This window comes from Marmota flaviventris, chromosome Y, assembly GCF_047511675.1.
Source record: "Marmota flaviventris isolate mMarFla1 chromosome Y, mMarFla1.hap1, whole genome shotgun sequence".
NCBI classification, from domain to species: domain Eukaryota; kingdom Metazoa; phylum Chordata; class Mammalia; order Rodentia; family Sciuridae; genus Marmota; species Marmota flaviventris.
Genome location: NC_092519.1, coordinates 17,128,635 through 17,397,939, shown reverse-complemented (window position 1 = coordinate 17,397,939; position 269,305 = coordinate 17,128,635). Strand labels below are relative to the sequence as shown.

Genomic DNA, 269,305 nt, shown 5'->3' with positions numbered 1-269,305 from the left:
GGCAAATGAAGCATGTGGGGTCAGCACAGTGGGCCACTATTATATAAGTATTCACTTAACCTAGTTTTCCTACTATCATCATTTATCTGTCTCCCAACAAAGGGCAGAAAAAGACAACATGCTTCCTTGCGAGCCTATGGGAGGGAAATACCCAGCCATGCTGAACTCAGCTTTGACGCCACCCAGGAAGACACAGTGGTTCACACCAAGAGCCCTGAGAGAGCTGGGAGGTTCCAGCTAAAACGCCAAGAGCACCACTGTGAACTCAGCAAACTACAGAAGCAGGACCCGGGGGCTGCTGCCAGTGTGGCCCTGGTACCAGCCTGCAGGGTCAGGTCTGCACATCCGGGTGTGGGGGACAGGCCCTGTGCTGTTATAAAACCCACAGTGCTGGCCTTAGTCAGGCACCCAGAAGGCCAGCCCTGCAAGGGTGCTGAGAGCTGCAGGCAGACACCTCATCTGCCCCATGGTTCAGAGGACAGCAGTGGCTCTTATGGAGCTGACCTTGAGGCTGGGTGCTGGACACTTCCTGGGCCCTTACTCCTTGTCCCCTTTTCTGTTCCCCAGCATCAGCCTTCTCACCTCCTTGTTTCTGGGGGTGTAGATGAGGGGTTCAGGAGGGGGTGATGGGGTTGTAGAAGAGCATGAGGACCTTGCCCTGGTCCCGGGAGGAGCGGCTCCTAGCTGCATGTACTTGAAGATGATGTTCCCGTAGGACAGGGAGCCCAGGGTGAGGTGGGCCACAGGTGTGTTAAATCATGATGCAAAGAAAAGACCACTGACTCTTATTTAAATCAAACTAAAGCAAGCTGGTAATACCCACCAGCCAGGGCTGCCTCTCCCAAAACCCGTAGGAACAGAAGACAGCCCCGCAGCTTTCTAGGAGTGCAGCTTTATAGCACAGAATGTTTCAAAGGCGGGGGGGGGGGGCATGTCTTGAGATCTTACAGATAACAGGATTTGACAAGCATAACACAAAGGCAGGTAGTAGGTTAATGGTCCATCACTTAGGGAGTAAATTTAGATCCCAACATCAGAATTTATGAGGCGCCACTAGAGTTTCAGAGAGGGACATTGTCTGGCCAGGGAAAGCCAGGCATGGGTTAGTTCAAGGCATGGGCAGACATTTCCAAGCAGGTTCAGAAATCACAGTAATTTATAGTAAAGCTGAAATTAGCTTTTCATACCTTTGTGATGAGGTGGCTCCCAATCTTAAGAGGAAATTAGGCTGGGTTTATCAAGGTGTTGATGATTCTGATTCTGTATCGTCCTGAGTATGACTGCATTTTGAACACAGCCCGGATGATGTGGCCATAGGAGACCAAGAAGAAGACCATGGGAAACAGCATAATGCCCACAGGCAGGCAGTGCCTTCAAGGGCCACCATGCTGACACAGGCCACACAGATCAGGGCTGGCACCTCACATAGAAAGTGTTCCTTCCTGTGCTCACAGCAGTGTGATCATAGGGTCACTGGCACATGAACAAGGAATTGTCTATCCTACAGCCCAGAAATCATGATCAGTGTGTAGGGCAGGGGATTCCAGATAGCCACTAACCTGTTGTAGGCCGTGACAGCCAGCAGCAGTCCCTCCACTCCACCCAGGCCCAGGAACAGGAAGAGCTGGACTGTGCCCCTGAAGAGCTGATGGTCTTGTCATGGCCACTCAGGTTGTGGAGCAGCTGGGGATGGAGCTGGGGGTGAAGCTGAGGTCCAGGAAGGATGAAGGGGGTAAGGAGTACATGGGCGTGTGGAGGTGGGGTCCAGCTGCAACACCAGGATGATGGTGTGTGGCCCAGCAAGGTCAGCAGGTGGGCTACCAGGAGGACCACAAAGAGGACCCTCTTCATGTTGGGGCAATTGGAGAATCCCAGGAGGATAACAAGGCCCTGGGTGCTGTCATGGGTCCCATCCATCTCTCCAGCACCTGAGGAGAGGTGTCAATGGCAGAAGCAGCAAGGGCTGTCTGGAGTATGGGCTCCTAGCCAGGCTTAAAGCAGCACAGTGAGGACTTGTTTATACACTCACCTAACCTGGAAACAGTGGTGTGCAGGCTCTGCTGTGATGATTATTATTATCACCAATTTATAGAAAAAAAACTGAGACACTTTTGTGTTAAGTCAATGTCCCGTGTAGAGGGGCAGAGCTGGTCTGCACCCAGGGAACATAGCTGACATCTTCATCCTTATCCAGACCTGTGGCTCTGTCATTCCAGAGAGGCAAGGCACACACCTTCCAAGCTCCATCTTTGCTTCTTCCAGGGTCAGAAATTCCTGAGCTCCTGTCAAAACCTCAGAGGCACAAAGAACATCCCAAACAACCACCTGATAGGATTTAGGAAACTCCATATGCAGCTGATCCTTGAACATCACGGGGTTGAAGTACAAGGGCAACTCATACAGAAATCTGGTTCAGTAAATGAAACATGTTTGGATATTTGCAAGAACTTGATAAACTCAAAGACAACACATGTGACTAAATATTCAAATCTTTAACAAAAAATAGGATGTCATGAATGCATGACATCCATGCCTGTATTGTAACATTTTATTATTTACTATTATAAAATATACCCAAATCTTATATAAAAAGTTAAAAATTTCAACATTTCCACAAACAGAGACCATACAAGGTGCCACTTGCAAAGGAGAGAAATAAAAAGCAAAGCAAAACTGCAGCAGCAGCATCCCTGCAGGAGAGGAACTCGGGGAGCCTGGCGCTGCGCCATGACCTCAGGCACCCCTGTGGCGGGAAACATGTCCTTCTCCTCACTTGAGCAATGGGGACAGGATCCTAAGCCCCTGGCCCCTGTGTGGAGGTTACTGCTCAGGCTTCTGACTCCCAATAGGAAACCCAGGCTCCTGGGAGCCCTAACAGTCCTGACCCCGGGACCCTCTCCTCACAGTGGAGAGGACGTGACCCAGAGACACCCCAGACAAAAGGCACCCTGTGCATCAAACTTCACCTGGAGGATGCATCCTGGGTCCTCAACCCTAGGGAGCCCCTCACCCTCTTCACCCGACATCCAGATTGCTCCCTTGTCAGATGAAATATGCAAAAAACCTCCCATGAAATCAAGCTAAAAAGAACACAGAAATGAGACAATTTCTATGACAACACATTCACCATTATTTTTGCCAAAACGTCACAATTTCCAACTCATGATGTAAACCATGGTCGTGGAGCTGTGCTCCATTAGGTCATGGTTCAGATTCTGAGTCTGAGTGGGACAACTTCAAATAACACCCACTTAAAGCCTGTGATGTGCCCACCCCAGAGCTTGGACAGGGGGGAAGAAGCAATTTTTGCTTCTGTAGACCATGGGACAGTGGCATCCGGTGAGCACTTTTGGATCCGGACACTGACTTCCTTGTGTTCATCCAACAGCTTTACCCAAGAGAAGCGATTGCATTTGTGCTGACTGCTCAGGAGACAGACTCCTGTGGTGCTCCGACCACCACATGCTGGGCAGCTGGCCTCCGAGTCCACCCTGAGCTGTGAATTCTGCTGTCGGGAGTCACTTTAAGTCCTGAGTAGGGGAGTATGGAACAGCTGCTGTGCCCCAGAACACATTGGGCCTCACCCCCACTTGGATAATGAGGTGTGGCTCCAGGAGTAGGCGTCACATGGTGTGGTTGAAGAACACCACCTGTTTGTCATTTTACCCATTGCCCTTTTTGGGATAGAATGTTCCATGGAACCTCCCCTTGTGCGTCCCTTTCCCTTGCTCTGCCCTCGGTCCCCACACAGCACATGAGATGGGTGTGGCCTTCCAAGATGTCAATCAATCTGCTGACAGGGAGACATCCAGAAAGCTAGACTCAATCCCCTGAAATGTGACCCCTTGCCTCATTTTATTGATTTTATTATTTTTTTAAATACACGACAACAGTGGAATGCATTACAATCCTTATTACACATGTAGAGCACAATTTTTCATATCTCTGTATATAAAGTAGTTCACATCAATTTATGCCATTATACATGTACTTTTTTTTTTTTTGCATTACAATTCTTAATACACATATATACCACAAGTTTTCATATCTGTGTTTGTGTATAAGGGATGTTGACACCCAATTCAAGTCTTCACACATGTACTTCCTATAATGAGGGCCATCACGTTCCACTGCCTCATTTGAATGGCTTCTCCTCCATACAGCCAGGCCCCAGGCCTGCTCTCGCGCTCTCTCTCTCTCTCTCTCTCTCTCCCTCTCTCTCTCTCTCTCTCTCTTGCCTGCCTTGCCTCCTTCTTGGGAGCTGGTTCAGAGAAGCCATCACAGAACCCAAAGAAAATGGTATTTCTCTGTCTCTGTGCAATTATTTCATGTGGGCCCAGTTCACCTGGAGTGACCATGACTAGTTTAGTTGTGTGCCACAACATTTGGCTTTTCCTAGAAATCCCTCTCCTAGTGATTTAGAAGTTTAGGGAGCTGGTTGCAGGGAGGGTGCAGGTACAGAGGACAGATCTAGCACTTAGGGTCATGGTGCCTGCTGCCCCCGACATCCATGGTACTCATTTCCTTCAGAGGCTAGTGCTTGGTCCAGTTACTCAGCAGATCTGCTGAGAGCCTACTATGCCACAGCCCCTGAGCCAGGGGTTACAAAGACAGATGATTCAGTAGGTCCCAGCTTGTCCCTAAACAGCACCCAGCTGTGCTGATGTGCCCGGTCGTGAAAGGTCCCTAGCATGCTTGGCTTATTTTGCTAAAGACATGGTAGCCTCAGATGTCCTCATTGCCCACTCCCCACTCATTGTCCACTCTCCACCCTGGGCTCCTCCTCTCAGCTCTCTGCTCAACCTGAGCCCACTGTGGGAGCTCCAGAAGGGGACCTGGCCTCATGCCACACCCACTGGCCTCTCCCCTGGTCCAGACAGAGTCTGAGTCCTCACTCCTCCCTACACACTTGCCAGGGGGCCTGAGCTTCCAGAGCCCTCTTGTCTCTGCTGCTGCCCCGATGACCCGGGCAGGCTCCCTCCAGGGCTGACCCTGCTCCTCAGTCTGTGCAGAATGTTTCAGAGCCTCAGGGCTGTGGTAGCACCTCCTTGGAGTGGCCTCCACAGTGCTTCTGCCCAGCGGTCCCTCTGTCCTTCCTCCCTGCTCTATTTTCATTCCTTTCTGCTACTATGGCCTACATAACCTCCTAGCATACATTTGAGCCTCTTTAATTAGTAACTAGAGCGACTTGTTGTTTTAAGAGCATATTTTAATGCCTAAAGCATGTGAATACCAAGCTGCTCTCCATCAAACAGGAATAGCCAGCACATTTGCAGGGTGAACGTACCCTGATGACAGGGCTTGTGTTTTCCCTTTTCTGCGGGGACATGAGCTTTGTTTCTACAAGCTGTTGGAAGCAGAGGGGCCTGTGGTCCTGCATCTCCTTCCTGGGCAATGACTCTGCTCCCGTGTGTTCCTGACCAGGCACTTGTCACTCTCAGTGCTGGTCCATAAAGCAGCTCTCAAAATGAAAGCCCACCTTTCATCACAAGCTGTCTTTCACAATTTTAGTATGTTTACCGATGAAATATGAGGCACTAATTTAAGTTACTAAATGTGAAAATTTGCAACAATCTTCTAATTGCTATTCTTTCTGACTTAATAATTCAGAGGGACTACCTTTCAGATGAAAAAAATACAAACATATAAAGCAGAAAATCTCATGCCAAGACTAGATATGGAAAGGAGTCAGACCCAGGAGAAATGTCACCATCACATTTTATATGTATTTTGGAGAATGCATGAAAGCAAAATATTCAAGTGCCCAACTGAACTGTCATAAAGAGAAAAGAGACTGTAAGAGACGCGAAGATAAAATTCCCAAGTGAAGGCCTGGAGTGGAAAGGAAGAAATATATTATCTAGGAAAAAAAAAAAACAAAACCCTCATTTTCATGTTGCTGTGATTTATTTACTCTGAACAATTAACATGATTTTTGTTTTACATTACATTACTTAACAATTAAATATGAATAGGATTAATGTGTACATGTGAGCTATAAATAATGAATGTACCACAGTGTGGGGAGCCACCCTGAATGAACACACTTAAGTCCTGAAGCAGGAGGTTCTGAATGATTATTGGGCTCCCCAGTAACTTGGGCTTTACCTCTACTCAGATAATAAGGCGTGGCTCCAGGAGTAGGTGACACCCGTGGGATTGAGTTACACTCACTGGTTTCTTTGTAATCCTACCTCCTTTGCCCTTTTTTGGATAGAATGTTCTAAGAAACAGCATCCCCCAATAAAAGGCCACTTCAAAGCCTGTGATCCCTCCCTCTCTCTCTCTTATCAGCCTTTGTGACTTTCTCTTCCCCCCTTTTGTGGGAGCCTGAGGCCCCCAGTCTGGCAAAGCCGTCCTGAAGCTTACGAAAAGATATTCCATGTCTGCAGGTATTTTGCATCATCCCAAATTCACACAAGTGACTTTAGTTCAGTTGCCCACGCTGGGGGGAGGCAGCAGATTGGCACCCAAATAATGTTATTCTTTGGGGGGCACTCCCTGTGCATTTGGAGGGTGGACTTTGATTAAGCACACTTAGAAAATTCTGAGCAACTTGGATGGGCTGGAAAGACAGCAGGTGGCCGACGGGGAGGGAGGGACAGAGGTAGGGTTTGACTGTGGTGAAACTGTGGCTAGGGACTGCGGGCGGCTGTGCAGCCAGCCAGGACACGCCTGGTTCACGTGCCGCCATTGGAGAGGTGACCCAACATCCTGGAGCTTGGGACTCCGAGGAGCCATGGGACTAATTTGAACTCCTGAAATGGGCCACAGCTTGTCCCTCCTGGGTTCATGGCGCAGCCAGCTGCTGCCAAATACCATAGATCTAATGTTGGGACAAGCCATTGAACTCAGAGAGCAATTCAAGTGCTGCCAGGGGCTGTTGATCCAAATTTGAAGGAGAGACGAAGATTACAGTTCAAACACATTGCGCTGTTCAGCTGTCCCCAGGAGATGTGTAGCACAGTCAATATTCTTGCCTTGTCACTCCATGGACAGCCAGGGTGCAATCCCAACTTGCCAGGCCCCAGAAGGGGCACATGGGGCTCAGTTTCTTAGCCAGGAGCGCCCTCTACTGGGCCTGAAAATCAACATAAAGATTTCAGAGCTGTGCTTGGCTTGGGAGCAGATAAGGCAGATATTTCTAGCAGGCACTGGACAAAGAAGTGGCCTTTACACACTGCACCTGCTAGCTTAGGAGGGATTGGCCAACTTTCCCAACCTGCACAGAGCGCTCAGTATCTTCAATGAAAGGATAAAAATGATAACTCTGGTATCTTTAAGCCTCAGGTCCTACACAATTTGCCAATAAATTTATGGGGTCGGAGATATTCTAAGCAGCCTGGGTTTGTTATTAATAACTCCAAACTCCTTTGTATCACCTCAGGGACTTAACCAAAAATTTATTTCTCATAGGAAATTTGAAGGGAATCCACGGGAAAGCTATTTACCTATAACCCAGTCTTCCCAGCGAAGATTAGTTAATCCACCCAGTCAAAATTTTTGGCAGGGGCATTGACTTTGTTCCTGCCCCCCCCCCCCCCCCCCCCGCAAAACAGCAGCAAAGATTAACTGGCTTACTGGAGAGCCAATTTGGGTTTTCAGTGGACCTGAACTGTTGAGAAAGTTAATATAGCCAATTTGTTTTTTAAGGAAAAATGTCAAGCTGGTCATATAGAACCTACTCTTAGTTCTGGAATACACCAATTTTTGTAATTAAGAAAAAGTCTGGTAAATGGAGATTGGTGCAAGATCTCAGGGTAATTAATCATATTATTGAGCCCACGGGAGCTTTACACCCAGGGCTTCCTTCTACAGCCATTCCTTTAGATTACCATCCAATGGTGACTGATCTAAAAGATTATTTTTTCACTATAAATTTGCATCCAGATGACTATAAAATATTTGCCTTTAGTGTCTGAACAGTACATTTTAAAGAACCAGTTAAGAGATATTGCTGGAAGGTGTTACCTCTGGATATGTGTTATAGTTCAACTCATTTTTCTTGGAGGTACTGGGAATTGAACTTGGGGCATTCAACCACTGAGCCACCTCCCAGCCTTCTTTTTTATTTATTATTTGGGTTACTTTTTTAGAGACAGGGTCTCACTGAGTTGTTTACTCTTTGTAATCCAGGTAAGCCACCTTACAAATCACAACCCTTGGGCTAAGGTTGTGGTTCAGTAGTTGACAAAATGCATAGCATGGGTGAGGCACTGGGTTTGACTCTCAGGATGACATATAATTAAATAAATATAAAAATGTCCACTGACAACTAAAAAATATTTTTTTAAAAGAAGTGATAAGATGGGCTAGGGATGTGGCTAAAACAGTAGTGAACTCCCCTGGTATGTGCAGGGTGCTGGGTTCGATCCTCAGCACCACATAATAATAAAATAAAGATGTTGTGTCCACTGAATACTAAGAAATAAATAATAAAAAATTCTCTCTTTAAAAAAAATGAAAAGTAATCATAATACTCTTGCCTAAGAATCTTGAGAAACTAGGATTTCAAGTGTGTACCACAGCACCTGGAGATTCACAAGAATTTTTAGAATTTCACAGTCTTTCATAAGAGTGGAATTTAAGTCTGCTACAAGTCTTTAAAATTTCTAATACACTGTACCATTAAAAAAAAAAAACTCTCCATATTCATCTCAGTTTGTTTCACATAAGCATCACAGTACAAAAGTTTGTGACAAAATGCATATATGAAAGGAAAATGTGTGATTCAAGGTCCAAGAGGTTACTTGTTATCATGTTTGGCCCCCAAATCATGTCTTCAGTATGACAAATAATATTTTAATTCTCATTTAATCATTATATATTCTCACTACTTGCTCACCTAAAAACCCAAACCCATCAGAAGGTGGACGTCTACTTGCCAGCCCACTATTGACCAAAAGGGTTAGGCAGATCCTGTCAGGAGATTCTGTAGCCCTCCTAGGAGTCTGATTCCTGCACTGATGTACTCACCAAGACTGAATTTCTACAAAGAATGCCGGCACCCTAGGATAGTTGCATTCACTCCAGTTCCTCACACTGCCCAGGAGCAAGCCTGCAACTACTGCCTTTGGCAAATGAATTTATTACAAAGAAGTCCAGACTGCATCAAGTACTCATACACCAGTATGCAATATTTCTACTAAAACAAAGATGTAAAACTAGGAAATTGCCACACTGTCTCATTAGGTGGAAATAAAGTTTATAGCAATCCTGGATGGCTTAAGCTGTATTTATTAAAAACAGAAATGCCACAGCACACTCTTTTGGCCTTCCTTTCCAAATGAACACAGAGACACAGCAAAAGGCTGGCAAGAGAGAGAGCAGTGACAATCACATCATCTTTGGCATGTTGGCTACCTTAAAAATTTGAACACAAGCATATAAGGAACTCTTAGCAATAATTACACAAGATCCATGATTCCTGAATAGGTTGTGGGTGAGGTTTTGCTCAGGATGCTTTGAATCCTTAGGACAGGTCATTGAATTCTTTAGCCTGAGCAGAAACAGCCCTCTCCACATCATGTAATGCACAATATCACCTGGTTGGAGGCTGTAGCTCCATTAGTGATGTAGGGCACATGAGGCTAGACGCCCAAGGAATGTTCCAGGAGCAGATTATTAGATTCAGGGTTCTGAGGGGTATCACCTAAAATATTTTGGATCACAGCTTGGAATTTCATTCATCTGTATTTACACCCAGTGTGACAGGGTTGGAGGTTTATATTTTTTGTAAGGGTATACATAAAGGTGATTTTTTGTTTTGTTTTGTTTAGTTCACAGAAAGTGCTTTGTGTACAAATTGTAAGATTGTTCAGAGGTCTTCTAAGCTTTAACACAGAAACAGAAGTCTGTGTTATAACCCACATTGAGATCTTTGCAAAATTTTTTACTGACATTCTGTTGAAAAAAGATTATGGAGAAGGTCTCTTGAGAAGCTTATTTAAGATTCTTTGGTGGAAAAGGAAGGGCCACTATATTAGAAGATTAGACTGTGATGCTCCTTACCAAGCCTTTGGTCATGTGGTGTGCATTAAAAAAACCAGCACACAATTTTCCCAGGGCTACTGAGGTACTCTAAACAGAGAGAGAAATCAAGCCTGGGTTTTCTGGCATATTCCACCTAAGTATTATTCATGGGACAAAAAGCTAAGTTGGATGTAGTTTTTTTAAAAAAATTCACTGGGAATGTTAAGTAGTCAACATGGCGGCGGGTGCGGAGAGATCAAGTCTCTGACCTCTTCAGCTGCACGGGCATAGGGAGTCGTAAACTGTCTAAATGCTGTTTGCTCAGGATCACTAGGCAATGCTGAGCTGACGTGGATCTGGGGCGAAGAGTCTGGGCCTCTCAGAACACACACCGAGCCCGAATCGGCTGCATTCAAGCTCCCGTTCGCCTGCTTCTCGCAGCCAAACTGCTGTGACTTAGCACTAACTATCCCGCCGAAACAATTGGTTGGCCCTTCTGATCCTACGGTAATGTAGGTAAATGCCAACAGAGCCTTCATAGGCAGTGGCCACAGGATTGAAATGGGGCTTGGGAGAGACAGTCAGGACCCACCCGCTGCATTGGTCACCCAGCAAAGGGAACGAACGGTCACCATTTGCATGGGATACCACCATGGCGGAGAACTGATGTCACCAAAACGCGGCGGAGGAGATAAATTCATTGAAACCAGCAGCGACAGGTGTGTAATCCCCTAGCCATCCCTCTCCACACAGCGGGGAAACCTTAAGGGCCCCTCCCAGCTCTCCCTTGAATGCGATAGCCAGACCGAGGGAATCAGGAGTGGCGCGGGACTCGCGACGCGGAACTCCCTGCTACCGCTCCCACCAGTGCTGACAACTGAGGTCCCTTGCACCAGCTACCGGGGGTGTGGCTACCGGAGGGCAAGCAAATTCGCTGGGGGTTCTCAGCTGAAGCTCTACAAACTTAGGGTCTGAGGGAATGGGAAACAGAGAGAGTGTGCCCAGGTGTTCATGAAAACAGAGCTCCCAGGAGCAGCAGACCAGGAGTGTAGCCAGTATTGTGGTGAGCGTCACCGGTGAGCGGGGCCTGGCTTGAGGAAAAGTGGGGAAGCGACTAGACTCAAGAGAAGGCCCTAGGCACTCAGGATTGGAGACCCTCCCAGTCTGGGAGGAAGAGCTGCTGCACAGTGATTGGTTCCCGCCTATTGAGAGGAGAAGCTTGGCCCAGTGGGCACAGCTCCGCCTACTGGAAGAGAAGTTAATCAAACTCTAAGACTGCATTTATTAATTTTTTTTCTTAACTTGGGTGTTTTTTGTGGCTGTTTTCATTTTCATTTTTTGTTGTTGCTTTTTAAATTTTAATTTTCATTTTATTATTATTTTTTTTAAAAAATTTTTCTTTTCTATTTTTTTCCCTTTGTCTTTTCATTTATTTTCAATTCTCTTATTCCCCCTTCCTTGAATTCTACCTGCTTACTCTCATTCTCTTTAGTGACTTCTTCCCTTCCCTTCTAATACCTTTCCTCCCAAGCATCAAATAAATTTATAGGAGTAAACAGTAACCCAGAAGTCAAACAGAACAAGAAGTAACATGAGCAGCATGAAAAAGCAAGGAAGAAAAGGAGTACAAACAATGCAGGACAGCCTAAATATTCAGGAGGACCTAGAGTCATCAGAAAAATGGTCATATAAGGAACTCAAGGAATACCTTAGACAGATGGAATGGAACCTTAAAGAGGATACGAGACAGCAAATTCAAACAGTGAAAGAATACATTGAAAATGAATTACATAAACAGATAAAAGAAGAAGTTAAGCATCTTTGTCAGGAGATAGAGATTATAAAAAAATCAAACAATATTTCTAGAAATGAAAGAAACCATAAACCAAATTAAAAACTCAAATGAGAGTATCACTAACAGAGTGGAGCAAGTAGAAGCCAGAACATCAGATAATGAAGACAAAATATATCATCTTGAAAAGAGTCTAGCCAACTCAGAAAGGCTGGTTAAAAATCACGAGAAAAAGCATCCAAGAGATATGGGATAACATAAAAAAAAACAAATTTAAGAGTCATCGGGATAGAGGAAGGTATAGAGATTCAAACCAAGGGAATGAGTAACCTGCTGAATGAAAACTTTCCAGAAATAAAAAAGGAAACGAATATACAAATTGTAGATGCATACAGGACACCGAGCACACAAAATCACAGTAGACCAACGCCAAGACACATTGTTATGAAGATATCCAATATACAAAACAAAGAGAAAATATTAAAAGCTACAAGAGAAAGGAGGCAGATTACATTCAGGGGTAAACCAATAAGGTTAACAACGGATTTTTCATCACAGACGCTGAAAGCAAGAAGATCCCGGAACAACATATTTCAAACACTGAAAGACAATGGATGCCAACCAAGAATTCTGTATCCAGCAAAATTAAGCTTCAGGTACGACAACGAAATAAAAATCTTTCATGATAAACAAAAGCTAAAAGAATTTGCAGCCAGAAAACCAGCATTGCAAAGCATCTTGAGCAAAACACTACACGAGGAAGAAATGAAAAACAATAACCAAAACCATAAGTGGGAAGTGCCTCAGTAAAGACAGAGGGTGGGGGGAAAGCTAATCATGGAGAAACAAACTAAATTAGAAAAAAAAAAGATAAATAATCAAACATGGCAGGAAGTACAAACCATATATCAATAGTAACTCTAAACGTTAATGGCTTAAACTCTCCAATAAAGCGACATAGGCTGGTAACATGGATTAAAAAAAAAAAATCCAACAATATGCTGCCTCCAAGAGACACATCTGATTGGAAAAGACATACACAGGCTGAAGGTGAAAGGTTGGGAAAAAATATACCATGCACACGGTCCTCGTAAGCAAGCAGGGGTGGCCATCCTCATATCGAATAAAATCGACTTCAAGACTAAGTTAATCAAAAGGGATAGGAAGGACATTATATACTGTTAAAAGGAACCATTCACCAACAAGCCATAACAATTATCAATATTTATGCACCAAATAATGGTGCTGCAACGTTCATAAAACAAATTCTCCTCAAGTTTAAGAATCAAATAGACCACAACACAATAATTATGGGTGACTTCAACACACCTCTCTCACCATTGGACAGATCCTCCAAACAAAAGTTGAATAAAGAAACTATAGAACTCAATATCACAATCAATAACCTAGACTTAACTGACATATATAGAATATATCAACCATCATCAAGTGGATATACTTTTTTGTCAGCAGCACATGGATCCTTCTCAAAAATAGACCATATATTATGCCATAGGGCAACCCTCAGTAAATATAAAGGGGTGGAGATAATACCATGCATTTTATCTGATCATAATGGAATGAAACTGGAAATCAATGACAAAAGAAGAAAGGAAAAATCCTACATCACATGGAAAATGAACAATATGTTACTGAATGATCAATGGGTTACAGAAGACATAAAGGAGGAAATCAAAAAAATCTTAGAGATAAATGAAAATACAGACACAACATATTGGAATCTATGGGACACAATGAAAGCAGTTTTAAGAGGAAAATTCATCGCCTGGAGGTCATTCTTCAAAAAAAGGAAAAAAACAACAAATAAATGAGTTCACACTTCATCTCAAAGCCCTAAAAAAGGAAGAGCAAAACAACAGCAAATGTAGGAGAAGGCAAGAAATAATTAAAATCAGAGCGGAAATCAACGAAATTGAAACAAAAGAAACTACTGAAAAAATTAACAAAACTAAAAGTTGGTTCTTCAAAAAAATAAATAAGATCGACAGACCCTTAGCCATGCTAACAAAGAGAAGAAGAGAGAGAACTCAAATTACTAACATACGGGATGAAAAAGGCAATATCACAACAGATGCTACAAAAATACAGAAGACAATTAGAAATTATTTTGAAAACCTATATTCCAATAAAATAGAAGATAGTGAAGGCATCGATAAATTTCTTAAGTCATATGATTTGCCCAGACTGAGTCAGGAGGATACACACAATTTGAACAGACCAATATCAATGGATGAAATAGAAGAAGCAATCAAAAGACTACCAACCAAGAAAAGCCCAGGACCGGATGGGTATACAGCGGAGTTTTACAAAACCTTTAAAGAAGAATTAATACCAATACTTTTCAAGTTATTTCAGGAAATAGAAAAAGAGGGAGCTCTTCCAAATTCATTCTATGAGGCCAACATCACCCTGATTCCGAAACCAGACAAAGACACCTCAAAGAAAGAAAACTACAGACCAATATCTCTGATGAACCTAGATGCAAAAATCCTCAATAAAATTCTGGTGAATTGGATACAAAGGCACATCAAAAAAATTGTGCACCATGATCAAGTGGGATTCATCCCTGGGATGCAAGGATGGTTCAATATATGGAAATCAATAAATGTTATTCACCACATCAATAGACTTAAAGATAAAAACCATATGATCATCTCGATAGACGCAGAAAAAGCATTGGACAAAGTACAGCATCCCTTTATGTTCAAAACATTAGAAAAACTAGGGATAACAGGAAATTACCTCGACATTGTAAAAGCTATCTATGCTAAGCCTCAGGCTAGCATCATTTTGAATGGAGAAAAATTGAAGGCATTCCCTCTAAAATCTGGAACAAGACAGGGATGCCCTCTATCACCACTTCTATTCAATATAGTTCTCGAAACACTGGCCAGAGCAATTAGACAGACGAAAGAAATTAAAGGCATAAAAATAGGAAAAGAACTTAAATTATCACTATTTGCGTATGACATGATTCTATACCTAGAAGACCCAAAAGGGTCTACAAAAAAACTACTAGAACTAATAAATGAATTCAGCAAAGTGGCAGGATATAAAATCAACACGCATAAATCAAAGGCATTTCTGTATATCAGCGACAAAACTTCTGAAACGGAAATGAGGAAAAACACTCCATTCACAATATCCTCAAAAAAAAAAAAAAATACTTGGGAATCAACCTAACAAAAGACGTGAAAGATTTATACAATGAAAACTACAGAACCCTAAAGAGAGAAGTAGAAGAAGATCTTAGAAGATGGAAAAATATACCCTGTTCATGGATAGGCAAAACTAACATCATCAAAATGGCGATATTACCCAAAGTTCTCTATAGGTTTAATGCAATGCCAATCAAAATACCAACGGCATTTCTTGTAGAAATAGATAAAGCAATCATGAAATTCATATGGAAAAATAAAAGACCCAGAATAGCAAAAGCAATTCTAAGCAGGAAGTGTGAATCAGGTGGTATAGTGATACCAGATGTCAAACTATATTACAGAGCAATAGTAACAAAAACAGCATGGTACTGGTACCAAAACAGGCCGGTGGACCAATGGTACAGAATAGAGGACACAGAGACTAATCCACAAAGTTACAACTATCTTATATTTGATAAAGGGGCTAAAATCATGCAATGGAGGAAGGATAGCATCTTCAACAAATGGTGTTGGGAAAACTGGAAATCCATATGCAACAAAATGAAACTGAATCCCCTCCTCTCGCCATGCACAAAAGTTAACTCAAAATGGATCAAGGAGCTTGATATCAAATCAGAGACTCTGCGTTTGATAGAAGAAAAAGTTGGCTCTGATCTACATATTGTGGGGTTGGGCTCCAAATTCCTCAATAGGACACCCATAGCACAAGAGTTAATAACAAGAATTAACAAATGGGACTTACTTAAACTAAAAAGTTTTTTCTCAGCAAGAGAAACAATAAGAGAGGTAAATAGGGAGCCTACATCATGGGAACAAATTTTTACTCCTCACACTTCAGATAGAGCCCTAATATCCAGAGTATACAAAGAACTCAAAAAATTAGACAATAAGATAACAAATAACCCAATCAACAAATGGGCCAAGGACCTGAACAGACACTTCTCAGAGGAGGACATACAATCAATCAACAAGTACATGAAAAAATGCTCACCATCTCTAGCAGTCAGAGAAATGCAAATCAAAACCACCCTAAGATACCATCTCACTCCACTAAGATTGGCAGGCATTATGAAGTCAAACAAGTGCTGGCGAGGATGTGGGGAAAAGGGTACTCTTGTACATTGCTGGTGGGACTGCAAATTGGTGAGGCCAATTAGGAAAGCAGTATGGAGATTCCTGGGAAAGCTGGGAATGGAAGCACCATTTGACCCTGCTATTGCCCTTCTCGGACTATTCCCTGAAGACCTTAAAAGAGCGTACTACAGGGATACTGCCACATCGATGTTCATAGCAGCACAATTCAGAATAGCTAGACTGTGGAACCAACCCAGATGCCCTTCAATAGATGAATGTATAAAAAAAAAAGTGGCATTTATACACCATGGAGTATTACACAGCACTTAAAAATGACAAATTCATGGAATTTGCAGGGAAATGGATGGCACTAGAGCAGATTATGCTTAGTGAAGCTAGCCAATCCCTAAAAAAGAAATACCAAATGTCTTCTTTGATATAATGAGAGCAACTAAGAACAGAGCAGGGAGGAAGAGCAGGAAGAAAAGATTAACATTAAACAGAGACATGAGATGGGAGGGAAAGGGAGAGAAAAGGGAAATTGCATGGAAATGGAGGGAGACCCTCATTGCTATACAAAATTACATATAAGAGGTTGTGAGTGGAATGGGAAAATAAACAAGGAAAGAAATGAATTACAGTAGATGGGGTAGAGAGAGAAAATGGGAGGGGAGGGGAGGGGGGATAGTAGAGGATAGGAAAGGTAGCAGAATACAACAGTTACTAATAGGGCATTATGTAAAACTGAGGATGTGTAGCTGATGTGATTCTGCAATCTATATTTAGGGTAAAAAATTGGAGTTCATAACCCACTTGAATCTAATGTATGAAATATGATATGTCAAGAGCTTTGTAATGTTTTGAACAACCAATAAAAAAAAATTCACTGGTATAAAAGACCTTTAAGAAGGAAGAGATCATCTTCAATTGTGGAGGAAACACCTGCAGAGCTGCATCTGCTGATGTGGTCATTAGTGGGGTCCACACACACAGCATCAGCAAACTCACCACCTGAGCTATGGGAGTGCTAGGTGCTAGAATGCCTGCCTAGCATGCACGAGGAAGGATTGGGTCTCCAGAACTTGGAAAAGAAAAGAGAAAGCAACCCAAGCATAGGGCAAAATATATTTAGAGAAAGTGCCTCTCCAAATAATATACACAAATGGCATGCTATTATAATGGTTTATAATGGGCCTATATACAATACAACACATGAGACTTAGAACAAGCATAAATGAAAAGAGTGGGGTCCCAGAGTCATCAACAGATCAATAAGCAATCAGGGAAAAGAGGCCAGCTGCAGGGTACACAGACACATCTCTATGGTCCCAGCTCCCAGCCTCACCCCATCTCAACAAATAACAATTAAAAAGACTGTGGAGAAACTCAGTGGTAGAGCACTCCTGGGTGAAATCTGAACAAAGAAAGAGAAGAAGGTAGTTCAGAAGAGACATTTCACCAATCTGTACCAAAGGCTGCAGTGGAGAGGCCTAAACTAACATACACAATATGTAATGAAACATTAGACACAACAGACTTAAAATACAAGAAAATGGAATCTAACAATAAGAGAGATTTAACCCAGAAAAACATGTTGCTTTCAAATCTTCATGCTGATGCAATGCTCCTCTCTAACCCAGGGTGCATTTTTGTTACCTCTGAATAGATAAAAAAAGAAATGAAGGCACACACTTTTTCTCACACCTACAGTGGATTTCTCAAAAGAAATAAATAAAATGAAATAAAATAAAATTTTCCTCAAGTCTGAACAAGTTCAAATGGATCTGAAACAAGCAAAGGTCCTACCACATTTCTATATACAGGGCTTTTCTCCAGTGTGATTTCTTAAATGTTGTTCAAAGGGACCTGGAAAGTTGAAAGTCTTACTACAATTTTTAAAGAGACAAAAAAGATCTTTCCAGATGTGAGTTCTTTACGTGTTTGAAGAAATCTCTGAAAGCTGAATACTAGCTCACATGGCTTCTAGTCACCATTTTCTACAGTGTGAGTCCTTTCATACAATGGAACAAAACTAGAACAGCTGAACCCTTTATATTTCTTACTTGCATAGGATTTATTCTTTTTATTCCAAAAGAATCTTCCCAGTCCTTAGTAAAATACTGTGAAAACTAGATTCCCCACATTTCTCACACTCACAGGGCTTCTATCTGTGTTTTCAAATATGAGAAGAAAAACAGGGCTGGATGGGAAGCTGACAGGATGTAGCTTTTCTCTGGTATGGATTCTGGTATGTATTCCAGGGCTTTTCTTTTTTTCTTTCTTTCTTTATTTTTTTATTTTTTTTAGTTTTCGGTGGACACAACATCTTTGTTTGTATGTGGTGCTGAGGATCGAACCTGGGCCACACACATGCCAGGCGAGCATGCTACCGCTTGAGCCACATGCCCAGCCCTCCAGGGCTTTTCTCTGGTATGTATTCTTCCATGTTTATGAAGCTGATGGGATGTAGCAAAGGTGTTGCCACACTGCTTACATTCAGAGGGTTTGTTTTTTAAAGTGAATGAAATGGCTTTGAAGGCAATAGGGGAAAATGGAATGATTTGTGATAATTTTATACATTTAAAGAGTTACTCAGTTGGAAGTGGTGGTGTTTGCCTTTAATTCCTGAGACTTGAGAGGCTGATTCTGAAGGATCAATGTTGGAGGCTAGCCTCAGCACCTTAGGAAGACCCTAAGAAATGCAGCAAGTCCCTGTCTCAAAATAAAAAGTAAGTGGAATGTAGCTAAGTGGTAGAGCACAACCAGAATAAATCCCCAGTGTCTGTCTGTCTGTCTGTCTCTCTCTCTCTCTCTCTCTCTCTCTCTCACACACACACACACACACACACACAAAAAAAAAAATTTTCAGCAGTGTGAGTCCTTCCTTGTCTTTGAGGATGACATGAAATATTGATTTATCATGTTTTACATTCAAAGGATTTTTCTCCAGTAACATCCTACATGTATATGAGTGAAACAGTAATAACAGAAAAGTTTACCAATTGTTTACATGCATACTATTTCTCTGCAGTATCTGTTCTTTCACTTGTATGAAGCAGACAGGATGTGGCAAAAGCTTTTCCACATTGTTATTCATAGCGCTTTTCTCTGGTATGTATTCTTCCATGTCTGTGAAGCATAGAGGATGTAGCAAAGGCTTTGCCACACTGCTTACATGCATAGGGCTTCTCTCCAGTGTGCATTCTTCCATGAATCTGAAGGTAACTGGATGTAGTAAAGGCTTTGCCACACTGCTTACAATCATAAGGCTTCTGTCCAGTATGAGTTTTTTCATGTGAGTGAAGGTGACTGGATCTAGCAAAGGCTTTGCCACACTGCTTACAATCATAGGGCTTCGCTCCAGTATGAATTTTTTCATGTGAGTGAAGGTTAGAGGAATGAGTGAAGGCTTTCCCACACTGCTTACATTCATATGGCTTCTCTCCAGTATGAGTTCGTTCATGTATCTGAAGGCCAGATGCAGTAGTGAAGACTTTTCCACATTGTTGACATTCAGAGCATTTCTCTCTAGTATGTCTTCTTCCATGAATCTGAAGGTTACTAGATGTAGAAAAGGCTTTTCCACACTGCTCACATTTATAGGGCTTCTCCCCAGTATGAGTTTTTTCATGTGACTGAAGGTAACTGAATGTAGCAAAGGCTTTGCCACACTGCTTACATTCATAGGGCTTTTCTCCAGTATGCAGTCTTCCATGAATCTGAAGAGAACTGGATGTAGAAAAGGCTTTGCCACACTGCTTACATTCATAGGGCTTCTCTCCAATATGTGTTCTTCCATGTCTGTGAAGCTTAGTGGATGTAGCAAAGGCTTTGTCACACTGCTTACATGCATAGGGCTTCTCTCCAGTATGAGTTTTTTCATGTGAGTGAAGGTGAGAGGACTGAGTGAAGGCTTTCCCACACTGCTTACATTCATATGGCTTCTCTCCAGTATGAGTTCGTTCATGTTTCTGAAGGCCAGAGGCAGTAGTAAAGGCTTTTCCACACTGCTTACATTCATAGGGCTTTTCTCCAGTATGCCTTCTCTGATGTACTCTAAGTAAACTGGGATAAGCAAAGTCTTTCCCACATACCTTACAATTTAAACCTTCCTTCCCCATGTGTGTGATCCTGTGCCTTTGAAGACTTGTGTATGAAATACAGGTCTGACCACCTCGTTTACATTCATGGAGTTTCTCTCCACAATGAGTTCCTTCATGTCTTCTAAATAAAGAGGAGAAATGAATGGCTTTCCTACATATGTCCCATTGAAAAAGTTTATCTCCACTGTGTGTTATCATGTGTCTTGGAACACTGGTGGGATAAGAAGAGGCTTCACCACATTGCTGATATATATAGGGTTGCCACCCAGTATGAGTATCTCCATGCCTTTGAATGTCACTGGAGTGACTGATGACTTTCCCATGTACTGTAGATTCATAAAGTCCATCTCCAGTTTGTATTAACATTTGTGTGTGAATATTTTTGGGAGAAACCAGAGAATTCTTACATTGTTTAAATTCACATGGCTTCTCTTCACATTCCTCATGCTTGTAGTATTTGTGTCCAGAGTATGATGTGATCTGCCTATGAAGGAATGAAGGTCATATGAAGTCTTTTGCACACATAATGAAGTGACATGGATTTACTCTATTAACATTTTTCTTTGTTCAAGTAAGAATTGGAATCGATTTGAAGGTTCTCCCACACTATTTTGTGCCTTTGAGTTTACAATATGACTTCTTTAAGGAAGAAGAAGTGACCAGCATGTAATCAATGCTTGATTCATTCACCATTTTCTATGTATTTATAGATCTTTACATTACTACCAACATCAGGTAAAGGCTAGGTTTGCTGACTTGTTCAACTTGCCTAAAAATAAGGAGATTGAAAGCAAACAATCCTTTTCAACACAGCTTCTCTATGGCTATTATCCAAATAGTGGTATTCACATATGCAATTTCATAGTACTTTTTGAATGTCATATACTTTGAAAAGACTGAATATCTGTTACAGCTAAGTATATATTTCTGGTAAAAAAAAACACTATAAGAATAAATACTTCTCAAATTATGCATACTTCTTTGGTTGGTTTGCTTTAAAAATTATATGACAGTTCTCAGACCCCCTCGTGGACTCCTCTTGTGAGTACACTTACCTTACATTGCTCACAGAGTTTTCAATATGGTCTTCAGTGATCTTGTCTTCCCATTTCTTTCCTAAAATTAGAACAGAACAATCTTTATGAGTATTTAGGAGCTAGAAATGCTTTGCCAAATCCTAGGTGACATTTATGCTGCAATAATTCACCAATTGATTCCCTTTTCACCTTCTGCATAAATGACCAAAATAAACATGAGTTCTCGATTTGATTAATTTTAGAAACGTCATTATTACCTATAGAAGCCAGGTTTCTGAGGACTTCCAGCATCACATCTCTGTAAAGGTTCTTCTGGGAAGGATCCAGCAAAGCCCACTCCTCCTGGGTAAAGTTCACAGCCACATCCTCAAAGGTCACTGAGATCTAAAATATCCCCCCAAATGTATAGTGGAGGCCAGGAGAGATTGACAGCATGAGAAATCTATACTCAACATGCATGATGTTCACATGATTCCCTGGACTCTCGATTAATTCCACGATTTGGTCCATCAAATCTTTACTGTACTCAACTTCTTCCAGCCATTCCAACACTAGAAATTGGCTACTCAGAAGGCAAACATCATAGTGATTTATACCTTTTCTTTGGGGAGTTCACAGGAAGTAAGACAGGCTCACAGATTACTCCTAACTTCTTTATTGGTTGCATCTCTATCACATGTCCTAGAAACGTGTTGTGTGGTACAGAGCTAATATAAGCACTTTTGATAGTAATTATGTTTAGAAAACAAAGGTGATGAGTAGGAAATTGCAGGAATCATGAAACTAAGAGATTCTGCCAATTACAGTGTACCTACAAAGTTAATATAGACAACATGGTATTTACTGATGTCTTGTTTCCTCTGAAAGTCTATTGTTCCATACTTAAAGAAATGCCTAGAACCAGACCCCATGCACACCCTCTGGGCATGGGGTCACTAAAAAGATACCTTCACAGACAACATTTAGACAAACTTTCACACAGGTTGTCACAATGCATAAGCTGGAGATTGAGCTCATCCTGTGTGATTACACTGAGAACAACTAGAAGTTTGCAGGTACTTTACTCCAGAACAAATTTAGTTAACTAGCTTACTATTAAATGGCCAAAACAAACATGAGTTCTCGATTTGATTAATTTAATTTATTTATTAATAAGCACAACAATTTGATAATTTCCTGTGGTTACTGTCAAACGAGAATGGGGGAAGTGAAAGATGGCACGTCTTAAAAATAACTCAATGACCCAAAAATGTCACCTTGTCCAAACAACAGCCTTACAAAATTTTATAACTCTCAAAACAATCTTCTTAATAAACAGAAGGCACTACATTTCTAAGTCTCATAGCAACAAGGCATGTTCAATGATTGTCAAACTCTTCTTAACAGCAGCCGGTTCACTACCATAATGTAGTCATGAGACACATACCAATGTTCTCCTCAAGGACATTTTGATCAATGTTGGGCTTTATGTGCAATGGTTGTCTGTTGTGAAAGAGATTCATCGTGCCTGCAGCAATGGTGGTGCCAACAAACCTAAGGGAGAAGATCATCCAGAGTGTGGTCAAGCAACAAGTTTGTAGCCCAGATTCCTGAACTATCCCACACCGTCTGGGTGTGAAACAGGCCACCACTCACATCTGTAAGCATGCTATGATGTCTGCACCGTGATGGAACAGGCAAAAAGAAAATGTCCCTGCCACTGACACAGAACCACACGCAAGGACTGAGAACATACAGAACCACCCAAAACAATGAAGAATGCACATTTACACTCAGAGACATCAGCCCAACTCTGTCAGGACACTGATGCAGGCAGGAGGGCTTCATGGGCCTTCAACCCTTGGGAAGCACACTGAGGACTCTGGGTCACAGAAACACTCCACAGGACATAACCCACACCCCTACAAGTGCACCACCAGTGAAATCCCATGTATGCCCAAAGATCATGAGAGCAAAAGCAGAAATCAGATCAGGAGCAGGTGAAAAGCCTCAAGGGAAGGGGACGTGAAACAAGACTCTAAACAGACACAGGGCAAAGTGGTGACTCAAGAGAAAATGTGACCATTTTGAAGGAAAAAAAATGTAAAAGTCCATCACAGGAAATTCATAGAGAATACCCGAGGTGTGCTGTATTGGTATCCAAGTCATCCAACACACATTTCAGAAAAGGAGCTAAAGCAATTATTGAAACTGTCACTTCAAAAAACCAGAGAAAGAAGAGCAAGGTAAACCTAAATTAACCACAGGAAGGTAACAGAGAAGGTGTTGATGAAACCCCAATCAGGAAATCCACAGTCCGCAAAATCAACTTCTTCATGAACATCAGCATCACTGATAAACTGACATAAGGCTAAGAATACAGAGGACAGGGACTGGGGATGTGGCTCAGTGGAAGAGTGCTTGTCTAGTGCCTGGGAAAAACTGGGTTCAATCCTCACTGACACATAAAAAGAAAGAATTAAAAGTGTAAATTATACAATAACATTAAAGAAAAAAGCAAAGAGGACTGAAAACCTACTAACAGATTTAAAATTGTCATCGTCCACAATGCATTGGGACTTCAAGATTATCTTAAATGTGCTTGACACAAATTAGACAACTTGCAAAAACTGGACCATTTTGTTGAGAGAGACAGTCTTTTATTTTTACACACGAGGGGAAATAGACAAAATAGATGAGCATATGGCTGCTGAAAAAAATAGACTCAATAACTAATTACTACTAAAAAAAGGTAAGGCAAGGCTCTAACATCACAAACAGGCTTCCATGAGACACATAAAAACTGCCACCAATTTTCTACATTTTTTTCCAGAACATAGAAGCTCAGTTAAAATCTTCTAATTCTTTCTGAGGCATAAGTTACCATATTATCCAAATTAAATGGATCAAGAAAAGTATTAAATAGAAAACTATGAATGATGCTCATAATCACAAATGCAAAATTCAATCATGAATGCAAAAAACTGTATGATTAAGTCATCACACTTCAGGTGTCTATAAAAATGATGTGAAAATTATGGGCACAGGAACCCTCACTACAGTGACTACAGCATCCATATCCAGAACTGCCCAAAGCTAGATGCAAGGAAGATGCATCTTTCAATACTGAATGGACAAGCTGCAGTTTGGCCACCTCAAAGAACATCACCCAGAAAACAAGCTCTGCAGCCTGGGAAGATACAGCACCCTTAAAGGCAGACTGGAAAGTGAGAGAAGCCAGTTTGAAATGGCCAAGTGCAGTAAGATTCCAAGTCAAGAACATTCTGGAATGAACAACATTATAGATGCACTAGCAGAACTGATGGGTGCCAGGGACTCAGGGAGCACAGAGGGAGGAAGGAATGAGAGGAGTGATGAACAGGTGGAACACAAGATTCCCAGAGCAGTGAAACTCTTCTGTACATTTTCTTGTATACTATGTGACACACACAATCACATCACACACAGGAGGAACCTAAGGTAAATGGTGAACTTTGGCTTATGATAACGTTTTGCTTCATCCATTCTCTTTATCAAATGTTCAACCCTGGTTTAGTAACTAACAAACATCTTACACCAATGCAATATGTTGAAAACAGTGGAGACTATCGGCTGGAGAGAAGGGGTATTCGATACTATGAGCAATGGCACATTTAATTGTCACCTTGATTGGATTAAAAGATACAGTGATTAACAAGCTTTGGGGTGTGTCCATGAGGGTGTGTCTACAAATGATTGGCATGTGGAACAGCGAATCAAACTGGAGAACCTCCTTAAGCTAGGCAGCACCATCCAATAGGATGGTGTCTTGGGAGGCACAAAAGTTGGAAGAAGAAGGAAGCAGCAGCAGAGCAAGCTCCTTTCTTCTCAATGGGTTCTTTATGGCTGCTGCAATGGTCTGAGGATATCAGACTCCTCCTTCTTCACTCTCCAGGTAGTTTCCAGAACCGTTGGTCTGGACTAGGGCAGCACCAGTGATCCCTCTTATTCTGAGGCTTCAGTCTGTTGGACTCTGTAGCTACTACTTCTCAAGCTCTCCAGCTGCAGATGGCCACTGTGGACATCCAGCTTCAGGTCAAGCAGGCCAATCTAATACCTCCCCTTTTATAATCATACATCATACTGATGCTGTTCCTCTAGAGAACACAGACTAATAAATTATGTAAGCCTAAATTGCTCATAAAATAAAGTTTATATAATAAAGAAGTGAATAAACTATCAAGCCATGAAGTTTTACAAATATCTACATAAGAAACAATATTGTATGCTAAATAACTTTTTCATAATAATGCAAAAATAAAGCAAAGAGGAAGAGTCATATTTACAAATTTCAAAAGTATGGACAAAAGCAAATAAACTGATTTTGAATACTATTTTCATCTGGAAAGAAATTGGATGATAAGTCTTCAAAGTCATTCAACTGCTGGTGTGGTGGTGTGTACCTATAATTTCAGCAACTAGGGAAGTCAAGGCAGGGAAATGGCAAGTTGGAGGCCAGTCTCAGCAACTTAGCAAGACACTCAGAAATTTAGCGAGACTGGTCTTCGTCAAAAATAAAAATGGGTACTACAATTGTAGCTGAGTGTCAGAGCACTTCCTAGCATGTTTGCAGAACTCTATGTGATCCTCAGCACCACAGAAAAATAAACAAACAAAATAAATGTATTCTGTCCATGTACAACTATACAAAAAAAATTATATATATAAAAGAACAAGAAATAATAAATAAATAAGAAGAAGGGCTGAGAATGTGCTTTGTGGCAAAGTGCCTGTTAGTTTATTCCCCAGTAAAACACCTGCCCACCTCCAGAACACTGCTCACAAATTGAAAATCATTTCTGGAGGATAACTAAGCATGAGCAAGTCCATGGCATCAATCTTCAGCACTCAATAAGTAAGCAAATAAATAAACAACAGTCTACAATACTAATTCTCTTGGGCTGGAGAATAGCTCGGTTGTAGAAAACTTCCCAAGCATGTATGTGGCCCTCCACTGGATCAATCTCCAGCAGTCCACACACACACACACCAAAAAAAAAAAAAAAACTAAAATACATAAAAATGATTATAATACAAAAGGTACACAATTAGAGGCATAGAATACAACAAAATCAATTAAAAGAACACACTTTCTCACAAAGGAGATTGAATGTTAGCATGATCAAAACTCTCTTAAAAAACACTGAGCATTTCATGAAATTCTGTGAAATTTAGGGCATGGTTTACTGTATTTTGTAGGTAAACATACGGAAAACTGCATCTAAAAATGGAAATAGTAGGGTTGGGATTCTGGCTCAGCAGTAGAGTGCTTACCTAGCACATGAGAGGTCCTAGGTTTGATCCTCAGCACCACATAAAAATAAATAAATAGGTATTGTGTCCACCTACAGCAAATAACAAAAAATACTTTTCAAAAAATTGAAAATAGAAGGGCTGGGGATGTGGCTCAAGCGGTAGCGTGCTCGCCTGGAATGTGTGCGGCCCGGGTTTGATCCTCAGCACCACATACAAACAAAGATGTTGTGTCCACCAAAAACCAAAAAATAAATAAATATTTTAAAATTCTCTAAAAAAAATTGAAAATATTAGACTGTATCCAAGACAAGTCAAAATTTTGTACAGAACAGAGAGAGTAGAGAGAGCATTTATGTTGCACCCAAATTTCATAAGGTAAACGGCCAGCTCCCAAAGGGGTGGCCCTAGGAGGAGGCACTTATGAGGGAACAGGAATCAGGTGACATAGTGGGAGTGCTCTTATTTAGGTGCATGTATTTCTCCTTTCAGGAAAACAAGTGTCATTTACTATTTCACTGATATTCAGTGGTTAAATGATCATAGTTGGGTATTTCAGGTATTGCCAAAATTGTCATTAAAATTTACAATGAATGGGGCTGGGGATGTGGCTCAAGAAGTAGCGCACTCGCCTCGCATGCGCAGGGCGCTGGGTTTGAGCCTCAGGACCACATAAAAATAAAATAAAGATGTTATATAAACCAAAAACTGAAAAATAAATTTAAAAAAAAATCACATTGGGCTGGCAATGTGGCTCAAGCAGTAGCGCGCTCGCCTGGTATGCGTGCGGCCCGGGTTCAATCCTCAGCACCACATACAAACAAAGATGTTGTGTCCGCCGAGAACTAAAACAAATAAATATTAAAATTCTCTCTCTCTCTCTCTCTCTCTCTCTCTCTCTCTCTCTCTCATCACTCTCTTTAAAAAAAATTACATTGAAGATGGGAGTGACGGTGCACACCTGTATCTCAGAGGTTCAGGAGTCTGAGGCACTAGGCGATGTAGCAAGACTCTGTACCAAAACAAAGAATCTAAAAGGGGCTGGTGGTTAAGCACCTCTGGGCTCCATTCCTGATACCAAAAAACCCATGAACCTGCCAAGTCCAGACAACAACAGTGAAAAACTGTCATCCTTTGTCGAATTCATCACCTTGTGAAGGGCAGATACTAGTTTTCATGAAACCACATTCATAAATTTATCCACCACTATTTTTGTAGAATTGGACTCAAAATCTGCAGCAATAATGCAAGACAGAGTTTTTCTGTATCTTATGAGGGATTTTGGAATCTAGGAGTGGATTTCAATTTGAAATCACTGAAAACACAAGATTGAATCTTACAAACATTCTATATAAACTCAGGGGTAGCAAATGGTAAATTAAGTAATTAGGTGTGTTCTTTTTTTTTTTTGTACCCCCCAAATTAAACCCAGAGATATTTTACTACTGATCCACAACCCCAGTCATTTTTATATTTTATTTTGAGATGCAGTCTCACCAGGTTGCATAAGGCCCCGCTAAGTTGCTAAGGCTGTCCTCAAATTTGCAACACTCCTGTCTCAGCCCCTGGAGCAGCCTGGCTGTAAGTTGGGAATTTTGACAATGAAAATATAACTAGACTTTAAAATCCAATTCTTTCTTGCCTCTTTAATAATAGTCCATCCGATTTGGCTCTGAATAAATAAACCTGGCCCTCAGATAAGTGAGCACATCATTTCAAAGTGATACACAGAAAGCTTTGGTGCTGAGGGAGCACACATGTGTCAGGTTCAAGGGGAAGGGAAGGTCCCTGACAGCTGGGACATGCTCCCTCCAGGTCTTGCTCACTGAAAGCCTCCAGGATCACTCTCCCATGAACCTGGACCATGATTCCAGTCTATGAGGCTTTTCAGGTTTGCACAGCTCTGCACTGGGGTGGGTGGTCCTTATGCTCTGGGAGAGGTTTTGCTCCTTCACACTGTGAGAGATTGAAAGGGCAGGAGTAACTGCTGACCTGGCCCCTCAGCACCAGCATCCACAGGCTGGCTGTCCAACTTTCTCCAAGGACTGGGAACAGGGCTTGGGAAAATCAAGGTCCCAAGAAGTTAGTTGTCTAGATGAGGCTTGTTCCAGGACATTCCTTAGCCCCAAGAACTCAGCTGATCTCCCAACAGGCTGTACCTCACAATTTTGGCTGTCCTCTAAGAGGAGCTGACCTAGGGCCTGAAATTCCTTGTACCATGCAGGGGACAGGACAGCTGTGGGCACATGGTGGCAGCCCCAGGAATGGATAGTGGCTGAGAACATAGGACTCTCTGAGGTGTCCAAAGAAAACCTGGCTGAGAAAATCAGATTTGATGTCTACACCTAAGAAAGATAAAAAAGAACCCAGAATTTTTGCAGGTGTTAACTAAAGTTCTCTATGAACTTGCTCTGTATCAGTGAACCTTCAGACCACCTGATTTTGGGGATCTAAACCACCATGAGGGTATAAGACAGGGTTCTGTATGGTTGTCAAGAATTATCTTGGGCTCTCTCAAGCTCTTTCAAAGCCAATTACCTTAATTTCTGTATTAGTCCAAAATTCTCCAAACAAATGACCTCAGAATATATTACCAACCTTACCCAACATATAATCACCATCTTCCAAAGCTAACAATGTAATAACGGACCTACAGAAGAAATTTCCCCTTTTTTACTGTAGCCACCCATCTGATGATCCTACCAATGCACTTGGTTAATGTATTCATGCATAACTTTCTTTTACAAATGTTCTTGTCAGTCATGCACAGTGGGGCACAACTATAATCCCAGCCGCTTGAGAGACTGGGTCAGGAGAACTGCTAAATTCAAAACTAGCTTCAGCAACTAAGTGAGGCCCTGAGGAATGTAGTGAGATCATGTCTCAAAATAAAATATAAAGAGAGCTTCAGATCTGGCTCAGTGTTTCATTACCCCTGGGTTCAATCCCTGGTCTTAAAAAAAAAACATGTAATATCTTCAACAATGGGACACATACATCATTCAGGATACGTTGAATCCACGTTCCTGAGGATGGTCATTAATATTTGGGTGAAAATAAACTATTTTCCTCAGGTATGGTGGCCAGTGCCTTTAATTCCAACAGCTTGAGAAGCTGAGGCAGGAGGATCAGAAGTTCCAGGCAAGGCTGGACAACATAGCCAGATCCTGTCTCAAAATAAAATTTAAAAGGGCTGGAGATGAAGGGCAAGAGAATAAATCAGACATTATTATCCTATCTGCATATGTGCCTACATGACCAGTGTGAATGGACATTAGGTACAACCCCAAAAAAAGAGAAGCTACAGTCTATTTATGTATGATGCATTTTACTATCATGTATAAGTAATGAAAACCAAGTAAAATAAATACATAAATAACTTCTGCCAAAAACAAACAAACAAATAAAAAAGGGCTGGGGATGTAAACCAAGATTCAATATCCCTAGTACCAATAACCAACTGCCTTATTTCATTTAAAGCAGCTGTTTTACCTGAACACAGGATGTGTCAAGTGACTATTGTTTTCCCTCAAGTATAATACTCAGAAACAGAAAACAGAAGTGTTATTCTTGCCAGGGACAGTAGAACAGGCCTGTAATCCCAGGGACTCAGGAGGCTGAGGCAGGAAGATCACAAGTGGGAGGACAGTGTCAAAGCCACTGGTATATCTCATGGTTTTTTGTTTGTTTGTTTGTTTGTTTAGTTGTTGTTGTTTTTTAATTGGGGGCGGCTGTGCCTGAGTGTTTCACTGATACAGCTTCTCTAGTTTTGATCCCCAATACAAAAACAAAATATTCCTTGCAATATATCAGTAGAGAAAAAGTGAAAATAAGTGGACTGTGTCCATTTGAAACACATGACGAAGACCAGATATTTGAGAGTGATGGGAAGTGGAGAGGAAGATGGCATTTTAGAATAGGCAACTGCAAATGAAGGACCTACAGCAGCCTTCGGAGAAACTAAACTGGGGGAAGGAAAGGGGATTTGTGGCCTTGCTTCCTACCATGCAGCCCAACCCCCAGGACCAGGGGACAGAGACCCAGGGCACCCTCCAGACGCTGCTCGGCCAGGCTCTGCAGCTCACCCATTTGCGGGGCCCCAAGGGAGGTGCTGACCGCGTACCTTCAGCCCTGGACACAAACTCACCATTTTTGTCTTCCTTGGGGACTCAGTGTTCGCTGGAGAACCTCCAGACACCAGAGATCTCGGAGACACAGGCTGCTCAGAGTCACCTAGGCCTTTCTGGCAGAGCACGTGGGGCCCGGAAAGGGAGGAGCGCAGTTGGTGAGGAAGAAAAGCCCGCGACATTGCGGAAGCCCGCCCTTCCCCTCTGTTTTGGAACCTGATTGGACAGTTCCACCCCAGCATCCCTAATGGGCCACCTCCAGTCAGGCCTCTGCATTGTGACTGACAGCTAAGGTTATCCAATCACTAACCAAAATTGCCTAGAGTGGCAGATCCTTGGCCCCAGCCCTTTTCAGGTGGAGCTTCTTTCCTGGGCTGGGAAATAATCCAGGTGGGAAGCCTTTGCTTGAACGTGGTACAAATGGTAACATCTGGGATTGAGCTCTGGCTGAGGGAGACTGCTTTCCCAGCACAGGTGATGCCCTGGGTTTTAAGTCACCACAGAAACAAACAACAATTAAAAAAAATACAAAAATTAGTTACTTAAAGAGTCTAAGGCAGGAGGAGCCCAAGGTCAGGTGAGCATCAACAAATGTTAATGCTGTTTACCATGAGGAGTGCTTGCTTTCCCAAATCCTGAAGTATAACACCAGAGAAGCAGGTGGAGAGTGGAAAGTGGAAGGCTTTAATAAGAGAAAGCACAAAAGACTTTCCCCACCCCAGGAAGAAGGGGACCCAAAAGGCAGAATCCCTGGAAGGGAAAGGTCTTCTCCCTCTTAAAACTAAGGTTTTCTTTTTTCCTCCAACATTCCTGTCCTTTATTTCCCTTTATTGTGCACATGGTAGGGGATATGGGTGGGAAGGACAAAGGGTGGGGAGACAGGTGGACTGGTGGGGCAGGGAGGAGAAACCTGGGCAGGAACAGCCTATGGTGGTTTGATTAGCATCTCCTTGTTTTACTGGGAGCTACTTCATTAACCCTTATTTAGGACTTGCCCAAGGCCATGGGGACATGAACAGTTCACTTCTCAGGAGTTTTTTTTGGTTTCCCAGGATCAGATCAGATTGCATTTTTTTTATTGGACCTGATATTAGACCCCACTTACCTAGCTACACAAACTACTATATTTCAATCTGGCTTCACAAACAGGGAGAGCCTAGCCTAAAATAAATTAAAAGGGTTGAGGATCTAGCTCAGAGGTCGAGCCCCACAGGGAGTATTCAATAGAACCTCAAAGAAAAAGATACCTATATCCATATATAGTATCAGCTGGTGTGACCTCAGGCAACTTAGCAAGATATAGTCTCAAAATTTTTGAAACAATATTTAAAAATATCATATGTATCATACATATTTGATATGTGAAAATAAATACAGTTTGACAATTATTTCAGTAATTCTCATCATCTCCGGAATACTTATCTTTTGAGGAATTAGATAGAGCTAAGAAAGGAAACAATTGGTGTTGGTGATTTGGGTCAGTGCTCTCTCCCCAGCAGAATGGAGGGGAAGGAGGTGTGGGAGGCAATTCCCTAAGGCAGCAATGCGGGGTTGAAATAAAATGAGCACCTTGTGCTTAATGTCCATGTTCTACATTCCACTATTAGAGAATAGTAGGAAACGACCTGACTCTAGTGATCCCACACATCAGGTCATCTGTTTACCCCAAATCCAAACAGAAAAGGTTATGATGAAAAGCAGGAAAGGAACTTTGATCAGTGAAGCTACCCCAGGGAGACAAGGGCACCATGTCCTTAGCCCTCTCTTCAGGGGCTGTGTAGGACTCTCAGGTTTTACAGAAAGGGTAATCAGTCATAGGCATGTGTGTAGAGGGAAAACTTTATGTAGGCTTGGTGTCATCTGTGGCTTCAGGCATCTGTTTGTGTCATAAAATGTCTGTGAACTCATAGTCACATGCCCCCTTGACACACTTCACCCCATTGCACAAGCTGACTGGAATCGACCTCTCAGGAAGGGCCCCCCTCCCTTGTGTTCATTCCATGTCAGTGGTTCAGAGGCACCAACATTTTCAAGAAAAGCCACAAGCCCACCTGCTCCTTCCTGGTAAACACCATATCCCTAGATGCTGACCCAGGGCTCTCATCTTCCTGGGTTTCAACTGATAGTTAAACCAGAAAGAAACAATAACCCTTCTCAGCTCGGCCCATAAAGCCTGCATATGAAACCCCACTAGGGGGCACTTATGACCTGTGGTGTTGATATTGCTGGTTACAGGTGAAGATTTCTGCCCCCTCACATGTTGAAGTTTGAACATTAGAGAAGCAAGCCCAGGCAAGCACACAAAGTGTAAGGGTAAAAGAAATTGAAGTTAAAGTGTAAAAGTTAAAGGGCAAAAGACCGGGTGTTGTAAAGTTTCTAAGCTGCAAGGTCTGAGTTAAAATGTAAAGGATTAGGTATTGTTAGGTTTCTATGCTACCTGCAAAACCTGAAATCCCTGTAGCTGTTAGGACAATACTGGAACTGCCCAGTAAATATTCCCACTGACTCCCTGGTTGTCCAATAACTTGGGACTCTGTGTAACTGGTCACGTAGTCCTTTAGGCCCTAAAACCAATCAGTTTGAATGTGTACCCCATTTAGAAATGACCTATTACTCCAGCCTGACCTGTTCCCACCAATGAATGAACTAATCATGTTTAGGAGTTGTTGTTTGATTTTCCCGCGGTGTATAATGATTTGTTAAAGGAGACTGTGATGTATGTAAAATCCCTGCCCTCCCAAAAAAAGTGTACTTAAGCAGTGCTCAGCCCCTGCTCTGGGCTCTGGGCTGCTTTCCCTTCTTGAGTGGGCATGGAGCCCCAGCATGCTGGTTCAATAAATCCCCTTCTGCCAATTGCATGAGCGGTCACTTGGTGGTCTCTTTCTCTGATGCTTCGCCTGACCCTTACAAAAGCAGGGTTTATTTTTAAAGGAGTAACATAGACTTCTCCCCAGGAGGGAGAAGGGGGCCATAGGTGGTATCCTAGTATTCCCAGAAGCAAGGTGTTCAGCCTTTCTATGAGTCCTAGGCTTCCTGTGTACTCCATGCCTTTCCCCTTATCTTTCTCCTTCCTGCCTTGGTGACTAGGCCCAGGAATGCTTGGTGAGATGGCACAAAGTTGACAAACAGGTGGGCTGAAGGGGGAAGGGCAGGATGCAGCAGCCAAGGACACATTAACAACCTTATAGCCCCCTGTAGGGAGGTGCAATTCCTGGGACAGGCTACCTTAGCAACAGGTAGGAGCAAGGGCACGTTCTTGATGAGGGTGGATCAAGGGCTCCAAGGAATTAACATTTCTATTTCTCAGGGAACAGTCTCCTACTTGCCAGACTCATTCAAAATTGGTCTCCTTGATTCTAACTGACTCCATTTACCTGTCTGTACTGACTGCCTGTCTATTTCTAGATTCAGTATCTACCCCTTCCCAGAAAGTAAATACAATTTTACTTTTACACTTTTCTTGAATTGGTGAAGTCTTTCACATCTTGTGCAGTGGCCCAAATTCAGTCCCCTACCAATATTACCAATGACAATAGGGAGGCGGGCTTATAAATAAACAGTCATATTCCCCCAAGTGTGGAATAGTACCCTCATACCTGTGGAGGGCTGAGAACTTAACTATAGGTTCTTCCCTCCACCTCCCACCCCCTGCTGGGCATTGAATCCATGTCAGGGATACAGAACTCCTGAGCTCCATCCCCAGCCCTTTTTCTATTGTGGTACAAAGAAGTGGGTGGGAGCATAAATGTAATGGGTTTGAAAATATAACTCTGAAACCCAGCCTAATTTCTTCTTACGATTGGGACCATCTCATCCAAAATTCAGGAAAACTAATTTTTGTTTTACTGTAAATTACTGCAATCTCTAAGCTTACTTGGAATGCCTGTTCATGCCTTGAAATCACCCACACTTGGCTCCCCCTGACCAGATAACAACCCTTTCTGAGACCTCAGTGATACCTCATAAATTCTGACATTGGGATCTGAATTTATTCCCTGCCTTGAAATTCTAAGCCATGTAGTTCATTAACCTACTACCTGCTTTTGTATTATGCTTGTCCAAATCCTGTTATTGTAAGTTTTCAAGACACCCATCTTTGAAAACATTTGTGCTATAAAAATGTGTTCCTAGACAGCTGGGGTATCTCTAGCCTGGGGTTTGGAGAGAGACAGACATGGCCAGCTCCTGGGTACATAAATATAATTATGATTTAGTTTGATTCAAAATTGGAGTCTGCGTTCTTTTCCTTGTGTTGTGGTTTAAACGTGCCAGATCTCTAACAAGGCCATCTTTGGGTTTGGCCAAGTGAGCATATTTTTCACATGTGATGACACATCTCTAGGCCAATACATTAAAAAACTGAAAAAAAAATCATTGAATAAATTCTTTCTTAAACAACAACAACAACAAAAACAAAACTAGAGTAGTATCCTGGGATAGTGGTGCAAACCATGGCAGGAAGGTCAAAAATTCTAGGCCAGCCTCTGCAACTTAGCCTCACCCTCTCCCATAATACAGCTTAAAAGGGGCAGGGAATGTAGATCAGTGTCACAACACCCCTGGGCTCAATGGCCACTTAAAAAAAATAACACTCTGAAGAAGAATAGAGGGGAAAAGACATAAGAAAATAGAAGAGTGTAAAAGGGCAGACATAAATCAAACTACATCAACAGTGACATTATATGGCAATTGACTGAACAATCCTATCCTAAGGTAGAGATCAGCAGACAGAATGAAAACAAGGTCCAATTCTGTGCTATTTGCAGGGGTCACTGCTGGGATACAAATGGATAAAGAGTTTGAAAATAAGAGGATGTGAGTCCTACACCATGAAACAGACACCATGAGTGAGCTCTCCTGTACTACCTCCCCAACATCAGGCAAAATGTTTCAAAACCACAATTTATTGAGACAGAACAGCTATGAGACATGGACACATGAGCTTAAGGTTTGCCTGAATGCTCCATCCTCTTTCAAAATGCCAATCCAATAATGAGGACACAGCTGTGAGATTACAGGGGAAAAAAAAAAAACTTGTTTGCTAGCAAAGGAGCAGCACATGACTACTATCAGAGAGGCTGGAATTCTACCAATCAGAAGAAACAGTTTACTTTATTGGGGGGGGAACACAGGGGTGCCAGGGATTGAACTCAGGGGCACTCAACCACTGATCCATACCTCCAGCCTCATTTTGTATTTTATTTAGAGCCTGGGTCTCACTGCATTGCTTAGCAGTTCGACTTTGCTGAGGCTGGCTGTGTACTCTTGATCCTCCTGCCTCAGCCTCCCTAGTGGCTGGGATTAAGGCATCACCACGACACCTGGCACAAAGCAAAATATTTCATTAATGAGATAAAAATTCCTTAGTTTGATGTCAATTAGAGTTTAGAATTCAGTTATTCTGTGTTTGTTTGGGTTTGCTATTGCAGAAACCCAAAACAGAGTCCAGGACCCACAAAAGCCTGTAGAGTCCACATAATGCTAGGTGATCCACCCAGGTGGCCTCCCTGGGATATGAAAGCAACCTACCACCTCTTTCACATTCTTACCAATATGAACCATTCCAGAATCAACAGAAAACACAATCTGACTTTGGCACCTGAAAGAGGACCTCATGTCTAACAGAAGAGTGGGGTGCCCCGAGGACAATGAGAGGGGAAGCAATGACAAAATGACAGACATGCCACATCTTCCACCCATGTGAAGGATGAGGTCTGGAGGCTGCTCCTGACAAGAGGAGGGACACACACAGGTCTTGAACTGGGGATCAAGTCCCAGGCCACATGGGTTGCAAATGTGATGTGGGGTTCTACACAGACCTCTTCAGCAGCCATTTCCAGGACAGCGACAACCCCAGGCCTGCCTAAGTCCCTCATCCCCATATTTCATCAGCCAGAATTTGGGGCCCAGTGCCACAGTCTGGCTGGGCACAATCAGGAGCCACTTGTCAAAAGAAACTAACTTTATTTTTAGAACCACACACGCCAAACAAAACAGCCTCTCAGGAAAAACCCTCAGAGCCTCAACTGCCACCACCGGCTTTCCACAAGCCTCTCTCTCCCACACAAGCTTCTCTCCACCTCCCACAATCCTCCTGCTCTTGAGGCTGATTGGCTGGGTCACGTGGGTGGAGCCAAAAAAGTCCCCCAATGAGCAGCTCCGTGGTCTGAAAGGGCAGGGAAACAGCCCAATGAGCATCACCGCAGAGGAGCCAATCAGCTAGATGTTGCTGGGGCCGCTGTGAGCCAATCATCAGCCGGCAGCTGGAAGTTTGCTGCCAGCTGGAAGTTTGCTGGGGCCCCTTCGGCTGTGGCTCTCAACAGCCCAGAACAAGAAATATTGTGAGAACTGGACCCAAGATCTTCTTCCTTGCTGCTTGGGTGCATACAGCCTTGGGATCTGGCCTTTTCAAACAATCAAGTAGGAAGGTGAGACCCAGACGGGTGTCAGGTAGCCCTGCTGGATGACCAGCTTTCCCATGTCAGGACAGCCACAAAGGGCTTGGGGTTGAGGTGGAGCTGTCCTCTGGCAGCAAGGGCAGCACAACAGCTGAGACACAGGGGTTTCCCTGGAGGGGGATTTGGAGTGGGAGGAGAAGACTGAGACTCTGTTGCCCACCCCAGTGCCAGCCCATTCATTCTAGATACCTGGCCAGAAAAGCACCCTGAGGAATCCCGTCATCCCCCTTTTTCTAGTTTTAAAGTGAAAATTAGAGGGATGGGTGCATGGGACCTGTCTTGGTTTGGAGGAAGCAGAGACTACACATGGACTTGAGGAGTCAGACAGCTGGACAGGCATCCTGGCTCCATCAGTGGCCCTTGTGATGGGTGTGTCTCTCCAGAGGCTTGGTTTCCTACTGTTTGAAGGGGCAGGGGTCAGAGGAGGAGGTGGTCACACACACGTTGCTGTGCTGCTCTGGCTGAGGACACCAGAACTGTGCAAATGACCATGCTCTGCCCAGGGTTGTCTCCTACCTTGGGCTTGGTCAGAGAGACTTGGATGGCTTCAGTCTCAGGCCTCCTGGTTTCCAAGCTAAATGATTTGTGGCCTCTTCCACTTGTTGGCAGGTGATTTTGGGGACCCTTTTCAACATACAGGGTCACATGTGGTCACTGTTGAATGATGACAGCTGTAGAGAAATGAGTCACGGGGATGAGGAAACTGGCCCATGGTTCTGAGGATGGCCCTGTGAATACCCAGCCTCCTGGCCTGCAGGTCAAAGCCCTGTCAGTGGAAAAAGCTCCTCACACAAGGTCAGGTGCACCCTCTTCCTCAGCAGCAGGTGAAGCTGGGGCCTAAGGAGCTCCAATGAATCCCTCCAGCTTTGATGAGATGGGGAAACTGGGAGCCTCTTCCTGGGATCCCAGGAAGGTTATCAAAAGAGCACATGTCCCCATCCCTCATCCCTGACAGCCCTTTCCCAGATCCTCTCATTCTGATGAGCCAGGGAAACCTTTAATTTTCATAACTAGTTGATGCTGTAGTTGGACATGATACTAAAATGTGTCCTCTAGAGCTTTGGAGTTGTTCTGTAACGTCACTTGCAGTGGAAGCATAAATGAGAGTCAGACTCCATCCTTCCTCCTGCATTAAGAAATCCTGCAGGAGGAGTGGGAAGTGTGTGGGACAGGCGCCCCCTGCCTGGCTCCTGCGGGATCACACGACTGCCCTGCTCTCAGCATTCATGTTAGCCTCAGACTGTGTCACCTGAGCAAGGAGCAGATATGGGACCCCAGATTCCCCAGGATTCAGAGGTGCTGCGTGTTTGCACAGAGCATGTGGATAACATCAGAAAAACAGGGGAGATAAAATAACATAGCCGGACTCAGTGTGTCCTCGTCTGTGGGAGGCCAAACTACCATGTGATTGTGTCTGTCTCCCCTACTGATTGGTGTGGCATCATCATTGGTCACCCTGTGATCTGGTTGCCTATGTAACCCAAAGGATGACCAATCTTTAGGGTCGTGTGACAGTGTCTCATGCATGGGTGTGCCTTCCTACATCCCCATGGGTGAATCTATGCTCACCTGTTCCTTTGTAGTATTACCTCTTGCCCTCTTTGGGATAGAATGTTCCATGGAGATGCCTTTTGTGTGTCCCCTTCTCTTCCTCTGCCCTTGTATGTGTCCTTCCTGGATGTCAGTCAACCTGCTGACACCGATGTCAGGAAGCTAGACTCAGGCCCCTGAAACCTGACTCCTTGCCTCATTTGAATGACTTCTCAATAAAATGGTTCAGCACATTCTTGTGCTCTCTCTCTCTCTCTCTCTCTCTCTCTCTCTCTCTCTCTCTCTCAAGTTCAGCGGAGCTCTCATAGCACCCCCAAAGAAAAAGGTATTTCTGTCTCTTGTGTGGTTATTTTGCACAGCCCAGTTAGCTCAGTTCCCCTGGAGCCAGACTCAGTGAGACCCAGTGTGTGCGAGGCCAAACTAGCATGTGACTCTGTTGCCCCTTCTGATTGGTGTGGCATCATCATTGTTCACTCTGTGATCTGGTTGCCTATGTAACCCAGATGATAGTCCCAATCTTTGGAGTCATGTGACTGTGTCCTCTTGCATAGGCGAGCCTTCCTACATCCCTGTGGGTCGAGCTATGCTCACCTGTTCCTTTGTGATATTATCCCTTGCCCTGTTTGGGATATGACTTTTTTGTGTTTCCTTCTCTTGCTCTGCCCTTGCGTGTGTGGCCTTCCTAGATGTCAGTCAACCTGCAAAAATTAACAATTAGCATTTTGAAAATTATTCTCAGGAAACACCATAAAGAGTAGCAGAAATATTTGAGGGGTTCACAATTCAGAATTCATTTTTTAATTTGTCAATCATTTTATTATGGAGTCACTAGAGTTCCTTTTATAGTCTGTATACTAGGAAATAATTAAATATGTAATGTGAAATGTTTTCTCCTGCTCAGCAACTTGTTTTTTAAAAAATATTTTCACTTGTATGACCTCCTTAGCAGCCACAACAATGTTTATAGCAGGTCAATTTGCAATGGCTAGACTATGGACCAAGCTAAGTGCCCCTCCAAAGATGAATGGATAAAGAAAATGTGGTATATATAATCAAGAGAATATCAGTCAGGTTTAAAGTAGACTAAAATTATGGCATTTGCTAGTAAATGATTGGAGTTGGAGAATATCATGCTAAGTGAAATAAGCCAATCCCACAAAACCAAAGAGGAATGTTTTCTCTAATATGCAGATGCTAATTCAGGAGGGATGGGGCACTAGGGCAGAATAGCTTTACCTTAGATTAGGTTGAGGGAAATGATGGGAGGAACGGGAGAGGGATGTAAGGATAGGAAAGATAGTAGTAGAATGAAACAGACATCATTACTGTATGTACATATTTGACTACATGACTAATATGATTCTTCAACATGTACACTCAGAAAAATGAGAAATGATATCCCATCCAACTATGATATATCAAAGTGCATATATGCACTCTAATGTCATATACAACTAATTAAACAAATAAAAAATTAAATTTTTTTTTCACACAAAAATTGTATGTATAATTATAATAATTATAATTATGTATTAATTATATTTTGAGGTACACATACATTTTGGGATGGTTAAATATAAGAAGTTCTCATGTTCTTTTAAAAATTGGAGGAGTTATTCTTTATGTCAAATTTTCTGTTCTGGTGCTGAGGATGTGGCTCAAGCAGTAGAGTGCTCACCTGGCATGTGTGCAGCCCAGGTTCGATCCTTAGCACCACATACAAACAAAGATGTTGTGTCTGCCAATAACTAAAAAATACATATTAAAAAATTCTCTCTTTCTCTCTCTCTTTCAAAAAAATTTCTGTTCTTACTGGTGAGGTGGTACATGCCCATATTTCCAGTGGCTCAGGAGGCTGGACCAGGAAGTCTGTGAGTTCAAAGCCAGCCTCAGCAACTTATTGAGGCCTGAGCAACACTGTGACACCCTGTCTTTGAATAAAATATAAAGAATAGCAGGAGATGTGGCTTAGTGCTTAAATGCCCCTGGGTTTAATCTTCAGAAAGAAAGAAAGAACAAGTATTCATAATTTTTTTCGTTGATTTGGTTTGATGCAATTTCTAAGGCATGTTTTTCTCTTTCAAGAGCATCAAAATTTCCTCTCATTTTTGCCCTGAGAATTCTAGAGTATTCAGTACTTTCATTTCTGAATGTTCCATGAGTGTATCTTTTTTCACTTTTTAAATTTGTTCTCTTTTGATACACATGACACTAGAGTGTATTTTGACCCTTTATGCATAAATAGGCTATAACTTATTCTAAATAGGATCCCAGTATTGTGGATGAACATGATGTGGAGTTACCTTGGTTGTGTATTCATAAAGAAACATAGGAATCTGATGACCCATTAAGTCTACTTTCTTCACTATTCCCCTTCTGCTTTCCCTTCTTTTCCTTTAGTGTAAAGCAATAGACTTCTATTTTTTGTGACCCCACCTTCCCTGGTTGTGTATAAGCATCCACATGTTAAGTAGAAACATTCAGCCTTTGGTTTTTGAGGATTGGCTTATTTCACTTTGCATGATAGACTCCACTTTCATTCATTCACCAGTCAAGGCCATATTTTATTCTTATTTAGAGTTGAGTAATATTCTAATGTGTGTGTGTGTGTGTGTGTGTGTGTGTGTGTGTGTGTGTGTTCTCCATTATTCTGTTCAAGGGCATCTAGGCTGATTCCATACTTTAGGTATTGTCAATTCAGCTGTTATAAACATTGGTGTGCCTGCATCACTGAACTATGCTGATTTTAATTTTGGGGTGTATAAGCTGAGGAGTGGGATAACTGGGAAAAATGGTAGTTCCATTCCTAGATTTCTAGGAATCTCCCTACTGCTTTTCAGAGTCCTTGCACCAATTTTCAGTCTGACCAACAATTTATGAGTTTGGCTTTTCCTCCACATTCTTATTTATATGTACTTGTGTTCCTGATAATTGTCATCCTGACTGGAGTGAGATAGAATCTCAGTGTAGTTTTAACTTGTATTTCTCTAATTCCTAGATATGGCAAACATTTTTTCGCATATTTGTTGGTCAAAGATGACTGTGTGTTTAATGTGTGACTGGTGCTGGGGCTCCAGGTTCATCCTATTGCAGATGAACATTTAACTTTCCTAGAAACCTTTTAGAAAACACTTCTTTCCTCATTGATGGTTTCAATCCGATTGCTAAAATGAATTACTCACAAATGTGTTCATCATCCAATCTTCAAATCTTTCCATTCATTTATAGGAATCTGTTTTCATGCTACAGCTTCATGGCTTGATCAGTGTAGTTTTTTAGTGAACATTGATGTCACTGTGTTAATGTTGAACCACAATGCAATGAAAAGACCACCAACTCCATTTTAAATAAAACTAAAGCAAGCTTGTATTGTGTACACAAAAGCTGTCCACCAGAGGCTGTCTCTCACAAAGCTAGGCTACAGATCAGCACCCCAGCTCTTCAGGTGAAAGGTTTTATAGCTCCAAAAGTTACAATGGGGGAGGAGTGCCTTGGGAATTTACAGCTAATAGAATTCTGGCAAGCATAATAGGGAAGCAGATAGTAGGTTAATAATCTACTTGGATTAATATTTCAAGGTGGGGAGTAAATTAAGATTCCAACATCAGAATTTATGAGGTGCTGATGGGGTTTTAGGGAGGGTTGTTACCTTGTCAAAAACAGCCAGGCATGGGTGAATTCAACGCCCAGGCAGGAATTTCAAACAAGTTTAAACAGTTTGTCAGACCAAGTAGAAATCTTAGAATTTTTTAGCAAAACAGAAACGAACTTTTCTTAACTTTTTCACAAGATGACTCCCAATCTTAAACAGAATGGAATTTCATTTGGTTCATCATTAAACCACAGAGTTTTCTCATGCGTTTTAAAGAGTGGTTCACAGTTTTGGTTTTTTTCACAAATGTATGAGGAATACTGGGAGCTTCTCAATTTCTATCCAAGTGAGGAGAGTATACAGAACTTTTAGATCAACTTGTGGCATGCAGTTTTCTTTTTTTCAAATTTAAAAATCTATTTATAAATCTTTATTTTGCTTTTACAAACAATTATTAAAGTCATGAAGATTTAACAAAATGTGAGACTTATTGAGTATTACTAAAATTTTCTATAATTGAATCAATGGCATTTAAAAAAAAAGAACAAATCTAGGTGCCATTAACAGACGAATAAAGAAAGAAAATGGATACACACACACACACACAATGGAATATTCCTCAGTTAATAAAAAAATAAAATGGTAGTCTTTGCTAGTAAATAGATGGAAATGGAGAATATCATGCTGCACAAAATAAGCCAGTCCCAAAAATCAAGAGCCAAATATTTTCTCTGATGTGCAGATGCTAACTCAGAGTATGGCACAGAGGGTGGGCTGGGGAAGAATAGAGGTACTGTGTGTTAGACAGAGGGGAGTGGGAGGAAGGAGGGTGCACAGGGGTAGGACTGAGAGTAGCATAAAGCAGACACTATTACCCTCTGTACATATATGATGACAGGATTGGTGTAACTCTACACCATGTGCAACCAGAAGAATGAGAAGTGATACTCCATCTATATATGATGTGTCAAAATGCAAGTTCAAAGCAAGACTCAGCAACTTGTAGAGACCCTAAGCAACTCAGCAAGACCTTGTCTCTAAATAAAATATATATATAAAAAAAAACGCTCAGTGGCTAAGTGCCCACACATTCATACCCTGGGTAACAAGATATGTTTTCTCTTCTTAGAAAACAAGAGGAGGAACATCTTATGACAACTGTGAATTGACATCAAAATGATCACACTGATCCTTTTATTGAGACTGCACTGAGCAAGGAGGCCTTCCTATGCTTGGGCCCCACTAATAATGATTGTCCCCTCAAGTCTTTTGGGGGTACATCTAACACTAAAACAACTGATTCTGGTTAGCTGAATCACTGTGTACTTACAGCCTCATGCTCTCTGCCTGGGATACATGTATCCATATTTCATCATATTATGTTAATTCATTGCTGAGGGTAATTCAAGTTTAGGAAACAGAAAAGGGAAAACTGTTGCCACATCTCATGTGGATTCTTCTAAAATGACAGTGTGTCCAATTATTGTTTAGGACATGCATCATTACATAAACATATGTATTGTATAATATGTATAGTATACATGAACACATACAAAGTTTTATATATATATACAATATGTGAATAAAGTTTTCTGGTACAAAATGTAAACAGCTTTTTAAAATTGAAATATTTTTAAGTATCTTTAAACTCAAAACACTAAAAGACTAAAGCATACTGAATTAGCTGAGGTTATGCATGTCACCCCACCCCAGGCTGATGTCACACCCAGTGTGTCACACATGCTGAGAAAGCACTCTACCATTCAGTCTCTTGCACTGATTTTGAGGTAGAGCCTTGTTCACTTGCCCAGTCTGACCTTGGACTCATGAACCTCCTGCCTCAGCCTCCTGAGCAGCTAGAATTAGAGCTGTGTGCCCCAGTTCCACTAATATTTGGTGTGCCTTATCAGAAGTGTCACTTTAATTGAGAAAATGTTTGAAATTAGCCAATCTAAAACAATTTTAATTTAAATGCAGCTGGAAGTTTTTAAAAAGTCTTTAATAAACAAGTTTATAGCTTTTACAATTCATTGAATTGAGTGATTTCTTATCACCAAACATCTATAGTATACAATAAGTTTTAAAATAAAAGTCTGAGTAGTGATGCTCTTACCATTTTGCTGGAATCATATTGTTTCATCCTTACTCTCCCAAGTTTGCCACAGTCTGGCTGGGCACAATTCATGAGCCACTTATCAAGCAGAAATGAACTTTATTTTTAGAATACACACGTGGCACCACATGATCTCTTCAGGTATTCCCTCAGAGCCCAACTGCCACCACCGGCTTCCCAAGAGCCTCTCAACACCCCACTCCTCCTGCTCTTGAGGCTGATTGGCTGGGTCGCATGGGCGGAGCCAAAAGAGTCCCCCAATAAGCAGCTCCGTGGTCTGAAAGGGCAGGGAAACAGCCCAATGAGCATCACCACAGAGGGGCCAATCAGCTGGCAGCTGGAAGTTTGCTAGGGCCACAGTGAGCCAATCAGCTGGAAGTTTGCTGGGGCTGCTATGAGCCAATCAGCTGGAAGTTTGCTGGGGCCAATTTGGATGTGGCTCTCAACATCTCCCTCTCTCTGTTTAAACAACAAGCATGTGGCTTAGGGACCATGTCTGCCTTAGGTTGTCCAATACTACATATGGTCCTTACCTGTCATCAGATGAGCTGACTTCAAGGCGTCAGCCTCCTGTCTTAGGTTGGTACCATTGCAATTGTATCTTACCCGTCATTGACTACTGGTCCAGCATACAGCCACACCTGTGGATAGGCCTTTGTACCATTGGGGGGGGGGTGATGTTCTTTGCCTCACCTCTGTTGGCCCCCAAATTTTAGCTGAACGACCATCACAAACAGAAGGGAGGAGGATACACCAAGACAACTGATGGCTCCTTTTGGAAAAATTGTACCATTGATGACACTATCAGTAAAAATACCCCGGCACTACCACAAGTCGCTGCACCAACAGACAGTTCACAATGCATACAAGTGATACATAGTTGAGGCAAGTTCTGCAAGCGGTTCAGTGATAGCTATCATATTTGTCTTCACTGGCACTGGGATGAAGGTAGGAATTCTGGCAATAATGGCTAAAGAAAAAATTATGTAACATTCCAGCAGGCTCTAAAAGAAAACAATTTTCTGAACAATTTACATTATCCTGAACAGAATTATTAAATATAATGAAAAGGAAAGGTGAAAGTAAACAAACAGATCTGTTAACCTCCTTTTTTGTTCACATATTAAAACAATCCTCAACAGCTGTTTACCCAATTTAAATTAAACCATTTAAATCATGTGAATAAGAAAAAAAATATATTTGGATCCATTTATTCATGAGCGCTCGTCATATATGATATATGGGCATACACACATACAAACATACAACACAAAACACAAGTGTGCACACATAATATAATACATACAACACATAATGTAATAGTAAAGGCCTTATAACTTTTTACAGGTGAAATCTCCATTGCAATGTTTAAAAACTCCATAGTCAAAAAATAGAACTGATCAGCAAAACATTAACCTAGCTCTGCATGAGCTCAAAAAACAAAATAGAACTTCATGATGTGGGAAAGGGCATTAATAAAATAGATATTGAAAAAAGCATCCTGGTTTCATTAGCCTCCAGGAGTGGGAGAACCACTGTCGCAGATGTAAGCATAGCCAAACTGGAGTTCTGGATATCAGCTGTTATGGATTTGAGCCAAATCATCTTATTTTTGGTCTGTAGAAATCGCTTTAGTTAATCTCTCTGGAATTCAAATCGGCTGCTGTTCTCCCTGTGGAAACACACAAACAAACCCCCGACTCCAGACAATCACTGGGTCAGGACCTTAGTTAATCTCCCTGGAATCCAAATCAGATGCTATTCTCCCTGTGGAAACACAAACAGACCCCTGACTCCAGATAATCACTGGGTCAGGACCTTTCCATTGTCCTGTTAGAATATTCTTCCAAAGTACCTTGGGCTTATGTACATTTTTTGGACACATATGCCTTTCCGCAGCAGTAAGCCCTGATGAATCCAAATTTAAAAAGTTTAGAGTAAAAAAGGTTATTTTAAGTTTATCTTTGGGGGATATATACCGCTTCCCAATTCCCTGTTTTTGCTTTGATAAGTACATTTTAATAGTTTGATGAGCTCTTTCAACTATGCCTTGTCCTTGTGGATTGTATGGGATTCCTGTTATATGAGTAATGCCAAATGATGAGCAAAATTGTTTAAAAGAGGTAGAAGTATAGCCAGGGGCATTATCTGTTTTTAACTGTTTTGGAATGCCCACAGTGGCAAAATTTTGTAAGCAATGAGCTATAACATCTTTAGTTTTTTCTCCAGCATGAAGGGAGCCCATCAAAAATCTGGAAGAAATATCAACTGTAACATGCAAATATTATAATTTTCCAAATTCGGCAAGTGTGTGACGTCCATCTGCCAAATATGGTTAGATATCAGTCCTCTAGGATTGACTCCAAGATTAACTTGTGGTAAAAAGGTCACACAATTTTGACATTGTTTTATTATTTGTCTAGCTTGTTCCTTAGATATTTTAAAACACTTTTGTAAAGTATTAGCATTGACATGGAACTTTTTATGAAATTTTGTAGCTTCTTCTAGTGTAGAGAAAATATGTATGTCACGTGTAGTTTTATCTGCTAAATTATTGCCTAAACTAAGGGCTCCAGGCAATCCTGTATGTGCCCTGATACGTCCTATAAAGAATGGATCTTTTCTGTCCCAGATTAGACTTTGTATAGTGGAAAACAAAGAGAAAACAGTAGAGGAAGGGGAAATTCTACCATCATCTTCAAGGGATACTATAGCATTAACTATATACTGACTATCGGAAAATAAATTAAATACAGAATCTTTAAACATCACAAAAGCTTGTAATACTGCATTAAGCTCTACCTTTTGAGCTGACTGTTTGGGTACTAAAAATGTAAAAGTTTGATCAGGTGTAACTATTGCTGCTGTACCATTATTTGACCCATCAGTGAATATATCTGGAGCATTCATGATAGGTTTTTTCTTGTCATTTTTGGAAAAATTACAGGATGCGATGACCAAAAAGACAATAAAGGATTAGATGGTAAGTGGTTATCAAATGAAACATTAGATTTGCACATGATTATTGCCCAAGTATTTAACTCATTAGCTAACACATCAATTTGATCCATGGTATATGGAGTAATAATTTTATTGGGAGAAATTCCAAACACTCCCTTTGCTGCTTTTATTCCTTTGAGTATTAATTGTCCTACAGCCTCAGGATACCTAGTAAGAATAGTGTTAGGAGAATAAGATAACTGTATCCATAACAATGGATCTTCTTGCAAAAATACTCCTGTAGGAATATTTTTTGTTGGTAGTACAATAAACAATAAAGGCAAACTTATATCAATTCTATCCAAATGCATATTTTTCCATATATGTTTCAATGATTTTTAATGCCTTTCTTGCTTTAGGCATTAACATTTGGGGTGAATTTGGATCTGATGGACCTTTTAGGATATCAAATAAAGGTCCCAACTCTCCTGTTTGTATTCCTAGGTAAGGCCTTATCCAATTTATGTCTCCTAATAACTTTTGAAAGTCGTTAAGTGATTTGAGTTGATCTACTCGTATTTGAATTTTTGGTGGACGGACCATGGTTGAGGATAATAGAACTCTTAAATAATTAATTGGAAAATTTAATTGTACTTTATCTATTGCTATCTCTAGATTATAATTTTTAATAAGTTTGTTAGTTTGTGGCATAACATTTTAGCAATGTGTTTTTATCTTTTTGTGCTAATAATACATCATCCATATAGTGAAATGTCTGTAGTTCAGGATTTTGATTTCTAAGTGGCTGGATTACTTTGTTAACATAAATTTGACACATAGTTGAGCTGTTAGCCATCCCTTGAGGGAGTACTTTCCATGCATATCTCTGATGAGGACCTTCATGATTCAGTGTAGGGATAGTAAATGCAAAACGTGGACTATCCTCAGGATGAATAGGAATTGAAAAAAAACAATCTTTAATATCTATAACTAAAACATACCAGTTTTTTGGCAAAGCAGACAATTGGGGAATCTCTGATTGAGCAGGTCCCATAATAACCATCTCATTATTAATGGCTCTTAAATCTTGCAATAATCTCCATTTACCAGATTTCTTTTTGATGACAAAAATAGGAGTATTATGGGGAGATACAGAAGGTTGTATATGTCCCTCCACTAATTGTTGTTTGACCAAGTCATGGCTGCTTGTAACTTTTCTTTAGTCAGGGGCCACTGAGGAACCCATACTGGTCTTTCTGATTTCCAAGTAATTTTTATTGTCTCAGTGACCCCTCCTGAAAACCCAATCCTTGTCTATCTATTTCTTGATCTATTTGTATTGGTGCCACTATACTTTGTCCTTTTTCTTCCAATACTTTTCCTTTCCTAAAACCTTGTCTAGCCATAATAGTGGACACATTTGAATTGATGTTATTCGTTAATGTTAGTCCTAATTGATGAAGGACATCTCATCCCCATAAATTTATAGGAAGATGATCCAATACATATGGCTGTGTAGTTCCCTTACATCCTTCAGGATCCTTCCAATCTAATACCATCACACTTCTATGGGGATTATTCGCCACTCCTAGGCCTCGAAGCATTTGAGGGGCTTGTTGTAATGGCCAATGTTTTGGCCATTCTTGATGAGAGATCATGCTAAGATCTGCACCTGTATCCAGTATCCCATTAAATTCATGTCCTTGAATATTTAGTTTTATCATGGGGCGAGAATCTAAATTTAAAGAAAGTATAGCCCAATCTATACCTGTGGAGCCTAATCCCCTGGAACCTCTTTCTATAGTACAACTGGAAAATTTATCATGTAGTCTGGGTATTATTAATTAATGTGCTATTCTGTCTCCTGGTGAAATTACTGATATACCCTTGGAGAACTGGCTATAATTTTTATTTCACCTTCATAATTGGGATCAATTACCCAAGGACTTATCATAAGTCCTTTTGGAGTAGAAGAACTGCGTCCCAATAATAAGCCTACTGTTTCTTAGGGAAGAGGTCCTTTTACCCCTGTGGGAATGATTTGAACTCCCATCTCTGGAGTTAGTACTGTTCTGGTGGAGGTGCAGATGTCCAATCCTGCACTTCCTCTGGTTTGTCTAATGAGGGATCTAATGGATAATGTGTCCTGGGCACTACCCTGATAGTGTTGCTGGGTTCCTCCAGTTCCCCATATATTTGTGGTCGTGGGCCCCAGAGCATTGGGCCCCCATGTCCGTTTTCTGGCAATGGAGCCTGATGCCTTTCTCCATGATATCTTGGCTAGACACCTGGTCCTTGTTTGTTTTTTGATAATGGAGTACCCTCTATGGTGGTTTGAGAACAGCATTCATTAGCCCTATGTCTCCCTCTATGGCATTGTGGGCAAATACCCGGTATTCTACTCCTTTGAAACCTAGTTTTGTTAAACCCTCTTCCTATGGGGTAATTCCTTTTAAAATGTCCTGTTTGTTCACAATTGTAGCATGTTTTTGGCATGGCATCTAAAACCTGTTGTACTGCAGCTGCCAAGACTTGCCCTTGTTCATTAATGTCTCTACATAATTTAATATATGTGTTTAAATCTTCATGTTTTCATGGTCTAATGACCTCTCTGGACCAACGATTTGCTTGCTCATAAGCCAGTTGTTTTATTAATGGCATTGCTTGTTCTGTATTCCCCAAAACTCTGGTAGCCGTTTGAATAAGCCTATCTACAAATTCAGCATAAGATTCATTAGCTCCCTGTATTACCTTAGATAATTGACCTTGTAAACCTCCATGTCCTTGTAAAGTCTTCCATGCTCTAACTGCATCTACAGCAATTTGTAAGTATATGACAGGATCATATGCAATTTATTGCTGCTGATCCTCATAAGGTCCCTTTCCTAACAACATATCTAGATTTCTCTGAGGATAACTGGCTGCTGCATTTTGCCTAGCCATCTCCTTTCAAAATTCCTCATTGGCAACCTTCCATAACAGGTATTGTCCTCCATTTAGCACAGCTTTACACATACTAGTCCAATCTCCTGGTGTCATGTTCAAGTTGGTAATGGATTCGACCATGCTTACAGGGAAGGGTGCTTGAGGACCACAGGTTGTTACAGCCTCTTTTAGCTGCTTCACTGTTTTGAAATCTAAAGCATGGTGAATTTGCTGCCCTCCTGCCTGCTCAAATACAGGGCAGGCTAATATTTGAGGTCCTGTCTCAGGATCCCATCTATCAACTACAGGGTTTTGGGGCCTCCCAGCATATAGAGGTGGTGCTGTTGGTTGGACACTTACACCTTCTGGTGATAGAAAGGTGTTAGTAGCAGACTCCTGTTGTAACTTTTCCCCTGATGGCCTTTTCTGCTTTAAACTTGCTTAATCTGTCTGACTAACTTGAGAGACCTTCTCTTTTACTTGAATTTTTTCCTCTGACTAACTTGAGAGACCTTCTTTTACTTGAATCTTTTCCTCTGTCTGACTAACTTGAGAGACCTTCTCTTTTACTTGAATCAATATGTCTTCTCCTTCCTCTACCATTGTCTGAACTTAAGGCTTTGGACTAAGCAAACAAGATACAAACGTCCACAATGGCAATGTGCCAACTGGAAGAGTTCCTGGGCTTTTCTTTTCTATTCTTTTTAAATCTTCACCATGATGGTTCCATTGTGATATATTTAACAACTCCTCCTTAAAAAGCCAGGGGCTACATTTTTGTATTGTATCAACGTATGCCCTGACTGCTCTTGATTTTACTGGGATGCCTCCTTCCTCTAACAATTTACTTAACACTCTTTTGGTTTGTTTTTTACTAATTTCTGATCCCATATTTCTACTATAACTATAATACAACCCAACAAGATAACGCCAAACAAAACCGAAACAGAATGCAACAAAAATGGAACAACAAAAAATCATTATATCAGCCTTTCTATCCTCCTGAAATGTCCATCCCTCCTTTCTCCCTATCTGTTCCTCATATGCAAATAGTTTTTCCTCAGATGTCAGCATTTTTTCTTCTGTCTCACCCATCTCCAGGGACAGGCAACTTAAAACAAAATAGAAACAAAAGGAAAGAAGAATCTTAAAATGCTATGATCCTCTCACCCTGCCCTCAGGGGTGAGCAGTTTACCTTATCACTTACCTTCCGTCGTTCCCCATATGGGCCACCAAATGCCGCAGTCTGGCTGGGCACAATTCACCAGCCACTTATCAAGAAGACATGAAAGTTATTTTTAGAACACACCCTGCACCACAGGAGCTCTTCAGGAATTCCCTCAGAGCCCAACTGCCACCACCGGCTTCCCACGAGCCTCTCAATTCCCCACTCCTCCTGCTCTTGAGGCCAATTGGCTGGGTCGTGTGGGTGGAGACAAAAGAGTCCCCCAATGAACAGCTCCGTGGTCTGAAAGGGCGGAGAAACAGCCCAATGAGCATCACCACAGAGGAGCCAATCAGCTGGCAGCTGGAAGTTTGCTGGGGCTGCTGTGAGCCAATCAGCTTGAAGTTTGCTGGGGCCCCTTTGGCTGTGGCTCTCAACAGTGATGCTCTTACCATTTTGCTGGAGTCATATTGTTTCATCCTAACTCTCCCAAGTCTTGATAATTAAGTGAGAAATAAACATTCATCCAGCTGAGGCTTAAATGTGAGTCCATGTGAAGTGAGGCCTCCTAGATATGAAAAGGAAGGGATGCCCTCAGCTCATGTCTGTCTAAAACCTGATGTGGATTCAGTCCTTTGTCAACAAAAGTAAAAATAATAATGCTTACCTTGAAACAGGTAGCAAGTCTGGGGATGCAGCTCAGTGGTAATGCACCCAATCCCCAGTACTGCAATAAATAAACAGATGCATAAAAAGGCAGTTGTTGTGGTGCAAATCCTATAATGCAGGAGATGCAGGAGCCTGAGTCAGGAGGATCTTTAGTTTGAGGTCAGCCTCAGCAATTTAGTGAAATCCTATCTCAAAAAAGCAAAAGGACCAGGTTCAGTGGCATGCACCTGTAATCACATTGGCTCAAGAGGCAGAGACAGGAGGATTGTGGGGTCAAATCAAGCCTCAGGAATTTACAGATGGCCTAAGCAATTCAGTGAGACCCTGATTCTAAATAAAATGTAACAGAGGTTCTGGGGATGTGGTTTGTGGTTAACAACCCAGTGTACTAAAAAGAGAGTGATAGAAAGAAAATAGAAAGACAAATCAGAAGGCAGGTTGTATCCACACAATTCCAACAAGTTTCTCATGGGCCGACACTCATTACCAAGTACTTAGGGTCTGAGTGATATACATACATCTATGAAAATTTGAAAAAAAATGTTATTTCTTATGATCTAGAGACATAAAAAAGGGACTTGCAAATTTCTACCAGCCCTGGTAGAATGGGTTTGGAAACAATAGTCACAAACTATAGAATTTCAAAGTGACATTACTTTAACTTAACCACTTCAACTGAGTTCCTTGCAAATGTGACTGCCTTTGGGGTAAAGGTTCAGAGACCACATTGCTCCGGTTTTAGATGAGTATGAGGTTAACCTGAGCAACAGAGTCCACCACTGCCTCAAGAAAGTAAAAAAGAAGGGGAGACTTGGTGGGGATGTAGCTCAGTGGTAAAGCAGACTTGGGTTGAATCCCCTGTGGAGACTAGTGACAATGACTTGGAGACAAGTGTCTGAGATTGAGGTCTCTGATTACTTCATGGTACTCGCATGCTATGTGACTGGGAAAGTTTCTATGCAAAAGTATAGGATGCCTGGTTGCTATGGCAATGCTCTCCATGGAACACACTCTGTTGTGAGAGTCTTTTCAGCTTTGACCTTATTCTTAGGCACACAGCTCCTGGGAGTAAAGGAACTTCCTGGCTAAGACAACCACAATGTTTCACCAGTTCTGCTGCTCCTGAATCTGCCCAGAAATTAGTAACTTTAAACAATAGATTTTCTTGAGAGCTCCACAGTGCTCTCAACAGTGTGCATTGCAACTGTAGAATGTAACTGAGGAAATAGCTGCATACTGTTGCTAACTGTGTAACTTTTATAAATACAAAGAGTAATGCTTGCATAGTCTTTAACCTGATCAATGAAACATACAATAAAGATTGCTGGTGTAATACTTTAGACCTGCTGCTCCATCAGAGAGCAGAGCTCCACCTGATCCCAGCTGTTCATTTTCAAGTTCTGCGTGTGTTACTCTTTATTTCTTCCAATCTCCCATCAGCCTTGCCAGAACCTGCTTCTTTGGCCACAATGGTGGCAGCAATACACAATAGCAAAAATAAATAAATAAAGTAAACACCATTGATCTCAAATTAAATTACTTCATATTGTTTGATATTAAAACAAGGTGTATGGAAACTAAAATTTCCAATAAAATGTGAAGTGCTTCTCAGAACATTTAATAGTCTAATATTTTCTAATTTGTTAAATATGGAAAAAATCAGAACTATATCTGGGCATCCTGAAATCTTTAAACACAGTCACTGGTAATCACAGAGAAATAATGAAATACAAACTACAGAAACACAGATATTCTCTATCTCAACTTTTGCCTGGGGTAGATTACTGCTAATTTGATGATGTGACTCCATGTATAAGTGTCCATACCCAATACCAAGTATAATAAAAATTGCTAGTCTTATCTAATTAACAACTGGTATATATTTTGTCCTCAGATTTGGCTAATATTTTCTGTTTTCTCTATTTCAATAGCATTCTAATGCAATTGTCCTTATCACCAACAGGACCAAATAAATTTTCAGACTACTCATCAGCTTTTCACAAATGACCTGAGCAGAGACTCACAGCATCATGTTTCTGCAGGAGCACATCCTAAATTGCTGACTTCCACCTCCAAGGGTTCTTGATACACTCCTTAAAGACAAGAAAGTCTGACACCTTTTAGGCTGCACTGGACCATGTGACAACGTGTTCTTCACTTATCAGTTTTACTTCATCTCCCCAATGACGTTATCTATAAATCAGAGACCTCCTTATGGAATTCCTCCAAAAAAAGGCTCTGAAAAGACAGGCACTTTTAGAATCTTCAGAGACTCCTACACAATATAAGCTTTCATGAACTCTTTATGATAAGCACATTATGGCCACTTGTGATGACTATCAATTACTGAGGGTTCCCAGAGCAGGAAGCTGCCCCTCACGGACCTTGCTATATTATTATTTTTTTAAACCATACACTTGCTTTTTATTGAATTGGTAAATTTAACAGAGTCCCTGAATTAGTAAACCATGCCTGAGAATCCAAAGAAGAAAAAAGTATAATGGAGAAGCCCATCCACCCATCATACAGTTTATTAAAACTTGGTTCCTAATGCATTTTTCTTGGGATTACTGGGAATTGAACTCAGGGGAACTCAACCACTGAGCCACCTTCCAGCCTTTTTAAAAATTTATTAATTGAGTTATGTTTTAGAGACAGGGTCTCACGGAGTTCTTTAATCTTTGTCATCCAGGTAAGCCACCATACAAATCAAAACCCTTGGGTGAAGGTTGTGGCTCAGTAGTTGACAACATGCCCAGCATGTGTGAGGCACTGGGTTTAATTTTTAGGACCACATATAAATAAATAAATAAATGTCCACCGACAAATAAAAAATAATTTTTTAAAAAAATGAAAAGATGGGCTAGGGATGTGGCTCAAATGGTAACATGCTCAACTGGCATGCATGGGGCACTGGGTTCGATACTCAGCACCACATAAAAATAAAATAAAGATGTTGTGTCCACCAAAAACTACAAAATAAATAATAAAAAATTCTCTCTCTCTTTAAAAAAAAATGAAAAAAAATCATAATCCTCCTACCTAAGAATCTTGAGCAACTGGGATTTCAGGTGTATGCCACAGCACCTGGGGATTCAAAAGAATTTTGAGAATTTCACAGTCTTTCATAAAATTTTAACAAGAGTAGAATTTAAGTCTGCTGCAGGTCTTTAAAACTTCTAGTACACTGTTCCATTAAATAAACCTCTCCATATTCATCTCAGTTTGTTTCACATAAGCATCACACTACAAAAGTTTGTGACAAAATGCATATATGAAAGGAAAATATGTGATTCAAGGTCCAAAAGGTTAATTGTTATCGTGTTTGGCACCCAAATCATGTCTTCAGTATGACAAATAATATTTTAATTCTCATTTAATCATTATATATTCTCACTACTTGCTCACCTAAAAACCCAAATCCATCAGAAGGTGGCCATCCACCTGCCAGCCCACTATTGAACAAAAAGGATAGGCAGATCCTGTCAGGAGATTCTGTATCCTCCTAGGAGTCTGATTCCTGCACTGATGTACTCACCAAGATTGAGTTCCTACAAAGAATGTCGGCTCCCTAGGACAGTTGCATTCACTCCAGTTCCTCACACTTCCCAATAGCAAGTCTGCAACTACTGCCTTTGGCAAATGAATTTATTACAAAGAAGTTCAGACTGCATCAAGTACTCATACACCAGTATGCAATATTTCTACTAAATCAAAGATGTAAAACTAGGAAATTGCCACACTGTCTCATTAGGTGGAAAGAAAGTTTAGAGCAATCCTGGATGGCTTAAGCTGTATTTATTAAAAACAGAAGTGCCACAGCACACTCTTTTGGCCTTCCTTTCCAAATGAACAGAGACACAGCAAAAGGCTGGCAAGAGAGATAGCAGTGACAACCACCTCATCTTTGGCATGTTTGCTACCTTAAAAATTTGAACACAAGTATGTAAGGAACTCTTAGCAATGATCACACAAGATCTATGATTCCTGAAAAGGTTGTGGGTGAGGTTTTGCTCAGGATGCTTTGAATCCTTAGGACAGGTTATTGAATTCTTTAGCCTGAGCAGAAACAGCCCTCTCCACATCATGTAATGCACAATATCACCTGGTTGGAGGCTGTAGCTCCATTAGTGATGTAGGGCACATGAGGCTAGACACCCAAGGAATGTTCCAGGAGCAGATTATTAGATGCAGAGTTCTGAGGGGTATCACCTAAAATTTTTTAGATCACTGCTTGGAATTTTATTGATCTTTATTTATACCCAGTGTGACAGGGATAGAGGTTTATATTTTTTTGTAGGGGTATACATAAAGGTGTTTTTTGTTTTGTTCTGTTTAGTTAACAGAAAGTGCTTTGTGTACAAATTGTAAGATTGGTCAGAGGTCTTCTAAGCTTTAACACAAAAAAGGAAGTCTGTGTTATAACCCACATTGAGATATTTGCAAATTTTTTTTCCTGATATTCTGTTGAAAGAAGATTATGGTGAAGGTCTCTCGAGAAGCTTATTTAAGATTCTTTGGTGGAGAAGGTAGTGCCACTATATTAGGACATGAGACTGGGATCCTACTTACCAAGCCTTTGCTCATGTAGTGTGTATTAAGAAAACCATCACACTATTTTCCCAGGGCTCCTGACGAACTCTAACACAGAGAGAAAAAAAGCCTGGGTTTTCTGGAATATTCCAACTAAGTATTATTCATGGGGAGAAATGCTAAGTTGGATGTAGTTTTTGTAAAAAAATTCACTGATAAAAAGACCTTTCAGAAGAAAGAGACCATCTGCAATTGTGGGGGAAACACCTGCAGAGCTGCATCTGCTGATGTGGTCATCAGTGGGGTCCACACACACAGCAGCAGCAAACTCACTACCTGAGCTATGGGAGTGCTCGCTGCTAGAATGTCTAGCATGCACAAGGCAGGATTAGGTCCCCAGAACTGGGAAAAGAAAAGAGAAAGAACTCAAATATAGGGCAAAATATATTTTGAGAAAGTGCCTCTCCAAATAATATACACAAATGACATTATTTTTCAATGCTCTTTAATGTGTCTACATACAATGCAACACATGAGACTTAGAACAAGCATAAGTGACAAGAGTGGGGTCCCAGAGTCATCAACAGATCAATAAGCAATCAAGGACAAGAAAGAGGCCAGCTGCAGGGTACACAAACACATCACTATGTTTCCAGCTCCCAGCCTCACCCCATTTCAAAAAATAACAATTAAAAAGACTGTGGAGAAACTCTGTGGTAGAGCACTCCTGGGCGAAATGTGAACAAAGAAAGAAGGAAAAAAGTTCAGAAGAGACATTTCACCAATCTGTACCAAAGGCTGGAGTGGAGAGGCTTAAACTAACATTCACAATATGTAATGAAACATTAGACAGAAAAGACTTAAAACACATGAAAATGGAATCTAACAATAAGAGAGATTTAACCCAGAAAAACATGTTGCTTTCAAATCTTCATGCTGATGCAATGTTCCTCTCCATCCCAGGGTGCATTTTTGTTACCTCTGAATAGGTAAAAAAAGGATTAAGGCACATACCTTTTCACACACCTACAGTGGTTTTCTCAAAAGAAATAAATAAAATGAAATAAAATAAAAATTTCCTCAAGTCTGAACAAGTTCAAATGGATCTGAAACAAGCAAAGGTCCTACCACATTTCTATATACAGGGCTTTTGTCTAGTGTGATTTCTTAAATGCTGTTCAAAGGGACCTGGAAAGTTGAAAGCCTTACTACAATTTTTAAAGAGAGAAAAAGGATCTTCCCAGATATGAAGTCTTTACACCTTTGAAGAAAACTCTGAAAGTTGAATACTGCCCCACATGGCTTATCCTCAGCATTTTCTACAGTATGAGTCCTTTCATACAACTGAACAAAACTAGAACAGCTGAAACCTTTATATTTCTTATTTGCATAGGATTTGTTCTTTTTATTCCAAAAGAATCTTCCCAGTCCTTAGTAAAATACTTAGAAAACTAGATTTCCCACATTTCTCACACTCATAGGGCTTCTCTCTGTGAGTGTTTTCATATATGAGAAGGAAAACAGGGATGAATGGGAAGCTGGCAGGATGTAGCAAATCCCCCATATTCAGAGGGTTTGTTTTTCAATGTGAGTGAAATGGCTTTGAAGGCAACAGGGAAAATGGAATGATTTGTGATATTTTTCACATTTAAAGAGTTATTGAGTCCAATGTGCTGGTGTATGCCTTTAATCCCTGAGATTTGAGAGGCTGATTCTGAAGGATCAATGTTGGAGGCTAGCCTCAGCACCTTAGGAAGACCCTAAGAAATGCAGCAAGTCCCTGTCTCAAAATAAAATGTAATAAAGAACTGGAATGTAGCTCAGTGGTAGAGCAACATCAGAAAATCCCCAGTCTCTCTCTCTCTCTCTCTCTCTCTCTCTCTCTCTCTCTCTCTCACACACACACACACACACACACACACACACAAACACACATTTTCAGAAGTGTGAGCCATTTCTTGTGTTTGAGGATAACATGAAATATTGATTTATATGATTTCATATTCAAAGGATTTTTCTCCAGTAACTTCCTACATGTATATGAGTGAAACAGTAATAACAGAAGAGTTTACTAATTGTTTTCATGCATACGATTTCTCTGCAGTATGTGTACTTTCACGTGTGTGAAACAGACAGGATGTGGCAAAGTCTTTTCCACATTGTTGACATTCATAGGGTATGTATTCTTCCATGTTTGTGAAGCTGATGGGATGAAGCAAAGGCTTTGCCACACTGCTTACATTCATAGGGCTTCTCTCCAGTATGAGTTTTTTCATGTGAGTGTAGCTGACTAGACTGAGCAAACGCTTTGCCACACTGCTTACATTCATAGGGCTTCTCTCCAGTATGAGTTCTTCCGTGTATGTGAAGGTCACTGGATCTAGCAAAGGCTTTGCCACAATGTTTACACTCATAGGGCTTCTCTCCAGTATGTGTTCTTCCATGTATTTGAAGGTCACTGGATCTAGCAAAGCCTTTGCCACACTGTTTACATGCATAGGGCTTCTGTCCAGTATGAATTTGTTCATGGGAGTGAAGGTGAGAGGACTGAGTGAAAGCTTTGCCACACTGCTTACACTCATAGGGCTTCTCTCCAGTATGAGTACGTTCATGTCTGTGAAGGTCACCAGATTTAGCAAAGGCTTTGCCACACTGCTGACATTTATAGGGCTTCTCTCCAGTATGTACTCTTCCATGAATCTGAAGGTTACTAGACATAGCAAAGGCTTTGCCACACTGCTTACATTCATAGGGCTTCTCTCCAGTATGAGTTTGTTCATGTGAGTGAAGGTGAGATGACTGAGTGAAGGCTTTCCCACACTGCTTACATTCATAGGGCTTCTCTCCAGTATGAGTTCGTTCGTGTATCTTAAGGCAAGAGGCAGTAGTGAAGGCTTTTCCACATTGTTGACATTCATAGGGCTTTTCTCTGGTATGTATACTTCCGTGGTTATAAAGCTGATGGGAAGTAGCAAAGGCTTTCCCACACTGCTTACATTCATAGAGCTTCTCTCCAGTATGTGTTCTTCCATGTATTTGAAGATAACTGGATTTAGCAAAGGCTTTACCACACTGCTTACATTCATAGGGCTTCCCTCCAGTATGTGTTCTCTGATGTATTCTAAATAAACTGGGATAAGCACAGTCTTTCCCACATACCTTACATTTGAAACGTGCATTCCCCGTGTGTGTGATCTTGTGCCTTTGAAGACTTGTGTGTGAAATAAAGGTTCGACCACCTTGTTTACATTCACAGAGTTTCTCTCCAGAATAAGTTCTTTCACGCTTTCTAAATAAAGAGGAGAAATGAAAGGCTTTCCCACATACCTCACACTGAAAGTGTTTACATTCACTGTGTGTTCTCCTGTGTCTTTGAACACCTAGGAGAAAAGAAGAGGCTTCACTATATTGTTGACATTCATCAGGTTGCCACCCAGTATGAGTATCTTCATGTCTTTGAATGTCACTGGAACAACTGATGACTTTCCCATGTACTATACTTTCATATGGTCCATCTCCAGTTTGTGTTAACATTTTTGTGTGAACACTTTTGGGAGAAACCAGAGATTTCCAAAATTTTTTAAATTCACATGGCTTCTCTTCACATTCCTCGTGCTTGTAGTATTTGTGTCCAGAGTGAGATGTGATGTGCCTGTTAAGGAATGAAGGACATATGAACTCTGTGGCACATATAATGAAGTCACATGGATTTACTCAATTAAAATTTTTCTTTGTTCAATTAAGAATTGGAATCGATTTGAAGGTTTCCCCACACTATTTTGTGCCTTTGAAGTTTATCATATAACTTCTTTGAAGAAGAAGTGACCAGCACATAAGCAATGCTTGATTCATTCACAATTTGCTATTTATTTATAGATCCTTACATTACTACCAACATCAGGTAAAGGCTAGGTTTTCTGACTTGCTCAACTTCCCTGAAAATAAAGAGATTGAAAGGAAACAATCCTATGCAATATAGCTTCTCTATGGCTATTATCCAAATAGTGATATTCACATATGCAATTTCATAGTATGGTTTGAATGTCAAATACTTTGAAAAGACTGAATATCTGTTACAGTTAAGTATATATTTCTGGTAAAAACATTATAAGAATAAATACTTCTCAAATTATGCATACTTCATTGGTTGATTTGCTTTAAATATTATATGACAGTTCTCAGATTCCCTCACGAATTCCTCTTGTGAGTACGTTACCTTATATTGCTCCCAGAGTTTTCAATCTGATCTTCAGTGATCTTGTCTTCCCACTTGTTTCCTTAAATGGAAGAACAGAACAATCTTTATGAATATTTAGGAGCTAGAAATGCTTTGCCAAATCGTACGTGCCATTTATGCTGCAATAATTCACCAACTGATTCCCTTTTAACCTTCTACATAAATGAACAAAATAACATGAGTTCTCTATTTGACTAATTTTAGAAACATCATTATTACCTATAGAAGCCAGGTTTCTGAGGACTTCCAACATCACATCTCTGTAAAGGTTCTTCTGGGAAGGATCCAGCAAAGCCCACTCCTCCTGGGTGAAGTTCACAGCCACATCCTCAAAGGTCACTGAGATCTAAAATATCCCACCAAATGTATAGTGGAGGCCAGGAGAGATTGACAGCATGAGAAATCTATACTCAACATGCATGATGTTCACATGATTCCCTGGCCTCTCGATTAATTCCACGATTTGGTCCATCAAATCTTTACTGCACTCAACTTCTTCCAACCATTCCAACACTAGAAATTCGCTACTCAAAAGGCAAACATCATAGTGATTTATACCCTTTCTTTTGTGAGTTCCCAGGAAGTAAGACAGGCTCCCAGATCACTCCTAACTTCTTTATTGGTTGCACCTCTATTACGTTTCCTAGAAATGTCCTGTGTGGTACAGAGCTAATATAAGGACTTCTGATAGTACTTATCTTAAGAAAAGAAAGGTGATGAGAAGGAAATTGCAGGAATCATGAAACTAGGCATTTGAGAGAGATTCTGCCAATTACATTGGCTCCCTGTACCTACAAAGTTAATATAGACAACATGGTAATACTGATGTCTTGTTTCCTCTGAAAGTCTATTGTTCCATACTTAAAGAAATGCCTAGAACCCGCCCTAACCCACACCCTCTGGGCATGGGGTCACTAAGGACATTCCTTCCTAGACAACATTTAGACAACCTTTCACACAGGTTGTCTCAATGCATTAGCTGAAGATAGAGCTCATCCTGTGTGATTACACTGAGAACAACTAGAAGTTTGTAGGTGCTTTACTCCAGAACAAATTTAGTCAACTAGCTTATTATTAAATGACCAAAACAAACATGAGTTCTCTATTTGATTAATTTAATTTATTTATTAATAAACACAATAATTTTATAATTTCCTGTGGTTACTGTCAAACCAGAATGGGGTAAGTGAAAGATGGCACATGTCTTAGAAATAACTCAATGACCCAAAAATGTCACCTTGTCCAAACAACAGCCTCACAATAACTCTCAAAACAATCTTCTTAATAAACAGCAGGCACTACTTTTCTAAGTCTCATGGGAACAATGAATGTCTAAAGACTGTCAAACTCTTAACAGCAGCCGATTCACTACCACAATGTACAGTCATGAGAGACATACAAATGTTCTTCTCAAGGACATTTTGATCAACATTGGGCCACATGTGCAATGGTTGTCTGTTGTGAAAGAGATTCATCGTGCCTGCAGCAATGGTGGTGCAAACAAACCTACAGAAGCTCTTCCAGAGTGTGCTAAAGCAACAAGTTTGTAGCCCAGATTCCTGAACTATCCCACACAGTCTGGGTGTGAAACAGGCCACCATTCACATCTATAAGCATGCTATGATGTCTGCACAGTGATGGAACAGGCAAAAAGAAAATGTCCCTGCCACTGACACAGAACCACACTCAAGGACTGAAAACATACAGAACCACCCAAAACAAGGAAGAATCCACAATTACACTCAGAGACATCAGCCCAACTGTGTCAGGACAATGATGCAGGCAGGAGGGCTTCATGGGCCTTTAACCGAAGGGGAACCACATTGAGGTCTCAGGGTCACAGCAACACTGCACAGGACATAAACCACACCCCTACAAGTGCACCACCAGTGAAATCCCATGTATGCTCAAAGAACATGAGAGCTAAAGCACGAATCAGATCAGAAGCAGCTGAAAATCCTCCAGGGAAGGGAACATGAAACACAAGACTCTAAACAGACACAGGACAAAGAGGTGACTTAAGAGAAAAGGTGACCATTTTGAAGGAAAAAAATGTAAAAGTCCATCATAGGAAATTCATAGAGAATACCAGAGGTGGTGCTGTATTGGGATCTAAGTCATCCAATGCACATTTCAGAAAAGGAGCTAAAAGCAATCATTGAAACTGCTGCTTCAAAAAAACAGAGAAAGAAGAGTAAGGTAAACCTAAATTAACCACAGGAAGGTAACAGAAAAGGTGTTGATGAAACCACAATCAGGACATTCGCAGACTGCAAAATCAAGTTTTTCATGAACATCACCATCTAACACATTTAAAAATGTCATCATCAATAATGCATTGGGACTTCAAGATTATCATAAACGTGCTTGATACAAATTAGAAACTTGCAGAAACTGGACCATTTCTTTGAGAGAGATTACACAAAACAGATGAGCCCATGGTGGCTCAAAAAAACAGGCTCAATAACTAATTACTATCCAAAAAGGCAAGGCAAGGCTCTGACATCTCAAACAGGCTTCCATGAGACACTTAAGAACTGCCACCTATTTTCTACATTTTTTTCTAGAACATAGAAGCTGAGTTAACACGTCCTAATTCCTTCTGAGGCATACGTTACTATATTATACAAATTAAGTAGATAAAGAAAAGTATTAAATAGAAAAGAAAACTATGAATGATGCTCATAATCATAAATGCAAAATTTAATCATAAATGCAAAAAACTGTACAATCAAGCCATCACACTCCAGGTGTCTATGCAAATTATGTGAAAATTATGGGCACAGGAACCCTCACTGCAGTGACTACAGCAGCCATATCCAGAACTCCCCAAAGCTAGATGCAAGGAAGATGCACCTTTCAATACTGAATGGACAAGGTGCAGTTTATCCACATCAAAGAACATCACCCAGAAAATGAGCTCTGCAGCCTGGAAAGATACAGCACCCTTAAAGGCAGACTGGTAAGTGAGAGAAGCCAGACTGAAATGGCCATGTGCAGTAAGATTCCAACTCAAGAACATTCCTTAAGAGACAACATTACAGATGCAGTAGCAGAACTGATGGGTGCCAGGGACTTAGGGAGCAGAGAGGGATGGAGGAATGAGGAGGAGTGATGAAGAGGGGGAACACAGGATTCCCAGAGCAGTGAAACTCTTCTGTATGACATTATCTTTTAAACTACGTGACAAACACAATCACATCACACAGAGGAGGATCCCTAAGGTAAAGGATGAACTTTGGCTTATCATAACGTGTTGCTTCATCCATTTTCTTTATCAAAGGTTCAACCCTGGTTTAGTAACTATCAAACACCCTACAACAATGCAATATGTTGAAAACAGTGGAGACTTATGGCTGGAGAGAAGGGGTATTCGAGACTATGAGTAATGGCACACTTAATTGTCACCTTGATTGGATTAAAGATACTGATGATTAATGAGCTTCTGGGTGTGTCCATGAGGGTGTGTCTACAAATGATTGGCATGTGGAACAGTGAACCAAACTAAACTGGAGAACCTCCTTAAGCTAGGCAGCACCATCCAATAGGAGGGTGTCTTGGGTGGAACAAAAGTTGGAAGAAGAAGGAAGCAGCAGCAGAGCAAGCTCCTTTATTCTCAATAGGTTCTTAAATGCTACTGCAATGGCCTGAGGATATCAGAGTCTGCCTTCTTCATTCTCCCAAAGTGGACTCTGCCAGTGATTCTCCAGGGAGTTTCCAGAATCTCTGGTCTGGAGTAGGGCAACACCATTGATCCCTCTTGTTCTGAGGCCTCAGCCTCTTGAATTCTGTAGCTACTACTTCTAAAGCTCTCCAGCTGCAGACGGCCACTGTAGACATCCAGCTTCAGGTCAAGTAGGCCAATCTAATGAATCCCCTTTGATAATCATACTTCCTCTTAATACTGTTCCTCTAGAGAACACTGACTAATAAACTATGTAAGCCTAAAATTGCTCATAAAAACAAAGTTTATGTAATAAAGAAGTAAATAATCTACCAAGCCATGAAGTTTTACAAATATATACATGAAAAATAATAATATATGCTAAATACCATTTTCATAATAATGCAAAAATAAAGCAAAGAGGAAGAGTCATAGGTACAAATTTCAAAACTATGGAAGGAAACTGATTTTCAATACTATTTCCATCTGGAAATAAATTGGATGATAAGTCTTCAAAAGTCATTCCAGGGGCTGGGGTTGTGGCTCAGCGGTAGAGCACTCGACTTGCACGTGAAGACCCTGGGTTCAATCCTCAGAACCACATAAAAATGAATAACTAAAATAAAGGTATTGTGTCCAACTGAAAATAAAAAATAAATATTTTTTTAAAAAGTCATTCCAACTGCTGGTGGGGTGGTGTGCACCTGTAATTTCAGCCACCAGGGAGGTCAAGGCAGGGAAATGGCAAGTTGGAGGCCACTCTCAGCAATGTAGCAAGATACTCAGAAATTTAGTGAGACTGGACTTCATCAAAAATTAAAAGGGGGTCTGGGATTGTAGTTGAGTGGCAGAGCAATTTCTAGCATGTTTGAGGTACTGGATATGATCCTCAGCACCACAGAAAAATAAACAAACAAAATAAATGTATTCTATCGATCTCCAACTATACAAAATATTAAAAAAGAAAAAAAAAAAGAAATAATAAATAAATAAGAAGGGCTAAGAATGTGCTCAGTGGTCAAGTGCCTGTAGGTTTACTCCCCAGTAAAACATTTGCCCACCTCCAGAACGCTGCTCACTAATAGAAATTCATTTCTGGAGGATAACTAAGCATGAGCAAGTCCATGGCATCAATCCCCAGCACTCAATAAGTAAGCAAATAAATAAACAAACAACAGTCTACAATACTAATTCTCTTGGACTGAAGAGTAGCTCGGTAGTAGAAAACTTGCCAAGCATGTATGTGGCCCTCCCTTGGATCAATCTCCAGTGGTCCACACACACGCACACACACACAAAAATACATGTAATGAGAAATAAAAATTATTATAATACAAAAGGTACACAATTAGAGGCATAAAATGCAACAAAATAAATGGAAAGACAACACACTTTCTCACAAAGGGGATTGAATGTTCCCATGATGGGCATTCTCTGAAAAAGCACTGAGAATTTCAGAAAATTCTGTGAAATTTAGGGCAAAGTTTACTGTATTTTGGGGGTAAACTTAAGAAAAACTACATCTAAAAATGGAAATAGTAGGGTTGGGATTCTGGCTCAGCAGTAGAGTGCTTGCCTAGCACATGAGAGGCCCTAGGTTTGATCCTCAGCACCACATAAAAATAAATAAATAGGTATTGTGTTTAACTACAGCAACAACAAAAAATACTTTTCAAAATATTGGAAATAGTAGACTGTATCTAAGACCAGCCAAAATGTTGTACAGGACAGAGTAGAGAGAGCATTTTTGTTGCACCCAAATTTCATAAGCTAAAAGGCCAGCCCCAAAGGGGTGGCCCTAGCAGGAGGCACTTAGGAGGGAACAGGAATCAGGTGACATAGTAGGAGTGCTCTTTAAGGGATCAGCACCCTTATTTAGACAGACATATCGCTCCTTTCCAGAAAACAAGTGTCATTTACTATTTCACCGAAATTCAGTGATTAAATGATCATAATTGGGTATTTCAGATATTGCCAAAATTGTCCTTAAAATTTACAATGAAGACGGGATTGATGGTGCACACCTGTAACCCAGCGGTTCAGGAGTCTGAGGCCCCTGGCTATGTAGTAAGACTCTGTCTCAAAACAAAGAATCTAAAAGGGGCTGGTGGTTAAGCACCTCTGGGCTCTATTCCTGATACCAAAAAAAACACACAGTTAACATGAACCAGCCAAGTCCAGACAACAGTGAAAAACTGTCATCCTTTGTCAAATTCATCACATTGTGAAGGACAGATACTAGTTTTCATGAAATCACATTCTTAAATTTATCCACCACTATTTTTATAGAATTCTACTCAAATTCTGCAGCAATAATGCAAGACAGAGTTTCTCTGTATCTTACGTGGCATTTTGGAATCTAGGGTTGGAGTTCAATTTGAAATCACTGAAAAGACAAGATTGAATCTTACAGAATTTCTATACACACTCAGGGGTAGAAAAAGGTAAATTAGTTAATTAGGACTTTTCTTTCTTTTTTTTGGGGGGGTTTGGTACCCCAAGATTAAACCCAGAGACATTTTACTACTAAGCCACATCCCCAGTCATCCAGTCATTTTTCTATTTTATTTTGAGATGCAGTCTCACCAGGTTGCATAAGGCCTGGATAAGTTGCTAAGGCTGTCCTCAAATTTGCAACACTCCTGTCTCAGCCCCTGGAGCAGGAAGAATCACAGGTGAGCACCACTGTACCTGGCTGTAAGTTGGGATTTGTAACAATGGAAATGTAACTAGACTTTTTAAAATCCACTTCTTTCTTGCCTCTTTAATAATAGTCCATCCCATGTGGCTCTGAATAAATAAACCTGGGCCTCAGATAAGTGAGCACATCATTTCAAAGTGATGCACAGAAAGCTTTGGTGCTGAGGGAGCACACATGTGTCAGGCACAAGGCGCAGGGAAGGTCCCTGACAGAAGGGACATACTCCCTCCTGGTCTTGCTCCCTGAAAGCATCCAGGATCACTGTCCCAGGGACCTGGACAATGACTCCAGTCTATGAGGCTTTTCAGTTTGCACAGCTCTGCACCGGGGTGGGTAGTCCTTATACTCTGGGAGAGGTTTTGCTCCTTCACACTGTGAGAGACTAAAACAGCCGGAGTTACTGCTGACCTGGCCCCTCAGCTCCAGCATCCACAGGCTGACTGTCCACTTGTCTCCAAGGAATGGGAACAGAGCTTGGGGAAAACAAGGTCCCACAGAAGTGGCTGTCTAGATGAGGCCTGTTCCAGAAGATTCCTCAGCTCAGAGCCTCCAGCAGCTTCCCTGAGAGGCTGCACCCTACATCTCAGGCTGTCCCCTAGGAGGAGCTGACCCAGGGCCTGAAGTTCTGTTCACCCTGCAGGGCACAGGGCAGCTGTGGGCACTTTGTGGCAGCTCCAGGAGAGGATAGTGGCTGAGGACTTGGCACCCTGTGAAATGTCCAAAGGGAAACTCTGCCCAAGAAATCTGATATGATGTCTACACCTAAGGAAGATAAAAGGAGAAGCACAAGATTTTTACAGCTATGGACTCAAGTTGTCTATACATTGCATCTACATCAAAGAACCTTCAGAGTACTTGACTTTAGCTAACTAGATCACCATGAGGGTAGAAAGGCAGGGTTCTGTATAGAGAACAAAAATTATCTTGTGCTATCTTAAGCCCTTCAATAGCCAATCATCTTAATTTCTGTAACAGACCACAATATCAAAATTTCACAGAATATATCACTAACCTTACCAGATGTCTCCAAAATCTACCAAAGCTCAGAATGCAATAACAGAAATACAGAAGAAATTTTCTTTATTTTTGTCTGTACCCCAACAATCTGATGTTCCTACAAATGCAATTGGTTAATGCAGTGATACACAGTTTATTTTATAAAAGTTCATGTAGGCCATACACAGTGGCACACAACTGTAATCCCAGCAGCTTGAGAGGTAAGGTAGGATGATTCCTAAATTCAAAGCCAGCCTCAGCAACTTAGTGAGACCATAACAAACTTAGATCATATGTGAAAATACAATATAAAAAGGGCTGTGGATGTAGCTCAGTGTTTAAGTGTCCCTGCATTCCATCCCTGATATATTAAAAAAAAAGAAAGAAAGAACAAAAGAAAGAAGAAAATAAAAAAGAAAGAAAGAAAGAAAATATGTAATCATGTAATCTCTTCCAGGGAGGGACACACACATCATTCAGGGTAACTTGAATCCATGTTCCTTAGTATAGTCATTAATATTTGGGTTAAAATGAACTATTTTCCGTAGCTGGGGTTGTCAATGCCTTTAATCCAAACAGCTTTGGAAGCTGAGGCAGGAGGAGCACAACTTTCAGGACAGGCTGGGAAAAATACCCAGATTTTTTCTGAAAATCATATTGAAAAGAGCTGGGGATGAAAGACAGTAAATGAATCAGACATTATTGTAGTGGCATCCTCTTTTTTCACAGAAAATTTTAACTGGGTTTCTCCAGAAATCTTCACCATGGCTAATTTTAGGACTTTCAACAAAAGAGTGTCCACAAAAAAGTTCAGTGTAGACAAACTTCCTATTTTTATGTTGCCCTATTTTACTGGGCCACTAGTCTGAGAGAAATTAGCACTCCAAATGCAGGACTCAAACTTCCCTTACTAGTTTTTTACATACTTTTATCCAGTATAGTAGTTTGTAGAAATGTGCAAAAAAGGCCTCTGGCCTTGAGCTGGGCTTCACAGAGAACTTACCAACTAGGCTCCATAGTAACAGCTGGTAGAGGAGGAAAAAAAGGGGAGAAGAAGCTCTCCCCTTCTCAGGTGCTGTCCTTGAAGGGTTAACTTGGTCAGAACAGAGGGGAAAAAAAAGCTGCTTTTATGTGTGTGATGTGACAACTTGACTATGGCGACTCCATTTTGTGAACTTAGCCATGACACACAAAAAGGTCATGACTGGAGCAGTTTGCATTCTTTTATTCATGAAAATCCCCCAAGAACACAGAATGATCTATGGTGCCAACTGGAGACTGACTGACTGCAGCTTTCAGCCTTGCTTGCTTTGCCTGAACCCCAAATGTCCCTTTTGTGGTTTTTGTGCTTAAATATGGAGCCAACTGAAGGCAGGGGCACCACTCTGATCATCTCATTCTTTTGAGATTAGAGTGTCTGCCAAGAGCCAGCAATAAAGGCATAACTGGAATGAGACTGTGTGGTCTGAGAGTTGAGGGTCTCAGTATTACAATGTGAACTTCTGAGCCCCTCCCCTTACATGATAAATATAAAATCCTAAAACCACCTGAACTCAGGGTTGAGGGGATTGATTGATTGATTACAGCAAAAGCTGTGCCCTCTAAGACTGGCTGCAGCCAGATAAAACTGTTTCTGGCTATCTTCAGTGCCTTGCCTCCTTTGTCCCTACATCATTATTACCCTGTGTGCTTACGTGACTACACAACTGGTGTGACTCTACATCATGGACTATCAGAAAAGGGAGCAGTTATACTCTATTGATGTAGCCCAGGATTCCATATCCCTGAGATCTATAAACAACCTCCTTATTCCCTTTAAAGCAGTTATTTTGACCAAACACAAGGAAGTGTTAAGTGATTATTCCTTCCCCTCAAGTATAATATTCACAAATAGAAAACAAATGCTTTCAAAAGTGTTCTACTTGCCAGGGACAGTGGCACAGCCCTGTAATCCCAGATACAGGGGAGGCTGAAGTAGGAGGATCACAAGTTATGGCTGGGGAGGGAGGGAGGAAGATTATTTCAAATATTTCACTAGATGAAAAGTGACAATTAGCAGATAGTGTCCATTGGAAATGAGTGCGAAGAACGAACGTCTGGCCGTGCTGTGAGGTGGAGGAAAGGTGGGGTTTAGAAGGCAGGAGGCACCTGCAATTTGGGGAACCTACAGCAGCCTCCGGAGGAGCTCCCCTGGGAGAAGGAAGGTGCATTTGTGGCCCTGCTTCCTCCACTTTAGGAAGAGTGGGTGTGGGCCACCAGTAGGGAGCAAAGGGGACACCAGGGCCCTGAGCCGCCCTTCCAAACCCAGGGAACCAGGGGACAGGGCCCAGGGCCACCCTCCAGCGGGGACTCTACCGCGCTCCACAGGTCACCTGCGCGCAAGCCCCAAGGAAGGTGCTGACTGTGCACCTTCAGCCCTGGTCGCAAACTCACCATTTTTGGCTTCCTTGGTGACCCCGGGTCCTCTGAGGAACCTCCAGTCACCCGAGATCGCGGGGTTCACAGGGAGCGAGAGTCACCTGGGGTCCCTGAGGAGAGAACTCAGGTGCCAGAGAAGGAGTAGCCCAGTCAGTGAGGAAGAAAAGCCCGCGAGATTGCGGAAGCCCGCCCTCCCCCTTCCTCTGCGCACCGATTGGACAGTTCCTCCCAGCGTCCTTGATGGATGGCCTCCAGGCCCGCCTCTGCATCGTGACTGACAGCTAACATCATCCAATCACTGGCTGAAATTGGGTTAGTGACAGATTCCTGGCTCCAGCCCTTTTCAGGCGGAGCTTCCCCACTGTGCTGGGAACTAAACCATGTGGGAAGCCTTGGCTTAGCTTCTGGTACAGAGGTGACACCTGGCGCTGAGTAAGGCTTCAGCCACAGAGTGCTTTCCGAGCATGGCGAAGCCCTGGGTTTAACTTCAACACAAAAACAAACCATAGCTTCTCTAGGAGGCTGAGGCTGGAGGAGCCCAAGGTCAGTGAGACCTTGTCTTAAAATAAAATGAAAAGGGTGAGGATGTAGCTCAGAGGTCCAGGTCAAGCCCCACTGGGTTTATTCCCCAGTACCTCAAAGAAAAAGAAAGAACTATATAACATATATATTGTTTTTTTCAGCTGATGCGACCTCAAGCAACTTAGAAAGACACAGTCTCCACAGTTTTGAAACACTATTTAAAGACATCTTATGTATGACCCATACATAATATCTAAAAATGAGAACAATTTGAAAACTATTTTAGTAATTCTCATCACCTCTTGGCCTCTGTTGCTTTGAGAAGGCAGCCTGAGCAATGAAAGGAAGAATTTGGGGTTGGCTCTGATGCTCAGGGTTCCATTCCCAGCAGAGAGGGTGGGGGAGGAAGGAAGGCAATCCTTTAGGGCAGCAATGTGCAATGGAAATAAAATGGGTGCCTTGTGCTTAGTGTAGATGTTCTACTTCGACTGTTAGGAAGTCTTATGCAGAGACCTGACTCTGGGGATCCTACAGGTCTGGTCAGGTGTATGCCCCAGTATCAAACAAAGGTCATGATGCAAAGCAGGAAAGAAACTTTGACCAGTGCAGCTCCACCAGGAAGACAAGGAAACCCTGTCTTTATGCTGTCTTCAGGTGCTGACAAGGACTTTGAGATTTTATAGAAGGATAATCATAGGCATGTAAATAAAGTGAAAAGTGTATGTAGGATTTAGTATTATCTGTAGGATTTAGGCTTCAGGCATCTGTGGGTCTCATGTCTGTGAGCTCACACTCACTTGCCCCATTGACACATGACACTCTACTGCACAGACTGACCTCATTTTATCTCTCAGGAGGAAGTCCCCCTTCAGTGTATTCTTTCCATGTCAAGGTTTCAGGTGCACCAACATTTTCAAGCAAAGCCACAAGCCCTAGAAAGAACATACCCCCAGAAACTGACCCAGGGTCTCAGCATGGGAAGTCGAGTATCCGAGGCCCCAAGGTGGCGTACCAGGCGCAGTTTCTGCAGCTCCACCCAGTTCCCCCTTCTGCTCAGCCTGGGTCCCCTCCTCCTGCTTGGCCCCCCATCTTTGTATGCACCCCACCCCAGCGCTGCTCTCCAGGCCAGGGAGAGAAGGCACCCAGGGTTGGGTTTCGGTGACTCTGGGTCTCAGGACACCACCGCTTCATCCCCAGGGGCCGTTGCTAGACCCCTCCCCAGGCCTGAGTGGGGCCTGAGTTGCTGAGCACTCCTCTGCTCTGGGGATCCCAAGGCTGAGGTTGGCGCTGCTGCAGGATCTTATCCCTGGACCAGGGTCCGCAATCCACCCCCACTTCTGCTGGCATCTCTGCCCTGCCGGCTAAATCCAATTAACCTGCAAACTCTGGCCTGGGTGGTGCCCTTGGGGACAGGTTCTCCTATCTGGCTGCCCAGTGAGTTTGCGGCTTCTGGAGCTTTTTAACCAGGTGGGGCCTGAGTACTGTGGGGGGAGTCCATTTTTTATTCCACTGTTATACCAGATTCCTGGGACCCCATAGACCTCCAGGAGCCAAATCTGATGCAATCACACAGGAGTCTTTACTGCAATCTCCAGCCTGGACTCACAACCCTTTCCAAGACAGAGGTCCCGGGAGTGAGTCCTGATTTTTTGTTCAGTGAGATTTTATAGGTTTTGGGAGAGATACTCTACATGTCACAACATCACACACAAAGAATTTCACACCATGGGAAAAATCAAACAACAACTCTTAACATTGATTAGCACATTCCCTGGTGGGAACAAGTTGAGCAGGAGGAATTGGTGAGTTCAAGAGGTGGGGCCAAGAGGAGTTGCAAGAGTGTGCAGTGCCAAACTACATGGTTTCCTTACATGTTATGGATCACTGAGACTACTGGGGGAGGGGGGTCACCTGGCATCCAGTTATTTTCCCTGTCTTTAGCTGATTGGTGGTTGCTAGTGGGTTGCTATGGGTTTCAGGGTCAAGGTGTAGGCCACAAACACGGTTTGGTCTTTCCAGAAAGTAGTGTTGCTGAGTCAGAGACACCTGGCACTAGAGATCTCTGTTATTTATAGACAAACAACTCAGCACAAAGCTCGCTCTGTGCCTAGGAATGCTCTGTGGATTTTCCAAGATCAAGAGTCACCCCTCCCTTGGACAGGTCCTGCTCTGAGGTAGAGGCTATTTTTTAAAAAATGGAGTCACATCAGTTTCTCACCACCAAGAGTCTTGGGATAGCATAACCCGCCTCAGAGAATCAGTGAGTGTTTATCTCCACTAGGCTCCGCTTTTGGAAGCACTAGGGTGCTGGACTCCAGGCTCCATGGATGCACTCAGGGCCTGGGGTATCTGCATGCTAAGCCAAAGGGACCCGAGGCCAAGTGTCTTCTTACTGGGGACCTGTGTGATGGTGCTCTCGGCAGGACCCTGGTTCTTCTGCTGCGACAGATAATCTGTTTTCACTATTGCAAATCAGTTCTGTATTTTTACCAAAGAAAACTAGAGCTTCCTGTATTGCCAGGCTTGCCTAAATCCTTGAGGAGAAAGTATTGATTGAAAATGCATGCAGGAGGCTCACCCCCCTCAACTCAGAGTTGGAATCACAAGAGGGTGCTGGAGGTGGAGAAAAGGTCTTTGTTTTAATTTGGAAATTTGAATATTCACGTTTCCATAGGTGCCAGACTTACAGATGGGGTTACATCCAGAAATCCCAAATACTGTACATTCAGAATGCATTTCACAAATCTCACTTGCGAACATCCTAGATTAACAGCCCAGTGCATTGTATGGGTTGTTTCCACTTCATTTTTATTTAATTTATTTTATTTATTTGTGTTTTTTGGTACTAGAGATTCAACGCAGTGTGCTAAACCACTGAGTAACATGCCCAGCCTTTTTAATATCTTACATAGAGACAAGGTTTTGCTGAGTTGCTCAGAACCTCACTAAGTTGCTGACACTGGCCTCCAAATTGAAATCTGCCTGCCACAGCCTTCCAAGCAGCTGGGATTCCAGGCATACACCACTGTGGCAGACAAGACTATGTTTATTAAGGAGACCTTGGGTCCTGGGAACAGAGATGTCATAGAACCTAAGAAAGTAAGTATGTTGGGTGCTGCTAGGTAGACTATCAAATGTACTGAGCATGATCCTGGGTTACAAATGCTCTAGAGTCAGAGGGAGCTGCTTCCCTGTGGAGAGATATTTGAGGGAGGTTGCTTAGATAGGAGGTGAGAAAGTTCAAAACAGCACATAACAGAGAATATTGTTATCTAATAACAGTTAAATCATAATGCAATAAAACATAAGCTCTACATTATGATTTCCAGCCTATTTTAATGCACAATGTCAATAATCATTTAAGAGTCAGGTGTAGTGGTGCACACCGATAATTCTAGTGACTCACGAGGCTGAAGAAAGAGGATTGCAACTTGGGAGTCAGGCTCAGCAACTTAGCAAGGCCCTAAACAGCTCAGAGTCTGTCTCAAACTAAAATCTAAAAATGGGTATGCAGCTCAGTGCTAAAGAACCCTGGGTTCAATCTCTGGTACCACTACCTCTATTAATAATAATAATAATAATAATAATAAAATAATAATAATAATAATAATATAATTTTGTTGATACATTTGCTGAATTGATAGCTTGACACTTATGGGATAAGAACTTGGAGCCTCTGTGGGGACTTGGACTACAAAGCCAACAGTGTCAAGTGTGTGGTTGGGCCTGGAGGGGATGACCCAGCCCAGAGGATGCTGAAAATCTCATAAGTGATGATATGGGCTGGTGACAGGGGAAAGAGCTGCCCCTCCACATCAAAGGCACAGCCGATCAGATCCCATCCCTGTCTGTCTCCTGGCCAACCCCAAGTCTCTTTAGCTCACATCTTCTTCCTTCACTATTCTCTTTTTAGAGAAACACAGCTTATTTTAAAAAGATTCTTAGAGATCAAAATTAGTTTAAAATTTTCTTTCACTCCAGTCAAAATGGCAGATTTTAAGAACACAAAACACATTATGTGTTGGCAAGGATCTGGGGAAAATGGGACACTCATACATTGCTGGAGGGACAGCAGGTTGGTGCAACCAAAATGGATAACTCTATGGAGATTCCTTGGAAAACTGGGAATGGAGCCACCATTTGACCCACCTATCCCACTCCTAGGTTTATACCTAAATGATTTTAAAACATTATATTAGAGTGACACAGCCATATCAATGTATATAGCAACAAAATTTATAATAGCTAATTTGTGAAACCAGCCTAGATGCTGCTCTTCAATAGATGACTGGATTAAGAAACTGTGGTATATATACACAATGGACTATTATTCAGTATAAAAAGAGAATAAAATTAGGACTTTTGCAGATAGACGGGTGCAGATGGAGAATATTATGCTAAATGAAATAAGCCAATTTCCCAGAAAAACAAAAGTCAGATTTTTTTTTTTTTTTTTTTTTTTTTTTTTTTAGGAAAGGATGCTGATCCACAATGGGGATGGGGGAGAGCATGGGAGGAATGGCAGAACTTTAGATAGGGCAAAGGGGTTACATGGAAAGGGAGGGGGCATCAGGGTAAGAAAGATGGTGAAATGAGATGGGCATAATTACCCTAAGGACATGTATAAAGACACAAATGGTGTGACAATACTTTATGTACAACCAGAGTTATAAATAATCGTACTCTATGTGTACTAGGAACTCAAATACATTCCTCTGTGATATATAACAAAGCAGAATGAAGAAATAATTTTTAAAAATGTCCTAGGAACTTAAACTTGGAGGCTTTAAAATATTTATTTTAGGCTCTGTGTAAATGACATTCTAGTTAGCTTCAATATTCTATTTTGAAAATTACCTATTCCTTCCAATTTAGTGGTGATTAACTGAAATCCACAGTATCTCTGGTCCTTTAGCCTCTCGACAGTACCTCTGGTCCTTTAGCATCTCAACAATCTCATGAACAAATTTTCTTTCCTTGCATATTATGAATAGTAAAATATCTTGACAACCTTGCCATGGTCTCAGAACTCCTTTAATGTTGTCATGCCTGACTTCAGATGGTAAACTGATTCCATTAATAATTTATTTCCTCTGTTTTCTACTAATATTATTGTTCAGTGTTCAATCTCCTGTATCAATTTCTTTTTTATTTTCACTTTTTTTCTGATTGTAGATTGTGGGTTTGGATATTTCCTCACTGTGATGATTTAGCCCTCTTCTTTGGATTATAGGTTTCTTTGTCTGCTACAGAGATACAAATGAGCAGAGTAGGTTTGGAAATGCTGGCATTCCAGGTTACAGTCACCTCCTGGATGGTTAACTCAGGGTCAATGAGGTTGGAGTTATTACAGAAAGATCTTAGGTAAAACCCCTTCCCAATTAGCCACAGCAAAAAGGGGCAGTCTAGTGACCGGGCCCAATTTACCTGGGCCATGGCACTGTGGATGGTTAGTGCTGTGCATAAAAGTAGAAAAAAACTTGCCCAGGAGAAATAGAACCACGAACCTGGCTATCTCCAATATTTTTGGACTCTTGAATTTGCCCTTTTACATCCCCCCATGTGATCCTGTGACAGGTCTCTCTTTGGGGTCCTCATGCCCTCTTGCGTTTTTGCTTCCTCTCTTCTTGTATTGTGCAGCAGGCAATCATGTCAGGTAGGCATCCAGGGTCAGACATGCCAGGCTGCGATCCAGATGAGCTTTGGATTTTTCCTGGGAAGACACAAGCAAATCCCCTAGCTAACTTCACCATGAGTGGTGAAGGCTCCTACCACTGATTGGTAAAGTAGTCTTTATATTGTACTAAGGGTTAATGAGACGGCCCAATCAAGGGGCCAATGTTTGAAGCTAGGTGTGCAGTCATCACCTTTAGGCACTGTTAAGAAATTCAGAGTAAAAATGATAGTCTTAAGAATACCATAGGGAGACGATGAGAAGGTGCTGTATCACCCCTTTTGTTCTCTAATGGCAGCCTTCAGCTCTTTGTGGGCTCTTTTAACTATTACTTGCCACAGAGGGCTGTAAGGAATGCCAGTGGTATGTTTAATATTCCACTCTGCACAGAAATCCTTAAAGGCCTTGCTGGTAAACATGAGCCATTATCTGTTCTTATTTGGGAAGATTCTCCCTTGGGTGTAAAACAGTGCAAGAGGTGAGAACTGACTTGTGAGAAGCTGGTTTTCTCTCTTGTTCCTCAACAAGAGTTTGTATTTAAATTTATGTCAAAGTGTATATCTTAGTGGTGGGAAACTTGCCTCATAGGTGACGTCTCTGGTTTGGATACTCAATACTGCCAAATATCAATGTGTGTGTGCATGTGTGTATGTGTGTTTGTGTGTGTCTTTCTTGTTTTTGAAGTTGAAAAACCTGGATGATATGAATTTCATTTATAGCAAGAATTACATATTATTAGAACATAAATAACTTTTGGAGAATTGTGAATTTGGTATAATAAAATTCTTATTTTTCAATGATTCTTCAGAAATTCATACCAAATGTTTTCCAGTTAGAAATACTCTAGAAAACCTTAGTAAAATAATCTATTTTTTCTCAAACTAAATATTTTTAAGATCATCTTGTAATATGTGCTAAATATGACTGAAAATCTTTGTGTCTAAGTGCTCACTTTCCATCATTCATTTCAGTAAATGTATGAGATGTGGCAGGTAGAACGTAAAGCGTCATTTGGCATACAGTGTGGATGTGCAAGGAGCAGTTGCTATGTGGAATGTAACTGGATTGTGTTCTGAGCATGAGAAGGATGGTAGAAGGCCCTCCATGTACCTAATGTGGCTCATCAGACTGAACCCTGGCCTGTCCATATTATATCACACCTACCCTCACCCTTGACCTCTGCTGGCACCTCTGAGTCCTCATTGATGTGCATTCCCTTACTAAAAAAGCATTAGTTTGACATGTGACATCAAAAATGAAGAGTTCAATATTTCTAATGAGTTCTCTGCTGAATTTGGTAATGATTTCTATAAATTGAAAGAAAGACAATTAATAATGGTTAAATGTATACAATGAGGGGAAGAAAATATAAAACTTACTCCTTTTGATTAGATCCATTACTCAACAAAAATTGCTTTTCCTGTTTTGGATGTACATAAATAATAAATTAAAATATTAGAAGATAAATTGAATATACTGAAATTGTTATGCTGAATGCCAATCCAGGTAGACAATTTCTAATCTTGTTTCAGCAAGAGCAAGAAAAAAAATCTTCTCATTGATACTTCATTAACACAAAATACACACATTTATATTAAGTTGACAAGACACAATTAAAGTCTTATTTCAAATTACACGTTTATAAGACAATTTTGTACAGACCTGAAAAGTGTATATTTTCATTTACTATGCATTGTTGAATGGACTTATAGCTAAGTCCCAGGGAAAGAGGCAGAAAGTTTATCTACATTACATACAACAGACCCTCTGGGTCCATCTGCTCAGGGCCAAAACCCCTCTTTGTTCCTAAGGTTGTAGAAGATGGAGTTGAGCATTGGGGTGAGGTGGTAGAGAAGACAGGCAGAACCTTGTCCGCTGCTGAAGACCAGAGGGATCTTGGCTGTGGGTAAGTGTAAGCAAAGGTGCACAGTGAAGTGGGGTGCTGCAGGTGGAGTAGGCCTTTTCCTCTGCCCTGAGTGCATACAGCAGAGAGCAAGAAAGACTTGACCACAAGAAGTGATTCCAATTAATGCAAACGTAAGGAAAAGGTGGTGCTCACACAGTGTTCTCCTGGACCCAGATGTTCATGCAAACCAGGGCCAAAATGATGGGGACATCACAGAAAAAAAAAAGATTGATGGCCCTAAATCAGCAGTAAGAGATAGATATGGAGTGTATATGTGATGGGAGCACAGGAGTTGATAAAGCCCTTTTTAAAGACCTATTATCACAGGGCACCATGGCACATGCCTGTAATCTCTGTAATCCCTAAGGAGGCTGAGACAGGAGTATCACAAGTTCACAGCCAGGCTCAGCAAAAGTGAGCACTTAAAAACTCACGGAAACTCTGTCTCTCATTAAAAGATAAAATTGGGCAGGGGATGTGGCTCAGGGGATGAGTGACCTTGAGTTCAATCCCGAGTACAAAAACAAACAAACAAACAAACAAATAAAACAGATATAAGGAATAGTGTATCTCCACTTATTAAAGAAAGGAGAAACTCTGAATTTCACATTCACTGAACTAGGAAAGCACACGCCATCTTAGGAACACATGTGGAGATGTAACTTACATCAATGAGGGACAGCCAACTAAGCAGGGAATAGAGGAACGTGTGCAGGAGGATATCGAGGAGGGTGAGAAGGATCATGGACAGGTTGTCAATTAGAGCCATTAGGAAGATGAGAGCAATGCAAATGAAGAGGAAAGACTAAATCCATTTTTATATTTTTATTATTTGGTACTGGGGATTAAGCCCAGGGGTGCACAACCACTGAGCAACATCCCCAGAACTTTTAATTTTTATTTTGACACTGGGTCTTGCTATGTTGTTTAAGGCCTCACTAAGGTGATGAGGAAAAGTTTGGCATCATCCTCCCTCAGCCTCCTGGTCCACTGGAATTCGAAGTGTGTGACACTGTGCCCAAAAAGACTAACTCTCTATGATGGAAACAATTCCAACAAGATAAAAGCAATGGACACTTGATCATAATTTGCCCCAAAGCTTTATTAGGGTTCACCTTGGTATGACAAACAAGAATCAGTATGTTGAGTAATGATTATTAAGTCAATTTGGAAAATTTCTTTCTGCAATCAGGATATGTGTTATTCATTAAATATGTGCATCTTAAATTATGCACCAGTTTTTTTTGTATTTGTCAAAAAGAAATCTCATGTTCTTCTTTAAAAATTAATATTTTCTGAGACTAATTATGACCAAAATGTTTTCTGAGAAACTTGGAAATTTAGTGAACCATAACATTTGTTACAACTTCAGTAGGAGATGAATGTCTTATATCCACTAATGCATTTACAAATTAGTATAAGGAATTATTTTTCCAGGATATAGGCATAGAAAATTCCTTTAAATTCATCCAATAGAGGTCCATATTACAAAATGTTTTTAAATCATCACAGCATTATTTATTTCTTCCATATTTATTTTTTTAAGGCTTACTTCCAAAATTTCTTTGTTTTATTATTTACTGTAAGAAAATATGTTTTTTTCCCTCTTCTTGAGTGTTCTTTGTAAAACATTCCCAGGTGCAGCATATCTTAAGTCAGGGAACATCATTTTTTTTTTTTTTTTTCTGTTCTAAAATTCACAGTGGGGCTGGGGATATGGCTCAAGTAGTAGCGCACTTGCCTGGCATGCGTGAGGCACTGGGTTCGATCCTCAGCACCACATAAAAAAAGATATTGTGTCCACCTAAAACAAATAAATAAATATTTTTAAAAAATAAAATCCACAGTGAATTCTTATTGCCAAGACCTCATATACGAAGTCATAGAAATTCATACTCTGAATTTTCACTGTTCACCTCCACCAAGTCTCTTTTGGGTCTTCATGCAATCTCCATAGTTCAGTAGAATGTCATTCTCATATCTGACATCTATGCCTATGTTCACTGTAGCTTCCCAGCTGTGCCCAAACTCTTCACAAACAGCGTTTGTGGCATGTCTGTTTCTGGAATGGTTTGCACCAAACTCATAGCTTTATGAACCCTTCAAAAAATGAATGTGAACACAAGATCTGTCATTTGGATCTTGTGGAAGTGGAAAGAGGAGCTGTCATCCTGAGAATATGCAGATCATAGGAGTATAGAAGATTCCAGTCTTGATGAAGTTCATCATTGGACAATTTTGAGAAGGACCACCAATAATTCTGTGCTTTTTAGGCTTATATATTATATTAGAGCCAAAGTTCACTAGACTTGAGGAAAGCTCACATCATGAAACATTAAGATTCACACAAGTGGTATTGTGTGTGTACACGTGAATGAGAAAGAGCAACTAGAAAATGTACAAAGAACTTGAAGACTAAATTTCTCCAAAAATGATGTCCAAATGGATAATAAACACCTTTAAACATGCCCTGCACCCATACTCCTCAGGGAAATGAGGATCAAAACCACAATGAGAAGCCATTTCACATCTGCAAGAAAAAAACTTATTCAAAAATAAATGACAAAATGTGTGTAGAACTTGAAGCTTTGGGTTTTTTGGAAATTTGAAATAGTGATGCCAATGTGTTAAGCAGTACAGTGACTCCTCAAAACAATTATCCTTGAGTTAATAAATGATCCAGTATTTTCACCAGTGGGGTGCGTGTATACACACACACACACACACACACAAATAGTAATAATAAATAAATAAAGGTAAAACAGCTATCTGTGTGCCATATCCATCCTCAGGTGAATGACAAAATGTGATACATATACACAATGATAAACTAACTTTGGAGGCAAAAAAAGTACATAGAGACCTAGACCACAATAACAATGAACATTGAAGAGATTATACATCATGAGAGAAACCAGTCATGAACTGGTGACAGGAATTGGAGTGAAGGTTGCCTGGGACTAAGGGAAGGGGAGAGAGGTTTTTATGAGTTTTACTTTGGACATATTAAAAACCTCTGAAGATGCATGACAGTGATGGTCGTACATCAATGTGAATGTTCTTAATAGCACAAAATTATGCACTTAAAAATGGTTGAAAAATTTATATATATATATATATATATATATATATATATATATCTTTACCTTAATGTAAAAGCCAAAACTTTTAAATAAACATCAGTTATTTTAAATTTGGATGCACAATTGAATTGTAAAATAATTTAGGTAGAATTCTGAGTATTTATAAAACAATTGATATTTAATGATGACATGAATTTTGACAATTAGTAAAAGAAAAAAATTGAAAAAAGTAAATTATTTTTAAAATATCATTTGAAATCAACATGAAAAAAAGATGAGATTAATAACCTCATGTATCATGATGCTTCAGTAATTTAGTTATTAACAAGTAAAAACACACTATTTACAACCAAATAATACAATAATATCTATCATTTTTATTTTCTGTAGGACTGTCCATGACTCACCTACCATGAGATGGACATAATTATTCTGATTTAAAATTTTGGAAAAAGAGAGGAAAGAGACATTATGAATGACACATAAATGGGATATGTTTTCTTGGGTGTCAAAAAAGCCAACACAGCTTCTGCTTTATTACCCGTGTTCCAGTCTATTAACATTGTAACACCTATCTATAATGTTATATTAATAAAACAGAGTCTGCACCTCACATGGAAGCAGCCTTAACCATCATGAATTTGTTTCAATAATGGAAAGATATTTTTTCTTATGTAAAAATACATCAAATTGAGATCAATGGTCCAATTTCATTTTTATCCATTGAATCAGCTGAAAGTACCTTTCCAGAAGCCCATGTCACAATGGTTTCACTTGCTTTGCTTTTCTTATATTCCCTCCAAATCATGCAGTCTCCATTTCAGCAGCACTTACAATATCAAGAAATATGCTCTCCAAGAAAAAAAAAAATTCTGTTCCAACCCATTGTCCCACTTGGTCAACTCAATTTTGGCTGAATGAAATTTGTGTTTACCTCAGACTACAAGTAAAAACAAAGTATAAATCACAGCCAGTCACAGATGACACAAACACAGTTCTAAATGGGGGCATGTTCCAGGGAGCATAATACATCCAGGGAGCCCTGCAGTCTTCCCCTGGGTGGACACAGGACAGGTCAATGGAGGTCCTTAAATCACACTATCACAGCAGATCAGAACCCAAGTTCTCTGCTGGAGGCCGTCTCTCCTCCTGGCAGGGTACCCAGGGTATGGGCAGAGTATACCAGGTTTCCACAGGACAGGGGTAATTGTCCACCCTGTGGCACACACCAGGTTGACCCTGGGGCCCAGTGTACCAAGACTCCACAGCAGGGGGAGATGCCAAACCTGTGGCATACACCATGTTGACCTGTGCAGAGGGGGGTCTGGCAGGAGCCCATGAGGCTAACAGGGGGTATGTTCCCTGGTGCACACCAAGGCCATCAGGAAAGAGGAATGTGAGTGTGGAGAACTGAGGGGACTCTGAGCTCAGGCAGTGCAGGGAAGAAGGCAACAGTGAAGAGGAGATCCAGGCACAACTGGGTGGTGGTGGCCCAGGAAGTTCATCAGACCCAGGAGTAAATGGGCATCCATGCAAGTGCCTCCTGCTCCAGTCATTAATAGACCCCAGGACCAGCAGTGTCCAGGCCTCTTCAGCACAATGACACCAGCAGAGCACAGCAAGAACACCCAGAAGTATATATCAACATGCAAAATCCTTTGCAGTACAGGGCAAGCACTGGAAAGCAGGATCCTGGAAATTTATTGGCTTCAAGGTCAAGAGGGGTATTGCCTTCATGAAGGCTGACCACCTCTAGGTTGCTACACCCACTGTGGACTTCAAATGGGTCATGACTGATGGTAAGGAAGTTCTGAAGTGTCTGGGAGCCTTGAAACTAGTGCTCCTGAATCCCATCAGAGACTCTGCTGTTAATGTTAAAAGAAAAATTCCTGGCTACCATGTGAAATCTTTTGCCAGTTGAGGCTCTATTAGTGATGTGGGGCAGATGAGGCTGGATACTCAGGAAAACTCCAGGAGCAGACTTATTCACAGCAGGGCTTAGAAGGGTATCACCTAAAATTTTGTGGACCTTGATGTTGTAATTTCATTATCTTTACACCCAGTGGGAGGGGGTGGAGGTTTATTTATTTATTTATTTATTTATTTATTTATAGGACTGTACAAAAAAAACATTTTTGGTTGTTCAAAGACAGTGAATTTTTAATCACTTTTGAGATTATTCAGAGGTCTTCCAAGCTTTACCAGAAAAGAAGAATTAACATCATTAAATCTTCATTCAACACATATTGAGTTCTTTGCAAAACCTTTTCCTGATATTTATTTTAAAGAAAATTATGGTGAGGGTCTCTGGAGAAGCTTATTTAATATTCTTAGGTGCAGAAGGGGGCACCAATACATTAGGACATAAGACTGGGGCCCTCCTTACCTAGTTTTGATTACATGCTGTGCATGAAAAAAAAATCATCACAGGAGGTTCCCAGGGCTACTGAGGTACTTTGAACACAGAGAGAAGTCCAGCCTCGGTTTTCCGGCATATTCCACCTAAGTATTAATCATGGTGAGAAAAGCTAAATTGGATGTCAGTGGTTAAAATTCCCTGCTGTCTCGGGCTGGGGATGTGGCTCAAGTGGTAGCGTGCTCGCCTGGCCTGTGTGTGGCCCAGGTTCGATCCTCAGCACCACATACAAACAAAGATGTTGTGTCCGCTGAAAACTAAAAAAAATAAATATTAAAATTCTCTCTTAAAAAAAAAAAAAGAAATGTCAAAGGAGGTTAAACTCTATTGATGGTTGTTAACCATTCAATTGATAAAATTAAAAAATAAATAAATAAATAAAATTCCCTGCTGTTAGATATGTTTAAGAAAGGGACCAGGTGAAAACGTGGAGGAAAACCTGCAGAGCGGCATCTACCGAGGTGGTCATCAGTGGGGTCCATGCACACAGCAGCAGCAAACTCACTACCTGAGCTAGGGGAGTGCTCAGTGCTAGAGTGCCTGTCTAGCAGGCACAAGGCAGGTTTGGGTCCCTGGCACCAGGGAAAGAGAAGAAATAGAAAGCCACTCAATTAAGTACAGGGCAAAGTATATTTTGAGAAGGTGCCTCTCCAAAGAATACATACACATTACAACTTTTATAATGCCCTTAAATGTGCCTACATACAACACAACATATGAGACTTAGAAGAAACACGGGTGACAGAGTGGTGGTCCCAGAGTCATCAACAGGACAATAAGGCACCAAGGAAATGGAAGAGGCCAGTTTCAGGACACAAAAGGGCCCATCTCTATGGTCCCAGATGCTAGGAGGCTGAGGCAGGGTGACCACAAGTTTGAGGCCAGCGTCACCCCCATTTCAAAAAATAATAATAAAAAGGCTAGGGGGAATCTCAGTGGTGGAGCAATCCTGAGTGAAACCTGAAGGAAAGAAGGGAGCAAAGGAGTGAAAAAAGAGACATTTAGCCAATCTGCACAGAATGCTGGAGTGCACAGGCCTCAACTCACATACACAATGTGTAACCAAACTTTAGAAACACACAAAAGAATAAATTGAGAAGTCATGAAGTAATAATTTGAGAAAAAAAATAGTGGGCAGCAATGTTGTGAGAAAAGTCAAAGAAATCAAGTTGCATTACACAGTGAGGATGAAAGAACTGCACTACAGAGGGTATGTAGAGAAAAGGGTGACTTGATCCTGTACATGCGTGTGCACGTGGGTATGAGTGTGCATGTGTGGGTGGCACAACTCAGCCCTCTCAGGTGTTTGCTTTTGTAGTTTCACTTGGTGATCTAGATAACACACACATGAGCACCAGGCCACGTTCCATAGTCTCTGTGACTCTGTGAAGTTGATTATCTGGTGTCTGGTGCACAGAGGGAAATATAAAATCATTTGTTAAAAAAAAATCTGTAATAGTCTTAGTGATTACTTGCATTTCATTTTATCATAAGATCTTAATAGAAATGAATAGTTTGATTCCTTAAATAGTAAAGCAGTTCTCCCATGCTGTTTTCAACGTAAATTATCTAAAGTAAACTTTTTCCAAGTGGACTTCAGTTTAGTCCAACTGGAAATATAAAAATTTGGAGTATAAGGTGTGAATTAATGTCATTGTGATGCTCAGAATCATTCTAGAATCTTAGAGCTCGAATGGCGTTAGTATACATAAACACATTAAAAAGTAATTCTTGCCTCTGTATCAACTAAGACTTGGAAACTCTACAGAAAGAAGGCACACAATGATTTACATCAAAGTTTCAAGAAACATCCAGGAGCCAGGAATGATAGCACGTCTGTAATCCTAGTGGCTATAGAACGAGAATCACAAGTTCAAAACCATCCTCACCAACATACTGAGTTCCTTTAGAATTTAAAAATCACTTCAATCAAAATTTTAAAAATAAATAAATAAAAACGGGTCTGGATGGGATCAGGGCTTATGCACTTTAGATATGATGATGATGGTGGTGGTGGTGGTGGTGATGATGATGATGATGATAATTAAAATATTAATGTTTATTTTCTCTTGCCCTCAATTCTATGACCCTGGTAATTATATTGAAAACCTCTCACAATTTTTTTTTTGTCAAAACATAAAAAGTCATAAAAATGGACAATAAAAAAGAAAATGAACTCAAGGGAAGAGAGATGAAAACTCTAAAAAAAATTAAAATGCTGCAAATACAGGTTAATACATTTTAAATACAAAGCTTGTGTACTATTCTATATCATACTTCTTCGTACAAAATCATACTACACACTAGATTTTGCCAACTCATACACAGTAAATATAGGATTATGTCATCATATGGGAGAGTTGACAACAGATGCAAAAAAATATAGAGAGAAAAATTAAATCTAACAGGAAGAGATATTTTAACCAGGAGAAACTTGTTGCCTTCACATCTTCATGCTGACACAATTCCTACATCCAATTCAGGGTGCATTCTCATTACCTCTGAATAGACAAAAAATAAATGAAGTCACACACCCTTTTTACTCGCCTACAGTGGTTTTCTCAAAAAAAGAAGTTTCTTGCTGAAGGGGTTGCATAACTGTAATTTCACTGGAAAAGCAGGCTGAGGCAGGGGATTACAAGTTCAACATCAACCTCAGCAACATAGTGAGGACCTAAGCAATTCAGTGAGACCATGGCTAAATATTTGAAAAAAAAAAAAAATTAAAAGAAGTAGGATGTGGCTCAGTGATCAATTGTTTCTGGGTTGAATCCCTGGTACCAAAAAAAAAAAAAAAAAGTAAAAGAAATTAAAATAACAAAATCTCTCAAGTCTAAATAAGTCTAAATGGATCTGAAACAACTGAAGGTCTGACCACATTTTTATATACAAGGATTTTCTCCAGAGTGAGTTCTTCCATGATGTTCAAAAAGAACATGGAAAAGTGAAAGTGTCATCACATTGTTTAAAGAACAGAAGGGTTTTCCCTGATGTGAATCCCTTTATGTCTTTGAAGGAAACCATGAAAGCTGAATACTGCCCCACATGGCTTTTCCACAGGATTTTCTACAGTATGAGTCCTTTCATACAACTGAACAAAACTGAAACACTTGAACACTTACTTGCACATGATTTATTCATTTTGAAATGAATCTTTCCAGAAGAGTCTTCCCAGACCTTATAAAAAACTGGGAAAATTAGAAGACTTCCTACATTAATCACATTCTCAGGGCTTCTCTCTGTATTTTCATATATGAGAAGGAAAGCAGCGCTGGGATGGGAAGCTGACAGAATGTACCAAATCTTCCACATTCTGAGGGTTTGTTTTTCAGTGTGAGTGAAATGACTTTGAAGGCAACAGGAAAAATGGAATGATTTTCCAATCTTCACATATAAAGCTTTATTCAGTTGGATCTAGTAGTGTTTGCCTTTAATCCCAGAGACTCGGGGTCTGAGGCAGAAGGATCACAAATGTGAAGCCAAACTCAGCACATAAGCAAGGCCCTAAAGAACTCTGCAAGTCCCTCTCTCAAAATAAAAAGGAAAAAGGTTGTGGCTCAGTGATAGATGACCACCAGACTAAATCCCCAGTATTATAGATAGATACATAGATAGATAGATAGATAGATAGATAGATAGATAGATTGATTTGGACATGTGAGCACTTTTTTCACTTTGACAAGAAATATTGATTTCCCACATTTCACATTCAAGGAATTTTTCTACAGAAAAATTACTACATGTTAATGAGTGAAACATTATTAACAGAAGACTTTGCCAATTGTTTTCATGAGTATGATTTCTCTGCACTATGGGTTCCTTCATGTAAGTGAAGCTGAGCAGATGTAACAAAGGCTTTTTCACATTGTTTACAACCATAGAGCTTCTCTCCGATATGTATTCTTCCATGTCTTTGAAGTTCACTGGAACTAGCAAAGGCTTTGAAACACCGCTTACACTCATAGGGCTTCTCCCCAGTATGCATTCTTCTATGAATCTGAAGGTAACTGGATGTAGAAAAGGCTTTGCCACACTGCTCACACTCATTGGGCTTTTCTCCAGTGTGAGTTTTTTCATGTTTGGCAAGGTAACTGCAACAAGCAAAGAAATTACCACAATGCTTACATTCATAGGGCTTCTCCCCAGTATGTTTTCTTCTATGTCTGTAAAGGCTACTGTACACAGCAAAGGCTTTGTCACACTGCTTACATGCATAAGGCTTCTCTCCAGTATGAATTCTTTTATGTAAGTGAAGGTCAGAGGAACGAGCGAAGGCTTTGCCACACTGCTTACATGGGTAAGGCTTCTCTGCAGTATGAATTGTTTTATGTGAGTAAAGGCCAGAGAATTGAGTGAAGGCTTTTCCACACTGCTTACATTCATAGGGCTTCTCCCCAGTATGTATTCTTCTATGTCTCTGAAGGCTAATGGACCTAGCAAAGGCTTTGTCACACTGCTTACATGGATAAGGCTTCTCTCCACTATGAACTGTTTTATGTGAGTGAAGGCCAGAGGAATTAGTGAAGGATTTTCCACACTGCTTGCACTCATAGGGCTTCTCTCCAGTATGCGTTCTTCCATGAATCTGAAGGGAAGTTGACGTAGCAAAGGCTTTTCCACACTGCTTACATTCATAGGGCTTCTCTCCAGTATGCATTCTTCCATGAATCTGAAGGTAACTAGATGTAGAAAAGACTTTGCCACACTGCTTACATTCATAGGGCTTTTCTCCATTGTGAGTTTTTTCATGTGAGTAAAGGTTACTGGATGTAGCAAAGGCTTTGCCACACTGCTTACACTCATAGGGTTTCTCTCCAGTATGTGTTCTTCCATGTCTCTGAAGTTCACTGGAACTTGAAAAAACTTTTCCACACTGCTTACATTTAAAGGACTTCTCTCCAGGATGTGTTCTTCTATGTCTCTGAAAGTCAGTAGAACTAGCAAAGGCTTTGCCACACTGCTTACATTCATAGGGCTTCTCTCCAGTATGTGTTCTTCCATGTATTTTAAGGTAACTGGATGTAGAAAAGGCTTTTCCACACTGCTTACATTCATGGGGCTTCTCTCCAGTATGTGTTCTCTGATGTATTCTAAATAAACTGGGGTAAGCAAAGTCTTTCCCACATACGTTACATTTTAAATGTGCATTCCCCATGTGTGTGATCCTCTGCCTTTGAAGACTTGTGTGTGAAATAAAGGTTTCACGATCTTGTTTACATTCATAGAGTTTCTCTCCATAATGAGTTCTTTCATGTCTTCTAAATAAAGAAGGAAAATGAAAGGCTTTCCCACATATGTCACACTGAAAATGTTTACCTACACTGTGTATTCTCATGTGTCTTTGAACACGTGTGGAAGAAGATGAGGCTTCACCACATTGTTGATATTCATAGGGTTGCAACCCAGTATGAGTATCTTCATGTCTTTGAATGTCACTAGAACAACTGAAGACTTTCCCACGTAGTGTACTTTCGTAAGGTCCCTCTCCAGTTTGTATTAACATTTGTGTGTGAACATTTTTTAGAAAAGCCAGGGATTGCCTATAGTGTTTAAATTCACGTGGCTTCTCTTCACATTCCTCCTGGTTGTAGCATTTGTGTCCAGAGTGAGATGTGATGTGCCTATGAAGCAATGAAGGGCATATGAAGTCTTTGGCACACATATAATAACCACATGGATTTACTCTATTAAAATTTTTCTTTGTCCAGGTAAGAACTGGAATCTCATTGAAACTTTCCCCACACTATCTTCTTGGCCATTGAAGTTTACCACATGGCTTCTTTGAAGAATGACCAGCACATTATCAATGCTTGATTCATTCATGATTTTATACTTATTTATAGGACCTAGGCTTACATTACTATCAACATCAGGTAAAGGCGAGGTTTCCTAATGTGTTCAAATTGCCTCAAAATCAAGAGATTGAAAGGAAACAATCCTTTGCAATGCAGCTTCCCTATGGTGATTATCCAAATAGTGATATTCACATGCAATTTCATATACTTTTGGCATGCAAAGTAATTAGAAAAAACTGAATATCTGTTACAGTTAAGTATATATTTCTGGTAAAAAAAAAATCTTATAAGAATAAATATATTTCAAATTGTGCATACTTCTTGAGTTGGTCTGTTTTAAAAATTATATGACAGTCTCAGATTCCCTCAAATACACCTCTTGTGGGTACAATTACCTTAGAATGCTCTCAGAATTTTTGATCTCATCTTCAATATTCTTTTCATCCAATTTGTTTTCTAAAATGAGAGACCAGAACAATCTGTATGAATTCTTAGGACACAGAACTGCTTTGCCAAATTGTAGGTGCCTTTTATGCTGCAATAATTCAACAATATATTCCCTGTTCATGTTGTATATAAATGACAAAAATAAACATGAGTTCTCTATTTGATTATTTTTTAAAAAAACATCATTATTACCTATAAAAGCCAGGTTTCTTAGGATTTCCAGGATCACATCTCTGTAAAGGTTCTTCTGGGAAGGATCCAGCAATGCCCACTCCTCCTGGGTGAAGTTCACAGCCACATCCTCAAAGGTCACTGAGATCTAAAATTTCCCACAAATGTTTACTGGAGGTCAGGAGAGATTGACAGCAGAAGAAATATGTACTCAACATGCTTGATGTCCACAGGATTCTATGAATTTCCATGATTTGGTCCATCAAATCCTTCCTGCACTAAATTCCTCACAAACATTTCAACACTAGAATTGGGCCACTCAGAAGGCAAGCAACTAAGTGTTTTACTCCCTTCCATTGGTGAGTTCACAGGAAGTAAGACAGTATCATGAGTCACTTTGTTAGTAACACCTCTATTACATGTCCTAACAGCCTTCTCTGCTGTGGAGAGCTAATATTAGCATCCCCGATAGTACTTACCCTTAGGAAAGAAAGCTGAGTATGAAATTGTTGCAATCACAGAACACAGCAATTGAGAGAGATTCTGCCAACCACAGTGGGTCACTGTGCCTACACTCTTAATATAGACAACACTGCACTCGCTGATCTCTTGATTCTTTCAGAAAGTCTATTGTTCCTTCTTTAAGGAAATGCCTAGAACAGTCCCCACCCGTGACTTCTGAGCATGGATCACAAAGAAGATTCCCCTACAGACAGCATATAGACAAATTGACACTCGGGTTGCCACAATTTGTGAACTGGGGATTGTGTTCATCTTGTGGGATTACACGAAGAGAACAACTAGATATTTGCAGGTGCATTTCTCCATAACAAAATTAATAAAATAGGAAACATGCACAATGATTAATAAACACAAAAACTTAATGATTTCTCAAGGTTACTGTCAAAGCAGAATGAGGTAAGTGGAAAGATGGAACAAGTCTTAGTTATAACTCAATGACCCAAAGATGTCACCTTGCCCAAACAACAACATTGCAAGGTTTTATAAGTCTCAAAACATTTTTCTTAATGAACAGCAGACACGAATTTCTAAATCTCACAGCAACAGTGAATGTGCAAGGATTGTCAATAACCTATTGAAAAGCAATCACTTCACTACCATAAGGTCATGTTCCACATAGCCATGTTCCATTCAAGCACACTTTGGTCAAGAGTGGGCCACATGTGCACTGGTGTCTGTTGTGAAAGAATTTTCTCCTGCCTGTAATGATGGTGGTTCAAACAAACCTAAGACAGAAGCATTTCCAGGGTGTGTAAAGAAGCAGGGTTGTAACCCAGAATCCTCACCTATCTAACACAGTTTGGGTGTGAAACACGCCACTCCATGTACAATCATAACAATACTATGATGTCTGCTCCATGATGGAACAGCCAAAAATATCACCTACCAGAAGGTGCCCCTGCTACTGACATACAACAATTCTCAAGGATTTAAAACATGTGATCTCCTGAGCAGCACATATCAGCAGAGGTGAGCAAGAGACCATGAGAAAGGCTTCAGTGGGCTGGCCTTCACAGCATGGAAAGATGAGTGAGAGCAGGTGTCTTGGATACAGATCACAATGATGGTCCAGGCAAACTGGAATCTGGGTGGCCAAAGGCACTATAAGGCACTATATCCTCAATTCTGTAGACAAAAATCCATTTACTATGCATTCAAATGTAAAACACTAAAACACATTTAATGAGCTTACAAGAAATTTTATTTTATTTATTTATAGGGCACTTAATGACTGAGCCACATTCCCAGCACATATGCCATTTTGACACAGTACTCAAAAACTTCCTCAGGGCCTTGTGAGAGGCTGAGGGTAGCATTTAAATTTATAATTCTTCTGCCTCATCCTCCAAGGCTGCTAGGAATACAATCGTGCACCATTGCACCTGTAGAAATTTAGTTTTGTAGAAGAACATGTTATACAATTCCCTAATGATTAGAAGAAAAAAATATTCAACACTGAGAGCAAAATGACACAATAGAGAGCCTGGAATCATCTCAGTACAGCCATGAAATAGAACAGAACAACAATGTCATCATGCCCCAAAGCCCTGAAAGTTTTCCAACAGCTCCGTGAAGCAGTCATATGGAAGAGTGTAGTGCAGCAACCATGGTTTGACCTTCAGCCTGACCCTCTATGACTCCAGACTACACACAGCACATCTTCTTCAGTTTTGGGACATTCATACTAAAATCACCATGAAAATATATATATTTTAAATATTTTGTTTTTTAATTGTAATCGAACTCAATACCTTTATTTATTCATTTATTTATTTTTCAATGTGGTACTGAGGATTGAACCCATGGCCTCACATGTACTAGTGAGTGTTCTACCACTGAGCCACAACCCCAGCTCAACCATGGAAATATATTAACGCCTAAAACTAACTCTCAATCTTCTTCATCAGAAGTAATCACTATAAAAAATAGGCAGAAATTCCTTAAAAGGATTTAAGTAAACAAACAGCCTGCAAATAGCAAGAAAGCAAACTATTGTCTACCCACTCAACCATCACCTAAAATTTGACCAAGAAAGCTTCAGAGAGTTTCTTTTAAAAATCAGGTTTTAAAAACACCCAGGTCTAGGAAGCTGAGGCAGGACGTTCTCAAGTTCAATGCCAGCCTTAGCAACTTAGTTAGGCCCTAAGCAGGTTGGTAAAATTCTGAATGAAAGATAACAAAAATAAAAGTTAAGGGGGAAGGTGCTGAGGATTTGGTTCAGTGGTTAAGCACCCGAGGATTTACTCCACAGTATGCTCCCCCAAATAAAACCACCGAGATATACTGATGAAAGAAGGAAGTTCACACAGACTAGGAGGAAATATTAAAGAGGACCATGACCCACATGCTCAGCACTGGTTGCTCTCCAGGTGGGGATCTGCAGAGCAAAGGCACAGCAGGGTTTTAAATAGCACCACTGTGTGTTAAAGCACAGGCCCCAGCACAACTACTCACAAAAAACAGACAAGTGAGGTTTTGCTGTTTCTACTGTTATTCTCTAGTTTCTGGTATTCGGAAAAATGAGGCCAAGGGACACTGAGATCTGGCAGTAACAGTTTGTTAGTTGCACTACACCCCAGAAAAATAATTCCCAAAGCGTGAGCCCACAGAACATCAGGGCTTTTACTTTTATACATAAACAAGCTTTGAGGACATCAAGAAAGAAAATTGGGGCAATATATTGGACAGTAAATTTTTTATTTCTTATATGGGAACAAGCTTGCCAATGGCCTAAAGACTCATACACATTTGGGACTTTTACTATGCTCAACCTGAAGAGGGATTGTTCTTTGTCTGCTACTTTGTTGGCTGCTTCTGCTATTGCATTACAGGTACCTGCAGCTGTTGCCAGCCCTCATGGTGAAATGTCAGAGAGCACAGCTGGTGGGTGTCAGTCTGCAAAACCACAGCCTATCAGCTCTGAAACTGCTACAGTTTTCATTCTGTTGGATGATCTAGCATTCAGGGAAATTTTTCAAAGGAGCTAAATACAAAATAATTTGCTAGACATAGCTCAGACACCTAGTCTCTAGGCAAAGGCATGAAGCCTTCAACAAACAGAAACCACAGAATAGGACAAAAGGAAGAAACACATTTTCTTTTTTTTATTTTTCAGTTGTTGATGGAACTTTTTTCAGTTGTATGTGTGTTGAGAATCAAACCCGGTGCCTCATGCAGGCTAGGCAAGCGCTCTACCACTGAGCCACAACCCCATACCCAAGAAACATACTTCATTCACTTAAAAAAATATACAAAGAATACTGAGGAACAGCAAAACATAACTCATGAATGGAAAATAACAGACGTGAGATTGACCATGCCTGAGTAAGATAAGACTCCAGAATCCCTGGGATAAATTATGTTTCTATTCATTTATTCATTTGTTTGTTTATATTTTGTACCAAGGATTGAACCAAAGGGTGCATAACAAATAAGCCACATTCCCCACTGCCCTATTTTATTTTTAATTATTTCTATTTTGAGAGAGAATTTCTCTAAGTCATTCAGTGCCTAACTTGATGAACCTTCCTGGGAAGTTGTGATCCTCCTGTCTAAGAGTCCTGAACTGCTCGGATTAAAAGGATGTGGGGGCCCTAGGCTAAATTTTCAAGTAACTCTCTTGAATTGTTAGTATGCATGCACCTGAAAAAAAGTCAAAATACATCAGGCAGAGACATACAAAACTTCCCAGGATAATGAAGAATAAACTGCTACATTGGGAGACCTCACCACAATACTGCTGGGTCTGTGATCATGTAGCAGAGCAACAGACAGGAGGGCTTCCCTGGCCATTAGTCAAAGTGAAACACACAGCCTTCTCAGGATCACAGTACCACCACCCAGAACAGGCCACATTCTGAGCCATAAGCCTCACCTCAACAAATATGCAATGCCAGTGAAATCCCAAGTAGGCTCAAAGAACATGGGAGTTAAAGCAGAAATCAGATCAGAAGCACCTGGAAAACCTTTAAGTAAAGGGAGATGCAACACAGGGCTCTAAAAAGACACAGGAGGAAGAGGTGACTTAAGGGCAAATGTGACCATGTTGAGAAAAATGAAATATAAAAGTCCAAAATGGGAAAACAGCACAGATGGTTCACTGGGGTTCTCTACAGCATCCAAAGCACATTCCAGAAAAGAAGAGATAAAAGCAATCATTGACCCTTGTACTTAAGGAAAGGAGAGAAAAAAGAGCAAGGTAAGTATTCATTAAGCACATGCGGGTAAGAGGGGGTGTTGGTGAAACCACAATCATGAAATCAGCAGGGGCTGGTGCTGGGGCTAAGCTGTATCTCACTCTCCTTGCATGTGTGAGGTACTGGGTTTCATTCTCAGTGCCACATATAGCACCAGTGAGACACTGGGTTGAATCCATACCAGCACATCAAAGTAAATAAATAGAAGAAAGGTATAGAGAAATACAATAACGTTAAACAAATAAGAAACCCAAAGACACAGACACTACCCATTAGAGTTAAAAATAGCCACCATTACCATCCATGGGCTCTTCAACAATATCATAAACATGCACTTGACACAAATCTGATAACTTAGAGGAAGTGGCCCAATAATTTCAGAGAGACCATCTCCTACAACATACACAGAAGGACAAATACACAAAACACACGGGCCTCTGCCTACTAAAGAAACTGAATCAATAACTAATTATCATCAAAAAAGTGAAATGTAGGAGTTTTAGACATCCTACAGGCTGCCACCAGGTCCTCCAGAACTTCCACCAATTTTCTACATTTGTTTTGAGAATGCAGAAGCACAGGAAACACCTTCTAATTCCATTGGAGGCATATGTTACATTATTATCAAAATTATCTTGATAAAAGGAGGAAGCTATGAATTACTCTCATGATCATAAATGCAAAATACCTCCACAAACATTACTTAACTGAATCTAAAAATAAATAAAAAGAATTGCATACCAAGTGCAAGATGTTGAAAACACTGGAGACTACAAGCTAAAGAGAAGAGGTGTATGATACTATGGGTGATGGTTCACTCGAATGTTCACTTTGATGGAATTAAGAGACACTAATGATTAATAGGCTTCTGGGTGTGTCCATGAGGCTGTGTCTAGGAGTGATTGGCATGTGGGATAGCAAACTAGAAAACCTCCCTAAGTGTGGGTAATGTCATCCAAATAGGATGGTGGCTTGAATGGAATAAAAGTTGCAAGAACTTGGTAGCAGCTGCAGATGCAAGCTGGATTCTACACAGATGGGTTTTCCACTGCTGCTGTGATTGCCTGAGGATATCAACTTTTCCTTCTTTACTCTTCCAAAGCTGATTCTGCCAGTGATTCTCCAGGGAGTTTCCAGAAGCATTAGATCTCAGACTAGGATAGCACCATTGATCCCTCTTGTTCAGAGTCTTCAGCATCTTGGGCTGCACAGCTACTACTTCTCCAGCTCCCCAGCCAGCAGACTGCCACAGAGGACTCTCCAGCTTCTGGTTACCTAGGACAATCTAACAAATCCCCTTTTTGTATTCATTCTTCCTGTTGATTCTGTTCCAATGGAGAACCCTAACTAATGTATTATAGAAGACTACAATTGCTCTGAAAAATAAATTCAATAAAAAATGAATCAACTACCACACCATGGAAGATTCACAAATATATATAGAAGAAACAATATTACATACTGAATACCTTTTCCATAATAATGCAAGAGTAAAGGAAAGAGGAAGAGTTATATATACAAATTTCAAAACTATGAAGAAAAGCAAGGAAACTGATTTTCAATACTGTTTCCATTTTGAGAGAAATGGGGTGACTTATCTCATTAAAACTCCTGGTTTGGTGGAGTCCACTTAAAATTTTTGCAACTAGGAAAGTCAGGGCAGGAAGATGACAAGACTGAAGCCAGTCTCAGCAATGGAGCAAAGCCATCAGAAACATAGTCAGACTTGGTCTTAATCAAAAATTACAATCAGGAAAAGAGGCTGTCACTGAGTGACAGAGCACATTCCTAGCATGTTTGAGGCATTTGGTTTAAAACATAGATCCACAAAAAAAAAAAAAAAAAAAAAAAAACAAAAACAAAAACAAAAAAAAAACACAATTAAGGTACTCTGTCCATCTCCAACTATAACAAAATTAAAAATAAATTTAAAAATAAAAAATGCTGGAGATGTGCTCAGTGGTCAAGTGCCTCTGGGTTTAATCCCTAGGAAAACACACACCCACCATCAAAAAATGCTTTCACCAACTTGAAAGTATTTGTTGAATGACAACAAGCAGGAACAAGTCCCTGGCTTAAATCCCACCACTTAATACATAATAAATCAATAATTGTCCACTTTCTTGGGCTGGGATATAGTTCAACAGTAGAGCATTTGCCAAGCATGCATGAGGCCCTGGATTCAATCTGAAGCAGGGCACAAACACACACACACACACAAAAAAAAAAAAAAAAAAAAAAGAAAGAAAGAAAAAAACACACAATATAACTCTACTAAACTACATCACATGAATGACAAAAAATGTTTATAATCGGAAAAATACAAAATGAGAGGCATAAAATACAATGAAATTAATAGAAAGACAATATACTTTCTTACCAAGGAGATTAAGGAGACTGAACTTTCCCATGATCTACACTCTCTGAAAAACCCTGAGCATTTTAGAAAATTCTGTGAAATCCAGGGCCAGGTGTGCTGTGCTTCTTGGTGATATTAAAAAAAAAAAACTACTTCTAATAGTGAAAATAGGAGACCATATTTAAGATCAGTCAAAATCTTGTAGTGATCACAGTGAGTGTAGACAGAGTATTCATGTAACTCCCAAATTTCATAATCTAACAGCCCAGCTCCCAAAGTGGTGGCTTAAGGATAAGGCACATTTTTTTTTTCTTTTTGATTCTTTTGATTGAACCCAGAGGCAGTTGACCACTGAGCTGCATCCCAAGTCTTTGAAGTCTCACCAAGTTTTATAGGGTCTAGCTAAATTGTTAAAGCTGTCCTCAAACTTTAAATCCTCCTGCCTCAGCCTCTGGAGAAGTAAGGAGTACCACTGTGCACCACTGCACCTTGCCATAAATTAGGATGTTTACTAAATGGAAATGTAAGTAGGCTTTTTTTTTCCACTTCTTTTTTCACTCTTTCATCATATTTAGTGCTGAATAAATAAACTTGGGCCTCAGATAAGTGAGCAGATCATTTCACAGTGATAACCACAGATGGCTGGTGCTGAGGGAGCAAACATATCAGGCTCAAGAGGCAGGGAAGGTCCCCCTGCCAGCTGGGACATCCTCACACCTGGTGTGCTCACTGAAATACTCCATGATCACTCTCCCATGAGACCTAGACCATGACTCCAGCCTATGAGGCTTTTCAGATTTTCACAGCACTGCACTGGGGTGGCTGGTCCTTACGCTCTGGGAGAGTTTTTGCTCTTCCACACTGTGAGAGAATGCAAGGGTCAGGAATCACTGGTGACCTGGCCCCTCAGCACCAGCATCCACAGGCTGACTGTCCAACTGTATCCAAGGAATGGGAACAGGGCTTGGGGAAAACAAGATCCCAAGAAGTTAGTTGTCTAGATGAGACTTGTTCCAGGACATTCCTTTGCCCCAAAACCTCAGTTTATCCCCCAAGAGGCTGTACCTCACAACTTAGGCTGTCCCCTAAGAGGAGCTGACCCAGGGCCTAAAATTCCTTGAACCATACAGGACACAGGACAGCTGTGGGCACATGGTGGCAACTCAGGAAAGGATAGTGGCTGAGAACATAGGACTCTCTGAGGTATCAAAAGAAAACCAGCCTGAGAAATCTGATATGCTGTCTATACCTAAGAAAGATAAAGAGAGAAGCACAGGATTTTCACAGGTGTGAACTGAAGTTCTCTATGAACTTGCTTTATATCAATGAACCTTCAGACCACATGACTTTGGGAAACTACACCACCATGAGGATAGTAAAACGGGGTCCTGGATGAATGGCAAAAATTCTCATCTGATATCTTAAGCCCTTTAATAGCCAATTACCTTAATTTCTATATTAGTCCCAAATTCTCAAAACAAATGCACTTCTCAGAATATATTACCAACCTTACCTGACATATAACCACCATCTTCCAAAGCTAACAATGTATTTAACAGACCTACAGAAGAAATCCCCCCCTTTTTTTTCTGTAGCCACTCATCTGATGATCCTACCAATGCAATTGCTTAATGTATTCATACATAACTTTCTTTTACAAATGACCTTGTCAGCCAAGCACAGTGGGGCACAACTGTAACCCCAGCAACTTGAATAGGTCAGGAGAACAGCTAAATTCAAAGCCAGCCTCAGCAACTTAGTGAGGCCCTAAGAAACTTGGTGACATCATATCTGAAAATAAAATATAAAAATAGCTGCAGATCTGGCTCAGTGCTTAAGTACCCCTGGGCTCAATCCCTGATATTTAAAAAAAATGTAATCTCTTCCTGGTTAAAACACATACATCATTCAGGATAAGTTGAATCCACATTCCTGAGTATGGTCATTAGTATTTGGGTCAAAATAAACTATTTTCCTCAGGTATGGTGGCCAGTGCCTTTAATTCCACCACCTAGAGAAGCTGAGGCAGGAGGATCAGAAGTTCCAGGCGAGGCTGGACAACAAAGCCAGATCCACTTTGAAAACAAAATTTAAAAGGGCTGGAGATGAAGGGCAAGAGAATAAATCAGACATTTTATCCTATTTGCATATGTGACTGAAAGACCCCAGCCCAATAACTTTAGGCCCAGTAATAAATCACCAGGGCTTGCTTCCACACCTGCACAGACGTCAGATGTATTTTTCAGAAAATCAGTTAAGTGTAACCGATTAAGAAAGGACAGGATGGTTGGGAAAGGAACCAGCACGGTTGGGCAAACGGGATCATACAATGAAAAACCATACAAAGAATAACAAATGGTTTTTATGTGGTTTTTCCAGGAACCTATAGTGAAAAACAAGTTTACCCTTTAAGTGACCTATATGCTGGATTCAAAAGAGCCAATGAGATACCTGTTACTGTGCTAGGAGGGAAAATGACCACTGTACCCTATAAAAGATCTGTACCCCAAAGCCCGGTGTGCCAGTTCACCGAAGCTCCGGCTGAGGTTTCGCTGGGCACCCGCAGGCGCCTGTGTATCAATAAATCACCTCTTGCGTTTGCAGCCAGTGCCTCGTGCGTCTTTCTTGGACAGGGAATCGGTGGGTCTTTCATGACTACATGACCAGTGTGAATGGACATTAGGTACAACCAGGAAAAGGAGAAGTTACACTCTATTTACGTATAATGTGTCAAAATTCATTTTACTGTCATGTATAAGTAATGGAAACCAAGTAAAATAAATAAATAACTTCTGCCCAAAACAAACAAACAACAAACAAAAAAGGGCTGTGGATGTAAACCAAGATCCAATATCCTTAGTACCAATAACCCACTGCCTTATTTCATTTAAAGTAGCTATTTTATCCGAACACAGCATGTGTCAAGTGACTATTCTTTTCCCTCAAGTATGATATTCAGAAACAGAAAACAAAAGTGTTATTCTTGCCAGGGACAGTGGCACAGGCCTGTAACTCCAGGGACTCAGGAGGCTGAGGCAAGAGGATCACAAGTTGGAGGGCTGGGCTGGGGATGTGGCTCAAGTGGTAGTGCACTCTCCAGGCATGCATGCGGCCTGGGTTGGATCCTCAGCACCACATACAAATATAGATGTGTCTGCCCAAAACTAAATAAATAAATAAATATTAAAATTTCTCTCTCTTAAAAAAAAAAAAAAAAACAAAGTTGGAGCGCAGTGTCCCAAGCAACTGGGATACAATCTCATTTTTCTTTTTTAAATTGGGGGGGGGGGGGGCGGTATGCCTGAGGATTTCACTGATAAAGCTTCTCTAGTTTTGATCCCCAATACAAAAACAAAATATTGTTTGAAATACATCAGTAGAGAAAAAGTGAAAATTAATAGACTGTGTTCATTTGAAACACAGGAGGAAGACCAGATATTTATGACGGGAAGTGGAAAAGATGGTGGCATTTTAGAAGCAGGAGGCAACTGCAATTTGAAAGACCTACAGCAGCCTTCAGAGGAACTAAACTGGGGGAAGGAAAGTGGTTTTGCGATCCTGCTTCCTACACATTTGGAAGAGTGGGGGCGGGCCACCAGCAGGGAGGGGAGGGGGAAGCTGGGGACCTGAGCCGCCCATTCAACAATGGAAGCCACAGGACGGAGCCCAGGGCAACCTCCAGAGGTGACTCCGCCAGGCTCTGCAGCTCACCAGTTTGTGGGGGACCCAAGGCAGGTGCTGACCACGTACCTTCAGCCCTGGACACAAACTCACCATTTTTGTCTTTCTAGGGGACCTGGAGTTCTCTCGAGGACCTCAAGGCAGCAGAGACCAAGGGGAACACAGCCTGCTCAGAATCACTCAGGCCTTTTGGGCAGAGCACGTGGGGAGGAGCAGAGTTGGTGAGGAAGAAAACCCCGCGAGATTGCGGAAGCCCGCCTTTCCCCTCTGTCCAGGAACCTGATTGGACAGTTCCACCACAGCATCCTTAATGGGCCTCCTCTAGTCAGGCCTCTGCATTGTGACTGACAGCTAAGGTTAACCAATCACTAACCAAAATTGCCTAGAGTGGCAGATCCTTGGCCCAAGCCCTTTTCAGGTGGAGCTTCTTGGCTGGGCTGGGAACTAATCCAGGTGGGAAACCTTTGCTTGAACGTGGTACAAATGGTAACATCTGGGATTGAGCTCTGGCTGAGGGAGACTGCTTTCCCAGCACGGGTGATGCCCTGGGTTTTAACCTCACCACAGAAACAAACAACAATTAAAAAATCAATAAAATACAGTTACTTAAGGAGTCTAAGGCAGGAGGAGCCCAAGGTCAGGTGAGCATTGACAAATGTTAATACTGTTTACCCTGAGGAGTCCTTGTCCCCCCCCCCACCCCAAATCCTGCAGTATAACACCGGAGAAGCAGGTGGAGAGTGGAAAGTGGAAGGCTTTAATAAGAGAAAGCACAAAAGACTCCCCCCACCCCAGGAAGAAGGGGACCCAAAAGGCAGAATCCCTGGAAGGGGGAGGTCTTCTCCCTCTTAAACCTAAGGTCTTCTTTTGTCCTCCCACATTCCTGTTTTTTGTTTCCCTTTATTGTGCACATGGTAGGGGATATGGGGATATGGGTGGGAAGGACAGAGGGTGGGAAACTGGTGGACTAGTGGGGCGTGGAGCAGAAACCTGGGCAGGAACAGCCTACGATGGTTTGATTAGCATCTCCCTGTTTTACTGGGAGCTACTTCTTTAACCTTATTTGGGACCTGGCCAAGGCCATGGGGACATGTAAACTTACTCTTCAGGTTTTTTTTTTTTTTTTTTGGTTTCCCAGGCTCAGGTAGGATTCCATTTTTTTTTTTATTGAACCTTATATTAGACTCCATTTACCTAGCTACACAAACTACTATCTTTCAATCTGGCTTCAAAAACAGGGAGATCCTAGCTTAAAATAAAATAAAGAGAGTTGGGGATCTAGCTCAGAGGTTGAGCCCCACAGAAATTATCCCACAGAACCTCAAAGACAAAGATACCTACATGCATATAGTATCAGCTGGTGTGACCTCAGGCAACTTATCAAGACATAGTCTCAAAAGTTTTAAAACAATATTTAAAGATATTACATATATCACACATGTATGATATCTAAAAATAAAAACAGTTGCAGTAATTCTCATCACCTTCTACCACTGATCTTTCGAGGAGATAGCATGAGCTAAGAAAGGAAGCAATTGTGTTCACTCAGTGTTCTCTCCCCAGCAGAAAGGGGGAAAACAGGGGAGGGGAGTCAATCCTCTTAGGCAGCAATGTGGGCTGGAAATAAAATGGATGCCTTGTGCTTAATGTCCATGTTCTACATTCCACTATTAGGGGAGTTCTAGGAAGCGACTTGACTCTGGTGATCCCACATATCAGGTCTTCTGTTTACCCCAAAACCAAACAGAAAAGGTCATGATGAAAAGCAGGAAAGGAACTTTGATCAGTGAAGCTACCCCAGGAAGACAAGGGAACCATGTCCTTAGCCCTCTCTTCAGGGGCTGTTATGGAAAAGGGTAATTGAAAAGCCAGCCTCTACCTCAGAGCAAAGCCTGTCCAAGGAAGAGTGCCTGTCCTTTGTCCTCAGAACACTCCTAGGCTCATGCTCACCCTGCTGAGTTGTTTATCTACAAATAACAGGAGAGATCTGCTGTGCCATGTGTCCCTGACTCAGTCAGTCTAGGTGGGAACCCATAGCAACACCCCCCACCCCCCTGCAGCCACCAATCAGCATGACACACTGAAATACCCGGGATATCAGATGACCCTCCCAGTAGTTTATGGTGGTTGATAACATGTTGGGAAACCATGTAGTTCAGCAAGTACCCCCTCATGGCTTAAACCATCCCCCTCTTTTACTAGCCAATCATCCTTACCCAAATTGTTCCTGCCAGTGAATGTGCTAATCATGTTTTAGAGTTGTTTTATGATTTTCCCGTGGTGTGTGATGATTTGCTAAGAGATGCTATGATGTATGTGAAGTCCCTGCCTTCCCCAGAGTGTAGAAAACTGTGGTAAACCCTGGACTCGGGGCCTCTCAGCATAACCAGTTGCTGTGTGCACGCGGAGGACCGAGCTAGCTTGCAATAAACACCTCTTTGCTGCTTACATCGATCTTGGTCTCTGGTGGTCTTTTGGGGGTCCTTAATTCAGTCATAGGCATGCATGTAGAGGGAAAATTGTATGTATGTTTGGTGTCATCTGTGACTTTGTTACCGCTGTTGACCAGTGAGTTCTTGCTTCCCCAATGTTGAATAATAACACCAGAGAAGCACTCCCAGGCAAGGTCATAGTGGAAAATAGAAGTTTAAAGGACTGCAGAAAAGACTTCTCCTGGAGGAAGAAGGGGACCCAAGAGATGAAATGGTTGTCTCCCATTTTTATAGCTGAAATCTTCATTTAGCTTTCCCGCATTCCTGTCACATTCCTGTCCTTTGTTCTGTCAAGGGTGGGGCACAGGTGGGCCAAAGGAGTATTCTGGGCAGGAATGATTTTTGAGTAGCATCTTCAAGTGTGCTGGGGACTGTCATTAACACTGCTTTGGGATGGGCTTTGGCCTTGGGCTTCTCCTGAACTTCATTAACATTCCAAGAGTTGTTCAACTTTTTCCAGAATTCATTCTAATCATGGCCTCCATTTACTCCATACCAGACCCGATTTACCTAACTACACTGACTACCTAACTTTAAATCTGGCTTAAACTTCAGGCATCTGTGGGTCTCATAAAATGTCAGTGAGATCATGGTCACATGCCGCCTTGAGACACGTAACCCCATTGCACAGGCTGACCTGAATTGACCTCTCAGGAAGGGTCCCCTCCCATGTGTTCTTTCCATGTCAGTGGTTCAGAGGCACCAACATTTTCAAGAGAAGCCACAAGCCCACCTGCTCCTGCCTGGTAAGCACCATATTCCTAGATGCTGACCCAGGGCTCTCAGCTTCCTGGGTTTCAACTGATAGTTAAACCAGAAAGAAACACTAACCCTGCTCATCTCGGCCCATAAAGCCTGCATATGAAACCCCGCTTGGGGCACATATGGCCTGTGGTGTTGATACCGCTGGTTACTGGGGAGGAGTTCTGCCCCCTCACACGTTGAAGTTTGAACATTAGAGAAGCAAGCCCAGGCAAGCACACAAAGCAGGGTTTATTTTAAAATGAGTAACATAGACTTCTCCCCAGGAGGGAGAGGGGGGACATAGTTGGTACCCTGGCATCACCAGAAGCAAGGTGTTCAGCCTTTCTATGAGTCCTAGGCTTCCTTTGTTCTCCATTCCTTTCCCCTTACCTTTCTCCTTCAGGCCTTGGTGACTAGGCCCAGGAATGCTTGGTGAGATGGCACAAAGGTGACAAACAGGGGGGCTGAAGGGGGAAGGGCAGGATGCAGCAGCCAAGGACACATTAACAACCTTATGGCTCACTGTAGGGAGGGGCAATTCCTGGGACAGGCTAGCTTAGCAACAGGAAGAAGCAAGGGCAGGTTCTTAATAAGGGTGGATCAAGGGCTCTGAAGGAATTAACATTTCTATCCCTCAGGGGACAGTCTCCTAGACTCACTCAAAATTGGCCTTCTTGATTCTAACTGACTCCATTTACCTGTCTGTACTTACTGCATGTCTATTTCTGGCTTCAGTATCTACCCCTTCCCAGAAAGTAAATACAATTTTATTTTTACTCTTAACTTGAGTTGGTGAAGTCTTTCATATCTTGTACACTGGCCCAAATTCAGTCTACTTACCCATATTACCAATGACAATGGGGAGGGGGGCTTATATATAAATAGTCATATTCCCCCAAGTGTGGAATAGTGGCCACATATCCGTGGAGGGCTGAGAACTCAACTGTAGGTGCTTCCCCTACCTCCCCCACCCCTGGGCATTGAATCCATGGCAGGGATACAGAACCCCTGGGCTCCATCCCCAGCCCTTTTTCTATTGTGGTACAAAGAAGGTGGGTGGGAGCATAAATGTAATGGGTTTGAGAATTAAACTCTTAAACTCCTTCTAATTCCTTAAGATTGGGAGCCATCTCGTCCAAAACTCATGAAAACTAATTTCTGTTTTACTATAAGTTACTGTGTTTTCTAACCTTGCTTAGAATGCCTGCCCATCCCTTGAAGTCACTCATACCTGGCTCCTCCTGGGCAGACAATAACCCTCTCTGAAACTTCAGCAGTACCCTTATGCTCGAATTCAGGACCCCCAAATCACCACCAGAGACCAAGATCCATGTAAGCAGCAAACAGGTGTTTATAGCGAGCTAGCTGGGTCCTCTGCATGCACCCAGCAAGTGGTGACAGTGAAAGTTCCTGAGCCCAGGGTTTGCAGCAGTCTTATACACTCTTTGGGGAAGGCAGGGACCCCACATACATCATAGCATCTCTTAGCAAATCATCACACACTGTGAAAAAATCATAAAACAACTCTAAAACATGATTAGCATATTCACTGGTGGGAACAAGTTGGGTAAGGGTGATTGGTTAGTACAATAGGAGGATTCCATTGAACTGATTGATTTAGGCCACAAGGGGCGTATGTATTGAACTACATGGTTTCCCAACATGTTATCAACCACCATAACTACAGGGAGGGTCATCTGGCATCCCAGGTATTTTTCCTGTCTCATGCTCATTGGTGGTTGCTAGGGGGTTGCTATGGGTCCTCACCTAGCCTGACTGAGTCAGGGACACCTGGCTCTGAAGATTTCTCCCATTATTTGCAGACAAACAACTCAGCAGGGTGGGTATGTACCTAGGAGTGCTCTGTGGGTCTTTCCAAGGACCAGGGTTGTTTGGATAGTCTTTGCTCTGAGGTAGAGTCTCCTTGTTCAGCACCTCATGAATTTTGATGTTGGAATCTGAATTTATTCCCTACCTTGAAATGTTAAGCCATGTAGTTCATTAACCTACTGTCTGCCTTTGTGTTATGCTTGCCAAAATCCTGTTATCTGTAAGTTCTCAAGACACCCCTCATTGCATATTTTGGGCTATAAAACTGAGTTCCTAGAGAGCTGGGTTAGTGATCTCAGAATATTTAATAGTCTAATATTGTCTGGTTCATTAAATCTGGAAAAATAAGAATTATATCTGGGTATCCTGAAATATTTCAACACAGTAGCATTAATCATCACAGTGAAACAATGAAACACAGATATATTCTATCTTAACTTTTGCCTGGGGCACACTACTGCTCATTGATGATGTGGTCCCATCTATAAGTATGAATACCCAATACCAAATAGAATTTAAATTTCTAATCCTGTCTAATCAACAACTGGTATATATTTTGGCCTCAGATTTGGCTAATATTTTCTGTTTTCTCTATTTCAATAGCATTCTACTGCAAATTGTTTTTACCACTGAAAAGACCAAATAAATTTTCAGACTACTCATCAGTCTTTCACAAATGACTTTGAGCAGAGACTCACAGCATTCCCCTTTTTCCAGGAGCACAGGTTTGATCTTAAATTGCTGACATCATCCTCCAAGGGTCCCTGGCACACTCCTTAAATACAGGAAAATCTGACATCTTTTAGGCTGCACTTGACCATGTGGCAACATTTTTTTTTTTCCTTATCAGTCTCACTTGATCTCCCCAGTGACATCATCTATAAATCAGAGACCTCCATATGGATTTCCTCCACCAAAAATCTCTAAGACAGGAACTCTTAGCACCTTCAGAGACTCCTGCACAGCAGAGGATTTCACAACCACTTCATGATAAGGAGACGATGGCCGCTTGTGAGACTATGAATTACTGAGATGTCCCAGAGCAGGAAGCTTCCGGTCAAGGCCCTTGCTATATCTATATTTTTAAAACCCATAAAGCAATATAATGTATGAGCCCATCCACCCATCATACAGTTTATGAAAACTTGTTGCCTAATGAATTTTTGTGGAGAGTACCAGAAATTGAGCTTAGAGGCACTCCACCACTGAGCCACATCCCAGCCTTCTTTTCTTTTTTTTTTTTTTTTTTTTTTTTTTTTGTAGAGACAGGGGTTCACTGAGTTGCTTAGTGCTTCTCTTTCCCGGAAGCTGGCTTTGAAATCACAATGCTCCTGCCTCAGCATCTCGAGCCACTTGGAGTACAGGTGTGTGCCATAGCACATGGTGATTCACAAGCATTTTGAAAATTTCACAGTCTTTCATAAAATTATAACAACAGTTGCAATTTCAATCTACTGCAGGCCTTCAAAACTTCTAGTATGCTATACCATTAGTAAGCCTCTTCATATTCATCTCAGTTTATTCCACAAAAGCATCACTCTACAAAAGCTTGTGGGTAGGGCTGGGGATGTGGCTCAAGCGGTAGTGCGTTCGCCTGGCATGCATGCGGCCCGGGTTCCATCCTCAGCACCACATACAAACAAAGATGTTGTGTCCACTGAAAACTAAAAAATAAATATTAAATATTCTCTCTCTCTCACTCTCTTTCTCTCTTCAGAAAAAAAAAAAAAAAAAAAGCTTGTGGGAAAATGCATACATGAAAGAAAACATGAGACTCAAGTTCCAAGAGGTTACTTGTTAAGGTGTTTGGTGCCAAATAATATCTTCAGTATAGCAAAGAATATTTTAATTCTCATTTAAATCATTGTACATCCTCCCAACTGGCTCAGCTACACACCCAAACACATCAGAAGGTGGCCCTCCACCTGGCCCACATGCCAGCTCTATTGCCCAGAAGCAGTAGGCATGTCCTCTCAGGAGATTCTGTAGCCCTCTCAGCAGCCTGATTCCTGCACTAATGTACTTACCAAGGCTGAACTCCTACAGAGAATGCCTGCACCCCAGCATAGTTGCATTCCCTCCAGAGCTTCATGCTGGCCAGTAACAAGCCTGTAACTCCTGCCTTTGGCAAATGATTTATTACAAAGCAGTCCAGACTGCATCAAGTGCTCACATGCCACTATGCAATATTTCTACTGAATCAAAGATGAAATATTAGAAAACTGCCAAACTGTCTCATTAGGTGGACAGAAAGTTTTCAGCGATCATGGGAGCTTCAAAAACTATCTTTTGAGACTAAATGCTGTGGGATAGCTTAAGCTGTATTTATTAAAATCAGAAGTTCCACAGCACTCTCTTTTCACCTTCCTTTCCAAATGAACACTATGAGAGACACAGCAAATGGCTGGTAACAAAGATAACAGTGACAATCACTGATCTCTATCATGTTTGCCATCTTAAATATTCGGACACAAGTACATAAGAAACTCTGCTCAATGACCACACAAGACCCATGACTCTTGAATATGTTGTGGGTGAGGTTTTTCTCAGGATGCTTTGAATCCTTAGGACAGGTGAGTGAATCCCTTAGCCTAAGCAGAAATAGCCCTCTCCACAGCATGTACTGCAGACCCTTTTCAAATGCTATTTGGATCAATTCTAGGGATTGGCAAATTCAGGGGTTATTTTACTTATTCTCATGCATATTTTAGGCACTGACAAAACAAGCAAATTGCTGTCAAAAAATTATTCCAAGTCAAAGCAAAAATAGGCCTTAATGTGGAACACCAAAGAAGGAATATTCAAACAAAAAATGATTGAGAGAAAAAAACAAAAACAAAAACATTGCATCCCCAAACCCTTTTCCCACTTGGTGGACTCATGTTTGGCTGAATGGGTTTTATAGTTACCTCAGACTATGACTAAAACCTTAAATTATAAATCACAGCCACACAGAGATGACACAGTTCTTCCTGGTGGCATGTTTCAGGAAGCAAAATACAAATAGGTACACCTGCAGAGTCTTCCCTACAGTGGCCAAGGACAGGTCAATGGAGGTCACTTAAACCACATGCTGGCAGCAGATCAGAACGCAGGTTCTTGCTGGATAAGCTCTTTCTTCTCTTGGCTGAATACTGAGATAGGGGCCAAGTATACCAGGGTTCCACAGAACAGGGGGGGATGCCCACCTGTGGCACACACCAGGTTGACCCTGGGGCCTAGCGTAACAAGGCTCCACAGCAGGGGGAGATGCCATACCTGCAGCACACACCTGGGTGCCTGTGCAAAGAGAGGGATGGAAGGAGCCCGAGAGGCCCCACGATAGGGGGCATGGTCCCTGGTGATCACCAAAGCCACCAGGAAAATGAATGTGAGTGTGGAGAATGAGGGGACTCTGAGCTCAGGCAGTGCAGGGAAGAAAGTGACAGTGAAGAGCAGATCCAGACACGACTGGGTGGTGGTGGCACAGGAAGGTCATCAGGCCAAGAGTAAATGGGCATCTGTGCAAGTGCCTCCAGATCCCAGGTCCAGTGGTTTCCAGGCCTTTATGGTAGAATGACCACATCAGAGCAGAGCAAGGACACCAAGAAGATTATAGCAACATGCAGGACCCCCTGCAGCACAGGGCAAGCACTGGATAGCAGGACTCCTGGGAATTTATTGGCTGTAGTGTTGAGAATGGTATTGCCCTCATGAGTGCTGACCAAGTCAGGGGTGCTGCACCCACTGTGGACTTCACGAGGGCCATGACCACTGGGTAAGAAGATTGCAGCTCTAAAGTGTCTGGAAACCTTGAATTCAGTGCTCCTGAATTCCCACCAGAGACCCTGCTGTATAATTTCCAAACAAGAATTCCTGGCTATGACCTGGGATATTTTTTACCAGTGGAGGTCCCATTAATGATGTGGGGCAGATGAGGCTGGACACCCAGGGAATATTCAGGGAGCCAACTTACTAGCTGCAGGACTTAGAGGGGTATTCCTAAAATTTTCTGGACCTCGAGTTTGAAATTTCATTGTTTACACCCAGTGGGAGGGGGTGGAGGTGTACATTGTTTCTAGGAGTCTATATAAAGTTTGTTTTTTCTTTTTTAGTTCACAGAAAGTGCTTTTTGTACCATTTGTGAGATTAGTCAGAGGTTTTCTAAGCATTACCAGAAAAGGAGAAGTAAGGTCATCAAGTCTGAGTTCTAACCCACTTTCAGTTCTTTGAAAAACCTTTTCCTGACATTGTGTTTAAAGAAAACTATGGTGAGAATCTCTGGAGAAGCTTATTTAAGATTCTGAGGTGGAGAAGGGAGTGCCACTACTTTAGGACATCAGACTGGGACCCTTCTTACCTTGCCTTTGGTCACACACTGTGTAGGAAAAAAATCATCACATGATATTCTCAGGGTTACTGAGGTACCCTAAACACAGAGAGAAGTCCAGCCTGGATTTTCTGGCATATTCCACCTAATATTAATCATGAGGAGAGAAGCTAAGTGGATGTCAGTTTTTAAAATTCACTGATGTCAAAAACCTTCAAGAAGAAAGGGACTAGCTGCAAATGTGAAATAAGGACTTGTAGTGCTGCATCTACTGACATGGACAGTAGTGGGGTCCACACACACAGAAGCAGCAAACTCACCACCTGAGATAGGGGAGTGCTAGGTGTTAGAGCACCTGCCTAGCATGCACAAGGCAGGATTGGGACCCTGGCACCAGAAAAGGGAAAGAGAAAGAAAGCAACTCAAGTATTTTGAGAAGGTGCCTTTTGAAGCAATAAATACAAATGACATTTTTTTTAAATGCTCTTTAACGTGCCTATATACAACACAACACATGAGACTTAGAACAAGCAGGAGTGACACAGTGGTGGTCCCAGAGTCATCCACAGACTGAACAGGCATTAAGAAAAAGAAAGAGGCCAGCAGCAGGACACACAAGGGCACAATTCTATGGTCCAGCTGCAAGAAGGCTGAGGCAGGCTGAGCAAAAGTTCAGGGCCAGCCTCACCCCATCTCAGAAAAGAACAAAAGAGCTATGGTGAAGCTCAGTGGTGGAGCACTCCTGGTGAAATCTGAAGGAGGGAAGGAAGCAAAGGGGAAAGGAAGAGACATTTCACCAATCTGTACTTAAGGCTGGAGTGGAGAAGCCTCAACTAACATACATAATCTGTAATAAAACTTTATAAAGACACAATTAAATTGTGAAGTCAGAAAAGAACAATTGATTTTGAGAAAAAAAAAATAGTGGGCAGCAACATTGTGAGAAAAATCAAAGAAATCAATAGTTGCATTACACAGTGAGGATGAAAGCACTGCACTAGGGAGGGTATGTACAGAAAAAGGTGACTTGATCCCGTGTATGTGTGTGCACATGGGTGTGAGTGTGCATGTATGGGTGCCAAAACTCACCTCCCAGGTGTTTGCTTTTGTCATTTCACTTGTGCTCTAGAGAACACTTACATGAGCACCAGGCAATGTTCCATAGCCCCCGTGACTCTGCAAAGTTGTTTAGCTCATGCCTGGTGCACACAGGGAACAATAAATTGTTTTTAAAAAATCTGATAATTACTCACTGTGATTACTTAAATTTCATCCTATCATAAGGTCTTAATAGAAATAGTCTGTTCCCTTAAATATTTGAACAGACCTTCCACCCTGTTTTTAACAAAAATTATCTAAAATAAACTTTTTCCAAATGGACTACAGTTTAGTCCAACCAGACTAATAAAAATTTAGAGTATAAGATGTGAATTAATGTTCTGATGATGCTCAGAATCATTCTAGAATCTTAGAAATTGAATGGCAATAATATACATAAACACATTATGTATATTAAGTAATTCTTGCTTCTTAACCAGTTAACACTTGGAAATTCTACACAAAAAGGCACATTTTGATTTACATCAGGATTTCAAGAAACATCCAGGAGTTGGGCATCGTAGCATGTCTGTAATCCCAGTGGTTATAGAATGAGGATCGCAAGTTCAAGACCAGCCTCAGCAACATACTGAGGCCCTTGAAAAGAATTTACCAGGATCTTCAAACAAAATTAAAAAATAAAAATATCTAGGGATGTGATCAGTGCCTAAGTACTCCAGATATGATGATAATGGTGGTGGTGGTGGTGGTGATGATGATGATGATGATGATGATGATGATAATGTTTATTATGGCATAATATGTGAGAGATGACTACAGATGAAAAAAAAAACTTAAAATATAGAAAAATTAAATCTAACAAGAAGAGATATTTAACTGGGAGAAACATGTTGCTTTCACATCTTCATGCTGAAACAATCCCTACATCCACTCCAGGGTGCACTCTCATTACCTCTAAATAGACAAAAAAGAAATGAAGGCACACACCCTTTTTACACATACAGTGGTTTCCTGAAAAAAAAAAAAAAAAAAAAAAAAGGTTCCTTGCTGAAGGGGTTGAATGACTAATTCCAGTGAAAAACCGGGCTGAGATAGGGGATCACAAGTTCAAAGTCAGCCTCCACAACATAGTGAGGACCTAAGCAATTCAGTGAGAATATGTCTAACTATTTGAAAAAAAAATTAAAAAGAACTGGGATGTGGCTCAGTGGTTAAGTGTCTCTGAGCTGAATCCCTGGTACCAAAACAAGTAAAATAAAATAAAGTAAAAAAAATTCCCTCAAGTTTGATGAGTAAGTCTAAAACAAACTGGAACAACTGAAGATCTCACCACATTTTTATATACAAGGCTTTTCTCCAGAGTGAGTTCTCCCATGATACTCAAAAAGAACCTGGAAAGGTGAAAGTTCTACCACATTGTTTAATAGGGTTTCCCTGATGTGAATCCTTTTATGTCTTTGGGGGAAACCATGAAAGCTGAATACTGCCCCACATGGCTTATCCACAGGATTTTCTACAGTCTGAGTCCTTTCATACAACTGAACAAAACTGGAACACCTGAGCCCTTTGTATTTCTTATTTGCATACAATTTATTCATTTTGTCATGAATCTTTCAAGAAGAATCTTCCCAGTCCTTGGAAAAAAGTGGGAAAATTAGAAGACTTCCCACATTTATCACATTCTCAGGGCTTCTCTCCATGAGTATTTTCATATAGGAGAAGGAAAGCAGGGCTGGGATGGGAAGCTAACAGGATGTATCAATCCTCCACATTCTGAGGATCCCCCCCCCCCCGCCAGTGTGAGTGAAATGGTTTTGAAGGCACCAGGGAAAATGGAATGATTTTCCAATTTTTTTACATTTAAAGCATTATTCAGTTAGATGTGGTCATGTATGCCCTTAATCCCAGAGTCTTGGGGAGCTCAGGCAGAAGGATCACAAATGTGAAGCCAGACTCAGCAACTTAGGAAGACACTAAGGAACTCCTCAAGTCCCTGTCTCAAAATAAAAAGTAAAAGGAATCTGGCTCAGTGATGGAGGGCCCTCAGACTAAATCCCCAGTATGATTTATAGATAGATAGATAAATAGATAGATAGAGAGATTGATTCATTGATTCTGATATGTAGCACTTTCTTCTCTTTGTGACAATACTGATTTCCCACATTTCACATTCAAAGAATTTTTCTACAGAAAACTGACTACATGTTAAAAGTGAAACTTTGTTAACAGAAGACTTTGCCAATTGTTTTCATGAGTACAATTTCTCTGCATGATGTGTTCCTTCATGTAAACGAAGCTGAACAGATGTAACAAAGGCTTTTCCACATTGCTTCCAATTATAGAACTTCTCTCCAGTATGTGTTCTTACATATCTTTGAAGGTCACTGGAACTAGCAAAGGCTTTCCCACAAAGCTTACACTCATAGGGCTTCTATCCAGTATGAAGTTTTTCATGTGAGTAAAGGCCAGAGGACTGAGTGAAGGCTTTTCCACACTGCTGGCACTCATAGGGCTTCTCTCCAGTATGAGTTTTTTCATGTGACTGAAGGTAACTGAATCTAGCAAAGGCTTTGCCACACTGCTTACATTCATAGGGCTTCTCTCCAGTATATGTTCTTCCATGTCTCTGAAGGTTATTGGAATTTGCAAAAGCTTTTCCACACTGCTTACATTCATAGGGCTTGTCTCCAGTATGTGTTCTTCCATGAATCTGAAGGTAACTGGATGTAGCAAAGACTTTGCCACACTGCTTACATTCATAGGGCTTCTCTCCAGTATGAATTTTTTCATGTGACTGAAGGCCAGAGGACTGAGTAAAGCCTTTTCCACACTGCTTACACTCACAGGGCTTCTCTCCACTATGTGTTCTTCCATGAATCTGAAGGTTACTGGATCTAGCAAAGGCTTTGCCACACTGCTTACATTTATAGGGCTTTTCTCCAGTATGAGTTTTTTCATGTGAGTGAAAGTTACTGGATCGAGCAAAGGATTTCCCACACTGCTTACATTCATAAGGCTTCTCTCTAGTATGTGTTCTCTGATGTATTCTAAGTAAACTGGGATAAGCAAAGTCTTTTCCACATACCTTACATTTGAAATGTGCATTCCCCTTGTGTGGGATCCTGTGCCTTTGAAGACTTGAGTGTGAAATAAAGGATTGACCACCTTGTTTACATTCACAGAGTTTCTCTCCAGAATAAGTTCTTTCATGTCTTCTAAATAAAGAAGAGAAATGAAAGGTTTTTCCACATACTTCACATTGAAAAGGTTTACCTCCACTGTGTGTTCTCATGTGTCTTTGAACACCTGTGGGAGAAGATGAGGCTTCACCACTTTGAACACCTGTGGGAGAAGATGAGGCTTCACCACATTGTTGATATTCATAGTGTTGCCACCCAGTATGAGTATCTTCATGTCTTTGAATGTCACTGGAAATGAAGACTTTCCCACGTACTGTACTTTCATATGGTCCATCTCCAGTTTTTGTTAACACTTGTTTGTGAACACTTTTGAGAGAAATCAGGGATTGCCTATACTGTTTAAATTCACATGGCTTCTGAGATGTGATCTGCCTATGAAGGAATGAAGGGCATATGAATTCTTTGGCACACATAGAACAACCACAAGGATTTACTCTAGTTTTCTTTTCTTTTTTGAGAGAGAGAGAGAATTTTTAATATTTATTTTTTTAGTTTTTGGTGGACACAAGGTCTTTGTTTTTATGTGGTGCTGAGGATCGAACCTAGGCTGCACGCATGCCAGGTGAGTGCACTACTGCTTGAGCCACATCCCCAGCCTGGATTTACTCTATTAAAAGTTTTCTTTGTCCAGTAAAGAACTGAGATCACATTGAAACTTTCCCCACACTATCTTCTTGGCCGTTGAAGTTTACCATATGGCTTCTTTGAAGAATGACCAGCACATTATCAATGCTTGATTCATTCATGATTTTATACTTATTTATAGATCCTAGGCTTACATTACTACCAACATCAGGTAAAGGCTAGGTTTCCTGATATGTTTAAATTGCCTGAAAATCAAGAGATTGAAAGGAAACAATCCTTTGCAATGCAGCCTCTCTATGGTGATTATCCAAATAGTGATATTCACATGCAATTTCATATATTTTTGGCATGTCAAGTACTTTGAAAAGACTGAATATCTGTTACAGCTAAGTATATATTTCTGGGAAAAATATTATAAGAATAAATACTTCTCAAATTGTGCATACTTCTTTGGTTGGTCTGTTTTAAAAATTATATGACATTCTCAGATTCCCTCAAGAATTTCTCTTGTGAGCACAATTACCTTAGAATGCTCTCAGCCTTCACAGGAGGGAAAGATGAGTGAAAACAGGTGTCTTGGATACAGATCACATAATGATCCAGGCAAACTGAAATCCAGGTGGCCAAAGGCACTACATCCTCAATTTTGTAGACAAAACTCCATTTAGTATACATTCAAATGTGAAACACTAAAATACTTTTAATGAGCTCACAAGAAATTTCATGATATTTATTTATTTGTGGTTAGAAATATTTAGAGAAAAATAAGTAGGGATTGAACATAGGGCACTTAATGACTGAGCCACATCCCCACCACATATGCCATTTTGACACAGTACTCAATAACTTGCTCAGGACCTTGTGAGAGGCTGAGGCCAGCATTGAAATTTATGATTCTCCTGCCACAGCCTCCCCAGCTAAGGAGAATACAGTCATGCACCATTGCACCTGTGGAAATTTAGTTTTGCAAAAGAGCAAGTTATACAATTCTATACTGATGAGAATAAGGGAAAAATTAAAAACTCATAGCAAAATGACAACAGGGAGCCTGGAACCATCTCAGTACTGCCAAGAAGTAGAACAGAAATGGAAACACAAGCAGAACCACCAGAACAATGTCATCATGCCCCAAAGCCCTGAAAGGTTCCCAACAGGTACATGAAGCAGACATAGAAGAATGCAGAGCAGCAAGCATGGTGTGACCTTCACTAGCCCTTCAGGCTGACCCTCTCTGATGCAGGACACTGGCCTGAAATCTCAGTGTGAGAGCCTGGTCACTGGCTCCAGACCACATGCAGCACATCTTATCCAAGTTTAGGCAATTCCTACTAATATCACCATGGAAATATCTTAATGTCTTAACACCAACTCTCACTCATCTACGTCAGAAGTGATCACTGTGAAAAATCAGCAGGAATTCCTTAGAAGGATTCAAGTAAACAAACAACCTGTGTCTGGCAAGAACAGCAAATTATTGTCTACCCACAACCACCACCTAAAATTTGATCAAGAAATCTTCAGAGAGTTTCTTTTAGAAACCAGGTTTCAAAAACACCCAGGTTCAGGAGGCTGAGGCAGGAGGCTGGCAAGTTCAATGCCAGCCTTAGCACTTATTTAGGCCCTTAGGAAGTTGGCAAAAGCCTGAATCAAAGTTAACAAAAAAAGTTAAGGGGAAAGGTGCTGGGGATTTGGTTCAGTGGTTAAGCACCTGAGGGTTCACTGCACAGTATGCTCCCCCAATAAAACCACTGAGATTTCTGAGGAAAGAAGGAAGCTCACAGACTAGGAGGAAACAATTCAGAGAGGCCTATGACACTCATGCTCAGCAGTGGTTGCTCACAGGCTGGGTTCTGCAGAGCAAAGGCACAGCAGAGCTTTAGATAGCACCACTGTGTGTTAAAGCAGAGGACCCAGCACAACTACCAACAAAAACCAGACAAGTGAGGTTTTGCTGTTTCTACTCTTCTTCTCTAGTTTCTGGTGTATGGAGAAATGAGGCCAGGGGACACTGAGATCTAGCAGCAATACTTTATTGGTGGCACCACAGCCCAGAAAAATAATTTCCAAAGCCTGAGCCCTGAGTACAGCAGGGCTTTTACTTTTATACATAAAAACTTTTGAGGACATCCAGGCAAGGGAGCTGGGGCAATACATTGGAGGGAGAATTTTATATTTCTTATGTGAAAATAAGCTTGTCAATGGCCTAAAGACTCAGCTCAGACATATTAGGGACTTTTACTATGCTCAACCTGAAGAGGGATTGTTCCTTCCCTGCTACTTTGTTGGCTGCATGTGCTACTGCATTACAGGTACCTGAAGCTGCTGCTAGCCTGCATGGTGAAATGTTAGAGAGCACAGCTCCTGGGTGTCAGTCTGCAAATCCAGAGCCTGCCATCTCTGAAACTGGTAAAGTTTCCATTCTGTTCAATGACCCTAGCATTCAGGGAAATCTTTCAAAAGAGCTGAACACAAAATATTTACTAAACATAGCTCATAGACATAGTCTCTATACAAAGGCATGAAGCCTTCAACAAGCAGGACCCACATTATAGGAGAAAAGAAAGAAACACATTTTTTTTAAGTTGTTAATGGAACTTTATTTATTTGTATATGGTGCTGAGAATCCAACCCAGTGCCTCATGCATGCTAGGCAAACGCTCTACCACTGAGCCAGAACCCCAGCCCCAAGAAACACATTTTCATTCGCTTATCAAAAAAAAAAGTACAAAGAATACTGACATACAGGAAAACATAACTCATGAATGGAAAATAAAACATATGAAATTGACCATCCTTGAGTAAGATAAGACTCCAGAATCCCTGGGCTAAATTTCCTATTCATTTATTTGTTTATATTTTGTACCAAGGATTGAACCAAAGGTTGCTTAAAAAATAAGCCACATCGACTGCCCTTTTTTAATTATTTCTATTTTGACAGAGGAATTCTCTAAGTAGTTCAGCACCTAAGTTGTTGAGGATACCTTTTAACTTGGGATCCTCCAGCCTAAGAGTCCTGAGCTGATGGGATCAAAGGGATATGCCACTGTGGTGGCCCTAGGCTAAACTTTCATTAAGTGTCTTGAATTATTAGTATGCATGCACCTAAAACAAAACCAAAATACATCAGGCAGAGACATACAAAAGTTCCCAGGACAATGAAGAATATACTGCTACATTTGGAGACATCACCACAACTCAGTCGGTCTGTGACCATGTAGCGGAGCAACAGACAGGAGGGCTTCACTGGACATTAGTCAACAGTGAAACACACAGCCTTCTCAGAATCACAGTAAAACTCCCCAGAACATGCCCCATTCTGAGCCATAAACCTCACCTCAACAAGTGTGCAATGCAAGTGAAATCCCAAGTATGCTCAAAGAAGATGAAAGTTCAGAAATGACATCAGAAGCAGCTGGAAAACCACTAAGATGTGGGAGATGCAACACAGGACTCTAAACAGACACAGGAGGAAGAGGTGACTAAGGGGCAAACTTGACCATGTTGAGAAAAATAAAATGTACGTGTCCAACATGGGAAAAAAGCATGGATGGTGCACTGGGGTCTCTGCAGCATCCAAAGCACATTCCAGAAAAGAAGAGTTAAAAGCAACCATTGAACCTGGCATTTAAGGAAAGCAGAGAACGAAGAGCAAGGTAAGTGTAAATTAAGCACAGGCAGGAAACAGAGGGTGTTGGTGAAACCACAATCAAGAAATCAGCAGTCTGCAAAACCAAGTTCTTCATGAACATCAGCATTACTGACAAACTAATATGTGGCTAAGGAAACAGAGGACAGGAGTGAGGTTATGGCTCAGTGTAGAGTGCTTGCCTAGCACCAGTGAGTCAGTGGTTTCAATCCTTTCCACCACATCAAAGTAAATAATATAACAAAGGTATGAGGAATACAATAACAATAAACAAATAAGAAAACCAAGGACAAAAAACTACACATTAGGATTAAAGTAGCCAGTGTTACCATCCATGGGCTCTTCAACAATATCATGAACATGTGCTTCACACAAATCTGATAACTTAGAGGAACTGGTCCAATAATTTGAGAGAGACCACCTTCTACAACTTACACAGAGAGACAAATACACAAAACACATGAGCCCTTGCCTACTGAAGAAAATGACTCAATAAGTAATCCCATCAAAAAAGTGAAAGGTATGGCTCTTAGAAATCATACAGGCTGACACACACACTCCAGAACAGCCACCAATTTTATATTTTTTTTTTAGAATGCAGAAACAGAGTAAACACTTTCTAATTTCTTTTGAGGCATATGCTACAATATTATCAAAATTATGAGGAAGCTATGAATTACTCCCATGATCATAAATGCAAAATACCTCCACAACATTATTCAACTGAATCAAAAAATAACTAAAAGAACTATATACCAAGTCCAAGATGTTGAAAATAATGGAGGCTATGAGCTGCAGGGAGGTGTATGATACTATGTTTAATTGCTCACTTAAACTGTCACCTTGAGGGGCTGGGGATGTGGCTCAAGCGGTAGCGTGCTCGCCTGGCATGCGTGCGGCCCGGGTTCGATCCTCAGCACCACATACAAACAAAGATGTTGTGTCCGCCGAGAACTAAAAAATAAATATTAAAAAATTATCTCCTCTCTCTCTCTCTCTCTTTAAAAAAATAATTAAAAAAATAAACATAATATGCAGCACTGAGAACAAGATCCATCTTAAAAAAAAAAACTGTCACCTTGATTAGATTAGGAGATATGGATGTTTAATAGGCTCCTGGGTATGTCCATGAGGGTGTGTCTAGGAGGGATTGGCATGTGAGATAGCAAAGTGGAGAAATAGGATCCTGGCTTGGATGGAATAAAAGTTGGAAGAACAAGGCAGCAGCATCAGAGCAAGCTGGATTCTTCTCAAATGGCTCTTCCATTGCTGCTGTGATCACCCGAAAATATCAAAGTTCCCTTCTTCACTCTTTCAAAGCAGATTCTGCCAGGGATTCTCCAGGGAATTTCCAAAAGCACTGGATCACAGGCTAGGGTAGCACCATCAATCCCTCTTGTACTGAGCCTTCAGTATCTTGGACTGCACATCTTCTACTTCTCTAGCTCTCAAGTCTGCAGATGACCCAGCTTCTGGTCATGTAACACAATCTAATAAATATCCCTTTTGTAATTATACTTCCTCTCAATTCCTTTCATCTAGAGAACACTAATATACTATATAAGCCTACATTTGCTCTAAGAAATGAACTTTATTTAATAAAGAAGTGCATTAACTACCACACTGTGGAATATTCATAAATATATACATGAGAAACAATATTATATGCTGAATATCTTGTCCATAATAATGCAAGAGTAAAGGAAACAGGAAGAGTTATGTATGCAAATATCAAAACCATAAAGAAAAGCAGGGAAACTTATTTTCAATACTGTTTCCTTTTAGAGATTAATGGGTGATTTATCTTTAAAAGTCACTATAACTCCTGGTGTAGTGGTGTGCACTTCAAATTTTAGTAATTAGGGAGGTCAGGGCCAGAAGATGACAACACTGAAGCCAGTCTCAGCAACATAGCAAAGTCATCAGAAATATAGTGAGACTTGCTCTTAATCAAGAATTAAAATGGGGGAAAGAGGCTGTCATTCAGTGAAAGAGCACATGACTAGCATGTGTGAGATACTTGGTTTGAAAATTAGAACTACCAAAAAAAAAATCAGCAAAATTAGGTAATCTGTACATCTACTACTAAAACAAAATTTAAAATATATAAATAAACAGAAATAAAAAACACTGGGGATGTGCTCAATGGTCAAATGCCTCTGGGTTCAATCCCTAGAGAAACACCCACCCACCAAGAAAATGCTTTCACAAACTTGAAACTGTTTTTTGAAGGATAACAAGAATGAGCAAGTCCCTGGATTAAATCCCAGCACTCAATACATAAGTAAATAAATCAATGATAGTCCATTGTCTTGGGCTGGGGAGTAAGCAAGAGTAGAGCATTTGATAACCATGCATGAGGTCCTGGGTTCAATGTGAAGAAGACCACAAACACACACACTCTCACACCCACAAAGAAACTATACTAAAATACATCTCATGAATGACAAAAATGATTATTATAGAAAAGGTACAAATGAGAAGCATAAAATACAATAAAATCAATAGAAACACAATATGATTTCTTACCAAGTGGATTAAAGAGACTGAACTTCCCCATGATCTACAATCTCTGAAAAAAAACCCTGAGCATGCTGTGAAATCCAGGGCCAGATGTGCTGTGCTTTTTGGTGAAGTTAAGAGAAACTACTTCTGAAAATGGAAATACCAGACCATATCTAAGATTAGTCAAAATCCTGTACAGATCACAATGACTGTAGACAGAGTATTTATGTAACTCCCAAATTTCATAAGCTAACAGTCCAGCTCCCAAAGGGGTGGCCCAAGGACAAGGCACTTTTTTTAATACCTGTGACTGAACCCAGAGGCAGTTTACCACTGAAATACATCCCAGTCTTTGAAGTCTCACCAAGTTGTATAAAGTCTCCATAAGTTGGTAAAGCTGTCCTCAAACTTGAAATCCTCCTCCTGCCTCAGCCTCTGAAGCAGCAAGAAGTTCAGGTGTGCACTACTGCAACTTGCCATAAATCGGGATTCTTTTTTTTTTTTTTAAGAGAGAGAGAGAGAGAATTTTAATATTTATTTTTTTTTAGTTTTCGGCGGACACAACATCTTTGTTTGTATGTGGTGCTGAGGATCGAACCCGGGCCACACGCATGCCAGGCAAGCGCGCTACCACTTGAGCCACATCCCCAGCCCAAATCGGGATTCTTAATAAATAGAAATGTATGTACTTTTCATAAATCTACTTCTTTCTTCCCTCTTTCATAATATTTCATCATTTGGTTTTGAATAAATAATCTTGGGCCTGAGATAAGTGAGCAGATCATTTCAAACTGACAAACACAGAAATGGCTGATGCTGAGGGAGCAAACCTATTAGGCTCAAGGGTCAGGAAAGATCCCTGCCAGCTGGGACATTCTCACATCTGGTCATGCCCACTGAAACATTCCATGGTCACTCTCCCGGGAGACCTGGACCATGACTCCAGACTATGAGGCTTTTCAGGTTTGCACAGCACTGCATTGGGGTGTTTGGATTTTATCCTCTGTGAGTTTTTGCTCTTTCACACTGTGAGAGAATGCAAGGGTCAGGAATCACTGGTGACCTGGCCCCTCAGCACCAGCATCCACAGGCTGACTGGCCACCTGTCTCCAAGGAATGGGAACAGGGCTTGGGGAAAACAAGATCCTAAGAAGTTAGTTGTCTAGATGAAGCTTGTTCCAGGACACTCCTTAGCCCCAAGCCCACATCTGATTCCCCAAGAGGCTGTACCTCACACCTTAGGGTGTCCTCTAAGAAGAGCTGACTCAGGGCCTAAAATTCCTTGTACCATGCAGGGCACAGGACAGCTGCGGGCACATGGTGGCAGCCCGAGGAAAGGATAGTGGCTGTGAATATAGGACTCTCTGAGGTGTCCAAAGAAAACCTGGCTGAGAAAATCAGATTTGGTGTCAATACCTAAAAAAAGATAAACAAGAAGCACAAGATTTTCGCAGGTGTGAAATGAAGTTCTCTATGAACTTGCTCTGTAGCAATGAACCTTCAGACCACTTGACTTTGGGGAACTAGACCACTATGAGGGTATAAGACAGGGTTCTGTACGGTTGGCACAAATTATCTTGGGCTCTCTTAAGCTCTTTCAAAGCCAATTACCTTAATTTCTGTATTAGTCCAAAATTCTCCAAACAAATGAACTTCTAAGAATATACTACTAACCTTACCCAACATATAACCACCATCTCCCAAAGCTAACAATGTAATAACAGACCTACAGAAGAAATTTCCCCCTTTTCACTGTAGCCACCCATCTGATGATCCTACCAATGCACTTGGTTAATGTATTCATAAATAACTTTCTTTTACAAATGTTCTTGTCAGTCATGCACAGTGGGGCACAACTGTAATCCCAGCAGTTTGAGAGACTGGGTCAGGAGAACTGCTAAATTCAAAGCCAGCCTCAGTGACTTAGTGAGGCCCTAAGGAACTTAGGTGAGATCAAGTATCAAAAGAAAATATAAAAATGGATGTGGATATGGCTCAGTGTTTCATTACCCCTTGGTCCAATCCCTGGTATAAAAAAAAAAAAAAATGTAATCTCTTCCAGAGTAGGATACATACATCATTCAGGATAAGTTAAATCCATGTTCATGAGGATGGTCATTAATATTTGTGTCAAAATAAACTATTTTTTTCAGGTACAATGGCCAGTGCCTTTAATTCCAACAGCTTGAGAAGCTGAGGCAGGAGGATCAGATATTCCAGGTGAGGCTGGACAACATAGCCAGATCCTGTCTGAAAATAAAATTTAAAAGGGTTGGGGATAAAGGGCAAGAGAATAAATCAGACATTATTATCCTATTTTCATAATGACAATATGACTGGTATGAATGGACATTAGGTACAACCAGAAAAAGGAGAAGTTACAGTCTATTTATATATGATGTGTCAAAATGCATTTTACTGCATTGTATAAGTAGTAAAAACCAAGTAAAATAAATAAATAACTTCTGCCAAAATCAACAAAACAAACAATCAAACAAAAAAAGGGCTGGGGATGTACACCAAGATTCAATATCCCTAGTACCAATAACCCACTGCCTTATTTCATTTAAAGCAGCTATTTACCCAAACACAAGATGTGCCAAGACTATTCTTTCCCCTCAAGTATGATATTCAGAAACAAAAGAAGAGTGTTATTCTTGCCAGAAATAGTGGCACAGGCCTGTAATCCCAGCGACTCAGGAGGCTGAGGCAGGATGATCACAAGTTGGAGGACAGTGTCTAAAACAAGTGGTAAAGGATCTATTTAAAAGGGGGAGGGGGGGTTCCTGAGGATTTCACTGATAAACCTTCTCTAGTTTTGATCCCCAATACAAAGAGAAAATATTCCTTGCAATACTTCACTAGAGGAAAAGTGAAAACTAATAGACTGTTCATTTGAAACACAGAAAGAAAAACAGATATTTGAGAATGATGGGAAGTGGAGAGGAAGATGGCATTTTAGAAGCAGGAGGCAACTGCAAATGAAGGACCTACAACAGCCTTCGGAGAAACTAAACTGGGGGAAGGAAAGTGGATTTGCGATCCTGCTTCCTACACATTTGGAAGAGTGGGGGCGGGCCACCAGCAGGGAGGGGAGGGGAAGCTGGAGACCTGAGCCGCCCATTCAACAATGGAAGCCACTGGACGGAGCCCAAGGCCAACTACCAGCGAGAATTGGGCCTCATGCTCCACAGCTGAGGTCAGGGACCAGCCCACCCCTCAGGCCCAGGGAGCAGAAGCTCAGGGCCATACCCCACAGAGGACTAGACCACACCCTCTGCACCAATTTCTGGCACCCAACACCCACCTCACCCCGCAGACCAGTGGCAGAGGCTTAGGGCCAGTCACCAGGGAGGTGACTTCAAGTTTCTACCATCCAGCCCAACCCCCAGGACAAGGGGACAGAGACCCAGGGCAACCTCCAGAGGAGACTCCACCAGGCTCTGCAGCTCACCTGTTTGCAGGGCCCCAAGGCAGGTGCTGACCCTGTACCTCCAGCCCTGGACACAAACTCACCATTTTTGTCTTCCTTGGGGACCTGGAGTTCTCTTAGGAACCTCTGAGCACGAGAGATCTCAGAGACACAGGCTGCTCAGAATCACCTAGGCCTTTTGGGAAGAGCACATAGGGCCAGGAAAGGGAAGAGCTGAGTTGGTGAGGAAGAAAAGCCCAAGAGATTACAAAAGCCCACCCTTCCCCTGTGTTCAGAAACCTGATTGGGCAATTCCACCCCAGCATCCCTAATGGGCTGCCTCCAGGAACACCTCTGCATTGTGACTGACAGCTAAGGTTATGAAATCACTACCTAAAATTCCCTAGAGTGACAGATCCTTGGTCCCAGCCCTTTTCAGGTGGAGTGTCTTTGCTGGGCTGGAAAAAAATATCCAACTTAGAAGCCTTTGCTTGGAACTTGGTAAGGATGGGATTGACCTATGGCTTCGGAAGACTGCTTTCCCAGCATGGGTGATGCCCTGCATGTTAACTCCACCACAGAAACAAAGAACTATTAACAAAAGAAGGTACTTGGGGAGTCTGAGGCAGGAGGATCCCAAGGTTCAGGTCAGGATCTACAGTGTTACCCGTGTTTACTGTGACAGGTCCTTGCTTCCCCAAATGCTGAAGTATAACACCAGAGAAGCACGTGGAGAGTGGAAAGTGCAAGGCTTAATTAAGGGAGAGCAGAAAAGATTCATACCCACCCCCCAGGAGGAAGGGGACTGGAAAGGAGAAATCCCTGGAAAAGGGAGGTCTTCTCCCTTTTACATCTAAGGTCATCTTTTGTCCTCCCACATCCCTGTCCTTTATTTCTCTTTATTGTGCATGTGATGGGGGATGCAGGTGGAAGGCCAAAGGGTGGGAAACAGGTGGACTGGTGGGGCAGGGAGCAGAAACCTGGGCAGGAACAGCCTAGGGTGGTTTGATTAGCATCTCCCTGTTTTACTGGGAACTACTTCATTAACCCTTATTTAGGACCTCCCCAGGGTCATGGGACATTAATATTTCAATTTCTCAGCTGTTTTTCTGGTTTTCCCAGGCTCAGATTACACTCCATTTTCTTTATGGTTCCAGTTGGACCACATTAATCTAGCTACATAAATTCTTTTTAAATCTGGCTTCACAAACAGGGAGATCCTAGCTAAAAATTAATTAAAGAGGGTTGGGGATGTACCTGAGAGGTCAAGCCCCACAGGGATTATTCCACAGAACCTCAAAGAAAAAGATACCCATATACATATATAGTATCACCTGGTGCAACCTCAGGCCATAGTCTCAAAATTTTTGAAACAATATTTAAAGATATCACATATATCACACATATATGATATCTAAAAATAAAAACAGTTTGACAATTATTTCAGTAATTCTCATCACCTTCTGCCCACTGATCTTTTGAGGAGATAGCCTGAACTAAGAAAGGAAGCAATTGGTGTTGGTGATTTGGCTCAGTGTTCTCTCCCCAGCAGAATGGAGGGGGGGAGGGGGGGAGTCAATTCCCTAAGGCAGCAATGTGGGGTTGAAATAGAATGAGCACCTTGTGCTTAATGTCCATGTTCTACATTCCACTCTTAGGGAGTTCTAGGAAGCGACCTGACTCTGGTGATCCCACACATCAGGTCATCTGTTTACCCCAAATCCAAACAGAAAAGGTCATGATGAAAAGCAGGAAAGGAACTTTGATCAGTGAAGCTACCCCAGGAAGACAAGGGCACCATGTTCTTAGCCATCTCTTCAGGGGCTGTCTAGGACTCTCAGGTTTTATAGAAAGGGTAAACAGTCATAGGCATGTGTGTAGAGGGAAAACTGTATGTAGGCTTGGTGTCATCTGTGGCTTCAGGCATCTGTGGGTCTCATAAAATGTCTGTGAGCTCATGGTCACGTTTCCCCTTGACACACTTCACCCCATTGCACAGGCTGACCGGAATTGACCTCTCAGGAAGGGCCCCCCTCCCTTGTGTTCTTTCTTTATCAGTGGTTCAGAGGCACCAACATTTTCAAGAAAAGCCACAAGCCCACCTGCTCCTGCCTGGTAAGCACCATATCCCTAGATGCTGACCCAGGGCTCTCAGCTTCCTGGGTTCCAACTGATAGTTAAACCAGAAAGAAACAATACACACATATACCCATTAAAAAAGAAAAGAAAAAAACTGAAAATATATGTAATGAGTGACAAAAGATTATAATACAAAAGATACACAATGAGAGGCAAAAAATTCAATGGAAATTCTCCTTTCTTACAAAGGAGACTGAACTTTCCCATAATCTACACTCTTGGAAAAACAAAGAGCATTTCAAGAAATTATGTGAAATTCAGGGCATGGATTATTGTGGGTTTTTTTGGGAGAACTTAAGGAAAACTACATCTAAAATGAAAATAGTACACTGTATCTAAGACCAGAGAAAACATTGTACAGAACAGAGAGAGAGTAGAGAGAGCATTTATGTTACTCCCAAGTTTCATAAGCTAAAAGGCCAGCTCCCAAAGGGGTGGCCCTAAGAGGAGGCATTTAGGAGGGAACAGGAATCAGGTGACAAGGTGGGAGTGCTCATGAAGGGGATCAGCAACCTTACTTAGACATATATATCTCTCCTTTTCAGAAAACAGGTGTCATTTGTTATTTCACTGATAAAGTATACAGTGATTTTTAAATGATCACAGTTGGGTATTTTAGGTATTGCCAAAATTGTCCTTAAAACATCCAATGAAGATGGGTGTGATGGTGCACACCTGTAACCCCAGCAGTTCAGGGGGGTCAGAAGCCCAAGAAGATGTAGCAAGACCCTGACTCAAAAGAAAGAATCTAAAAGGGGCCAGGGATGTGGCTCAGTGCCTAAGCACCTCTGGGTTCCATTCCTGATACCAAAAAACCACACAGCTAACATGAACCTGCCAAGTCCAGACAACAACAGCAACAACAAACTGTCATCCCCTGTCAAATTCATCACCTTGTGAAAGACTGTAACTAGTTTACATAAAATCACATTCATAAGTTTATCCACTGCAATTTTTGTAGAAATGAATTCATTTCCTGCAGCAATAATGGTAGACAGAGTTTCTCTGTATCTTAAGTGGCATTCCAGAATCTAGGACATGGATTTCAATTGGAAATCATTGAAAAGACAAGATCAAATCTCACCAATTCTCTATGCATACTCAGGAGTAGCAAAAAGTAAATTAGATGTTTTGTTTGTTTATTTGTTTGTTTTTCTGTTCTGTTCTTTTTCTTTGGTTTGGGACCAGAGATTAAACCCAGAGGAACTTTACTAATGAGTCACATCCCAAGACATAAGGTCTGGCTAAATTGCTAAAGCTGTCCTCAAGTTTGCAATCCTCCTGTCTCTGCCTCTGGAACAGCAAGGATCACAGGTGTGCACCACTGTACATGGCTGTAAGTTAGAATTTTTAACAATGAAAATGTAACTATACTATTTTTTTTTTTTGAGAGAGAGAGAGAGAATTTTTTAATATTTATTTTTCAGTTTTCAGTGGACACAACATCTTCATTTTATTTTTATGTGGTGCCGAGGATCAAACCCAGTGCCCCATGCATGCCAGGCGAGTGTGTTACCCTGGAGCCACATCCCCAGCCCAAAAATGTAACTAGACTTTTTAAAATCCACTTCTTTCCTGCCTCTTTAATAATAGTCCATCCCATTTGGCTCTGAATAAATAAACCTGGGCCTCAGATAAGTGAGCACATCATTCAAAGTGATACACAGAAAGCTTTGGTGCTGAGGGAGCACACATGTGTCAGGCTCAAGGGGCAGGGAAGGTCCCTGTAGCTGGGACATGCTCCCTCCTGGTCTTGCTTCCTGAAAGCCTCTAGGATCACCCTCCCAGGGACCTGGATCATGACTCCAGTCTATGAGGCTTTTCAGGTTTGCACAGCTCTGCACTGGGGTGGGTGGTGCTTAGGCTCTGGGAGAGGTTTTGCTCCTTCACACTGTGAGAGACTAAAATGGCAGGAGTCACTGTTGACCTGGCCCCTCAGCTCCAGCATCCACAGGCTGACTGTCTATCTGTCTCCAAGGAACAGAGCTTGGCGTAAACAAGGTCCCAAGGAAGTAGCTGTCTAGATGAGGCCTGTTCCAGGAGATTCCTCAGCCCAGGGTCCCCAGCAGCTTCCCTGAGAGGCTGCACCCCACACCTCAGGTGTCCTCTAGGAGGAACTGACCCAGGGCCTGAAGTTCTGTTCACCCTGCAGGGACCAGGGCAGCTGTGGGCACCTTGTGGCAGCTCCAGGAGAGGACAGTGGCTGAGGACATGGGACCCTGTGAGGCATCCAATGGGAAACTCTGCCCAAGAAATCTGACATGGTGTCTACACCTAAGGAAGATAAAGGGAGAAGCACAAGACTTTTACAGCTGTGAACTCAAGTTGTCTATACAGTTGCATCTACATCAAAGAACCTTCAGAGTACTTGACTTGGCTAACTAGACCACCATGAGGGTGAAAAGGCAGGGTTCTGTATGGAGAGCAAAAATTATCTTGGGCTATATTAAGTCCTTTAGTAGCCAATTATCTTAATTTGTGTATCAGATCAAAATTCTCAAAACTATTAAATTTCAAACAAATGTATAATATATGATATTTCAAGATCAATGTAATATTTTGAGCAACTAATAAATTTCTGATGTTTAAAAAAAAAAAAACTAATAAATTTCCCAGAATATATCATTAACCTTACCAGACATTTAGTCCCCACCACCTACCAAAGTAAGAATGTAATAACAACAGACAAAGGAAATTTTATTTTTCTGTAGCCCACCAATCTAATGAGTCTACCAATGCATTTGGTTAATATAGTGATACACAACTTTGTTTAAGTTCACGTAGGCCAGGCACAGTGGCACACAACTGTCATGCCAGCAGCTTGAGAGGCTAAGGTAGGAGGATTGCTAAATTGAAAGTCAGCCTCAGCAACTTAGTGAGGCCATAAGGAACTTGATGAGATCAAGTCTCAAAATACAATCTAAAAAGGACTGATTGTGGCTCAGTGATTAAGTACCTCTGGGTTCAATCCTTGTCTTTCAGTGGGGGACACACACATCATTTAGGGTCACTTGAATCCATGTTCCTCAGTATAGTCATTAATATTTGGATCAAAATTATCTATTTTCCATAGCTGGGATTGCCAGTGCCTTTAATGTCAACAGCTTGAGAAACTGAAGCAGGAGGGTCAGGACTTATAGGCCACGCTGGGCAACATAGCCAGACCCCATCTGAAAATCAAATTTAAAGAGTTGGGGATGAAGAACAGAAGAATGAATCACACACTATTATCCTATGTGCATATATGACTACAGGACTGGTGTGAATCCACATCAAGTACAACCAGAAAAAGGAGCAGTGACACTCTATTTATGTGTGCTGTGTCAAAATGCATTATAATGCCATGTATAACTAATAAAAACAAATCCAAGTAAATAAATAAATTATGTCAAAGGAGGGGGGGCTGGGTATATAGCACAGGATTCAACATTTCTAGCCTTTTTCCTTTTAAAGTAATTATTTTGGCCAAACACAGGGAACTGTTAAGTGATTATTCTTTCCTCTCAAGTATAATATTCACAAATAGAAAACAAATGCTTTCAAAAGTGTTCTTCTTGCCAGGGACAGTGGCATAGGCCTTGTTAGAATGGCCTTAGGCCTGAGCCTAAGCAACTCCATTTAAAAGACCTGCAGTTTCACCAGGCACATCCACAGATCCCTCCAGTAAGGCCTCAAACAAGTTCCTTCCCCTCACCCTGATAAAGAGAGTGAAGCCTCTGGCAGGCTGTCCTTGCCTGATAAGAGGGAAAGGGAAAAGATCAGGGTGGAGACCACCAGACTAGATGTTTCTGAACCCAGGGTAAATGATGTCACTGAGAAATCTGGTGGTAGCTGAAAGGATTGAAAGGGGGGTCAAAAGCCCAAAAATTTAGTATAAATGATAGAGTTGATGAACAGGGATTCAGCCAGCAGAAACAAGGATGCACTCGAGCTGGAGAGCCTACTGAGGACCTGATATCCCATCACTTGGCATCTTTCCTGAGCCTCTGGGAGATCCTCACCGTTCTCAAACTCTACTGCCTCCTCTGGATCTTGGTGAGAGCTGCAACTCCTCTCTACAACCTCCTCCTTAACTGGTCCTCCGCTCCACCAGGAAAAGCCTGCCTTGGTTCCAGACCTGGTCACCACGGTCTGAGTGAGTGTGCATCTGCTGGACTCAAAGCCTAGGACTTAAGACCTTTGAACTTAGCATGCAGAGGGAATGTCTGTCATTAGCCTGTCATGATTAAGTGTGTTTTGCAGTGCTTAGAATGAATCTAGAACTGTTTGCTGTGAATTAATTAAGCTAGAATTGTTTGCTGGGAATTGATTATGTCTATTGCACTGCCTAGCATTAAGGATTGTTGTTTTCTTGATTAAGAACCTATACAGTTAAACTGAATTGAGTAATTTGCGTGAATAAAGCATTGAAAGGGGCAGAAGTGTGTGGACATTCTTTATTTCTCCCCTTGACTGCATAAGTCAGTTTTGCCCCCTCCAGACAGCCCTGTAATCCCAGGAACTTTGGAGGCTGAAGCAGAAGTGAAGCCAGATTTACAGATACGTAGTTAGGTAAATTGGGTCTAATATTGTGTAAGATAAATAAAACAGAGGCCCTTATAGAGAATGGAGTCCTGGAAACCAGAGCAGCAATTGAAATGTTAATGTCCCCAAGACAGGAACCCATTCTAAGGAACTGTTAATGCTAATCCAAAAGCCACCCCAGGCCCTTCCTGCCCAGATTACTCCTCCAGCCCACCAATCTCCCACCTTTTGGACCTTCCCACCTGCATTCTATCACTGCAACATAATGAGAAACAAAGTGTGGGAAAGCAGAAAGAAGACTTTAGCTATAAAAGAGGGAAGACCTTCCCCTTACAGGGATTCCACCTCTTGGGTCCCCTTCTTCCTGCGGGGAGAAGTCTTTTCTGCTGTCCTTTAATAAACCTCTACTTTCCACTCTACACTTGCCTCAGCGTGCTTCTCTGGTGTTATACTTCAGCATTCGGGGAAGCAAGGACTCGTCACTGGTAAACAGCGGTAACAGAAGGATCACAGGTTGGAGACCAGCTTCCACACCAAGTGGGTGCAGATCTCAAAATTCAGTAAAAGTGGAGGCTGGGGATGTGGCTGATAAAGCTCCCCAATTAAAAAAAAAAAAAGAAGGAAGAAATATTCCTTCCAATATTTCACTAGATGAAAAGTGACAATTAGCGGACGGTGTCCATTTGAAACGAGTGGGAAGAACGAACGTCTGGCCCAGCTGTGAGGTGGAGGGAAGGTGGGGTTTAGAAGGCAGGAGGCGCCTGCAATTTGGGGAACCTACAGCAGCCTCCGGAGGAGCTCCCCTGGGAGAAGGAGGGTGCATTTGTGGCCCTGCTTCCTCCACGTTGGGAAGAGTGGGTCGGGCCACCAGTAGGGAGCAAAGGGGACACCAGGGACCTGAGCTGCCCTTCCAAACCCAGGGGACAGGGTCCAGGGCCACCAGGCCAGCGGTGACTCAGACGCCCTCAGCAGCTCACCCACGCGTAGGGCCCCAAGGCAGGTGCTGACCACCTACCTTCAGCCCTGGTCGCAAACTCACCATTTTTGTCTTCTGTGGTGACCCAGCGTCCTCTCCAGGAACCTCCGGGCACCTGTGACAGGCTGCGCAAAATCACCTGGTTCCCTGGAGCAGAGAACTCCAGGCCTGAAGGATGAGGAGCAGAGTTGCTGAGGGAAAAAGGCCCGCGAGATTGCAGAAGCCCGCCCTCCCCCTCCTTCTATACACTGATTGGACAGTTTCCCCAGCGTCCTGCATGAATGGCCTCCAGGCCCGCCTCTGCACTTAACTGACAGCCAAGATGACCCAATCACTGGATGAAGTTGGCTAATTGACAGATTCTTAGCCGCAGCCCTTTTCAGGAAGGGCTTTTCAGCTGTGCTGGGAACCAATCCAGGTGGGAAGCCTTGGCTTAGCCTCTGGTACAGAGGTGACATCTGGCTCTGCGCTAGGCCTCAGCCATAGAGTGCTTTCTGAGCATGGCGAGCCCCTGGGTTTAACCTCAACACAAAAACAAATCACAGCTTCTCGGGGAGGTTGAGGCTGGAGGACCCCAAGGTAAGGTCAGCATCTTCAAACAGTGAGACCCTCTCTTAAAATAAAATGAAAAGTGTGGGGATGTAGCTCAGAGGTTGGGGTCAAGCCCCATTGAGTTTATTCCCCAGTACCTCAAAGAAAAAAAGAATTATATATATATATATATATATATATATATCTCAGGCAAATCACTGTTTCCAAATTTTTGAAACACTCTTTAAAGCTATCATATATATCACACACACACACACACACACACACACACACACATATATATATATATATATATATATATGATATGTACTAATTAAAACAATTTGAATATTATTTTAGTAATTCTCATTACCTCCTGGCCTCTGATTTTTGAGGAGGCAGCCTGAGCTATAAAAGGAAACATTTTGGGTTGGGGCTGTGGCTCAGTGTTCCATCCCCAGTAGAGAAAGGGGTGGGGTGGAGGGAGGCAGGCAACCTTCTAAAACAACAATGTGCAGGGGAAATAAAATGGGCACCTTGTGCTCAAATCTAGATGTTCTCCATTCTACTATTATGATGTCTTATGTACAGACCTGACCCTGGTGATCCCAAAAGTCAGGTCTGCTGTTTGCCTTAAAAGCAAAAAGAAAAGGTGTTGATTGAAAGCTACACCAGGAAGACAAGGGAACCTTGTCCTTACCCTATGTTCAGGTGCTGACAAGGACTTTGAGGTTTTATAGAAAGGGTAATCATAGGCATTATGTATAGGGGAAATTGTATGTGGGAGTTTGTATTGTTGTAATTAGTAATATTATTGTATTATTATTGTAATAGGTGATATGCAAATAATATGGCAATATGTAAAATTATATTAGGTTAGGCTTCAGGGATCTGTAGTCTCATAACATGTCTGTGAACTTACGCTCACTTGCCCCCTTGAAACATGTCACTCTGTTGCACAGACTGACCTCATTATTTTCTCTCAGTATAAAGTCCCCCTCTTGTGAACTATTTCCATGTCAAGGTTTGAGATGCACCAACATTTTCAATAAAAGCCACAAGCCCATCTGCATCCTGCCTAGGAAGCAACATACCCCAGAAGATGACCCAGCACTCTCAGTTCCTAGGTTTCAGCTGATCGTTAAACCAGAAAGAAATAATAACCCTGCTCAGCTCTGCTGGAAAGCCCGCATATAAAACATAACAATTTGCCACTTGGGGCCAATACAGCCTGTCATATTAACCCCAATAATGGAAAGTAAATAAAATTTTAGTCTCTTCTGTTAAGTTAGACTTTGTGAAGTCTTTCATATCCTGCACAGTGTATCACATTCATTCTACCTAACAATATTGCCCATGGACAAGGGGGGCTATTGTGTAAAAAGTGTGGAAAACTGGGCACATAGCTGCCCAGGGCTGAGAATTGAATCCCAAGTGCTTCTATGTCCCCCATGTAGAGATTGAATTGAGGGTGGGGGCACTTTAGCACTTAGCTACATCACCAGCCCCCCATTTCATTGTGGTTCAAAGAAGGTGGGTGGGAGCATAACTGTGATGGATCTGAGAAAATAACTCCAGATGGTGACTCCAACCTGTTATCAGTGCAATGAGGAAATAAGAAGTTTACAAACATGGTGGTGGAAGACTGTACTCCCAGCATCTCAGGAACCTGAGGCAGGAGGATTGCTTGCTCAAGCCAGCATCAGCAAAAATAGGGTGCTAAGCAACTCAGTGAGATTTTGACTCTAAATAAAATACAAAACAGGGCTGGAGGTGTGGTGAAGTGGCCATGTGCTCCTGGATGAATGGAAGGATGGGTGAATGGGTGGGAGGATGCATGGACTGATGGGAAGATGTATGTATGTCTGAATGGATGGCTGGATGAATGGGTAGATGGGTGGGTAAATAGACAAATCCATGATGCATTGGAGAGAAAATGGGCAGATGGGTGGAAGGAGGGATGGCTGGTACACAGACAGATGGATAGATATATAGACAGATGCATGCTGATGGATTTGCAGTACAATTCTAGTGATTTGTTAACCCTGAGAATAAAGGGCTCAGAACAGAGTGCAATTCTACAAGCCTGTATGACATCATGTACACAGTTTAGCCAAAATAAAAAAAATTCCCCACACTCTCTAAGATCCTCTGGTCTTCAAAGACCTCCACTGAGACCATCTCTTTGGCCCCCATTTTGGCCCTGTCTTCCCCACACCCCACGAAGACATAATTTTTTCCCTAGTCCCCAGTCATACTGAGGATCAGGGTTTCTGTGAACACAGGATATGTTCAAATCCTTTGGGTCCCAACCCAGCAGTGGCATTGCTGGGTCATATTGTGATTTAATCTAAGCTTTTGAGAGTCCACCATATTGTTCTGCCAAGGGCCACCTGGAGCCCCAGGAGCTGGGAGAGGCAGGAAGGAGCTTCTGTGGAGCCAGTGGAGGGAGCTGGACACCATTGTAAGAGGTGGGTCCTGTCCACATCTGGCCCTTAGAACCCCTGAGTGGGATCTTGTGTGGAAACAGGGTCTCTGCAGAGGTAGTTAGTGAAAGATCCTGAGATGGGTTCCTCCTGGGTCACGTGGCACTTTTGCAATGGCAGTGTCCTCGCAAGAGACAGAAGAGAGGACACAGACACAGAGATGGAGCCACATGGAGACAGAGGCAGAGACTGGAGTTATGGGCCCACCTGAAGCCCCAGGAGCTGGGAGAGGCAGGCAGGAGCCTCCCTGGATCCTGTGGAGGGAACACATCCTTGTGACCACTGGTCTCAGTCCTTTGCTGTCCAGGGCTGGGGGAGGGGGTGGTGGTTCCTGGATCACTTTTGATTTCAGTCTCTTTGTTTTTGGTTATTTACTACATCAGCCCCAGGAAAACCCTCACAAACTCAGTATCATCTCAAGTTGTTTGAGAGGGCTAAGACCCTAGCTTTACAGTTGGAAAATCATCATTTCTGGTGTTGATTTCTGCAGTACTAAGAAATTTTACTTGCACTGGTTGATTTTAAATTAAATTTTCCACTAGCTAGATACACAGCACCACCCCATCCACAAATTTCACTGTATTTCAGTGTATCGTTCCCATAGCAACCAACATCCCCAATACTCAATTCATCAGCCAAGATTATCCTAGATTAGCAGCCCAGTAGGATGTTTGGATTGTTTTATCTTCATTTTATTTTTTCTTTTTTGGTACTGCACATTGAACGCAGTGTGCCTAACCACTGAGCCACATCCCAGCCCTTTTTTATATCTTATATACAGAGTCTTGCCCATTTGCTCAGGCCCTCACTACATTGCTGAGACTGGCCCCCAAATTGCAACCCTCCTGCCTCAGCCTCCCAAGCCACTGGGATTACAGGCATGCCACACCACAGCAGATAACACTATGTTTTTTGAGGCGACCTTCTGTCCTGGGAGCAGAGATCTCTAAGAACACAGGAAGCAAGCAAGTTGGGTGCTGCTAGGCAGATTATCAAACAGACTGAGCACGATCATGGGTTAGAAATGGTCTAGGGCCATGGGAGCTGGTTCACTGGGGAGCAGAATCTGAGTGAGGTTGTGTGGGTAGGGGCAGCTGGGTGGGTCCTGATTCTGCTGTGTCTCATTGATCCAGATAGGGAACACCCATAGAAAGTTAAAAGGAGTATGTAACATAGAATCTCATTATTTAATAATAACAGTATAATTATAATGTAATAATCGATAAGCTCTACATTATAATTTCCAACCTATGTTAATGCGCCCATGTCAATAATTGTGTTGAAGTGGAGCACACCTGTAATTCTGTGACTTGGAAAGCTGAGGCAGGAGGATTGCAAGTTGGAGACCAGCCTCAGCAACTCAGAAAGTCCCTAAGCAACCTAGAGAGAGTCTGTGTCAAAACAAAATATAAAAATAGAATTAGGGATGTAGCTCAGTGGTTAAGCACCCCAGGTTGAATCCCTAGTACCAATAGTAATAATAATAATTGAAGTAATAATTTTGTTGATACATCTGCAGAATTGAAAGCTTCACACTTAATAAGTTAAAAACATGGATCCTAGGTGGAGACTTGGGCTAGAAAGTCAATGGAGTCAAGGGTGTGGATGGCTCTAAAGAAAGTGACTCAGCCCAGAGGATGCTGCATAACTCAGAGGTGACAAGGGGGGCTGGTGACAAGGGACACAGCTGGCCCAATATGCTGGCTTTCTGTTTCATACAGCATGGGTGATGGGAAGGAAGCAGGGCTCCTAGCAATGGCCAGTTACCATCTCTTTCCTTGTCCCAAGATCCACTGGGCTGGAGATGTGTTTGGCTATCAGGCAGAGGAGGAGTTGGATTTGGGTGGTGGCCTGAGGTCATCAATGAGCAGTCAGGATTTGTGGTCTGAAGGCCCCAGGCTGGGTGTTTTGTTACAGCAGCCCAGGAAGACTAATACAGTGACCATCAGCCCTCTGACCAGTGCAATTACCTGAGTGTGTCTGGAGCTGCCACATTGGAACTGAGGGTCCCTTAGCTCTGAGTGATGAGCATGTGGAGATGTGGCAAGCCAGCCATGGGCTGGGTGTGAACTATGAGCCTGCTGGACTCTGCCCATCACCTCGTGGAACCAGGGCTCTGAGTCAGGCATGAGGATGCGGGTCTCCCAAGGGTCTATGCAGAGCACAAAGAGCAAAGGTGGGTCAAGCTGGACCACTGGTCCCCAAAGCATGGCAGACCCCTCCCCTTGTCAGGCTCATGTGCCCTTTGGCTCAAAGATCAGGATCAGGAAGTGCCTGTTCCACAGAGTTGCTCCTGCGGAGGGACAAGGATCACAGAGAGATGATTGAGGACAACAGCAGGACTCAGCCAGGTGTCCTCAGGAGATGAACAGCACCAGGGGCAGTGGCCCGTGTGTGGGTGTGAATAAGCTGTTCTGTCCTCTCCAGAGCAGAGAGAAGGCGGCCTCCAATTAGATCCCGCACAGACACATTCACTACAATGAGACCTGAGAGTGTGACATCCAGAGAGCAGCTACTGCCTGAGGATCTACACCTCAGACAGGAAAAGCCACCCCTCAGGATGTACCCAAGCCTGTACCAGCAGGACTGATGTTTGCCTGCTCAGCCTGCTCTGCCCTGGTGACCTCCACACCACAGGTGCAGCCCACCAGCTCCCAGCCCTGCCCGGCTGCTGGTCGACCTGAGTCTCTTTATCTCTCATTTTCTTCCTTCACTATTCTCTTTTTAGAGAAACACAACTTATTTTTAAAAGACCCTTAGAAGTAAAAATTCCTCTTTCATCTCACTCCAGTGATAATGGCAGCTTCTGGGAACACAAAAACTGTGAGTGTGGTGTGGGGGAGAGGAGAAAGGTGCATATGCGCATTGCTGGTGGCTGGCAGATTGGAGCCACCAAAACGGAAAGCTGTATGGAGATTCCTTCGAAAACTGGGAATGGAACCACCATTTGAACAGCTGTCCCACTGCTCAGTTTATACCCAAAGGACTTAAAATCATTAGAGGGACACAGCCACATCACTGTTTATAGCAGCAAAATGTATAATAGCTAGTTTGTGAAACCAACCTAGATGTTCTTCAGTAGGTGCATGGGTTAAAACACTGTGATATATATTATTAATCAGCATAAAAAGATAATAAATTTATGACATTTGCAAATTTGGTGAATGGATGCAGTGGAAGAATGTTATGCTCTGTGAAGTGAGCCAATCCCAAGGAAACAAATGCCGGATCTTTTCTCTCCTATGAGGATACTGATCCATAATGGGCATGGGGGAACATGGGAGAAATGGAAGAACTGTAGATAGGGCAGAGGAAATGAAGGGGAAGAGAAGGGGCAGGGGGTAGAAAAGATGGTGAAATGAGATGGGTGTCATTACCCTAAGGACATGTATAAAGACACAAATGGTGTGACTCTACTTTGTGTACCACCACAGTCATGAAGAATTGTGCTCTATATGGTACTAGGAATTGAAATACATTCTGCTGTCATATATAACAAAGAAGAATAAATAAATAGTTTTTAAAAAATGTTCTATAGACTTAAATTTAGCTTCTGTGTAAATGACATTTGAGTTAGCTACAATATTCCACTTTGAAAATTCCCTGTGCATTCCAGTTTATTGGTGAGAAACTGAAAGCCATTGTATTTCTGGTGCTTTTAGGCTCTTCAGAAGCTTATAAAGATATTACTTGTCTTGCATATTTTTAAATATTTTTTAGTTATAGGTGGACACAATATTTTATTTTATTTTTATGTGGTGCAGAGGATTGAACACTGTACCTCATGCATGGTAGACGAGCGCTCTACCTCTGAGTCACAACCCCAGCCCGTAGTATCTTTTTTTTTTTTAATTTATTTTTTAGTTATCAGCAGACACAACATCTTTGTTTGTGTGTTGTGCTGAGGATCAAACCCAGGCCACACACATGCCAGGCGAGCGCGCTACCGCTTAAGCCACATCCCCAGCCCCCCATAATATCTTTATATATTATTTTTTTTAATCTGGTGATGAGAATTGAACCCAGAGCCTCATGCATGCTAGGTGAGCATGCTACCACTTGAGATACAACCCTAACCCACTTTTCTTGCATATTTTGAACAGTGAAATATATTCACCACCTTGCCATGGTCTCAGAACCCCTTTAATGTTGCAATACCTGACTTTCAGATGGTAAACTCTTTCAATAATACCATTAATAATTTCTTTCTTCTATTTTCTACTATTAATATTGTTCAGTGTCCAATCTCCTATATCATTTTTTTCTCTTATTTTCATTCCTTTCTGATTCTAGGTTGCCTGTTTGAACATTTCCTCACTGTGATCATCTAGCCTCTCTATTGTTTTTTAAAAATTCTGAACATGTCTTTAATAAGCAAGAATGTATTCGAGTTTGGTGAGTGAATATCTGCAAACAGTATATTGGATTTCAGCACCAGCCTCTTGAATACACCTTACAATGGGCTTCCTTAGGGTCAGTTCTCCTGCCCCCTCTGTGGGCTTCTTTCTTTTGCTTTGTTCTGCTTGGCTGTTTGCAGTTGCTATTTTGGGCTACTTTTAGGAGCACAAAATGACTCACACATCTGCTGGCCCTTGCTTTTCCACTGTCACATGCCAGGGAGTCCTTGGAAGTTGTGGGGAGCGACAAGACCTTTCACAGAGAGCTGTACCACATGTGTTAAATGTGGATACCATTGAATTATGAAAATTTCAAAGTACTGTGTCTGGACTGTCTTACCCGAGGGCCTTGGGTCAGCCATCTCCAGTCGGCTCTGTGGGGCTCTCAGGGGCTGTCACTGTCACACTGAGGGGGTGAATGAGTCTCCAACTCACCACCATCAGGACAACACTCTTCTGTGGGTGGCTGTGCATGATGGCCATGCCTGTGTCGCACAGTGAAGAGAACTCAAACTTCCAAGGAGAAGTGGGGGCTTGCACAGCACACTGTAGCTCCTCAGACCAAATGTTTTCCTGTGTTCTCCAAATAAGAGCTATAAAAGGGAAGCCATCAAAACCACCCAAATTTTATGCTGGCATAGAAGCAATTTTACAAAAACCACAACGTCCACTTTGGAGATGACCCTGGAACTGAATGTGAGTCAGAAGACAAACAGCACTGTGGGTGGCCTTGCAGAGTGGGCACCTAATATCTGCCCTTTCAAAAGAAGACCCAGCAGTGGGGGAGGACTGGGGTGAGGTCTGCGACCTGTGCTGGACACCTCGGCTGCAGGGAAGAGCGAACACAAAGGCTTATATGTCATGAATATGTGTTGTATGGTGTAAATGTATGCTGTAAAGCATAAATAAATAATACTATGAAAAAACTGACCAAAAGAAACTCTAGACACAGAGAAAACCTAGCGTAGCCCACAAGCAAAAGTGACGGCGTGTGACGCCCTCTCTTCTGCAGGTGGGAAGTGATTGCTGTGGCAGAAGCTGACCTCACGCCCTGAGCATCTCCCCTCCTCCACGCCCTTCCACCAAGGTGATGCTCTGCCCCCCCAAAGACCCACCCAGGGCAGTGGCCTTGGCTGGCCCTGGACTAAGTCTCTGAAACCATGAGAACAAATTTACGTTTTCCCTCTCAGCGATTCTCGCCAGGTACCATCACCACAGCATCCAAAAGGGATCACAGTAGACTCAGGGGGCCTCCAGAGTGGGGTGACATGATGTACCCAGAACACGGATGAGGGTGCTGCATGCTGCAGTGAGGGACGGTGGCTGTGTGTGGACCGCACAAGGGGAACAGAACTGGGCCCATGGGCTGTGCCAGAGGAGGCCTTCAGGAGCCATGACGTTGGCCGACCCTTCCCACGTGGGTCCCTTGGAGAGAAAGAGGAATCAACCCAACCTTGAAGCTCACCACAGGCCACCCTGAATTGTGACTCTAGGAGACCAAAGCAGACTCCCAATATGCCCGCTGGTTCCAAGGTTGTTCTTTGAGCAACTGTGGGCACAGCGGTGGCTCTGAAGACCCCGTGTGTGAGGGAACCTGTGCTAGTGAAGGAGTCTCAGGAAGAGGGCTGCTCCCACCAGCTCGGACACCCCGAGACCTGTCTGCACAGCAAGGCCCCCACCCATCTCCCTTCCCTGCTGTCATCGTCTCCACCATCCTGACACCCGCTGGTTCCATTCTGTACTCCAGAGGCTCCGCAGTCTTCAGCAACCTGGTCCATTTCTGGGTCTCTACTTGAGGGAGACGCCCCTGCACATGCAAGGGACTGAGTAGCTTCTCTCCCTGAATCTCTCTTAATGCCAATTTAATCCCTAGCTGGCCTAGAGGCTCCCAGAGGAGGAGGGTTTTCTTCTCAACACCTCGTGGGACCTCTCTTTCACGTCTCTGCAGTCACTCTCTGCTCTCTGGGCTGTGCTCCTGTGCAGACACTTCATCCAGTTTCCTGAGTTTACAATCCTCTCCTTGATGCAGGGGGCCTGTTTTCAACACTTCGCCGTGAGCAGAGTGCCCCCTGCTGGCCGTCCTGTGTTATGACCGCTGGTTTTACAAGCCTCCTCTGTGGTGTTCAATCTTCAATCCCCACGTGCTTGTGTGTCTGGTGCACTGCTCCATGTCTGGGTCCGTGCGTTTGCTTCTGTACATTGCTTCCGGGGAAACCAGGCCTTTGTGTTTGTGTGGGCTCTGTCTCATCCAGCAACGAGGCCCATGGAACAGGGTCGAGGACAGTGTGGCTAGAGAGTCAAGAATCAAGAACTCCAGACACCAAGCAGGAAGCAGGTCTGATTTTATTGCGCAGTTACCATGTGTATACACTCGGGAAGCAGCTAAGCACATTACACGCAGCAACCAATACAATTTCTGAACAACTCTAGGAGACCAAAGTAGGCCCCCTAATATTCCCTTTGGCCTACTGACGATTCCAAAGTTGTTCTGTTGAGCAACTATCGGTGCAGGAGTGACTCTGAAGAGCCACAACCAATCAAGTAGCAGGTCGTGGAGCAAGTGCAGGGACTGCAACAGGTGGCCTCATGCCCAGGGAGGGGCCTACAGGGTGAGCACCCTGCAGCTGACACCAATAGCTGCAGGGGAGTGGCCTGCCACTCAGGTGTCCTTCATGTATGCCACATATGCAGTTCTCCATGCACTTGTCCCCACGTCTCCCCCCTCAGACTTGCCACAAGGACTTTTTTAGCATCCCTTATTTTTGTCGTTGGCCTTCACAAGCCTGCATAAGCGTCTCCCAACACAGAAAAAATTATTACTGTCACAATCAGTAGGGCCAGGGTAATAGCGTTATAAGGGTTAGTAACTTGGCTCTCAGGTTTTTCCAATGTTCAGCCAATCCCTGGAAGAAAGAGGAGGCTGTTGAGACAGACACCTTAGTCCCCTTGATTTTGACCATGGCCTTAGTGACGTCATGCAGTCGTAACACAGTGAGCATCCCAAGCGCCCTTCATGAACTGAGAAAAAGTGGAGAACTCTAAGGTTCCATTGTCAGATACAGCGTATTGGGTGACGCAAATACTATGAAATTCAGGATGACTGTGAGCCTTAGCAACATAAACAGAACACTTCGTGGCTCCTGGTGGAGGTCTGGTTCTTGCTGAATGAGGAAAATGGTGGTTCAGTTCAGTTTATTTAAGTCATTTTGAGAGGCGAAGGCTGCTGCCACACAGGGGACACATTGTTTCCAGTGTGCACAGTGTGGATCCTCTGAGTGAGCGCAGCAGTGGCAGTGGCTGTGGTGGCGATGGCGGCCACTAGGGCAACAATCCCAGCAATGATGAGGGCAATATCACGCCTTGTCCGGTGCAGGATCTGACTCAGAAGATGCTTCCTCTGCATGTCCCATGGACTCCTCCACTCCTTGGACTGGTTCACTGGAAGCCAGGCTGCTGGGGGCATATGAGGATAAATATATGTTCAGCTTTCATAGCCAGTGTAGACAGGTTGGGAGCCAGCAGGATGCATTGACTGCACAAGGGATCTCTGCATGAGTGATATTTACACCATCAGAGGCAGTGATTATGAGCATGGCAAGGGTGGCGTGACACACGCTTGTGCATAGTGGGTATGGGTATGCTTTGGGCCCATTATCCACTCATTCATCCAGCCAGCTGCCACCCATTTGAAGGGTCTAGTGGCCAGCAATATTGGCCTGATATCCATCATGCCATATTGATTTCCTGCATAGTGGTTGATCACAGATCATCCCAGGGAGCAGTTACTGCATTAGCCCACATGGTTTGAGGCACATGGCTTACATTCCAGGGAGCTGTGCCCAACCCGGCACTTAGGTGTTGATCTTCTCCAAAGAAATTTCTCTTACCATGGAGACAAGGTGTGGCTGCCACACATTGATTCCAGGGGTGCTATCATTATCAGAGGGGGGCTTTCTAAAGAGTGTTGTTGGGCATGTTGGCAGGAAGAGTTTCTTGCACTTGCCATGGGGGGGGGTGTCTATGGCTATTGTTAGTGTTAACTACCAACTGTCAGTGAGAGACAGCCATCATAGGACTTGTTATATTGATCTACAAAAGTTTCATTAGCAAGAGCAAAACAGAGAGGATGGTCCTGATTGTAGGTCTCATTATCAACAATGGAGAAACCACTCGTCCGAGCAGGAGTGGGAGTGCTGGTGTTCCCCTGCACGGGTGGTTGTTGTATGGCTACCTCAGGATCAATGAGGAAGGAGTTATTAGAAAAGAGCTTAGATAGGGTTCCTTCCCAATTGACCAGGCTAATTTGGTGGCCAAGGGTCCAAAGCCCAATTTACCTGGCAGGCAGTTTCACTGCAGGCACCCAGATGGGGTGAGGCTTCTGTCAACCTGTACAAACCCTGGACCCAGTTTTAGGAGGGACGCTGGACCATCATGCACTTGTGATGGGATCCAGCTGGGAGATTATAGGTAAATGGCAGGGCACAGTGAAGGGGGCCTACTGTTTGTGGGTGGCTGTTTCCATGGAAAATTTTGAAGTTGAAAGAAAATTTGAAGCAAACAAGATTTTGTTAAAGGCATTGTGAGGGCATTTGGTAGAGCCTTCTCCCTCCCCCTGCCCCATTTTTGTAGCCTGGTCATTAATTCCTTGCGCGTTCTGTCTACAATGCATTAAACCTGAGGGTTATAGGGGATCCCAGTGACATGATTTCTGTGCCATGTAGAGCAAAATTCCTTGAAGGCTCTGCTTGCCCAGGCTGGACCAGTGTCAGTTTTGATGGAGAAAGGAGCTGCCATGATCCCAAAGCACTTAAGTAGATGGGGATGGCCATTCCACAGCCTGAATAGGTATCAGTGACCACATACATATATTTTAATTTCCCGAAGGTACATAATGAGTGACATCTACTTGCCATAAGGCATTAGATTTTAACCTTGGGGACTTACTCCAGCAGGTTGTTAAGTGACAACAGGAAGGAAAGGGGCATATTTTGTGGTCTTGACTAGCTGCTTGCAAGCCTCCTTGGTCAGTTCAGGAAATAATTTGCAGAGGCTCTGGGCATTCTAGCCAGAACTGTCCTGTCACTCCACACCCCCAGCAAGTGGAGCTGCCTCTTCCTTTATAGCTACCTTATTCCTGCTTTCATTCAGCGGCCAAGGCTGAGGCCAGCAGAGAGGCTTGAGCCCCTTGTGTCCCTGTATCTTGGTTGGCCAAATCCAGTCATCCAATGGGCTGCTTTGTGCTGGCACCTGCTGCTCTCTGTCCCTTGTTTAGTCCCTCCCTGATCTCCTCCTTGGTTGGGGCTTCCCTTGCTTCTTCATGAGACAATTTTCCTTTCAAGCCTTGTTCACTCTGTCCATAAACTGTGGCAAGTCCTCAGTGGATTTTTGCCTTAGGTCCTGTGTATCCACTGTACCTCCCCCAGATGGTTCCTTCTAGCACATTCTTAAAGCAGAGAGTGCACCAGATTGACATAACCTGGTGGGCCTGTGGCTTGCACCAGGAGAACAGTAGATCCCCTCTCCCCACAAGCACTCAGCTGGGGGGGTCAACATTTGTGGTGGGGTGAGGTTCCCCTGCTGTTCACATTTGTCATAGAAGAAGGCTTTCCACTTCAAAAATGTTGTGGGCTCAGGAGCCACTCTGGCTGGTCTCTCCAGTCTGCAGGGCATTAAGTTCAAGAGTGAATGATTTGGGCTGGGAATGTGGCTCAAGCGGTAGCGCGCTCGCCTGGCATGCGTGCGGCCCGGGTTCGATCCTCAGCACCACATACAAACAAAGATGTCTTGTCTGCAAATAACTAAAAAATAAATATTAAAAAAAAATTCTCTCTTTCTCCCTCTCTCACTCTCTCTTTAAAAAAAAAAAAAAGTGAATGATTTAAGCACTTGTTCTGCAGATGGCCCCCGGGGCCCATACCCTGGGTTCTTTACCTCCTTCAGGGCACCCAATGACTGGGGTATCAACTGGAAGGGCGCTGTGTTGGTGGCAGGCTGAGTTCCTCTCCATCAACTTTCATCTCTTATCTTCCACAGACCTTCCAAAGGCTCTCTGGCCTCTTGGAGTGGGTTTCTGGAGACCATGGCTTGGGCCTGTCTGGTGACCTGGTCATTTCCAAGCCATCAGGGCCCCATGCTGAGCAGTGCTAATTGCAGTCTTAACTATACATTGCTACAAGTTTTATGGTTAGGAGGAATCATCCTTATGTTTCAGAATCTGCTCTGGCAAAAGGGTCACAAAAGTCAGGCCCTTCATACTCTCTTGGGTTCCTCTCACCCATACTAATTCCGACCTGCATTTCCATGCAGACAACAGGTGGTTTGCTGGAGAATGGGACATATCCTGTCCACTTCCTCCAGGCAGGGCTGCAGAGACATTGCTTTTTGGCAAATGAAGCATGTGGGGTCTGCCCACTGGGCCACATTTATAGTTACTCTCTTACCTTGTGTTCCCACCATTCATTTATCTGTCTCCTAACTAAGGGCAGAAAAAGTCAACATGCTTACTTGTGAGCCTATGGGAGGAAAATACCCAGCCATGCTGAACTCAGCTTTGACGCCACCCAGGAAGACACAGTGGTTCACACCAAGAGCCCTGAGAGAGCTGGGAGGATCCAGCTAAGACGCTGAGAGCACCACTGTGAACTAAAAGAAATAAACTCCATTAATAATAGGGCAAAGTATATTTTGAGTAGGTGCCTCTCCAAACAATACATACAAACTATAAGATTTTATAATGCTCTTTAACTTGCCTATGTACAACACAACACATGAGACTTAGAAAAGAATGTGTGACACAGTGGTGGTCCCAGAGTCATCAGCAGGCCATGAAGGCATCAAGGAAAAGGAAGAGATCAGCTGCAGGGCACACAAGGGCACATGCCTATGGTCCCAGCTGTAGGAGGCTGAGGCAGGGTGACTACAAGTTAAGGCCAGCCTCACTCTTAAAAAATAACAATTAAGAGGGTTAGGGTGAAGCTCAGTGGTGGAGCCCTCCTGGGTAATGTCTGAAATAACAAAGGGAGAAAAGGAGGAAGGAAGAGATATTTCACTAATCTGTACACAAGGCTGCAGTGGAGAGGCCTCAACTAACACACACAATGTGTCTGAAACTTCTGAATGACACAACACTAAATTGGGAAGTCCGGAAATAACAATTGATTTTTGAGAAGGAATAGTGGGCAGCAACATTGTGAGAAAAGTCAAAGAAATCAATAGTTGCATGACACAGTGAGGATGAAAGCACTGCACTAGGGAGGGTTATGTAGAGAAAAGGGTGACTTGATCCTGTACATGTGTGTGCACGTGCGTGTGAGTGTGCATGTGTGGGTGGCACAACCCACCCCTCCCAGGTGTTTTTTAATGTGACTTGCTGCTCTGAAAACCCTTACATGAGCACCAGGGCATTTCTGATAGCCTCTGTGACCCTGCTAAAGTGCTTTTCTGGTGCCTGGTGCATGAAAGGGAATAGTAACTAAAGTTCATTATATTATGAACTCTTCATAGAAATGAATAATTGGTTTCCTTAAATATTTAAATAGTTCTTCCACCCCTGTTTTCAACATAAATTATCTAATATACATTTTTCCAAGTCAACTCCAGTTTAGTTCAACTGAACTAATAATAATTTGGAAGGTGTGAGTTAATGTTCTTATGATGATCAGCATCATTTTAGAATCTTAGAGATTGAAGGATATTAACACACAGAAAGACATGAAGAAGCAATTCTTGCATCTGAATTGGTGACACCTGGAAACTGGACACAAACAAGGCACATTTTGATTTACATCAGGGATTCAGGAAACACCCAGGAGCTGAGCACGGTAGCATATGTCTGTGATCCCAGAAGCCATAGCAGGAGGATCACAAGCTTCAACCCAGCCTCAGCAAGAAATGGAGGCCCTGAAGAAGAACTTACCAAGATCCTCTATGAAACAAACAAAAAAAAAAAAGTAAACAAAAAATTAAAAAGGACTAGGTATGGGGCTCAGTGCTTATAGACTCCAGATATAATGATGGTAATGTTCCTTTTCTCTTCTCCATTCTCTGACCCTGGTAATTATTTATCTAAAACCTCTCACAAATTTTATTTTATCACAACATATGTAAAAGTCATATAATATTTGAGGACACAGAAAATATCAGAATTCCATATAGAAAAAGTTTTCAAATAATGAGACCGGAGTTTTAAATCTGATAAAGCCTTTACTGAAAAAAATAGACACTATAAGAGAAAATGTACTTAATGAAAGGAGAGAGATAAAATCTCTAAAAAAGTATTTAAATGCTGCGACTAAAAGTTAATGCAACTAACATTTTTGCACACACAAAAATGCACAGTATATATAAGATTATGTCATAATATCAAAAGATGCAAAGAACTTAAAATACAAAAAAGATGAATCTAACAATAACAGAGATTTAACCTTGCTTTCACATCTTCACACTGATGCCATCCTTATATCCACTCTAGGGTGCATTTTTATCACCTGTGATTTGCCAGAATGAAGGCACATACACTTTTCACACTCCCACACTTGTTTTCTCAAAAGAGCATGGTTGCTGAAGGCAGTGAAGACTACATCAGGCTGAGGCAGCAGGATCACAAGTTCAAAGCCAGCCTCAGCCACTTAGGACCTAAGCAACCAAGTGAGACCATGTCTCAAAATTGGAAAAAAAAAAAATTAAAAAAGACTGGGATGTGTCTCAGTGGTTCAGCACCTCTGGGTTGAAAAAAAAAAAAAATACAAAATATTCCCTCAAATCTGAATAAGTCTAACTAGATCAGAAACAAGGAATGTCTTATCACATTTCTACATACAAGGCTTTTCTCCAGTTTGAGTTCTTCCCTGCTGTTTAAAGAGGCCTTCACAGTTGAAAGGGTACCATATCATGTCAAGACCAGAAGGGGGGACATTCAAGATGGTGGGCCAGAGACAGGCAGCATCCTGTGTTGTTCCATGGCCTAGGTCTCACCTCATCGGAATACAGGATTTCAGAGAGTGTGAAAATACACTCTAGAGTGGATTTTCACAGAAATCACCACGCTGTAAGCCCAGTGCAGAATTCAGAGCCTCAGCGTTCAAGTAAGACTCTGGACTCCAGGCCCAAACCCACAGCTCTAGCCACAAGCAGCTCTTGAGTGGCTCAGCAGAAACACCTCTCAGCCCCTCTGCAGAAATCCACACTGCACCCCATTCCCACACAGGGCACTCAGCTGCTACCTACCCACAGCACAAGGCCATCACCCAGCTCCCCCCACATCACTGGACACCCCAGCGCTGGAAGCAGACCGGCTCCATCTTGGATCACATTTCTCCCTGTATTTGGTGAGCATGGCTGGCAGATGGGAACTCCCTCTGAGCCACATATCATCCTGCCACATCCCCAGTTCATTGTCCACCACCAGAGACTGTAAACCTTTTACAAAACTACTGATTATAGTTTAAATAATAATTGAATCCAACATTTCTGGACATTGAGACTAAACTGTAAATGTCTTCATAACAACAAATAGTTTATACGTGATGTATTGTTGATATTGGGATCTGTTAACATTGTCCTTCCCCACAAAGGAGGGATCTTGCAAACCTACAAGAGCACTACAAATCAATAGGGTAAAAACCATAACACCTCAGAACCACAGAGCTGGAAAGGTAGACACACAAGTAACATGAAAAGACAAGGGAAGAAAGTGCCCAAACAAATCAAGAGAACACATCATTAGAATCATTGGCAGCTACAGCAGAAAAATGGACACAGAAAGATTTCAGGATATACATGGTTAAAATGTCCTGTAAACGCCAAGAAGGTATAAGGGAGAAAAGACAAGCAGTAAAAGATCACTTTGATAATGAGCTACATGAACAAATCCAAGAAGTAAAAGATCACCTTAACAGGGAGACAGAGGTTCTAAAACAAACAAACAGAAATCCTTGAAATGAAAGAAATAATAGGGGCTGGGGATATGGCTCAAGCGGTAGCGGGCTCACATGGCATGCATGCGGCCCAGGTTCGATCCTCAGCACCACATTCAAAGATGTTGTGTCTGCCGAAAAACCAAAAAATAAATATTAAAATTCTCTCTCTTTCTCTCTCTTAAAAAAAAAAAGAAAGAAATAATAAACTAAACTCAAAGCTCAAATGAAAGCATCACGAACAGAGAAGACCACAGGGAAGATAGGACATCAGACAATGAAGATAAAATATATAATCTTGAAAGGAACATAGACCATAGAGTGAAAATGGTAAGGAACCAGGAGCAGAACATTCAAGAAATAAGGGATAGCATAAAAAGCCAAATTTGGGAGTTATTGGGATAGAGGGAAGCATAGAGGAACAAACCAAAGGAATCAAGAATCTATTCAATGAAATAATATCAGAAAACTTTGAAAACACGAAGAATGAATTGGAAATCCAAGTTGAAGAGTCTACAGGATGCCAAATGTACAAAATCAAAACAGATCCATACCAAGGCACATAATAATAAAAATGCTCACCATACAATATATGGAGAGAATTTTACAAACCATGAGAGAAAGGAATCAGATTATATATAGGGGAAAATCAGTTGGGATAATGGCAGTTTTTTTCATCACAGACCCTAAAAGCTAGAAGATCCTGGAACAACATATATCAAGCTTAAAAAAAATGAGTGCCAACCAAGAATCTTGAATCCAGCAAAAGTAAGCTTTAGATTTCAAGATGAAATAAAATCCTTCCATGATAAACAAAAGTAAAAAAGAATTTATAGCTAGAAAACCAGCACTACAAAACACCCTTGGAAAAATATTCCATGAAGAGGAAAAGAAAAACAACAATGAAAATCAAAAGAGGAAGGTAGTACCCCAAAGGAAAAACTAATCAAAGAAGAAAATCAAGTCAATTTAAATAACAAAAATAAACAAATATGGCTGGAAATACAAACCATTTCTCAATAATAACACTGAAAGCTAATGGAATAAACTCACCAATCACACGACATAAGCTAGCAGACTGGATTAAAAACAAAACAAAACAAAACAAAAGACCCAACAAGATGCTGCCTCCAGGAGGCTCATCTGATAGAAAAAGACATACACTGACTGAAGGTGAAAGGTTGGGAAAAACCATACCACTCACATGGACTGCACAAGTAAGCAGGGTTTTCCATATTCATATCAAATAAAGGAGACTTCAAGCCAAAGGGAATGAAAAGGGATAAAGATGGACATTACATACTGTTCAAGGGAACCATACACCAAGAAGATGTAACAATCATAAATATATATATGCCCCAAACAATGGTGGAGCTGTGTTCAAACAAACTCTTCTCAAGTTCAAGAGTCAAACTGACCACAACACAATAATCTTGGGTGACTTTAACACACCTCTCTCACCACTACACAGATCTTCCAAACAAAAGTTGAATAAAAAAACTATAAAACTCAATAACATAATCAATAATTTAGACTTAACTGACACATATAGAATATTTCAGCCTGTATCAAACAGAAACACTTTCTTCTCAGTAGCACATGGAACCTTCTCTAAAATAGACCATATACTATGCCACAAAGCAACTCTTAGCAAATATAAAAAACTAGAGACAATACCATACATTTCATCAGATCATAATTAAATAGAATTGGGAAACAAAAAGAAAATAAAAAGTAAAAATTTCTCCATCACCTCGAGACTAAACATTAGGCTACTGAATGAACAATGCATTGCAGAAGGAATCAAGGAGGAGATTAACAATTTCTTAGGGGTAAAAAAGAACATAGAAACAACCGATGGAAATCTGAGACACTATGAAAGCAGTACTAAGAGGAAAATTCACTGCATAGAGTTCATTCCTTCAAAGAAAAAAAAAATTAACAAATAAATGACCTCACACTACCTCTCAAAGCCCTAAAAAAATAGGAACAAACCAGCAGCAAAAGCAGTAGAAGGCAAAAAATAATTAAAATTAGAGCTGAAATCAATAAAATTGAAACCAAAGAAACAGTTGACAATATGGAGAAAAAAAGTTGGTTCTTTGAAAAAATAAAAAAAAATTGACAGACTATTAGCCATGCTAAAAAAGAGAATGAGAGAGAGAACTCAAATTACCCATATACATGATGAAAATGATAATATTACAACAGATATGACAGAAATACAGAGAATAGAAGACATTGAAGTTATCAACAAATTTCTTAAGTCATACGATCTGCCCAGATTGAATCAGGAAGACATACACAATTGGAACAGACCAATATCAAGTGATAAAAATAGAAAACAGAGCTTACTAAGATTAAGTGGGATTCATCCTAGAGATGCAGGGTTGGTTGCACTTATGCAAATCAATAAATGTAATTTGTTACATCAATAGACACAAAAATAAGAATCATATGATCATCTCAATAGATGCAGAAAAAGCATCTGACAAAATACAGCACCCCTTTATGTTCAAGACACTAGAACAACTAGGGATATCAGTAACATATCTCAACATTGTAAAGGCTATCTATGCTAAGCCTCAGGACATCATTCTAAACAGAGAAAAATTGACGGTATTTTCTCTAAAAACTGGAACAAGACAGGGCTGCCCTTTTCACCACTTCTATTCAACATAGTTCTTGAAATGCTGGCCAGAGCAATTAGACAAATGAAAGGAATCAAAGGGATATGTATAGGAAAAGAAGAACTTAAATTGGCACTATTTGCAGATGATATGATTCTACATCTAGAAGAACCAAAAAACTCCACCAGAAAAATTCTAGAACTGTTTACTGAATTAAGCAAAGTAGCAGGACATAAAATCAACACCCATAAATCAAAGGCATTTCTGTATATCAGTGGCAAAGACTCAGAGAAGAAAATGAGAAAGACTACCCAATTCATAATATCCTCAAAAAAAAAAAAAATACTTGAGAATCAACTTAATGAAAGCAGTAAAAGATCTATATGATGAAAACAACAAAACCATAAAGAGAGAAATCAAAGAAGACCTCAGAAGATGAAAACATCTAACTTGCTTTTGGATAAGCAGAATTAATATGATCAAAATGACCATACTACCAAAAGCATTATACAGATATAATGCAATTCCCATCAAAATCCCCAAGGCATTCCTCATACAAACAGAAAAAGCAATCATGAAATTCATCTGGAAAAATAAGACATGCAGAATAGCTAAAACAATCCTTAGACTGATGTAGGTGGCATCTGTATACCACATCTTAAACTATACTACAGAGAAATAATAACAAAAACAGCATGGTGTTGGCACCAAAAGAGACTGGTAGACCAATGGAACAGAAGAGAGGACACAGACACTAACCCAGAAAATTACAATTATCTTATATTAGACAAAGGTGCCAAAAACATGCACTGGAGAAAAAAGCATCTTCAACAAATTGTGCTAGGAAAACTGGAAATCCATAAGCAACAACATAAAATGAAATCCCTAGGTCTCACCATGCACAAAGTGCAAATCAAAATGGACCAAGAACCTAGGTATTAAACCAGAGACTCTGCATCAAATAGAAGAAAAATTAGTCTGTAATATTCATCATGTGGGATTAGGCCCCAACTTCCTATAGCCCAAGAATTAAAACCAAGAATCAATAAATGGGATGGAATCAACCTAAAAAGTTTCTTCTCAGCAAAAGAAACAATCTGTGAGGTGAACAGAAAGCGTACACCGAAGGAACAAGTTTTTACCCCTCACACTTCAGACAGAGCACTAATCTCTATTGTATATAAAGAACTCAAAAAGCTAAGCAACAAAAAAACAAATAACCCAATCAACAAATGGGCCAAGGACGTGAACAGACACTTCTCAGAAGAGAATATAAAATCAGTCAACATGTATATGAAAAAATGCTTATCCTCTCTAGCAATTAGAGAAATGCAAATCAAAACTTCTCTAATCTATCACCTCCCTCCAGTCAGAATGAGAGCTATAATGAAGACAAACAACAATAAGTGTTGGTGAGGATGCGGGGGAAAAGGTACCCTCTTACCTTGCTGGTGGGACTTCCAAATTGGTGCAGCCAATTTGGAAAGCAGTGTGGAGATTCCTTGGAAATCTGGGAATGAAACCACCATTTGACCCAGCAATCCCTCTCCTCAGACTTCCCCAAAGAACTTAAAAAAACACCATACTACAGGGACACAGCCACATCAATGTTTATAGCAGCACAATTCACAAGAGCTAAACTGTGGAGTCAACCTAGATACCCTTCAGTGGATGAATGGATTAAAAAATGTGGCATATATACGCAATGGAACTTTAATCAGCAATAAAAAATAAAATAAAATCATGGCATCTGCAGGTAAATAGATGGCATTGGAGAAGATAACGCTAAGTGAAGTTAGCCAATCCCCAAAAAACAAATGCTGAATGTTTTCTCTGATATAAGGAGGCTGACTCATAGTGGGTACATAGGGGGGAGCATGGAAGGATTAGATGAATGGTAGACAAAGCAGAGGACTGGGAGCGAAAAGGAAGGGACAGAGGATTAGCAAGGATGATGGAATGTGAAGGACATCATTATACAAAGTGCACGTATAAAGACATGAATTGGGTGTCAAAATTCTTTATATACAGATATGAGTAATTGTGGTATATATGTGTAATAAGAATTGTAATGCATTCTGCTGCAATTTCTTTATCCAAAATAAATAAATAAATAGCAGACGGGTTTTCCCAGATGTAAATCCTTTTTTAAAAAAAATTTTAAAAATATTTATTTCTTTATTTACTTTTAAGTTTTCGGCGGACACAACATCTTTGTATGTGGTGCTGAGGATCGAACCCGTGCCACACGATTGCCAGGCGAGTGCGCTACAGCTTGAGCCACATCCCCAGCCCAGATGTAAAGATGTAAATCCTTTTATGTATTTGAATAAAACTGTCAAAATTAAGTACAGCCCAACATGGCTTATCCACAGGATTTTCTACAATATATATTTTTTTAATACAACTGAACAAAACTAAAACATCTGAACCCTTTGTATTTCTTACATGCATAGGGTTTATTCATTTTGGCATGAATCTTTCCAAAAGAATCTTTCTAGTACTCAGAATAAACTGCAAAAATTAAAAGATTTCCCACATTTTTTCCATTCATAGGGATTCTCTCCATGAGAATTTTCATAAAAGAGAAGAAAAATAGGTCTAGAACATGAAGCTGATAGAGTATAGCAAATCGTCCCCATTCAGAGTGTTTATTTTCCAGTGAGGGAAATGGCTTTGAAGACAACAGGGAAAATGGAATGATTTGCCATATTTTTTCACATTTAAACAGTTATTCAGCCAGATGTGGTGATGTATGCATTTAATCCCAGAGACTTGGGAGGCTTAGGCTGAAGGATCACAAGTTGGGGCCAGCTTCAGCATTTTAGAACAACCTAAGGAACTCAGCAAGTCTCTGTCTCAAAATTAAAAATATAAAAATGAATGAGGATGTGTCTCAGTGGTAGCAGGCCACCAGACCAAATCTGCAGACAAATCCTCAGTACAATATTCAGCACAGTGAGCAGTGTGTTTGAAGGGGACAAGACATATTGATCCACCACATTTCACATTTAAAGAAATTTTCTCCAGTAAACTTCCAACATGTTGATGAGAAGAACAGTAATAACAGAAGACTTTGCCAATTGTTTTCATCAGTACAATTTCTTTGCAATATGAGTTTGTTCATGTAAGTGAAGCTGATGGGATGTAACAAAGGCTATTCCCCATTGTTGACCTTCACAGGGCTTCTCTCCAGTATGAGTCCGTTCATGTGAGCAAACATGAGAGGAGTGAGTGAAGCCTTTGCCACACTGCTTACATTGATAGGGTTTCTCTTGAGTGTGAGTCCCTTCATGTCTGTGAAAGAAAAAGCAAGAAAAAGACTTTTCCACATTGTTGGTATTCATTAGGCTTTTCTTCTGCATGAATACTTCCATGTACGTGAGGTTCACTGGATGTGTCAAGGGGTTCTCCACATTGTTGATATTCATAAGACTTCTCTCCAGTATGCGTTTTTTCATGTCTGTGAAGATGATGGGATCGAACGAAAGCTTTGCCACACTGCTTACATTCATAGGGCTTCTCCCCAGTATGAGTTTTTTCATGTGAGTGAAGGTGAGTGGACCGAGTGAAGGCTTTGCCGCACTGCTTACATTCATAGGGCTTCTCTCCAGTATGCGTCCGTTCATGTCTGTGAAGGTTAGAAGAATAAGTGAAGACTTTTCCACATTGTTTGCATTCCTTAGGATTCTGTCCAGTATGGATTTGTTCATGTCTCTGAAGGTAAGACAAAGTAGGGCAGGCTTTCCCACATTGTTGACATTCATAGGGTTTCTCTCTAGTATGTGTTCTTTCATGTCTGTGAAGTTTAGAGGACATAGTGAAGGCTTTGCCACACTGCTTACATTCATAAGGCTTCTCCCCACTATGAGTCCGCTCATGTATCTGAAGGTAGGAAGAAGTACTGAAGGCTTTCCCACATTGTTGACATTCATAGGGCTTCGCCCCAGTATGAGATTTTTCATGTGAGTGAAGGTGAGTGGACTGAGTGAAGGCTTTGCCACACTGCTTACATTCATAGGGCTTGTCTCCAGTATGCATCCGTTCATGTCTGTGAAGGTTAAAAGAAGTAGTGAAGACTTTTCCACATTGTTGGCATTCATTGGGCTTCTCTCCAGTATGGATTTGTTCATGTATCTGAAGGTAAGACAAAGTAGGGCAGGCTTTCCCACATTGTTGACATTCATAGGGTTTCTCTCTAGTATGTGTTCTTTCATGTCTGTGAAGTTTAGAGGATTCAGTGAAGGCTTTCCCACATTGTTGACATTCATAGGGTTTCTCTCTAGTATGTGTTCTTTCATGTCTGTGAAGTTTAGAGGAGTCAGTGAAGGCTTTGCCACACTGCTTACATTCATAGGGCTTCTCCCCACTATGAGTCCGCTCATGTATCTGAAGGTAGGAAAAAGTACTGAAGGCTTTCCTACATTGTTGACATTCATAGGGCTTCTCCCCAGTATGAGTTTTTTCATGTCTGTGAAGTATAGAGGAGTTAGTGAAGGCTTTACCACACTGCTTACATTCATAGGGCTTCTCTCCAGTATGCGTTCGTTCATGTCTGTGAAGTTTAAAGGACTTAGTGAAGGCTTTGCCACACTGCTTACATTCATAGGGCTTCTCTCCAGTATGCGCTCGTTCATGTCTGTGAAGTTTAGAGGACTCAGTGAAGGCTTTGCCACAATGCTTGCATTCATAGGGCTTCTCTCCAGTATGCATTCTTTCATGTCTGTTAAGGTTAAAAGAAGTAGTGAAGACTTTTCGACATTGTTGACATTCATAGGGTTTCTTTTTCGTATGAATTTTTTTATGTGAGTGAAGGTTAGACGATAGAGCAAAAGCTTTGTCACACTGCTTACATTCATAGGGCTTCTCCCCACTATGAGTCCGCTCATGTATCTGAAGGTAGGAAGAAGTACTGAAGGCTTTCCCACATTGTTGACATTCATAGGGCTTCTCCCCCGTATGAGTTTTTTCATGTGAGTGAAGGCGATTGGACCGAGTGAAGGCTTTGCCACACTGCTTACATTCATAGGGCTTCTCCCCAGTATGAGTCCGCTCATGTATTTGAAGGTAGGAAGAAGTACTGAAGGCTTTCCCACATTGTTGACATTCATAGGGCTTCTCCCCAGTATGAGTTTTTTCATGTGAGTGAAGGTGATTGGACAGAGTGAAGGTTCTGCCACGCTGCTTACATTCATAGGGCTTCTCCCCAGTATGAGTCCGCTCATGTATCTGAAGGTAGGAAGAAGTACTGAACGCTTTCCCACATTGTTGACATTCATAGGGGTTCTCCCCAGTATGAGTCCGCTCATGTATCTGAAGGTAGGAAGAAGTACTGAAGGCTTTCCCACATTGTTGACATTCATAGGGTTTCTTTTTCGTATGAGTTTTTTTATGTGAGTGAAGGTTAGATGATTGAGTAAAAGCTTTGCCACACTGCTTGCATTCATAGGGCTTCTCTCCAGTATGCGTCCGTTCATGTCTGTGAAGGGAAGAAGAAGTAGTGAAGAATTTTCCACATTGTTGGCATTCATTGGGCTTCTCTCCAGCATGGATTTGTTCATGTATCTGAAGGTAAGATGAAGTACTATAGGCTTTTCCACATTGTTGACATTGATAGGGCTTCTCTCCAGTATGCGTTCGTTCATGTTTGTGAAGGGAAGAAGAAGTAGTGAAGGCTTTTCCACATTGTTGGCATTCATTGGTATTCTCTCCAGTATGGATTTGTTCATGTATCTGAAGGTAAGACAAAGTAGTGAAGGCTTTCCCACATTGTTGACATTTATAGGGTTTCTTTTTCATATGTGTTCTTTCATGTCTGCGAAGTATAGAGGAGTTAGTGAAGGCTTTGCCACACTGCTTACATTCATAGGGCTTCTCCCCACTATGAGTCCGCTCATGTATCTGAAGATAGGAAGAAGTACTGAAGGCTTTCCCACATTGTTGACATTCATAGGGCTTCTCACCAGTATGAGTTTTTTCATGTCTGTGAAGTATAGAGGAGTTAGTGAAGGCTTTGCCACACTGTTCACATTTATAGGGCTTCTCTCCAGTATGCGTCCGTTCATGTCTGTGAAGGGAAGAAGAAGTAGTGAAGAATTTTCCACATTGTTGGCATTCATTGGGCTTCTCTCCAGCATGGATTTGTTCATGTATCTGAAGGTAAGATGAAGTACTGTAGGCTTTTCCACATTGTTGACATTGATAGGGCTTCTCTCCAATATGTGTTTGTCCATGTCTGTCAAGGGATAAAGAAGTAGTGAAGACTTTTCCACATTGTTTGCATTCTTTGGTCTTCTCGCCACTATGGATATGTTCATGTATCTGAAGGTAACACAAAGTACTGTAGGCTTTTCCACATTGTTGACTTTCATAGGGTTTCTCTCTAGTATGTTTTCTCTGATGTATTCTAAATAAACTTCGGTAAGCAAAGTCTTTCCCACATACATTACATTTAAAAAGTACTTTCCCAGTATGCGTGATCACGTGACTGTGAAGACTTTTGGGTGAAACCACGGTTTTACCACCTTCTTTACCTTCATGGGATTTCTCTCCAGAATGAGTTCTTTCATGTTTTCTAAAGAAAGTGGGGGAATGAAAGGCTTTTCCACATACCTCACATTGAAAAGCTTTACCTCGCCTATGTGTTCTTGTGTGACTTTGAACATCTGTGGGAGAAGATGAGGCTTCATCACATTGTTGACATTCATCAGGTTGCCACCCAGTATGAGAATCTTCATGCCTTTGAATGTCATTGGAACAACTGATGACTTTCCCACATACTATACTTTCACAGGGTCCATCTCCAGTTTGTGTTAACATTTGTGTGTGAACACTTTTGAGAGAAACCAGAGATTTCCTGTATTGTTTCAATTCACATGGCTTCTCTTCACATTCTTCATGCTTGGAGCGTTCGGGTCCACAGTGAGATGTGATCTGCCTATGAGGAATGAAGGGCATATGAAGTCTTTGGCACACATAATGCAGTCACATGAATTTACTCTATTAAAATTTTTCTTTGCTTAAGAATTGGGATCTCATGACCAGCACATTATTAATACTTGATTAATTCATGATGTTGTATTTATTTAAGGTCCTAGGTTAACGTCACTTCCAACATGAGGTAAAGCCTAGGATTTTCAAACTTGTTCAAATTGCCAGAAAATACAGAGATTGAGAGGAAACAATGCTTTGCAACACAGCTTGCCTATGGTCATTATCCAAATAATTACACTCATATATGCAATTTCATAATACTTTTTGCATGTCAAGCACTTTGAATAGACTGAATATCTATATATCTGTATATCTATGTCTATATATATATATATACATATATATATATATATATATATATATATATATATATATATATATAATTTATTTCAGTGGACAATAGATTTTATTGATTTAAATGTGGTGCTGAGAAGAGAACCCAGTGCCTCAAGCATGCAAGGCAAGCTATCTACCACTGAGCCACAATCTCAGTCCCAGTGAAGTATATATTTCTGGTAAAAAAACCTTATAAGAATAAATACATTTAAAGTTGTGCAAATTTCTTGCATTGGTTTTTAAAATTATATGACATCCCCAGATTCCCTCAAGGATTCCTCTTGTGAGTAAAATTACCTTAGATTTCTCCCAAAATTTTTAATCTGATTTTCAATGTTCTTCTCATCACATTTGTTTCCTAAAATGCCAAACAAAAACATTATAAATTTCTAGGAGCTAGAAATGCTTTTCCAAATTCATGGTGCATTTTATGCTACATTAATTCACCAACTGATTGTCTTTTCATGTTCTACATAAATAATAATAAAAAAAAAAAAACACAAATTCTCTAAGTAAATACACAAATTATTACCTATAGATGCCAGGTTTCTGAGGACTTCCAGCATCACATCTCTGTAAAGGTTCTTCTGGGAAGCATCCAGCAAATCCCACTCCTCCTGCATGAAGTTCACAGCCACATCCTCAAAGGTCACTGAGATCTAAAATATCCCACAAATGTGTAGTGGGGACCAGGGGGAGATTTCACAGCATGAGAAATCTATACTCAACATGCATGATGATCACATGATTCCCTGGCCTCTCGATTAATTCCACAATTTGGTCATTGAAATCTCCAGTGCATTTAATTCTTCACAGCCACTCCAACACTAGATTTGGGCCCCACACAAAGTAAATAGTAGAGTGTTGTACACCCTTTCTTTGGTGAGTTCACAGGAAGGAAGAGGGGCTCCCGGGTCACCCTAATCTTATTTGTTGATTGCATCTCTATCACCTTCTTACCAATATCCTGTGCAGTAGAGAGCTAATATTAGCACTCTCCTTATTACTTACCCCTTAGAAAAGAAAGCTAACTGAGTAGGAAATTGCTGGGATCACAAAACTCAGCATTTGAGAGATCCTGCCAACCACCATGACTCACTGGGCATACACAGTTAATATAGACAACATGGTATTTACTGATCTCCTGTTTCCTTTTGAAAGTCAATTGTTCCATTCTTAAAGAAGTGCTTAGAGTCAGCCCCAACCCACACCCTCAGAGTATGGAGTCACTAAAGAGTTTCCCTCATAGACAACAGTTAGACAATCTTCCACACAGGTTGTCACAATGTGTTCACTGGGGACTGAGCTCAACTTGGGTGATTACGCTGAGGACAACTAGGAGTTTGCAGGTGCTTTACTCCAGAACAAATTTACCCAATTAGTAATCAAGCACAATGATTAATGAACGCAAAAATATAATAATTTCTGGTGGTTAATGTCAAAGCAGAATGGGGTGTGTCAAAAGATGGCAAGTGTCTCAGAAAGAACTCGATGACCCCAAGATGTCACCTTGTCCAAACAACAGCCTTACAAAATTATATCGGTTTGAAAAATAGTTTTCTTAACAGACAGCAGAAAATCCTTTCCCAAACCTCATGGCAACCATGAATGTCCAATGATTTTCAAACTCTTCTGAACAGCAGATGTCTCACTCAGATCATGTACAGTATGAGACACACACCACCGTTCTGCTCAAGGACACTTTGATCAAGATAGGCCACATGTACAATGGTGGTCTGTCATGAAAGAGATTCCTCATTCTTGTAGCACAGCTGGTGCAAGGAAACCTCAGGCACAAGTACTTCCAGGATGTGTTAAAGCAGCAGGTTTGCAGCCCAGAATCCTGAACTATCCCACACTGACTGCTTGTGAAACAGGCCACTCCATGTGGGTCTCTAAGCAGGCTATGATTTCTGCACAGTGTGGAACAGCCAAAAGGACCACCTACCAGAACATGACACTGCCACTCACAAAGATCCATGCTCAAGGCCTTAAAACACATGACATTTGAAGCACGACAGTATCAACAGAGGCTAGTAGAAACCCAAGAGAAAGCCTTTAGTGGGCTGTTCTTCATGGCATGGAAAAATTATGAGTGACATCAGGTGTCTTGGGGATAGATCACAATGATGGTCTAGGCCAACTGAAATCTAAATGGCAAAGGGTACTTCATCCCACTATTGTGCAGAAAAATATCATTTATTATACATTTAACTGTGAAAGTCTAAAACACATTTCAAAAATTTAAGAAATATATAATTAACCCAACCCCCTCAAAAAAAAAAAAAAAAAGAAAGAAAGGAAGACATGTCAAACAGGCTTCCATGAGACACTTAAGACCTGTCACCAATTTTCTACTGTTATTTCCAGACAACAGAAGTTGAGTTAAAACTTCCTAATTCTTTCTGTTTATATTTATTTTTTTAGTTGCAGTTGAACACAATAGCTGTATCCTATTTATTTATGTGGTGATGAGGACTGAACCCAGGATCTTGCACATGCTAGGCAAGTTCATGACCACTGAGTCAGAACCCCAGCCCCCCTTGTTATTCTTTATATGGCATATTTTACCATATTATCAAAATTAAATAGATAAATAAAAGTATTAAATGGAAAAGAAAACTATGAAAGACTCTCATGATCATGAATGCAAAATTCCTCATCATACAATACTTTATTGAATCCAAAAATAAATAAAAAGAATTATAAACACAGCCAAGAGGAAATTATTACAGCTCTGTAAGACTGGTGCAAAATTTAAAACTCAGTTAAAATTTAACAGGGACCAGCATACTACTGTGGGAAGTCAAGCCCAGTGGCCCAGATGCACTCACATCAGCCTCTGCAGGGCCCAGGAACACAGCACACATGCAAGGCTTATTCAGAATTAAAAACCAATTGACATTATCCATCACAACAAAAAGCTAAATAATAAATATTGATTATATCAATAGTTAAAAAAATCAAGAATAATGAAAAAAACACTAAAGCTCAAAAAAACAATGTCTTCATAGAGAGACAACATGATCCTCTATGCTACTGGAATCCACTAAAGAATCTTGAAAAACAATGATGTGACATCAGTGTTGTCATGTTCATAAACAGGAAAATTTTTATATTATTGACAGCAGGAAGCTGGGCATGGAGGCCATGCCTGTGGTCCTTGACAATCAGGGGGCCGAGGCAGGATGATCCCAGGTTTGAGTCCAGCCTGGGCAATGTAGCAAGACTCTGTTTCTAAACAAAAAATTAAAAGTTTTGGGAATGTAGCTCAATGGTATAGCAGCCCTGAGTCCAACACACAGCACCAAAATGAAAAGGAAAACAAACACACACCACTTATACAGAACCAATAAAAGAGAAATACTCATATATAAATCTAACAAAAATCTGTATGACAAAAACTGCTAACTTCTAATAAAAATATCAGAGACATGGAAAATATTTGCAGATACTTTTATGTTCACAGATGGGAAGCCTCAGTTACCATCAATTCTTACCAACTTTATTTATGGATTCAATATAATCCCAATAAAAATATTTTAAGTTATGTTTTCAGTAACAAAAGATCCAGAACAACCAACACAGTAATGAACACTCAGTTCACAGGATGAACACTACCTGAGGTTAACAGCTAATAAAAATCTACAATCATCAAGACACAGTGGTATTTGGCACAGTATAAAAATATTCCACTGATCTTTTACAAAGGAGCAGAAGAAAATCAATGTAAAATATAGTCTCTTGGACAATGTTGCCAAAGCACTGGACATGAATTAACATGTAGAGAAAGAAAATATTCTCATTTCACAAATGTCACAGAGCTCCCAGTGGAGCCTCAGTCTCAAAGTAGCACACACAGCTGGGGCTGCAGCTCTAGCAAAGCACCTGCATGGCAATTAGGAGGCCCAGGGTTCACTTGTCTGCACCAAAAAATTGCCGATACATTGTAGTACCTAATGCAAAACTCCAAACATCATTAAAATAACAAAGAAATACAGAGAAATCTGGGCTGGCATGACAGCTTCATATGCAACATCAAACACATGAACTGTGAGTGAAAAACTTGTAAATAGAACTTGATCAAAATGAAGTTTGCATTTTTCAAAAGATGCCCTTGAGAGAATGAGAAGACATGCTGGAGAACTGGACAAAATGTTGTCACAACACATAATGACACTGGGTTGGTATTCAACATACATGAAGAATACTCAGTAAAAAAAGTAAGCAACCAACTTGGAAGTGGGAAGAAGATTTGGAAAGACACTCATTCAATAAATAGGCACAGTTAATACATGTGTGAGAAGATGTTCACCTGCATATAACTAGGAAACTTCAAAATGAACAATGAGGTGCCACCAGGTACTCAACTGGAAGGGTGAAATGCCAAACACTAAAAGCTCCAAAAGACAGTGAAAACTTAAATCAGCAAGAACCCTTCCCTGGCTCATGTGAATGGAGAGAAGAACACTCTCTCTGGAAGATAGTCACGCTATTACAAAATAAACATGGTGCACTCTACAATTAATTCACCACACTCCCAGGTGTCTATGCAAATAAGGTGAAAATTATGCACAGAAAACTTCTCAGCAGTGACTACAGCAGCCATATCCAGAACTGCCCAAAGCTAGAAGCAAGGAAGATGCACCTTTCAATGCTGAATGGACAAGGTACATTTTAACCACACCAAAGAATATCACCCAGAAAGTGAGCTCTGCAGCCTGTAAAGATACAGCACCCTTAAAGGCAGACTGCTAAGTGAGAGAAGCCAGTCTGAAAGGTCAAGTGCAGTAAGATTCCAAGTCAAGAACATTCCAGAAGAGACAACATTATAGATGCACTGAAACACTTCTGTATGACATTATTATGTAGAGTATGTGACACACAAAATCACACCACACAGAGGAGGAACCCTAAGGTAAAGGATGGATTTCAGCTGATGATAAAGTGTTGCTTCATCCACTCTCTTAATCAAATGTAGGATACTGATTCAGTAACTAACAAGCATCCAACATCAATGCAAAATATTGAGAACAGTGTAGAGAAGGGTGTTTGATACTATATGTAATGGCTCATTTGAATTGTCAACCACATTGGATTAAGAGATACCTGTGATTAAGAGGCCTCTGGGTGTGTCCGTGAGGGTGTGTCTACAAATGATTGGCATGTGGAACAGAGAACCAAACTAGAGAACCTCCTTAGGTATAGGCAGCACCATCCAATAGGACGGTGTCTTAGGTGGAACAAAAGTTGGAAGAAGAAGGAAGCAGCAGCAGAGAAAGCCCCTTTCTTCTCCAATGGCTGCTGCAATGGCCTGAGGATATCACACTCTGCCTTCTTCACTCTCCCAAAGTGGACTCTGCCTGTGATTCTCCAGGGAGTTTCCAGAACCTTTGGTCTGGAAAAGGGCGGGACCACTGATCTCTCATGTTCTGAGACTTCAGCCTCTTGGACTCTGTAGCTACTACTTCTCAAGCTCTCCAGCTGCAGACGGTCACTGTAGACATCCAGCTTCAGGTCAAGTAGGCCAATCTAATAAGTCCCCTTTTATAATCACACTTCGTGTTGATGCTTTTCCTCTAGAAAACATTGACTAACAAACTATAAGTCTAACATTGCTCTGAAAAACAAAATTGATTTAATAAGGAAATGAATGAACTACCATGCCATAAACTTTAACAAATATAAACATAAGAAACAATATTACATAATGAATACCTTTCCCAAATAATAATGCAAAAAATAAAGTAAAGAAGAAAAGTCATAGTTACAAATTTCAAAACTATGGACAAGAGCAACGAAACTGATTTTCAATACTATTTCCATCTGGAAAGAAACTGGATGATAAAAATTTTTTTTTAATATATATTAATTCTTTAGTACTAGGTGGGTACAATTTTTTTATTTAATATTTATGTGGTGCTGAGGATCGAACTCAAGGCCTCACACATGCTAGGTGAGCGCTTTTTCTCTAAGCCACAATCCCAACCCCTGGATGATAAATCTAAAAGGTATTCCAACTGCTGGTGTGGTGGTGTGCACCTGTAATTTCAGCCACTAGAGAGGTCAAGACATGGAACTGGCAAGTTGGAGGCTTTCTCAGCAATTTAGCAAGACATCCAGAAATTTTGTGAAACTTGGTCTTCATCAACAATAAATGGGGGGACTGGGATTGTAGCTGAGTGGCAGAGCACTTGCTAGCATGTATGAGGCACTGGGTATGATCCTTAGCACCACAGATAAATTAACAAAAATAAGGTATTCTGCCCCTCTACAACTATACAAAACAAAAACAAAAATAAATAGGTACATAATAAATAGGAAGGGGTGAGGACGTGTTCAGTGGTCAAGTGCCTCTGGGTTTGTTACCCAGTAAAACACCTGCCCACCTCCAAAATGCTGCTCACACATTGAAATTCATTTTTTTGAGGACAACATAAGCATGAGCAAGTCCCTGGTTTCAATCCCAGCACTCAATACATCAGCAAATAAGTAAACCCCAGTCTCCAATACGAATTTTTTTGGGGTGCAGAGTAGCTCAGTAGTAAGAACCTGATAGCCCTCGGTTCAATCCTCAACAGTCCATGTACACACACACACACACATACAAAAAAAAAAAAAAAAAAACCCTGAAAATATATGTAATGAGTGATAAAAAAGGCAACAAAAATCAATGAAAACACAACACACTTTCTTACAAAGGAGACTGAACTTGCCCATGATGTACACTCTTTGAAAAAACAAAGAGCATTTCAGTAAATTATGTGAAATTCAGGGCATGGATTATTGTGTTTTATGGGGTGAACTTAGAAAAACTATATCTAAAATGAAAATAGTACACTGTATCTAAGACCAGTGAAAATATTGTACAGGACAGAGAGATTAGAGAGAGCATTTATGTTACTCCCAAGTTTCATAAGCTAAAAGGCCAGCTCCCAAATGGGTAGCCCTAGGAGGAGGTAATTAGGAGGGAACAGGAATCAGGTGACATGGTGAGAGTGCTTGTGAGAAGATCAGCACCCTTACTTAGACATATATATCTCTCCTTTTCAGAAAACAGGTGTCATTTGTTATTTCACTGATAAAGTATACAGTGATTTTTAAATGATCACAGTTCGGTATTTTAGATATTGCCAAAATTGTCCTTAAAACTTCCAATGAAGATGGGTGTGATGGTGCACATCTGTAACCACAGTGGTTCAGGGGTCAGAGGCCCAAGGTGATATAGCAAGACCCTGACTCAAAAGGAAGAATCTAAACGGGGCCAGGGATGTGGATCAGTGGCTAAGCACCTCTGGGTTCCATTGCTGATACCAAAAACGACACAGCTAACATGAACCTGCCAAGTCCAGACAACAACAGTAACAACAAACTGTCATTCCTGTCAAATTCATCAGCTTGTCCAGGACTGTAACTAATTTACATAAAATCAAATTCATAAATTTATCCACCACAATTTTTGTAGAAATGGATTCATTTCCTGCAGCAATAATGGTAGACAGAGTTTCTCTGTATCTTAAGAGGCATTCTGGAATCTAGGGCATGGATTTCAATTGGAAATCATTGAAAAGACAAGATCAAATCTCACCAATTTTCTATGCATACTCAGGGGTAGCAAAAGATAAATTAGATGTGTTTTTGTTGTTGTTGTTGTTGTTTGTTTTTTTGTTTTTCTGTTCTGTTCTTTTTCTTTGGTTTGGGATCAGAGATTAAACCCAGAGGAACTTTACTGATGAGTCACAACCCCAGACATAAGGCCTGGCTAAGTCGCTAAGGCTGTACTCAAGTTTACAATCCTACTGCCTCAGCTTCTGGAACAGCAAGGATCACAGGTGTGCACCACTGTACCTGGCTGTAATTGTTTTCACAATGGAAATGTAACTAGACTTTTTAAAATCCACTTCTTTCTTGCCTATTTGATAATAGTCCATCCCATTTGGCTCTGAAAAAATAGACCTGGGCCTCAAAATGTGAGCACATCATTTCAAAGTGATACACAGAAAGCTTTGGTGCTGAGGAAGCACACATGTGTCAGGCTCAAGGGGCAGGGAAGGTCCCTGACATCTGGGACATGCTCCCTCCTGGTCTTGCTTCCTGAATGCCTCTAGGATCACCCTCCCAGGGACCTAGACCATGACTCCACTCTACGAGGCTTTTCAGGTTTGCACAGCCCTGCACTGGGGTGAGTGTTTCTTACTCTCTGGCAGAGGTTTCGCTCCTTCACACTGTGAGACTGAAAGGGCAGGAATCACTGGTGACCTGGCCCCTCAGCACCAGCATCCACAGGCTGACTGGCCACCTCTCTCCATGGAATGGGAATAAAGCTTGGGTAAAAGAAGGTCCCAAGGAAGTAGCTGTCTAGATGAGGCTTGTTCCAGGAGATTCCTCAGCCCAGAGCCCCCAGCAGCTTCCCTGAGAGGCTGCACCCCACACCTCAGGTGTCCTCTAGGAGGAACTGACCCAGGGCCTGAAGTTCTGTTCACCCTGCAGGGACCAGGGCAGCTGTGGGCACCTTGTGGCAGCTCCAGGAGAGGACAGTGGCTGAGGACATGGGACCCTGTGAGGCGTCCAAAGGGAACCTCTGCCCAAGAAATCTGACATGGTGTCTACACCTAAGGATTATAAAGGGAGAAGCACAAGATTTTTACAGCTGTGAACTCAAGTTCTCTATACAGTTGCATCTACATCAAAGAACCTTCAGAGTACTTGACTTGGCTAACCAGACCACCATGAGGGTGGAAAGGCAGGGTTCTGTATGGAGAGCAAAAATTATCTTGGGCTATCTTAAGCCCTTTAATAGCCAATTATCTTAATTTCTGTATCAGACCACAATTCTCAAAACTATTAAATTTCTCAGAATATATCCCTACCCTTACCAGACATCTAGTCCCCACCATCTACCAAAGTAAGAATGTAATAACAACAGTCAGAAGAAATTTCTTTTTTCTTCCTTCCTTTCTTTCTTTCTGCAGCCCACAAATCTGATGATCCTACCATTGCAGTTGGTTAATGTAGTGATACGCAGTTTCTTTTATAAAAGTTCATGTAGGCCAGGCACAGTGCCACACAAGTGTAATCCCAGTAGCTTGAGAAGATAAGGTAGGAGGACTGCTAAATTCAAAGTCAGTCTCAGCAAGTTAGTGAGACCATAAGGAACTTGATGAGATCATGTCTCAAAATACAATCTAAAAAGGACTGATTGTGGCTCAGTGATTAAGTGCCCCTGGGTTTAATCCTTGTCTTTCAGGGTGGGACACATACATCATTTAGGGTCACTTGAATCCATGTTCCTGAGTATGCTCATTAATATTTAAATCAAAATGAACTATTTTCCATAGCTGGGATTGCCAATGCCTTTAATGTCAACACCTTGAGAAACTGAAGCAGGAGGGTCAGGCTGGGCAACATGGCCAGGCTGGGCAACATATCCAGACCCCATCTGAAAATCAAATTTAAAGAGTTGGGGATGAAGAACAGAAGAATGAATCAAACACTATTATCCTATGTGCATATATGATTACAGGACTGGTGTGAATCCACATGGAGTACAACCAGAAAAAGGAGCAGTGACACTCTATTTATGTGTGCTGTGTCAAAATGCATTATAATGCCATGTATAACTAATAAAAACAAATTTAAGTAAATAAATGATCTATGTCAAATTGGGGCAGGGGAGCTTGGAAAATGACCCAAGATTCAATATCCCTAGGTTCTATAAACAAATGCCTTTTTTTCCTTTTAAAGTAATTATTTTGACCAAACACAGAGAACTGTGAAGTGATTATTCTTTCCTCTCAAGTATAATAATCACAAATGGAAAACAAATGCTTTCAAAAGTGTTCTTCTTACCAGGGACACAGGCTTGTTAGAATGGCCTTAGGCCTGAGCCTAAGCAACTCCATTTTAAAAGACCTGCAGTTTCACCAGGCACATCCACAGATCCCTCCAGTAAGGCCTCAAACAAGTTCCTTCCCCTCACCCTGATAAAGAGAGTGAAGCCTCTGCCAGGCTGTCCTTGCCTGATAAGAGGGAAAGACAAGAAGATCAGGGTGCAGATGACCCCAGAATAAATGATGTCACTGAGAAATAGGGTGGTAGCTGATAAGGATTGAAAGGGTGATCCAAAGCCCCAAAATTTAGTATAAATGATAGAGCTGATGATCAGGAATTCAGCCAACAGAAACAAGGATGCACTCGAGCTGGAGAGTCTGATGAGGACCTGACATCCCATCACTTGGAATCTTTCCTGAGTCTCTGTGTGATCCTCACTGCTCTCAAACTCTACTGCCTTCTCTGGACCTTGGTAAGAGCTGCAACTCCTCTCTACAACCTCCTCCTCAACTGGTCCTCCGCTCCAAACCAGGAAAAGCCTGCCTTGGTTCCAGATCTGGTCACTGAGGTCTGAGTGAGTGTGCATCTGCTGGACTCAAAGCCTAAGACATAAGACTTTTGAACTTAGCATGCAGAGGAGATGTCTTTCATTAGCTTATCATTATTAAGTGTGTTTTCCAGTGCTTAGAATGAATCTAGAATTGTTTGCTGTGAATTGATTATGTCTATGGCAATGCCTAGCATTAAGGATTGTTGTTTTCTTGATTAAGAACCTATACAGTTAAACTGTATTGAGTAATTTGAGTGAATAGAGCATTGAAAGGGGCAGAAGTGTGTGGACATTCTTTATTTCTCCCCTTGACTGCATAAGTCACAGTTTTGCCCCCTCCACACAGCCCTGTAATCCCAGGAACTTTGAAGGCTAACGCAGAAGTGAAGCCAGATTTACAGATAGGTAGTTAGGCAGATTGGGTCTAATATTGTGTAAGATAAATAAAACAGAGGCCCTTATAGAGAATGGAGTCCTGGAAACCAGAGCAGCAATTGAAATGTTAATGTCCCCAAGGAAGGAATCCACTCTAAGGAACTGTTAATCATAATCCAAAAGTCACCCGAGACCCTTCCTGCCCACATTACTCCTCCAGCCCCCCAATCTCCCACCTTTTGGACCTTCCCACCTGCATTCTATCACTGCAACATAATGAGAAACAAAGTGTGGGAAAGCGGAAAGAAGACTTTAGCTATAGAAGAGGGAAGACCTCCCCCTTACAGGGATTCCACCTCTTGGGTCCCCTTCTTCCTGTGGGGAGAAGTCTTTTCTGCTGTCCTTTAATAAACCTTCTACTTTCCACTCTACACTTGCCTCAGCGTGCTTCTCTGGTGTTATACTTCAGCATTCAGGGAAGCAAGGACTCGTCACTGGTAAACAGCAGTAACAGAAGGATCACAGGTTGGAGACCAGCTTCCACACCAAGTGGGTGCAGATCTCAAAATTCAGTAAAAGTGGAGGCTGGGGATGTGACTCATAAAGCTACCCGAGTTTGGATCCCCAATTAAAAGAAAAAAACTATTCTCTCCAATATTTCACTACATGAGAAGTGACAATTAGCGGACGGTGTCCATTTGAAACGAGTGGGAAGAACGAACGTCTGGCCGAGCTGTGAGCTGGAGGGAAGGTGGGTTTCAGAAGGGAGGAGGCTCCTGCAATTTGGGGGACTTACAGCAGCCTCCGGAGGAGCTCCCCTGGGAGAAGGAGGGTGCATTTGTGGCCCTGCTTCCTCCACATTGGGAAGAGTGGGTCGGGCCACCAGTAGGGAGCAAAGGGGACACCAGGGACCTGAGCCGCCCTTCCAAACCCAGGGAACCAGGGGACAGGGTCCAGGGCCACCCTCCAGCGGGGACTCTGCCACGCTCAGCAGCTCACCTCAAAAACCCAAAACTCAGTTCACCCCACGAGGCCAAGGGACAGGGCCACGACTCCGCTGCGCTCCCCAGCTCACCCGGGCACCGGGCACCGGGCACCAAGGCAGGTGGTGACGCATACCTTCAACACTGGTCCCAAACTCACCATTTTTGTGTTCTGTGGTGACTCAGCGTCCTCTTGAGGAACCTCCAGGCACCCGAGACGGGGGTGGGGGGGACACAGGCAAAGCAGAGTCACCTGAGTCCCTGGAGCAGAGAACTCTCGGCTTGAAGGATGAGAAGCAGAATCGCAGAGGAAGAAATGCTCGCGAGATTGCGGAAGCCCGCCCTTCCTCTCCCTCTGTGCACTGATTGGGCAGTTCCCCCAGCATCCGGATGGATGGCCTCCAGGCCCGCCTCTGCATCGTGACTGACATCCAGCATAATCCAATCACTGGCTGAAATTGGGTAGAGTGACAGATGCTTGGCCCCAGCTCTTTTCAGGCGGAGCTTTTCAGCTGTGCTGGGAACTAATCCATGAGGGAAGCCTTGGCTTAGCCTCTGGTACAGAGGTGACACCTGGCGCTGAGCTAGGCTTCAGCCATAGAGTGCTTTCTGAGCATGGCGAGCCCCTCAACACAAAAACAAAGCACAGCTTCTCAGGGAGGCTGAGGCTGGAGGAGCCCAAGGTCAGGTCAGAATCAGCAAACACTGGGACCCTCTCTTTTTATTTTTTAAGTTGTAGATAATACAATCTTTATTTATTTCTGTTTCTGTGGTGCTAAGGATCGAATCCAGTGCCTCATGTGTGTGAGGCAGGCATTCTACCACTGAGGTACAACCCCAGGCCCGAGAGACCCTCTCTTAAAATAAATACATATATTTAATTATTATATATTATTAATTATTATATTATAATAATTATATATTATTTTTATATAAATATATATATACCTACCTCAGGCAAATTAGAAAGACACGGTCTCCATATTTTTGAAACACTCTTTAAAGCTATCATATATATCATACATATATATGATATCTACTAATGAAAACAATTTGAAAATTATTTTAGTAAATCTCATTACCTCCTGGCCTCTGATCTTTGAGGAGGCAGCCTAAGCTATAAAAGGAAACATTTGGGGTTGGGGCTGTGGCTCAGTGTTCCATCCCCAGCAGAGAAAGGGGTGGGGTGGGGGGAGGCAGACAACCCTCTAAAACAGCAACGTGCAGCGGAAATAAAATGGGCGCCTTGTGCTCAATGTAGATAGTCTACATTCTACAATTATCAATTCTTATGTACAGACCTGACTCTGCTGATCCCACAAGTCTGCTCAGCTGTTTGCCCTAAAAGCAAAAAGAAAAGGTGTTGATTCAAAGCAGGAAAGGAACTTTGACCAGTGCAGCTACACCAGGGAGACAAGGAAACCCTGTCCTTACCCTGTGTTCAGGTGCTGACAAGGGCTGTGAGATTTTTTAGAAAGGGAAATCATTGTCATGAATGTATAGAGGAAATTGTATGTAGGAGTTAGTATTAATTGTAAAAGATTAATATTGTATTATTATTGCAGTAGGTGATATGCAAGTAATATCATAATACGTAGAATTGTATTAGGTTAGGCTTCAGGCATCTGTAGTCTCATAACATGTCTGTGAACTCAAGCTCATTTGCCTCCTTGAAACATGTCATTCTATTGCACAGACTGACCTCATTATTTTCTCTCAGTATAACGTCCCCCTTTGTGAACTCTTTTTATGTCAAGGTTTCAGATGCACCAACATTTTCAAGAAAAGCCACAAGCCCATCTGCATCCTGCCTAGGAAGCAATGTACCCCCAGAAGCTGACCCAGTGCTCTCAGCTTCCTGGGTTCAACTATCAGAAAGAAATAATAACCCTGCTCAGCTCTGCCAGAAAGCCCGCATATAAAACATAAAAATGTGCCACTTGGGGCCAATACAGCCTGTCATATTAACCCCAATAATGGAAAGTATATACAATTTTATTCTTTTCTCTTAAGTTGGACTTTGTGAAGTCTTTCACATCCTGCATAGTGTCTCACATTCATTCTACCTAACAATATTGCCCATGGACCAGGGGGGCTCTTGTGTAAAAACTGTGGAAACGTGGGCACATAGCTGCCCAGAGCTGTGAATTGAATCCCAGGTGCCTTTATTGTCCCCCATGTAGAGATTGAATTGATGTCAGGGGCACTTTAGCACTTAGCTACATCCCCAGCCCCCCTTTTCATTGTGGTTCAAAGAAGGTGGGTGGGAGCATAACTGTGATGGATCTGAGAAAATAACCCTAGATGGTGACTCCAACCTGTTATCAGACCAATGAGGAAATAAGAAGTACAAGCATGGTTGTGCAGGACAGTAATCCCAGCCTCTCAGGAGGCTGAGACAGGAGGATTGATTGCTCAAGCCAGCATCAGCAAAAATAGGGTGCTAAGCAACTCACTGAGATCTTGACTCTAAATAAAATACCAAACAAGGCTAGGGATGTGGTGAAGTGGCCAATTGCCCCTGGATGATTGGAAGGATGGGTGAATGGGTGGGAGGATGCATGGACTGATGGGAAGATGTATGTATGTCTGAATGGATGGCTGGATGAATGGGTAGATGGGTGGGCAAATACACAAATCCATGATGCATGGGAGAGAAAATGGGCAGATGGGTGGAAGGAGGGATGGCTGGTACATAGACAGAAGGATAGATATATACACAGATGCATGCTGATGGATTTGAGTAATGATAGTGATTTGCTAATCCTGAGAATAAAGGGCTCAGAACTGAGTACACTTCTACAAGCCTGTATGACATCATGTATACAGTTTAGCCAAAATAAAAAAATTCGCCACATGCTCTAAGATCCTCTGGCCTTCAAAGTCCCCCAGTCAGACCATTTCTTTTGCCCCCATATTGGTGATGTCTCCCCCACACCCCACTAAGACATAATTTTTTCCCTAGTCCCCAGTCATACTGGGGATCAGGGTTTCTGTGAACTCAGGATATGCAAGTGTCTTTTGGACCCATAGCTTTCAAATCCTTTGGGTCCCAACCCAGCAGTGGCATTGCTGGGTCATATTGTGATTCAATCCTAAGCTTTTGAGAGGCCACCACATTGTTCTGCCAAGGGCCACCTGGAGCCCCAGGAGTTGGGAGAGGCAGGAAGGAGCTTCCGTGGAGCCTGTGGAGGGAGCTGGACACCATTGTAAGAGGTGGGTCCTGTCCACATCTGGCCCTTAGAACCCCTGAGTGGGACCTGGTGTGGGAACTGGGTCTCTGCAGAAGTAGTCAGTGAAAGATCCTGAGATGGGTTCCTTCTGGGTCAGGGGCCCTTATGCAATGGCAGTGTCAACACAAGAGACAGAAGAGAGGACACAGACACAGAGATGGAGCCACATGGAGACAGAGGCAGAGACTGGAATTATGGGGCCACCTGAAGCCCCAGGAGCTGGGAGAGGCAGGCAGGAGCCTCCCTGGATCCTGTGGAGGGAGCTCATCCTTGTGACCACTGGTCTCAGCCCTTGGCCCTCCAGGGCTGGGGGAGGGGGTGGTAGTTTTTTATTTCCTGCGTTATGACAACTGGTTTTACAAGCCTCCTCCGTGGTGTTCAATCTGCAATCCCCACGTGCTTGTGTGTCTGGTGCACGGCTCCATGTCAGAAGCGTTTGCTTCTGTACATTGCTTCCAAGGAAACCGGGCCTTTGTGTTTATGTGGGCTCTGTCTCATCCAGCAACGAAGCGTGATCAAAAGCCCCCAAATTTAGTATAAATGATAGAGCTGATGAACAGGGATTCAGCCAGCAGAAACAAGGATGCACTAGAGCTGGAGAGCCTGCTGAGGACCTGACATCCCATCACTTGTCATCATTCCTGATTCTCTGCATGATCCTCACCGCTCTTAACCTTTACCACCTCATCTGGACCTTGGTGACAGCCCCAACTCCTCCCTATGACCCCCTCCTCAACCGGTCATCCGCTCCACACTCCACGCTAGGGAAAGCCTACCTTGGTTCCAGACCTGATTACCACGGTCTGAGTGAGTGTGCATCTGCTGGACTCAAAGCCTAGGACTTAAGACCTTTGAACTTAGCATGCAGAGGGAATGTCTGTCACTAGCCTGTCCTGATTAAGTGTGTTTTGCAGTGCTTAGAATGAATCTAGTACTGTTTTCTGTGGATTGATTATGTCTATTGCAGTGCCCAGCATTAAGGATTGTGTTTTCTTGATTAAGAACCTATAGAGTGAAACTGTATGGAGTAACTTGAGTGAATAAAGCATTGGAAGGGACATTCTTTATTTCTCCCCTCGACTGCATACATCGCAATTTTGCCCCCTCGCAACCTAAAGATTTTTTGGAATCTATATTCTAGGAGTCAATGTTTGGAGGGTAAGAGGAAAAAGGAAACATTTTTCGTGGTCTGACTTGACACAGGGGATTTTCTGCTGGTAGAGAGGCAAATTGTGTTTTTCTGCTATTTTTTCAAATGTACTCAAACAGTTTGTACTGAGCCTCTTCCCTCCATTCTTGTCCCATTGGGGTGGGAACACCTTTAATTAACTCAGCTGCAGGACAGAGGACCAGCCCCTGCTCCCTAAAAGGTCTTAACTAGCCCCACCCAGCTGTGCTTTTGACCCTTAAGCAACTTGGCCAGGGGGCCAAAGGCAGTCTGCCTTAGGGTCGGACAGTAATGCTGACCTCTGCCTTTAAATCACTGTTTTAAAGTGCCCACGCTCTGGAAAGGGAAAATGCAAAAGATGGGAGAACACGAGGGGCGAGGGGAAGACACAGGGAAACAGTCCATTAAGGAGGAGAGAGCTGACGCCTGACCTGGGGACCCAGGCAGCTGCACCAGCCACAGCCAGTTCTGGGTTGTTCCATCACCATGGTAACCAGGGGACCTGGGGGGCGGAGCCTGGCCTCCTCATCAGGCCTTTCCCATTTTCCAGGGCTTCCCAAGGGTCCTTCCTGTCACCCAGGCAGGGCTTGTGGTCCCGCTTCCCAGCCACTAACCTGTGCTTCCTGCTTCACTGGTGACTGCCACTGGAGCTGCAAGGAGCCTGCATTTTAAGACTGTGCACATGAAACACTTTCAGGCACAATCTGACTCCACAGGCTTCTCTGTTGCAGCCCTAATCCTGACTCGCTCTGGAGCTAAATAACTGTGTGTGTGTGTGTGTGTGTGTGTGTGTGTGTGTGTGTGTGTGTCTCAACAGCTTCCTTTACAATCCTTCCTTTTGCTCTTCAGGGTAATAGAACTAAGTAATGTTCCATTGAAGAGAGGTCACAAACATAGGCTTCTTACAATTTTGGAGACTATGGGAATGCGTTTTGCACCCCGCACACACAAAAGCCAGCATCTGAGATCTTTTCTCACAATGTTTCTGTGATGACCAAGAAATCCTTCTTCTCCTTCCTGACTACATAATTACAATAAACAAACAAATGCATACACAGGGATTTTTTTAACCACATCACGTGACGTCCCAAATAGAATGAGTGCACTACTAGTCCAAAGTAAAATAAATGGATCCAAATACATGATTTAATGAGGCTTATTTTAAAATTCCATGGTTGTATAATACTAAGTTAAACTTTTATTATGAATGTATATCTTTCAAGTTATTTGGATCATCCAGAGTCCTTAATTCATGAAATAATTAACATATATGTCTTATTTTTTAATTAATATATCTATTTTTTGCTTCTAATCATTTTTCTTCAACAGAAAACACATAAGTTATATTTCTTATATATGCTCTTATGCACTGCATCTTATGGTACAGATATTTAAGATAAATGTTTGATTATAAAATATCTTTTTCAAGAGATATAACCATCAAGTAATCTCTAATTCTCAAATTTTGTACAAATTTTTATGATAAATAGATATGATTATGTCAACAGAAATGTCCAACAGCTTTAACTATATTTTCATTGAGAAACTTCTTATTAAGGTACAATAATTTGTTCAGATTCTAAGATTTATAAAAATTGTTCCAAAGTATACACAAAGAAGGATTTCTAGAGAAGGAAAAGGAGATGTTTCTACAGAGAGGAAACACACATGTTTGCTAGTATGATTATCCAGTTCTAAGTAAAAGAAAGAAAAGGATGTCTACTAGGAGGTCCTAAGAAGAAAGAAATCATCTTTGGGTCAATGAAAAGGTCTTTATATTCTGAATTTTCATGATGAAAGGGTTTTTCTAAATAAGGATATGTTTATATAATTATCTAGACAGATGACATGGAAAGTTAAAACATTTGAAAAACAGATTTCTGTATAACTGGACTGATTATATATATTTGGACTAATCAATTGTAGGATTTTTTAGGCTCCTTCCCAGATTTTATTATGCTGATGTAAGCTAAGGTATTTCTTCACATTCTGACATGACAGAGCTCATTAAAATATTAAACTTATACCTCAAGTTTGTGCTGTTTGACCAAGAACCAATTTATAATGAATCAAATTTATACAACCTTGATCAAACAATAAGTGTTTTAAAATGCTGACTTAAATTACAATTTTGACACTTCTCATTGGAGAGTAAATTTAATTGATTCAAAGATATCAGTAATTGCAATGATTGCTGCTGATTCTTGCATATCATTTCTGTTCATTGGATGTTTGTGGGATTTGAGAAAACATTATATTCAAAATGTTCTCCACATTAAAGCCATATGTGAGTTTTGAGCAATAAAACTTACAAACATTGTTAGAAATTCATTTGTATTATATACATTCTGTAACTGGACCTATAATCCGTGAAACACTGTAAGACTTGTATACTATTCCCTACACTGGGAAGTAATTTTAATCATAATTTTATTTATTTATTTATTTATTTTCCTGGTTTGCTCTAGTTATAAATAATGTCTTTATTTTAGCAGTAAATAAATGATATGAAAATTTGCATTCATTTTAGCAGTAAATAAATGATATGAAAATTAGCTTATGTCTAAACAATAAAGAATGCTTTTTAAAAATACTCATGAACCTTCAATTTTCTTGTAACATATAGCCATCTTAAAGATTTGAGTAAAATAAGTTCAGCAGTGGCAGTCATAGTTCAAAGGAATATATTATTGGAGGTTAAAAAATAGACAACTTCCAAATCTCTGAAGGGATTAGGATCTTCAATTCCAGCAATTTGCAGAACAATAGATATTTTTAAAACCACTTCTTTGCTTTTGGAATGTAGAATTTAACCACTTAGAGAAAGTACAGCATGAATCTAATCCAGCTGCTTAATTCAGGCAGTTCTGTTTTATAGCTGTGTGAATGTGCTTCACTTGAGGAAGACTGGAGACCAGACAACATACTTATAAGAACTCTAGAATGTGAGTCAGACACACTGATTTTAGTGCTTAATAGCTTTTTTCCTCCTTTACAAATAAGGATCAATGAGAATGCAAGGCAGCATTTAAGGTGCATGTGGTTTGTAGTACTGGCCAAATATTAACTTTCCCAAATGAACACAAGCATTTGAGGCTCATCTTTGTTCAAACTTGAGGTCAAGACACCAATCTTCTCCATACCTTTCACTAGGTCAGTGACATACTAACAATTCTTTCTTAAAGTTGCTATCTGGCTGCTGGGATTGTGGCTCAGCGGTAGAGCATTCACCTAGCATGCGTGGGGCATGGGGCGCATGGGGCCCTGGGTTTGATCCTCAGCACCACATAAAAGTAAATGAATGAAATAAAGGTATTGTGTCCAACTACAACTAAAAAAATCTGGCAAAGTATTTCCTTTCCTATAGCATGTAAAAACCTTTATGGGATTTTTGCTTTGTGATTTAACAAGAGGTCCTCCACTCTAGTCCTTTCTTTTAGTAGATAAGAGGGGTGGAAAAGGTGATCCAAGAGATAAAAAGATTCAAGAGAGGACTTGCCCCAGGGACTATTATAAGTCATGAAATAGGCTTAGAGTTAATTACATTTGATAGCCCAATCCCCTGCACCTAACATTTCCATTCTTTCTTGATTCTGTTAAATGTTAATAAAAATTTACAAATCCATCCGGAAATCAAAGTAGAACAAGTTTGGCTTAACAGAAATAATGTATTAACAATAAAAAGTTAGATGGATTTAAAAGCACACTAAAGTATCCAGGTGCTACCACGATAAAGGTAGGCAGGAAGTCTCTTGTTTTGTCTTCACTGTATAATGGAAATACATTATATATAGTTTTAAGAGCCTGGTCTGTTTCCAGCTTTTCATTTTCCTTACTTGTTATTTTGCTGTTGCTGTTCTGCCAGGGCTTGTTGAAGGCGCATCCGCTTCCGAGAATAGTGTTGCCAGTATAGAATCTGCTGTTTGTCAACGAATTTCGCACACTGAGCACTCACCAGCTCCTTTCGAAAGTGTTCATATTGGAGCAGTTCTAACATATGTAAACACTGAGGGTACTTTAGATACTTGGCATATTCTGGTTCTTTCCAGTAAAACAAGTACTTAAGATAATTAACAAAAGCTTTGTCTTTGAAGTAACCTCTATGGGCAAGAAAATTAAGGTAATTTGGGTTGGCTAAACACTGTACAAATTCCAACTGCAACTGAAACCGAAGTCGATTTCCAGCATCATCTGTCTCCATAGCGACGGCAGCCGCCATAACAAGCAGAGACACTAAATCGCCAGCAGTCTGACAGAGGAACAGCCTTAATCATAATTTTAAAAGGACAATTAAGAGACACCTATTTAAAGAATAATATTCTAAAATATAAAGATATTCTGTGTAAAGAATAATAGTAAAGAGGAGACACAGGTGTAGCAAGGCCCACAGGGACCTTGGAAACCTTCTTACCAGGTCCTTATTGTCTTCCCTTGATTGAAGCTGTGACATCCCAGTTTTGTGGGAGTGGCAGCCTCAAACCTATATGTGTCTGATGTTGAACTGTGGAGCCACCATGGGGTGAATAGGGTACCCCAGTCAGGGCACCTCTCTGATCCGATGAGGGGGGTCTCATGTTGGGGTCCTGGTGTGGGCCTGTCTCTGGTTCACAGGGAAGCAGGATGCTAAAATCTTATTTAAATTCCACACACTCAGAAGACAATTTGGACTGACCTGAGCAGTTTATTTGAATGTAGATGGTTTTTAGTCTCCACACTCTTGGTATAAGATAATATTTTTAGTTCCTACACAATGCTTAATGGACTTGCACCTAAGTCCCGAGGAAAGGGGCAGACCTTTTATCTATATCACACAGTACAGACCTCTGGGTCCATCTGCTCAGGGCCTCGACGTCTCCATGTTCCTCAGGTTGTAGAAGATGGAGTTGAGCATTGGGTGAGGGTGGTGTGGAAGACAGGCAGAACCTTGTTCCCTGCTGAAGACCGGAAGGATCATGGCTGTGGGTAAGAGCAAAGGGTGCTGAGTGGAAGGTCACCACAGTGAGGCGGTGCTGCAGAGGGAGAAGACATTCTTCTTCCCTGTCCCAAGGCCATAAAGCAGAGAGCAAGAAGTACTTGACCACAGAAAAAAGGAATTCCAATGAATGCAAACATAAGGAGATGTCACGCAGGTCAGTGAGGGACAGCCAATACACCAGGAAATAGAGAGGTGTGTGGAGGCGGACATCCAGGAGGGTGAGAAGGATCAGGGACAGGTTGTGAATTAGAGCCATTAGGAAGATGAGAGCAATGCAAATGAAGAGGAAAGACTAAATCCATTTTTATATCGTTATTATTTGGGGCTGGGGATTGAGCCCGGGGAGCACAACCACTGAGCAACATCCCCAGACCTTTTGATTTTTTATTGTGACACAGATCTTGCTAAGTTCCTTAGGGCCTCACTAAGTTGAGGCTGTCTAGGTTTGTGATCCCTCTCCCTCAGCCTGCTTGGCCACTGGAATTATAGCTGTGTGACACTGTGCCCAACAACACTGGTATCATACCCCTCGTCCTTAGGTTTTTTTCCTTTCCTTTTTTTTTTTGAATGGGGGGTGTCCTGTGAATTGAACTCAGGGGCCCTCAACCACTGAGCCACCTCCACAGCTATAGTTTGTACTTTATTAGAGACTGGGTCTCACTGAGTTGTTTACTGTCTCACTATGTCTGAGGCTGGCTTTGAGCTCACAGTCCTCCTGCCTCAGCCTCCTGAGCCATTGGAAGGAAGGCATGAGTCATTGCACCTGGATTTGTTCTGTTTTAAAATTATTTTATTTCTTTCAGTTACTTATACGTGACTATGGAATGCATTTATGCACTTTGATATATCATACATAGATGGGATATCATCTCTCATTTTTCTGAGTGTGCATGTTGCAGAATCATATTGGTCATGCAGTCACCTATGTATGACAGTACCCTAAACACAGAGAGAAATCCAGCCTGGGTTTTCTGACTTACTCCACCCAAGGATTAATCATGGGGAGAAAAGCTGAGTTGGATTTAAAATTTAGTGCTGTAAAAGAAGTTTAAGAAAAAATGGGACAAGCTGCAAACACGAGGATACACCTGCAGAGCTGCATCTGCTGATAGGGACAGTAGTGGGTCCACACACACAGCAGCGGCAAACTCACCACCTGAGCTAGGGGAGTGCTCAGTGCTAGAGTGCCTGCCTAGCATGCACAAGGCAGGATTGGGTCCCTGGCACAAGGAAAAGAAAAGAAATAAACTGCATTAATAATAGGGCAAAGTATATTTTGAGTAGGTGTCTCTCCAAACAATACATACAAACTACAAGATTTTATAATGCTCTTTAACTTGCCTATGTACAACACAACACATGAGACTTAGAAAAGAATGCATGACACAGTGGTGGTCCCAGAGTCATCAGCAGGCCAAGAAGGCATCAAGGAAAAGGAAGAGATCAGCTGCAGGGCACACAAGGGCACATGCCTATGGTCCCAGCTGTAGGAGGCTGAGGCAGGGTGACTACAAGTTAAGGCCAGCCTCACTCTCTTAAAAAATAACAATTAAGAGGGTTAGGGTGAAGCTCAGTGGTGGAGCCCTCCTGGGTAATGTCTGAAATAACAAAGGGAGAAAAGGAGGAAGGAAGAGATATTTCACTAATCTGTACACAAGGCTGCAGTGGAGAGGCCTCAACTAACACACACAATGTGTCTGAAACTTCTGAATGACACAAGACTAAATTGGGAAGTCAGAAAATAACAATTGATTTTTGAGAAGGAATAGTGGGCAGCAACATTGTGAGAAAAGTCAAAGAAATCAATAGTTGCATGACACAGTGAGGATGAAAGCACTGCACTAGGGAGGGTATGTAGAGAAAAGGGTGACTTGATCCTGTACATGTGTGTGCACGTGCGTGAGAGTGTGCATGTGTGGGTGGCACAACTCACCCCTCCCAGGTGTTTTTTAATGTGACTTGCTGCTCTGGAAAACCCTCACATGAGCACCAGGGCATTTCTGATAGCCTCTGTGAACCTGCTAAAGTGCTTTTCTGGTGCCTGGTGCATGAAAGGGAATAGTAACTGAAGTTCATTATATCATGAGCTCTTAATAGAAATGAATAATTGGTTTCCTTAAATATTGAAATAGTTCTTCCACCCCTGTTTTCAACATAAATTATCTAATATACATTTTCCAAGTCAACTCCAGTTTAGTACAACTGAACTAATAATAATTTGGAAGGTGTGAGTTAATGTTCTTATGATGATCAGCATCATTTTAGAATCTTAGAGATTGAAGGACGTTAACATACAGAAGGACATGAAGAAGTAATTCTGGCATCCGAATTGGTGACACCTGGAAACTTGACACAAACAAGGCACATTTCGATTTACATCAGGGATTCAGGAAACACCCAGGAGCTGAGCACGGTAGCATATGTCTGTGATCAGTGGCCACAGCAGGAGGATCACAAGTTTCAACCCAGCCTCAGCAAGAAATGGAGGCCCTGAAGAAGAACTTAGCAAGATCCTCTATGAAACAAACAAACAAAAAACTAAAAAGGACTAGGGATGGTGCTCAGTGCTTAAAGACTCCAGATATAATGATGGTAATGTTCCTTTTCTTTTCTCCATTCTCTGACCCTGGTAATTATTTCTCTAAAACCTCTCTCAATTTTTATTTTATCACAACATATGTAAAAGTCATACAATATTTGAGGACACAGAAAATATCAGAATTCCATATAGAAAAAGTTTTCATATTATGAGACCCGAGTTTTAAATTTGATAAAGACTTTACTTAAAAAAAAAAATGGACACTATAAGAGAAAATGTACTTAATGGAAGGAGAGAGATAAAAACTCTAAAAAAGTATTTAAATGCTGCGACTAAAAGTCAATGCAACTAACATTTTTGCACACACAAAAATGCACAGTATATAAGATTATGTCATAATATGTGAGATTTGACTACAGATGCAAAGAACTTAAAATACAAAATAGTTGAATCTAACAATAACAGAGATTTAACCTTGTTTTCACATCTTCACCTTGATGCCATCCTTACATCCACTCTAGGGTGCATTTTTGTCACCTGTGAATAGCCAGAATGAAGGCACATACACTTTTCACACTCCCACAGTTGTTTTCTCAAAAGAGCATGGTTGCTGAAGGCAGTGAAGACTACATCAGGCGGAGGCAGCAGGATCATAAGTTCAAAGCCAGCCTCAGCCACTTAGGACCTAAGCAACCAAGTGAGACCATGTCTCAAAATTGGAAAAAAATAAAAGTAAAAAAAGACTGGGATGTGTCTCAGTGGTTCAGCACCTCTGGGTTGAAATAATAATAATAATAATAATAATAATAATAATAATAATAATAATACTTAACATTCCCTCAAATCTGAACAAGTCCAACTAGATCTGAAACAACCAAATGTCTTACCACATTTCTACATACAAGGCTTTTCTCCAGTTTGAGTTCTTCCCTGCTGTTTAAAGAGGCCTTGACAGTTGAAATGGTACCATATCGTGTCAAGACCAGAAGGGGGGACATTCAAGATGGTGGGCAGCACAGGCAGCATCCTGTGTTGTTCCATGGCCTAGGTCTGACCTCATCAAAATACAGGATTTCAGAGAGCGTGAAAATACACTCTAGAGTCGATTTTCATAGAAATCACCACGCTGTAAGCCCAGTGCAGAAATCAGAGCCTCAGCGTTCGAGTAAGACTATGGACTCTAAGCCCAAAGCCCACAGCTCTAGCCACAAGCAGCTCTTGAGCGGCTCAGCAGAAACACCTCTCAGCCCCTCTGCAGAACTCCAGGCTGCACCTCATTCCCACACAGGCCACTCAGCTGCTACCTACCCACAGCACAAGGCCATCACCCAGCTCCCCCCACATCACTGGAAGCAGACCGGCTCCATCCCGGATCACCTTTCTCCCCATATTTGGTGAGCATGGCTGGCAGATGGGAACTCCCTCTGAGCCACATATCATCCTGCCACATCCCCAGTTCATTGCCCACCACCAGAGACTGAAAACCTTTTTACAAAACTAGGATTATATTTTAAATAATAATTGAATCCAATATTTCTGGACATTGAGACTAAACTGTAAATGTCTTCATAACAACAAATTGTTCATACGTGATGTATTGTTGATATTGGGATCTGTTAACATCGTCCTTCCCCACAAAGGAGGGATCTTGCAAACCTAGAAGCGCACTACAAATCTATAGGGCAAAAAAAAAAAATAACACCCCGGAACCACAGAGGTGGAAAGGAATACACACAAGTAACATGAAAAGACAAGGGAAGAAAGTGCCCAAACAAATCAAGAGAACACATCATTAGAATCATTGGCAGTTACAGCAGAAAAATGGACACAGAAAGATTTCAGGATATACATGGTTAAAATGTCCTGTAAACGCCAAGAAGGTATAACAGAGCAAAGACAAGCAGTAAAAGATCACTTGGACAATGAGCTACATAAACAAATCCAAGAAGTAAAAGATCACCTCAACAGGGAGACAGAGGTTCTAAAACAAAAAACAAATAGAAATCCTTGAAATGAAAGAAATAATAGGGGCTGGGGATATGGCTCAAGCGGTAGCGAGCTCACATGGCATGCGTGCGGCCACGGTTCGATCCTCAGCACCACATTCAAAGATGTTGTGTCTGCCGAAAAACCGAAAAATAAATATTAAAATTCTCTCTCTTAAAAAAAAAAAAAAAGAAGAAAGAAATAATAAACTAAACTCAAAGCTCAAATGAAAGCATCACGAACAGAGAAGACCACAGGGAAGATAGGACATCAGACAATGAAGATAAAATATATAATCTTGAAAGGAACATAGACCATAGAGTGAAAATGGTAAGGAAACAGGAGCAGAACATTCAAGAAAATGGGATAGCATAAAAAGCCAAATTTGGGAGTTATTGGGATAGAGGGAAGCATAGAGGACCAAACCAAAGGAATCAAGGATCTATTCACAGAAATAATATCAGAAAACTTTCAAAACACGAAGAATGAATTGGAAATCCAAATTGAAGAGGCTACAGGATGCCCAATGTACAAAATCAAAACAGATCCATACCAAGGCACATAATAATAAAAATGCTCACCATACAGGATAGGGAGAGAATTTTACAAGCCATGAGAGAAAGGAATCAGATTATATATAGGGGAAAATCAGTTGGGATAATGGCAGATTTTTTCATCACAGACCCTAAAAGCTAGAAGATCCTGGAACAACATCTATCAAGCTGAAAGAAAATGGGTGCCAACCAAGAATCTTGAATCCAGCAAAAGTAAGCTTTAGATTTCAAGATGAAATAAAGTCCTTCCATGATAAACAAAAGTAAAAAAGAATTTATAGCTAGAAAACCAGCACTACAAAACATCCTTGGAAAAATATTCCATGAAGAGTAAAAGAAAAACAACAATGAAAATCAAAAGAGGAAGGTAGTACCCCAAAGGAAAAACAAATCAAAGAAGAAAATCAAGTCAAGTTAAATAACAAAAATAAACAAATATGGCTGGAAATACAAACCATGTCAGGTCTCAATAATAACCCTGAAAGCTAATGGATTAAACTCACCAATCACAAGACATAAGCTAGCAGACTGGATTAAAAAAAAAAAAAAAGACCCAACAAGATGCTGCCTCCAGGAGGCTCATCTGATAGAAAAAGACATACACTGACTGAGGTGTAAGGTTGGGAAAAAACATACCACTCACATGGACTGCACAAGTAAGCAGGGTTTTCCATACTCATATCAAATAAAGGAGACTTCAAGCCAAAAGGAATGAAACGGGATAAAGATGGACATTACATACTGCTCAAGGGAACCATACACCAAGAAGATGTAACAATCATAAATACATATGCCCCAAACAATGGTGCAGCTATGTTCAAACAAACTCTTCTCAAGTTCAAGAGTCAAATTGACCACAACACAATAATGTTGGGTGAATTTAACTACACCTCTCTCACCACTGCACAGATCTTCCAAACAAAAGTTGAATGAAAAAACTATAAAACTCAATAACATAATCAATAATTTAGACTTAACTGACACATATAGAATATTTCAACCTGCATCAAACAGAAACACCTTCTTCTCAGTAGCACATGGATCCTTCTCTAAAATAGACCATATACTATGCCACAAAGCAACTCTTAGCAAATATAAAAAAGTAGAGACACTACCATACATTTCATCAGATCATAATTAAATGGAATTGGGAATCAAAAAGAAAATAAAAAGTAAAAATTTCTCCATCACCTGGAGACTAAACGATAGGCTACTGAATGAACAATGCATTGCAAAAGGAATCAAGGAGGGGATTAACAATTTCTTAGGGGTAAATAAGAACATAGAAACAACCGATGGAAATCTGAGACACTATGAAAGCAGTACTAAGAGGAAAATTCATTGCATGGAGTTCATTCCTTCAAGGAAAAAAAAAATTAACAAATAAATGACCTCACACTACCTCTCAAAGCCCTAAAAAAATAGGAACAAACCAGCAGCAAAAGCAGTAGAAGGCAAAAAATAATTAAAATTAGAGCTGAAATCAATAAAATTGAAACCAAAGAAACAGTTGACAATATGGACAAAAAAAGTTGGTTCTTTGAAAAAATAAAAAAAATTGACAGACTCTTAGCCATGCTAAAAAAGAGAATGAGAGAGAGAGAACTCAAATTACCCATATACATGATGAAAATGATAATATTACAACAGATATGACAGAAATACAGAGAATGGAAGACATTGAAGCTATCAACAAATTTCTTAAGTCATACCATCTGCCCAGATTGAATCAGGAAGACATACACAATTGAAACAGACCAATATCAAGTGATAAAATAGAAAACAGAGCTTACCAAGATTGTGCAATATGATTAAGTGGGATTCATCCTAGAGATGCAAGATTGGTTCAACTTACGCAAATCTATCAATGTAATTTATGACATCAATAGACCCAAAGATAAGAATCATACGATCATCTCAATAGATGCAGAAAAAACATTTGACAAAATACAGCACCCCTTTATGTTCAAGACACTAGAACAACTAGAGATAACAGTAACATATCTCAACATCGTAAAGGCTATCTATGCTAAGCCTCAAGACAACATCATTCTAAACAGAGAAAAATTGACGGCATTTTCTCTAAAAACTGGAACAAGACAGGGCTGCCCTCTTTCACCACTTCTATTCAACGTAGTTCTTGAAATGCTGGCCAGAGCAATTAGACAAATGAAAGGAATCAAAGGATATGTATAGGAAAAGAAGAACTTAAATTGGCACTATTTGCTGATGATATGATTCTATATCTAGAAGAACCAAAAAACTCCACCAGAAAAATTCTAGAACTGGTAAATGAATTAAGCAAAGTAGCAGGACATAAAATCAACACCCATAAATCAAGGGCTTTTCTGTATATCAGTGACAAAGACTCTGAGAAGGAAATGAGAAAGACTACCCAATTCACAATATCCTCAAAAAAAAAACTTGAGAATCAACTTAATGAAAGAAGTAAAAGATCTATACAATGAAAACTACAGAACCATAAAGAGAGAAATCAAAGAAGACCTCAGAAGATGAAAACATCTAACTTGCTTTTGGATAGGCAGAAATAATACGATCAAAATGACCATACTACCAAAGCATTATACAGATATAATGCAATTCCCATCAAAATCCCCAAGGCATTCCTCGTACAAATAGAAAAAGCAATCATGAAATTCATCTGGAAAAATAAGACATGAAGAATAGCTAAAACAATCCTTAGACTGAAGTAGGTGGCATCTCTATACCAGATCTTAAACTATACTACAGAGAAATAATCACAAAAACAGCATGGTGTTGGCACCAAAAGAGACTGGTAGACCAATGGAACAGAATAGAGGACACAAACACTAACCCAGAAAATTACAATTATCTTATATTAGACAAAGGTGCCAAAAACATGCACTGGAGAAAAAAGCATCTTCAACAAATTGTGCTAGGAAAACTGGAAATCCATAAGCAACAACATAAAATGAAATCCCTAGGTCTCACCATGCACAAAGTGCAAATCAAAATGGACCAAGGACCTAGGAATTAAACCAGAGACTCTGCATCTAATAGAAGAAAAAGCAGTCTGTAATATTCATCATGTGGGATTAGGCCCCAACTTCCTATAGCCCAAGAATTTAAACCAACAATGAATAATGGGATGGAATCAACCTAAAAAGTTTCTTCTGAGCAAAAGAAACAATTTGTGAGGTGAACAGAAAGCCTCCACCCTGGGAACAAGTTTTTACCCCTCACACATCAGACAGAGCACTAATCTCTATTGTATATAAAGAACTCAAAAAGCTAAGCAACAAAAAAACAAATAACCCAATCAACAAATGGGCCAAGGACATGAACAGACACTTCTCAGAAGAGAATATACAATCAATAAACATGTATAAGAAAAAATGCTTATCCTCTCTAGCAATTAGAGAAATGCAAATCAAAACTTCTCTAACCTATCACCTCACTCCAGTCAGAATGACAGCTATTATGAAGACAAACAACAATAAGTGTTGGTGAGGATGGGGGGGGGAAAGGTACCCTCTTACCTTGCTGGTGGGACTGCAAATTGGTGCAGCCAATTTGGAAAGCAGTGTAGAGATTCCTTGGAAATCTGGGAATGAAACCACCATTTGACCAAGCAATCCCTCTCCTCAGACTATACCCAAAGAACTTAAAAACACCATACTACAGGGACACAGCCACATCAATGTTTATAGCAGCAAAATTCACAAGAGCTAAACTGTGGAGTCAACCTAGATGCCCTTCAGAGGATGAATGGATTAAAAAAAAAAGTGGCTTGTATACAAAATGGAATTTTAATCAGCAATAAAAAAGAAAATAAAATCATGGCATCTGCAGGTAAATAGATGGCATTGGAGAAGATAATGCTAAGTGAAGTTAGTCAATCCCCAAAAAACAAATGCTGAATGTTTTCTCTGATATAAGGAGGCTGACTCATAGGGGGTACATAGGGGGAGCATGGAAGGATTAGATGAATTCTAGATAGGGAAGAGGACTGGGAGGGAAAAGGAGAGGACAGAGGATTATCAAGGATGGTGGAATGTAATGGACATCATTATACAAAGTATATGTATAAAGACATGAATTGGGTGTCAAAATTCTTTATATACAAACAGAGATGAATAATTGTGGTATATATGTGTAATAAGAATTGTAATGATTCTGCTGCAATTTCTTTATCCAAAATAAATAGATAGATAACTAGCAGACGGGTTTTCCCAGATGTAAATCCTTTTTAAAAAAATTTTTAAAATATTTATTTATTTATTTATTTTTAAATTTTAGGCGGACACAACATCTTTGTATGTGGTTCTAAGGATCGAACCCGGGCCACATGAATGCCAGGCGAGCACGCTACTGCTTGAGCCACATCACCAGCCCAGATGTAAATCCTTTTATGTCTTTGAATAAAACTGTCAAAATTAAGTACTGCCCAACATGGCTTATCCACAGGATTTTCTACAGTATTTTTTTTTAATACAATTGAATAAAACTAAAACATCTGAGCCCTTTGTATTTCTTACTTGCATAGGATTTATTCATTTTGGCATGAATCTTTCCAAAAGAATCTTTCTAGTACTCAGAATAAACTGCAAAAATTAAAAGATTTCCCACATTCTTTACATTCATAGGGCTTCTCTCCATGAGAATTTTCATAAAAGAGAAGAAAAATAGGTCTAGAACATGAAGCTGATAGAGTATAGCAAATCGTTCCCATTCAGAGTGTTCGTTTTCCAGTGAGGGAAATGGCTTTGAAGACAACAGGGAAAATGGAATGATTTGCCATATTTTTTCACATTTAAACAGTTATTCAGCCAGATGTGGTGATGTATGCCTTTAATCCCAGTGACTTGGGAGGCTTAGGCTGAAGGATCACAAGTTTGAGGCCAGCCTCAGCATTTTAGAACAACCCTAAGGAACTCAGCAAGTCTCTGTCTCAAAATTAAAAATATAAAAAAGAATGAGGATGTGTCTCAGTGGTAGAATGCCACTTGACCAAATCTCCAGTACAATCCCCAGTACAATATTCAGCAGAGTGAGCCCTTTGTTTTTGTTTGAAGGGGACAAGACATATTGATCCACCACAATTCACATTTAAAGAATTTTTCTCCAGTAAACTTCCAACATGTTGATGAGAAGAACAGTAATAACAGAAGGCTTTGCCAATTGTTTTCATCAGTACAATTTCTTTGCAATATGAGTTTGTTCATGTAAGTGAAGCTGATGGGATATAACAACGGCTTTTCCCCATTGTTGACATTCATAGGGCTTCTCTCCAGTATGAGTTCGTTCATGTGAGCAAAGATGAGAGGACTGAGTGAAAGCTTTGGCAGACTGCATACATTGATAGGGTTTCTCTTGAGTGTGAGTCCCTTCATGTCTGTGAAAGAAAAAGGCGTTTCCACATTGTTGGTATTCATTAGGCTTCTCTTCTGCATGAATTCTTCCATGTATGTGAGGTTCACTGGATGTGTCAAGGGGTCCTGCACATTGTTGATATTCATAAGGCTTCTCTCTAGTATGCCTTTGTTCATGTCTGTGAAGGTTAGAAGAAGTAGTGAAGACTTTTCCACATTGTTGACATTCATAGGGTTTCTTTTTTGTATGAGTTTTTTTATGTGAGTGAAGGCTAGACGATAGAGCAAAAGCTTTGCCACACTGCTTACATTCAAAGGGCTTCTCTCCAGTATGCATCCGTTTATGTATCTGAAGGTAGGAAGAAGTACTGAAGGCTTTCCCACATTGTTGACATTCATAGGGCTTCTCCCCAGTATGAGTTTTTTCATGTCTATGAAGTTTAGAGGACATAGTGAAGGCTTTGCCACACTGCTTACATTCATAGGGCTTCTCCCCACTATGAGTCCGCTCATGTATCTGAAGGTAGGAAGAAGTACTGAAGGCTTTCCCACACTGTTGACATTCATTGGGCTTCTCCCCACTATGAGTCCGCACATGTATCTGAAGGTAGGAAGAAGTACTGAAGGCTTTGCCACACTGCTTACATTCATAGGGCTTCTCCCTAGTATGAGTTCGTTCATGTTGGTGAAGGGAAAAAGAAGTAGTGAAGACTTTTCCACATTGTTGGCATTCATTGGGCTTCTCTCCAGCATGGATTTGTTCATGTATCTTAAGGTAAGATGAAGTACTGTAGGCTTTTCCACATTGTTGACATTGATAGGGCCTCTCTCCAGTATGCGTTCGTTCATGTCTGTGAAGGGAAGAAGAAGTAGTGAAGACTTTTCCACATTGTTGGCATTCATTGGTCTTCTCTCCAGTATGGATTTGTTCATGTCTCTGAAGGTAAGACAAACTAGTGCAGGCTTTCCCACATTGTTGACATACATAGTGTTTCTTTTTCGTATGAGTTTTTTTATGTGAGTGAAGGTTAGACAATTGAGCAAAAGCTTTGCCACACTGCTTACATTCATAGGGTTTCTCCCCACTATGAGTCCGCACATGTATCTGAAGGTAGGAAGAAGTACTGAAGGCTTTCCCACATTGTTGACATGCATAGGGCTTCTCCCCACTATGAGTCCGCACATGTATCTGAAGGTAGGAAGAAGTACTAAAGGCTTTCCCACACTGCTTACATTCATAGGGCTTCTCTCCAGTATGCGTCCGTTCATGTCTGTGAAGGGAACCAGAAGTAGTGAAGACTTTTCCACATTGTTGGCATTCATTGGTCTTCATTCCAGTATGGATTTGTTCATGTCTCTGAAGGTAACACAAACTAGTGCAGGCTTTCCCACATTGTTGACATTCATAGGGTTTCTTTTTCATATGAGTTTTTTTATGTGAGTGAAGGTTAGACGATTGAGCAAAAGCTTTGCCACACTGCTTACATTCATAGGGCTTCTCCCCACTATGAGTCCGCACATGTATCTGAAGGTAGGAAGAAGTACTGAAGGCTTTCCCACATTGTTGACATTCATAGGGCTTCTCCCCAGTATGAGTTTTTTCATGTGAGTGAAGATGAGTGGACTGAGTGAAGGCTTTGCCACACTGCTTACATTCATAGGGCTTCTCTCCAGTATGCGTCCGTTCATGTTTGTGAAGGGAAGAAGAAGTAGTGAAGACTTTTTCACATTGTTGGCATTCATTGGGCTTCTCTCCAGCATGGATTTGTTCATGTATCCGAAGGTAAGATGAAGTAGTGTAGGCTTTTCCACATTGTTGACATCGATAGGGCTTCTCTCCAGTATGCGTCCGTTCATGTCTGTGAAGGGATAAAGAAGTAGTGAAGACTTTTCCATATTGTTGGCATTCATTGCTCTTCTCATCAGTATGGATTTGTTCATGCGTCTGAAGGTAAGACAAAGTAGTGTAGGCTTTTCCACATTGTTGACTTTCATAGGGTTTCTCTCTAGTATGTTTTCTCTGATGTATTCTAAATAAACTTCGGTAAGCAAAGTCTTTCCCACATACGTTACATTTAAAAAGTACTTTCCCAGTGTGCGTGATCACGTGACTGTGAAGACCTGTGGGTGAAACCAAGGTTTTACCACCTTCTTTACACTCATGGGGTTTCATTCCAGAATGAGTTCTTTCATGTTTTCTAAATAAAGTGGGGGAATGAAAGGCTTTCCCACATACCTCACATTGAAAAGCTTTACCACTCCTATGTGTTCTTGTGTGTCTTTGAACATCTGTGGGAGAAGATGAGGCTTCATCACATTGTTGACATTCATCAGGTTGCCACCCAGTATGTGAATCTTCATGCCTTTGAATGTCATTCGAACAACTGATGACTTTCCCACATACTATACTTTCACAGGGTCCATCTCCAGTTTGTGTTAACATTTGTGTGTGAACACTTTTGAGAGAAACCAGAGATTTTCTGTATTGTTTCAATTCACATGGCTTGTCTTCACATTCTTCATGCTTGCAGTATTCGGGTCCATAGTGAGATGTGATCTGCCTATGAAGGAATGAAGGGCATATGAAGTCTTTGGCACACGTAATGCAGTCACATGAATTTACTCTATTAAAATTTTTCTTTGCTTAAGAATTGGTATCTCATGACCAGCACATTATTAATACTTGATTAATTCATGATGTTGTATTTATTTAAGGTCCTAGGTTAACGTTACTTCCAACATGAGGTAAAGCCTACGTTTTTCAAACTTGTTCAGATTGCCAGAAAACACAGAGATTGAGAGGAAACAATGCTTTGCAACACAGCTTGCCTATGGTCATTATCCAAATAGTTATACTCACATATGCAATTTCATAATACTTTTTGCATGTCAAGCACTTTGAATAGACTTAATATCTATCTATCTATATATATATATATATATATATATATATATATATATATATATATATATATATAAATTTATTTCAGTTGACAATAGACTTTATTGATTTAAATGTGGTGGTGAGAAGAGAACCCTATGCCTCAAGCATGCAAGGCAAGCTCTCTACCATGGAGCCACAACCCCAGTCCCAGTGAAGTATATATTTCTGGTAAAAAATCTTATAAGAATAAATACATTTAAAGTTGTGCAAATTTCTTGCATTGGTTTTAAAAATTATATGATATCCCCAGATTCCCGCAAGGATTCCTCTTGTGAGTACAATTACCTTAGATTGCTCCCAAAATTTTTGATCTGATTTTCAATGTTCTTCTCATCACATTTGTTTCCTAAAATGTGAAACCAAAACATTATTTCTATTTCAAATTTCTAGGAGCTAGAAATGCTTTTCCAAATTCATGGTGCATTTTATGCTACATTAATTCACCAACTGATTGTCTTTTCATGTTCTACATAAATAAAAAGAAAATTAAACATAAATTCTCTAATTAAGTAAATACACAAATTATTACCTATAGATGCCAGGTTTCTGAGGACTTCCAGCATCACATCTCTGTAAAGGTTCTTCTGGGAAGCATCCAGCAAAACCCACTCCTCCTTCATGAAGTTCACAGCCACATCCTCAAAGGTCACTGAGATCTAAAATATCCCACAAATGTGTTGTGGAGGCCAGGAGAGATTTGACAGCATGAGAAATGTGTCCTCAACATGCATGATATTCGCTTGATTCCCTGGCCTCTCAATTAATTCCACGATTTGGTCATTGAAATCTCCAGTGCATTGAATTCTTCACAGAAACTCCAACACTAGATTTGGGCCCCACACAAGGTAAATAGTAGAGTGTTGTACACCTTTCCTTTGGTGAGTTCACAGGAAGTAAGAGGGGCTTCCGGGTCACCCTTATCTTATTTGTTGATTGCATCTCTATCACCTTCTTACCAACATCCTGTGCAGTAGAGAGCTAATATTAGCACCCTCCTTATTACTTAACCTTAGAAAAGAAAGCTGACTGAGTAGGAAATTGCTGGGATCACAAAACTCAGCATTTGAGAGATCCTGCCAACCACAGTGGCTCACTGGGCCTACATAGTTAATATAGACAACATGGTATTTACAGATTTCCTGTTTCCTTCTGAAAGTCAATTGTTCCATCCTTAAAGAAATGCCTAGAATCAACCCCAACCCACACCCTCAGAGTATGGAGTCACTAAAGGAGTCACTAAAGAGTTTCCTTTATAGACAACAGTTACACAATCTTCCACACCGGTTGTCACAATGTGTTCACTGGGGACTGAGCTCAACTTGCGTGATTACACTGAGGACAACTAGAAGTTTGCAGGTGCTTTACTCCAGAACAAATTTACCCAATTAGTAATCAAGCACAATGATTAATAAACATAACAATATAATAATTTCTGGTGGTTAATGTCAAAGCAGAATGGGGTGTGTGGAAAGATGGCATGTGCCTCAGAAAGAACTCGATGACCCCAAGATGTTAACTTGTCCAAACAATAGCCTTACAAAATTATATCGGTTTGAAAAATAGTTTTCTTAACAGACAGCAGAAAATCCTTTCCCAAACCTCATGGCAACCATGAATGTCCAATGATTCTCAAACTCTTCTGAACAGCAGATGTCTCACTCAGATCATGTACAGTCATGAGACACATACCACCGTTCTGCTCAAGGACACTTTGATCAAGATAGGCCACATGTACAATGGTGGTCTGTCATGAAAGAGATTCCTCGATCATGTAGCACAGCTGGTGCAAGGAAACCTCAGGCACAAGCACTTCCAGGGTGTGTTAAAGCAGCAGGTTTGCAGCCCAGAATCCTAAACTTTCAAAAATTTAAAAAAGATATAATTACTACACACCCCCCACCCCCCAGATAAAAGAAAGTCAAGGCTCTGACATCTCAAACAGGCTTCCATGAGACACTGAAGATCTGCCACCAATTTTCTACTATTATGTCCAGACAACAGAAGTTGAGTTAAAACTTCCTAATTCTTTCTTTTTATATTTATTTTTTTACTTGCAGTTGAACACAATAGCTTTATCCTATTTATTTATGTGGTGCTGAGGATTGAACCCAGGACCTTGCACATGCTAGGCAAGTTCTCGACCACTGAACCACAACCCCAACCCACCTTCTAATTCTTCATATGGCATATTTTACCATATTATCAAAATTAAATAGATAAAGAAAAGTATTAAATACAAAAGAAAACTATGAAAGACTCTAATCATCATAAATGCAAAATTCCTCAAATACTTTACTGAATCCAAAAATAAATAAAAAGAATTATAAACACAGCCAATAGGAAATTATTACAGCTCTGTAAGACTGATGCCAAATTTAAAACTCAGTTAATATTTTCCAGGGACAAGCATACTAACGTGGGAAGTCAAGCCCAGTGGCCCAGATCCACTCACATCAGCCTCTGCAAGGCCCAGGAATGCAACACACATGCAAGGCTGATTCAGAATTAAAAAACCAATTAACATTATCCATCACAACAAAAAGCTAAATAATAAATATTGATTATATTAATAGTTAAAAAATTCAAGAATAATGAAAAAACACTCAAGCTCAAAAAAACACAATGTCTTCATAGAGAGACAGCATGATCCTCTATGCTACTGGAATCCACTGAAGAATCATGAAAAACAATGATGTGACATCAGTGTTGTCATGTTAACAAACAGGACAATTATTATACTATTGACAGCAGGAAGCTGGGCATGGAGGCCATGCCTGTGATCCTTGCCAAACAGGGGCCGGGGCAGGATGATCCCAGGTTTGAGTCCAGCCTGGGCAATTTAGCAAGACTCTGTTTCTAAACAAAAAATTAAAAGTTTTGGGAATGTAGCTCAATGGTAGAGCAGCCCTGCAAATAAGGTGAAAATTATGCACAGAATACTTCTCAGCAGTGACTACAGCAGCCATATCCAGAACTGCCCAAAGATAGAAGCAAGGAAGATGCACCTTTCAATGCTGAATGGACAAGGTACATTTTAACCACACCAAAGAACATCACCCAGAAAGTGAGCTCTGCAGCCTGAAAAGATACAGCACCCTTAAAGGCAGACTGCTAAGTAAGAGAAGCCAGTCTGAAAGGCCAAGTACAGTAAGATTCCAATTCAAGAACATTCAAGAAGAGACAACATTATAGATGCACTGAAACTCTTCTGTATGGCATTATTCTGTAGAGTATGTGACACACAAAATCACACCACACAGAGGAGGAACCCTAAGGTAAAGGATGGATTTCAGCTGATGATAAAGTGTTGCTTCATCCACTCTCTTAATCAAATGTAGGCTACTGATTCAGTAACTAACAAGCATCCAACATCAATGCAAAATATTGAGAACAGTGTAGAGAAGAGTGTTTGATACTATATGTAATGGCTCATTAGAATTGTCAACCGCATTGGATTAAGAGATACCTGTGATTAAGAGGCCTCTGGGTGTGTCCGTGAGGGTGTGTCTACAAATGATTGGCATGTGGAACAGAGAACCAAACTAGAGAACCTCCTTAGGTATAGGCAGCACCATCCAATAGGACGGTGTCTTAGGTGGAACAAAAGTTGGAAGAAGAAGGAAGCAGCAGCAGAGAAAGCCCCTTTCTGCTCCAATGGCTGCTGCAATGGCCTGAGGATATCAGAATCTGCCTTCTTCACTCTCCCAAAGTAGACTCTGCCTGTGATTCTCCAGGGAGTTTCCAGAACCTTTGGTCTGACTAGGGCAGCACCAGTGATCCCTCTTGTTCTGAGGCTTCAGCCTCTTGGACTCTGCAGCTACTACTTCTCAAGCTCTCCAGCTGCAGATGGCCACTGTGGACATCCAGCTTCAGGTCAAGTAGGCCAATCTAATAAGTCCCCCGTTTATAATCACACTTCGTGTTGGTGCTGTTCCTCTAGAAATCATTGACTAACAAACTACAAGTCTAAAATTGCTCTGAAAAACAAAATTGATTTAATAAGGAAATGAATGAACTACCATGCCATAAACTTTAACAAATATAAACATAAGAAACAATATTACATGATGAATACCTTTCCCAAATAATAATGCAAAAAATAAAGTAAAGAAGAAAAGTCATAGTTACAAATTTCAAAACTATGAATGAAAGCAACAAAACTGATTTTCAATACTATTTCCACCTGGAAAGAAACTGGATGATAAAACTTTTTTTTTTAATATATATATTAATTCTTTAGTACTAGGTGGGTACAATTTTTTTATTTAATATTTATATAGTGCTGAGGATCGAACTCAAGGCCTCATGCATGCTAAGTGAGCGCTTTTTCTCTGAGACACAATCCCAACCCCTGGATGATAAATCTTTAAAAGGTATTCCAACTGCTGGTGTGGTGATGTGCACATGTAATTTCAACAACTAGGGAGGTCAAGGCATGTAACTGGCAAGTTGGAGGCTCTCTCAGCAACTTAGCAAGACATCCAGAAATTTGTGAAACTTGGTCTTCATCAACAATAAATGGGGGTACTGGGATTGTAGCTGAGTGGCAGAGCACTTGCTAGCATGTATGAGGCACTGGGTATGATCCTTAGCACCACAGATAAATTAACAAAAATAAGGTATTCTGTCCCTCTACAACTATACAAAATAAAAATAAAAATAAATAGGTACATAATAAATAGGAAGGGCTGAGGACGTGCTCAGTGGTCCAGTGAGTCTAGGTTTATTACCCAGTAAAACAACTTCCCACCTCCCAAATGCTGCTCACACATTGAAATTCATTTTTTTGAGGAGAACATAAGCATGAGCATGTCCCTGGCTTCAATCCCAGCACTCAATACATCAGCAAATAAGTAAACCCCAGTCTACAATACTAATTTTCTTGGGGTGGAGAGTAGTTCAGTAGTAAGAACTTGATAGCCCTCGGTTTAATCCCCAACAGTCCATGTACACACACACACACACACACACACACACAAACACACACACACACACAAATAAAAACCCTGAAAATATATGTAATGAGTGATAAAAAAGATTATAATACAAAAGATACACAATGAGAGGCAACAAAAATCAATGAAAAGACAACACACTTTCTTACAAAGGAGACTGAACTTTCCCATGAACTACACTCTTTGAAAAAACAAAGAGCATTTCAATAAATTATGTGAAATTCAGGGCATGGATTATTGTGTTTTATGGGGTGAACTTAAAAAACTATATCTAAAATGAAAATAGTACACTGTATCTAAGACCACTGAAAATGTTGTACAGGACAGAGAGAGTAGAGAGAGCGTTTATGTTACTCCCAAGTTTCATAAGCTAAAAGGCCAGCTCCCAAATGGGTAGCCCTAGGAGGAGGTAATTAGGAGGGAACAGGAATCAGGTGACATGGTGGGAGTGCTTGTGAGAAGATCAGCACCCTTACTTAGACATATATATCTCTCCTTTTCAGAGAACAGGTGTCACTTGTTATTTCACTGATAAAGTATACAGTGATTTTTAAATGATCACAGTTGGGTATTTTAGGTATTGTCAAAATTGTCCTTAAAACTTCCAATGAAGATGGGTGTGATGGTGCACATCTGTAACCCCAGTGGTTCAGGGGTCAGTGGCCCAAGGTGATGTAGCAAGACCCTGACTCAAAAGGAAGAATCTAAAAGGGGCCAGGGATGTGGCTCAGTGGCTAAGCACCTCTGGGTTCCATTGCTGATACCAAAAACGACACAGGTAACATGAACCTGCCAAATCCAGACAAAAACAGTAACAACAAACTGTCATTCCTGTCAAATTCATCAGCTTGTCAACGACTGTAACTAATTTAAATAAAATCAAATTCATAAATTTATCCACCACAATTTTTGTAGAAATGGATTCATTTACTGCAGCAATAATGGTAGACAGAGTTTCTCTGTATCTTAAGTGGCATTCTGGAATCTAGGGCATGGATTTCAATTGGAAATCATTGAAAAGAGAAGATCAAATCTCACCAATTTACTAGGCATACTCAGGGGTAGCAAAAGATAAATTAGATGTTTTCTTTCTTTCTTTCTTTCTTTTTTTTTTTGTTTGTTTGTTTTTTTGTTCTGTTCTTTTTCTTTGGTTTGGGATCAGAGATTAAACCCAGAGGAAGTTTATTGATAAGTCACATCCCCAGACATAAGGCCTGGCTAAGTCGCTAAGGCTGTACTCAAGTTTACAATCCTACTGCCTAAGGCCCTGGAACAGCAAGGATCACAGGTGTGCACCACTGTACCTGGCTGTAATTGTTTTCACAATGGAAATGTAACTAGACTTTTTAAAATCCACTTCTTTCTTGCCTATTTAATAATAGTCCATCCCATTTGGCTCTGAAAAAATAGACCTGGGCCTCAAAATGTGAGCAGATCATTGCAAAGTGATACACAGAAAGCTTTGGTGCTGAGGGAGCACACATGTGTCAGCTTCAAGGGGCAGGGAAGGTCCCTGACATCTGGGACATGACATCTCCTGGTCTTGCTTCCTAAAAGCCTCTAGGATCACCCTCCCAGGGACCTAGATCATGACTCCAGTCTACGAGGCTTTTCAGGTTTGCACAGCTCTGCACTGGGGTGGGTGTTGCTTATGCTCTGGGAGAGGTTTCGCTCCATCACATTGTGAAACTACAAGGGCAGGAATCACTGGTGCCCTGGCCCCTCAGCACCAGCATCCACAGGCTGACTGGCCACCTCTCTCCACGGAATGGGAACAGAGCTTGGGAAAAACAAGGTCCCAACTAAGTAGCTGTCTAGATGAGGCCTGTTCCAGGAGATTCCTCAGCCCACAGCAGCTTCCCTGAGAGGCTGCACCCCACACCTCAGGTGTCCTCTAGGAGGAACTGACCCAGGGCCTGAAGTTCTGTTCACCCTGCAGGGACCAGGGCAGCTGTGGGCACCTTGTGGCAGCTCCAGGAGAGAACAGTGGCTGAGGACATAGGACCCTGTGAGTTGTCTAAAGGGAACCTCTGCCCAAGAAATCAGACATGGTGTCTACACCTAAGGAAGATAAAGGGAGAAGCACAAGATTTTTACGGCTGTGCACTCAAGTTCTCTATACAGTTGCATCTACATCAAAGAACCTTCAGAGTATTTAACTTGGCTAACCAGACCACCTTGAGGGTGGAAAGGCAGGGTTCTGTATGGAGAGCAAAAATTATCTTGGGCTATCTTAAGCCCTTTAATAGCCAATTATCTTAATTTCTGTATCAGACCACAATTCTCAAAACTATTAAATTTCTCAGAATATATCACTATCCTTACCAGACATCTAGTCCCCACCATCTACCAAAGTAAGAATGTAATAACAACAGTCAGAAGAAATTTCTTTTTTCTTCCTTCCTTTCTTTCTTTCTGCAGCCCACCAATCTGATGATCCTACCAATGCAATTGGTTAATGTAGTGATACACACTTTCTTTTATAAAAGTTCATGTAGGCCAGGCACAGGGCCACACAACTGTAATCCCAGTAGCTTTAGAGGATAAGGTAGGAGGACTGCTAAATTCAAAGTCAGTCTCAGCAATTTAGTGAGGGCAGAAGGAACTTGATGAGATCATGTCTCAAAATACAATCTAAAAAGGACTGATTGTGGCTCAGTGATTAAGTGCCCCTGGGTTTAATCCTTGTCTTTCAGGGTGGGACACATACATCATTTAGGGTCACTTGAATCCATGTTCCTGAGTATGGTCATTAATATTTAAACCAAAATGAACTATTTTCCATAGCTGGGATTGCCAATGCCTTTAATGTCAACAGCTTGAGAAACTGAAGCAGGAGGGTCAGGACTTACAGGCCAGGCTGGGCAACATAGCAGACCCCATCTGAAAATCAAATTTAAAGAGTTGGGGATGAAGAACAGAAGAATGAATCAAACACTATTATCCTATGTGCATATATGACTACAGGACTGGTGTGAATCCACATCACGTACAACCAGAAAAAGGAGCAGTGACACTCTATTTATGTTTACTGTGTGAAAATGCATTATAATGCCATGTATAACTAATAAAAACAAATTTAAGTAAATAAATGATTTATGTCAAATTGGGGCCGGGGGGCTTGGAACATAACCCAAGATTCAATATCCCTAGGTTCTATGTACAAATGCCTTTTTCCTTTTAAAGTAATTATTTTGACCAAACACAGGGAACTGTTAAGTGATTATTCTTTCCTCTCAAGTATAATAATCACAAATAGAAAACAAATGCTTTCAAAAGCATTCTTCTGCCGCAGTCTGGCTGGGCACACAATCTCGAGCCACCACACAGCTTGTAGATTCAAACAGCAACTCTTTATTCCCTAACTCACACCAATCACGTTCTGGGGAAATCCACATTCTCTGCCCAAATTCACATCCACTGGGCTTCTGTCTCCCAAAAAATACTGTCTGACACAGGCCTTGTTAGAATGGCCTTAGGCCTGAGCCTAAGCAACTCCATTTTAGAAGACCTGCAGTTTCACCAGGCATATCCACAGATCCCTCCAGTAAGGCCTCAAACAAGTTCCTTCCCCTCACCCTGATAAAGAGAGTGAAGCCTCTGGCAGTCTGTCCTTGCCTGATAAGAGGGAAAGGCAAGAAGATCAGGGTGGAGATGATCCCAGGGTAAATGATGTCACTGAGAAATAGGGTGGTAGCTGATAAGGATTGAAAGCATGATCCAAAGCCCCCAAATTTAGTATAAACGATAGAGCTGATGAGCAGGAATTCAGCCAACAGAAACAAGGATGCACTCGAGCTGGAGAGTCTGATGAGGACCTGACATCCCATCACTTGGCATCTTTCCTGAGCCTCTGCAAGATTCTCACCATTCTCAAACTCTACTGCCTCTTCTGGACCTTGGTGAGAGCTGCACCTCCTCCCTAGGACCCCCTCCTCAACTGCTCCTCTGCTCCACACCAGGAAATGCTTGCCTTGGTTCCAGACCTGGTCACCGAGGTCTGAGTGAGTGTGCATCTGCTGGACTCAAAGCCTAAGACATAAGATCTTTGAACTTAGCATGCAGAGGGAATGTCATTAGCTTATCATAATTAAGTGTGTTTTCCAGTGCTTAGAATGAATCTAGAATTGTTTGCTGTGAATTAATTAACCTAGAATTGTTTGCAGTTAGGGTGATAAACAAGTCAAGATGGCACCTGGCTTTTAGCCAAAGGAAGTAGTGGTTGAGAAGGCCAGCAAGCCATTAAGATGATAGAGATTCCTTGATGAGTGACTGCTGTGTCTAGATTATGTCAATTAAGTTAAGCTGTGTGTAATCATTAAGATGATGATTCCTTATTGGTTGATTGTTATACCTAGTTTTTGTTAACTGAATACACAGCTTGTTCTTAATTATGTAGATATACCCCTACTGTCCTACAATAAATGGCTCCCACTCCTGCTGTATCCACCTTCACAAGTTGATCTTCACCCCCCAGTTAGTTTGCTGCTTCCAGGCTGTGGCACATTTTGCTGTGAATTGATTATGTCTATGGCAATGCCTAGCATTAAGGATTGTTGTTTTCTTGATTAAGAACCTATACAGTTCAACTGTATTAAGTAATTTGAGTGAATAGAGCATTGAAAGGGGCAGAAGTGTGTGGACATTCTTTATTTCTCCCCTTGACTGCATAAGTCACAGTTTTGCCCCCTCCACACATCCCTGTAATCCAGGAACTTTGGAGGCTGAAGCAGAAGTGAAGCCAGATTTACAGATAGGTAGTTAGGTAAATTGGGTCTAATATTGTGTAAGATTAATAAAACAGAGGCCCTTATAGAGAATGGAGTCCTGGAAACCAGAGCAGCAATTGAAATGTTAATGTCCCCAAGGCCTGAATCTATTCTAAGGAACTGTTAATCATAATCCAAAAGCCACCCCAGGCCTTTCCTGCCCAGATTACTCCTCCAGCCCACCAATGTCCCACCTTTTGGACCTTCCCACCTGCATTCTATCACTGCAACATAATGAGAAACAAAGTGTGGGAAAGCGGAAAGAAGACTTTAGCTATAAAAGAGGGAAGACCTCCCCCTTACAGGGATTCCACCTCTTGGGTCCCCTTCTTCCTGTGGGGAGAAGTCTTTTCTGCTGTCCTTTAATAAACCTTTACTTTCCACTCTACACTTGCCTTGAGAGACCCCAGCCCAATAACTTTAGGCCCAGTTACAAAATCATCAAGGCTTGCTTTTGCACCTGCACAGGCGTCAGATGTGTTTTTCAGATAATCAGTTAAGTGTAACCGATTAGGAAAGAACAGGATGGTTGGGAAAGAACTGGCACGGTTGAGCAAACGGAAGCATACAGTGAAAAATAAGTGGTTTTTATGTGGTTTTCCAGGAACCTATAGTGAAAAACAAGTTTACCCTTTAAGTGACCTATATGCTGGATTCAAAAGAGCCAATGAGATACCTGCTACTGTGCTAGGGGGGAAACTGACCACTGTACCCTATAAAAGATCTGTACCCCAAAGCCCGGTGTGCCAGTTCACCTAAGCTCCGGCTGAGGTGTTGCTGAGCACCCGCAGGCGCCTGTGTATTAATAAACTTGCCTCTTGCTTTTGCAGCCGTGTTTCATGTGGTTCACTTTGGACAGGGACTCTGAGGGTCTTTCAGCCTCAGCGTGCTTCTTTGGTATTATACTTCAGCATTTGGGGAAGCAAGGACTCGTCACTGGTAAACAGCGGTAACAGAAGGATCACAGGTTGGAGACCAGCTTCCACACCAAGTGGGTGCAGGTCTCAAAATTCAGTAAAAGTGGAGGCTGGGGATGTGGCTGATAAAGCTCCCCGAGTTTGGGTCCCCAATTAAACGAAAAGAACTATTCTCTCCAATATTTCGCTGGATTAAAAGTGACAATTAGCGGACGGTGTCCATTTGAACCCAGTGGGAAGAACGAACGTCTGGCGGAGCTGTGAGCTGGAGGGAAGGTGGGGTTTAGAAGGGAGGAGGCGCCTGCAATTTGGGGAACCTACAGCAGCCTCCGGAGGAGCTCCCCTGGGAGAAGGAGGGCGCATGTGTGGCCCTGCTTCCTCCACATTGGGAAGAGTGGGTCGGGCCACCAGTAGGCAGCAAAGGGGACACCAGGGCCCTGAGTCGCCCTTCCAAACCCAGGGAACCAGGGGACAGGGCCCAGGGCCACCCTCCAGCGGGGACTCTGCCACGCTCAGCAGCTCACCTCAAAAACCCAAAACCCAGCTCACCCCACGAGAACAAGGGACAAGGCCACGACTCCGCCGCGCTCCCCAGCTCACCCGGGCACCTGGTCCCAAGGCAGGTGGTGACGCATGCCTTCAGCCCTGGTCACAAACTCACCATTTTTGTGTTCTGTGGTGACCCGGCGTCCTCTCGAGGAACCTCCAGGCACCCGAGTCGGGGGTGGGGGGGACACAGGCAAAGCAGAGTCACCTGAGTCCCTGGAGCAGAGAACTCTTGGCTTGAAGCATGAGGAGGGGAGTCCCTGAGGAAAAAACGCTCGCGACATTGCGAAAGCCCGCCCTTCCTCTCACTCTGCGCACTGATTGGGAAAATCCCCCAGCATCCGGGATGGACGGCCTCCAGGCCCGCCTCTGCATCGTGATTGACAGCCAGCATCATCCAATCACTGGCTGAAGTTGGGTAGAGTGACAAATGCTTGGCCCCAGCCCTTTTCAAGCGGAGCTTTTCAGCTGTGCTGGGAACTAATCCAGGTGGGAAGCCTTGGCTTAGCCTCCGGTACAGAGGTGACACCTGGCGCTGAGCTAGGCTTCAGCCATAGAGTGCTTTCTGAGCATGGCGAGGCCCTGGGTTTAACCTCAACACAAAAACAAAGCACAGCTTCTCAGGGAGGGTGAGGCTCGAGGAGCCCAAGGTCAGTGAGACCCTCTCTTAAAATAAAAGGAAAAGAGTGGGGATGTAGCTCAGTGGTCCAGGTCAAGCCCCAATGTATATATATATATATATATATATATATATATATATATATATATATATATATATATATATATATATATTACATATATATATATATAAAACATATTTCATATGAAATATGTTTTATATATATATATACATTATATATATATATACATTATATATATATATATACAATATATAAACAATATATATACCTCAGGCAAATTAGAAAGACACTGTCTCCAAATTTTTGAAACACTCTTTAAAGATAGCATATATATCCACATATATGTGATATCTGCTAATGAAAACAGTTTGACAATTATTTTAGTATTTCTCATTACCTCCTGGCCTCTGATCTTTGAGGAGGCAGCCTGACCTATAATAGGAAACATTTGGGGTTCGGGCTGTGGCTCAATGTTCCATCCCCAGCAGAGAAAGGGGTGTGGTGGGGGGAGGCAGGCAACCTTCTAAAACAGCAATGTGCAGCAGAAATAAAATGGGCGCCTTGTGCTCAATGTACATAGTCTACATTCTAGTATTATCAATTCTTATGTACAGACCTGACTCTGCTGATCCCACAAATCTGCTCAGCTGTTTGCCCTAAAAGCAAAAAGAAAAGGTGTTGATTCAAAGCAGGAAAGGAACTTTGACCAGTGCAGCTACACTAGGGAGATAAGGAAACCCTGTCTTACCCTGTGTTTAGGTGCTGACAAGGGTTTTGAGATTTTCTTGAAAGGGAAATCATTGTCATGAATGTATAGGGGAAATTGTATGTAGAAGTTAGTATCAATTGTAAAAGAATAATATTGTATTATTACTGCAATAGGTGATATGCAAATAATATCATAATATGTAGAATTGTATTTGGTTAGGCTTCAGGCATCTGTAGTCTCATAACATGTCTGTGAGCTCAAGCTCATTTGCCTCCTTGAAACATGTCATTCTATTGCACAGACTGACCTCATTATTTTCTCTCAGTATAAAGTCCCCCTTTGTGAACTCTTTTTATGTGAAGGTTTCAGATGCACCAACATTTTCAAGAAAAGCCACAAGCCCATCTGCATCCTGCCTAGGAAGCAATGTTCTCCCAGAAGCTGACCCAGTGCTCTCAGCTTCCTGGGTTCAACTGAGAGTTAAACCAGAAAGAAATAATAACCCTGCTCAGCTCTGCCAGAAAGCCCGCATATAAAACATAAAAATGTGCCACTTGGGGCCAATACAGCCTGTCATATTAACCCCAATAATGGAAAGTATATACCATTTTATTTTCTTCTCTGAAGTTGGACTTTGTGAAGTCTTTCACATCCTGCATAGTGTCTCACATTCATTCTACCTAACAATATTGCCCATGGACCAGGGGGGCTCATGTGTAAAAAGTGTGGAAACATGGGCACATAGCTGCCCAGAGCTGAGAATTGAATCCCTGGTGCTTTTATTGTCCCCCATATCGAGATTGAATTGATGGCGGGGGCACTTTAGCACTGAGCTACATCCCCAGCCCCCCTTTTCATTGTGGTTCAAAGAAGGTGGGTGGGAGCATAAGTGTGATGGAGCTGAGAAAATAACACCAGATGGTGACTCCAACGTGTTATCAGACCAATGAGGAAATAAGAAGTACAAGCATGGTGGTGCAGGACAGTAATCCCAGCCTCTCAGGAGGCTGAGACAGGAGGATTGCTTGCTCAAGCCAGCATCAGCAAAAATAGGGTGCTAAGCAACTCAGTGAGATCTTGACTCTAAATAAAATACAAAACAGGGCCAGGGATGTGGTGAAGTGGCCACATGCCCCTGGATGAATGGAAGGATGGGTGAATGGGTGGGAGGATGCATGGACTGATGGGAAGATGTATGTATGTCTGAATGGATGGCTGGATGAATGGGTAGATGGGTGGGCAAATACACAAAGCCATGATGCATGGGAGAGAAAATGGGCAGATGGGTGGAAGGAGGGATGGCTGGTACATGGACAGATGGATAGATATATAGACAGATGCATGCTGATGGATTTGAGTAAAGTTAGTGATTTGCTAATCCCGAGAATAAAGGGCTCAGAACAGAGTACAATTTTACAAGCCTGTATGACATCATGTACACAGTTTAGCCAAAATAAGAAAATTCCCCACACTTTCTAAGATCTTCTAGCCTTCAAAGTCCCCCACTCAGACCATCTCTTTTGCTCCATTTTGGCCCTGTCTCCCCCACACCCCACTAAGACATAATTTTTTCCCTACTCCCCAGTCATACTGGGGATCAGGGTTTCTGTGAACTCAGGATATGCAAGTGTCTTTTGCACCCATAGCTTTCAAATCCTTTGGGTCCGAACCCAGCAGTGGCATTGCTGGTTCATATTGTGATTCAATCCTAAGCTTTTGAGAGGCCACCACATTGTTCTGCCAAGGGCCACCTGGAGCCCCAGGAGTTGGGAGAGGCAGGAAGGAGCTTCTGTGGAGCCAGTGGAGGGAGCTGGACACCATTGTAAGAGGTGGGTCCTGTCCACATCTGGCCCTTAGAACCCCTGAGTGGGATCTTGTGTGGAAACAGGGTCTCTGCAGAGGTAGTTAGTGAAAGATCTGAGATGGGTTCCTTCTGGGTCAGGGGCCCTTATGCAATGGCAGTGTCCTCACAAGAGACAGAAGAGAGGACACAGACACAGAGATGGAGCCACATGGAGACAAAGTTAGAGAAGGAATCATGGGGCCACCTGGAACCCAGGAGCTGGGAGAGGCAGGCAGGAGCCTCCCTGGATCCTGTGGAGGGAGCTCATCCTTGTGACCCTGGTCTCAGCCCTTTGCCCTCCAGGGCTGGGGGAGGGGGTGGTGGTTCCTGGATCACTTTTGATTTCAGTCTCTTTGGTTTGGGTTATTAATTATAACAGCCCCAGGAAAACCCTCACAGACTCAGTATACTCTAGTTTTACAGTTGGAAAATTATCATTTCTGGAGCTGAGTTTTGCAGCACTAAGAAATTTTACTTGCACTGGTCGATTTTAAATATTTTTTTCCAATAACTAGACACACAGCACCACCCCATCCACAAAACTGCACTGTATTTCAGTGTATCATTCCCATAGCAAGCAACATCCCCAATGCTCAATTCATCAGCCAAGATTATCCTAGATTAGCAGCCTAGTAGGTTGTTTTATCTTCATTTTATTTTATTTTATTTTATTTTTTGGTATTGCAGATTGAACCCAGTGTGCCTAACCACTGAGCCACATCCCCAGCCCTTTTTTATATCTTATATACAGAGTCTTGCCCATTTGCTCAGGCCCTCACTACATTGCTGAGCCTGGCCCCCAAATTCAACCCTCCCGCCTCAGCCTCCCAAGCCACTGGGATTACAGGCATGCCACACCACAGCAGATAACACTATGTTTTTGAGGAGTCCTTCCGTCCTGGGAGCAGAGATCTCTAAGAACACAGGAAGCAAGCAAGTTGGGTGCTACTAGGCAGATTATCAAACAGACTGAGTACGATCATGGGTTAGAAATGGTCTAGGGCCATGGGAGTTGGCTTCCTGGGGAGCAGAGTTTGAGGGAGGTTGTGTGGGTAGGGGCAGCTGGGTGGGTCCTGATTCTGCTGTGTCTCATTGCTCCAGATAGGGAATACCCATAGAATGTTAAATAGACTATATAACATAGAATTTCATTATTTAATAATAATTGTATAATTATAATGTAATAATAGATAAGCTCTACCTTATAATTTACAACCTATGTTAATGTGCCTGTGTCAATATTCATTTTGAAGTGGCACACACTGTAATTCTGTGACTTGGGAGGCTGAAGCAGGAGGATTGTAAGTTGGAGACCAGCCTCAGCAACTCAGAAAGTCCCTAAGCAACTTAGAGTCTATGTCAAAATAATATATATATATATATATATATATATATATATATATATATATATATATATATATATATATATAAAGGATTAGTGATGTAGCTCAGTGGTTAAGCACCTCAAGTTGAATCTCCAGTACCAATAGTAATAATAATAATTAAAGTAATAATTTTGTTGATACATCTGCAGAATTGAAAGCTTGATACTTAGTAAGTTCAGAACTTGGAGCCTCTGTAGGGGCTTGGGGTACAAAGTCAATAGAGTCAAGGTGTGGCTGGGTCTGAAGATGGTGACCCAGCCCAGAGGATGCTGAAGAACTCAGAGGTGTCAAGGTGGGCTGGTGACTGGGGACACAGCTGGCCCAATGTGCTGGCTTTCTGTTCCACACAGCATCGGTGGTGAGAAAGAAGCAGGGCTCCTAGCGATGGCCAGCTGCCATGTCTTTCCTTATCCCAAGATCCACTGGGCTGGAAATGGGTTTGGCCATCAGGCAGAGGTGGAGTTAGCTTGGGTGGTGGCCTGAGGTCATCAATGAACAGTCAGGGTCTGTGGACTGAAGGCCCCAGGCTGGGTGTTTTGTTACAGCAGCCCAGGAAGACTAATAGAGTGACCACCAGCCCTCTGACCAGTGCAATGACCTGAGTGTATCTGGAGCTGCCACATTGGAACTGAGGGTCCCTTAGCTCTGAGTGATGAGCATGTGGCCATGTGGTAAGCCAGCCATGGGCTGGGTGTGAACTATGAGCCTGCTGGAACCAGGGATCCGAGTCAAGCATGAGGATGCGGGTCTCCCAAGGGTCTCTGCAGAGTTCAAGGATTAAAGGCAGGTCAAGCTGGACCACTTGTCCTCAAAGCATGGTAGGCCCCTCCCCCTTGGCAGGCTCAGGCGCCCTCTGGCTGGAAGAGCAGGGTCAGGAAGTGCCTGTTCCACAGAGTTGCTCCTGTGGAGGGACAAGAATCACAGAGATGACTGAGGATACCAGAAGGTCTCAGCCAGGTGTCCTCAGGAGGTGAATAGCACCAGGGGCGGTGGCCCGTGTGTGGGTGGGCATAAGCTGTTCTGTCCTCTCCAGAGCAGAGAGAAGGTGGCCTCCAATTAGATCCCGCACAGACACATTCACTACAATGAGACCTGAGAGTGTGACATCCAGAGAGCAGCTACTGCCTGAGGATCTACACCTCAGACAGGAAAAGCCACCCATCAGGATGGACCCCAGCCATGACTGACATCTGTCTGTTCAGCCTGCTCTGTCCTGCTGCCCTCCAGCCACAGGCACAGCCCACCAGCTCCCAGCCCTGCCCGGCTGCTGGTCGACCTGAGTCCCTTCAGCTCTCACCTTCCTCCGTCACTATTCTCATTTTGGAGAAACACAGCTGATTTTAAAAAGGTTCTTTGAGATCAAAATTCCTCTTTCATCTCACTCCAGGGACAATGGCAGCTTCTAGGAACACAAACAACAGTGAGTGTGGCGCAGGGGAGGGTGTTAGACCAGGACGCAAGAAAAGACCACTGGCTCCAATTAAAATCAAATTAAAGCAAGGTTATTATTTTGACCAGCCGGGCTGCCTCTCCCACCCAACACTGACCCCGGGACCTGTCTGCACAGCAAGGCCCCCTCCTCCCCCACCATCTACCTTCCCTCCTGTCATTGTCTCCACCATCCTGACACCCGCTGGTTCCATTCTGTACTCCAGAGGCTCTGCAGTCTTCAGCAACCTGGGCCTTTTCTGGGTCTCTACTTGAGGGAGACACCCCTGCACATGCAAGGGACTGAGTAGCTTTTGTCCCTGTTTCTCACTTACTGCCAATTTAATCCCCAGCCAGCCTACAGGCCCTTAATGGGACCTTTTCCTTGCCAACACCTCGCGGGACCTCTCTTTCACGTCTCTGCAGTCACTCTCTGCTCTCTGGGCTGTGTTCCTGTGCAGACACTTCATCCAGTTTCCTGAGTTTACAATCCTCTCCTTGATGCAGGGGGCCTGTTTTCAACACTTGGTCGAGAGCAGAGTGCCCCCTGCTGGCTGTCCTGTGTTATGACCGCTCGTTTTACAAGCCTCCTCTGTGGTGTTCAATCTTCAGTCCTCAGGTGCTTGTGTGTCTGGTGCACTGCTCCATGTCTGGGTCCGTGCGTTTGCTTCTGTACATTGCTTCCAAGGAAACCGGGGCTTGTGTTTGTGTGGGCGCTGTCTCATCCAGCAAGGAGGCCCAGGGAACAGGGTCGAGGACAGTGTGGCTAGAGAGTCAAGAATCAAGACCTCCAGACACCAAGCAGGAAGCAGGTCTGATTTTATTGCGCAGTAACCATGTGTATACACTCGGGCAGCAGCTAAGCACATTACACGCAGCCACCAATATAATTTCTGAACAACTCTAGGAGACCAAAGCAGGCCAAACAATATTCCCTCTGGCCTACTGATGATTCCAAGGTTGTTCTGTTGAGCAACTGCTGGCAGAGGAGTGACTATGAAGAGCCACAACCAATCAAGTAGCAGGCCGTGGAGCAAGTGCAGGGTCTGCAACAGGTGGCCTCACGCCCAGGGAGGGGCCTACAGGGTGAGCAGCCTGCAGCTCACACCCCTAGCTGGAGGGGAGTGGCCTGCCACTCAGGTGCCCTTCATGTATGAAACATATGCAGTTGTCCATGCACTTGTCCCCACGTCTCCCCCTCAGACTTGCCACAAGGACTTTTGCTAGCATCCCTTATTTTTCTTTGGTGGCCTTCACATGCTTGCATAAGCGTCTCACAACACAAGAAAAAAATTATTACTGTCACACTCAGTAGGGCCAGGGTAATAGCGTTATAAGGGATAGTAACTTGGCTCTCAGGTTTTTCCAATGTTCAGCCAATCCCTGGAAGAAAGAGGAGGCTGTTGAGACAGACACCTTAGTCCCCTTGATTTTGTCCATGGCCTTAGTGACGTCATGCAGTCGTAACACAGTGAGCATCCCAAGCGCCCTTCATGAACTGAGAAAAAGTGGAGAACTCTAAGGTTCCATTGTGAGATACAGCGTATTGGGTGACGCAAATACTATGAAATTCAGGGTGACCGTGAGCCTTAGCAACATAAACAGAACACTTCGTGGCTCCTGGTGGAGGTCTGGTTCTTGCTGAATGAGGAAAATAGTGGTTCAGTTCAGTTTATTTAAGTCATTTTGAGAGGCGAAGGCTGCTGCCACACAGGGGACACATTGTTTCTAGTGTGCACAGTGTGGATCCTCTGAGTGAGCGCAGCAGTGGCAGTGGCTATGGTGGCGATGGTGGCCACTAGGGCAACAATCCCAGCAATGATGAGGGCAATATCACGCCTTGTCCGGTGCAGGTTCTCACTCAGAAGATGCTTCCTCTGCATGTCCCATGGACTCCTCCACTCCTTGGACTGGTTCACTGGAAGTCAGGCTGCGGGGGGCATGTGAGGATCAATACACATTTAGCTTTCATAGCCGGTGTAGACAGGTTGTGAGCCAGCAGGATGCATTGACTGCACAAGGGATCTCTGCATGAGTGATATTTACACCATCAGAGGCAGTGATTATGAGCATGGCAAGGGTGGTGTGACACAAGCTTGTGCACAGTGGGTATGGGTATACTTTGGGATGAAGGTATATGTTGGGTTTAGGGCCCATTATCCACTCATGCATCCAGCCAGCTGCCACCCATTTGAAGGGTCTAGTGGCCAGCAATATTGGCCTGATATCCATCATGCCATATTGATTTCCTGCATAATGGTTGGTGACAGATCATCCCAGGGATCAGTTACTGCATTAGCTCACATGGTTTGAGGCACATGGCTTACATTCCAGGGAGCTGCGCCCAACCCGGCACTTAGGTGTTGATGTTCTCCAAAGAAATTTCTCTTACCAAGGAGATAAGGTGTGGCTGCCACACATTGATTCCATGGGGTGCTGTCATTATAAGAGGGGGGCTTTCTAAAGAGTGTTGTTGGGCATGTTGGCAGGAAGAGTTTCTTGCACTTGCCATGGGGAGGTAGTCTATGGCTTTTGGTAGCGTTAACTACCAAGTATCAGTGAGAGACAGCCATCATAGGACTTGTTATATTGATCTACAAAAGTTTCATTAGCAAGAGCAAAAGAGAGAGGACGGTTCTAATTGTAGGTCTCATTATCAACGACGGAGAAACCACTTGGCCGAGCAGGCGTGGGAGTGCTGGTGTTCCCCTGCACAGGTGGTCCTTGTATGGCTACCTCAGGATCAATGAGGAAGGAGTTATTAGAAAAGAGCTTAGATAGGGCTCCTTCCCAATTGACCAGGCTAATTTGGTGGCCAAGGCTCCAAAGCCCAATTTACCTGGCAGGCAGTTTCACTGCAGGCACCCAGATGGGGTGAGGCTTCTGTCAACATGTACAAACCCTGGACCCAGTTTTAGGAGGGACGCTGGACCATCATGCACTTGTGATGGGATCCAGCTGGGAGATTATAGGTAAATGGCAGGGCACAGTGAAGGGGGCCTACTGTTTGTGGGTGGCTCTTTCCATGGAAAATTTTGAGGTTGAAAGAAAATTTGAAGCAAACAAGATTTTGTTCAAGGCATTGTGAGGGGATTTGGTAGAGCCTTCTCCCTCCCCCTGCCCCATTTTTGTAGCCTGGTCATTAATTCCTTGCGCGTTCTGTCTACAATGCATTAAACCTGAGGGTTATAGGGGATCCCAGTGACATGATTTCTGTGCCATGTAGAGCAAAATTCCTTGAAGGCTCTGCTTGCCCAGGCTGGACCAGTGTCAGTTTTCATGGAGAAAGGAGCTGCCATGATCCCAAAGCACTTAAGTAGATGGGGATGGCCATTCCACAGCCTGAATAGGTATCAGTGACCACATAGTTATATTTTAATTTCCTGAAGGTACATAATGAGTGACATCTGCTTGCCATAAAGCATTAGATTTTAATCTTGGGGATTTACTCCAGCAGGTTGTTAAGTGACAACAGGAAGGAAAGGGGCATATTTTTGTCGTCTTGACTAGCTGCTTGCAAGCCTCCTTGGTCAGTTCAGGAAATAATTTGCAGAGGCTCTGGGCATTCTCGTCAGAACTGTCCTGTCCCTCCACACCCCCAGCAGAGAGGCTTGAGCCCCTTCTGTCCCTGTATCCTGGGTGGCCAAATCCAGTCATCCACTGGGCTGCATTGTGCTGGCGCCTGCTGCTCTCTGTCCCTTGTTTAGTCCCTCCCTGATCACCTCCTTGGCTGGGGCTTCCCTTGATTCTTCATGAAACACTTTTCCTTTCAAGCCTTGTTCACTCTGTCCATAAACTGTGGCAAGTCCTCAGTGGATTTTGCCTTAGGTTCTGTGTATCCACTGTACCTCCCCCAGCTGGTTCCTTCTAGCACATTCTTAAAGCAGAGAGTGAACCAGATTGACATAACCTGGTGGGCCTGTGGCTTGCACCATGAGAAGAGTAGATCCCCTCTCCCCACAAGCACTCAGCTGGGGGGTCAACATTTGTGGTGGGGTGAGGTTCCCCTGCTATTCACATTTGTCATAGAAGAAGGCCTTCCACGTCAAAAATGTTGTCGGCTCAGGAACCGCTCTGGCTGGTCTCTCCAGTCTGCAGGGCATTAAGTTCAAGAGTGAATGATTTGAGCACTTGATCTGCAGATGGCCCCCGGGGCTCATCCCCTGTACTGCCTTCTTTCCCTCCTTCAGGGCAACCTATGACTGTGGGTACCAACCGGCAGGGCGCTGTGGCGGCGCTGTGTTGGTGGCAGGCTGAGTTCCTTTCCATCAACTTTCATCTCTTCTCTTCCACAGACCTTCCAAAGGCTCTCTGGCCACTTGGAGTGGGTTTCTGGAGACCATGGCTCGGGCCTGTCTGGTGGCCTGGTCATTTCCAAGCCATCAGGGCCCCATGTTGAGCAGTGCTAATTGCATTCTTAACTATACATTGCTACAACTTTTATGGTTAGGAGGAATCCTCCTTATGTTTCAGAATCTGCTCTGGCAAAAGGGTCACAAAAGTCAGGCCCTTCATACTCTCTTGGGTTCCTCTCACCCATACTAATTCCGACCTGCATTTCCATGCAGACAACAGGTGGTTTGCTGGGGAATGGGACAGACCCTGTCCACTTCCTCCAGGCAGGGCTGCAGAGACATTGCTTTTTTGGCAAATGAAGCATGTGGGGTCTGCCCACTGGGCCACATTTATAGTTACTCTCTTACCTTGTGCTCCCACCATTCATTTATCTGTCTCCTAACAAAGGGCAGAAAAAGACAACATGCTTCCTTGCGAGCCTATGGGAGGGAAATACCCAGCCATGCTGAACTCAGCTTTGACGCCACCCAGGAAGACACAGTGGTTCACACCAAGAGCCCTGAGAGAGCTGGGAGGTTCCAGCTAAAACGCTGAGAGCACCACTGTGAACTCAGCAAACTACAGAAGCAGGACTCGGGGGCTGCTGCCAGTGTGGCCCTGGTACCAGCCTGCAGGGTCAGGTCTGCACATCCGGGTGTGGGGGACAGGCCCTGTGCTGTTATAAAACCCACAGCGCTGGCCTTAGTCAGGCACCCAGAAGACCAACCCTGCAAGGGTGCTGAGAGCTGCAGGCGGACACCTCATTTGCCCCACGGCTCAGAGGACAGCAGTGGCCCTTATGGAGCTGACCCTGAGGCTGTGTGCCGGTCACTCCCTGGGCCCTCACTCCTTGTCCCCTTTTCTGTTCTCCAGCATCAGCCTTCTCACCTCCCTGTTTCTGAGGGTGCAGATGAGGGGTTCAGGAGGGGGTGACGGGGTTGTAGAAGAGCATGAGGACCTTGCTCTGGTCCCGGGAGGAGCGGCTCCTGGCTGCATGTACTTGAAGATGATGTTCCCATAGGACAGGGAGCCCAGGGTGAGGTGGGACGCAGGTGTTGAAGACTGTGTCTTCCTGAGGACGACTGCATTCTGAGCACAGCACTGATGATGTGGCCACAGGAGACCAGGAGGAAGACCACGGGAAACAGCATGATGCCCACATCCAGGACAAGGACAGTGCCCTCAATAGCCACCATGCTGACACAGGCCACACGGATCAGGATAGGTATCTCACACAGGAAGTGTTCCTTCTTCTTGTGCGCACAGCAGTGTAACCATAGGGTCACTGACACATGACCAAGGAATTGACTGCACCACAGCCTGGAAATCATGATCACTGTGTAGGGCAGGGGCTTCCAGATAGCCACTAACCTGTCATAGGCCGTGACAGCCAGCAGCAGTCCCTCCACTCCACCCAGGCCCAGGAACAGGAAGAGCTGGACTGTGCCCCTGCAGAGCTGATGACCTTGTCGTGGACACGTAGTTTGTGCAGCAGCTGGGGATGGAGCTGGGGGTGAAGCTGAGGTCCTGGAAGGACGAAGGGGGTAAGGAGTACACGGGCGTGTGGAGGTGGGGTCCAGCTGCGACACCAGGATGATGGAGTGTGGCCCAGCAGGGTCAGCAGGTGGGCTACCAGGAGGACCACAGGGAGGACCCTCTTCACATTGGGGAAATTAGAGAATCCCACGAGGATAAAGAGGCCCTGGGTGCTGCCATTGGTCCCATCGATCTCTATGGCACCTGAGGAGAGGTGTCAACAGCAGCAACGGCAAGGGCTGCTGGAGTGTGGGCTCCTAGCCAGGCTTCAAGCAGCACCGTGAGGACTTGTTTACTGACTCACATAACCTCTATCTGTGCTGTGCAGGCTCTGCTGGGATTATTATTATTGTTCCCAAGTTATAGAAAGGAAACAGTGAATGTCCCACGTGGAGGGGCAGACCTGGTCTGCACCCAGGAAATGTGGCTGCCATCTTCACCCTTATCCACCCCCGATTCAGTGTTACTGCAGAACAGGAGGACACACACCTGCTGAGCTCCATCCTTTGCTTCTTCCAGCTACACAAGTTCCTGAGCTCCTGTCAAAACCTCAGAGGCACAAAGAACACCCCAAACAACCACCTGATAGGATTTAGGAAACACCATGTGCAGCTGATCCTTGAACATCATGGGGTTGAAGTACAAGGGCAGCTCATACAGAAATCTGGTTCAGTCTATAAAACAAGCATAGAGATTTACAAGCATTTGATAAACTAAAAGACAAAACATGTAACTAAATATTCGTTCTTTAAAATATATATTTATTTTTTTTAGTTTTTTAGGTGGACACCATGTCTTTATTTCATAGTTGTGTGGTGCTGACCGTCGAACCTAGTGTCTGCTGCATGCTAGGTGAGCACAGCACCATGGAGCCACAGCCCCACCCTACATGTTCAATCTTTATCAAAAGTTTAGAATGTCACGAATGCATAAATCTACGCTGTCATTATGATACTTTATCATGTACTACTATAAAATACACACAAATCTCATGTAAAAAGTGAAAATATATCAACATTTCCAGAAACAGAGACCATACAAGGAGCCACTTGCAAAGGAGAGAAATAAAAAGCAAAGCAAAACTGCAGCAGCAGCATCCCTGCAGGAGAGGAACTCGGGGAGCCTGGCGCTGCGCCATGGCCTCAGCCACCCCTGTGGCGGGAAACGTGTCCTTCTCCTCACTTGAGCAATGGGGACAGGATCCTAAGCCCCTGGCCCCTGTGTGGAGGTTACTGCTCAGGCTTCTGACTCCCAATAGGAAACCCAGGCTCCTGGGAGCCCCAACAGTCCTGACCCCGGACCCTCTCCTCACAGTGGAGAGGACGTGACCCAGAGACACCCCAGACAAAAGGCACCCTGTGCATCGAACTTCACCTGGAGGATGCAGGGATGTGCCCAGAGGAGCATCCTGGGTCCTCAACCCTAGGGAGCCCCTCACCCTCTTCACCCAGCATCCAGATTGCTCCCTTGTCAGATGAAATATGCAAAAACCTCCCATGAAATCAAGCTAAAAAGAACACACAAATGAGACAATTTCTGTGACAACACATTCACCATTATTTTTGCCAAAACGTCACAATTTCCAACTCATGATGTAAACCATGGTCGTGGAGCTGTGCTCCATTAGGTCATGGCTCAGACTCTGAGGGGGACAACTTCAAATAACACCCACTTAAAGCCTGTGACGTGCCCACCCCAGAGCGTGGCCGGGGGGGGGGGGGGGGGAGGGAAGAAGCAATTTTTGCTTCTGTAGACCATGGGACAGTGGGACCTGGTGAGCACTGCTGGACCCGGACACTGACTGCCTCACGTTCGTCCCACAGCTTTACCCAAGAGAAGCGATTGCATTTGTGCTGACTGCGCAGGAGACAGCCCCCTGGGGTTCTCTGACCACCACAGGCTGGGCAGCTGGCCCCGGAGTCCAACCTGAGCTGTGAATTCTGCTGTCGGGAGTCACTTTAAGTCCTGTGTAGGGGAGTATGGAACAGCTGCTGTGCCCCACAACACATTGGGCCTCACCCCCATTCAGATAGTGAGGTGTGGCTCCAGGAGTAGGAGTCCACCAGTGGGGTCGAGTTACACCCTCCTGTGCCTTTGGAATCCTACTCTTTGCCCTTTTGGGATAGAATGTTCCATGGAACCTCCACTTGTGTGTCCCCTTCCCTTGCTCTGCCCTTGATCCCCACACAGCACATGAGATGGGCGTGGCCTTCCAGGATGTCAACCTACTGGCAGCAGACATCAGGAAGACTCCACCCCCTGAATCTTGACCCTATCCTCATTTGAGTGGCTTCTCCCCAATAAAATGGGGCTCCAGGCCTGCTCTCTCTCATTCTTACCGGCCTTGCCTCCTTTGGGGGAGCTGGGTGAGGGAGCCATCACAGAACCAAAGAAAAAGACATTTCTCTGTCTCTGTGTGACAATGTCATGCAGCCCAGTTCACCTGGAGTGACCCTGACTGGTTTAGTCCTATGTCGGGACAAGTGGTGTCCTGTACTTGAACTTCAGTGTCAATTTTAGAAATTTAGTGAGTTTGGAATTTCTCTCCAGAAGTTAAGTGCATTTAGGATTTCAGAGTGTTGTGGGTTGAATTGTAGAAAGTAAGGGAATTAGACTGAAGAAGAAGTTGTGATGTTAAACTCATAAGATCTGGGAATTTTTCGTCTGTAGAAAGATAAACAAAAACTATTTTTGCAATTCTAGAAACCGTAAGTAAATATAAAGAATTATGAAGGTGATTCACGGGATATGTTGCTAAGTTCGGTGCTCTCCTAAGGGAAATTTGCTTTTCTGAAAAGTTTTTGATTTACCATTTTTACATTCAAAGGATTTTTCTCCAGTAACGTTCTACATGTATATGAGTGAAACAGTAATAACAGAAAAGTTTACCAATTGTTTACATGCATACTATTTCTCTGCAGTATCTGTTCTTTCACTTGTATGAAGCAGACAGGATGTGGCAAAAGCTTTTCCACATTGTTGTTATTCATAGCGCTTTTCTCTGGTATGTATTCTTCCATGTCTGTGAAGCGTAGAGGATGTAGCAAAGGCTTTGCCACACTGCTTACATGCATAGGGCTTCTCTCCAGTGTGCATTCTTCCATGAATCTGAAGGTAACTGGATGTAGTAAAGGCTTTGCCACACTGTTGACATTCATAGGGCTTTTCTCCGGTATGTATTCTTCCATGTATATGAAGCTTAGTGGATGTAGCAAAGGCTTTGCCACACTGCTTACATGCATAGGGCTTCTCTCCAGTATGAGTTTTTTCATGTGAGTGAAGGTGAGAGGACTGAGCGAAGGCTTTCCCACACTGCTTACATTCATAGGGCTTCTCTCCAGTATGAGTTCGTTCATGTATCTGAAGGTAGGAGGCAGTAGTAAAGGCTTTTCCACACTGTTGACATTCATAGGGCTTTTGTCCGGTATGTATTCTTCCATGTATATGAAGCTCATGAGATGTAGCAAAGGCTTTGCCACACTGCTTACATTCATAGGGCTTCTCTCCAGTATGCCTTCTCTGATGTACTCTAAGTAAACTGGGATAAGCAAAGTCTTTCCCACATACCTTACAATTTAAACCTTCCTTCCCCATGTGTGTGATCCTGTGCCTTTGAAGACTTGTGTATGAAATACAGGTCTGACCACCTCGTTTACATTCATGGAGTTTCTCTCCACAATGAGTTCCTTCATGTCTTCTAAATAAAGAGGAGAAATCAAAGGCTTTCCCACATATGTCCCATTGAAAAAGTTTATCTCCACTGTGTGTTATCATGTGTCTTGGAACACTGGTGGGATAAGAAGAGGCTTCACCACATTGCTGATATATATAGGGTTGCCACCCAGTATGAGTATCTCCATGCCTTTGAATGTCACTGGAGTGACTGATGACTTTCCCATGTACTGTAGATTCATAAAGTCCATCTCCAGTTTGTAGTAACATTTGTGTGTGAATATTTTTGGGAGAAACCAGAGAATTCTTACATTGTTTAAATTCACATGGCTTCTCTTCACATTCCTCATGCTTGTAGTATTTGTGTCCAGAGTATGATGTGATCTGCCTATGAAGGAATGAAGGTCATATGAAGTCTTTTGCACACATAATGAAGTGACATGGATTTACTCTATTAACATTTTTCTTTGTTCAAGTAAGAATTGGAATCGATTTGAAGGTTCTCCCACACTATCTTGTGCCTTTGAGTTTACCATATGACTTCTTTAAGGAAGAAGAAGTGACCAGCACGTAATCAATGCTTGATTCATTCACCATTTTCTATGTATTGATAGATTTTTACATTACTACTAACATCAGGTAAAGGCTAGGTTTGCTGACTTGTTCAACTTGCCTAAAAATAAGGAGATTGAAAGCAAACAATCCTTTTCAACACAGCTTCTCTATGGCTATTATCCAAATAGTGGTATTCACATATGCAATTTCATAGTACTTTTTGAATGTCAAATACTTTGAAAAGACTGAATATCTGTTACAGCTAAGTATATATTTCTGGTAAAAAACACTATAAGAAGAAATACTTCTCAAATTATGCACACTTCTTTGGTTGGTTTGCTTTAAAAATGATATGACAGTTCTCAGACCCCCTCGTGGACTCCTCTTGTGAGTACACTTACCTTACATTGCTCCCAGAGTTTTCAATATGGTCTTCAGTGATCTTGTCTTCCCATTTCTTTCCTAAAATGAGAACACAACAATCTTTATGAGTATTTAGGAGCTAGAAATGCTTTACCAAATCCTAGGTGCCATTTATGCTGCAATAATTCACCAATTGATTCCCTTTTCACCTTCTGCATAAATGACCAAAATAAACATGAGTTCTCGATTTGATTAATTTTAGAAACGTCATTATTACCTATAGATGCCAGGTTTCTGAGGACTTCCAGCATCACATCTCTGTAAAGGTTCTTCTGGGAAGGATCCAGCAAAGCCCACTCCTCCTTGGTGAAGTTCACAGCCACATCCTCAAAGGTCACTGAGATCTAAAATATCCCCCCCAAATGTATAGTGGAGGCCAGGAGAGATTGACAGCATGAGAAATCTATACTCAACATGCATGATGTTCATATGATTCCCTGGCCTCTCGATTAATTCCACGATTTGGTCCATCAAATCTTTACTGTACTCAACTTCTTCCAGCCATTCCAACACTAGAAATTGGCTACTCAGAAGGCAAACATCATAGTGATTTATACCTTTTCTTTGGGGAGTTCACAGGAAGTAAGACAGGCTCCCAGATTACTCCTAACTTCTTTATTGGTTGCATCTCTATTACATGTCCTAGAAACGTGTTGTGTGGTGCAGAGCTAATATAAGCACTTTTGATAGTACTTATGTTTAGAAAACAAAGGTGATGAGGAGGAAATTGCAGGAATCATGAAACTTAAGAGATTCTGCCAATTACAGTGGCTCCCTGGACCTACAAAGTTAATATAGACAACATGGTATTTACTGATGTCTTGTTTCCTCTGAAAGTCTATTGTTCCATACTTAAAGAAATGCCTAGAACCAGCCCCCACGCACACCCTCTGGGCATGGGGTCACTAAAAAGATACCTTCACAGACAACATTGAGACAAACTTCCACACAGGTTGTCACAATGCATTAGCTGGAGATTGAGCTCATCCTGTGTGATTACACTGAGAACAACTAGAAGTTTGCAGGTACTTTACTCCAGAACAAATTTAGTTAACTAGCTTACTATTAAATGGCCAAAACAAACATGAGTTCTCGATTTGATTAATGTAATTTATTTATTAATAAACACAACAATTTGATAATTTCCTGTGGTTACTGTCAAACCAGAATGGGGGAAGTGAAAGATGGCACATGTCTTAAAAATAACTCAATGACCCAAAAATGTCACCTTGTCCAAACAACAGCCTTACAAAATTTTATAACTCTAAAGACAATCTTCTTAATAAACAGAAGGCACTACATTTCTAAGTCTCATAGCAGCAAGGCATGTTCAATGATTGTCAAACTCTTCTTAACAGCAGCCGGTTCACTACCATAATGTAGTCATGAGACACATACCAATGTTGTGCTCAAGGACATTTTGATCAATGTTGGGCTTTATGTGCCTGCAGCAATGGTGGTGCCAACAAACCTAAGGGAGAAGATCACCCAGAGTGTGGTCAAGCAACAAGTCTGTAGCCCAGATTCCTGAACTATCCCACACAGTCTGGGTGTGAAACAGGCCACCACTCACATCTGTAAGCATGCTAGGATGTCTGCACCATGATGGAACAGGCAAAAAGAAAACGTCTCTGCCACTGACACAGAAACCTAAATTAACCACAGGAAGGTAACAGAGAAGGTGTGGATGAAACCCCAATCAGGAAATCCACAGTCCGCAAAATCAACTTCTTCATGAACATCAGCATCTCTGATAAACTGACATAAAGCTAAGAATACAGAGGACAAGGACTGGGGATGTGGCTCAGTGGAAGAGTGCTTGTATATACCCTGGGAAAAACTGGGTTCAATCCTCACTGACACAGAAAAAGAAAGAATTAAAAGTGTAAATTATACAATAACATTAAAGAAAAAAGCAAAGAGGACTGAAAACCTACTAACAGATTTAAAATTGTCATCGTCCACAATGCATTGGGACTTCAAGATTATCTTAAATGTGCTTCACAAAAATTAGGCAACTTGCAAAAACTGGACCATTTCAGTGAGAGAGACAGTTTTTTTTTTATTTTTACACACAAGGGGAAATACACAAAATAGATGAGCATATGGCTGCTGAAAAAAATAGACTCAATAACTAATTACTACTACAAAAGGTAAGGCAAGGCTCTAACATCACAAACAGGCTTCCATGAGACACGTAAAAACTGCCACCAATTTTCTACATTTTTTCCAGAACATAGAAGCTCAGTTAAAATCTTCTAATTCTTTCTGAGGCATAAGTTACCATATTATCCAAATTAAATGGATCAAGAAAAGTATTAAATAGAAAACTATGAATGATGCTCATAATCACAAATGCAAAATTCAATCATGAATGCAAAAAACTCTATGATTAAGTCATCACACTTCAGGTGTCTATAAAAATGATGTGAAAATTATGGGCACAGGAACCCTCACTACAGTGACTACAGCATCCATATCCAGAACTGCCCAAAGCTAGATGCAAGGAACATGAAGATGCATCTTTCAATACTGAATGGACAAGCTGCAGTTTGGCCACCTCAAAGAACATCACCCAGAAAACAAGCTCTGCAGCCTGGAAAGATACGGCACCCTTAAAGGCAGACTGGAAAGTGAGAGAAGCCAGTTTGAAATGGCCAAGTGCAGTAAGATTCCAAGTCAAGAACATTCTGGAAAAGACAACATTATAGATGCACTAGCAGAACTGATAGGTGCCAGGGACTCAGGGAGCACAGAGCGAGGAAGGAATGAGAGGAGTGATGAACAGGTGGAACACAGGATTCCCAGAGCAGTGAAACTCTTCTGTACATTTTCTTGTATACTATGTGACACACAAAGTCACATCACACAGAGGAGGAACTTAAGGTAAATGGTGAACTTTGGCTTATGATAACATTTTGCTTCATCCATTCTCTTTATCAAATGTTCAACCCTGGTTTACTAACTAACAAACATCCTTCACCAATGCAATATGTTGAAAACAGTGGAGACTATCGGCTGGAGAGAAAGGGTATTCGATACTATGAGTCATGGCACATTTAATTGTCACCTTGATTGGATTAAAAGATACAGTGATTAATAAGCTTTGGGGTGTGTCCATGAGGGTGTGTCTACAAATGATTGGCATGTGGAACAGCGAATCAAACTGGAGAACCTCCTTAAGCTAGGCAGCACCATCCAATAGGATGGTGTCTTGGGAGGCACAAAAGTTGGAAGAAGAAGGAAGCAGCAGCAGAGCAAGCTCCTTCCTTCTCAATGGGTTCTTGATGGCTGCTGCAATGGCCTGAGGATATCAGACTCTGCCTTCTTCACTCTCCCAACGTGGACTCTGCCAGTGATTCTCCAGGGAGTTTCCAGAACCTTTGGTCTGTACTAGGGCAGCAACATTGATCCCTCTTATTCTGAGGCTTCAGCCTGTTGGACTCTGCAGCTACTACTTCTCAAGCTCTCCAGCGGCAGATGGCCACTGTGGACACCAGCTTCAGGTCAAGTAGGCCAATCTAATACCTCCCCTTTTATAATCATACATCATACTGATGCTGTTCCTCTAGAGAACACTGACTAATAAATTATGTAAGCCTAAATTGCTCATAAAATAAAGTTTATATAATAAAGAAGTGAATAAACTATCAAGCCATGAAGTTTTACAAATATCTACATAAGAAACAATATTGTATGCTAAATAACTTTTTCATAATAATGCAAAAATAAAGCAAAGAGGAAGAGTCATATTTACAAATTTCAAAAGTATGGACAAAAGCAAATAAACTGATTTTGAATACTATTTTCATCCGGAAAGAAATTGGATGATAAGTCTTCAAAGTCATTCAACTGCTGGTGTGGTGGTGTGTACCTATAATTTCAGCCACTAGGGAAGTCAAGGCAGGGAAATGGCAAGTTGGAGGCCAGTCTCAGCAAATTAGCAAGACACTCAGAAATTTAGTGAGACTGGTCTTCGTCAAAAATAAAAATGGGTACTACAATTGTAGCTGAGTGTCAGAGCACTTCCTAGCATGTTTGCAGAACTCGATATGATCCTCAGCACCACAGAAAAATAAACAAACAAAATAAATGTATTATGTCCATGTACAACTATACAAAAAAAATTATTTATATATATATATATATATATATATATATATATATATATATATATGAACAAAGGTAATAAATAAATAAGAAGAAGGGCTGAGAATGTGCTTTGTGGCAGCAAAGTGCCTGTTAGTTTATTCCCCAGTAAAACACCTGCCCACCTCCAGAACACTGCTCACAAATTGAAAATCATTTCTGGAGGATTACTAAGTATGAGCAAGTCCATGGCATCAATCTTCAGCACTCAATAAGTAAGCAAATAAATAAACAACAGTCTACAATACTAATTCTCTTGGGCTGGAGAATAGCTCGGTTGTAGAAAACTTCCCAAGCATATATGTGGCCCTCCACTGGATCAATCTCCAGCAGTCCACCCACACACACACACACACACACACACACACACACACACAAATAAATAAATAAAATACATAAAAATGATTATAATACAAAAGGTACACAATTAGAGGCATAGAATACAACAAAATCAACTAAAACAACACACTTTCTCACAAAGGAGATTGAATGTTAGCATGATGAAAACTCTCTTAAAAAACATGGAGCATTTCAGGAAATTCTGTGAAATTTAGGGCATGGTTTACTGTATTTTGTAGGTAAACATATGGAAAACTACATCTAAAAATGGAAATAGTAGGGTTGGGATTCTGGCTCAGCAGTAGAGTGCTTACCTAGCACATGAGAGGTCCTAGGTTTGATCCTCAGCACCACATAAAAATAAATAAATAGGTATTGTGTCCACCTACAGCAAATAACAAAAAATACTTTTCAAAAAATTGAAAATAGAAGGGCTGGGGATGTGGCTCAAGGGGTAGCATGCTCGCCTGGCATGCGTGCGGCCCGGGTTCGATCCTAAGCACCACATACAAACAAAGATGTTGTGTCCACCAAAAACCAAAAAATAAATATTAAAAAAATTCTCTAAAAAAATATTCAAAATATTAGACTGTATCCAAGACAAGTCAAAATTTTGTACAGAACAGAGACAGTAGAGAGAGCATTTATGTTGCACCCAAATTTCATAAGGTAAACGGCCAGCTCCCAAAGGGGTGGCCCTAGGAGGAGGCACTTAGGAGGGAACAGGAATCAGGTGACATAGTGGGAGTGCTCTTGAGGCGATCATCACCCTTATTTAGGGGCATGTATTTCTCCTTTCCAGAAAACAAGTGTCATTTACTATTTCACTGATATTCAGTGGTTAAATGATCATAGTTGGGTATTTCAGGTATTGCCAAAATTGTCATTAAAATTTACAATGAATGGGGCTGGGGATGTGGCTCAAGCAGTAGCGCACTCGCCTCGCATGGGCAGGGCGCTGGGTTCGAGCCTCAGGACCACATAAAAATAAAATAAAGATGTTATATAAATGGAAAACTGAAAAATAAATTTTAAAAAAAGTACATTGGGCTGGGGATGTGGCTCAAGCAGTAGCGCGCTCGCCTGGCATGCGTGCGGCCCGGGTTCAATCCTCAGCACCACATACAAACAAAGATGTTGTGTCTGCCGAGAACTCTGTACCAAAACAAAGAATCTAAAAGGGGCTGGTGGTTAAGCACCTCTGGGCTCCATTCCTGATACCAAAAAAACCATGAACCTGCCAAGTCCAGACAACAACAGTGAAAAACTGTCATCCTTTGTCGAATTCATCACCTTGTGAAGGGCAGATACTAGTTTTCATGAAACCACATTCATAAATTTATCCACCACTATTTTTGTAGAATTGGACTCAAAATCTGCAGCAATAATGCAAGACAGAGTTTTTCTGTATCTTATGAGGGATTTTGGAATCTAGGACTGGATTTCAATTTGAAATCACTGAAAAGACAAGATTGAATCTTACAAACATTCTATATAAACTCAGGGGTAGCAAATGGTAAATTAAGTAATTAGGTGTGTTCTTTTTTTTTGTACCCCCCAAATTAAACCCAGAGATATTTTACTACTGATCCACATCCCCAGTCATTTTTATATTTTATTTTGAGATGCAGTCTCACCAGGTTGCATAAGGCCCCGCTAAGTTGCTAAGGCTGTCCTCAAATTTGCAACACTCCTGTCTCAGCCCCTGGAGCAGCCTGGCTGTAAGTTGGGAATTTTGACAATGAAAATATAACTAGACTTTAAAATCCAATTCTTTCTTGCCTCTTTAATAATAGTCCATCCCATTTGGCTCTGAATAAATAAACCTGGCCCTCAGATAAGTGAGCACATCATTTCAAAGTGATACACAGAAAGCTTTGGTGCTGAGGGAGCACACATGTGTCAGGTTCAAGGGGAAGGGAAGGTCCCTGACAGCTGGGACAAGCTCCCTCCTGGTCTTGCTCACTGAAATCCTCCAGGATCACTCTCCCATGAACCTGGACCATGATTCCAGTCTATGAGGCTTTTCAGGTTTGCACAGCTCTGCACTGGGGTGGGTGGTCCTTATGCTCTGGGAGAGGTTTTGCTCCTTCACACTGTGAGAGATTGAAAGGGCAGGAGTAACTGCTGACCTGGCCCCTCAGCACCAGCATCCACAGGCTGGCTGTCCAACTTTCTCCAAGGACTGGGAACAGGGCTTGGGAAAATCAAGGTCCCAAGAAGTTAGTTGTCTAGATGAGGCTTGATCCAGGACATTCCTTAGCCCCAAGAACTCAGCTGATCTCCCAACAGGCTGTACCTCACAATTTTGGCTGTCCTCTAAGAGGAGCTGACCTAGGGCCTGAAATTCCTTGTACCATGCAGGGGACAGGACAGCTGTGGGCACATGGTGGCAGCCCCAGGAATGGATAGTGGCTGAGAACACAGGACTCTCTGAGGTGTCCAAAGAAACCCTGGCTGAGAAAATAAGATTTGATGTCTACACCTAAGAAAGATAAAAAAGAACCCAGAATTTTTGCAGGTGTTAACTAAAGTTCTCTATGAACTTGCTCTGTATCAATGAACCTTCAGACCACCTGATTTTGGGGATCTAAACCACCATGAGGGTATAACACAGGATTCTGTATGGTTGGCAAGAATTATCTTGGGCTCTCTCAAGCTCTTTCAAAGCCAATTACCTTAATTTCTGTATTAGTCCAAAATTCTCCAAACAAATGACTTCAGAATATATTACCAACCTTACCCGACATATAATCACCATCTTCCAAAGCTAACAATGTAATAACGACCTACAGAAGAAATTTCCCCTTTTTTACTGTAGCCACCCATCTGATGATCCTACCAATGCACTTGGTTAATGTATTCATGCATAACTTTTACAAATGTTCTTGTCAGTCATGCACAGTGGGGCGCAACTGTAATCCCAGCAGCTTGAGAGACTGGGTAAGGAGGACTGCTAAATTCAAAACTAGCCTCAGAAACTAAGTGAAGCCCTAAGGAATGTAGTGAGATCATGTCTCAAAATAAAATATAAAAAGAGCTTCAGATCTGGCTCAGTGTTTCAGTACCCCTGGGTTCAATCCCTGGTCTTAAAAAAAACATGTAATATCTTCAACAATGGGACACATACATCATTCAGGATACGTTGAATCCACGTTCCTGAGGATGGTCATTAATATTTGGGTGAAAATAAACTATTTTCCTCAGGTATGGTGGCCAGTGCCTTTAATTCCAACAGCTTGAGAAGCTGAGGCAGGAGGATCAGAAGTTCCAGGCAAGGCTGGACAACATAGCCAGATCCTGTCTGAAAATAAAATTTAAAAGGGCTGGAGATGAACGACAAGAGAATAAATCAGACATTATTATCCTATTTGCATATGTGCCTACATGACCAGTGTGAATGGACATTAGGTACAACCAAAAAAAAGAGAAGCTACAATCTATTTATGTAGGATGCATTTTACTATCATGTATAAGTAATGAAAACCAAGTAAAATAAATAAATAAATAACTTCTGCCAAAAACAAACAAACAAATAAAAAAGGGCTGGGGATGTAAACCAAGATTCAATATCCCTAGTACCAATAACCAACTGCCTTATTTCATTTAAAGCAGCTATTTTACCTGAACACAGGATGTGTCAAGTGACTATTGTTTTCCCTCAAGTATAATACTCAGAAACAGAAAACAGAAGTGTTATTCTTGCCAGGGACAGTAGAACAGGCCTGTAATCCCAGGGACTCAGGAGGCTGAGGCAGGAAGATCACAAGTGGGAGGACAGTGTCAAAGCCACTGGTATATCTCATGTTTTTTTGTTTGTTTGTTTGTTTTTGTTTAGTTGTTGTTGTTTTTTAATTGGGGGCGGCTGTGCCTGAGTATTTCACTGATACAGCTTCTCTAGTTTTGATCCCCAATACAAAAACAAAATATTCCTTGCAATATATCAGTAGAGAAAAAGTGAAAATAAGTAGACTGTGTCCATTTGAAACACATGACGAAGACCAGATATTTGAGAGTGATGGGAAGTGGAGAGGAAGATGGCATTTTAGAATGCAGCAGGCAACTGCAAATGAAGGACCTACAGCAGCTTTCGGAGAAACTAAACTGGGGGAAGGAAAGGGGATTTGTGGCCTTGCTTCCTACCATGCAGCCCAACCCCAGGACCAGGGGACAGAGACCCAGGGCACCCTCCAGACGCTGCTCGGCCAGGCTCTGCAGCTCACCCGTTTGCGGGGCCCCAAGGGAGGTGCTGACCGCGTACCTTCAGCCCTGGACACAAACTCACCATTTTTGTCTTCCTTGGGGACTCAGTGTTCGCTGGAGAACCTCCAGACACCAGAGATCTCGGAGACACAGGCTGCTCAGAGTCACCCAGGCCTTTCTGGCAGAGCACGTGGGGCCCGGAAAGGGAGGAGCGCAGTTGGTGAGGAAGAAAAGCCCGCGACATTGCGGAAGCCCGCCCTTCCCCTCTGTTTTGGAACCTGATTGGACAGTTCCACCCCAGCATCCCTAATGGGCCACCTCCAGTCAGGCCTCTGCATTGTGACTGACAGCTAAGGTTATCCAATCACTAACCAAAATTGCCTAGAGTGGCAGATCCTTGGCCCCAGCCCTTTTCAGGTGGAGCTTCTTTCCTGGGCTGGGAACTAATCCAGGTGGGAAGCCTTTGCTTGAACGTGGTACAAATGGTAACATCTGGGATTGAGCTCTGGCTGAGGGAAACTGCTTTCCCAGCACGGGTGATGCCCTGGGTTTTAACTCACCACAGAAACAAACAACAATTTTAAAAAAATCAAGAAAAACAGTTACTTAAGGAGTCTAAGGCAGGTGGAGCCCAAGGTCAGGTGAGCATCTACAAATGCTAATGCTGTTTACCATAAGGAGTCCTTGTTCCCCCGAATCCTGCAGTATAACACCAGAGAAGCAGGTGGAGAGTGGAAAGTGGAAGGCTTTAATAAGTGAAAGCACAAAAGACTCCCCCCACCCCAGGAAGAAGGGGACCCAAAAGGCAGAATCCCTGGAAGGGGGAGGTGTTGGGTGCAGAGCAGGCTGAACTGTGTTGTCTGCAGGGCAGGCTGAGCAGATGTTGGCTGCAAGATAGCCCACGCACTCAAAGCCCCCTCTATCTGGTCCTTTATCACCTGTTTGCCTCAAGTCTGAACATTCAACCCTGCTCAAGGCTGAACACTTAACCCCCACTTGGGCCAACAAGGCAGCTTGCAGACCCAGAGGCCCCATTAGATTTGGGCTATAAAAACTCCCTCCTGCCAGGCCCCCTCTCTCTTGTTCTCTCTCTCTTGATCTTTCTCTCTTGCTCTCTCTCTCTTGCTCTTTATCTTTCTTACGCGCGCTCTCTGTCTCTCTTGCTCTTGCTCTCTCCCTGTTCATCTCTTCTCTTTTCTCTCTCTCTCTTTCCTTCTTTCCTTTCTCTTTGTTGCACTGCTGCAATAAAGATCTCTTGGTGACTCCGAATGTTGTGGTCACTTTCCTTTCAGGAGGTCTTCTCCCTCTTAAACCTAAGATCTTCTTTTGTCCTCCAACATTCCTGTCCTTTGTTTCCCTTTATTGTGCACATGATAGGGGATATGGGTGGGAAGGACAAAGGGTGGGAGACCGGTGGACTGGTGGGGCAGGGAGCAGAAACCTGGGCAGGAACAGCCTTCGGTGGTTCGATTGGCATCTCCCTGTTTCACTGGGAGCTACTTCATTAGCAATTATTTAGCACTTGCCCAAGGCCAAGGGGACATGAAAATTTCACTCCTCAGGTGTTTTTTTGGTTTCCCAGGCTAAGATCAGATTGCATTATTTTTTATATTGGACCTGATATTAGACCCCACTTACCTAGCTACACAAACTACTATCTTTCAATCTGGCTTCACAAGCAGGGAGATCCTAGCTTAAAATACAATAAAGAGAGTTGGGGATCTAGCTCAGAGGTTGAGCCCACAGAAATTATCCCACAGAACCTCAAAGACAAAGATACCTATATACATATGTAGTATCAGCTGGTGTGACCTCAGGCAATTTAGCAAGACATAGTCTCAAAATTGTTGAAACAAGATTTTAAAATATCATATTTGATATGTAAAAATAAAAACAGTTTGACAATTATTTCAATAATTCTCATCACCTTCTGGACACTGATCTTTTCAGGAAACAGCCTGAGCTAAGAAAGGAAGCAATTGATGTTGGTGATTTGGCTCAGTGTTCTCTCCCCAGCAGAATCGAGGGGGAAAGCGGTGAGAGTCAATTCCCTAAGGCAGCAATGTGGGGTTGAAATAAAATGAGCACCTTGTGCTTAATGTCCATGTTCTACATTCCACTATTAGGGAGCTGTTGGAAGCAACCTGACTCTGGTGATCCCACACATCAGGTCATCTCTTTAGCCCAAATCCAAACAGAAAAGGTCATGATGAAAAGCAGGAAAGTAACTTTGATCAGTGAAGCTACACCAGGAAGACAAGGGCACCATGTCCTTAGCCCTCTCTTCAGGGGCTTTCCAGGACTCTCAGGTTTTATAGAAAGGGTAATAAGTCATAGGCATGTGTGTAGAGGGCACACTGTATGTAGGTTTGGTGTCATCTGTGGCTTCAGGCATCTGTGGGTCTCATAAAATGTCTGTGAATTCATGGACACATGCCCCCTTGACACACTTCACCCCATTGCACAGGCTGACCTGAATTGACCTCTCAGGAAGGGCCCCCATCCCCTGTGTTCCTTTTATGTCAGTGGTTTAGAGGCACCAACATTTTCAAGAAAAGCCACAAGCCCACCTGCTCCTGCCTGGTAAGCACCATGTCCCTAGATGCTGACCCAGGGCTCTCAGCTTCCTGGTTTCAACTGATAGTTAAAACAAAACAAAACAAAAAAACACTAACCCTGCTCAGCTCGGCCCATAAAGCCTGCATATGAAACCCCACTTGGGGCACATATGGCCTGTGGTGTTGATACCGCTGGTTACTGGTGAGGAGTTCTGCCCCCTCACATGTTGAACTTTGAACATTAGAGAAGCAAGCCCTGGCAAGCACACAAAGCAGGGTCTACATTAAAAAGAGTAACATAGACTTCTCCCCAGGAGGGAGAAGGGGGCCATAGCTGGTATCCTGGTATTCCCAGAAGCAAAGTGTTCAGCCTTTCTATGAGTCCTAGGCTTCCTTTGTTCTCCATTCCTTTCCCCTTATCTTTCTCCTTCAGGCCTTGGTGACTAGGCCCAGGAATGCTTGGTGAGATGGCACAAAGGTGACAAACAGGGGGGCTGAAGGGAGAAGGGCAGGATGCAGCAGCCAAGGACACATTAGCAACTTTATGGCTCACTGTAGAGAGGGGAAATTCCTGGGACAGTCTACCTTAGCAACAGGAAGAAGCAAGGGCAGGTTCTTAATAAGGGTGGATCAAGGGCTCTGAAGGAATTAACATTTCTATCCCTCAGGGGACAGTCTCCAACTTGCCAGACTCACTCAAAATTGGCCTTCTTGATTCTAACTGACTCCATTTACCTGTCTGTACTTACTGTGTAAGGGTAAAAGAAATTGAAGTTAAAGCGTAAAAGTTAAAGGGTAAAAGACCGGGTATTGTAAAGTTTCTAAGCTGCAAGGTCTGAGTTAAAATGTAAAGGATTAGGTATTGTTAGGTTTCTATGCTACCTGCAAAACCTGAAATCCCTGTAGCTGTTAGGACAATATTGGAACTGCCCAGTAAATATTCCCACTGACTCCCTGGTTGTCCAATAACTTGGGACTCTGTGTAACTGGTCATGTAGTCATTTAGGCCCTAAAACCAATCAGTTTGAATGTGTACCCCGTTTAGAAATGACCTATCACTCCAGCCTGACCTGTTCCCGCCAATGAATGAACTAATCATGTTTAGGAGTTGTTGTTTGATTTTCCCGTGGTGTATATTGATTTGTTAAAGGAGACTGTGATGTATGTAAAATCCCCACCCTCCACAAAAAAGTATACTTAAGCAGTGCTGAGCCCCTGCTCGGGGCTCTGGGCTGCTTTCCCTTCTTGAGTGGGCACGGAGCCCCAGCATGCTGGTTCAATAAATCCCCTTCTGCCAATTGCATGAGTGGTCACTTGGTGGTCTCTTTCTCCGACGCTTCGCCTGACCCTTACATTTGGTGCGTTGGCCGGGAAAATCGCATCGCCGGACAAGGAGACCTCCAACAGACTCCTTTAGGGGGTAAGTAAGGCGCCTCTTCCTCTTCTTCTTCCTCCTCTTCTTCTCATCCTTCTTCTCCTTCTTGTTTTTCCTTTGCGATAGCTTAGAGCTTTTTAGTTTTTGGCTCGGTGGAGAGCGTAAGTTCTCAGAGCTTTTTGGTTCAGGTTTGGTTTTTGGCTTGGATATTTGGTTGGGTTGGCGGCATGGCCGCCAGCGGAGAGTGTAAACTCTCCCTGGCAGTGGTGACAGACGTGTCCTAATCCACAGGCCACTCCTCTTAAGGGATGCCTTGGAGGATTCGGGGGGGGGGGGGGGCGAAAGTGTCCCCAGTTGGTATAGGGACGAGAGTGCCCTAGTTTGTACTCAGCTGCCAACCCGTTTGTTTTCGCCGACAATTCCTTTTCTCAGGTTGAATTCACTGTCTGTCTTTAATCTTTGCTTCTAAACTTGTGTTAAACGTTTACTGTGTGTCCGTGTTTGTGTCACGTTTGTATTGTCCTGTCCCTGTCTTTGTTTGAGTAACTCCCAGTATGGGACAAAGCCATTCCATGCCTCTGTCCCTGACCCTTGATCATTGGGCGGATGTCCGCTCAAGGGCCCAGAATCTTTCTTTTTCAGTGAAACGCCGGACCTAGCAGACACTCTGCACTTCAGAATGGCCCACCCTCGGAGTTGAATGGCCCCCAGGAGGGTCCTTCCACCTCCCTCTAATCTGCAAAGTCAGAGATATTGTCTTTCAGCCAGGGCCACATGGCCATCCAGACCAGCAGCCATATATTTTAACCTGGCTGGACCTCTGTGAATTTCCTCCCATATGGGTGAAGCCTTTCCTGGTTCCTGCTTTCACTCCGACCCCTTCCCCCAAGACCCTATCACTCAATCCTTCTGCTCCTCCCCCTTTTCCCTCCATTCCCCCTGAGTCACAAGATTGTAGATCTTGGGGTTGTGAACGAATGGGAGCTGCATGATGATCTTTGTGTGTCTTTTAGTCTGTGTCTCTGTTAAGTGTGATGGCATTGTTTTACTTTGGACTGATGAAGAGTCCCAAATTCCAAACTGCCTTAGATGTGTGGAAGTAACTTTAGCTAAATTTTAACCTAATGCTTCTCCTGTGAGGGACCAAAAGTCAATAGAACCGCCAGCTTTTCTGTTCTCACCTTTTACACCTCTCTTAGCTGTGTTTTAAAGAACTTTGATAAACTTTACCCCCCTTTGTTAAGGGGGGTTAGGGAAGCAGTGTTTTCTTTTCTTCCCATAGTTGGCTTGAGCACGCCCACTGCAGAGGGAAATGCCTGGGGTCTAAAAACTTTGATATCTCGCTTAAACTTTTCTCAAACTCAAAACAACTGCAAGCAGAAGATGAACTTTTTGCGAAGCTGACTACTGAAAAGTTAGGAGATGTGAGAAATGCCTAGTGCCTGGGGTCAGACCAAGCCAGAGGAACTAATCCTATAAGTAAAAGGTGGAACTAAGGGGCTCCCAGCAGCTGCCAAAGCCATTTTGCTTTGGGGAGTTTCCTCCTTCCTTACCTGCACTTTAGGGATTACCCCACCTCTGTTTGCTTAACTAAAGGGACAATAAATGCAGTAATGTGTTGATATTATAAATTGTTTCTTGGGGATGATCTTGGCTAAATGGGTATCTAAAAGATGATTTTCTATTGTAACAATTTGGTATCTGAATGGGTTTCTAAAGCATTGCACTATCTTGCAGTTACAAGTTGTGTTTAAGCAATTGTTTAGTTTGATTTCAGATAGTTCATGCTAGAAAACTTAAATACTTAGGATAAAAAAATTAGAAAGTTTCAATTTTGAACTGGGTAGCCTGAGAAAATTCCACTAGGTATTCCAGTGCACTAACTTGGGCAAAGATAATAAATTATGATATGATATCTGTTCCCCTCAGTGTGTAAGATTCAGGAAAAAAAAAAGGGGGGGTGCTAAATTAAAACGTTGGTCTGGCTTATTAAAATGACATTAATTGGCAACAGTCTTGGAAATTTTTAAGGCTTAATTTTGGATATACATGATAAAACTTAATACTACTTTAGGAACTTCAGAACAAAGGAAGCAGCTTAATGATCCTGAGGAAATTTCCTCTGATGGTGGCCTTTATATTATCAAGTAAGATCCTATTTTCAGTTTTGTGTGGGCAAGTATTTCTAATGTAAAGAGATATAAAGATATAAAATTTTGAGAATTGCATCTTAAACCTGGAAATTATGACTTATAGCTAAAATGCCTTAGGCATGAGGTTTCTTCTCAGAATTCCAGTTTTCCCAGTTCCTTCCAGACCTCAGCCAGGACTTAAGCTGATATGCAAATAGAAGAAGCCTGGAACACTCAGAAGGAGACAGATTTGAGGCCCAAGGAAAAAAAAAAGAGTTAAAGTGTCTTTTTACCTGAACTCAAACTAGACCCCAACCAAAAAGTAAATTATGTGGTATTTATTAATTACTGGCCAGTCATCTTTTTTAGGACTCTTGCTTTTTCTTAGATTCTGTATTTTTTTGGACCTCATGATTTTAATCCCACAGATGGGTTAATGTTTTCTGATCAGTCCTATTTCTGATCAACTGTGGAGTTTTGAAACATTGCAATGGAGATTTCACCTGAAAAAGCTACAAGGGTGTTACACTTGTGTTATGTGTTGTATGTCGGTATGTCTGTATGTGTGTATGTCCATATATCCTGCAGTGATATGACAATTGACAGATGAGGAGCGCTCATAAAAAAGTTTAAAAATAGATCCAAATATCTTTGATTCACGTGATTCAAATGGTTCGATTTAAATTGGGTAAACAGATAAAAGTAAAGATGTCTTTAAAATTAAGCTTATAAGTTTTTCTAGGTGTTCAAAAAGACCCTAATAAAATGTTGATGTCTATGAAATAATCTGCCTAAATTCAGAAATTTACAGATATTGTTTTAAAGTGTGAACAGAAGGAGGTTAACAGATGAAAAAGAGAAACTAAAAGGTTCTAGATATGGATTTAATAGAGGGAAAATGTGTTTCTGGATAAGAGAGTCTATGTGATTAAGTAATTAAGAGGGTTTAAGTAAGTGATAAAAAAGGTTTGTGTAAGTTGGTTATATGTGTAAGTTTGAGCAAATAATCTTAAAGAAATTAAAGATTATACAACTATGGTTAAACAACAGCTGTTATTTTTCAATATTGTAATGTTGTTTCTTTAAAAGCTAACCTCGGTTAATATAAAAACATCAATGTAATTATGGTGCTGTTAATGTGTTCATATCTTCCAGGTATACAAGTCTGTAAGGTAGAAGCTTCAAAAGAACCTTTTTTCAAGCTGGTGTTTTAAAGTTGTATGGTAATTTTAGGCTTAAAAAAAACATGTTGGAGATTTGTTTATCATTTCTGTTCTACAACTGGACTTGTTATCAATAAGATATGTGCAGTTCTATGATACTTTTCACACTGAGATACAATTTTAAAACACAAAAGTACTTTGCTACTTTTCTATAAAGGGTTAAAAGCTTTCAGCCTTTAATTCATGTTTTAGGTGTGATATTATGTTGTGTTAGCTAATGTTCATGTAAACTTGAACAATAATTTATGTAAACTTTGTAAAATGATCAGCTTCAGAACTATAGTACTTGAGATTTTTAAAGAGCCCTGCCTTACTTGAGATAAGGCTCTGACCCATCTCACTACTGTGAAAGTGGCTATGAAAGAAGTAAGCCAGATTTCAGTACAGTTAAAGTTGTGTCCAAAAGTAGGTTTTTGCCAAGATTACTAGGATCTCAAATAGGAAATTATGATGTATAACCCTGCCAGAATTCAAGGCCGCTCTTATAGAAGCTAAATATGTTTTTACCCTAGTTAGTTTTGTTTTGTAGTTTGCTTATAGATGGTTTAAGGATTGCCTGTTAAAGTTTTAAAGAGGTATTGCTTTAAGAACACAACCTGGGTCAACATAAGACAAGGAGTTATCACCTACAGGATAGAGAGATAGACATTAAAGCCCAGTGCTCTTAATATAAGGCTGTTAACTTATTTGCTGGATGTTTAAGATCAAGTTTTTAAAATTAAAGTTAAATTAAAAGGTCTAAGAAAACCAATATTCGGCTCTTGCCCTCTGAGTCAGTCTGAATCAGGGAATAGGGGACTTCTCCAAAGGGCTCTGCAACTCTAGGCCACAGAACCTCCTGAGCAGGGAGATTAATGAGACCAGTGGAGAACAGAAAGCCAATCGGTGCATTTGCTGTAAAGAGGAGGGTCATCAGAAAGGGGAGACATCCCTGATGCTTCCGAGGGAAGCCACATGGTCAAGCAAGGCCTGGACCCATCCTAAGGTAAATGGCACTAGCAGAACTGAGAAGCTGCTATGAAGTTCCCTGAGGACTCCCAGGGAAACTCGGCTGACTGTTGACAATAGATAAGAACAAAAGTCAGTTTGACTTGCTTCATCTTAAACACTTAGCAAAGATAGTTAAAGCCAAAGCACAGCTGTTTCTGGACATTTTAAATGATAATAATAATTAAATGTAACTTCCAAAAATAAGTAAACTGGAGGGTACAAAAGAGATTCTCAGACAGGAATGCCTGATAACTATTAAAAGGAATTGCCAGAGTAGTTTTTAGTTTAAGGCCCACAGATATTCCTAACCTACACAGGTAGGCTTGGTGTTTGCTAGTATGCTTATCCAGCCCTAAGTAGCAGAATTAAAGGTTTCTCTATTAGACATAGGTCATACTAGTAAGAAGGATTTTACGAGATCAGATGACATTAAATTATTAGACTATATCTTAAAGGAGAGAACATCTGTAAACCTAAATGTTAGTTGTTGTGTTTACATCCCTGACATTTCTGGCAAGGTGATAAATATCCTTAAAGATTTACATGCTCAGATAGAAGCCATGTCCTCAGCAACTTTGTCGTGGAAACAGTATCTTAGCTTCTGGTTCTTGGTACTTCCTGGTGGAAAACATTGTTAGTCTCTGTCTTGGCCATTATACTCATTGGCATATTCCTGTGCTGTGACATTTATTGCTGCATCAATATGGTGCCAGTACTAATGAATTCTTGTTTCTCTTATAGACCACCCATCACTCGAATGGCCCTCCAGCCTAATACTTCTCAATTGGACTTTTATCATGGACCACTCAATAGACCCAGTATTTTCCAAGGGGGACTCCAAACTGCTTGCCCCCACACCGTCCCTTTTCAGCCTGAAGAAGCCAGAAAGATTCTGTTCACCCCCGCTTCCTTACAGCAGTAAGGAGTTCCCAAATTAGAGGGGGGAATAAAGCCAGATTTAAAGTTAGGTAGTCAGTGTAGATAGATAAATCGGGGTCTAATACCGAGTGGAATCTAAAATGGAGGCCATGCTGAAAATGATTCCAGGGAACGCAAAACAACTCATGAAATGTGAAACCCTTCAATAATCGTGATGCATTACTTTTAAGATTAAAAGTAGTCAGAAAAAGGAGTGGGGAATGTAAGGGTAAAAAAATTGAAGTTAAAGCGTAAAAGTTAAAGGGTAAAAGACCGGGTGTTGTAAAGTTTCTAAGCTGCAAGGTCTGAGTTAAAATGTAAAGGATTAGGTATTGTTAGGTTTCTATGCTACCTGAAAAACCTGAAATCCCTGTAGCTGTTAGGACAATACTAAAACTGCCCAGTAAATATTCCCACTGACTCCCTGGTTGTCCAATAACTCGGGACTCTGTGTAACTGGTCACGTAGTTCTTTAGGCCCTAAAACCAATCAGTTTGAATGTGTACTCCATTTAGAACTGAACTATCACTCCCGCCTGACCTGTTCCCGTCAATGTATGTACTAATCAAGTCTAAGAATTGTTGCTTGACTTTCCCGCGGTGTATGATGATTTGTTAAAGGAGACTGTGATGTATGTAAAATCCCCGCCCTCCCCCCAAAAAAAGTGTACTTAAGCAGTGCTCAGCCCCTGCTCGGGTCTCTGGGCTGTTCTCCCTTCTTGAGTGGGCCCGGAGCCCCAGCATGCTGGTTAAATAAATCCCCTTCTGCCAATTGCATGAGTGGTCACTTGGTGGTATCTTTCTCCGATGCTTCGCCTGACCCTTACATTAGGATGGCCTTAGGCCTGAGCCTAAGCAACTCTACTTTAAAAACTTCAGTTTAACCCGCAGTTTCACCAGGCACATCCACAGATCCCTCCAGTAAGGCCTCAAACAAGTTCCTTCCCCTCACTCTGATAAAGAGAGTGAAGCCTCTTGCAGGCTGCCCTTGCGTGATAAGAGGGAAAGGGAGAAGATCAGGGTGGAGACCACCAGACCACATGTTTCTGACCTCAGGGTAAATGACATCACTGAGAAATACAGTGGTGGCTGGTAGGGATTGAAAGGGGGGTCAAAAGCCCCCAAATTTAGTATAAATGATAGAGCTGATGAACAGGGATTCAGCCAGCTGAAACAAGGATGCACTAGAGCTGGAGAGCCTGCTGAGGACCTGACATCCCATCACTTGTCATCATTCCTGATTCTCTGCATGATGCTCACCGCTCTCAAACACTACCACCTCATCTGGACCTTGGTGAGAGCCCCAACTCCTCCCTATGACCCACTCCTCAACCGGTCATCCGCTCCACGCTCCACGCTAGGGAAAGCCTACCTTGGTTCCAGACCTGATTACCACGGTCTGAGTGAGTGTGCATCTGCTGGACTCAAAGCCTGGGACTTAAGACCTTTGAACTTAGCATGCAGAGGGAATGTCTGTCACTAGCCTGTCCTGATTAAGTGTGTTTTGCAGTGCTTAGAATGAATCTAGAACTGTTAGCTGTGGATTGATTATGTCTATTGCAGTGCCAAGCATTAAGGATTGTGTTTTCTTGCTTAAGAACCTATAGAGTGAAACTGTATGGAGTAACTTGAGTGAATAAAGCACTGGAAGGGGCAGAAGCCCGTGGACATTCTTTATTTCTCCCCTCGACTGCATACATCACAATTTTGCCCGCTCGCAACATAAAGATTTCTTGGAATCTATATTCTAGGAGTCAATGTTTGGAGGGTAAGAGGAAAAAGGAAACATTTTTCGTGGTGCGACTTGATACAGGGGATTTTCTGCTGGTAGAGAGGCAAATTGTGTTTTTCTGCTATTTTTTCAAATATGCTCAAACAATTTGTACTGAGCCTCTTCCCTGCATTCTTGTCCCATTGGGGTGGGAACAGCTTTAATTAACTCAGCTGCAGGACACAGGACCAGCTCCTGTTTCCTAAAAGGTCTTAACTAGCCCAACCCAGCTGTGCTTTTGACCCTTAAGCAACCTGGCCAGGGGGCCAAAGGCAGACTGCCTTATGGTCGGATGCCTTATGGTCGGACAGTAATGCTGACCTCTGCCTTTAAATCACTGTTTTAAAGTGCCCACGCTCTGGAAAGGGAAAATGCAAAAGATGGGAGAACACGAGGGGTGAGGGGAAGACACAGGGAAACAGCCCATTAAGGAGGAGAGAGCTGACGCCTGACCTGGGGACCCAGGCAGCTGCACCAGCCACAGCCAGTTCTGGGCTGTTCCATCACTATGGTAACCAGGGGAGACTGGGGGCGGAGCCTGGCTGCCTCATCAGGCCTTTCCCATTTTCCAGGGCTTCCCATGGGTCCTTCCTCTGTCACCCAGGCAGGGCTTGTGGTCCCGCCTCCCAGCCACTAACCTGTGCTTCCTGCTTACTGTTGTGGGCCACTGGAGCTGCAAGGAGCCTGCATTTTTAAGAATGTGCACCTGAAATACAAGAGATCTCTTTCAGGCAAAATCTGACTCCACAGGCTTCTCTGTTGCAGCCCTAAGCCTGACTCGCTCTGAAGCTAAATAACTGTGTGTGTGTGTGTCAACAGCTTGCTTTACAGTGCTTCTTTTTGCTCTTCATAGTAATATTACTAAATAATGTTCCGTTGATGAGAGGTCACAAACATAGTCTTCTTACAATTTTGGAGATCTTGGGAATGCGTTTTGCACCCCTCAGACATCAAAGCCAGCATCTGAGATCTTTTCTCACAATGTTTCTGTGATGACCAAGAAATCCTTCTTCTCCTTCCTGACTACATAATTACAATAAACAAACAAATGCATACACAGGGATTTTATTAACCACATCACGTGACGTCCCAAATAGAATGAGTGCACTACTAGTCCAAAGTAAAATAAATGGGCCCAAATACTTTTAAGAGCCACATGATTTAATGAGGCTCACGTTAAAATTCTGTGGTCATATAACAGTAAGTTATATTTTTATTACGAATGCATATCTTTCCAGTTATTTGGATAATCTAGAATCCTTAATTCATAAAATAATTGACATATATGTCTGATTTTTTAATTAATATGTATCTATTTTTTCTAATCGTTTTCCAAAAGAAAACACTTCAGTTATATTTCTTATACATGCATCTATCTCATGTTCTGCATTTTATAGTACAGATATTTAAGATGAATGTATTTTATTATAAAATATCTATTTCAAGAGATATACAACCATCAAGCAATCTCTAATTATCAAATTACTGTACCAATTTTTATAAGATGATCAATAGATATGATTCTGTCAACAGAAATGTCCAACAGCTTTAACTATACTTTCATTGACACACTTCTTATCAAGGTACAATAAGTAATTTGTTTAGACTCTAAGATTTATAAAAATTGTCCCAAAGTAAAACAAAAAGAAAGATTTTTATAGAAGAAAACGAAGATGTTTCTACAGAGAGGAAACACACGTTTACTAGTATGATTATCTAGCCCTAAGTGACAGAAATAAAAGGATCTCTACTAGGAGGTCCTAAAAAGAAAGAAATCATCTTCAGATAAATGGAAAGGTCTTCATATTCTAAATTTTCATGATGAAAATATTAATATAATTATCTAGACAGATGACATGGAAAGGTCAAAACAATTGAGAAACAGATTTATGTATAACTGGACTGACTATATATATTTCAACAATCAATTCTAGGATATTCTAGCCTATTTCCCTGATTTTATTATGCTGATGTAAGCTTTTTCTCCACATTCTGACATGACAGAACTTATTAAAATATTAAGCTTATACCTACAATTTGTGCTGTTTGATCAAGGACCAATTTATAATGAATCAAATTTATACAACCTTGATCAAACAATAAGTGTTTTAAAATGCTGACTTAAATTCCAATTTTGACACTTCTCATTGGAGAGTAAATTTGACTGATACAAAGATATCAGTAATTGCAATGATTGCTGCTGATTCTTGCATATCATTTCTGTTCATTGGATGTTTGTGGGATTTGAGGAAACATTATATTCAAAATGTTCTCCACATTAAAGCCATATGTGAGTTTTGAGCAATAAAACTTACAAACATTGTTAGAAATTCATTGGTATTATATACATTCTGTAACTGGACCTATAGTCCGTGAAACACTGTAAGACTTGTATACTATTCCCTACACTGGGAAGTAATTTTAATCATAATTTTAAAAGGACAATTAAGAGACACCTATTTAAAGAATAATATCCCAAAATATAAAGATATTCTGTGTAAAGAATAGTGAAGAGGAGACACAGGTGTAGCAAGGCCCACAGGGACCTTGGAGACCTTCTTACCAGGTCCTTATTGTCGTCCCTTGATTGAAGCTGTGACATCCCAGTTTTGTGGGAGTGGCAGCCTCAAACCTATATGTGTCTGATGTTGAACTGTGGAGCCACCATGGGGTGAATAGGGAACCCCAGTCAGGGCACCTCTCTGCTCCGATGAGGGGTGTCTCATGTTGGGGTCCTGGTGTGGGGCTGTCTCTGGTTCACAGGGAAGCAGGATGCTAAAATCTTATTTAAATTCCACACATTCAGAAGACAATTTTGTACAGACCTGAGCAGTTTATTTGATTGTAGATGGTTTTTAGTCTCCACACTCTTGGTATAAGATAATATTTTCAGTTCCTACACAATGCTTAATGGACTTGCAGCTAAGTCCTGGGGAAAGGGGCAGACCTTTTATCTATATCACACAGAACAGACCTCTGGGTCCATCTGCTCAGGGCCTCGACGTCTCCATGTTCCTCAGGTTGTAGAAGATGGAGTTGAGCATTGGGTGAGGGTGGTGTGGAAGACAGGCAGAACCTTGTTCCCTGCTGAAGACCAGAAGGATCATGGCTGTGGGTGAGAGCAAAGTGTGCTGAGTGGAAGGTCACCACAGTGAGGCGGTGCTGCAGAGGGAGAAGACATTCTTCTTCCCTGTCCCAAGGCCATAAAGCAGAGAGCAAGAAGTACTTGACCACAGAAAAAAGGGATTCCAATGAATGCAAACATAAGGAGATGTCACGCAGATCAGTGAGGGACAGCCAATACACCAGGAAATAGAGAGGTGTGTGGAGGCGGACATCCAGGAGGGTGAGAGGATCAGGGACAGGTTGTGAATTAGAGCCATTAAGAAGATGAGAGCAATGCAAATGAAGAGGAAAGACTAAATCCATTTTTATATCGTTATTATTTGGGGCTGGGGAAACTCAATAACATAATCAATAATTTAGACTTAACTGACACATATAGAATATTTCAACATGCATTAAACAGAAACACTTTCTTCTCAGTAGCACATGGATCCTTCTCTAAAATAGACCATATACTATGCCACAAAGCAACTCTTAGCAAATATAAAAAACTAGAGACACTACCATACATTTCATCAGATCATAATTAAATACAATTGGGAATCAAAAACAAAACAAAAAGTAAAAATTTCTCCATCACCTGGAGACTAAACATTAGGCTACTGAATGAACAATGCATTGCAGAAGGAATCAAGGAGGAGATAAAAATTTCTTAGGGGTAAATAAGAACATAGAAACAACCAATGGAAATCTTAGAGACTATGAAAGCAGTACTAAGAGGAAAATTCATTGCATAGAATTCATTCCTTCAAAGAAAAAAAAAAATTAACAAATAAATGACCTCACACTACCACTCAAAGCCCTAAAAAAGAGGAACAAACCAGCAGCAAAAGCAGTAGAAGGCAAAAAATAATTAAAATTAGAGCTGAAATCAATAAAATGGAAACAAAAGAAACAGTTGACAATATGGACAAAAAAAGTTGGTTCTTTGAAAAAATAAATAAAATTGACAGACTATTAGCCATGCTAAAAAAGAGCATGAGAGAGAGAACTCAAATTACCTATATACATCATGAAAATGATAATATTATAACAGATATGAGAAATACAGAGAATAGAAGACATTGAAGTTATCAACAAATTTCTTAAGTCATATGATCTGCCCAGATTGAATCAGGAAGACATACACAATTGAAACAGACCAATATCAAGTGATAAAAATAGAAAACAGAGCTTACCAAGATTGTGCAATATGATTAAGTGGGATTCATCCTAGAGATGCAAGGTTGGTTCCACTTACAAAAATCAATAAATGTAATTTATCACATCAATAGACACAAAGATAAAAATCATATGATCATCTCAATAGATGCAGAAAAAGCATTTGACAAAATACAGCACCCCTTTATGTTCAAGACACTAGAACAACTAGGGATATCAGGAACATATCTCAACATTGTAAAGGCTATCTATGTTAAGCCTCAGGACAACATCATTCTAAACAGAGAAAAATTGACGGCATTTTCTCTAAAAACTGGAACAACACAGGGATGCCCTTTTCACCACTTCTATTCAACGTAGTTCTTGAAATGCTGGCCAGAGCAAATAGACAAATGAAAGGAATCAAAGGGATATGTATAGGAAAAGAAGAACTTAAATTGGCACTATTTGCTGATGTTATGATTCTATATCTAGAAGAACCAAAAAACTCCACCAGAAAACTTCTAGAACTGCTTACTGAATTAAGCAAAGTAGCAGGATTTAAAATCAACACCTATAAATCAAAGGCATTTCTGTATATCAGTGACAAAGCCACTGAGAAGGAAATGAGAAAGACTACCCAATTCACAATATCCTCAAAAAAAAAAAAAAAAAAAAAAAAAAAAAAACTTGAGAATCAACTTAATGAAAGAAGTGAAAGATCTATACGATGAAAACTACAGAACCAAAAAGAGAGAAATCAAAGAAGACCTCAGAAGATGAAATCATCTAACTTGCTTTTGGAAAAGCAGAATTAATATGATCAAAATGACCATACTACCAAAGCATTATACAGATATAATGCAATTCCCATCAAAATCCCCAAGGCATTCCTCATACAAACAGAAAAAGCAATCATGAAATTCATCTGGAAAAATAAGACATGCAGAATAGCTAAAACAATCCTTAGACTGATGTAGGTGGCATCTCTATACCAGATCTTAAACTATACTACAGAGAAATAGTAGCAAAAACAGCATGGTGTTGGCACCAAAACAGACTGGTAGACCAATGGAACAGAATAGAGGACACAGACACTAACCCAGAAAATTACAATTATCTTATATTAGACAAAGGTACCAAAAACATGCACTGGAGAAAAAAGCATCTTCAACAAATTGTGCTAGGAAAACTGGAAATCCATAAGCAACAACATAAAACGAAATCCCTGGGTCTCACCATGCACAAAGTGCAAATCGAAGTGGACCAAGGACCTAGGAATTAAACCAGAGACTCTACATCTAATAGAAGAAAAAGTAGTCTGTAATATTCATCATGTGGGACTAGGCCCCAACTTCCTATAGTCCAAGAATTAAAACCAACAATCAATAAATGGGATGGAATCAACCTAAAAAGTTTCTTCTCAGCAAAAGAAACAATTTGTGAGGTGAACAGAAAGCCTACACCCTGGGAAAAAGTTTTTACCCCTCACACATCAGACAGAGCACTACTCTCTATTGTATATAAAGAACTCAAAAAACTAACACCAAAAAAACAAATAACCTAATCAACAAATGGGCCAAGGATGTGAACAGACACTTCTCAGAAGAGAATATACAATCAATCAACATGAATAAGAAAAAATGCTTATCTTCTCTAGCAATTAGAGAAATGCAAATCAAAACTTCTCTAACCTATCACCTCCCTCCAGTCAGAATGACAGCTTTTATGAAGACAAACAAGAATAAGTGTTGGTGAGGATGGGGGGGGGGGGGAAGGTACCCTCTTACCTTGCTGGTGGGACTGCAAATTGGTGCAGCCAATTTGGAAAGCAGTGTGGAGATTCCTTGGAAATCTGGGAATGCAACCACCATTTGACCCAGCAATCCCTCTCCTCAGACTATACCCAAAGAACTTAAAAACACCATACTACAGGGACACAGCCACATCAATGTTTATAGCAGCACAATTTGCAAGAGCTTGCTGGGAGCCATTAGCCAAGTAGGTATGACAATTTCCTTGCCAGCATACCCCATGTTGCTGACATGTTGCAGCGACATTGAATGTAGGTGACCTTGCTCAAGGACCAAGGCAGATTAGGGTGTTCCCGGTTTTAAGATAATCGTTTTTAGGGCGTTCCCAGTTTAGGTTCCAGGTTTAAGGTTTAAGATTATTCCTGCTGGGAATAGGGTGTATCCTGCTGCCTGAGTTCCCCTTGAGTTCTCACGGGATTCAGACAGTATATTTTGGAGATAGAAGCCCAGTGGAGGTGGATTTGGGCAGAGAACGTGGATTTCCCCAGAACGTGATTGTAGACGGCTGGTGTGAGTTCGGGAATAAAGAGTTGCTGTTTGAATCTACAAGCTGTGTGGTGGCTCGTGATTGTGTGCCCAGCCAGACTGCGGCATTTGTGCCCAGCCAGACTGTGGCAAGAGCTAAACTGTGGAGTCAACCTAGATGCCCTTCAGTGGATGAATGGATTAAAAAAACAAGTGGCATATATACAAAATGGAATTTTAATCAGCAATAAAAAAGAAAAGAAAACCATGGCATCTGAAGGTAAATAGATGGCATTGGAGAAGATAATGCTAAGTGAAGTTAGCCAATCCCCAAAAAACAAATGCTGAATGTTTTCTCTGATAAGGATGCTGACTCATAGGGGGTACATAGGGGGAAAATGGAAGGATTAGATGAATTCTAGATAGGGCGGAGGACTGGGAGGGAAAAGGAGGGGACAAAGGATTAGCAAGGATGGTGGAATGTGAAGGACATCATTATACAATGTACATGTATAAAGACATGAATTGGGTGTCAAAATTCTTTATACACAGAGATGAATAATTGTGGTATATATGTGTAATAAGAATTGTAATGCATTCTGCTGAAATTTCTTTATCCAAAATAAATAAATAAATCGATAAATAGCAGACGGGTTTTCCCAGATGTAAATCCTTTTTTTAAAATTTTTTTAAAATATTTATTTCTTTATTTATTTTTAAGTTTTCAGCGGACATAACATCTTTGTATGTGGTGCTGAGGATCAAACCCAGGTCACACGCATGCCAGGCGAGCACGCTACCGCTTGAGACACATCCCCAGCCCAGATGTAAATCCTTTTATGTCTTTGAATAAAACTGTCAAAATTAAGTACTGCCCCTGGCTTATCCACAGGATTTTCTACAGTATATATATTTTTTTTAATACAACTGAACAAAACTAAAACATCTGAAACCTTGGTATTTCTTACTTGCATAGGATTTATTCATTTTGGCATGAATCTTTCCAAAAGAATCTTTCTAGTACTCAGAATAAACTGCAAAAATTAAAAGATTTCCCACATTTTTAACATTCATAGGGCTTCTCTCCATGAGAATTTTCATAAAAGAGAAGAAAAATAGGTCTAGAACATGAAGCTGATAGAGTACAGCAAATCATCCCCATTCAGAGTGTTTGTTTTCCAGTGAGGGAAATGGCTTTGAAGACAACAGGGAAAATGGAATGATTTACCATATTTTTTCATATTTAAACAGTTATTCAGCCAGATCTGGTGATGTATGCCTTTAATCCCAGAGACTTGGGAGGCTTAGGCTGAAGGATCACAAGTTTGAGGCCAGCCTCAGCATTTTAGAACAACCCTAAGGAACTCAGCAAGTCTCTGTCTCAAAATTAAAAATATAAAAAAGAATGAGGATGTGTCTCAGTGGTAGAGGGCCACCAGACCAAATCTGCAGTACAATCCCCAGTACAATATTCAGCACAGTGAGCAGTGTGTTTGAAGGGGACAAGAAATATTGATCCACCACATTTCACATTTAAAGAATTTCTCTCCAGTAAACTTCCAACATGTTGATGAGAAGAACAGTAATAAGAGAAGGCTTTGCCAATTGTTTTCATCAGTACAATTTCTTTGCAATATGAGTTTGTTCATGTAAGTGAAGCTGATGGGATATAGCCAAGGTTTTTCCCCATTGTTGACATTCATAGGGCTTCTCTCCAGTATGAGTTTGTTCATGTGAGCAAACATGAGAGGACTGAGTGAAGGCTTTGCCACACTGCTTACATTGATAGGGTTTCTCTTGAGTGTGAGTCCCTTCATGTCTGTGAAAGAAAAACCAAGAAAAAGACTTTTCCACATTGTTGGTATTCATTAGGCTTCTCTTCTGCATGAATACTTCCATGTACGTGAGGTTCACTGGATGTGTCAAGGGGTTCTCCACATTGTTGATATTCATAAGACTTCTCTTCAGTATGCGTTTTTGCATGTCTGTGAAGATGATGGGATTGAGCGAAGGCTTTGCCACACTGCTTACATTCATAGGGCTTCTCTCCAGTATGTGTTCTTCCATGACTCTTAAGGTGACTGGATGTAGCAAAGGCTTTTCCACATTGTTGACATTCATAGGGCTTCTCTCCGCTATGAGTTCGTTCATGTCTGTGAAGCTGAGAAGATTCAGCAAAGGCTTTGCCACACTGTTTACATTCATAGGGCTTCTCTCCAGTATGAGTTTGTTCATGTTTGTGAAGCTGAGAAGATCTAGCAAAGGCTTTTCCACACTGCTTACACTCATAGGGCTTCACTCCAGAATGTGTTTGTTCATGGATGTGAAGGTGAGAGGCAGTTCTGTAGACTTTTCCACATTGTTCACATTGATAGGGCTTTTCTCCACTATGAGTCCGTTCATGTCTGTAGAGGGAAAAAGAAGTAGTGCAGGCTTTCCCACATTGTTGACATTCATAGGGTTTCTCTGTAGTATGTGTTCTTTCATGTCTGTGAAGTTTACAGGAGTCAGTGAAGGCTTTGCCACACTGCTTACATCCATAGGGCTTCTCCCCAGTATGAGACCGCTCATGTATCTGAAGGTAGGAAGAAGAACTGAAGGCTTTCCCACATTGTTGACATTCATAGGGCTTCTCCCCAGTATGAGTTTTTTCATGTCTGTGAAGTTTAGAGGACATAGTGAAGGCTTTGCCACACTGCTTACATTCATAGGGCTTCTCTCCAGTATGCATTCGTTCATGTCTGTGAAGTTTAGAGGACTTAGTGAAGGCTTTGCCACACTGCTTACATTCATACGGCTTCTCTCCAGTATGCATTCGTTCATGTCTGTGAAGGTTAAAAGAAGTAGTGAAGACTTTTCCACATTGTTGACATTCATATGGTTTCTTTTTCGTATGAGTTTTTTTATGTGAGTGAAGGGTAGACGATAGAGCAAAAGATTTGCCACACTGATTACATTCATAAGGCTTCTCTCCAGTATGCGTCCATTCATGTCGGTGAAGGGAAAAAGAAGTAGTGAAGACTTTTCCACATTGTTGGCATTCATTGGGCTTCTCTCCAGTATGGATTTGTTCATGTATCTGAAGGTAAGATGAACTACTGTAGGCTTTTCCACATTGTTGACATTGATAGGGCTTCTCTCCGGTATGCGTTCGTTCATGTCTGTGAAGGGAAGAAGAAGTAGTGAAGACTTTTCCACATTGTTGGCATTCATTGGTATTCTCTCCAGTATGCATTTGTTCATGTATCTGAAGGTAAGACAAAGTAGTGAAGGCTTTCCCACATTGTTGACATTGATAGGGTTTCTTTTTCATATGTGTTCTTTCATGTCTGCGAAGTATAGAGGAGTTAGTGAAGGCTTTGCCACACTGCTTACATTCATAGGGCTTCTCCCCACTATGAGTCCGCTCATGTATCTGAAGGTAAGAAGAAGTACTGAAGGCTTTCCCACATTGTTGACATTCATAGGGCTTCTCCCCAGTATGAGATTTTTCATGTGTGTGAAGTATAGAGGAGTTAGTGAAGGCTTTGCCACACTGTTCACATTCATAGGGCTTCTCTCCAGTATGTGTCCGTTCATGTCTGTGAAGGGAAGAAGAAGTAGTGAAGACTTTTCCACATTGTTGGCATTCATTGGGCTTCTCTCCAGCATGCATTTGTTCATGTATCTGAAGGTAAGATGAAGTAGTGTAGGCTTTTCCACATTGTTGACATTGATAGGGCTTCTCTCCAGTATGCATTCGTCCATGTCTGTCAAGGGATAAAGAAGTAGGGAAGAATTTTCCACATTGTTGGCATTCATTGGTTTCCTCATCAGTATGGATTTGTTCATGTATCTGAAGGCAAGACAAAGTAGTGTAGGCTTTTCCACATTGTTGACTTTCATAGGGTTTCTCTCTAGTATGTTTTCTCTGATGTATTCTAAATAAACTTCGGTAAGCAAAGTCTTTCCCACATACGTTACATTTGAAAAGTACTTTCCCAGTGTGCGTGATCACGTGACTGTGAAGACCTGTGGGTGAAACCAAGGTTTTACCACCTTCTTTACACTCATGGGGTTTCTCTCCAGAATGAGTTCTTTCATGTTTTCTAAATAAAGTGGGGGAATGAAAGGCTTTCCCACATACCTCACATTGAAAAGCTTTACCTCCCCTATGTGTTTTTGTGTGACTTTGAACATCTGTGGGAGAAGATGAGGCTTCATCACATTGTTGACATTCATCAGGTTGCCACCCAGTATGAGAATCTTCATGCCTCTCAATGTCATTGGAACAACTGATGACTTTCCCACATACTGTACTTTCATAGGGTCCATCTCCAGTTTGTGTTAACATTTGTGTGTGAACACTTTTGAGAGAAACCAGAGATTTCCTGTATTGTTTCAATTCACATGGCTTCTCTTCACATTCTTCATGCTTGGAGCGTTCGGGTCCACAGTGAGATGTGATCTGCCTATGAGGAATGAAGGGCATATGAAGTCTTTGGCACACGTAATGCAGTCACATGAATTTACTCTATTAAATTTTTTCTTTGCTTAAGAATTGGGATCTCATGACCAGCACATTATTAATACTTGATTAATTCATGATGTTGTATTTATTTAAGGTCCTAGGTTAACGTCACTTCCAACATGAGGTAAAGCCTAGGATTTTCAAACTTGTTCAAATAGCCAGAAAATAAAGAGATTGAGAGGAAACAATGCTTTGCAACACAGCTTGCCTATGGTCATTATCCAAATAGTTATACTCACATATGCAATTTCATAATAATTTTTGCATGTCAAGCACCTTGAATAGACTTAATATCATATAAATATATATAAATATATATATATATATATATATATATATATAGAAATAAATAAATTTATTTCAGTTGACAACAGACTTTATTGATTTAAATGTGGTGCTGAGAAGAGAACCCAGTGCCTCAAGCATGCAAGGCAAGCTCTCTACCACTGAGCCACAACCCCAGTCCCAGTGAAGTATATATTTCTGGTAAAAAAATCTTATAAGAATAAATACATTTAAAGTTGTGCAAATTTCTTGGATTGGTTTTAAAAATTATATGATATCCCCAGATTCCCTCAAGGATTCCTCTTGTGAGTATAATTACCTTTGATTGCTCCCAAAATTTTTGATCTGATTTTCAATGTTCTTCTCATCACATTTGATTCCTAAAATGCCAAACAAAAACATTATAAATTTCTAGGAGCTAGAAATGCTTTTCCAAATTCATGGTGCATTTTATGCTACAATAATTCACCAACTGATTGTCTTTTCATGTTCTGCATAAATAAAAAAAAATGAACACAAATTCTCTAATTAAGTAAATACACAAATTATTACCTATAGATGCCAGGTTTCTGAGGACTTCCAGCATCACATCTCTGTAAAGGTTCTTCTGGGAAGCATCCAGCAAATCCCACTCCTCCTGAATGAAGTTCACAGCCACATCCTCAAAGGTCACTGAGATCTAAAATATCCCACAAATGTGTAGTGGAGAACAGGAGAGATTTCACAGCATGAGAAATCTATACTCAACATGCATGATGTTCACATGATTCCCTGGCCTCTCGATTAATTCCACGATTTGGTCATTGAAATCTCCAGTGCATTTAATTCTTCACAGCCACTCCAACACTAGATTTGGGCCCCACACAAGGTAAATAGTAGAGTGTTGTACACCCTTCCTTTGGTGAGTTCATAGGAAGTAAGAGGGGCTCCCGGGTCACCCTTATCTTATTTGTTGATTGCATCTCTATCACCTTCTTACCAACATCCTGTGCAGTAGAGAGCTAATATTAGCACCCTCCTTATTACTTACCCTTAGAAAAGAAAGCTGACTGAGTAGGAAATTGCTGGGATCACAAAACTCAGCATTTGAGAGATCCTGCCAACCACAGTGGCTCACTGGGCCTACACACTTAATATAGACAACATGGTATTTACTGATCTCCTGTTTCCTTCTGAAAGTCAATTGTTCCATCCTTAAAGAAGTGCCTAGAATCAGCCCTAACCCACACCCTCAGAGTATGGAGTCACTAAAGAGTTTCCCTTATAGACAACAGTTAGACAATCTTCCACACAGATTGTCACAATGTGTTCACTGGGGACTGAGCTCAACTTGTGTGATTACACTGAGGACAACTAGAAGTTTGCAGGTGCTTTACTCCAGAACAAATTTACCCAATTAGTAATCAAGGACAATGATTAATAAACACAACAATATAATAATTTCTGGTTTTTAATGTCAAAGCAGAATGGGGTGTGTGGAAAGATGGCATGTGTCTCAGAAAGAACTCGATGACCCCAAGATGTTATCTTGCCCAAAAAACAGCCTTACAAAATTATATCGGTTTGAAAAATAGTTTTCTTAACAGACAGCAGAAAATCCTTTCCCAAACCTCATGGCAACCATGAATGTCCAATGATTCTCAAACTCTTCTGAACAGCAGATGTCTCACTCAGATCATCTACAGTCATGAGACACATACCACCGTTCTGCTCAAGGACACTTTGATCAAGATAGGCCACATGTACAATGGTGGTCTGTCATGAAAGAGATTCCTCGTTCCTGTAGCATAGCTGGTGCAAGGAAACCTCAGGCACAAGCACTTCCAGGGTGTGTTAAAGCAGCAGGTTTGCAGCCCAGAATCCTGAACTATCCGACGCTGACTGCTTGTGAAACAGGCCACTCCATGTGGGTCTCTAAGCAGGCTATGATTTTTGCACAGTGTGGAACAGCCCAAAGGACCACCTACCAGAACACAACCCTGCCACTCACAAAGAACCATGCATAGGACATAAGACACATGACATTTGAAGCAGGACAGTATCAACAGAGGTTAACAGGAGCCCGAGAGAAAGCCTTTAGTGGGCTGTCCTTCGTTGCATGGAAAAAGTATGAGTGACAGCAGGTGTCTTGGAGAGATCACAATGATGGTCCAGTCAAACTGAAATCTAAGTGGCAAAGGGTACTTCATCCATCTATTCTGCAGACAAATATCATTTATTACACATTTAACTGTGAAAGACTAAAACACATTTCAAAAATTTAAAAAAGATATAATTACTACCCACCCCCACCCCCCAGAAAAAAGAAAGTCAAGGCTCTGACATCTAAAACAGGCTTCCATGAGACACTGAAGACCTGCCACCAATTTTCTACTGTTATTTCCAGACAACAGAAGTTGAGTTAAAACTTCCTAATTCTTTCTTTTTATATTTATTTTTTTACTTGCAGTTGAACACAATAGCTTTATCCTATTTATTTATGTGGTGCTGAGGATTGAACCCAGGACCTTGCACATGCTAGGCAAGTTCTCGACCACTGAGCCACAACCCCAACCCACCTTCTAATTCTTTATATGGCATATTTTAACATATTATCAAAATTAAATAGATAAAGAAAAATATTAAATAGAAAAGAAAACTATGAAAGACTCTAATCATCATAAATGCAAAATTCCTCAAACAATACTTTACTGAATCCAAAAATAAATAAAAAGAATTTTAAACACAGCCAAGAGGAAATTATTACAGCTCTGTAAGACTGATGCCAAATTTAAAACTCAGTTAATATTTTCCAGGGACAAGCATACTAACGTGGGAAGTCAAGCCCAGTGGCCCAGATCCACTCACATCAGCCTCTGCAGGGCCCAGGAACGCAACACACATGCAAGGCTGATTCAGAATTAAAAAACCAATTAACAGTATCCATCACAACAAAAAGCTAAATAATAAATATTGATTATATTAATAGTTAAAAAATTCAAGAATAATGAAAAAACACTCAAGCTCAAAAAAAAAAAAAAAAAAACACAATGTCTTCATAGAGAGACAGCATGATCCTCTATGCTACTGGAATCCACTGGAAGAATCATGAAAAACAATGATGTGACATCAGTGTTGTCATGTTAACAAACAAAACAATTATTATACTATTGACAGCAGGAAGCTGGGCATGGAGGCCATGCCTGTGATCCTTGCCAATCAGGGGCCGGGGCAGGATGATCCCAGGTTTGAGTCCAGCCTGGGCAATTTAGCAAGACTCTGTTTCTAAACAAAAAATTAAAAGTTTTGGGAATGTAGCTCAATGGTAGAGCAGCCCTGCAAATAAGGTGAAAATTATGCACAGAAAACTTCTCAGCAGTGACTACAGCAGCCATATCCAGAACTGCCCAAAGCTAGAAGCAAGGAAGATGCACCTTTCAATGCTGAATGGACAAGGTACGTTTTAACCACACCAAAGAACATCACCCAGAAAGTGAGCTCTGCAGCCTGCAAAGATACAGCACCCTTAAAGGCAGACTACTAAGTAAGAGAAGCCAGTCTGAAAGGCCAAGTACAGTAAGATTCCAATTCAAGAACATTCAAGAAGAGACAACATTATAGATGCACTGAAACTCTTCTGTATGACATTATTATGTAGAGTATGTGACACACAAAATCACACCACACAGAGGAGGAACCCTAAGGTAAAGGATGGATTTCAGCTGATGATAAAGTGTTGCTTCATCCACTGTCTTAATCAAATGTAGGCTACTGATTCAGTAACTAACAAGCATCCAACATCAATGCAAAATACTGAGAACAGTGTAGAGAAGGGTGTTTGATACTATATGTAATGGCTCATTAGAATTGTCAACCGCATTGGATTAAGAGATACCTGTGATTAAGAGGCCTCTGGGTGTGTCCGTGAGGGTGTGTCTACAAATGATTGGCATGTGGAACAGAGAACCAAACTAGAGAACCTCCTTAGGTATAGGCAGCACCATCCAATAGGACGGTGTCTTAGGTGGAACAAAAGTTGGAAGAAGAAGGAAGCAGCAGCAGAGAAAGCCCCTTTCTGCTCCAATGGCTGCTGCAATGGCCTGAGGATATCACACTCTGCCTTCTTCACTCTCCCAAAGTGGACTCTGCCTGTGATTCTCCAGGGAGTTTCCAGAACCTTTGGTCTGACTAGGGCAGCACCAGTGATCCCTCTTGTTCTGAGGCTTCAGCCTCTTGGACTCTGCAGCTACTACTTCTCAAGCTCTCCAGCTGCAGATGGCCACTGTGGACACCAGCTTCAGGTCAAGTAGGCCAATCTAATACGTCCCCTTTTAGATCACACTTCGTGTTGATGCTGTTTCTCTAGAAAACATTGACTAACAAACTATAAGTCTAAAATTGCTCTGAAACACAAAATTGATTTAATAAGGAAGTGAATGAACTACATGCCATAAACTTTAACAAATATAAACATAAGAAACAATATTACATAATGAATACCTTTCCCAAATAATAATGCAAAAAATAAAGCAAAGAAGAAAAGTCATAGTTACAAATTTCAAAACTATGGACGAAAGCAAGGAAACTGATTTTCAATACAATTTCCATCTGGAAAGAAACTAGATGATAAATCTATTTTTTTAAAAATATATATTTATTCTTTAGTTCTAGGTGGGCACAATTCCTTTATTTAATATTTATGTGGTGCTGAGGATCAAACTCAAGGCCTCACGCATGCTAGGTGAGCGCTTTTTCTCTGAGCCACAATCCCAACCCCTGGATGATAAATCTTTAAAAGGTATTCCAACTGCTGGTGTGGTGGTGTGCACCTGTAATTTCAGCCACTAGGGAGGTCAAGGCATGGAACTGGCAAGTTGGAGGCTCCCTCTGCAATTTAGCAAGACATCCAGAAATTTTGTGAAACTTGGTCTTCATCAACAATAAATGGGGGTACTGGGATTGTAGCTGAGTGGCAGAGCACTTGCTAGCATGTATGAGGCGCTGGGTATGATCCTTAGCACCACAGATAAATTAACAAAAATAAGGTATTCTGCCCCTCTACAACTATACAAAAAAAAATAAAAAATAAATAGGCACATAATAAATAGGAAGGGCTGAGGATGTGCTCAGTGGTCAAGTGCCTCTAGGTTATGTTACCCAGTAAAACACCTGCCCACCTCCAAAATGCTGCTCACACATTGAAATTCATTTTTTTTTTTTTTTTTTTTTGAGGACAACATAAGCATTAGCAAGTCCCTGGCTTCAATCCCAGCAATCAATACATCAGCAAATAAGTAAACTCCAGTCTACAATACTAATTTTCTTGGGGTGGAGAGTAGCTCAGTAGTAAGAACTTGATAGCCTTTGGTTCAATCCTCAACAGTCCATGTACACACACACACACACACAAAAAAAAAAAAAAACCCTGAAAATATATGTAACGAGTGATAAAAAAAGATTGTAATACAAAAGATACACAATGAGAGGCAACAAAAATCAATGAAAAGACAACACACTTTCTTACAAAGGAGACTGAACTTTCCCATGATCTACACTCTTTGAAAAAACAAAGAGCATTTCAGTAAATTATGTGAAATTTAGGGCATGGATTATTGTGTTTTTTGGGGTGAACTTAGAAAAACTATATCTAAAATGAACATAGTACACTGTATCTAAGACCAGTGAAAATATTGTACAGGACAGAGAGAGTAGAGAGAGCATTTATGTTACTCCCAAGTTTCATAAGCTAAAAGGCCAGCTCCCAAATGGGTAGCCCTAGGAGGAGGTAATTAGGAGGGAACAGGAATCAGGTGACATGGTGGGAGTGCTTGTGAGAAGATCAGCACCCTCACTGAGACATATATCTCTCTCCTTTTCAGAAAACAGGTGTCATTTATTATTTCACTGATAAAGTATTCAGTGATTTTTAAATGATCACAGTTGGGTATTTTAGGTATTGCCATATTGTCCTTAAAACTTCCAATGAAGATGGGTGTGATGGTGCACATCTGTAACCCCCGTGGTTCAGGGGTCAGAGGCCCAAGGTGATGTAGCAAGACCCTGACTCAAAAGGAAGAATCTAAAAGGGGCCAGGGATGTGGCTCAGTGGCTAAGCACCTCTGGGTTCCATTGCTGATACCAAAAACAACACAGCTAACATGAACCTGCCAAGTCCAGACAACAACAGTAACAACAAACTGTCATTCGTGTCAAATTCATCAGCTTGTCAACGACTGTAACTAATTTACATAAAATCAAATTCATAAATTTATCCACCACAATTTTTGTAGAAATGGATTCATTTCCTGAAGCAATAATGGTAGACAGAGTTTCTCTGTATCTTAAGTGGCATTCTGGAATCTAGGGCATGGATTTCAATTGGAAATCATTGAAAAGACAAGATCAAATCTCCCTAATTTTCTATGCATACTCAGGGGTAGCAAAAGATAAATTAGATGTGGTTTTTTGTTGCTGTTGTTGTTGTTTGTTTTTTTGTTTTTCTGTTCTGTTCTTTTTCTTTGGTTTGGGATCAGAGATTAAACCCAGAGGAACTTTACTGATAAGTCACATCCCCAGACATAAGGCCTGGCTAAGTCGCTAAGGCTGTACTCAAGTTTACAATCCTACTGCCTCAGCTTCTGGAACAGCAAGGATCACAGGTGTGCACCACTGTACCTGGCTGTACTTGTTTTCACAATGGAAATGTAACTAGAGTTTTTAAAATCCACTTCTTTCTTGCCTATTTGATAATAGTCCATCCCATTTGGCTCTGAAAAAATAGACCTGGGCCTCAAAATGTGAGCAGATCATTTCAAAGTGATACACAGAAAGCTTTGGTGCTGAGGAAGCACACATGTGTCAGGCTCAAGGGGCAGGGAAGGTTCCTGACATCTGGGACATGCTCCCTCCTGGTCTTGCTTCCTGAATGCCTCTAGGATCACCCTCCCAGGGACCTAGACCATGACTCCACTCTACGAGGCTTTTCAGGTTTGCACAGCTCTGCACTGGGGTGGGTGTTGCTTATGCTCTGGGAGAGGTTTTGCTCCTTCACACTGTGAGACTGAAAGGGCAGGAATCACTGGTGACCTGGCCCCTAAGCACCAGCATCCACAGGCTGAATGGCCACCTCTCTCCAAGGAATGGGAACAGAGCTTGGGAAAAACAAGGTCCCAAGGAAGTAGCTGTCTAGATGAGGCCTGTTCCAGGAGATTCCTCAGCCCAGAGCCCCCAGCAGCTTCTCTGAGAGGCTGCACCCCACACCTCAGGTGTCCTCTAGGAGGAACTGACCCAGGGTCTGAAGTTCTGTTCACCCTGCAGGGACCAGGGCAGCTGTGGGCACCTTGTGGCAGCTCCAGGAGAGGACAGTGGCTGAGAACATGGGACCCTGTGAGGCGTCCAAAGGGAACCTCTGCCCAAGAAATCTGACATGGTGTCTACACCTAAGGGAGATAAAGGGAGAAGCACAAGATTTTTACAGTTGTGAACTCAAGTTCTCTATACAGTTGCATCTACATCAAAGAACCTTCAGAGTATTTGACTTGGCTAACCTGAAACCATGAGTGTGGAAAAGCAGGGTTCTGTATGGAGAGCAAAAATTATCTTGGGCTATCTTAAGCCCTTTAATAGCCAATTATCTTAATTTCTGTATCAGACCACAATTCTCAAAACTATTAAATTTCTCAGAAAATATCCCTACCCTTACCAGTCATCTAGTCCCAACCATCTACCAAAGTAAGAATGTAATAACAACAGTCAGAAGAAATTTCTTTTTTCTTTTTTTCTGTTTTTTTTTCCCTGTAACCCAACCATCTGATGATCCTACCAACGCATTTGGTTAATGTAGTGATACACAACTTTCTTTTATAAAAGTTCATGTAGGCCAGGCACAGTGGCACACAACTGTAATCCCAGCAGCTTGAGAGGCTAAGGTAGGAAGATCGCTACATTCAAAGCCACCCCCAGCTACTTAGGGAAGCCATAAAGAACGTGGTGATATCAGCCTCATAATACAATATAAAAAGGACTGATTATGGCTCAGTGATTAAGTGCCGCTGAGTTCAATCCTTGTCTTTCAGGGTGGGACACATACATCATTTTGGGTCACTTGAATCCATGTTCCTGAGTATGCTCATTAATATTTGGATCAAAATGAACTATTTTCCATAGCTGGGATTGCCAATGCCTTTAATGTCAACACCTTGAGAAACTGAAGCAGGCGGGGGAGGACTTACAGGCCAGGCTGGGCAACATAGCCAGACCCCATCTGAAAATCAAATTTAAAGAGCTGAGGATGAAGAACAGAAGAATGAATCACACACTATTATCCTATGTGCACATATGACTATAGGACTGGTGTGAATCCACATGGAATACAACCAGAAAAAGGAGCAGTGACACTCTATTTATGTGTGTTGTGTCAAAATGCATTATAATGGCATATATAACTAATAAAAAGAAATTTAAGTAAATAAATAATATATGTCAAAGTAGGGAGGGAGGCTGGGTACATAGCCCAAGATTCAATATTCCTAGCTTCTATGTAGAAATGCCTTTTTTTCCTTTTAAAGTACTTATTTTGACCAAACACAGGGAACTGTTAAGTTCCCCTTTCTTTCCCCTCAAGTATAATATTCAGAAATAGAAAACAAATGCTTTCAAAAGTGTTATTCTTGCCAGGGACAGTGGCATAGGCCTTGTTAGAATGGCCTTAGGCCCGAGCCTAAGCAACTCCATTTTAGAAGACCTGCAGTTTCACCAGGCACATCCACAGATCCCTCCAGTAAGGCCTCAAACAAGTTCCTTCCCCTCACCCTGATAAAGAGAGTGAAGCCTCTGACAGGCTGTCCTTGCCTGATGAGAGGGAAAGGGAGAAGATCAGGGTGAAGACCACCAGACTAGATGTTTCTGACGCCAGGGTAAATGACCCCACTGAGAAATAGGGTGATAGCTGATAAGGATTGAAAGGGGGGTCAAAAGCCCCCAAATTTAGTATAAATGATAGAGCAAATGAACAGGAATTCAGCCAGCTCAAACAAGGATGCACTTGAGCTGGAGAGCCTGCTGAGGACCTGACATCCCATCACTTGGCATCTTTCCTGAGTGTCTGCGTGGTCCTCACTGCTCTCAAACTTCACTGCCTCCTCTGGACCTTGGTGAGAGCTGCAACTCCTTCCTAGGACCCCCTCCTCAACTGGTCATCTGCTCCACACCAGGAAAAGACTGCCTTGGTTACAGACCTGGGCACAGAGGTCTGAGGTCTGAGTGAGTGTGCATCTGCTGGACTCAAAGCCTAAGACATAAGACCTTTAAACTCAGCATACAGAGGGAATGTCTGTCATTAGCTTATCATGATTAAGTGTGTTTTCCAGTGCTTAGAATGAATCTAGAATTGTTTGCTGTGAATTAATTAACCTAGAATTGTTTGCCGTGAATTGATTATGTCTATGGCAATGCCTAGCGTTAAGGATTGTTGTTTTCTTGATTAAGAACCTATACAGTTCAACTGTATTAAGTAATTTGAGTGAATAGAGCATTGAAAGGGGCACAAGTGTGTGGACATTCTTTATTTCTCCCCTTGACTGCATAAGTCACAGTTTTGCCCCCTCCACACAGCCCTGTAATCCCAGGAACTTTGGAGGCTGAAGCAGAAGTGAAGCCAGATTTACAGATAGGTAGTTAGGTAAATTGGGTCTAATATTGTGTAAGATAAATAAAACAGAGGCCCTTATAGAGAATGGAGTCCTGGAAACCAGAGCAGCAATTGAAATGTTAATGTCCCCAAGGCAGGAATCTATTCTAAGGAACTGTTAATCATAATCCAAAAGCCACCCCAGGCCTTTCCTGCCCTGATTACTCCTCCAGCCCACCAATCTCCCACCTTTTGGACCTTCCCACCTGCATTCTATCACTGCAACATAATGAGAAACAAAGTGTGGGAAAGCGGAAAGAAGACTTTAGCTATAAAAGAGGGAAGACCTCCCCCTTACAGGGATTCCACCTCTTGGGTCCCCTTCTTCCTGCGGGGAGAAGTCTTTTCTGCTGTCCTTTAATAAACCTCCACTTTCCACTCTACACTTGCCTCAGCGTGCTTCTCTGGTGTTATACTTCAGCATTCGGGGAAGCAAGGACTCGTCACTGGTAAACAGCGGTAACAGAAGGATCACAGGTTGGAGACCAGCTTCCACACCAAGTGGGTGCAGATCTCAAAATTCAGTAAAAGTGGAGGCTGGGGATGTGGCTGATAAAGCTCCCCGAGTTTGGGTCCCCAATTAAAAGAAAAGAACTATTCTCTCCAATATTTCACTAGATGAAAAGTGACAATTAGCGGACGGTGTCCATTTGGACCAAGTGGGAAGAACGAACGTCTGGCCGAGCTGTGAGCTGGAGGGAAGGTGGGGTTTAGAAGGCAGGAGGCGCCTGCAATTTGGGGGACCTACAGCAGCCTCCGGAGGAGCTCCCCTGGGAGAAGGAGGGCGCATGTGTGGCCCTGCTTCCTCCACGTTGGGAAGAGTGGGTCGGGCCACCAGTAGGGAGCAAAGGGGACACCAGGGCCCTGAGCCGCCCTTGCAAACCCAGGGAACCAGGGGACAGGGCCCAGGGCCACCCTCCAGCGGGGACTCTGCCACGCTCAGCAGCTCACCTCAAAAACCCAAAACCCAGCTCACCCCACGACACCAAGGGACAGGGCCACGACTCCGCCGCGCTCCCCAGCTCACCCGGGCACCGGGCCCCAAGGCGGGTGGTGACGCGTGCCTTCTGCCCTGGTCGCAAACTCACCATTTTTGCGTTCTGTGCTGACCCGGCGTCCTCTCGAGGAACCTCCAGGCACCCGAGACGGGGGTGGGGGGGACACAGGCAAAGCAGAGTCACCTGAGTCCCTGGAGCAGAGAACTCTCGGCTTGAAGGATGAGGAGCGGAGTCGCTGAGGAAGAAACGCTCGCGAGATTGCGGAAGCCCGCCCTTCCTCTCCCTCTGCGCACTGATTGGGCAGTTCCCCCAGCATCCGGGATGGACGGCCTCAGACCCGCCTCTGCATCGTGATTGACATGCAACAGCATCCAATCACTGGCTGAAATTGGGTAGAGTGACAGATGCTTGGCCCCAGCCCTTTTCAGGCGGAGCTTCGCGGCTGTGCTGGGAACTAATCCAGGTGGGAAGCCTTGGCTTAGCCTCTGGTGCAGAGGTGACACCTGGCGCTGAGCTAGGCTTCAGCCATAGAGTGCTTTCTGAGCATGGCGAGCCCCTGGGTTTAACCTCAACACAAAAAACAAAGCACAGCTTCTCAGGGAGGGTGAGGCTGGAGGAGCCCAAGGTCAGGTCAGCGTCTGCAAACAATGAGACCCTCTCTTTTTATTTATTTATTTTTTAAGTTGTAGATAATAGAATCTTTATTTATTTCTTTTTATGTGGTGCTAAGGATCGAACCCAGTGTCTCATGTGTGTGAGGCAGGCATTCTACCACTGAGGTACAACCCCAGCCCCGAGAGACCCTCTCTTAAAATAAAATGAAAAGGGTGGGCATGTAGCTCAGTGGTCGAGGTCAAGAACCACTGGGTGTGTGTATATATATATACCTCAGGCAAATTAGAAAGACACGGTCTCCAAATTTTTGAAACACTCTTTAAAGATATCATATATATGATATCCAGTAATGAAAACAATTTGAAAAATATTTTAGTAATTCTCATTACCTCCTGGCCTCTGATCTTTGAGGAGGCAGCCTGAGCTATAAAAGGAAACATTTGGGGTTCAGGCTGTGGCTCAGTGTTCCATCCCCAGCAGAGAAAGGGGTGGGGTGGGGAGGAGGCAGGCAACCCTCTCAAACAGCAACGTGCAGCGGAAATAAAATGGGCGCCTTGTGCTCAATGTAGATAGTCTACATTCTACAATTATCAATTCTTATGTACAGACCTGACTCTGCTGATCCCACAAGTCTGCTCAGCTGTTTGCCCTAAAATCGAAAAGAAAAGGTGTTGATTCAAAGCAGGAAAGGAACTTTGACCAGTGCAGCTACACCAGGGAGACAAGGAAACCCTGTCCTTACCCTGTGTTTAGGTGCTGACAAGGGCTTTGAGACTTTCTAGAAAGGGAAATCATTGTCATGAATGTATAGGGGAAATTGTATGTAGGAGTTAGTATTTATTGTAAAAGAATAATGTCATATTATTACTGCATTAGGTGACATGCTAATAATATCATAATATGTAGAATTGTATTAGGTTAGGCTTCAGGCATCTGTAGTCTCATAACATGTCTGTGAACTCAAGCTCATTTGCCCCCTTGAAACATGTCATTCTATTGCACAGACTGACCTCATTATTTTCTCTCAATATAAAGTCCCCCTTTGTGAACTCTTTTTATGTGAAGGTTTCAGATGCACCAACATTTTCAAGAAAAGCCACAAACCCATCTGCATCCTGCCTAGGAAGCAATGTACCCCCAGAAGCTGACCCAGTGCTCTCAGCTTCCTGGGTTTCAACTGATAGTTAAACCAGAAAGAAATAATAACCCTGCTCAACTCTGCCAGAAAGCCCGCATATAAAACATAAAAATTTGCCAGTTGGGGCCAATACACCCTGTCATATTAACCTCAATAATGGAAAAAAAGGATTAGGGATGTAGCTCAGTGGTTAAGCACCCCAGGTTGAATCCCTAGTATCAATAGTAATAATAGTAATTAAAGTAATAATTTTGTTGATACATCTGCAGAATTGAAAGCTTGACACCTAAGAACATGGAGCTTCTATGAGGACACGGGCAACAAAGTCAATAGAGTCAAGGGTGTGGCTGGGTCTGAAGAACGTGACCCAGACCAGAGGATGCTGAAGAACTCAGAGGTGACAAGGGGGGCTGGTGACAAGGGACACAGATGGCCCAATGTGCTGGCTTTCTCTTCCACACAGCATGGGTGATGGGAAGGAAGCATGGCTCCTAGGGATGGCCAGCTGCCATCTCTTTCCTTATCCCAAGATCCACTGGGCTGGAGATGGGTTTGGCCATCAGGAAGAGGTGGAGTTAGCTTGGGTGGTGGCCTGAGGTCATCAATGTGTAGTCAGGGTCTGTGGTCTGAAGGCCCCCAGGCTAGGTGTTTTGTTACAGCAGCCCAGGAAGACTAATACAGTGACCACCAGCCCTCTGACCAGTGCAATGACCTGAGTGTGTCTGGAGCTGACACATTGGAACTGAGGGTCCCTTAGCTCTGAGTGGCCCGTGTGTGGGTGGGCATAAGCTGTTCTGTCCTCTCCAGAGCAGAGAGAAGGCGGCCTCCAATTAGATCCCGCACAGACACATTCACTACAATGAGACCTGAGAGTGTGACATCCAGAGAGCAGCTACTGCCTGAGGATCTACACCTCAGACAGGAAAAGCCACCCATCAGGATGGACCCCAGCCATGACTGACATCTGTCTGTTCAGCCTGCTCTGTCCTGCTGCCCTCCAGCCACTGGCACAGCCCACCAGCTCCCAGCCCTGCCCGGCTGCTGGTCGACCTGAGTCCCTTCAGCTCTCACCTTCCTCCGTCACTCTTCTCTATTTGGAGAAACACAGCTGATTTTAAAAAGGTTCTTAGAGATCAAAATTCCTCTGTCATCTCACTCCAGGGACAATGGCAGCTTCTAGGAACACAAACAACAGTGAGTGTGGCATAGGGGAGGGTGTTAGACCAGGACAGGATGCAAGAAAAGACCACTGGCTCCAATTAAAATCAAATTAAAGCAAGGTTATTATTTTGACCAGCCGGGCTGCCTCTCCCACCCAACACTGACCCCGGGACCTGTCTGCACAGCAAGGCCCCCTCCTCCCCCACCATCTACCTTCCCTCCTGGCATCATCTCCACCATCCTGACACCCGCTGGTTCCATTCTGTACTCCAGAGGCTCCACAGTCTTCAGCAACCTGGGCCTTTTCTGGGTCTCTACTTGAGACACCCCTGCACATGCAAACTTTTCTCCCTGTTTCTCTCTTACTGCCAATTTAATCCCCAGCCCACCTAGAGGCCCTTAATGGGGACAGTTTCTTTGCCAACACCTCCTGAGACCTCTCTTTCACGTCTCTGCAGTCACTCTCTGCTCTCTGGGCTGTGCTCCTGTGTAGAAGGCTTCAGCCAGTTTCCTGAATTTAGAATCCTGCTCTTGATGCAGGGGGGCCTGTTTTCAACACTGCGTCATGCGCAGAGTGCCCCCTTCTGCGTTATGACCACTGATTTTACATGCCCTCCTCCGTGGTGTTCAATCTTCAATCCCCACGTAGACGTGTAAGGTCCTTATACTCTGGTGCACTGTTCCAAGTGTCTGTTGGTGCATTTGCTACTGCACATTGCTTCCAGGGAAAATGGGCCTTTTTTACTAGTTAATGTGCCTGTACGGACACCTTCCTTTACCCAATGATCATTGTAAAATATTTTCTGTAAAATACTTCTCCATAAACTTTTAAAATGGTAATAAATAATGAAGCACCAATTGTAAGTGATACTGCATCTTTCCCCTTCCAGCTGCTCAGATCTTATATGGCATATTTTCTCCATGGTCTCTGGGAGAAGGCTTTGATATTTTTTACATTATTTTCATATCTTTTACTGAGAAAAAAATATTCAATGATAGATATTAATGTGCTGTAGGAAAACCATAGACAAGGACCACTGTGCTGGGCCTCTGGACTCAGTCCTGAGAGGGAGCGCAGCACGTGGGGATGGAGTGGTGCAGGGTCAGTAGAGGAAGGTGGCTAAACCGAGCATCAGCCTCAGAGAGCTCTGCTAAATTGACCTGAAGCCTGCCCAGGATGGTCAGTTACTGCCTGTGGGATGGTGAAGGACAAGGACCCTGATAAGGGATTCACCTGGGAATTTCTACAAACAAATGGATGTAGCAATGGTTCTTTGCTCTAAGTGTATTTCATAAGGATGAGTCATTAGGTTGACTAAACTTTGGCCAAGCAAACATTTATGTCACCTTCAATGGAGCTGTAACATCCGGGCTTCACATCAAAGCTGAGCCGAGGGACAGCTTCACTGGCACACCTATGATCAACCCTACTTACACAGCCTTGTGGGCTTGCAGGGGAATGAAGAAAGCTAAGGAGAAGGGTACACTTCTTGAGCAGCGGTCCCCACCACTGTGTTGCTGATGACACATCACAACTTCTAGGTCTGGTCTGCATTAGAAAAGTGAGAAGGCAAGTGGGGACACTGCAGCTACCTCCAAGTCACACCTGCAGGTGGTGGGATGAAGCGCTATCTTCCCTACTTCCTCCAGGGGGCACTGTTGCACAGCTGCTGGCCACAATCGTCCTCTCTGTGGGCCAGCGTGTCCATATGAATGCTTCAGAGACTGGAGTGAGGCAAATGTAAGTATGAGGTCACAGCATTGTCTTTCTGTTACTACTATGTGAAATCAAACTCTTTGCCACTTAATGCCCATGAGCAGCCCATAACTAACATTTATCAGTGTGTGCATGTTTTATTTCATCCAAGAATGTGCTCTTTTATCCAATATGCTTGTCCATTCTTACAGAAGTCCTCCCTGAGTAGAGTCAAGTCCAGCCCTGAAATAAAACTGTGGAGGAACATGAGGCCTTTTCTCACTTTTGCTTTAATTCTCCTCATTTAGTAACTGACAGGGGTTCAAAATGCAGATGAGGTTGTAATATTCTTTCAGCTGGTTCAAGTCAGACCTCTTTACCTGACACAAATTAGCCTTGATTTTATTTTCCTGGTGAGAAGAGCTTAGATGGCCCCAAACATTCATTAGTCCCTAGCTGGGATGCACTGGCTGTATGCACAGGTTTCTGCAGAGAAACACAGGTTTTAGGTTTTGGCATCTAGTAGGCACAGCGTATGTCCCCAGCTGGTTATGGGTGACAAGTTCTGTTCCCTCACATGTTCAACATTAGAGAAGCACACCAAGACAAGCATTTAAGAAAGGTTTATTTTAAAAGGCGGAGATATACTTCTCCCAGTGAAGCCAGAAATAGACAGGCAGTTGGTCTACATAGGTAAATCCAGTCAGGTCAGGTCAAGGAGGCCAATTGGAGTGAGTCTGAGAAGTTGGAGAGAGCCCTTCCTCCACCCTCACCAAGATAACCTGCCCCTGCTCCCACCTGTTGCTAAGGTAACCTGTCCCAGGAA

General features: G+C 41.9%; 6 protein-coding genes, 1 long non-coding RNA gene and 1 pseudogene across 9 annotated transcripts; 1 reads left to right on the top strand and 7 right to left on the bottom strand.

Annotated features, from left to right (window-relative positions):
• Nucleotides 1-19,109: 19,109 nt before the first annotated feature.
• Nucleotides 19,110-23,928, bottom strand: LOC139703507 (zinc finger protein 709-like). Its single transcript, XM_071606989.1, has 4 exons — nt 23,919-23,928; nt 21,418-21,537; nt 21,179-21,239; nt 19,110-20,325 (listed from the first exon to the last, which is right to left on the bottom strand). Exons 1-4 carry the CDS (start codon nt 23,926-23,928, stop codon nt 19,110-19,112), a joined length of 1,407 nt encoding a protein of 468 aa, XP_071463090.1.
• Nucleotides 23,929-57,012: 33,084 nt separating this feature from the next.
• On the bottom strand, nt 57,013-70,618 carry LOC139703489 (zinc finger protein 709-like). Its single transcript, XM_071606972.1, is given in 4 exon segments — nt 57,013-58,683; nt 58,685-60,157; nt 60,722-60,782; nt 70,537-70,618. Coding segments are annotated over 2 exon segments (1,452 nt in total). The 5' UTR covers nt 60,040-60,157; nt 60,722-60,782; nt 70,537-70,618; the 3' UTR covers nt 57,013-58,586.
• A 12,413-nt stretch (nt 70,619-83,031) lies between these two features.
• Nucleotides 83,032-132,917, bottom strand: LOC139703506 (zinc finger protein 709-like). Of its 3 annotated transcripts, XM_071606988.1 has the most exons (5): nt 132,778-132,917; nt 125,180-125,271; nt 90,557-90,683; nt 90,313-90,373; nt 83,032-89,743 (listed from the first exon to the last, which is right to left on the bottom strand). In XM_071606988.1, the coding sequence occupies exons 2-5, from the start codon at nt 125,180-125,182 to the stop codon at nt 87,910-87,912; spliced, it is 2,025 nt and encodes a 674-aa protein (XP_071463089.1). In that variant the 5' UTR covers nt 125,183-125,271; nt 132,778-132,917; the 3' UTR covers nt 83,032-87,909. The 3 variants fall into 3 exon arrangements, 2 of the variants coding, with proteins under 2 accessions (XP_071463089.1, XP_071463088.1); XM_071606987.1 differs by lacking the exons at nt 125,180-125,271; nt 132,778-132,917 and adding an exon at nt 122,028-122,137; XR_011705783.1 differs by lacking the exons at nt 83,032-89,743; nt 90,313-90,373; nt 90,557-90,683 and adding an exon at nt 123,276-123,913.
• A 22,952-nt stretch (nt 132,918-155,869) lies between these two features.
• LOC139703466 (zinc finger protein 709-like) lies at nt 155,870-172,049 on the bottom strand. Its single transcript, XM_071606937.1, has 4 exons — nt 171,901-172,049; nt 160,534-160,660; nt 160,299-160,359; nt 155,870-159,609 (listed from the first exon to the last, which is right to left on the bottom strand). The coding sequence occupies exons 1-4, from the start codon at nt 171,901-171,903 to the stop codon at nt 155,964-155,966; spliced, it is 3,837 nt and encodes a 1,278-aa protein (XP_071463038.1). The 5' UTR covers nt 171,904-172,049; the 3' UTR covers nt 155,870-155,963.
• Nucleotides 172,050-177,260: 5,211 nt separating this feature from the next.
• On the bottom strand, nt 177,261-180,911 carry LOC114083171 (mediator of RNA polymerase II transcription subunit 31-like). Its single transcript, XM_071606939.1, has one exon. It carries the CDS (start codon nt 180,358-180,360, stop codon nt 179,974-179,976), a length of 387 nt encoding a protein of 128 aa, XP_071463040.1. The 5' UTR covers nt 180,361-180,911; the 3' UTR covers nt 177,261-179,973.
• Nucleotides 180,912-189,664: 8,753 nt separating this feature from the next.
• Nucleotides 189,665-231,019, bottom strand: LOC139703497 (zinc finger protein 721-like; annotated as a pseudogene).
• A 17,609-nt stretch (nt 231,020-248,628) lies between these two features.
• On the bottom strand, nt 248,629-264,095 carry LOC139703467 (zinc finger protein 709-like). Its single transcript, XM_071606938.1, has 4 exons — nt 263,960-264,095; nt 253,757-253,883; nt 253,524-253,584; nt 248,629-252,860 (listed from the first exon to the last, which is right to left on the bottom strand). Exons 1-4 carry the CDS (start codon nt 263,960-263,962, stop codon nt 250,223-250,225), a joined length of 2,829 nt encoding a protein of 942 aa, XP_071463039.1. The 5' UTR covers nt 263,963-264,095; the 3' UTR covers nt 248,629-250,222.
• Nucleotides 264,096-264,429: 334 nt separating this feature from the next.
• On the top strand, nt 264,430-267,613 carry LOC139703487 (uncharacterized). The gene is made up of 3 exons (XR_011705780.1): nt 264,430-264,499; nt 265,892-266,019; nt 266,430-267,613. It is a non-coding gene; the product is annotated as an uncharacterized lncRNA (long non-coding RNA).
• The last annotated feature ends 1,692 nt before the right edge of the window (nt 267,614-269,305 follow it).

Bases quoted from the DNA above. Each gene is read 5' to 3' on its own strand.
- LOC139703506 (XM_071606987.1), bottom strand. From the start codon at position 122,048: ATGGAGACTTTATACAACTTG. The intron at 90,374-90,556 runs GTAATAATGATG...CTCTCATTTTAG, and splicing joins AAGAAACCTGGCTTTTATAG to AAAACAAATTGGATGAAAAG. The intron at 89,744-90,312 runs GTAATTGTACCC...ATTGCTTCATAG, and splicing joins AATTCTGAGAGCATTCTAAG to GCACATCACATCTCACTCTG.
- LOC114083171 (XM_071606939.1), bottom strand. From the start codon at position 180,360: ATGGCGGCTGCCGTCGCTATGGAGACAGATGATGCTGGAAATCGACTT.
- LOC139703467 (XM_071606938.1), bottom strand. The intron at 253,585-253,756 runs GTAATAATTTGT...TTGGCATTTTAG, and splicing joins CAGAAACCTGGCATCTATAG to GAATCAAATGTGATGAGAAG. The intron at 252,861-253,523 runs GTAATTATACTC...CATTCCTCATAG, and splicing joins AATTTTGGGAGCAATCAAAG to GCAGATCACATCTCACTGTG.
- LOC139703466 (XM_071606937.1), bottom strand. The intron at 160,360-160,533 runs GTAATAATTTGT...TTGGCATTTTAG, and splicing joins CAGAAACCTGGCATCTATAG to GAAACAAATGTGATGAGAAG. The intron at 159,610-160,298 runs GTAATTTTACTC...CATTCCTCATAG, and splicing joins AATTTTGGGAGAAATCTAAG to GCAGATCACATCTCACTGTG.
- LOC139703507 (XM_071606989.1), bottom strand. The intron at 21,240-21,417 runs GTAATAATGACG...TTCTAATTTTAG, and splicing joins CAGAAACCTGGCTTCTATAG to GAAAGAAATGGGAAGACAAG. The intron at 20,326-21,178 runs GTAAGTGTACTC...CAGTGTTCCAAG, and splicing joins AACTCTGTGAGCAATGTAAG to ACACATGATAACACACAGTG.